This window comes from Cetorhinus maximus, chromosome 2 (genome assembly GCF_964194155.1).
Source record: "Cetorhinus maximus chromosome 2, sCetMax3.hap1.1, whole genome shotgun sequence".
Lineage (NCBI taxonomy): Eukaryota > Metazoa > Chordata > Chondrichthyes > Lamniformes > Cetorhinidae > Cetorhinus > Cetorhinus maximus.
The window spans coordinates 147,549,798-147,838,155 of NC_135880.1; the positions used below are offsets into that span (position 1 = coordinate 147,549,798).

The following is a 288,358-nucleotide window of genomic DNA, read 5'->3' on the forward strand; positions in this document are numbered from 1 at the left end:
ATGCGGAGCCAATCTCGGACGTCGAATGGCTCCACGCCTGACCGTGCCCGTTCCCTACTGACCCGCCCGACAAGGAGAAAATTCTCCCCATAGCCTCATCTGTGGTGTTAGTCGGACAGTATTCCCTGTTCCCTCCGCTAGGATTGCCAATCCCATGAGCATTGGTGTGGCAGCTAACATTCTTTGAATTAAACAAATAACGGTCCTGGTCATCACCAGTCAGTCAAGATTAGTTCTATAAAATAAGATCAGTTAGTAACATGCTTCAACTGTGACCAGTATTTCTAGTGCCACTTTCCTTTCAAGTGTCGCTAATCATTATTATCTCGTAAATTCCTATCCACCTGGGTGAAAGACCTGGTTTCTCAGGCGTTACCTTCACCATTACGTTATCCCTCAATTCTGGTATGTCCTGGGGGAGCCACCCCACTCACTTCTTTCCTGGTCTCACCTCCAACCTCAATTCCTTAAGCTGTCTACAGAATTCTACAATGCACCTTCTTATCCTATCTTTCAATGACTCGGGTATCTTCACTTCCAGTGGCAGTTGTCTCTCTGGGAGCCGCTTAACTCTGCCTGTCATCAAGGTGTTAATCCTGTGGCCTTATTTTTTGTAGCTCGCAGGCACATTAATATAGTCAGAGATACATCTATTTAGCCTTTTCCTAGCTTTCCCTTTACTTGTATCCATCTTGTGCTAACTTTTTTATTAAGTATTATTTCTCCTTACCCTTCAATTGCCTCAACTACAAATTCCATATACTTTTACCTTTAAGTTTTTTTTACATGATCATCCTAAGATTCTCTTGAGATCAGTTTCTCTATTGCCTTGATCGTTTAAAATGTTTCCTTATTCTTCAGGCCATATTAACCATTCCATGTCAACAGGGATCTCTGTCTCTAGATCTTTGCTTATCTCCCCCTTAGCGGTCCCAGTGTCTCAGGTGATGGCCAGATTATCAAATTCAATTCTCTTAAAACAATTTGTATATTATGTCTTCTTTCCCCACCTCTATCTCCTACCCTTAATCATTCCCTCTTACCATTTTATACACGTAAGCTACCATCTTATTTCATTCAGGTGGCCTGGAGAGACTTTACAATCCAATAAAGTATCTCATAACTTTTTTAAAACAGAAATTAAACATTTTGATTTGACTCCAGGCATTAACATGTTTTGCTTCCTTATCTTCTCCTCAAACATCATTTTATTTTCTCAGAAATAACCCACTAGATTGTGTCTGACCTTTTTCTCATTTTAGAATTATCTCAGGTTCATTAACTGCCAAAAATTGGATTTCTGCCAAACTTTGTCAAGGTCTTGAGCTCAAATTTATAGTCTGGGAGCAAACTTACACATACAAAAACCTTGCAGCATTTGAATTAGTGTCAATTGTTGTCAAACCCTTTAAAAATAAAAATTCCATTTTGAGGACTTTATCGGGAGCCAAACGTCAAATTTTTAAACTTTGTAAGAACTGTAATTTACACTATCAAAATTGAAACAACCTCTTTCACATGTGTATAAATTTGTATCCAGATTAAAAGCCCCACATGTTTACCAACACATAGCCTTTATCTTGGATAGCATCCTAGTTATTCAAAAGTAATCTGCTGAATTCCACTGCACTTTTCACATCTCAAGATTGTCCGAAATTCAAATAACAGTGCTGTTGGGATGCAGATTTTCTTCCCTATTAAATTCATCTCTTCAAATGAAACCCCTTTTCATCCATTGAAACCACTTATCCCATGTATATATGCCCTTTGGTTTTCCTAGAATCCTCTTGAATTTCAGGTAGTTTTTTAACAAAGGAAAACCCAGTTTTATCTTTACAATACATTGGAATTGCGATTTTGTCAGAAATCTCAGCTCAAACCTTATACTCAAAACATTGGAATGCTTGAGTATACACTTCCTTTAGTCTAATATGAGGCTTTTGACTCTAAAGTGCTGAACTCCACACACGAATGACAATTTAGGGAAGAAAACACATTAAAGCTCACATACAAATAAATGCTTCCTTGCACACAAACACTTCATTGCACACAAACACACACATTTATAAAGGCATGTATTTCCATTCTTCTAACATTGAACTTAAATGACTTCTCTAATTCATACTCTAAACAAAACTTCAAGTAGCAGCGAGGGGAATAAAGGGGGAATAAAGGTCACTGCTCATTAACCCCCCTAGGGGTACTCCTCTCTTTGTCTTTTTCTCTCCCCAGCACAAACAGCTCTTGTGACTTAGATCAATTCATTTTTAAGTAATTTACCAAAAATTCAGTGGGGGATCTTTTGGATCCCACCCATCCTTCCGCATTTTCTTGATAATTTTCAACTGTCGTTCCACTATAAATCTCGTGATAGTGCCCTTCAACCCCCAATCAATGTCTCTCTTTCTTCTTCCCTGACTGTATTTCACTTATTTACTCCACGTGGATGCCACTGGCGTGGGTCTTCTATTTCAGCCCCTGGGCGGATACCACCAGTGTGGGTTTGGCTAACATATGGCCCCTGTGCGGATACCACCAGCGCACATTTGGCCCTTTGCTAGCGGCCTATCTTTTCTCAGCACTTCCTGTACTGAATCCTCCTTTAGATTCTTTGATACTCGACTGTGCTCAGGTTAGCTTACTGTACTAACTATGGGTGGGAAATAAACTACACTCACCCATTTTGCAGCGTAGCTCCGATGGTTCGAGTCAAGTATTCTGCCGACTATGCCAGATGTTGTGGTGCCTTCTAAGAATCGACCAAAGGAGACTCAGATACAGGTTAGTGATCGTTTTATTCAACTGAATGCAGGGAAAGTCTGCCTTAGACTGGCCAAATCAGAACTGAATGGGACAGCCCACCACGAAAACCCGCCATTGTGGCCAGCGGGTAAAATATCCTTTTTCCCAGCTGTTACCGCACTTTGTGCTAACCTGGGACAACTCCTTCCCCACTCTTTAAAAATGGCTGCCCTGTCCAAAGGGTGCCAGCCAGAATAGGAATCTGGGCAGGTCAGAGGCAGCCCTGGATTCGGCGACTCATGGGCAGATAAAAAGTGGGGCTTCTGAAAGACCCATTGAGAGGTAAGTCATCAATGGTGAAGTCCCTGTGCCTTGGAGGAGAAGTCACTATCTTGTCAGGTGAACATCCAGGCTGCAAATGTTGTCCAACTGTTAGCTGACCCTGAAAAGGATGGCCCATCATAGGGGGCAATTGTCATTGTTGCTATCTAATCAATGTGTACTCTTCTGAACCACTTAAAGTATGGAGTGGATTCTCAAGACACAGCCACGGAGATGGCACCATCTTGCCACCACTACCTGGTTCAGATATTATGCAGGCATGTAATTAGTTGCCAAGACTCAGTGGGCGGATGAATGATGAACAGTGCTGTGCTCATTATTCCATTCACTTGCCCTCTAGCCAACCATCTATCAAGATGTGGCCACACTGTTGACCTTTGACCAGGTCGCTCACAGCTGCACACTGTCATGTCACAACAGTGTGACTTAGGGTGAGGAAACTAGTAGGGCTTTCAATGGTTATGGAGCGCAGCATGCTACCTTGGAGTCACAGCCAGAACATACATGGCACCAAGCATTTGTGCAGAGCCATTTTCTCCACCAAGCCTAACATTAATCATTGATATGGTGAAAATGGTTAGTAAGCACACAAAAGTGAATGAGAGCATTGTAATCCGAATGACTCACTAGCCTTTTCCCCTTACAGTTTTATTGATAGAATGTCACACAAAGGAGACGTGGGGGAAGGGATGGGCCCAGCTGCCCCATGCTTTTCTGTCCAGGACCTTTGAGTTTTGGTGCATTTGTGGCATGTCCATCCTCGATGTTCCTTCACACAAAGCACTATGCGCCTTTCTCCAGCAGAATATTCTTACTGGCACCTGGGTGCATGAGTCAGTAGAGGCAAAAATAATTACCCTACAAGACCAAGAGCCCTACCCTCCTACTCCCTTGGTAAAGGGAAAGCAAATGGAATTTTTTTTGTGCAACTTCTGGAGCTATGAATAAAATTTTAAAGCAAATTCTACAAAGGTCCCCTACCTCTCCAAAGATATTCCCTGACTATCCAAATACATACACCAAGTTCAGATCTGCTCTCACCAGGCCTACTTTGCACACTTCGGGGTCCACACTCTGAGCTCCCAAATCAGACTAGAGTGGAGGCAGCTGATGGTTTAAATGGCCAGCTGCCTCCGTTAAGCACGCATGTGGGAAACCCTCATTCCTGCCCATGCGCAAATGGGAAGTGCCATGTTCAGGGGCGGGACTTATGCTTTTTGGGGTTCTGCTATTTCCGCCATGCTGGAGAATTTCTCTGCCATGGCAAAAATCCGGGCCCCTATCTTGGTATGGTGGTTTGCATGTGTGCACCTAACAATCACTGGCAGAGTACGTAGATTATGACATCAATAATTGTGCAATGTTGGTTTGACACCAGCACTACCAAATTCAAAAGCCATGTTCCAGCTAATGCCCTCTCTTCATCTCCCAGAGCTTGAGCATGTGTTCAACAGCATAAAGGAGCCTCCCACCAGTGCTGATTAAAGGGATCATGAACTACATGCATGCTAGTTGCTGAATAGTTTCCATTGGCTGCTGGCACAATTCTACAGATTTTGGGAGGGTTTCCATACTTGCCTAAAGCTTCGATAGCCAACAGGAAGTTGCCTAGTTGCTGCTGTGTTTCTTAGTTTGAAGGCTTCTGCTGAAACAAATTGGCTTTGGATAGGTCTTCCTCTTGGAATTGAGTGTTACCGGGAGAATGAAGAGACATCATGCAGAATAGAACAAGCTACTAGAAGAGGGAGGCGAAGAAAGGGGAGAAGCAGGAGGCATATGAGTGTTTTATGGGAGAAATTGCCTTTCCTGAACTTCAGTAAGGAACAATGCTTGAGAAGCCTTTACTTTGCGGAAGAGATTATGTTTGAGCTCTGCCAACTGTTGCAGCTACAACTGCAACATCAAAGCAGGGCAAGGAGCCCATTGACTGTGGCTGTCAAGGTGTCTGTAGCTGAGACAGAGGATTAGTTTGTGAATACCATCATTAATTGCTTCAGCACCAGTGGCCATGTCCTCAGAATTGTCCCTTCCCATGACGATTAGCATTGTTTCCTTCATGGGTATTAAAACAGGCTGAGCAGAAGTGTTTTTACTCCATTTGTGTTTTGCTGCTGCCTGTTATTTTGCACTACCTTCTCTTGCAAGAATTAATGCAATATGTCAGTGAGTATCCTGCAATATGTTTTAGTCATGTGGCTGTCATGGTTGAATAGCTGCCAGATGAGCTGTGAGCAGTGATTGCAAGGCTTGCAACAGTACTAAATATGTGAGGGTGAGTAAAGCAAATGAATGGTAGAGTTGAGTTTTGATTGATAAAAATTGTTAGTAGATGAGTGATGGGGTGGAATGAATGAGCCTAGTGTTGTAGGATATGGCATTTGAAGATGAGATCATTCACCTTGCCAACTTTTGGGAGATACTAAACTTCCTCCTCCATTGCATCCATGTTCACCAAGCCACACTCCAGGCATTGACCTCCCTTTCTATTTCTTCTCACTGCCTCTGACCATGTGCCCTGTTGCAGCCACAATGTACCTTTCCTTTTAGAGATGTACCGCCAGACACTCATGACAGCAACCCTCCCCCCGCCACCCCCATACTAATGCATGCAGCCAATGATGAACAATGTGGGTAGTGCTGATTGCATGCCGAAATCATTTAAACAGCAGGCAGTACATTTGTGCTGCCTGCAACTCTATGAATGGCTGTGGGTAAATCGCGCACTATGATTCCTACCCCTTGTATCTCCTCCCTCATTGGTTAAGTATTTAAGTGTCTCTGTTTTTTTTATTTCATTATTCATAGGTGATAAGCCACCAAATTATTTAAGAGCTTCCTACATATTTAATTTTCTCTCAAATCTCATTCCGATTTAAAAAAATGATCCATTCTTATTACAACAAAATAAAGATTAAACAATACAACCATTGCAACACTCCTCACTCGGGTTCAGAATAAGAAGAAAGTGTTTGATATCAGTTGCTTTGAATGCTGCGAATTATGAGGTAAATAGATTATCATACAATACTAGGATATCAGTGGCGGAGAGATTACCTGTATAAATCAGCAGCTCCATTTACAGGGCAATGCTATAGAGATGCTTGTTCCTTGGTTCAATTTAAAGGGTTCTATACTAACATATATTCCGCCATCAGTCCTACTTGTGTTCTACACTCAGGTTTAACTTTTTTGTTATTTATTTATTCTAATTCAACCTGCCATTACAGCAATTCATAACAGCAAACTTCAAACTAAAGAATGTATTTGTGTTTTGAGGAGTGGTGGATGGGGTTGTAGTGGTAGTGAGGAGGGAGCTAGTGATTGGAAGCTGGAGGGGACTAGATTAGGGGAAGCTAACTTGGGAATTATGGAAGCTGAAACAGACCTGGAGAAATTGAGGTAACGAGGACAATACAACCTTGTTCAGAAGATAATGGTTAACCATGCCAAGATGTGTACACACGGGGCAGAATTTTCTGGATGGTGGGGGACGGAGCAGGAGCGGGAGAGGGCGTGGGCAGGCGCAGACCTGATTGCCACTCGTGAATGGGTTTGCGCTGCCATTTTACGCGGGCAGGCCAATTAAGGCACGCCCAGTGTACTTCATGACTCCCGTGCATAGTGGGAGTGAGCGGGCGACCGCGGGCGCGCTCAGCCCGCCGGGTCCAATGGTGACCTGGCAGCCTGTGTAAAGGAAGGCCTGGCAGCCTTGGCAAGGCTGCTCGCAATGGCTGGGCGAAGGGCTCTGTAGAGGGGTAATCGAGGTGACGCAAGTCCGGAGGGTAGGCCATCGGGACAAGCCAGGCCAGAGGGTAGGGCATGAGCCAGTGTGCCCCTTGTTTTTCCGATGACTGCCTTGCTGCCCTCCTCAAGGAGGTGGCAGCATGGCGGGAGATGCTGGTTCCCCAGGAGGGGAAGAAGAGGCCTCCTGGGAGGAGGTGGCGGAGATGGTGAGCTCCCACAACGTGGTGTGGCACACCTGGATCCAGTGTCGCAAGTGCTTCAGCGACTTGTTGGCTCTGGAAAGGTGAGGACAATGTTGGCATTGGTCACTTAACCCAGCAGGCTGGCTTTCCCACCTGCTGCACCCTCCCCCCAATTTTGAATGTGGTGACTGCATTGAATCATTGATGGCATGTGTCCTTTGTTGGGTGGGCCAGCAGATATTGCCCATGCCGAGGTCAGCCTGAGAGGGTGATGAAGGAAATGTATTGTCCCCACAGCATGTGTTACACTGAGACCCACATGACTGGTGTGGGGGCAACCTGGAGGAGCTTCACCTAGGCGCTGTGTTTGAACTGCAGGAAGTGTCCAAGTCAGGGTGGTGACATGCTGGGAGGGGAGCTTCAAGGTGGCATGGCAACAAACCATCTGCTGCCCTTTGCACTCCACGCGCTTGTGGCTCCTTGCTATGGAAGGATATACCGTGTGGTGCCTAATGTGATGTAGGCAACATGTGGCCAAGCGGGTGGTGAGGGAGGTGGGGAACAGGCCTGGCATCTTTGTGTGAGTGTTCAGCAGCAGCGGGGTGAGGAAACACTGGAGCCCTGAAATGTTCCACTCTGGTTGGGGTGGGCCGTCCGCGAAGAGAGTCCATGTACAATTTGCACAAATCAATACTCTTCTCTCATTTTCAGAAGAATGCTCATAATGTTGCAGAGCGTATGAGGGCTGGCATTGGCCAGGCGCAGTTAGCCATTCTCAGCCAGTTTGAGCAGGAGGCCCTGGATCTGGAGAGGCGCCATGCACCCAGGTCCACTGGTGTCGGTGAGACTGGGGTGCCACAACCAGGTATTTATGCCCAACAGTGAGGTCAGCATTGTTTTCCCAACAGCCTTAGCAGTGCAGAATGTTTATTGATTTAATTTTGCAACATGGCTTGACCATTGCTTATGGAAGGATGAGCACATAATGATCCGGGGGGAAGGGATGCACATTGTCATTGTCTCCACGTTAACTGATCCAATGTCCTTGTTCTTCCTTTCAGCATCAGCGGAGCAGGGCCAGGAGGAGGAGCAGTAGAGGCCCCCACTCACGCCTGAGGGCCCTGAAGTCTCATCAGCATCATACCATTTCTGCCAGGCAGGCACCAGTGCAGATACTAGCACTTCAGTGGGATGTAGAACATCAGCTAGTGTCCCGGGGCACAGCGGTAAGGGCACTTCACAGTCGCTGGAGGAGCTGGCAGAGACAGAGAGTGCCCATGGCACCAGCAATCGGAGGACTGCAGGGGACCAGGCACATGCTCAGTCAGTGGCTGATGATGTGCCTCTGGAGTCATCCACAACGGTGCAGGAAATGCGGCCGGGTGTGCGGGAGCATCTGGGCGAGATACATGAGGCTATGCTTGGCTTGGTCTCCGTGGTGGAGGAGTCCACGCATACGATCATGGAAGCAATGAGCCACATGCCCGAGCACCATGCTTCCTCCATGGAGAGAGTGGCAACTCTCATAGAGAGGCTCCTCCAGGAGACCCATCAGGACTTCCTGCGGATGCGCTCTGATCAGCAAACCCTCATATCGGCATTGACCTCAGCTGGTCAGTGCCAATGGGGGAGATGGTCTGGGCACCAAGTTTCTCAGCTCGGTGCCCATCCATCCATGGTGTGCTGGGAGGTCCGAAGTGACCTTACATCGGTACAGCAGCTGGCATCTCTGCGGGCAACTCTCAGGGCACTCTGGATGAGGGTGGCAGCTCCTCCACCCCTCTCCCAGTGACCGTAGAATCCAGTGAGGGTGCGATGACTGGGGAGATGCCAGCTGTGGAACTGGCAGCTCCCTCCCAGGCGGGGCCAACACAGGCTCCATGGGCCAGAGGACGACCACCAAGGTCATCGAGGCCAACAGGACAGCAGAGTAAGCAGGCTGCCTCAGATGCCACTCAGAGTGATGGGGTAGCACCAAGACATAGCACCCGGAAGTGTAAACATAAGGCACCTTCGGCACACCAAGGGTATATCACTGGTCCTTTTGTGTTGGCCCGAGATGGGGTCTTTATGATTGGCTTTGAATTGGAACAACATTGTCATTTTTTTGGCTTAGGTTTCTTTGCTTGTGATATTAAATTCAGACATGTGACCATAGCTAAGGATGCCCCTTTTCTTCCGCATGTGAATGGTTTCCAAAAATGTTAGGAGTGCTTTGGGGGACATTTAGCTTTATTAACAAGGCCCTTAGTCACTGTTCCTAACCTGGCAGATTTGGCACTTAGGTATCAAATATGGAGCCTACAGCACAGGCTTGTCATGGAGGTCCATCTGTGGTGTGCTAGCTGAAGGTTTGTTGGATTAAAGCCTCCCAAGTTTCCCTGCCTCCCTGGAGTATGCCCGGCTCAGCATCTAGCCCCTCAGCATTTCCTTGTGCGTGCTCATCCTCGGACTTACTGCTGGACTCATCATGTGCAGCCACAGCCACTGCGTAGACACCTTCATCATCCACTGTGTCCCCCCTTTCCAGAACTAGATTGTCGAGAGCACAGATGCAACCACTATCGCTGATACATGATCTGTGGGGTACTGGAGTGCGCCCCCTGAGCAGTCCAGGCATCGGAAGCACATCTTGAGAAGACTGATGGTTTTCTCCACCACAGCCCTTGTGGAGTCGTGGCTCCTATTGTACCACTGCTCAGCTTCTGTTCTTGGTTGGGGGAGAGGCGTCATGAGCCACCTTCTGAGGGGATAGCCCTTGTCACCCAGCAGCCATCCATCCAGCCGGGTTGGAGCACTAAAGAGTCCCGGCATCTGGGAGTGTCTGAGGATGTAGGCATCGTGGGAGCTGCCTTGGTACCTTGCACAGACCTGTAGAATCTGCATCCTGTGATCACACACTATCTGCACGTTCATGGAGTGGAAGCCCTTCCTGTTGACGAATGCACCGGGCTCACCTGCTGGCGCCTTGATGGCCACATGTGTACAGTCTATTGCACCCTGGACGTGGGGGAAGCCAGAAATGGCCAAGAAGCCTCTGGCTCGCTGTGTCTGGCTTGCCTGGTCCCAGTAGAAGTGGATGAAGGTCAATACCCGTCTGAACAGAGCGTCTGTAACCTGCTTGACACAAGTGTGGACAGCTGATTGGGAGACACCGCAAAGATCACCCACCGAGACCTGGAAGGAGCCAGAGACATAGAAGTTGAGGGCAGCTGTGACCTTTAGAACCACTGGCATGGGGTGTCCACCCGCACAGTTAGGTGAGATCTCAGGCCCAATCATCTGACAGATATAGTTGTCTCCCTTGAGAAACGGAGCCTCCTTCGGCACTGCATCTTAGACATATTGAGGTATCTGCTTCGCCGCCTGTATACCCTGGCAGCAGGATAGTGGCGTCTTCTGCGGCCCCTTCCACCTTGGTCTATCTCTTGGCCATGTGCCCCTTGTGCCTGCACCTGCGCCTGTCCTCCCAAAGGTGGCTCCCCTGGAGGCTGAATGTGCACTCCTGGCCTCCTCCCCCAGCTAGCCCTCCCTTCCTCCTCAGAGGAGCTGCCTGCAGTGGACAGTTCAGCTCCCATTCCCAGGCTAAGGGAAGGCTTCCTGAAACCTGCAAGCCCAAAAAAGATTCCCCACTGCAGAGTGCTGACCTGAAGATTAAGAGCCCAGACAAAGCAGCTGGTATGCACTTTGAAGTATTGCAGATCACAAAGGCAAGTTTCAAAAGCTTTGAAAGATCAATACTTCGGGCAGCAATTCCCGGTTGGCTGTGGGAGTGGAACTCGCACGCTGACGCGTAAAATGATGCAGGATGACGTCAGGAGGAACTCCCGCGTCATTTCAATTTTCAGGTCGGCGGGAGTGTAGCCGAATCAGCTATGCGCCGCCGACCTGTCAACGGCCAATTAAGGCCATTTAAAAAGTAATTGCACTAGTTAAAGGACCTGCCCGTCCAAACTTAAAGTGGGATGAGGTTTCATGTAGGTTTTTAAAAATTTAATAAAAGTTTAATTAAAAGTGATGGACATGTCCATGAGGGGATTTGCTATTCTCAGTATGAGACATTAAACTGTGTTCCAGGTGGATGTTAAAGATCCCATGGTAATATTTATAGGTTCTCCTGGAATCCTGATGAACATTCTTCCTGCAATGAACAAAACAGCATCAAATATTAATGAATTCATCATATATTTAATTACAGTTTATGCCGTCTTGTGCTGTGCAAACTGTTTACCTACAAATTCACAGTTCAAACTGACTCATTGTATGTAACTGCTTTGAGATATTTCTGCGATGTGAAAAAATGTTATATAATTATAAGTGGCTATTGAGTTTCTGCATCCACAAGATTGTTACAGGTGCAAATAGGAGTCAAGTTCACAAGCAGAAAAAAAAGTACCCGGAGTTTGGATAATGTTAGTCCGTCATGTCTTTTTAAAACGTGAAGGTACCATCGAGGTAAGTCTTTGGTTCCTCTGAGTTAAGCATCATCAATTCTCTTGGTTTTGCTTCAAGCATAATGTTGTCAAGAATTAGAACCCAGAGTATCCTTTTGAGACTGTAGAGGATGAAGTTCATTGGATTCATTGCATCACCCACCGGAGTACATGACTTTTGTTTTGCTGAGCCAAGAAGATGTAGGCTCCTTTATTCAGCAAATAAACCCTCAAAGAATTGTACCACTATTGAGAGCAGCAGGTTGAGACAGAGATTTCTTGAGGATTCCCATCAGCTTATGTAGCTCCATTTGTTTTATGTGCATCAGCCAAGGTTCAGTGGTAGCACTCTCTAGCAAATTTTCCACTGCCTAACGTGAACTTGAGCCATGCTCCATCTTACTTAACAGAATTTTGGATCTTTTCTGTTCATACATTGTCTTTTAAGTAAGCAGTTATTATCAATAGAGAAAATAATGGACACTACCACTATGTACAAATTTGGAGTGTCTACCTGCCCCATGTTGTAGAGTCTTCTAGCTATCCAGACAAGGTGGCCCTCCATTCATAGACTCCATTTGTCCTTCTTTTGGTGTGAGGGGTTTATTCACACAAAAGGTAATGAAAATCTGGAACTGTCTCCCCCAAAAAGCTGTTGAGACTAGCTCAATTAAAAATTTCAAAACTGAAGTTAATAGATTTTTGTTAGGCAGGGGCATTAAGGCTTAGTAACCAATGTGGGTAAATGGAATTAAGATACAAATCAGCCTTGATCTAATTGAATGGTGAAACCAATTCCAGAGATTGAAGGCCAGGGCCTAACCCTGTTCCTATGTTCGGATTCAGGCATGAATGTTAACATTGAGTCAGGCTCTCACCCTGACTTTCAGGATAGCCCCTCAACTACTTTAAGGGCTTAAATATCTCTCTTGTTCCTTAATATTTATATATAATTAGTGGGCATCTAGTTACTTTATTCAAGGAACTGTAAATCTACAAATAAAAATGTTGGTCGCGCAGCTTATGTGAAATTATGTTTAGAAATCACTTTAATCTTCAATGGATGTATATCAAATTTCCCTGACTATTCTTTAAATGGAGGTGTTAACCTATTTATTTAATTGTTTTGTAATGCTATTTTGCTTTTAGATTCCAGCAGTTGCCTTAACTGTGGGAGGCATGTTTTCAATTCCAGGGGTGGTGGAAGCTCATTGTCTATTACCTGAGGAAGTACTGATGCTGACATTTGAAATTAATGTTACTTACATAGCTAGATGTCAAAATCAACACTTCTGCTGGCAGATCTGCAGTGGGTCTTTGCTTTTTTTGAAACACATTATTTTCAGGGAGTAATTGCCAACTTAGTTTTACTTTGTTGCTGGTCTTTGGTTATTTTTTGCAGATTTTGCACTGACTCATTCCCTTTGCCTGGTTCTGCATTTCTTTGGGTTTTCCATGAATTTCTACTTGTACCTCTTTATCTTGAATGAAAGAAACAGCTTGCATTTATCTAACATTTTTCATGTTTTCGGAACACCATAAAGCACTTCACAGACAATTAAATAATCTTCAAATGTATTCACTGCTTTAATGTAATAAATGTGGCAGCCAATTTGCACTCAGCAAGGTTCCACAAACAGCATGGAAGAAATGACATAATAATCTGTTTTTAGCTGTTGATTGAGGGATAAGTATTGGGCAGGACAGCAGGAGATTTCCTTTCTCTTCGTTGAATACTGGGGTCCCTTACATGCACCTGAAAGGGTAGATGGTGCCTTTATTTAAATGTAATCTGAAAGACAACACATCTGACAATGTAGCACACCCTCAGTATTGTATTGCATTGGACTGTTAGCTTACAGGCTCAAATCACCGGATTATGGTCTAAACCCAAAACTTTCTGACTCAGACACAAGATTGTCAGCACTGATTCAAAGTTAACACCTAGGTGAAATAGAGTAACTGGAATTCTTCAAATGAATAGTAAAAGTCAGGTCAAGTATACAGCTTTAAATGAAACAGGAGTAAATTACAGTTTGTAAACTCAAAATGCATTTGCTATAAATGCAAAATTAAACCGTTGACAACAAAAGCTATTATATAATAATTACCAAACTCAAATAGTCAGCTAGAGATCTGTTTTTTAAAAAAAATTTCTTTGCCAACTTCCTCATTGTCTGAAGACACTGACTCCCTGCTAAGGTATAGTTTACCTCATGCTGTGTACCTTCCAGTTCTTCCCCAAATACCCATTGTTCATGATCCTTGTTAATGAGTGTTGGCAGACTATTCTAACATGGAACAGAGGGCAGATGGCAAAAGTTCATCCTGTTCATACCTGATGTCCAACCACACTCACTTGTAGCAAAGATCTCTGTACAGTAATCAGGAATGTGAACTCTGGCCAATTTTCTATAACCTAACATGGGCACTGAAGTCAACTGCAATGACCCTAAAATCGCCACAGCTGACATCATCTTACTTAGCACAAACTGGAACTGAATGTGAAACTTTTATTTTTCTGCATTGCTCAGCTATCTAATAGATAAATTACTGAGCCATTAGGGCTCCTGTTTATTTTTACAGCCAAGGATGATAAGCAGGTTATATCATCTCAATCTATTTATGTATAGATTTAATTATTATTTTACGGATCTAAATTATTCATCTTTAGAATGTTTCACTATATAAGGTTTTGTTCTTAACCCTTTAACTTCTAATGATACAAATGGAATTTGGTTAATCTCAGCTCTAAATTCTGTCTACCTCAAATATCTGAACAATGCAGCATTGAGCTGTCACTTTGAAGTCATGGTGATAGGGATGGGAAGTAGTCAGCTCCCTGGAAGCTATTCTGCCATTAAAAAGGAACATTCTTGACACATCACACAATGCCAAGTTAAATATAGAAGAGGATTAGAGGGCCACTGTTTTCAGTCATGTCGAATAAGATTATACACTTGAAATGGAATGTTGCATGACCTTTTGGTGCATTGTTCGCCTCTGTCTCTATTTAAATGTTAGACGGTTGTCTTCCTTTTGACAAGCTGTTCTGCTTTAGGCAAGTTAAACAGGAAGAGATGTATGCACTTCATAAAGGAGGAGCTGCTATAAAAGAGGACATGGTACCTGGTAAACAAAGTGAAACAAAATCATTCCTTTCTCTGTCTCAGTTTGTATTGACTTCGGGCCAACTTGGGCGGTATGCGATACAAAAGCATTCAAAAATTTCTTATGTTGAAGTGGAAATTCTTGATGCTCAGACAAAGAAGCAGATTTGTGTCCTGGAAAAAGTAAGTGATTTTCTTTTTTAATTGCCTAGGCTACAGTGAGCCTTACTGGTACCTTACTAGACCTGCCTGTCAGGGAATTAGTGTGCTGATATGACATTGGGTGATTTCAAAAATACATCTTGGGTGTTAATGAGCAATGTCAGCAATGAGGAGCATTAGGACTTAAAGAACAGCATTGGATATTAAATAATAGTTTGAATCAGGCAAGGATGCTTGTCGATTGTGAAGTAATGATAACAGTATTTATATTGGACTTTGCTCATGGTGGAGATAAAAATAGTAAGGTAAAAATTTGTATTGGTAAAAAGCCAATCAAACTGATCTAACATCATGAGAGTGGACATGTGGAAGACAGTGTGGAAGAGGCAGTATATGCACAACTGTTTGCATCTGCCTTGGTGGCCCCAGCAGGAACCTGATTCTAGCCCAGCTTCTAGCTTTGTTAAAGTGATGGGAGCCCCTCTTTTTCATGGCCCAGTGCTCCAATCAAACATAGGCCAGGGTTTTTCCTATGGTGTGCGGGCTGGGCGGTAGCGGGCAGGGGCGGGCGCGGAGCCGATTGCTGCCCGCGATCGGCTGTGCGCCACCATTTTACGTGGGCGGGCCAAATAAGGCCTGCCCAGCGTAATGTGCAGCCAGTAGCATTCAGTGCTACCTGTGTGGGCAGAGGGAGGAGGGAGAGTTGGGGCCTGCGCTCTTACGCGCATGCACGCGAAAGAGCGCAGCAATCTCCCTAAGGCATGGAGCTGCCTCAGGGAGATTGAATGTATAACAAAATAATGGCAGAATCGAATAAAAAATGTATTTAAACATGTCCCCTCATGTCACATGAGTTGATACATGTTTGTAAAGGTGGGAAAGTGTATTTATTTATTTTATAAAAGATTCAGGAAACCTCACCCCGCCCGTGGATGATGTTTCCTGAGAAATGCTAAGACCGCTTGGGCTTTTCACCTGCCCGCCAACCTTAAGGTTGGACGGGCAGCATTCTTAAGGACTTTAATTAATTTCTTAATGGTCTTAATAGGCCCTTAACATTTCGGCGGGTGCGCAGCCGACTCCAGCGTGTGCCCGCAAAATGAAATATTGCGATAGCACGGGACGCACGCCCGATGTCATCGTGCGTCATTTTACACGTTGGCATGTCGGGCCCGCCCTCGCGTGCCGACAGGAAGATTCTGCCCATAAACTTTAGATTTCCTTATTAAGCCCTTAATTGTTAATTGACATGAAACTAAGTTGACACTATATACTGTCTAAAAAACACCCTGGGACCCCAGCATATGAGCACTTAAATGAGTCTCTAGAATTTCACAGTCTGTTATTTGAGTGAAGACTCTAATTTATTTCTTCTATAAAATTAGCAGGAAAGAAATTTCAGCTGAACATTTGAGCACTGATAAGCTGATATATCACCGGGTAATATTCCAACCTTTAAATTACATTGTTACTGTATTTTTCATGTAATCAGTTTCACACCTATCTTGATAAAAGCAAAATACTGCGGATGCTGGAAATCTAAAATAAACACAGAAAATTCTAGAAAAACTCAGCAGGCCTGACAGTATCTGTGCAGAGAGAAACAGAGTTAATGTTTTGAGTCCATATGACTCTTCTTCAGAGCTAAAGAGACGTAGAAATGCAGAAAAAAGTAGAAAATGTAGATAAAAGTAGAAATTCTACTTTTCTTTAGCTATGAAGAGGAGTCATACAGATTCGAAACATTGGGCAGGGTTTTCCCCCCGTCGGGGGCAAAGTTGATGGGCAGGTGTGCACAGGCGCGTTTCCGATCAGCGCCCTCAATTGGCGGCGCAGCGCCATTTTAAGTGGGCAGGCCAATTAAGGCCCGCCCAACGCGACGACCGCACAGAAGCGCTGTGTGCTCCCTGTGTGGGCGAGGGGGAATCCCAAAATCGAGAGTGCGCTCTTTCACGCATTCCTGACATGTCCCCTCATGTGACACTGTCACATGAGTTGGGACTTGTCCATAATTTTAACAAAAACTTTATTAAAATTTTTAAACCCTACATGAAACCTCATCCCACCCGTGGATGAGGTTTCATTTTTTTTCTAATTCCCACCGGGGCTCCTGACCTGCTTGCCAACCTTAAGGTTGGACAGGCAGGTCCATTAATTAGTTTAATTACTCTGTCAATGGCCTCAATTGGCCATTGACAGGTCAGCGGGTGCACAGCTGATTTTGCTGAGCCCCTGCCTACCGGAAAATTTAAATGGGGCGCGGTGACTTTGGGAATTCTGCCTAACGTCACCGCGCGTTATTTTACGCATCAGCAAGCGGTCCCCGCCTCCCGCTCACTGACGGGAAAATCCTGTCCAGTAACGCTGTTTCTCTCTCCACAGATGCTGCCAGACCTGCTGAGTTTTCCAGCATTTTCTGTTTTTATTTCACATCTAACTATATTACACAAACTATACGTGTAGTGGACAGATGCATACTAAGTATTAAACCTTTAAAGCTTTAAATGCACATTTTAATTGCTTAGGTTAGAATATATAGGAATATAGATCAAATTTATTTAATTTCTTTAGGTTGTTTTGAACTTTTGCAAAAGGGAAGATGCTGGAAAAAGAATGGTGCAAAAGTTGCACAATGAAATGGTTTCAGAAGAATAACATTTCTCCTGGTTTGAAAAAATTGGTAATTGAAATCCTGAAGAAGTGTCATTGTAGAACTTACTATATGAGCAACAATTAAAGATTGTTTTCCCCAGATGGAGAGTCTAGAACTAGAGGGCTTTGTTTCAGGGTAATGTTTCGATCATTTAAGACTGAGATGAGGATTATTTTTTTTTTAACTCAGGGAGTTTTGAATCTTTTGAATTCTCTACCTCAGAGAGCTGTGGATGCTCAGCCCTTTAGTGTATTCAAGATTGAGATAGCTTTTTGGGTCTCTAGGGGAAATCAAGGGATATGGGGATTGGGCAGGAAGGTGGAGTTGGAGTTAAAGATTAGCCATGGACTTATTAAATAGTGGAGCAGGCTTGTATTTCTTATGTTGTTATGTTCATACATGAGTCCAATATCTTTTCACGCTCCAACCCTGGAGCTTGCCTGCTTATTGATGCAATCTTGGCTTTTTTTAACAACACATCCATTATCTTGTCCCTTTCTTTTGCTGGCCATTTATTCATTCTATTGATAGGGTTTTTTAAAAATACCTTTTCACTGCCTCACTGAAGAGAAGAATGAAAGAGGATAGTGCAGCTGAGGTTATGCACATTGACTTTCAAAAGGTGTTTGGTAAAGCTCTTCAACAGCACCTTCCAGACCCATGACAATGACTACCAAAGAACAAGCTCCACCACCTCCCCTCCAAGTCACACACAATCCTGACCTGGAAATATACCATTGTTTCTTCATCATCGCTGAATCAAAATCCTGGAACTCCTTACCTAAAAGCATTGTGGGTGTACCAACACCACACAGATGCAATGGTTCAAGAAACTGGCTCACCGCTACCTTCTAAGGAATGATTAATTTTGGGCAAGAAATTCTGACCTTCCTGGTAATGCCGACATCCCATGAATGATTGAAAACAATTTGTTGCATCATGCCTGTTTTCTGGCTACAACATCACAGCAAGCATTTTTATTGTGATTGCAAATGCCTACTTCTTTGCCCTATATTACAACAGAGATTAAACTTCAAAAGTGTTTCATTGGCTATAAAATCCTTCGGGCGCCCTGAAATTGTGTAAGCTGCTATAAAAAAAAATCAAGTTCCTTTTTTGCCCCTTAGCTTTGTACAATTTAAATCCTGACAGACGAGTAAATGAAATGCATGTGCCAAAAAGCTGGATCCTTTAACTCAGGTATTGGGGTCTATTGTCATCCCTAGAATGCTGGCCTTGCAAAGTCAACACAGAGCAATTGGTATGAAACCTCCTTGGTTAATATGTTAGATCCACTAAATGACTAAATTTGCTTAGCCATCAGGGGACATGAGTAATACATATGAAGAGGTGATTTTGGGTGATCAGGAGGAAGGCAGATGGTGTGAGCCCATTGACTGCCCATTGGATACAACTTTCCTGGTCAAGCCTCAAAGAGTAGGGGTTAAATGGAGTTACCCAAACTGGCAAAAGGTGGGAAGTGGTGTCCCATAAGGTTCAGTGCTTGCTCCACTGTGGTTCACCACGTGCATAAATAATTTGGACTTAGGAATCAGAAATACTCCTGAGGTCCCCATCACAGATGCCAGTCTCCAGTCAATTTGATACACTCTACATGATATCAAGAAATGGCTGAAGGCATTGGATGCGGAAAGGCTATGAGCCCTGACAAAATTCTGTCAATAGTACTGAAGACTCGTGCCCTAGAACTGACCATGCACCTAGCCAAGCTGTTCCAGTACAGCTACACCACTGCATCTACCTGGCAATGTGGAAAATTGCCCCAGATATGACCTGTTCAAAGAAAGCATGACCATTCCAACACAGCCAATTACCGTCCCATCAGTCTTCCCTTGACCATCAGCAAAGTGATAGACGGCATCAGCGACAGTGATATCAAATGGCATTTACTCAACAATAACTTGTTCACTAAGGCTCAGTTTGGGTTCCGCCAGGGCCACTCAGCTCCTGACCTCATTACAGCCTTAATCCAAACATGGACAAAAGCGCTGAACTCAAGAGGTGAGGTGAGAGTGACTGCCCTTGACTTCAAGGCAGCATTTGACTGAGTGTGGCATCAAGGAGCCCTAGCAGAACTGTAGTCAATGGGAATCAGGGAGAAAACTCCCCACTGTTTGGAGTCATACCAACACAAAGGAAAGTGGTTGTGGTTGTTGGAAATCAATCATCTCTGTCCCAGAACATCACTGCAGGAGTTCTTCAGGATAATTTCCTAGGCTCAACCGTCTCCAGATGCTTCATCTTTGACCTTCTCTCCATCATAAGGTCAGAAGGGAGGATGTTCTCTGAAGACTACACAATGTTCAGCATTATTTGCAACTCATCAGATACTGAAGCAGTTCATGTCCATATGTAGCATGACCTGAACAAATTAACAATCACACTGCACAAGTTCCAGGAAATGGCCATCTCCAACAAGAGAGAAACTAACCATCACCCTTGACCTTAAATTACCATCACTGAATCTCTCACTGTCAACATCCCAGGAATTATAGTTGACCAGAAACTGAACTGGACCAGCCATATAAATACTGTGGCTACAAAAGCAGGTCAGAAGCTGGGAATTCTGTGGAGAGAAATGCACCTCCTGATTCCCCAAAGCCTGTCCACCATCCGAAAGGCACAAGTCAAAAGTGTGATAGAATACTCTCCACTTTACTGGATGAGTACAACTCCAATAACACTCATGAAGCTTGACACCCTCCAGGACAAAGCAGCCCGCTTGATTGGCACCCTATCCACCCACTTAAACACTCACTCCCTCCATTACCGATGCACAGTGGCTGCAGTGTATACCAAATACAAGATGCACTGCAGCAACACGCAAAGTCTCATTCGACAGCACCTTCCCAATACACGACCGCTACCATCTAGGACAAGGGCAGCAGTCACATGGGAACACCACCGCATGTAAGTCCCCCTCCAAGCTCCTCACCATCCTGACTTGGAAATATATCGCCATTCCTTCACTGTCGCTGGGTCAAAATCCTGGAACTCGCTCCCTAACAGCACTGTGGGTGCACCTACACAGTCCCAGTGTAGCGGTTCAAGAAGCCAGTTCGCCACCAGCATTCCAAGGGCAATTAAGGATGGGCAATAAATACTGGCCTAAGGCTAGCGACGCCCACATCTCATTAAAAAAGTCACAATTTGCTGAAGACACCTACCTGGAGGATATTGTTAATACTGAGGAGGACTGTGACAAACTACAAGGAGACATTAATAAATTTGCAGAATGATCCTTTTATTGGCAAATTGATTTCATGATAGAAAAATACGGCTGATGCATTTTGGTAGGACACATAAGTATATATATTTCTTTTTCTCCTTGGAAAATAAGATGCTGATGAAAGGGTTAGAGGAGAAGAGAAGTCCTTATATACTAATCACACAAAATAGTGGCACAGGTTAATAAGCCCATATAAAAGGTAGACAAAGCGCTCATATCCATTTTTAGGAGCATAGAATTGAAAAGCAGATATTTAACTTGTACACTGGACCTTCTCCAGTCCAGAACTCTGAATTCTGGAAACACCAGTTATCTGGAATTCTTTTCAACAGGCCCTACAACTCATAGATTTTCCATTCACCATGGATCCTGGACCCAAGCAGCAAGACGTAGATGGGGGTGAGTTCAAAGCACTCCTTAACTTTAGAAAGCACTTTTCTGAGTGAGTGCCGAGTGAGCCCCGCATGTTTGTGCGCAGGCAGAGTCAGGCAAGGGTAACTCATTGACTGACTAATCTGGCTGGAGTGCAGGAAAAGCCGGGAGGATATCTCATTGAACCAGGAAGGTGGGAAGTGGCTTCAAACCTTGTTGTGCTTCTGCTCCTTCCTGCCTGTTGTACAGACTCCTTACCCCAGCTTGGGCAACTCTACTTCACAAGCACTGGCAACTAGACCAAGCAGCGGGGGAAAGGGGCTGATTACAGTGTATGTGTGTGTGTGTATGTGTGTGTGTGTGGAGGGGGCAGAGGGGTGGGATAGGAGGGGGATGTAGGAGAAGGGCATTATGGCATTATAGTGTGTGTGTGTGTGAGTGTGTGTGGGGATGTAGGAAGGGGATGTAGGAGAGGCATTACAGTGTGTGGGAGGTGGGGAGACAGGCTGATTACTCTGTATGTATGTGTGTGTGTTTGTGTGTGTGTTGGGGGTGGGGAAGGGCAGGGAGAGGAGCTATTTACAGCGTGTGTGCATGGCCAGGATTTTTTTGCTCGTCAGGTGAGCGCACGCCTGACCCGAACGAGCATAAAATGACGCGCGATGACGCCAGGTGAGCATCCCTACGTCATCGCGCACTCACGTGATATTTCGGTTGGCGGGCGCAAGCGGGAATCAGCAGCGCGCCTGCCGACAATTAATAGGCCTATTGGGGCCATTAAAGCACCCATTAAATTAAATTTTTCACTGCTCGTCCAACCTAATGGTTGGAGGGCAGGCGAAAAGGCTAAGCAGCCTTTCGACATTTTAGGAAACCTCATCTATGGGCGGGATGAGAGTTCCGACAGAAATTAAAAATTAAATAAAAATGTTAACATTTCATTAATAACATGTCCCTGCTCATGTGACAGAGTCGCATGAGGGGACATGTTTTTTAATGTTTTCAAATTCTTTATTTTTGTTTTTTTTAGATCTTCAGCTCCCTGAGGCAGCTCTCAATGCTTCAGGGAGCTTTTATTCCGGACTCGCCCTCCTTCCCCCCCAACCTGGAGGGAACGATCCCTGTGGAATGCCGACAGGGCAGGGTGAAGGGAAGGTGTGTTTGATGGTGGCATCATGCTGGAGTTGGCAGAAATGGCGGAGGATGATCCTTTGAATACGGAGGCTGGTGGGGTGGGTGTGAGGGCAGATGCGTGAGAAATGGGCTGGACACGGTTGAGAGCCCTGTCAGCCACTGTAGGTGGAAAACCTCAGTTAAGGAAGAAGGAAGACATTTCAGAAGAACTGTTTTGGAAAGTGGCATCATTAGAACAGATGCGACGGAGGCAAAGGAACTGAGAGAATGGGATGGAGCCCTTACAGGAAGCGGGGTGTGAGGAGCTGTAGTCGAGGTAGCTGTGGGAGTCGGTAGACACCCTGGTCCACTCCTCCATCACCCTCTACACCTCAACCCCTTCCCACAGCACCTTCCCAGGCAATCGCAGAAGGTGTAACACCTGCCCCTTTACTTCCCCCTCCTCACCGTCCAAGGGCCCAAACACTCGTTTCAAGTGAAGCAGCATTTCACTTGCACTTCCCTCAATTTAGTCTACTGCATTCGCTGCTCCCAATGAGGTCTCCTCTACATTGGAGAGACCAAACGCAGACTGGGTGACTGCTTTGCGGAACACCTTCGGTCTGTCCGCAAGCATGACCCAGACCTCCCTGTCGCTTGCCATTTCAACATCACCTTGCTCTTATGCCCACATGTCCATCCTTGGCCTGCTGCAATGTTCCAGTGAAGCTCAATGCAAACTGGAAGAACAGCACCTCATCTTCCGATTAAGCATTTTACAGCCTTCCGGACTTAACATTTGACTTCAACAACTTCAGATCATGAGCTCTCTCTTCCATCCCCACGCCCTTTCCGATCTCCCTTTTTTCTAATAATTTATATATGTTTTTAATATATTTTTCTTTTCCCACCTATTTCTATTATTATTTAAAAATTTATTTCCATTCATTGTCTTATCTCCACCTTTTAGCCTATTCCAATCCCTTCCCCCTACCCCACCCCCACTAAGCTCATCCTGCTTTCTACCCTTAATGTCACCATTAGCACATCCTTTAGCTAATATCACCACCGTCAACACCCCTTTGTCCTTTTGTCTTGACATCTTTGGCAATCTCTTCTTTGCCTCCACCTATCACTGGCCCTCTATCCAGCTCTACCTGTCCCACCCCCCCAAACAGCTTATACTTTGCCTCATTTCTATTTTTCTTTAGTTCGGATGAAGAGTCATACGGACTCGAAACGTTAACTGTCTTCCTCTCCTCAGATGCTGTCAGACCACATGATAATGACAGCCATCTTGCCTTACCTGCAAAAAAGCATTAAGAAAGGCAGGGGAAAGGCAGATCAACAGAGAATCATTTTGAAACGGCCTCAACTCAGGGAAAGACAAAAAAAGGCATCTAATAACAGCTACTGATCTGCTGTAAAGCAACTAGGCAGCTAAAAGTGCCTGTAAACCCTAATTCCAACTACTAAGCTCACCTGTTAAAGCAACGTCTGGAAATTCAACAGTGGAAGCCATTGTAGCTGCAGAAACAACCCTACAACCTCATGGCCTTCACTTCAGACAAAGCAACACCTCAACTTCAAAACATGTCTGCCTGCACTGAGTATACCCTAACCTTGATTCACGTTTATAAGTATTGTTTGACCTTCAGTTTTAACTAATATTTGTTGTGTATTTGTTAGTAACTTTATCTTTCCTGAGTTAACTTCCAGAGAAATAGAGTGAAAAAAAAACTTTTTTCTTTTTTTGGGAAACACCCTTAAAGTGCCTGAAACATTGGTCCAGGTGCAAAAAAAAGTATTAAAAAGGTTGGTACCAGGACTGAAAAATTATACCTATCAGGAAAAATTAAACAGGCTGTGTTTGGGGACTTACATTCTTTAGAAATGACTTGCTGGGGGCTTTAAGATTATCACCGGAATTTTACGGCCCTACTGCAGTTGGGATGGGGTCTAAAATATGGTGAGCCATTCTAAACTCTATTGGGCAGAACTTTGCCCTTGATGGGCGGGCGGGCCCCACTGGCTCAGCGGCGGGCAGGCAGCCAATCGCCGCTGCCGAAATGAGCCCCGCCGCCATTTTAAGCAGACGGGCCAATTAAGGCCCGCCCAGCGGGCCGCCCAACGGGAAGCACTATGCGCTTCCTGTGTGGGCAGGGGAGGATTCCCCAACTGCCAGAGCGTGCTCTTTCGCGCATGCGCATGAAAGAGCGCACAAATCCCTGAGACTAAGTGCTGGCTCAGGGAGAGCGCTGACAGTATTTGAAAGTTTAAAAATAGAAAAATAAAAAAATTATTAACATGTCCCCCTCATGTGACAATGTCACACGAGATGGGGCATGTTAATAAATATCACAGAAACTTTGTTAAAGTTTTTTAAAACCGACATGAAACCTCATCCCGCCGGTGGATGAGGTTTCATGTTTTTTCAGAAGCCCGCCGGGGCTCCTGGCCTGCCCACCAACCTTAAAGTTGGACGGGCAGGGCCTTTAATTGATTTAACTACCCTGTCAATGGCCTCAATTGGTTATTGACAGGTCGGCGGGCGGACAGCTGATCGCGCTGTCCCCCCGCCTTCCTGAATATTTAAATGGGGTGGGATGACATTAGGGGTTCCCCGAATGGGCCCCGCCCCCAACTCGCCGACAGAAAAATTCAGCCCATTCAGTTTAGCGGGAACGTAAAATCCCACTGCCATAAAATTCCAACCTATGAAACAATTTGATGGCACAGGCTGGAGAAAATGTTTCCACTGTGTGGGAGATTAAAATGAAAGGCCATAAGTATACGGTAGTAACAAATCTAGCAGTGAATTAAGGAGAAAGCTCTTTGTCCAGAGATTAGTTAGAATATGGAACTGGTCACCACAAGAAACAGTTAAGAAAAGCAGCAAGACTCCATTTAAAGGAAAGCTAAATAAACACATTGGGCTGAATTTTGACGTCGGCGAGCAGAGGGCTGGGCCCGCTCGCCGATGCATAAAATGACGCAGGATGACATTGGGCAGAACCCCCGATGTCATCCTGCCCCATTTAAATTTTCAGGAAGGCGGGGGTGCGGCAAAATCAGCTGCGGCCCCGCTGACCTGTCAATGGCAAATTGAGGCCATTGACACGATCATTGAAACAATTAAAGGACCTGCCCGTCCAACCTTAAGGTTGTCGGGTCGGCCAGGAGCCCCAGCGGGAACTAGAAAAAACATGAAACCTCATCCACCGGTGGGATGAGGTTTCATGTAGGGATTTAAAAAGTTGAATAAAATTTTAGTGTAATTTATAAACATGTCCCATCTCATGAGGGGGACATGTTAAGGGCTTTTTTTTTTCTATTTTTAATGTTTTTAAAACTGTCAGCGATCTCCCTGAGGCAGCACTTAGCCTCAGGGAGATGTGCGCTCTTAACTGACCCGCCCACGTAAAATGCCGGCAGGGCCCGCTTCTCCGGCGGGGATCGGCTCCCCGCCCACCGGAGATTGGGTCGGGCCCGCCCACCCGGCAGGCAGAAAATTCTGCCCAGTGAGGGAGAAAGGAATAGAAGATTATTCTGTTCAGGTTAGGTGAAGAGGGATGGGAGGAGGCTTGTATCGAGCATAATCACTGGCAGGATCAGTTGGGCTGAATTTTTATGCCATGCTAATTGTAAGGACCCTGCTCTTTAGTAGTACTTACATACTGACATACAAATTAGGAGCAGGAATAGGCTATTCAGCCCCTCAAGCCTGCTCGCCATTCAATAAGATCATGGCTGATCTGATTGCGGCCTCAATTCCACATTCTGCCTACCCTGCATAACCTATACATCCCTTATTACTAACTATGCAGTTCCTTTTCCAAAATACTCAAAAAAACCTAATAAGATGCAAATATGATTATAAAAATACAATTAATTCATTGAAAGCATACTTCAGTGCAGTACTGTGGGAGTGTTGCACTGTCAGAGGTGCCAAGTTCTGGATAAGACATTAAACAAAGTCCTCATCTGCACTTTTAGGTGGATCTTAAAATCTTATTACACTAAAGTGCAGGAGAGCTCTTCCCACTGTCCTGAACTATGTTTATCTCTCAACCAACATCACTAACAATGTGCTATTTATCTCATTGATGTTTGTGGGAGCTTGCTTTATGCAAATTGGTTGCTGCATTTGCTACATTACAGCAGTGACGATAGATATTGGCTGTAAAGTACTTTGAAACATCCTGAGGTAATGAAAGGTTCCAGTTTAATGCAAGGTCATTTATTCCTTCTTAATATGAAAAGGATTTGTGAAACAAGTTCACAATTCGGAATTTACTATAGATTATCCATTGGTTGTGTTGTTAGGGTGAAAGATAATCTGTTTTATGATTATGAAATGGCCAGTCAAGAACAAATGAAATAATTATTTGGAAAGACAAGAAATGTTTGGAATCTGAATTGAAAACAGAAAATGCCCAAAATGTACATCAGGTCTCTCAATTAATGACAGTAAAAAGACAGGTGGATGTTTTATTTGGAATTCCTTCATTAGTACTCGAATCAATTGTATTTTCAACATTTTCTGTTCCAAAATTAAATAATGACATACTTAGAGAGTAAAATTCTTAATGACTTTTACCTGGATGGACCCTGATATTTAATGAAGATAAACTGTGTGTTTTCCCAGTTAAGTGACAAATCCAGAATCAGAGAACCTTGAGCATTTGAAAAAAATTGAGGAGCAATCAGTGCTGAAGTACCTCAAGGAGCAATTGATGAACATAAGGTGAATGTAGATGTAGGTTATCAAAGACTCTGTATATTCTGTTTCTCCTGAAATGCATGGGTTGTGCCACATATGGATTATGGCATGTAAGCGTTGAACAAAGTGACTGTTAATATACAATATGCTAGCATAAGGAATAATTGAAATAAATAGCATTGATGCATTTAAGGGTAAGCCAGATCGCGTATGGGGCAAAAGGGAAAAAGAGGGAATGCTGGTAGGGATAACTGAGAAAGGAAGGAGTAGACTTCAGTGGAGCTTAAACACCAGTAGAGATCAGTTGGGCCAAATAGCCTGTTTCTGTGCTGTAGACTCAGTCTAACTTCTGGTCTCCACATGTTCGTACCCTGGAAGATGCATTTGGGGTCCCCTCAGAAGTCCCAGTGCAAGGACGCTATAGGAGTAGCCTGGGAAATTTCAAATTACAATAGTAAATTCCCCTGTGTTTGTAACCATCTGAAACTCTGAGTTAAAGTCGAAGACTTGTCCCAGATTTGCGGTAGCAGATGTGAAAGAAGTTGTTTTACCTGCCGGCCGCAATGATGGGTTTTTGTGCCATACCGTCCCGTTTCTGGCATGTCCTGCCTCATTAATAATGCATTCTCTGGAAACGCTACAGATCACTGGCAGGGTGGCCTCTGATTCGCCCACCCCTCCGTGGCCTTTAGTAATCTGGACACCATATTTAAAGGGCGCTCCTGCAGTTAGCTGGCTGTCTCTGAGGGATCGGAAGCTGCTGGAAAGTCATGGCTGCCAAAGGGAAGAAACACGCTGCCCCCAAATTTAGCGACGCCTACCCCGGTTGCCTGCTGGGTGCAGTGGAGGCCTGTCGTGAAATCCTCTACTCCCACTCTGGACGAAGACTAGCAAGCAAGGTCATCAATCCAGCATGGGAGGCGGTGGTAGCCGTGGTCAGTACCAATGCCCTACAAAAGAGGAAAGCTGCCCAGTGCCGAAAGAGGATGAATGATCTCCTCCGTTCTGCCAGGGTAAGTCACTCTTCTCATCACTCTCAACTCACACACTCAGAAACCCATCAAACATCCACAGGGCCCTCACTCACTGCCAGTTCAAGGGCATCACCATTCACTCTCTCACACCTTCATCTGCCCTGTGGATTGTGTCCTCATCCCATCCATGGCAGCACTCACCACTCACACATACCAGGCATCCTTACCATCTGGCCTGGCAGGCATCCTACTTACACTCTCTCCATCTGGCTTCATGAAGGACAAACTGGCACACAACTTAAAGGGAGAGGTTGCAGACTGGTGGAGGAATGCCTTACATCAAGGCCCTCACAGACTTTGAAAATAGACTCAGCTAGCTGGCCAGTGATGATCTAGAACATTCCTGTGCTGACGGTGAGGTCAGCAGCGCTCAACCAACTGAGCATCCAACAGTGCAGCATCCATCAGGCAACCATGCTGTGAGTAACGTGTCCTGTTTCACATGCCACTGCCATGCACTAATTATCTCTCTCTGCTTTCGCAGTCACATTTGGGAAGCAGCCGAAAAGGTCCACGACCCAGGTCCTTGACTCAAGGCTGGAAGACATGGAAGAAGAATCTGATGACACCCTAACTGAAGACCAATCACAGCACTCACCATACTCTCCACCAGTGCAGAGATACTTACTTCGGTGGGACTTAGTTCTAGAGCGGCCTCAGGGGCAAAATCTGGTGAGCACATTACACTGTCTGATCCACAGCAGGTGGTGGCAGGGACTTCCCAGGTTTCTGCACTCAGAAGACTTCTGGAGGCTAGAAATCTGCTGAGTTCGAGTCAGATGACTGAAGCCCCTGGATCTGGTCATAACTCAGTTGCTGGATCTGCAAAGACAAGCTCCGAAACATCAGGAAGGGATGTCTGCTGCACCCCTCAGATTGCAATGCACGATGGCGGAGTCCCATGAGGTGATAGCGCTAGCATGCCAATGCACCAAGGTCAACACTGATAGGATGGCAGCTGCCATGGTGACCTTGGTCCAGGGCATTGGCCTTGCATTGCTGCATGGGCTGAAGTCCATTGCTGACACCATAGTTAGCCTCCAACCGTGTCAACACGAGAGGAGTACAGGGCAGCTCGATCTCACTCCAGCTTCCCATTCTCCTCAAGGAGTCAGCCAGGAGCCATCGGGCAACCCTAGGGAGGAGATTCAGCAGGTGCACATCCCAGGGACATTCACCAGAGTGACTCCGGGTGCGCCTGGCTGATCCAAATCCTCTCTTTCTGTTACCCCCACTTTTCCAGCTCAACAGGCTGAGGTGGGTGGAACTGGCCCACTGCAGGATGCCCAAAGCAGGCTGGGGCCCTTGTAGGGGTTGGTGGTGTGTGTCAGCTTCACATCTGACTTCTGAGTGGTCCGAATTGCTCCCACTCCCTGGGCTCTAGACCTTGGAGTTATTTGGGGGTTGTGACAAAGTGCAGCAGACAACTGGTTTTGGTGCTAGGAAAAAAAAAACTGGGTTTATTGAAGTCACAAATGAACTTATAACATTAGGATTACACTGAGATTATACAGACCTACAAAGTACACTTATTTAAGAATTGGGAACACACGGCATAACGAGGGAAAATCATGCTACTAATCCCATTACCCTTATCCCACCCCCAAAACCTAACTAAATTGAACTAGGAGAGGTCAGGGATCCTGCTCACCAACCAGGGTTCCTTGACAGTTCGAAATCCAGCCAGGTAAGCCGGTTGTAGTTTTGGGGTACGCTATTTGTGTCCTCTGGGGCCTGCCATCCCCACGTGGTCCTGGTCTGTGGAATCTGTGAAGGTTCTTCAGTTGGGTGGAGGGCGCGGTTGTGGGTGGCCAAACTTCGTGGAGGGTTGCTGTTGCAGTCTTGTTGTCTTCAGTTGAGCCTGCCACCCCATGCCCCTCGCCGTGATGTTGCCTGCGGGCCTGTAAACCTCCAGATCTCCTTCCTCCGCTTGGCTCAGCTACCTCTCCCTGCTTAACCTGCGCTTCAACCACTCCAAAACTGCTTACCCTCCTCCCTTCATAACTGGTGGCCCAGTTATACTGTTTTTCAAATTTCTTATCCGAATCCAAATCAAGGTTAGTTCTTTGTCTGATTTTGGTGGGCTTCCCCAGGTGATTGTTGTCTCGTTGTTTTTAGTGGGCTCGCATGATGTTTATCGATGTCTTCCTGCCCCCATAACTAGTCTTGAACTGCAAGCCATTGTATATGTGGAGTATTGATAGGTTCACACAATTGCATTGATTGTCACCTTCCTGCCTTAGTAGTTAGTAGCGATTATTTATGCAAAATTTTGATGGGCTTTAGTTTTGTGTAAGATGAAGTCTTTCTCTGGGTTGATTGTTTTAAAGGGAAGAATGTGTATTCTGTCTCCTCTCGTCCTAGCCTCCTGTCTGCAGGGTTCAACACTGAACCCAGCAGTTGGGTCCTCTGCCATAAAAGTCTAAAAGTGATATCCTTGTTGATGATATGAAAAATGTGGGAATTTTGAGAACCCTTCAGCCCTCCAGGTCTTGGCCCTCCAGAGGACCCCCACCAAGGTCATCACAGACGGATCTTGGCAGTCAGCAGGCTGCCTCCACCTCCGCTGTGGATGTCGGGGGAGCAAAAGATGTAGTGGCAGGGTTAGGAATATTAAGGAGATGTGGCTGCACAGATTTGGCTAACATTTTGAAGGAACCTTTGGAAAGAATAAGCAAATGACATTCACAAAGATGTAGAGCAGACTTTACACAGTAGGTCACTCCCTAAATGAAGATTTTTGGAACTCTAGTTCTCTGAAAAATACATCAACTTTTTACATGAGATAAAAAGTCCAATTCTAACTGTTCAGGAAATTAAATAATGCAATAAAGAAATTGATGCCATCGTATCCTGAGCTCTGTAAAATACTAAATATAGCATGAGTAGCACATAGAACTGGGCTTTTGTCAGCCTCCTAAGTGAAGATACAAATCATATCACATCACTGGCTGCTTTATCTATAATATTTATATTCCCTGAACTGAAAAATGTGTTGCTTTAGATCAAGAAAGGTAACGGGAATTCTTTTGACCATTCCCTTTTCATTGTGCTTTATTTGATAAAAATCTGTGGCCTTTAATTCCATTTGTATTCCTGCAAACAAGTGTAGTAAAACAGTTCAACACAAGTGCTAAATTATTGCAGAATAAGATAACCTTGAATGTTTGATAGCTGAAGAAGACACGTTAAATTCAAGATAAGTTGATTCTGTCAGCTTTAGAAAATGGAAAACCATTTAGTTTCAGGCAATTAGTGCTTAATGATTGAACGTATGACATAACATCAAAGAGCTTTGAAAATATCATACATGCTCTTCCTTGTTTTAGCAAAGTCACAATGACAATCCCTGTAATTTTGGTTTCTGCTACTACAATGCTAGATATGAGTCATGAAGGTAGAATAACACACATCGCTGTGCTGACCATGTAAGAAATGGAGAGCTCTGGAATCATGGTTGTGTCATGAGAAAATTGAATCTATTTTCAGCCTTTTTATCATGATTACCAGCAATAATGATCCCTTTATTACTTTCCGACTTTCACAAGAACACAAGAATTAAGAATAGGCGTAGGTCATTTGGCTCCTCGAGCCTGCTGCTCGATTCGATAAGATCATTGCTTCAACTCCACTTTCCTGTCTGTCTTGTTGATCAAAAATTCATGTAACTCAGCTTTGAATATATTGAATGCCCCAGCCTCCACTGCTCTCTGTAAAGGGAATTCCACAGACTGACAACCCTTCAAGAGAAAAAATTGTCCTCATCTCAGTTTAAGTTTTTAAACTCTGTCCCCTATTTCTACACTCCCCCACATACTCTCAGCATCTATTCTGTCAAGTGCCTTCAGGATCTTATATGATTCAATAGGGTCACTTCTCATCCTTCGAAACTCTAATAGATATAGGCCGAACCTGCTCAACCTTTCCTTTAAGTTAACCCCTTCATCCCAGGAATCTGTCAAGTGAACCTTCTCTGAACTGCTTCTCATGCAATTATATCCTTTCTTGAGTAAGACTTGACTTTTCCAACTCTCAGGCTTTGGTTTAACAGTTGCACTCCTCTCAGTTTCACTCCAAACTTGAGCTCAAAATCTAGACTGACAGCCTGGTGCAATATTGAAGGAGTACTGCACTGATTAAGGCATCATTTTTCAAATGGGTCAAGTGGCCTCATTCTGTGCTGTAACCATCCATTGATTGCATGATTATAAATAAGACATTAAACCAATAACCTTCTCAGCACTCTCAGATGAACATAAAAGGTCCCATGGCAGTAATCAAAGAACGGCAAGGAAGGTCTTCCTAGTGTCTTGGCTAATATTTAACCCTCAAACCAACATCACTGAAACAGTTATTTTTTAGGTGTTTATGGGATCTTGCTGCACACAAATTGACTGCCGTGTTCACGACATTACCACAGTGACTACATTTCAAAATTTCCAACGGTATACATCGATGCAAGTTCCCTTTTTCTCTTTCACTCTCTTCACCAGGATTCTGACCTTCACCCTATATAATCCTTGCCTCCTCAAAGTACCTACTTTTTTTCAGCCCGATTCTTGCTGACAAACTAATTCTCATTTCAGTTTTAAAATTAATCCATGGATTCACCTCACCCCACCTCTGTCTTCTCCAATCCTAAATTCCAGCATGTGTTCTGGTATCTTTTGGAGCCACGCTTATTTTCACCTTTGATAGCAAAGCCCCCAATCATTGTTGCTCTATTATCTGTGATTATTGTCGCCGCTGCTTTGCCTTGTGACCTTGTTCCCTACTGAGGACTCCTCACCTCCATACCTTTGACCATAGCTTGGATTCCCAACCGTTTTTCTCTTTACCACTATAGGTAATTTGAGGCATTTTTAATGTTGAAAGCACAGCATGAATACAAGTCTCAAAAAATATATATTTACATAGCATATTTCATGGCGTAAAATGTTCCAAGCTGTTTCACAGTTGGGGTTCAGAACTAAGTAGAGCTATGTGCATAATGATTAAGAAACATGTTGAAAGCAAAATAAAACATTTTAAATCAATTGAATAATTTAATCCAAATTGTATAGGTTTGAATGTGAAAGATAAACCAATGTGACGGTTTCATTGATAGCAAGAGAAAATAAAAGCAGATCTATACATTATATACTTACAAGTAGGATACCTATCTGTGAACTATTAACCAGCCATAGAATATCAACAAATTACTGAAAGTGGTAGCATTTGTACACCCAGATGGACATTGTCAGATTACTTTCTCTGAATCTTTCAATTCTGAGATCATTGTGCAGTCATTCTCATATTTCACATGCTGCTACACCAGTAGATGGCAATGTTACTCCATATATACTTCATGCTCACTGGAAAATGGGTGGCATTTCATTTCTTATTAATATAAGAATTTTATGTGGTTATAAACATGAGATTCATACCAGACATGTCTCCAAACTAGCCATAATTCTTTATTCGAATTCTTTGATGCTTTTTAAACTGAAAACGCACCCAAAGCTTAGCTTTGATCTGCAGAATTCTGACAACCTAATCTAAACCATGGCCTAGATCTTCCGAGAAGCGGTAATCATTGTCGGATCACCGCTCTGCTTGAACATTCCTCCGATTCAACGCTGCTACACATTTCTTCTGAGACTTTCCGAGCCCGGCTTTCCCAGAAATGTGGAGTACAGCTTCCCTCAGAGAGTTCCATCACACAGGAGTAGAGTTGAGAGGAAGAAAGTTCACACCCACTTTTTATGGCACTTGCTGTCATATGTTAGGTTTAATGGTTCAGTTTGAAGGCTAATGAATGGATGGGTGGATGAATGAGTGAATAGGGAGGATGGTAGAGTGAGTAGTTCGGTGAGGTAGGTGGGTATGTGGACAGGGTGGGTGAGGTGGGTAAGTGGATAGGGGGTAAGCAGGTAAGGTGATAGATGGCTGAGGTGTTGGGTGAGGATGGTGGCAGGTGGGTGAGGTGGTAGGCATGGGAGTGGCAGATGGGTGAGGTAGAATTCGGGTGTGCGGGGTAGACAGGTTGGTCGGGGGGTAGTCAGGTGATGGAAGGGGTGTTGGGCCTGGTCGCGGGTGTCGTTAGTTGGTCGGAGGTGGTAGTTGGGTGGTTGGGGGCTATTCGGGGAGCTTAGTTGGGGTTTGTTGGGTTGGATTAGGAGGATAGTCAGGGATCAATATGAGTGATTGGGGGATCAGTTCTGCAGTTATCCAGGAGTTAGACTAGGCTTTAATCTGTATAACATTTTCTGGATAACTATTCAGATAAGAACATCGGAACTGTCCAAAGTCTCCGACTCTAACTCAGAGTCAGAGACATTCGCGGAGGGTCCCAAGGAGCAGCGGAATTGCCCATCAAAAGTTGAAACTTCCCAGGCAATTCCCCCATAGGTCTGCGTGTCAGGGTTTTCTCTGGGTCACAGAATCACAATGCAGAAGAGGCCCTTCGGCCCATCGAGTCTGCACCGACACGTGAGAAACACCTGACCTACCTACCTAATCTCATTTACCAGCACTTGGCCCATAGCCTTGAATGTTATGACATGCCAAATGCTCGTCCAGGTACTTTTTAAAAGATGTGAGGCAACCCGCCTCCACCACCCTCCCAGGCAGCGCATTCCAGACCGTCACCACCCTCTGGGTAAAAAAGTTTCTCCTCACACCCCTCTAAACCTCCTGCCCCTCACCTTGAACATGTGTCCCCTCGTGACTGACCCTTCAACTAAGGGGAACAGCTGCTCCCTATCCACCCTGTCCACGCCCCACATGATCTTGTATACCTCGATCAGGTCGCCCCTCAGTCTTCTCTGCTCCAATGAAAACAAACCAAGTCTATCCAACCGCTCTTCATAATTTAAATGTTTCATCCCAGGCAACATCCTGGTGAATCTCCTCTGCACCCCGCTCCAGTGCAATCACATCTTTCCTATAATGTGGCGACTAGAACTGCACACAGTACTCCAGCTGTGGCCTCACCAAGGTTCTATACAACTCCAACATGACCTCCCTACTTTTGTATTCTATGCCTCGATTGATAAAGGCAAGTGTCCCAAATACCTTTTTCACCACCCCACTAACATGCCCCTCCGCCTTCAGAGATCTATGGACACACACATCAAGGTCCCTTTGTTCCCCAGAACTTCCTAGTTCATTGAATACTTCCTTGTCAAATTACTCCTTCCAAAGTGTATAACCTCACAATTTGCAGGGTTAAATTCCATCTGCCTCTTATCTGCCCATTTGACCATACCGTCTATATCTTCCTGTAGCCCAACACACTCAGCCTCAATGTTAACCACCCAGCCAAACTTTGTGTCATCCGCTAATTTACTGATCCTACCCCCCACATAGTCATCTATGTTGTTTATATAAATGACGAATAATAGGGGACCCAGCACAGATCCCTGTGGTACGTCAATGGACACGGGCTTCCAGTCATTAAAGCATCCTTCTGTCATCACCCTCTGTCTCTGACAACTATGCCAATTTTGAATCCACCTTATCAAATTACCCTGTATCCCATATGCATTTGCCTTCTTTATAAGTCTCCCATATGGGACTTGACAAAGGCTTTGCTGAAATCCATACATCAACTGCACTACCCTCATATACACACCTGGTCATCTCCTCAAAAAATTCAATCAAATTTGTTAGGCATGACCTCCCTCTGACAAAGCCATGCTGACTATCCCTGATCAAACCTTGCCTCTTCAAGTGGAGATAAATTCTCTCCTTCAGAATTTTCTCCAATAGTTTCCCTACCACTGACATGAGACTCACTGGCCTGTAGTTCCCTGGCTTATCTCAACAACCCTTCTTAAATAGCAGAACCATATTAGCTGTTCTCCAGTCCTCTGGCACCTCCCCCGTGGCCAGAGAGGAATTAAAAATTTGAGTCAGAGCCCCTGCCTCCCTCAGCAGCCTGGGACACAAATCATTTGGACCTGGAGATTTGTCCACTTTTAAGCCTGCCAACACCTCCAATACCTTGTCACTCCCCATATCAATTTGCTCAAGAACCTCACAGTCCCTTTCCCCGAGTTCCATACCTCCATCCTCATTCTCTTGGGTGAAGACGGATGTGAATTATTCGTTCAACATTCTACCGATGTCCTCTGGCTCCACCCATAGATTGCCCCCTTGGTCCCTAATGGGCCCTACTCTTTTCCTGGTTATCCTCTTCCCATTGATATACTTATAGACTATCTTGGGATTTTTCCTACTTTTACCAGCCAGAGCTTTCTCATATCCCCTCTTTGGTCCCTGGATTGCTTCCTTAAACTCCACCCTGCACTTTGTGTACTCCACTAATGCCTCCGCTGATCTGCTCCCCTTGTACCTGTTAAAAGCCTCTGTTTTCTTTCTCATCATATCCTGAATATCTCTGGTCATCCATGGTTCTCCAGGCTTGTCACTCCTTCCTATCACCCTAGAGGGAACATGTTGAGCCTGTACCCTCCCCCTTTCCTTTCTGAATGCCCCCCACTGCTCCTCTGCAGATTTCCCCACAAGTAGCTGTTCCCAGTCTACCTTGGCCAGATCCTGCCTTATTTTACTAAAATCCACTCTCCCCCAATCCAAAATATTTTTTTGCAACTTGTCTATTTCTTTGTCCATAACAAACTTAAATTGTACCATGTTGTGGTCGTTATCACTATCTCCTCAGCCGGGTCGTCCCCCTGTTGCAGTGGCAGGTCGTACGGCACAACTCAAGCTACGATGATGCACGGCACCCTCGGTGGACTATATTGCAGTGCTTCACTGCACCCGTCGAGGCACTGGAACCTAATTTTTAAGATGCCTGTAGTTTGCTCCACTAAAGTACCAAAGTCCGGGTCGTGGCATTAGCCTTGTTTTACCATCGCTCTTCTGCAGTCTTTGGCCGCCGCTCGGGTGTCATCAGCCACGCCCTCTGAAGATCCACCCTTGCAGTCCCTCTGGACCATGAAAGATGTGAGGGATCTGAGACCTGTAAAGGATGCAGGAGTCGTGGGTGCTCCCTGGGAATTGCGTGCAGATCTGTAGGATGTGTTTGTGGGGTTCGCACACAGCCAAACATTCAGTGAGTGGAAGCCCATGCGGTTAACATGGTTGAGTGCTTGTTGCCATGGAGATCTAAGTGCCACGTGAGTGCAGTTTATGGCACCCTGCATCTGTGGAAAACCAGGGATCTGTGCAAATCCCAGCGCTCCTGCTTCCTGGCTTTCTTGATCCCAGGTGAAATGCACAAAGTTCTGTGCTTTCGTGAAGATGGCATCTGTGACCTCCTGTATACACTTGTGCCTGGAGGCTTGCGAGATCCCACACAGGTCACCTGTGGAGCCCTGGAAGGAGCAACTGGCATAGAAATTGAGCATCACGGCCACTTTCATGGCCTCTGGCAGTGGATGCCCTCCACGTCCCCTTGGAGCCAAATCCTGCAGCAGTGGCATATGTGTCCAACCAATTCCGTGCACAGTCTCCTGTGACACTAGTTCTCAGTCATCTGCAGGAATGACAAGCGCTGTCTATAGGCCCTGGGTCTAGCGAAGTGTCTACGAGTGATGGATCTTTGTGGATCTGCAACTGCATGAGTGGCAGGCCCTGCTGCCCCTTCACGGAGGTGCTCCTCCTTTTGCTGTGCCAGGTGCCTCTGTCGCTTTCTTCTTCTTCTTCTCTGCTCCTTGTAAGCCATGAGGCATACCATTAAATCAGGCTCCTTGATACTGATGTTCTCCTCCTGCAGGATCAAAGAGAGAGTTTAAGTCTGAAGACCCCTTCACACATGCAGGAGAGTGCTAGCCACCACTTGGATGGCCAGTGTGTAGTGCACCCATTGGCTGTCTGAAACCCCACCCACCTCCGCATCACTCCACTTGACCAATTGGCTACAGCTTCTGTCACTGGACTGCATGCTGTGCTCTCAGCTCAGGCGCAGACATTCTCCTAACCCACACTGCAAGGCTGTGCTGTTAGCTTGAACCATGGGGGATACTGGTCCAAACCTTAATAAAGACATTGGTAGAGGCTGTGAGCACCTCCCCCAGTGACTGCACCATGATCACCTTTTGCAAGTGGATTCTACAACTTGCCCAGTTGGCCAATTGTTCTGCTGCCCCCTAAAAAGCACGTTAATTTACATTCTGTAATGGTGCTGCCCTCAGGGTTCTCATTCGAGTTGCTCGCCATGCTGGGGTTGGTGTCAAGATTGCCTGAGGGCGACGTGTCAGGCTTACCTAGGACAGAAAGGGCAGACGGAGTGCAGCTGAGCTAACTGAGTGAAGACTTGGGCCAGGATTTTCTGTTTGGCGGGGGCGGTGAGCGAGCGGGAGCAGGTGCACGGGGGGGGGGGGGTGCGGACCCGATCGCTGCCCGCAATCGAGTCCGCTCCGCCATTTTGATCCGCCATGGGTGGATCAATTAAGGCCTGCCCAGCGTATTTGATGACTCCTGTGGCTAGAAGGAGTGTGTGGGTGGCGGCGGGCGTGCACAGACCGCAGGGTCTTATGACGACCCGGCAGCCTGTTTAAAAGAGGGTCTTGCAGCCTTGTAGGATGCTCACAATGGCCATTCTAGGCCGCACCAGAGGGGTTCGGGTGTGCAGGCCAGGCTGGTGGGAAAGCCAGAGGAGCAGGCCAGTCTGGAGGGAAGGCCAGAGGAGCAGGCCAGGCTGGAGGGAAGGCCAGAGGAGCAAGGCAGGCTGCAGGGTAGGCCAGTGGAGCAAGGCAGGCTGCAGGGTAGGCCAGTGGAGCAGGGCAGGCTGCAGGGTAGGCCAGTGGAGCAGGGCAGGCTGCAGGGTAGGCCAGTGGAGCAGGGCAGGCTGCAGGGTAGGCCAGTGGAGCAGGGCAGGCTGCAGGGTAGGCCAGTGGAGCAGGGCAGGCTGCAGGGTAGGCCAGTGGGGGGCCAATGCGCGCCTCATTTTTCTGATGATTTCCTTGCTGCCCTCCTCGAGGAGGTGGCAGCACGGCAGGAGGTGTTGGTTCCCCAGGATGGGAGGAGGAGGACCCCCCACATTACCAAACATGCCTGCGAGGAGGTGGCGGAGGTGGTGAGCTCCCGCGATGTGGTGCGGCGCACCTGGATCCAGTGCCGCAAGTGCTTCAATGATTTGTCGCTCTCTGGCAGGGTGAGTACCATATTGCCATTGGGCATTTAACCCAGCAGGTAGCCTTACCTTCTCAGGCCCCCTCAGCCCCAAGTCTTAGTGTCGTGACTGCATTGAATTATTGAGGGCATTTTTCCTTTGCTTGGTGGCCAAGCAGATAGTGCCCATGCTTATATCAGCCTGAGTGGGCCATGGGGAGATGAATTCTCCCCCGCAGCATGTGTTGTTCTTCATCGCACATGACTAGTTAGGGGGCAACCTGGAGGAACTGCACCTAGGCGCGCACTCAGAGCCCCGGGACATGTCCTATTCAGGTTGATGAGATGGTGGAAGGGGAGCCTCAAGGTGTCGTGGCAAAGAACCATCTGCTGCCCTCAATGCAGCACGTAGGTGCGCCTCCTTGTTATGGGAGCAAATACCGTGTGGTTAGATCTAGCATCTTGGCCAGAGTGATCAGCAGCAGCAGGGAGAGGAGGCACTGGAGGCCTGATATGCCCCACGCTGGTTGGGGTGTGGCATGCGCAAGCAGAGTCCATGTGCAATTTGCCCTAATGAATGGTCTTCTCTCTTTTTCAGGAGGAGAATGCTCATAATGTGTCTGAGCGTGTGAGAACTGGAGGTGGCCAGGCACAGCTCTCCATACTAAGCCGCTTCGAGCAGGAGGCCCTTGAACTAAAGAGGCACCATGCACCCAAGTCTACTGGTGTCGGTGAGGCCGGGGTGGCGCAGCCAGGTATTTATGCCCAACAGTGAGGTCAGCATTGTCCTCCCAATAGCCATAACACTGAAGATTGTTAACTTAGTTATTGTCGCAACATTGCTGGACCATTGGTTCTGGAAGGTTGAGCGCATAATGAGCCAGGGGGACAGGCATGAAGTTTGTCAGTGTGTGCATGCTAACTGATCCACTGTCCTTTGTTCTTCCTTTCAGCATCATCAGAGCAGGGCTGGGAGGAGGAGCAGCAGATGCCCCCTGCCCCCTCTCACACCAGAGGGGCCTGAAGTCTCACCAGCGTCATGCCATTTCTGCGAGCAGGCACCAGTGGAGATAATAGCATCTCAGTGGGAATTCGAACATCGGCTAGTGTCCCGGGGCACAGTGGTGAGGGCACTTCACACTCTCTGGAGGAACTGGCAGAGACACAGAGTGCCCATGGTGCCAGTAGTCAGAGGACTGCAAGGGACAAGGCACATGCTCAGTCGTTGCCTGATGATGTGCATCTGGAGTCGCAGCAGGGGCAGGAAATGCGGCCGGGTGTGCAGGAACATCTGGGGGAGATACATGAGGCTATGCTTGGCTTGGTCTCTGTGGTGGAGGATTCTACGCAGATGCTCGCCGAAGCAATGAGTCTCATGTCCAAGCACCATGCGTCCTCCATGGTGAGAGTGGTGACTCTTGTGGGGAGCCTATTCCAGGAAACCCGTCAGCCCTCACATCGGCATTGACCTCATCTGGTCACTGCCAGCGTGGGAGATGGTGTAGGCATCAAGCTTCCCAACTCATTGCACATCCATCCACGGTGAGCAGGAGGGTCCAAGGCAACCTCACATTAGTGCAGCAGCTGCCTGTCATCTCTGCGGTCTCCTCTCAGGGTGCTCCGGATGAGGGCGGAAGCTCTTCCGCCCCTCTCCCAGTGACTGTATCACCTGGTGAGGCTGCGACGACTGGGGGAATACCAACTGTGGAACAGGCAGGTCCCTCCCTGGCGGGCCCAGCACAGGCTCCACGGGCCAGAGGACGACCGCCAAAGTCATCAAGGTCAACAGGACAGCAGAGTCAGCAGGCTGTCTCAGATGCCAGTCCGAGCGATAGGGCAGCACCAAGACATAGCACCCGGAAACAAAAGCATAAGGCACATTAAGCACACCACGGGTTTCTCACTGGTGCTTTTCTGTTGCCCCGAGATTAGGTCCTTATGATCTATTTTGGATTGTTTACACTATTGTTTAATAATTGTGAGAACTTCTGATTCACACATTAAATGCCAGATGTGTGACCATGGCTGAGGTTGGCTCTTTTCTTCTGCATGTGTATGTTTAAGAAAAGTGGCATGAGTGTTTATTTTGAGATTCCTAAACCTAAAAACCTAACTAAATTGAACTAGGAGAGGTCAGGGATCATGCTCACCAACCAGGGTTCCTTGACAGTTCGAAATCCAGCCAGGTAAGCTGGTTGCAGTTTTGAGGTACGCTCTTTATGTCCTCTGGGGCCTGCCGTACCCACATGGCCCTGGTTGTGGAATCTGCAAAGGTTCTTCAGTTGGGTGGAGGGCGCGGTTGTGGATGGTTGATCTTCATGGAGGGCTATGGTTGCGGCCTTGTTGTCTTCGGTTGAGCCTGCCACCCCGTGCCCCTCGCCATGATGTTGCCGGCGGGCCTGCAAACCTCCAGATCTCCTTCCTCTGCTTGGCTCAGCTCTCTGCTTATACTCGGCTTTAACCGCCCCCAACTGCTCACTGCCAAAAACCTGCTCACTTTAGATCTCCTGGCCCAGTTATACTGTTTTTTTTTTCGAATTTCTTATCTTGATCCTAATCAAGGCAGTTCTTTGTTTGATTTTGGTGGGCTTCTCCAGGTGATTGTTGTCTCGTTGTTTTTAATGGGCTGGCATGATGTTAATCATTGTCTTCCTGCCCCCGTAACTAGTCTTGAACTGAAAGCCATTGTATGTGTGGAGTATTGATAGGTTCGCATAATTGCATTGATTGTGGTCTTCCTGCCCCTGTAGTTAGTAGTGATTATTTATGCAAGATTTTGATGGGCTTTAGTTTTGTGTTGATTGTTTTAAAGGGAAGAATGCGTATTCTGTCTACTCTCGTTGTCTGGTTTCAGGTAAAAGTCCAAAAGTCATATCCTTGTTGATGATGTGAAAAATGTGGGAATTTTGAGAACCCTTCAGGATTAAAGCATCCTGGGAGTCCCTGCCTCCTTGGAGTAGTCCCAGGTCAGCGTCTACCCCCCTCAGCATTTCCCTGTGCACGCTCATCCTCAGAATCACTGCTGGACTCATCGTGTGCAGCCACAGCCACTGCGTCGATGTCTTCATCATCCACTGCGTCCCCCCTTTCCAGCGCAAGATTGTGAGCCTCTGCAACTGTCCAATAGGTTTGAGGTTCCCTCAGCTTGTTTGGATGAGAGTGGGGAATGCAGGGTGGGTGAGCAAACTGACCATGGCACTGTGGTACAGGAAGCCATTCAAGTGGGGCGGCAAAAAGGAGCATTGTGGTAGTGGGGGACATTATAGTGAGGGGGATTGACACTGTTCTCTGTAGCAAAGAGCGAGAACCCAGATGGCTGTGTTACCAGCCCGGTGTCAGGGTTCAGGACATCTGCTCAGGGCTGGAGAGGAACTTGCAGTGGGAGGGGGAGGATCCATGTAGGTACCAATGACATATGCAGGATAAGGATGGATGCTCTGCATAGTCAGTATGAGGAGCTAGGCACCAAATTAAGAAGCAGAACCTCAAAGGCAATAATTTCTGGATTATTACCTGTGCCACGTGCAAATTGGCATAGGACAAATAAGATTAGAGAAATGAATGCATGGCTCAAAGTCTGATGTGGGAGAAGTGGGTTCCGGTTTGTGCGGCACTAGCACCAGCACTGGGGAAAGTGGGATCTGTGCCTTTGGGACGTTCTACACCTGAACCGTGCTGGGGCTGGTGTCCTTGTGAACCTCAAAACTAGCAAAGCAAAAAGGGTTTTAAACTGTATAGTGGGGCCAAGAGATCAAATTTGGGAAGGTGTGGTAAACCAAAGAGTAGAGACCAAGCAAGAGAGAAAGGTATTAATATGGGAAATGATGGACAGACTGTGACAGAGCATATGAACAAGGAGCAGGAGTAGGCCATTCAGTCCCTCGAGCCTGCTCCGCCATTTAATAAGATCATGGCTGATCTGATGGTAACCTCAAATCTGCATCTCGCCTACCCCCGATAACCTATCACTCCCTAGCTTATTAAGAATCTCTCCACCAATGTCTTAAAAATATTCAAAGGCCTGAATATTGCCATCGGCGTGCGGGGGCAGGCCTGACACGCTGACGCACAAAGTGATGCGAGGTGACATCAGGCGTGCATCCCGACATCATCGCAAGTCATTTTGACCTTTCGTTCGGCGGGCACGCACCGGAGGCAGCTGCGCGCCCGCTGAACTGTCAAAGGCCTGTTAAGGCCACTAAGAAAGTAATTTAGATAATTAATAGTGTTTCCCGTCTAACCTTAAGCTTGGCGGGCAGGTGAAGTGCTCAAGTGGCCTTCGCGTTTTTCAGGACGTCATCCATGGGCAGGATGAATTTTCCTGAAGGTTTCATAAAATTATTAATTAATTTTTGCACAATTCATAAACATGTCCCAGCTCATGTGACACTGTCACATGAGGGGACAAGTCTAAATAATTTTTAACTTTATTATTTACAAACTTTTATTACGTACTTTATCTCTTTGAGGCAGCTCAGTGTCTCAGGGAAATTTCTAAGATCTTTCGCGCACATATGCGAAAGAGCACAGGCCCCGACTCTCCTTCCTCCCCCCGCCCACACAGGTAGCGCTGAGCACTACCAGCCGTGCGTCGCGCTGGGTGGGCCTTAATTGGCCCGCCCACGTAAAATGGCGGCACGCAGCTTATCGCAGGCGGCGATCGGCTCCGTGCCCGCCTCTGCCCGCTCCCACCCAGCCCGCCCGACACAGGTAAGTTTCTGGCCAACAACTCTGCTTCCACTGCCTTTTCAGGAAGAGAGTTCCAAAGACTCACAACCGTTTGAGAGAAAAAAAATTCACCTCATCTCCACTTTAAATGAGTGACCCCTTATTTTTAAACATTGACCCCTAATTATAGATTCTCTCACAAGAGGAAACATCCTCACCACAGCCACCCTGTCAAGACCCCTCAGGATTTTATATGTTTCATTTAAATCAAAGGTACAAAGAGTGCAATTCTAGAGCAAATCAGTAGATAAGGCCAAATGCTACAAAATAATAAAAAGACAAAGCTAAAGGCTCTGTATCTAAACGCACCTAGCATTCAACACAAAACAGGTTAACTGATAAAGCAAATAGAAATAAATAATTACAATCTGATAGCCATTACAGAGACATGGCTACAGGATAACATAGATTGGGACCTGAATATTGAATGGTACATGACATTTAGGAAGGACAGGAAATATGGAAAAGGTGTAAGGGTGGCTCTGTGAATTAATGATAGTATTAGCACATTAGAGAGGGATGACCTAAGTTCAAGAAACCAGGATGTAGAAGCAGTTTGGGTTGAGATGAGAAATGATGGAGGCAAGAAGTCACTTGTGGGAGTGGTGTACAGGCCCTCTAATTGTAACTACACTGTAGGACAGTGTACAAACGAAGAGATTATGGGAGCTTGTCAGAAAGGTACGGCAATAATCATGGGGGATTTTAATCTACATATAGACTGGAAAATCAGAGTGGCAAAGGTAGCGTAGATGAAGAGTTCATAGGTTGTTTTTAAAATAGTTTCTTAGAACAGCATGTTCTGGAACCAACCAGAGAGCAGGCTATACTAGGTCAGGTATTGAGCAACGAGAAAGGATTAATTGATAACCTCATAGGGAAGGCACCCCTAGATAGCAGCGATCATAATATTATTGAATTTTACATTTGGTTAACTAAACAAGTTAAAGACAGTCTCAAACTTAAAGAAAAAGCATATAATTACACAAAGATAGGTGGCAGGTCCGAAGATTGGAAAGAATATAAAGAACAGCAAAGAATGACAAAAAGGTTAATTAGGAGAGAAAAATTAGTGCATGAGAGAAAATTAGCTAGTAATATAAAGATGGATAATAAGACTTTCTATAGATATTTAAATAAGAAAAGAGTTAACAAAGTGAGCGTTGGTCCTATAGAAAGTGCACCTGGGGAATTGATAATGGAAGGTAGGGAGATGGCAGATGAACTAAACAAGCATTTTGCTTTGGTCTTCACTATAGAGGACACAACATCTTGGAAATAGCTGTAAATCTGGAAATGGAAGGGAGGGAGGAACTCGGGAAAAATACAGTCACCAGGGAAGTGGTATTGAGCAAATTGTTGGGGCTGCGAGCTGACATATCCTTGGGTCTGGATGGACTTCACCCCAAGATCTTGAAAGAAGTGACTAACGGGGTAGTTGATGCACTGGTTTTAATTTTCCAAAATTCCCTAAATTTGGAAAGGTCCAATTAGATTGGAAAATAACAAAAGTAACTCTTTTATTCAAAAAGAGAGGGAGACAGAAAGCAGCAAACTACAGGCCAGTTAGCTTAACTGATAAAACAAATAGAAATAAATAAGTGCGATCTGATGGCCATTACAGAGACATGGCTACAGGATGACATTGATTGGGACCTGAATATTGAAGGATATATGTCATTTAGGAAGGACAGGAAGTTAGGAAAAGGTGTAAGGGTGGCTCTGTGAATTAATGATGGTATTAGCACAAAAGAGAGGGATGACCTAAGTTCAGGAAACCAGGATGTAGAAGCAGTTTGGGTTGAGATGAAAAATGATAAAGGCAAGAAGTCACTTGTAAGATTGGTGTACAGGCCCCCTAATTGTAACTACACCGTAGGACAGAGTATAAAAGAAAAGATAATGGGAGCTTGTCAGAAAGGTACGGCAAATCAGAAGGTAGCATAGATGTGGAGTTCATAGAATGTCATAGGGAAAATGTTAGATGTTATTATTAAAGATGTTATAGCAGAGCACTTAGAAAAATTCAAGGCAATCAGGAAGAGTTGGTAGTCAAACATGGTTTTGTGAAAGGGAAATCATGATTAACCAATTTGTTGGAGTTCTTTGAAGGAGTCACAAGTGCTGTGGATAAAGGGGAACTGGTGGACGTACTGTACTTAGATTTCCAGAAGGCATTTGATAAAGTGCCACATCAAAGGCCATTGCGGAAAATAAATGCTCATGGTATAGGGGTTAACTTATTGGTGTGGATAGAAGATTGGCTAGCAAACAGGAAACAGAGGGTAGGCATAAATGGGTCTTTTTCTGGTTGGCAGGAGCTGCCACAGGGATCAGTGCTGGGGCCTCAATTTTTTACAGTTTATATAAATGACCTGGATGAAGGGACCGAAGGAATGGTTGATAAATTTTCTGACAACACAAAGATAGGTAGGAAAGTAAATTATGAAAGGGGACTTGCAAAGTGACATAGCTAGATTAAGTGTTTGGGCAAAAACCTGGCACATGCAGTGTAATGTGGGCAAATGTGAAATTGTTCATTTTGGCAGGAAGAATAAAAAAGAAACTTATTATCTAAATGGTGAGAGACTGTAAAACTCTGAGATTCAGAGGGATCTGCGTGTCCTAGTGCATGAATCACAAAAAGCCAAAATGCAGGTATGGCAAGTAATTAGGAAATCTAATAGAATGTTATCATTTATTGTGAGGAGAATTGATTGCATAAGTAGGGAGGTTATACTTCAGTTGTACAGGGCATTAGTGAGACCGCATCTGGAGTATTGTGTACAGTATTGGTCTCCTTATTGAAGGAAAGATGTAAATGCATTGGAAGCAGTTCAGAGAAGGTTTACTAAACTAATACCAGGAATGGGCGGATTGTCTTATGGGGTAAGGTTAGACAGGCCAGGCTTGTATCCACTGGAATTTAGAAGAATAAGAGGAGACTTGATTGAAACCTTTAAGATCCTGAGGGACCTTGACAGGGTGGAAGTGGAGAGGATGTTTCCTCTCATGGGAGAATCTAGAACAAGGGGCCACTGTTTGAAAATAATGGGTCGCTCATTTAAGACAGAGATGAGGAGAATTTTTTTCTCTCAGAGGGTAGTGAGTTTTCGGAACTCTCTTTCTCAAAAAGCAGTGGAAGGGACAAAATGGCGCTTGGTGCAAATCTGGGATAATTCCACCCAGAATCTTTACAGTGCAGAATGGGGCCATTCAGCCCATCAAGTCTGCGCTGGTTCTCTGAAAGAGCATTCTACCTATTCCCACTCCGCTGCCTTATTCCTGTAACCTTGCACATTCTTTCTTTTCAGATAGCCATTCTTTTGAATACCTCAATCGACCACCTCCACCACCCTCTCAGGAAGTTCATTCCAGATTCCAGCCACCCTCTGGGTGAAAAAAATTTTCTTCACACCACTTTTACTCCTTTTGTCAATTATTTAGGATCTGTACCCTCTAGTTCTTGACGCCTCCTTGAGTGAGAGCAGTTTCTCACTATTTACCCTGTCCATACCCCTCAAGTACTTGAATACTTCTATCAAGTCTCCTCTCAGCCTTCTTTTCTCTAAGGAAAACAGTCCCAATTTATCCTCATCTCTATAGTTCTTTATCCCTGGAATCATTCTTGTGAATCTTCTCTGTACTCTCTCTAGTGCCTTCACATTCTTCCTCAAGTATGGTGGCCAGAACTGGACGTAGTACTGCAGATGAGGCCTAACTAATGTCTTATACAAGTTCAACATGGCCTCCTTACTTTTGAACTCAATGCCCCTATTAATAAAGCCTAAGACACTATATGCTTTATTAACTACTCCCTCAACATGCCCTGCTATCTTCAATTACTTATGTACATATACACTGAGATTCCTCTGTTTCTGAAACTCCTTTAGAGTTTCTCCCTTCACTTTATACTGGCTCTCCACATCCTTCCTGCCAAAATGAATTGCTTCACACTTCTCTGCATTGAACTTTATCTGCCAATTATCTACCCAATCCATCAACATGCCTGAATTTGTGAAGTTCAAAACTATCCTGATCACAGTTGACAATGTTTCCAATCTTCGTATCGTCTGCAAATTTTTAAATCCTGCCCTGAACATCACAGTCTAGATCATTAATATATATCAGGAAGAGCAAGGGTTCCTGGGGACCTCCATTACAAACTTTCCTCCAATCTGAAAAGCATCCATTAACCACTGCTCTTTGTCTCCTGTCACCTAGCCAATTTTTTATCCAAGTACATCCTTTCTCTTTTATTCCATGAGCTAGAATTTTTCTCACAAGTCTGTGGTGTGGCACTGTATCAAATGCCTTTTGAAAATCCATAAACGCCACATCAACAGAATTGCCCTTATCAACATTCCCTGTCAGCTCCTCAAAAAGTTAGTTTAACATGATTTTCCCATAATGAATCCATGCTGGCTTTCCTTAATTATCCTGGATTTGTCTAAGATTTTTTTATTCATTCATGGGATGTGGGCATTGCTGGCTAGGGCAGCATTTATTGCCTATCCCTAATTGCCCTTGAGAAGGTGGTGCTGAGCTGCCTTCTTGAACAGCTGCAGTCCACGTGCTGTAGGTACATACACGGTGCTGTTAGGGAGGGAGTCCCAGGACTTTGACCCAACAACAGGGAAGGAACGGGGATATATTTGCTACTCAGGATGTTAAGTGGCTTGGAGGGGAAATTCCAGGTGGTGGTGTTCCTTTGTGCCTGCTGCCCTTGTCCTTCTAGACAGTAGTGGTTAATGATTTGGAAGGTGTTGTTTAAAGAGGCTTGGTGAGTTTCTGCAGTGCACCTTGTAGATGGTACACTCTGCTGGCACTGTGCCTCAGTAGTGGAGGGAGTGAATGTTTGTGGATGGGGTGCCAATCATGCTTGCTGCTTTGTCCTGGATGGTGTCAAGCTTTTTGAGTGCTGTTGGAGCTGCACTCATCCAGGCAAGTGGAGTGTATCCCATCACACTATTGGCTTGTGCCTGGTGGATGGTGGACAGGCTTTGGGGAGTCAGGAGTTGAGCTACTCACCACAGGATTCCTAGCCTCTGATTGCTCTTGCAGCCACAGTATTTATATGGCTAGCCTAGTTCAGTTTCTGGTCAATAGTAACCCCAGGATGTTGATAGCCAATTAGTGATTATTGATTTTGTTCTGAACTATAGGGCCCTTCGATCCAGTCCCTCAGGGTCCTCATGCCCCCTATGTCAAGCTTTGCCCTTCCACCCACCCCACATCCACTCATGTTCCTTATGCCAAGCCCTGGCATTTCCATGCCCATTGACACTTTCTAAAACTAATGAACAACATAGTGTAAATTGTGTGTATTAAAAAAAAGCTTTAAAAAACTCTAATCTTTGATCACTTTCTCCTATGCTTGATAACAGTCTCAATCATCTAGACCATTTCAAGTTTCACAAACCACAAACACTTGAAGCCATTTACTTATGTCAACAAACATTGTGAAATTGACCACAGAGATCAGATAACCTGAACGGTCAATTAAAGAATGTTTCCTCCGTAGAGCAAGTGTTCTGATATTCTAATAGATGTCTGTGCGCTCAGCCAAGTGTACATAATGAGACTTGGCTCATTATGTACACTGGGGTGGGGGCATGAGGTGGCATGGATAGGGAATTGGGAGTATTTGGACGGTGAGGGGGTGTGAGGTGTGAAGGCTGGTGGGCCTTTGTGTTTCTTTTTCAATAACAAAATCTCACGGCAGCGAGGAGAGTCTTTTAAACAGCTCACCTCTGCATTCAGCAGGCCCTGTGATGCCTCTGCACTTCTTCCCAGGTCAGTTGGCCCAATTCTAGCCCACACCCGGACACCCAGCAATACCTTGGTAGGCACTTTCTCCCAAAGTGGGGGGTTGCCAAGCCAGGAATTTTCCCAACTCCACATACCCGCCTTGAGGATGAAAATCCAGGCCACTTTCTCTGTGTCCACTCTGTCAAAATCTTTCATTATTTTAAAAACCTCTATTAACTCACTCCCCAATTTTACCTTTTGAAGAGAAAAGGGTTCCAGCCTGCCAATCATTTCTTGATAGGTATAACCATGCATTTCTGGCATCATCCTGCCACATTTTGTTGACAAAATCAATTTGCACCAACACAAAAATGCCAGTACTTGTGTAAATATTGAGTATAAACAGTTTCTTATTTTAATCTGTAGATATCAGAACTTCATAAGAATTTCTCCTCCCCACATTCACATTCTTGATAATTGTCTAACTGAAATAAAAGGACTGCCATTAATTGAAGTGTATAGCTGTCAATGAATCAGTGGCAGTATGATCTTTTATGAAAAAGCATTACCTTTATTTGTGATAATCAAGAAGCTTGACATGTAAAGCTACAATGGTGCAACTGATATCATAGTAAAGCACATCCACATTTATAGACTACTGTATGTATATTGTTGATAATGGAAAGTGACAAATACTTTCTCATGCTCATGTAATTGTTCTTCCAGACTTTTAGAATGAATAAAATGATACATATGGCATCACTGTAAATCGACAAAGGAAAAATCATCTATTCGTACCTGGTCATAAGGATCATTAGTCAGAGCATTAGTAATTAATGGTGCAGGCAGAACAAGAATGACTCATAAACATGATTAATTTAGATGGCTTTGGGTGAACTGAGGTAGGATAACGCATGATTAATACTTCACAGAGTTCTGTGCTTTGATGCATTTATTCCCACAAGTGAAGCAACGCTATAATACACCTCACATACGTGGAAATAAAAATCATATCCCAAAGATGGCCCTCAGCTGTTTGTTTCTAACAGGTGAGTAAGGCATTTTTTGCAATTAAATGCTAAGGTCTCCCCTAACACTCAGTGTTTTAAACTGGGAAATGAATATTAAATAGCGCAGTATGAAGTTCAGTCATCAGAAATAATTCCCACTGCTCCTTGTTGTTTATTTATCAAAGTTCATCAACAGTCCATTTTAATTTGATTATGACATGTTTTTATTTTAAGAAGAAAAATCATCAAACATCTCTGATCAGCTTGTGAAATGTTCATTGGATGGACGTTGAAGGGAAATTAGGAATAGTTAAAGAAAGTATGTAAAGGAATTAAGATTATTCTTTGTTGCAGCTTCTAGCCTGAAATTTATCACTGACATTCAATAAAGAAACAGTAGGTTATTGTCACAGGAGAAATAACAATTCCATCAAAAGAAAGATCATAAAATCAGGATCACGATTGGGAGCCCTTTTAAAAATCAGAAAGCAATTTAGTCGATGTTTTATTTTTGTTTGTTTAAATGGTAAGCGGTATCAGGAAAAGGAAGACTGTTATTTGAAAGCATCACTGAGCCTGACAACATGAGAGAGTTGAGTTATTGCAAAACACCTGACATTCTCAATTAATTTCAGCCATCAGTGCCTTTCCTCGCTCTGTACCTGACTTCCTGCCCTGAAGTTAAAAGCACAAAATCTTATGCCTAAAAATAAATTTAGACAAAACAACAAGTTGCATTCATAGGTCAGAATTTTTCAGTTGGCGCGCAGGCTCGGCGGGAGTGGGTGGGGGCGGACGGGGGCAGGGGCGGAGACAACCGCCACCCGCAATCGGCTCCACACCGCCATTTTACAAGGGCAGACCAATTAAGGCCCGCCCAGCGTAAGACGCCAGCCGTAGGGCTCAGCGCTACTTGTGCGGGCAAGGGGAGGAGGGAGAGTCGGGGCCAGCGCTCTTTCACGCATGTGCGGGAAAGACCGCTTCAATCTTCCTGAGGCACGGTGCTGCCTCAGGGAGATTAAAGGGCTTTTGAAATTATTAAATAAATGGATTGAAAATTTAATCAAACATGTCCCCTCATGTGACTATGTCATATGAGATGGGGTATGTTGTGATATTTCAGAAAAATTATTTATTTAATTAATGAAAGCTTTAGGAAACCTCATCCCGCTCGTGGATGAGATTTCCTAAAAAACGTGAAGGCCGCCAACCTTAAGGTTGGACGGGCAGCGTTAACAATTACATTAATTACTTCCTTAATGGCTGTAATAGGCCGTTTAAATATTGGCGGGCGTGCAGCCGACTCTGGCGCGCACCCGCCGAGCGAAACATCACGAAACAGCGCAATGACGTTGGAACGCACACCTGACATCATCCTGCGTCATTTTACGCGCCGGTGTGTCAGGCCCGCCCTGGCATGCTGATTGAAAAACCCAGCCCATAGATAAACATCGCAAGGTGTTTTCATAGATGTCTAAATAGAAAATATCAGTTATTGAGCTGAAGAAGGAGATATTAGGATAGGTGGACAAAAGCTTGATTAAAGAGGTAGATTTTCAGGGGGTCTTAAGAGGCAAGGAGGTTGAGAAACAGAAGGGAATTCCTGAGTGTGGGACTAGGCGTCAATGGTTGGGTGATTGGGATGTGCAAAAAAGTCTGAGTCAGGAACAGAGGGCGGAAATTTCCTATCCTGCCCATGGCAGGCAAGAGCGAAGGATCCAGTGGAAGCCAAAAAATCGGAATCCAGCCAACATGAAAACAGTTTGCAATTCTCCATGGTGGGTCAAGTATCCCACTGACTAGTGGTGCGAATGCCATTTGCATTCTTTACCACCTCATGAATGCTTAACAAATGAGTTGCTTGCCAGAATCACTCGCTGCCTTCCGTTCTTGCGTTACACCAGCGGGAAATCACGTTGGTCTGAATCTCATTTGAAAAAGAGTGGCATGCACAGGTCGGACCTCACTTCGCTTGCGACTTCGAGATGAGTGTAACATATATAGCCTATCTGCCACAGTGCTGTGCCAGCCTCGTTGTGATGTCAGTAGAACGCCATACTCCTGTGATGTAGGGTTGGTCTGCTCCCAGTAGGTGCCTCCGTAGGCAGAAGAACACAATTGTGCAGCGGTACTCAGACAAGGCCGAACTTTCGGACAGAGAATAGTATTGAACTGGGGTGGGGGGTGTGTAAGGTTGGTCTGCCCCTGGTGGGTGCCACCGTTGTCCTGAAAGACACAACTATGCAGCAGTACTCAGACAGAGTTGGACATTCGTGGATGGGGGAGGGGAATGGGGAAGGATAACAAGAAAATGAGGGGCAAGAAGGCATTGCAAAGGGTTTGGGGGGCAGTGGGAACGATAGAAGGCAGAGGGGCAGAAAGGCTTCGCAAGGGGGTAGAGGAGAAGGGGTAATGATGGCAGGCAGAGGGGAGGCCGAGGGTTGGAAACGGAAATGCTGACAAACAAGGAGGTGGATGGGATACCACATGTATGAATGGAAAGGGGATGCACGCAGTCTCTGGGGTAAGAAAGGAGGACATATGTTAGTGTGGCACAAGAGGGATGGGTCGCTTGGAGACTTATTAAGTGTGTCGGGTGGTTGTTGGGAAGGGAGACAGTGTAGGTTCAGTCATGAGGGCAATGAGGAACTCATTAAAAGTCAAAGTTCTTGTTCTGGGGCTAGCAGGGTGGAGTCAGAGTAGAGATACTCCTTGGGCTTACAGTCAGGAGTCAGAGAGTAGGGACAGTCCTGAGGCTCTGGGACCTCACAGTCAAAAGCTAGAGAGTTCAGACAGTCATGGGGTGCAGTGGGCCGTGCCAAAGGGCTATTCATGGCAAGCATGGTGTACTCCCACTCCAGGGAGGGGCAAGGGCTGGGTGCCCTATTGGAATAATGCACAGCTTGGTGTGCAAGGTATTTTCACAGTCGTTGTCCATGGGCATATCTGTCTTTGTATTAGCCTGCAGATGGGATGGTGATGGTTATGGGAGGCATCTGCAGCCTATATTTGAGGAAACATAATAAAGGCGATGGTGGGGCTGGTATGTGAAACCTTTCTGGGGCAATTCTCCTCCGTCCGTGACCATACACATGCCTCTAGATGGGGAGGGGTGAGGTCCACATGGGGCATGGGCACATCAGGAGCGATGGCCTCAGGGGGGTGGGGGGGGTAAGACCATTGGCCACAACAACAATAGGATCCAGTATTATTCGGGGAAGTTGGAGAATAATAGGAAGAAGCTCTACCTTCACATCGTGAAGTTCCAGGTAGATTTCTGGTATGCAGACAGTGAGAGGGCAAGTGCGAAGCTGGCTTGAAGTAATAGCGCAGAATGACCACCTTGTACTATCAAAGTTATGACACAGTCATAAATCAAAATTAGAAGCGATTCTGAATGGGAGGGGTCTGAAGCAGTGTGGGAGGGGCATACTGCTTGATGAAGGGGCCCTTTTTGGGGGCGCACTCTAATTTCTTGGTGCCACAAGGTTAAACTGGAGTCAGAGCTGAGAGAAAGGAGGAAGACCTCCTTGAGAAGCTGACCATTGGAACCCATGCCAGTTGCTGCGCTGTAACAGGGAAATGTCAGAGTCACTGGCTTAACATCACAGTCGCTACATTTCAACATCAACACACAGGAATGTGAAATCTGGGAATGAAGGCAACTGTTAAGGAGGCACATGTGCTGCATATATGGCATTCCATCAGTGGAGGCCTATCATGTGCTTTCCAGAATTGGCATTCATAACGGGCCAAAGGGCATCCAGTCATTAATCATGAGCAACTTATTGTCAATTAGTGTGCCAGATCAGAGTTTGGAGCACTGAGCTAGGACAGGTCGCACATGTCATTCAAACCTTCTCCAAGCACTGTGGGATTGAGCTGTTAGGTCTCAGGGATGGTATCTTGGTCACCTCGATGTGTGTGTTAGTGCCTCAGATACAAGGCTACATCACCCAGAAGGCCAGTAGGGCCGAAGCCACTGTAGACCATTACAGTTGCTTTTGGTTGAAGAACTTCATTATTCTCACCCATTATCCATTAACCTATTCAGTCTATCATTTCAGACAGAAGGACAAAACAATTATGGATTCAGAACGTATTGTTGCTTTTTGAGGGTTCTAATCCAATGGAGGAGATGAAAAAGGGACAGGCAACGCCGAGCACAGCTCCAGGAGGAGGCCCCGCCTGAGATCCAGGATGCAGGGGAACCACAGCAAGAAAATGAGGATCAGACCCAGAACACGGAAGCAACTTGCCAGGCCTAGTGTATACTGAAGAAGACCCTCCTATTTACAAATGAGTGAGAGACAACGCCATACATGTCTGTGCTTATCTTGAACTCTGGTAGATCACATCTGCCACATTCTTAGTGTGGACCTAATGCCCCGTGGAGTGGGAGGCTATCCCCTGCAGTGAGTTTAAAGGCGATCACAGTGCTCAATTTCTTTGATCCACAGGGAACCTGTGCAGCATCTCGCAGTCAGCAACACATACATGCATAAAGGAGGTCACAGATGCTCTCTGTAGCAAGGCACATCAGTATGTAAGGTTTACTCTTGATGAAGGTAGCCAGGCTGTGAGATTCAATGGCTTCCCAAGAGTGCAGGGTGTACCCATGTGGCTTTAAGGGCTCCATGGCAGCAGTCCCTGATGTTTATCAACCGTAAAGGCTATTATTCCATCAATGTTCACATGGTGTGCGATCATCAGAATCACGTAATTCCCCTTTGTGCCAGGTACCCTGGGAGTTGCCATGATTCATACATCCTGAGTCACTCCCAGGTGCCCCAGATATTCGAGGGGCCTGAGTGTCTACATAGATGGTTGCTGGGGATTAGTACTACGCACTGAAATGCTGGCTCATGGCACCTATGCGCTGTCCTCAGGGTGCTTCAGAGAAGAGGTACAACGTAGCTCACAGCTCCCTAATCAAGCAGACCATTGGAATTCTGAAGATGCACTTCCGATGTTTGGACTGTTCAGCTGGTGCACTGTAGTACACTCCCGCTAGGGTGTCCTGCATCATCGTGGTGTGTTATGCCCTTTACAACCTGGTGCTGCAAAGAGGTGATCCCTTGCCAGGGAGTGAACTGGAGGAGGATCAGAGCTCCTCAGAGGTTGAAGACCAGGAGACCCAGGAACCTGAAAAGGATAATGAGGCATAGCTAGCACAGGACAAAGCCATCGAGGAAGCAAGATGTGGAAGATGTGCCCATGCCACTTTAATTGCTACCAGATTCCAGGAGGAGTAAAGTGAAGGCAACGAGAGATGGCCACATTTCTCCTGGCCCTGAATGCATTCCATTGCATTGAAAAGGATATCCAACCAGTCAGATCGAGGACAGGTTCAATATTCAGACTTACACATTCCAGCCTCATGATTGACCAGGCCATGGTCTCTAAGAAGGTTAGCGGTGCACCCTGTATGTGCTTGTTCTCGGAAGTGAGAGTCTACGCTACAGTAAGAACATTGCGGCAGCTCACTTGAAGCAGCCTTCACCACATTAATGAGAAACTACAGCGGCCAGTGAGATGAGCACATGTTTGGGGATTTCCTCCTCCCGTCCAGCTCTTGTCCTTTGGCTCTACCACTGAGGTGACACAACTGCTGCTAATCACTCAAGGTTGCTGAGCTACCTTTACACAGTGGTGTATCATCAGGAAGAAGGGTTGCAAGTGCTTTAACCGCACACTTTCAACAAGGATTTCAATACATCTTCCTGACATCACACAAGGTTGTCAAAACTATCTTGGGTGAGGTTGACATCACAGGAATGTGAATCTCATAGAGGGACACTATCACTGAGTGGGAGGATGGCTAAACCTCAAAATAACAGGATTCCAATGTACATAATCACAGCCTTCAGTTGACCAAGCCATTCACATAAACATCAAATGTATTTACAAATGTGCAATATTTTTACAGTGGTAGCACACCCATGACCCAAAAGTGATTTCAATATTTTGTAACTTAACTAACCCTACCACTACACCTGAGTGCAGCTCTGACATCTGCAGCAGAGGTGGAGGCAGCCTGCTAACTGTTACATCCTGATGTCTGTGATGGCCTTGGCGGATGTCCTCTGATAAGGCTCTCCTCCTGAGATTGAGCAGTTGGAGTGGATGGGGTCACAGACAGAGATGACTCTGAGCAGCTGGATACCCTTGGAGCATTCTGAGTGGAGGGCCCCAGGGTGCCCGGCTGATGCTTATCCTCCCTGTGGTGTCCAACGGCCCCTCTCTGACTCTTGGTGCAGCTCGAGGGAGGTCAAGGTACCTTGTCCCCCTCTCACGTAGGCATTGATGGTGCCCACAAGTGCATGTGGCTATGGAGTCCAGGGCTGAGTGCAAATCCAGCAAAACCTGCTGGACCAAGGTGTCTGTGGTGGTCACCAACCTTCCCATGGTGACCTCAAGGTGTTTGCATTTCAGAGCCATGACATCAGACAGAACATGGACAGTCTCCTCAACCCTTCGTTCTCATCGACTGAGTGACTACTGTATCTCTGCCTGATGCTCTGCTGTCTGTTGTTGCATCTCCAGCATTTTGTTGGCAGCAGCTCACAGAGGCTCATCATCAGACACCTATTCAGTGGCTGGCTGGGATCCATCAGCCCTCCGAGTGCCTGAGACCTGAGCTGTCACTGCCTCTGAATGCTGGGGGTACGTGTCAGTGAGGTGTTCTCCAGCAGGTAATCCTGAGCCTAATCTAGAGCTATGACCTGTCATTAAGCTATTAATGAATATAATGTTTTGGAAAATATTTTTCTTTTTAAAATAGAGGTTTAGTCTCCAGGTGTGCATTAATTGGATTAAAGTCAGCTAGCCTGGGTGCTTTGATGTGTACTAGTTTTGACATGCATTTGCATTTTTTGAATAGAGCATTCAAGAAGTGGGGTGAAAACTTGATGTTTTTCTAGCAGCTACCAAGCAATATGTTTATATTACTAATAAAATTGGTACTATGAAAGGTGAGACAATGAGAATTTGAATTCAATCAGTGGTGGTAGGTATAGCTTCAGCAATTTTTGGGTGTGCAGAGCAGAGGCAATGTGAGATCAAAAGGCAGCTGTAAGCCTCCAATTGGTCCAACTGGCTCCACAGTGAAAAGAACCTAATTTTGAATTCGTAAGGTGAAAATGATTTGCCTGATGTCTGGTTAAGTCACTGTTGCTGTTGCCTTAATGGAGATTAGTTTGGGAATTTGTTAAAAGTTATGATAGTAGTAATTAGAAGCCATGTGTACATATTTTAACCTGTGTAAATTAATAAAATGTTTCAATTAGTTTAAAGTAAAGCCTCGAGAACTGGTGGTCTGATTCCTGAATTTAGAGTCGCATCTCAAATATAACACTTAAAATTATAGGTTATGACAGTTGTTTAAAATTTCCCTCTGGAAATTTTTTAATAACTCTGCTTAACCAACTGCATCGGTTATAACAGACACACCAAGGTGTGTGTCTCTGTGCTGGTGGAGGATGCAGATGAGCGCAGTGACGGTCCTTCCTCGGTGGCTCCTTCAGCTTTCTCATCCGAGGTGGTCTGGGGACTGGGGCTTTTGTTGGTCATCCTTGTCGGCCTCAATCTGCTGGTGCCTAAAAGAGAGAGAAGAGAGTCTTGGTTCATGAGCAGGCAGATAACAAGACTGCATGTGTCTCACTGTGAATGTCAGGATGTGATGAACTCAGTGAGGTGTGATCCATTCCAGGCTGCTGAGACAATCTGATCTTCTCTTCCCCACCGGAGCGATCCCTATCCACCCAGCCAGCTCGGCAGCATCCTCCTTGATCTGCATGAGGGGAACGATGTTGGCTGTCCCTCCCCCGGTCTGGGATCTTTCTCGCCTGTTATGTGCCAGCTTGCCCTGGATGAAGACAAAAGGAAGGAACGTGAAGAGAAGGGATGGAGCAGAGGTTGGGAAAGATGCATGCCCCCAGTGTGTGTGGTGAGCTCTCTCCAAAAGAGGCTGAGGATGGAGTGTGAGCAGCATGATAGATGAGACGGTGGTGATGTGAAAGTTTCTATGAGACGATCAGTGGCGATATGTGTCCACCGTTAATGGTTGTGTTAGATCCCTGAAGAGTACATGAAGCCATGATGAGAGTTTAATATTGAAGGGAGCTGAAGGATGACTTACCCTGGTAGAATGGATTAGATCATTCATTCTCTTTCTGCACTGGGTGGCATTTTGGGTGCAGTGGCCAGCTGTGCTGACCTGCTCTGCTATGGCCTCCCAGGCCAGCGAGGTGAGGCTGGTGCGCTTCCTGGAGCTGTACCTGGGATAAAGCACATCCCTATGCTCCCGCACTCCTCTTATCAAGGCCTGGAGGGCATCAAGGTAGAAGTGGGGTGCAGCCTTCTTCATGCAGCTTGCTGCCTTCTCTCTTTGGTCGCCAGACATCTCAACACATCTCCTGAAAACGGGTGGGCTGGAGAGAGTAAGATGCGTGTGCTTCAGGTGGCATTTAAATATAGCACCTTGACCTTTGACCCTGTCAGGAAATGGTGGGCTGGACGAATAAGCTCCTGACCCGCCAAGTGATTCGGAGAGATACTCGCCTGTGCATACTTAATGAGCTTCTCAGCGCAGAATCGGACGCCATTTACCGCCATTCCAAGCAATGGGAAATGCGCTGCGAAACCCTCCCGCCACCGCATTTAGTTTCAGGAACATTGAGGGATCAAAGCTAACGTAGATCAGTGAGAACAGCAGTCATGAGTGAGTGGCACTTGGTTGCAAAATCGAATATCAGCAGCTTAGCTGAGGTTTATGGAGGGTGAAGGACAGAATTCATTAAAATGTTAAAAAGCCTTTACATATCTCATAATAAACATATGATTCTAATTCATGAGGTGTTGAATAGTTTTATCAGTTACTGGTTGTCTGTTTCACCACATGATTTGTTTTTTTGCAAACCTTCAATAAAGCCATCTCATTCACTATTAGCTTTACATGTCATCCAAATAACATTCTTTTTAAAATTACTATTTCTTGCAATATAATTAAAAGCTATAATGATAAATAATACACTTGTCTGTTGAAATTACAATTATTATCAATGAGTATCAGATTCAAAGGAAGCCACTTGACACAGAAAAGCTTGAGAGGCTCCGTGGAGTCCTTGAAGTCCCTATCACCCATCGTGCTGCAAACAGTAGGCATCGCCAGCTTCACCTGCAAGATTCAGTGTGTCGAGTTCTTGAGGGTCTCATCAAAGCAGGAGGGCCTGGAAGCACACTTAGGGTAAAAGATTTCCTGAATAAACAAACATGTTGAAAATTGCCTGCAAAGAAACAAGTGAGAGCCAGAGTGAAGATACTCCTTCACCCAAAAGCAGCTGATGGTCTCAGCTCCACAAAGAAACTTTTCACGACTTCAGTATGATCTTCATAGTCCCAGTTGTCCACCAAAGGCACCAAATAAGAGATTCTGAAAGAAGGTGAAGTTGTTCAATGAAGTTGAGAATGAAGAGGCTTTGGAGGAAACAGGGCCAAAAGCTAATCTCTTGCTTCATATTTTACAGATCCTCCCTTCGTTTACGATTGCAGATGTAAAGCACAAGTTTCACAAAGCTTGTAAGTAACACTTTGGCTCTCTGATAGTTAAAGGGTGATTATGCAGTTATAGTCCAATAGACTCATAAGTGCAAGTAGAGGCCATGCTTGAATAGATTACACAATAAAATGAAGGCCACAGAATGGTTTTAGAACAGAACTAAAAGCAGAAGTCCTCATAATCGTAAAGCTTTGATGGCTGACAATACACTTTAGGATGAACTAATAAGAGCGACAAAACAGAGGAAATTAGATAGTTGGTAAAAATTTGGAGTTTGCCCTCCAGATAAAGGGGCAACCAGACTTGTCATATAGGTGGATTTGTACTGAAGAGGTCCATGCAGATGGGACTTACAAGGCTAAAGTGAAGCTAGTTGCTCGGGATTTCAAAGACCGACTGGAAGATACAGATCTTAGAGCAGACTCTCCCACAGCTAGTAATACAAACTTGAAAATCTTTTTAGATTTTTCGCCACATATGCATGGGAGTATGTATCAATCGACATAAAACCCATCTTTTTGTAGGGAAATACTTTTCAGAGAGAAGTGTTTTTAAAACGACCCAAAGGGGTAGAAGGAAAACTATAGAAACTAAACAAATGCATCTGTGGCCTAAATGATGCTTCCAGGATGTGATAATTTTCGGTGAGATTGTTTTTGCTGAAAATAAGTTGTCTTTAACTAAAAGTCCATCTTGCAATGTTTTATTGCTATCAGAAAGGAAAACTTTCAGGCATCTACGTGATGAATGCTGATCACTTCTTATGGGGTGGTACCGCAGAATTTGAGAAATGTGCTATTAATAAGGTTATAATAAAATTGAAAGCTTGGCATGGTTTAGATATTAAGCAGAGTAGGTCTGGAATAACTTTAAATCAACAATCTTAGTTAAAGAGTGTTACTCACATCCCGATTAATCATGCTCGGTCATCCTAGAAAGATGATGTCATATCTAAAGAAGAGACAGAGCAATTGCAAAGCTGGATTGGTTAGCTGAACTGTTTGGGCACTCAGACTAATCCAGATGCTAGTTTTGATATATTGGAGTTAAGTACTATGATGAAACACTGTAAAGTAGACCATGGGCTGAATTTTACGCTCCCCTGGTGGTAGATCTCCAGGCGGGTGGGGGGGGCGGCGGTGAGCATAAAATTCCTCGGATGGACTTCCCACCATGTTCCTGCCCGCCCCAGCCTCTCTGCAATTTTATGCTGGGCCGAACAAGGCCTCAGACTTTACCTCCGCCATTGCCTTATTTGAGGCCCTTAAGTGGATAATTATTGACCACTTAAGGACCATTTCCTACCCAGCCTCAATTCTTAGGCTGGTGGTTGGAGTTCCCGTGCACGGGGGAAGCCCAAAAATAATCAGGTTCAGGCCACGGGTGGAAGGGGGAGGGGGCACCTCCATCAGAAGTCTCCTTCTAACTTCAGGTGTCCCCCCTACTTAACATCCGGTAGCCTCAGGACCTCCCACTTCCCCTGGCCTCTGCCCAACACCCCATCCCCACCGTCCACCCCTCCAGGCCTCCCCTACCTTCATCGCCCTGAGACTTCCAAAACTTACCTGTTCCTAACAACCCAGGACTTAGGCTAAGGGGGCTGCATGTACTGCAGCTTCTGGTGCTGCATGGACTAGAAAGCCGCTGATCAATCGTATTGGCCGACAGCTCTCTGAAGCGGGACTTCCTCTCGAGTGAGGGGCAGAAGTCCCGCCTGCAGCCGATGAACGCTATTTGGAGTGTAAACTTGCTGCAGGGCAGACAGTGTCGGTGGGTGTGTGTTCCCCGCCAACTCTTCAAATGGCGGGAAGGAAAACCCCACCATCATAAAAATCCTGTCTCATGTTTCAGGGGCCAGAATATAACGTTCATTGGGCAGGCGCGCGCCCGACCCAACTGAGAGTAAAATTACTTGTGATGACGGCGGGCGAGTGTCCCGACATCATTGTGCACTCGCGTGATATTTTAGTCAGCGGGGGTGCGCGGGAGTCTATTAAGGCCATTAAAGATTTAAATAAATGTGATTTTTCACTGCCCATCCAGCCTTATGGTTGGCAGGCAGCCAAAAAGGCCGAGCGGCCTTTGCACTTTTTAGGGAACCTCATCCGCGGGCGGGATGAGGTTGCCAACAGCAATTAAAAATGAAAGAAAAATGTTAACATTTCAATAAGAACATGTTCCTGCTCATGCGATAGAGTCACGTGACAGGACATGTTTTATAACATCTTAAAACTCTTTATTTTTAATGTTCTAAACTCTTCATCTCCCTGAGGCAGCACTGTGCCTCAGCGAGGTTTTCCAGCGCTCACCCACGTGCATGCGCGGAGTTCCACTCTTACCCTCCTCCCCCCCCCCCCCCCCCCCACACCCCCCGACATAGGCAGCGGTGCAGCACGTGTTTCACGCTGGGTGGGTCTTAATTGGTGGAGAGAATGGAAATTTTAAAAATTAAATGGACTGATGCCATTCACCGGCTGTCTGATCATTTTACATAAATAAACGCACATTTGAAGAAATAGTTAACACCCTAGAGAGGGTATATCACAATGAAACATGCTTTAACAGCATATAGAGAGTTTATTTTAATTTGTTTTGAAAACTTGCCTGTGCATCTAAACTCTAATTTCTATTTAAACAGAGAGAAGGGAATTGGTTAAATGTATATTAATTGTGCTTAATTGCAGGCAGGTGTTGGGCATTAACTGGGCATTCGCTTGTGCCCCGGTAAATACACTCAGCATCTGGTGCAGTGGGTTGTGGGGTGGGGTGGGTTGTGGGCAGGTCAGAGGACCTCCTCTTGGGCAGCTCCTGCGCCTGGTCAGTAACAGGTCCAGGCAGTGGGCAGTCAAGGAGTCATTTGGCCTGACTGCATGCCTCTCTTCCACTACCTCCACTACATACATACAGGCTACACCCATGCCTGGTGTCTCTGAAGAGGGAGGATGCGGTGTCCACTGATACGCTTGAAGCCTTCCACGATCGTTGGTTCCTGGAGTGGGGGGTGTGGAGGTGGTTGGGGGGTGGGTGGCGGGAGTGCAGCATCACCCCCAGGAAGTCACATTTGAATTTAAATTGATAAGTTGCCTTTAAGGTTTTTTTTCATTACAGTGGCTTAATAGTCAAATGTCCCTTTCTCCTTTCACTTGTGGCATGTAATTGGTTTCTGGATGCCAAAGAGAGGTATAAATACACTCAGGCTGCAATTTTGGTTGTTGGGTTAGGAGGTGTCATTTGTAACTCTATAAATGCTTTTGAAATGTACAAATGTTGACTCAAGTTCTACCTTTCACCACCTTATTTTCCGATCTATAACAATGACACTGTGATATTGCGATTTCAGAGTCAGAGTCATAGGGACACGGTTTTGAGCCCCCAGGGTAAGGAAAAGAGGTGGGTCAGGAGATAGAAACAGTCTCACCAGTTGGCGCGCCAGTTCCGCAGTTGCATCCTGCCTCCAGCCATTTCTGTGGAGGTGGGATGGGGGAGATGGCAGGACTACCCACTCACATGTGGATAGTTGCTGATCCAGCTCTTTAAGAGCCTATAGGGGTCAATTAAAATAGGCTGATTGGGATTTTCCAGGCAACCTCCAGGTTCCCGTAGGGAGTGGTGGCCAGCTTAGGCGCCTGGAAACCGCTTCCTGGTGGTTCCACCCATGCCACAGTGTTAGCCTTTAAGATCCATTGTTTAATTTAAAATATAAAAAAAATGGAGAGACGGCATCTTGAAGGGCCTCAACCTTTATTTCAGGCTACTCCTCCTTTCAAGCTGAAAGGCCTCTGATTGGCCCTCCAGCTTCGAGAGACCGTCTCCAAGTCAACTAAGGGGGTAACTCCATGAAAATCACAAGAAGTGACTCTTTCCCCCATCCCCTCTGAAGCAGATGTCAAGCCCAGGAAACAGTCCCGACCTCTGATTCCCATCCTCAGATAGAAAATCCTGATCATAAGAGTCAATATAACCCAGAAGTAGCCCATTTGGTCTACTGAGTCCATGCCTGTTCTCTACAGAGAACATTCAGGACAACATTCAGGCTTGGGCTGACAAGTGGCAAGTAACATTCATGCCACACAAGTGCCAGGCAATGACCATCTCCAACAAGAGAGACTCAAACCACCTGCCCTTGACATTCAATGACATTACCATCATGGAGTCCCCCACTATCAACATCCCAGGGGTGACCTTTGACCAGAAATTGAACCGGACTAGCCATATAAATACTCTGACTACGAGAGCAGGTCAGAGGCTAGGAATTCTGCAGTGACTAACTCACCCCTTGTTGCCCCAAAGCCTGTCCACAAGGTCTAGTCACCACACTTTAGGAAGGATGCCCTCTCTCCAATTTTTAGTACCTTAAATTAAATAATATTCTTTGTTGAACAATCCATTCAGTCCCAACCCCTCATTCTATCCACAAAAGCCCGCAAGTTTATTTCCCTCAAATGTCTAACCAATTTTGTTTTGAAATGATTTATCTTCTCTGCTTCAATCATCCTCCTAGGCAGTGAGTTCCAGGTCATTACCACTCGCTGCATAAAAAAACCTTCCTCACATTCCTCCTGTGTCTCTTGCCCAAAATCTTAAATCTGTGTTCCCCAGTTGTTGTACCATTAGCCAAATGGAAGAACTTTTTTGTCTCCCTTATCTAAGCCTGTCATAATCTTGTAAAGCTCGATCAAATCTCTCCTCAGCCTCCTTTGCTCCAAAAGCAATACCAGTTTCTCCCGACTTAACCTTGAAACTAAATTCCCTCTTCCTTCGAACCATTCTGGTAAATCTCCTCTGCATCCTCTGAAGCACCTTCATTCTTCACTCACACATTCAATCCCTTACACACACACTCCCCCACACATAACGCATGAACACACAGTCATACCTACACACACAGGCATTCGCACACAACACACTGCCACAATCAAATACTCATCCAATATCACACTGTCACAATGCAACACCCACTTTGACTCGCACAGACTCACATGCGCGCAGAAACACACCAACATGCAGACACACAGATTCTTTTACCCACTCATAATATCATACAGTCAATGTCACAGACATTGACACTACCACAATCTATCGCTCACAAACACGCACGCACACACAGGTTCACAGGTGACTAGAACTGGTGGACAGGTTTTGGGGAGACAAGAAGTGAGCTAGTCGCCACAGAATTCCCAGCCCTGATCTGCTCTTGTAGCCACAGTATTTATATAGCTGGTTCAGTTCAGTTACTGGTCAATGGTAACCCCCAGGATGTGGATAGTGGGGGATTCTATGATTATAATGCCATTGAACGTCAAGGAGAGATCATTAGACTCTCTCTTGTTGGAGATAGTCATTGACTGGCATTTGTGTAGCATGATTGTTCCTTGCCACTTATCAACCCAAGCCTGAATGTTGCCCAGGTCTTGCTGCATACGGACACAGACTGCTTCAGGATTTGAGGATTCGAGAATGGTGCTGAACATTGTACAATCATCAGTGAACATCCCCACATCTGACCTTATAAGAGAGGAAGTTCATTGGTGAAGCAGTTGGAGATGGTTGGGCCTAGGACACTAGGAACTCCTGCAGCCATGTCCTGGGGCTGAGATGATTGACCTCCTCAACTTTGAGCTAGGTATGACTCCAACCAGTAAAAAGTTTTCCCCCTAATCCCCATTAGCACCAATTTTGCTAGGGCTCCTTGATGCCACACTCGGTCAAATGCTGCCTTGGTGTCGAAGGCAGTCACTCTCATCTCACCTCTTGTCCATGTTTCTTCCAAAGCTGTAATGAGGTCAGGTGCTGAGTGGCCCTGGCCGAACCCTAACTGATCATCAGTGAGCAGGTTGTTGCTAAGCAAATGCCTTTTGATAGCACTGTTGATGATCCCTTCCATCACTTTACTGATGATCAAAAGTAGACTGATGGGATGATAATTGGCTGGGCTTGATATTTCATGCTTTTTGTATAGAGGGCAAATCCAGGCAATTTTCCACATTTCTGGGTAGATGCCAATGTTGTAGCTGTACCGGAACAGCTTGACTAAGGGCTCAGCTAGTTCTGGAGAACAAATCTTTAGTACTATTGCTGGAACGTTGTCAGGACCCATAGCCTTTGCAATATCCAGTGTTTTCAGCTGTTTCTTGATATCACGTGGAGTGAATCGAATTGTCTGAAGACTGGCATCTGTGATGCTGGGGACCTCTGGAGGAGGCTGAGATGGATTATCCACTCGGCACTTCTGGCTGAAGATCGTAGCAAATGCTTCAATCCGATGTGCGGGCTTCCCCCATCATTGAGGATGGTGATATTTGCGGAGCCTCCTCCTCTGGTGAGTTGTTTAACTGTCCACCACAATTCACGACTGGATGCAGCAGGACTGCAGAGCTTAGATCTGATCTGTTGGTTGTGGGATCTCTTAGCTCCATCACACGCTGCTTCCACTAACTGGTATGCAAGTAGTCCTGTGATGCAGCTTCACCAGGTTGACACCTCATTTTTAGGTGCTGCTCTTGGCATTCCCTCCTGCACTCATCATTCAACCAGGGTTGATCCCCCAGCTTGATGGTGATCAGAGAGTGGAGATATGCCAGGCCATGAGGTTACAGATTGTAGTTGAATACAATTCTGCTGCTGATGATGACCCACAGTGCCTTATGGATGCCCAACTCAGTTTTCATTTGCTACATCTATTCAAAAGCTATCCCATTTAGCACAGTGGTAGTGCACACAACACATTGGAGGGTATCCTCATTGTGAAGACAGGATTTTGTCTCCACAAGAACTGTGCAGTAGGCACTCTTACCAAAACTGCCAATGACAGGTGCATCTTTGACAGGTAGATTGGTGAGGATGAGGTCAAGTAGTTTTTTTCCCTCTTGTTGGTTCCCTCATCACCTGTCTTAGACCCAATCTAGCAACTATGTCCTTCAGGACTCTGGCAGCTCGGTCGTTGGTGGTGCTACCAAGCCACTCTTGTTGGTGGACATTGAAGCCCCCCACCCAGAGTACATTCTGTGCCCTTGTCACCCTCAGAGCTTCTTCCAATTGGTATTCAACATGGAGGAGTACTGATTCATGAGCTGAGGAGCAGGGCAGTAGGTGGTAGTCAGCAGATTTTCTTGCCCATGCTTGATTTGATGCCATGAAACTTCATGGGGTCCAGAGTCAATATTCAGGACTCCCAGACCAACTCTCTCCCGATGGTATACCACTGTGCCACCACCTCTGCTGGATCTATCGTGGGACAGGACATGGTGTTGGTAGTGATTAGGACATGTAAGGTATGATTTGGTGAGTATGACTATGTCAGGCTGGTGCATGACCAGCCTGTGGGGCAGCTCTCCCAATTTTAGTACAAAGCCCCAAGATGTTAGTCAGGAGGACTTTGCAAGGCCAACTGGGCCAGGTTTGCCTAGACCAATGCAGAGTGTTCTGTCTAGCTTCATTCCTTTTTTTAGCCTTTGTACTGGGTTGAGTGGCTTGCTAGGCCATTTCAGGGGGCATTTAAGAGTCAACAACATGGCTGTGGGTCTGGAGCCACATGTAGGTCGGGCCAGGTAAGAACAGTGGATTTCCTTCCCTAAAGGACATTAGTGAATCAGATGGGTTTTTACGACAATTGACAATGGTTCCATGGTCACCATTAGACTAGCTTTTAATTCCAGATCTATTAATTGATTTTAAATTCTACCAGCTGCTGTGGTGGGATTTGAACACTGTTACAGTCCTTGGCCAGACCCCGGGATGTGGGAGGGAGGTCTAGTTATAGACCAATAACATTTTGTTTCAAGTAGTAAATGGTTGAGATTTAAGATACCTGCTTTTGGAATAAAGCCACACGATTTCGTGGGTTTTGAGCAAACAAAAGCACAATTTATTAAACGAGCTTAAAAAGATAAAACAGTTTATAATACCTAACATTCAGAGCAAGCATGAGGTACATGTGAATTAATAGTCAAACTGTGGTTGAACACACCACACTACAGATGCAACAAAAGAGAGGTTCAGTGAATTTCTTGAGAAATCACCCAGACATTAGTCCCGCTGTGAGACAACCAATCTCAAAGAAATTTTGTCTTCTGCATGAGGATTTTCAATCTCCACCTTTGAAGATCCTTCCTTGGAATTCTCTCCAAACATCTCTCCCACTCAGAAGGCTTTAACAATGGCCCACCTCACAGGGTTTCAAGCTCACCTTCTGAGACTCACCCTGGATTCCCAAATGACTCAACACTGGTTCACAAGCACACTTTCAGACCTATGGCCATGCTCCAAAGGGGTGCCTTTGCCCCAACAACCCACTGTATGGAGTCAGTCTGCTAATTGCAGCTCTTTCTTTAATTCAGAGTCAATTTCTTTGCTCCCTTCTTTTACTTTACTTAACAGGGCCCAACCCTGCCCCTGTGTCTGTGACACTTCTTGGCTAGCAGACTGCCTCAAACTGACTCCCTGAGAAGGGTTGTTCACTGACCCTTGAACTGCTCTGGGGAACCTATCAAAATACTCCCAGAGAGCCCCACTCTTGTTACTGGGCAGGAACCAACGTAACCAGAATTGGAACATCCTGTACCTTTGAATGTTACAATTTCCAGATCAATGGATTTCATGACAACCTCCAGGGCATTAACCTGGACCTCTGGATCACTAGCCCAGTGACATTACCGCTACATCACCGCAATGTCAGTCCTCTGCCTGTGGTTGCCCTCGGGCTTGCCGTTTGCTTCATTAAATGATCAGATTTCATCATATTTTCATGCCACTTTGACCTCCATTGCACAGCCATCTCCTCTGAATAGCAGAGGTTCTGACAACACTGCAAAATTGTATTGCTCTTGGAAAATTGCTGATAATTGCCATTTAACAAATTTAATTCGCTCACTGCCACTGTCAAGTGGGTTGCCATCACTGCACAAAATCTGCCTCTGGGAAAAGGAGGAGGAGGCAGGAATATGTTGGGGACCTGGCATGACACATTTTTCCCTGATTTTCAAGGGCCTGGTAAAATTCCCCCAGTTTTTCTCTATTTGCCTTATCTGTTCCCTAATTACACTGAAAACTTCAATTTAATTATCCTTTACCCTTCTAAATTCCAGGGATTGCAACCTTGGTTTGTGTAATCTTTCCTTGTAATTTAACCCCTGAAGGCCTGGTAGCATTCTGGTAAACATACACTGCACTCCCTAAGGCCAATATGCCCTTCCTAAGGTGTGGTGCCCAGAACTACTCACAGTTCTTCACATGTGATCTAATCAGGACTTTGTTTGGTGAAGCATAACTTCTAACCCCTAGTATTCTATTCCTCTTGATATAAAGGCCAACATTGCATCAGCTTTTTTGATTATTTCTTGTACCTGATCATGGAATGTAATTGAAAATGCTCTGCAGCTGTGTTGTTTGTCTGTTTCATAAATTATTAATACCTCTTAATCGTGAGGTGGTTTATTTAATCCACAAAATAATAATGGGCCTGTTCAAATTCCCTCTTGGAATTTTTGATTTTTTTTCACTTTTATTCTATGTGCTATTTAAAGAACGGAACCAGTGGGCTGTGGCTCTGAACCAGTTGGTTTACGTCTTTTATGGTGCTTTATTAAAACAGTGTAATGCTCAGCAATGTAATTTGGTAGAGGCACTCACTGGTTTGTTGAGCATGAAGCAGCATGATCGTCTCATCTCACTGTCTCTGCACTTTACATGTCATAGTAAATGCACTGAATTATATTCAACCATCATTACTAAAGAGCACTATCACTAAGGGGATCTTCCATCCTTTTTTTTTAACTCTTCATCTCCCTGAGGCAGCTCTGTGCCTCAGGGAGATTCTGAAGCGTGCACTCGCACCCATGTGTGAAGTTCACGCTCGCCCCGCTCGCACTCCCTACCCCACCACCAACCCACACAGGCAGCCCTGAGTGCTGTTGCTCATGTTTCACGCTGGGTGAGCCTTAATTGGCCCGCCAGCGTGAAATCGCCTTGCGGCCTCAATCGCAGGCAGCGGTCAGGAAGCCAACCACCCCTGCCCACCCCCGCTGAGCCCACCCGACAAGGGTGAAATTCTACCCGTTGTACATTGTAAATGACTGTTTGAACAAGTAATAAAGTCTTGATCTAATCTTAAATGAAGATCTTCCTTCATTTGCTGGTTGAAAGTGTTGACAAATTAATTTATGGAAGTTATTGGGTGAATGCTTTGTGAAACACCTCGGTTCTGCCCACAAGCATGACCCTGAGCTTCAAGGGGCCAGTAATTTTAATTCTCTACCTTGCTGTTGTTACTACCGGGATGGGAGGAGTGTGTGAATTATCGAGCCCCACTACTCCACAGGCTGTACCATTAATTTACATGTTTAATTTTCTCACCAGAATGGCCAATTGTGTACCTATACCTTTAGTGCCCATAAGGAAAGAGACTCTGACCAGGCTTCTTTCAAAAACTCAGAGTGATTTATTGATTTTTTAAACAAGGCTTCTTTTAAAATGTTGCAAGTACTCATTAACACAGTTGTAATTGGGAAGTATAACTATTTATCTCTTCCTAAAGACTTTCCCCCAGCACACACACAGACAAACACACAGACAAACAGATAGAGTCTTTCTCCAGAGATGGGCTTTAGAGGTTAGGTGTTATAAAATAAAGGGTAAAGTCCGCAGGATCTTGATGCTGTCGACTTGGAGTTCTCTTGTGTGCAGACAAGCTACTGGTCCCAGTGGATGCCTGGAAGTTCTCACTACTGGTCTCAGCTTTGCAGGTCCAAATACAGACTATTTACACTCAGATGAGGGTTCTCTGGCTATAGGTTGATAGCCACACATAATATTAGGCAAGGTAGAGAGAGGGGGCCAGTCAAGGTAGCCTTCTTTCTCAGCCTGTTCTCCAACAAGACTCCCTTCAAAACAAGCAGGTTCACAACTTAAGATTTTTTTTCCTCTCTCCCATGTGATTGTCTTGTCTCCCAGCTTTTCATTAATTAAAGTGCTTTGCAGTTCAACACAAACAAACAACTCCTTCTCAAGTACCATATAGTTCAGGTGAATTTTTGGAAGAGGCCTGTTTGTTTATACTTCCAAGGTGAACTTATGACCTTCTTTTAAAAGAAGTCCCAGGTTAGCATCCACATGTCCAAATCATGCTAAATCCTTCCATTTTGTGAAAAAAAACTTCAGTCTTGAGATGTATGATTCAAACACTCTCACACTGACATTGCTGTCCTTGGCCTGCTGCACTGTTCCAATGAAGCTCAACATAAGCTTCAGGAACAGCACCTCATCTTTTGATTAAGCACTTTACAGCATTGTGGACTCAACATTGAGTTCAACAATTTCAGGCTATAATTTATGCTCCATTTTGTTTCCTTTTTTTGGTTGTTTTATTTCTTTTCTTTCGGTCAGCAGCACACCTGCCCTAGGCACACCTTTTGTTTCTTTGTTTCTTTTCTTGCCCCATCATCATTCCCTTGGGCCCTGGAAGATTTAACTCTTCTGTCAGTCAATCTCTCTGTCTTCCACTCTATCACAGACCTTCCTTTTGACCTCACCCCTTGCTCAAAGCAGGTTACAAATCTAACTTTTCTCAGTTCTGATGAAAGGTCACAGACCTGGAATGTTAACTCTGTTTCTCTCCACAGATGCTGCTGTAACCTGCTGAGTATTTCCAGAATTATCAGTTTTTATTTAAGTTATACACATATTGACTGGCCGAATACTGCTCTCAGGCAAGAGGAGGATAGCTCTGGTTTAGTGGGAGTGCTCTCGCTGCTGAGTCAGAAAGTTATGAGTTCATGTTTGACTTCAGAGACTTGCGTATGTAATCTAGGCTGTTACTTTAGCTGTCATCTTTTCAGTAAGATGTTAAATGATATCTTCCCTCTCAGGTGCATGTAAAATATCCTATGACACTATTGTAAATAAAACAGAGCAGGGGAGTTCTTCCTGCTGTCCTAACTGATACTTATCATTCAACCAAACTCACTAAAGCAGATTACCTGGTCTTTATCTCTTTGTTGTTTATAGGACTTTGCTGTGCACAAGTTGACAACCATGTTTTTTACATTACAACAGTGACTAAACTTCAAAAGTACTCTATTGGTTGTAAAATTGCTTTATAAAAGCAAGTCATTCTTTCTACATTTGTTATTTTCTTTCATGTTGAACCTCAATATAAAAGTAGAAAAAATACAAATAAAGTACCTTTACAGCACTCAGGCATTACTTTGGAAAAAATGTATTGATTAATGACAAAGAAAGAAGATTGTGGAATAAATGGTTCTTGCACTGGAAGACATTGGCCTTGAAATTGCTCTGGAGGACATTAACCCAGTCTTGATTCGAAATTCCTTTTCGATTACATTAACAATGGAATAAACAAATAGAATAACTAGGTCAGCATGTCTGCTAAAACAGCAGTGGAAAATTTTGGGGGAATGAATTAACATTCAGATGCTGGTATCACACAGCCACGATTACTTGCTAAGTAGAATATTTTTCTTATCCCACAATATTAATGGTTAGCTCTGTGAAAAAAGGTAATGGGTAAATGGTCTAAATCAATGCGTCGTGAATTTCATAAGGCCTGCCAGAAACATTGGGCACGATTTTTACCTCGTCAGGCAGGCGCGGCTGGCGGGTCTGGGAGCGGTTGCGAAGCCATGCGCCGCTTGCGATTGGGCCCCGACATCGATTTCATGCTGGCTGGCCAATTAACGGCCAGCCAGAGTGAAAGGCGTGCTGCAATGCTGAGCGCTGCTGGGGTGAGAGCGAGAGGAGGGCGATCGCAGATGTTTGCGCATGCGTGTGGGTGTGCGCACTGAAAGCTCCCTGAGGCACAGAGCTGTCTCAGGGAGCTGAAGATTTTTTAAAATGCAAATAAAGATTTTACAAATGTTAAAAACACGTCCCCTCATGTGACTCTGTCATCATCCCGCCCGTGGATGAGGTTTCATAAAAAATCCAAAGGCCGCCAGGCCCCTAGGAAGGGGCAAAAAATATAAGTAGAAGAGTGCAGCAGAAATCAGAACCAGAATGAGCAAAAATAGTAAAAAGTTAAAGTTTAAGGCTCTTTACCTGAATGCACACAGCATTTGCAACAAGATAGATGAGTTGATGGCACAAATGAAAAAAAATGGATATGACTTGATGGCTATTACAGAGACATGGTTGCAGGGTGACCAAGACAGAGAACTCAATATTCAAGGGCGTTCGACGTACTGGAACAATAGGCAATGAGGAAAAAGAGGTGGGCTAGCTTTGTTAATGAAGGAAGGTATCAGTGCGGTGGTCAGTAGTGATATTGGTGCAATAGATCGTGATGTGGAATCAGTTTGGGTGGAAATAAGGAATAGCAGGGGGAAGAAGTCATGTGAGAGAGTCATCTATAGGCCCTCAAAGGACAAAGTAAAAATCAGGAAATAATGGAGGCGTGTAAGAAGGGTGCTACAATTGTCATGGGTGATTTTAATCTTCACATTGACTGGACAAATCAGATTTCCAGGGGTGAAATAGAAGATGAATTTGTAGAGTGTATCAGGGATTGTTTCTTTGAGTAACACATTGCAGAACCTACCCGGGACATAAGGAATATGAAAGGGGATATAGACCAGTTGAGTGAGTGGGCAAAAAACTTGGCAGATGGTGTTTAATGTAGGAAAGTGTGAGTTCATGCACTTTTGTAGGAAGAATCAAAAGGCAGACTATTATTTAAATGGAGAGAGACTCTAAAAAAGTGCAGCACAGAGGGATCTGGGTGTTTTTGTGCATAAAACACAAAAAGTTAGCCTGCAGGTGCAGCAAGTAATTAAGAAGGCAAATGGAATTTTGGCCTGTATTGCTAGGGGGTTGGAGTTTAAAAATAAGGAAGCCTTGTTACAACTTCTCAGGGTGTTGGTGAGGCTGCGCCTGAAGCACTGTGAATTTAAGAAAGGATATACTGGCATTGGAGGCAGTTCAAAAGAGATTCACTAGACTGATTCCTGGGATGAAGGGGTTGACTTATCAAGAACAGCAAAACAGGCTAGGTCTTTATTCATTAGACTTTAGAAGAATGAGGGGTGATTTTATTGAAACGTCTAAGATTCTGAGGGGGCTTGACAGGGTAGATGTTGAGAAGAAATTTCCACTAGTGGGGAATCGTGAACCAGGGGACATAGGGCAGAAACTTCCTCCCGTTGGGGGGGTTGTGCATGGGCGGGCAGGAGCGGGCATGAACCCAATCGGTGCCCCCAATCGGGGCCAGGCCACCATTTTACGTGGGCGGGCCAATTAAGCCCCGTCCAGCATGACACGCGCCCGGAAGCGTTGAGTGCTCCCTGTACGGGCAGTTGGGGGGGGGATTCCCTGAGTTGGGGCCTGCGCTCTGTGCCTCAGGAAGATTAGTTTAAGTTATGTAACATTGAAGAAAGGTTAAAAAAAATTAAGGACATGTCCCTTCATGTGAAACTGTCACATTAAATTTTTCAAAATTTTTAATTTAATTAATAAGCCCTTCATGAAACCTCATCATGCCCGTGGATGAGGTTTCATGAAAAATGTGAAGGCCGCCTGGGCTGTTCACCTGCCCGCCAACCTTAAGGTTGGATGGGCAGCCTTCTTAACAGCTTTAATTACTTTCTTAATGGCCTTAATAAGCCTTTGACAGTTCAGCGGGCATGCAGCCGACTCGGCTGCGCGCCCGCTGAACTGACTATCTAAATGACGTAAGGTGACATCGGGACGCACGTCCGACATCACCGCGTGTCACTTTACATGTTGGTGAGTGGGCCCCACCCCGCTCACCGACCCGAAAATTCTTCCCATAGTTACAGAATAAGGGAACACTCATTTAAAACTGAGATGCGAAGGAATTTCTTTTCTCAGAGGGTAGCAAATGTTTGGAATTCTCTACCCCAGAGAGTTGTGGAGGCTCGATCACTGCAAGTATTTAAAAAGGAGGTAGATAGATTTTTGAAATATCGGGGAGTTAAGGGCTATGAGGGGCTGGCACAAAGAGGACCTGAGGCCTGGGGCAGATTAGCCATGATCTTATTGAATGGTGGGGCAGGCTTAAGGGGCCGAATGGCCTACTCCTGCTCCTCTTTCTTATGTTGTTATGATTCGCCTGCCCGCCAACTGTAAGGTTGGACGGGCAGTGAAAAATTGCATTCAATTGTGACGTTAATGGCCTGTTAATTGTCGGCGGGTGCGCTGCCAATTTCCATACGCGCCCGCCTGTGCGAGTGCGCGATGATGTTGGGACACTCCCCTATGTCATTGCACGTCATTTTACACTTGAGCAGATTGGGCACGCGTCCGCCCGCTCAGTGAAAAATCCTGCCCATTGAAACATAGCAAATAGGAGCGGGAGTAGGTCATTGGCCCTTTGAGTCTGCTCCGCCATTCAATAGGCAGAGTTTTCCGGTTGTCAGATAGGCGTGGATGGGTGGGCCGGGAGCAGCCAGGAAATGGTCTGCTGCCCATGATCGGCCCCCGGCTGCGATTTCACACTGGCTGGCTCGCCCAACGTTGTTGCGCGCTATCTTACGCCTGACTGGGTCAGGTGCACGCCCGTCTGCAGGATGTAAAATCCTGCCCAATATGATCATGACTGATCCTCTATCTCAACGCCATATTCCTGCCCGCTCCCCATACTCCTTGACATATTTAGAGATTAGAAGTCTGTCTATTTCCCTCTTAAATACATTCAGTGACTTGGCCTCCACAGCCTTCTGTGATAGAGAATTCCACAGGTTCACCACCCTCTGAGTGAAGAAATTTCTCCTCATCTCAGTCCCAAATAGCCTACCCCATATCCTGAGACAGTGAGCCCTTGTTCTATATGCCCCCAGCCAGAGGAAACATTATCACTACTTCCAGCCTGAACTGCCCTGTCAGTATTTTATACGTTTCAATGAAATCACCTCTCATTCTTATAAACTCCAGTGAATACAAACCTAGTCGACCCAATCTCTCCTCGTATGACAATCCTGCCATCCCAGGAATCAGCCTAGTGAACCTTCGCTGCACTCCCCCTATGGCAAGAACATGCTTTCTTAGGTAAGGAGACCAAAACCGCACACAATACCCAGATGTGGTCTCAGCAAGACCCTGTACAGCTGCAGTAAGACATCCTTATTCTTGCACTCAAGTCCTCTTGCAATGAAGGCTAACATACCATTTGCCTTCCTAACTGCTTGCTGCACCTGCATGCTTGCTTTCAGTGATTGGTGTACAAGGACACCCAGGTCCCTTTGTACATCAACATTTCCCAGTCTATCACCATTTAAATAATACTCTGTCATTCTGTTTTCCCTACCAAAGCGGATAAATTCACACTTATCCACATTATATTACATCTGCCGTGTATTTGCTGTTATGATCCCAGCTGATGTTACCAGTGGATAAGTCTGATCCAAGGGTGGAACCCGGTTCGATAGGTCTAAACGTTTAATTTTTGTTTAGATACATGGAAAGTGGCTACAGGAGTCAACTGATAAACTTTTAACAAAAGAATAAAACATTTATTAAACAAGAAAATATGAACCAAATTACAATACTCCTTCACCCTCAACTATATCTTTACAGATACGGACAGATTTGTAAGGATAACACAAGTTACAAAAACTATCTTATACTGTAAGGGTTCCCAGCGAGTACACAGTCCCATGTAAACCAACATGTGATCTGTGGTCAGACACGCCACACTCTGAAACCAAGTGACAGATGTCACCTCAACAGCTATGAATCTCTAAGATAAAAGCAAAAAACTGTGGATGCTGGAAATCCAAAACAAAAAAAAAATACCTGTAAAAACTCAGCAGGTCTGACAGCATCTGCGGAGAGGAACACAGTTAACGTTTCGAGTCCGTATGACTCTTCAACAGAACTGTTAAAGAATCATACGGACTTGAAACGTTAACTGTGTTCCTCTCCGCAGATGCTGTCAGACCTGCTGAGTTTTTACAGGTATTTTTTTTTTTGCTATGAGTCTCTCGTCAAATCCCCCCAGACAATTGCCACACAGCAAGTCTCACTGAACTCAGTCTTTCACACGAGGACTTCCAATCTCCACTTTCGAAGAACTCGCTCTGGAATTTTCTCCCAAACCAAACAATGCTTTCTCTCAGATGGCTTCCACAAGGATCCATCTCCAGGTTCCTGAACTCTCCTTCCGATGTTCCTCTCCCCTGAACCACAACATGCATTCAAACTTCTTTCCATGCACTCTCAAATGCTCAGCCATGCCAACAGAATACCACTGCTTCACATGTCCATGGTAATGAGATACAGGTTGTCAGCTGTCCTCTTGGATCTTCCGGCTTGTCCCGTGCCTGTATTGCTTTAAATCTGCATCCTGCAGCTTTTTTCTCTTTAAGCTTGAAGCTTTTCTCTGCTCCTCACTCTTAACTTCACTTAACAGGACCTTTTCCACGTTTCTGTCCTTGCACTTTGAGGTAACTGTCCTTGACTTTTCCTGTCCCAGTCCCTGGTTTTTGGGACTTTCTTCTTTAGTTTCTGGAACCTGCTCCTGCAGTTTCCTCTCCTGTCCAGACTCTCTGGAATCCTGGCTTCAACTTTAATTTGGGACTTGCAATCTGTCACTCTACTGTCCAGGCTCTCTGGAATCCTGGCATCAACTGAACTCAAACTACTTTTCTGTCTCTGTGGGGCCTCCTGTTGCTAGGCAGCAACATAGTTTTTTATCTAGCCTTGTTTGTTTTACTTTCCTTTCAAGAGTCGTCAAATCTAATTAAAATGCAGGCATCCTTTACAGTGAAACTAAAACTTGGGTTTCATCCTTTCAACCCACAAATACAGAAATACAATTTAAACTTAAACATTAAAGATACACCTTATTCCTAACACACCAAAATACACATATAACTTACTTAAAACTATTTCTAACATTGCCCACTCACTCAACTTGTCTATGTCGCCATGAAGGTTCTTAACATCCTCTTCACCACTCACATTCCCAACTAGTTTTGTGTCATCAGCAAACGTGGAAATGTTACATTGGGTTCCCTCATCCAAATCATTGATATATATTGTGAATAGCTGGGGCCCAATCACTGATCCTTGTGGTACCCCACTAGAGTGGCATGGGAAGATTTTTCCAATTGACTTCAGTAGCCCCAGACCTGGTGGAGAAAAAAATGACAGACATCCGCACTAAATGATCCTCATCAGAAAGTGAGAATATTTCAGTAACAGATGAGATCAACATCAGGCTCAGTTTGGAGATGTCTTTCCCTTTTCCCTTATGGAACAATGAACTGCTATCACTCACTGTCATTGATAACACATAAAGAATGGTCATTTGAGTAAGCTGCAGGATGCTGTGTACATGCATGGATCTGTAGTCACTGGGCAGGATTTTCTGGTTGTTGGGTGGGTGCGGCGGGTGGGCCTGGGAGCGGCTGTGAAATGGCCCGTTGCCCACGTTCAGTCCCCAAGCGTGATTTCACACTGACTGGCCAATTAACGGCCAGCCAACATGAAAGGCACGCTGAGAAGCTCAAGGCAGGGAGCTGCCTCAGGGAGCTGAAGATTTGTAGAAACAGAAATAAAGATCTTAAAAAGGAGCAAAACATGTCCCCATTCATGACTCAGTCAAATGAAATGGGACATAAAAAAATGATTTCTAAAAATTTTTATTTTTTATTTACTGTTGGTAACCTCATCCCGCCTATGGATGAGGCTTCATAAAAAATCCAAAGGCCACCTGGCTGATTCGCCCACCCACCAACTGTATGGTTGGGCGGGCCACGAAAATTTGATTTTAATTAATTAATTAAGGGCCTTAATAGACCTCTTAATTGTCGGTGGGCATGCTGCCGACTCTCGTGCGTGCCCGCTGACTGAAATATCGCGTGAGTGTGCAATGACCTTGGGACATTCGCCTGACATCATCGCGCGCTATTTTACGCTCGATCGGGTCGGGTAAGCGCCTGCCCGCAGGACGTAAAATCCTGCCCACTATCTTCAGAAGAGAAAGGGTGCAAATGGAAGGAAAAATGCCCAGTCCATTACTAGTTATGTTTTATGCCATTATTTGTCACCGTCGGATATTTAGTTATAAATAAACATTCCAGATGAGAAAAAACAGTTCAGATTTTTCTGATCAGGGGCTTTAAAACTACATTAAAATGTGTTTAATATTTTCTTGGGGACATTGTGTTTTGGTTTTTTTTAAGCAGGAATAGACTGAATACTCCTAATTATGAATGCTGTGACACTGAAATCAGTCAAATGATTTAATTAACATTAAGAAATATTAATTGTTGTTTTTGCCACCCTTGTGTTTCTTATAGGTCCCCAGTGGTATCCTTCACGTGTTGGCCTTCACCTGGAATGCAGTAAGTTTTACTATAACAGCTTGTTATAGAAATTGCTTCATTACAATTTAACATGGAAATGTGATGACAGACACTTATGTCATAAAATTAATGGCAACTTGATACTAAATTACTTGAACAGCTATTTAAGTTTGAACAGCTGGTGTGATTGGCAGATATTAGCCCTTGCTTTTGAATGGCCCATGTTGGAATCTAGATGTAGAAACAAGAGTTGGCCAGTCATCGCCGCGAGCCTTTTCTCCCATTCAATTAGACCATGGCTGTTCTGCATTTTAACTCCATTTATCCACATTTAATCTATACCCCTTGATATCCTTACCTAACATGAGTCCATTGATCTCAGTCTTGAAAATTTCAATTGATCCAGCATCCACAATTTGGAGGAGGTGAGGGGTGGGCAGATTTATTGATTTTCCCTACCCTTTGTGTCAAAATGTACTTCCTAACTTCATTCCTAAATGCCCTAGCTTTAATTTTAGTTTTGAGATTATGCCCACCAAAATATTTAATTTCTTTGCATCTACCCTGTCAAATCCCTTCAACATTTTAAATACCTCAATTAGATCACCCCTCAATGTTGTTACCTCAAGGAAATACAAATCAGGTTTATGCAAATTGCCCTTAAAATTGAACCCTTCATGCCTTTATATATTTCTGGTGAATCTGCCTGTATCTCTGCAAGGCTCTTGAGGTCCAAAACTGAATGCATGTTCACCAGCTGGAGCCTCGATTCTTTATTTTGTATTTCAATATATTTAGCATCACAGCTGAAATTCCATTAGCCTTTTTCATTACTTTTTCTACCTGTGCACTGTATTGTGGTGAATTGTGTACATGGGCACCAAAATCACACTGGCACTGTGGGTGACTTTTCAATGGCTGCAGGGCAAGGTCTTGCTTGGGGAAGGGGGAGAAGTGGCCTCAGGCAAGGGAAGAGGCTGCAGGACGAGAGCTGTGCCGGGGAAGGAGGGCATCCCAGGGTGTGTGGTGGGGCACATGTTGATCTGTGCAAGTGATCTCAAAATGGTGAGGGCTGAGGAGGCAGTCTCCAGAGGAGGTGAGGCCACATGGACATGTGAGAGTATGTGTGTGAGGATGGGTGGTGATGTCCCTTGAGCTGGCAGTGAGTGAGATGCCAGTGAATGTGTGATGGGTATGAGTGCATGAATTTAGAGTGATGAGATGGTTGCCATACCCTGGCTGCACGGATGAGATCATTCATCCTCTATCTGCATTGGATGGCCAGTCTCTTCTGTGCAGCATTGGCACTGACCATTGCTGCCACTGCCTACCAAGCCCCTTCTGCCCCTCCTGCGGCCAGAACAGGGGTAGAGGACATTACAGCGAGCCTCCACGGCATCCAAAAGGTGCTCAAAGGCTGCAGTCTTCTAGCCTTTCCGGTCCATGTCTTCTTTGCTGCAGTCCTGGGCTGGAAGCAATGAGCGCGGCTGGAGTGATGAAATGGCGAGGTGATGACATGACAGGTGGATAAGAGCTCTCCCACCACGGAAACAGCGTGTTTCCTAGGAATGTATAAATAATACGGTGGGTTTGGGACAATATGGCATGAAACACCGCCACCACGGCTGGCTGGTAAAACCTGCCTGCTACCGCACTTATTGCAAATCTGGGATGACTCCGCCCTAGATTTTATTGGCCATAATTTTACTCAACTCACATGGTTTATTTAAGTTCCTTTGTAACTTCCTGCTTCCATCTACACAACTTTTTTGTGCCTGGAATAGAAGACATTCTCATGCCTCTCGATCTATAAAAGAAGAACAGCTAATCCTGCTGCACTGGCACATGGAAATGTGTAGTCAGTTCTGTAATTTATAAATATAAATCAGATTGCACCATCTGGAAAAATATCATACAGTAAATATGTTTTTAGAAATTAGTGCTGTGAAAAATTATGACCAGAGTTTTTCCCTCCCTGGGCGGGCTTGGAGGTGGCGGGCAGGTGCAGTAAGGAAGACAACCATTGCCCGCGATCGGGACCGGACCACGGTTCCACGTTGATGGGCCAATTAAGGTCCGCCCAGCGTGAAACATGCACAGCGGCGCTGCCTGTGTGGTGGCGGGGGAGGGGTGGGGGAGGAGGGTGAGCACAAACTTTGCACATGTGAGCAGATGCATGCTGGAAAAGCTCCCTGAGGTACAGAGCTGCCACAGGGATATGAACAGTTTTGAAAATAAAAAATTAAGAATTTTGAGGTGTTAAAAAACATGTCCCCCTCATGTGAATCTGTCACATGAGCAGGGACATGTTCTTAATGAAATGTTAAAATTTTTATTTCATGTTTAATTGCTGTTGGAAACCTCAACCCGCCCGTGGATGAGTTTTCCTAACAAGTGCAAAGGCCGCTTGACCTTTCTGCCTGCCTGACAACCGTAATGTTGGATGGGTAGCGAAAAATAACATTTGATTAAATCTTTAATGGCCTTAGTAGGCCTTTTAATTGTCAGTGGGCACACTGCCAGGTTCCGCGTGCCCCCACCAACCGCAATATCACGCGAGTCCTTGATGACATCGGGAAGCTCGCCCAACATCATTGGGCATCATTTTACACTCAGTCGGGGCGGGTGCGCGCCCGCCCGACGAGTGTTATATTCTGGCCTATGTTACATAGGAACATAGGGCACAATTTAATGTATGACGTGCGAGTGGCGGACCCCGCACGTCAGCGCTTAAAATGTCGCGTGCTGACGTCGGGCGAGCGTGCCGATTTCACCGCGCACCATTGCGATATTTAGGTGGGCGGGCGTGCGATGAAGCATGACGGGCGCCCACCATTAATTAAAGGCCTTGTTAAGGCCCTTAACTCAGCAATTGACACTGATTTTGAGGTGCCCGTGCGATCTTCGGCTCGGCGCACGGGCGCAACGGGCAGGCGGGTAAGTGAATTTTAACAAACCTCATCCACGGGCGGGACATGTGGGCTCAGAGAGGTTGTTAATGTTTTATCTGAACTATTTATTGCAGAAAGTGTTTTAAACTTGCCTGTGTGATTGTTACCAGTTCAGATCGATTTTCAACAGCTTTCTCTGTACTGTGAAGCTTCAGCTCACCAGTCTGCAGTCAAGAATCTTTATTGGGCCTGCAGCTTTCCAGAGGCCTCCATTTAGCCTGGGTATGGCTTCTGACATTTCCACTGGAGGCAGCTCCTCTGAGGAGGAAGGGAGGGCTAGAATAAGGAGGAGGCCAGGAGTGCACAATCAGCCTCCAGGGGAGCCACCTTTGGGAGGTCAGGCGCAGGCACAAGGGGCACAGGGCCAAGTGGTAATCCAAGGTGGAAGGGGCCACAGAAGACACCTGTATCCTGCTGCCAGGGTATACAGGCGGCGAAGCAGCTACCTCAATATGTCTGAGGTGCAGTGCCGAAGGAGGCTCAGACTGTCAAGGGGGACAGTGAACTATATCTGTCAGATGATTGGCCCTGAGATCTCCCCTAACTGTGTGGGTGGACACCCCATGCCAGCAGCTCTGAAGCTCACAGTTGTCCTCCACTTCTATACATCTGGCTCCTTCCAGGGGTCGGTGGGTGATCTTTGAGGTGTCTCCCAATCAACTGTCCACACTTGTATCAAGCAGGTTACAGACACTGTTCAGATGGGCATTGACCTTCATCCACATCTGATGCGACCAGGCAAGTCAGGCACAGCGAGCCAGAGACTTCGCGGCCATTGCTGGCTTCCCCCGTGTCCAGGGTGCAATAGACTGTACACATTTGGCCATCAAGGCACCAGCAGGTGAGCCCGGTGCCTTCATCAACAGGAAGGGCTTCCACTCCATGAACGTGCAGATAGTGTGTGATCACAGGATGCTGATTCTGCAAGTCTGAGCAGGGTACCCGGGCAGCTCCCATGATGCCTACATCCTCAGACACACCCAGGTGCCGGGGCTCTTCAGTGCTCCAGCTCGGCTGGATGGGTGGCTGCTGGGTGACAAGGGCCATGCCCTCATAAGGTGGCTCATGACACCTCTCCGCCATCCAAGAACAGAAGCTGAGCAGCGGTACAGTAGGAGCCAGGGCACCACAAGGGCTGTGGTGGAGAGAGCCATCGGTCTCCTCAAGATATGCTTCTGATGCCTGGACCGCTCAGGGGGCGCATTCCATTACACCCCAGATCGCCTCTCTCTGATAGTGGTAGCACGCTGCGCTCTGCACAATCTTGCGCTGGAAAGGGGGGATGCAGTTGACGATGAAGACCTTGACGCAGTGGATGAGGCTGCACATGATGAATCCAGCAGTGGCTCAGAGGATGAGGAAGCACAGGGCAATGATGAGGGGCAGCACGCTGACCTGCTACTACACCAAGGAGGCAGGGACACCCGGAACAATTTAATCCAGTGAATCTTCAGCTAGCTCCACACACATGGATCTGCAGGACCAGCCTTGCCTGGCACTTCCACACGTGGCACTTAGGTGCTGCATCTTCCACCTCATCAGCTGCAACTAAGGGCTTAGTACAGAAACATCAATGTCCACTCACACTCATGATATGTCTGTGAAACAGACAAATGCAGCACAAAGAAAACACCCTCAGCCATGGTCAGAAATGTGGGCTTTATTGCCACCAAAATAAACAACAAACGTCGCTCTGACACAGATAATGAAACATTCCCTAATCTAGGGCCAACACAAAATCACCAGTGACAAACCCGTGGAGTGCCTAACGTGTCTTGTGCTTACATTTGTGGGTGCCACCCCATCGCTCAGAGTGGCTTGTGAGACAGCCTGCTGACTCTGCTGTCCTGTTGGCCTCGATGACCTTGGCGGGTCCTCTGGCCTATGGAGCCTGTGATGGCTCTGCCTGGGAGGGAGTGGCCAGTTCCAGAACTGGCACCTCCCCAGTTGTCGCAGCCTCAACGGATGCAACGGTCACTGGCAGAGGGGCGGAGGAGCTGCTGCCCTCATCTGGAGCGCCCTGAGAGGAGCTCGCAGCGATGACAGGCAGCTGCTGCGCCGACGTGAGGTCACATTGGACCTCTCTGCTCACCGCAGATGGATGAGCACTGAGCGGCAACACTTGGTGCCCAGAACATCTCCCACATTGCCAATGACCACCTGTGGCCATTAGCGCTGTGAGGGTTTGCAGGTCAGAGCGTAACCCCATCAGATGATTCTCAATCTGTTGGAAGCCCCTCTCCATGAGAGTCGCCAATCTCTCAATGGAGGAAGCCTGAAGCTCTGTCCTGAGGTTCATCCCATCACTGACACTCTGCCTGGACTCCTCCACCACAGAGACCAAGTGAAGCACACCCTCATGCAACCCTGCCAGATGCTCCTGCGCACTCTGCCGCTCGTCCTGCAGCTGCTGCATGGCTGACATCTCCAGATGTCATGGCACATCATCACTGCCCGACTCAGCATGTGCCTGGTCCCCTGCAGTCCTCCGGCTGCTGGCGCCATCGGTACTCTCTGTCCCTGCCATCTCCTCCAATGATTGTGAAGTGCCCTCTCCACTGTGCCCCGGGACACTAACCGACATTATAATCCCCACCGATGCGGTAGTCGCTGCCCTGGTGCCTGGCTCACTGACATGATGTGACGCAAGTTGCAAGTGTTGGCCCTCAGGTGTGGAGGGGCGACTCTGGACTTCGTGCTGGCAGCCATGCGGTGATGATGCTGAAATTAACAACAAGGACAGTGCATCAGTTGGCGTTCAGTCAGTAGCACCACTCATCCCTTTCCACACCAGCCTCATAATGCGCTCAACCTTCAAGAACCTAAGGAGACGAACATTGGTGGGGTGGAAAATAGTCAAGTGGAGGCCCAAACATTAGACACACATACAGACAGGCTGGTCAGATGGCCTAATGAATACCACATGGAATGTTATGTGGATAAGTGGCCGGTTAAGCACTTGGGCAAGACAAGCAACGTAAGGGAATACATGAGTAATGGTAGGACCGTGGGAAGTCACGATGATTACAGGGACCTTGCTGGGCAGACCCGTTAAGGTAGCAGAACAGGAATATAAGGCGTTTAACAAGGCCAAAGCCAGACTTGCCTTTATTAGCTGAGGAATAGAATGTAGGAAAAGGGAGGTCATGTTGCAAGTGCAGAAAACACTGTCGAGGCCACAGCTACACTTCTGCATCCGGTTGTGACCTACGCTTCATGGGAGGGATGGCATTGGAGTGGGGAGAGTGCAGAGGTTCTTGACCTGGATGCATGCTGGCCTGGAGAGTTGGAGTTATGAGGAAACATTGCATACACTTGCTGTGGAGCACAGGAGATTGACAGGTCACATTACTGACTTTCATACCATTATGAGGGGCATAGAACGGGTGGACAGAAGGCAACATTTCCCCTTGGTGCAGGGATGACTAACGTGGTGGCATTTATTTAAGTTGAGTTCCATGAGGTTGACAGGTGAGGTGCTGAGGACCTTTTGGACAGAGTAGTGTGGGACGCAGTAGCTGAAAGGGTGGTGGAGGTACCAACTCTCCTAAGATGCAATACGTATTTGGATGTGCAGCAGCGATGCCATGGCATGTTAGGCCATGGGGATAGTGGTCCCAAATGGGATAAGGCGACTTTGGAAGGTGCTAGAGATGCGCATCCTCAAGAGGCTGAGGGACCTTTGTGTATGACCCACACGTCAGAGTGTATCAGTCTGTGAATGAGCAGTGTTGCTGCATTAACGATTGCAGCAATCATTAGTGCTTTGGATGGTGGGGAGACAGAATGGATGGGACTGTGGGCCTCAAATACCTGGCCGCTGCACCCCAGCCTCGTGACATCTGCCGCCCTTGCCGCCTGCCTCCTCCCCAACTCCAAGGCCTGCTCCTCGAATGTGGTGAGGTGCACCACCAGTCTGCTGACGCTCCCGGATATTGCTCTCAGTTTTTGCCTGCAGAACAGAGAAGAGGATTTATTGGGGCTGATCGCTCATGTACTCTGCACGCGCATGCTGCACCCCAACCACAGTGGCCCATCTGAGGCCTCCAGCGGCTCCTGTCCACACTACTGGTGATCAGTCCCCAGAAGATAGTACGGCTGCTCCCAACCCCCTCGCCCAATGGCCACATTGGACACATTCGGCGTCCATCACTTTGAATAATACACGGATCTTAGCGCCCATGGCAAGGAGGCGCAACTAAGTGCGGCGCCGAGGCCAGCAGATGGCTCTTGGCCACAACACCTTGAGGCTCCCCTTCCAACATCTCATCACCATCAATAGACATGTGTTGGATTTCTGAGTATGTGTCTAGCTGCCTCCCCTGCAGGTTACCCCCAGACTACTCAAATGCGACAAACACCAACATATGCTGCGGGGAGAGCCCATCTTCTCCTCAACCACTAAGGCTGATGTAAGCATGGTCACTATCTGTTTGCCCACCCAGCGTGCGCCAAATACCCAATGCAGTAACGACACTAAGAGGTGGGGGAGGGAGAAGCATCAAAGGCTAAGGCTACCTGCTGGGTTAAATGGCCAAGGCCGACATGGTACTCACCCTTCCAGTGCGCAACAAATCATTGAAGTGCTTGTGGCACTGGGTCCCTGTGCGCTGCACAGCATCTTAAGAACTTACAGCCTCTGTCATCTCCTGCCACACCTGCCTGGTCACGTGGGGGGCCCACCTCCCGACGATGTGATGCCTCTTCGAGGAGGGCAGCAAGGCAGGCAACAGAGAACCGAGGGTCACATTGGCCCCCCGCTGGCCTACCCTGCAGCCTGCCCCCCTCCTCCTCTGCCCTGCCCACCTCTAGAGCCCGCTGTGCAGACTGGTCGCTGGCCAAGGTGAACAGCCTAAAGGAGGCTGCCGGGCCTTTCTTTATACAGACTGCTGGTTCCCCATTGGAACTGGCAGTCTGTAAACGCCCGCCACACACTTGAAATTCCTGCTGTACACGGGAGTCTGCAATGCGCTGGGCGGGTCTTAATTGGCCAGCCCGCACAAAATGGCGATGCGGCCTGTTTCTCCGGTGTAGATCAGCTACGCACCCACCGCCAGTTGCGTTGGGCCCGCCTGCCCGACAAACAGAAAATTCTGCCCATAGAAAATTTACATCACAGAATGAGACCATTTAGGCCATCCTGTCTGTGCCATTTGAACAAGATCATTTCATATCTTCATACAAATTTTGTCCCCCCTGGGGAATGGTGGGGAAACGTTGGAAGAATTAGCAAACTGATTATCAATGTGTTGAACAGCATTACAAATGCTCCTGCCAACAAGTCCTGGAGTGGGATTTGAACTTAGTGTTTTAGGCTCAGATGCAAGGACACTACCTACTGAGCCAGAAAGCAGCAACAGTCATAAGATTATTATCCAGCCTAATACCACTTTCCACTGTCATGGAAATCAAATTACATCCATAAATTACATAGGGGCATATTGAACTTTTTAAGGAAGAGCTGTGTGTTTTTAAAGAAATACAAGCAAAGACACTGAGCAAAAGGTGGCTGATAAGGTAAAGTGACCACTTTGTGGAAAATTCCTATGTGGATTATAATGACAGATCTGTACTGAGAGAAAATGAAATGCCACACCTGAAAAGGTGATATGACCATCTTCAAGCAGAGGCACTTGAAAGGGAGATAGGGAAGATTCAAAAGACAACTTTAATCTTTAATCTCCTGTGGCAACAGAGACAAAAGACTGATTTGCACTTCTCAGCAGTCACTCAAAAATCCATCTATTGTTGACTTATATCTCAGAATGTGTAAATAGTTCTGAGATGGGTGCAAGATAGCTATTTCCCTTCCTGAAATATACAGGAAAAATGGGTTAAAAGATAGCTGGAGAGCAGTGTGGTATGTTCTGGTGCAATGTGAGAATGACAGCACAAAAAGGCCAATTAGTCACCCCTGCAATTGCAGGTGAAGTCACTCTCTCTCTCTCTCTATCTCTGTTGCTGGAGGCAAAGCTCAGCAGGAGCCACAATCTAAAGGAAATAGGACAGCTTTTCAGCCACCCGACAGATCCAAGTATCTTCAAACCAACTGCGAAAGATTTCTGAACTGTGTGTATGTGTGTTGAATTTTTATGATTCTTTTCTTGGGTTTTAGTGGGCAACATTATCCCCCCGTCGGGGGGGATGTGCGTGAGTGGGCATGGGCGGGCGAGTTCCCGATCAGCACCCCCAGTTGGGGGCGCGCCGCCATTTTACGTGGGCAGGCCAATTAAGGCCCGCCCAGCATGACGTACACCAGGAAGCGGTATGCGTTCCCTGTGCAGGCGGGTGGGGATTCCCTGAGCCAGGAGTGCGCTCTTTCACGCATGCGTGCGAAAGTGCGCACAGATCTCCCTGAGGCAAGGTGCTGCCTCAGGGGAATCGGCTCAGACTTGAAACTTTAAATAAAGATGAGGAAAAAATTTTGCTGCCATGTCCCCTCATGTGACACTATCACATGAGCGGGGACATGTCCATAACTTTTATTTTAACAAATTTTAAAATCCCTCATGAAACCTCATCCTGCCCATGGATGAGGTTTCATGTTTTTTCAGAAGCCCGGCGCAGGGCTCCCGGCCTGCCTGTCAACCTTAATGTTCGATGGGCAGGTGCATTAATGGGCAGAATTTTGCCATCGGCGAGCAGGGGGTGGGGCCCGCTCGCCGATGCGTAAAATGACGCGGGATGACATCGGGCGGAACCTCCAACGTCACCCCGCCCCATTTAACTTTTCAGGAAGGCGGGTGGACAGCAAAATCAGCTGTGCGCCCGCCGACCTGTCAATGGCCAATTGAGGCCATTGACAGGATCATTAAAACAATTAAAGGACCTGCCGGTCCAACCTTAAGGTTGGTGGGCAGGCCAGGAGCCCCGGCGGCAAATAGAGAAAACATGAAACCTCATCCACCGGCGGGATGAGGTTTCATGCAAGGTTCTAAAAAGTTTAATAAAGTTTTACTGTAATTTTGAGAGCGCACTACCTCCGTCACCTCCTGCCATGCCTGCTTGGTAACATGGAGGGCCCTCCTCCTTCCATCCTCGGGAAACAACACCTCCCGACAGGAATGAAAGAAGAAAGATATTAGAGCACAACATTTATAACTGTGTTATTGAGCCTTTATGTTCCTGTTGAAAATATAAAATGGTGTACGTTGCTCTTGGGTTTTAATTTTTTGATCACTTTTCTATTTTTTTTTCTATTTTTAATCTTTTTATAAGTGTAAGCAATCTCCCTGAGGCTGCACTTAGCCTCAGGGAGATGTATGTTCTTTCATGCGCATGCGCGAAAGAGCGCACACTCACTTTTGGGGAACCCCCCCCGCACCCCCCAAGCCCGCACAGGAAGCACATAGTGCTTCCCGCCAGACGTCATGCTGGGCGGGCTTTAATTGGCCCTCCCACGTAAAATAGCGGCGAGGCCCGCTTCTCCAGCAGGGATCGGCTCCCCGCCCGCCGGAGATTTGGTCGGGCCCGCCCGCCCAACAGGCAGAAAATTCTGCCCAATTACTTCAATTACTTATTAAATTAATAGCTCCTTAATACGTTGTTGACAGGTCAGCGGGCGCGCATTTGACTCGGCTGCGTGCCAGCCAACCTGCAAAAGGAAATGATGTGGGGTGACGTCGGGAGCTCCACCTGACGTCACCCCGCATCATTTTACGTGTCGGCGAACGGGCCCCGCCTGCGCTCCCCGACCAGAAAATGCAGCTCAGTAACTAACAAACCTACTCTTTCTTTGACTCAAGAAAGCCTAGTTAAATTGGCTCCTTCTGAAAAATAAATACATTTGGACTGGGAAAAGGTATCCATGGGCGAAGTGATTGATCCCTTTTAAATTAACCTTGTTAAGACCAACTGAGGGGGTTGAATAAAGAAGCGGAGCCAGCTCATTCCTCCACACCTGGGAGCATAACAAAACTGGGATCCTGAAAATATTTGGGGAAAGGAAAGGTGTAAGCTTAAATCTTCCTTTTCTTCTGATGCTTACTAATCTTTGGGTGCTATAAGAATGGCGAATAGTTCTGTTTACCTTCAATAGACACAAGGTGCAGCAAAGTTCCTGATCAGCTGGGTTGGGGAAAAAAAAGACATTGGAGGAAAGAACAGTAGGCTAACAAAGGCCAATATAACAGGAATGAAAGAAGAAAGACTTTGGAGCAAGACATTTATAACTGTGTTGTTGAGCCTTTATGTCCCTGTTGAAAATATAAAATGGTGTATGTTCCTTTTGGGTTATAATTTTTTGGTCACTTTTCTATGTAAAGGATTTGGGAATGGGTTGCACTGAAGTGTTTGCATTTAAATTCAAGTGAGTCCACAAAGGGTTAGAATCCAGCTGACATTTGATGCTGAAGAAGACTTGTGAAGTCAAGCTAGATTTGCCAATAGGGACAAAAGAGATATTTTAATCTCATATCAGAGCTAGCCAGCAAGTGTCTACACCTAATATCATTGACATGATTCTGTTCATTGAGCTCAGGGGGGATTAGCTGCCAGGGTAGCCTGGTAAGAATCCATTCGCAAAGGAGAAATGGAGGGTTTAATTGACTCTCGCCTGACTTCTGATTGGGAGAGAATTCACAAGGCACACATCCCTCCCTGTTAATGCAAGGAGAATAAAACTCAAACAAACACAGATAGGAGGAGGGCAGGATGGTCTGTTAAGGGGATGCCATTAAAAAAAAGTTAAGAATCTTATTGTAAGACTAAAGTTGGTTAAGCATACGCTGGCATAATTCAAAGCAAGTGTTAATCAGTACAGTAACCCAGGACTAGTTTTTAAGGTTTTTCTTTTTTTATTTGTGAAGGATGACGAATTATTGAACTGTGAAGTAAGTGAACTTTAATAGTATTTTCACTTGCTGGCTGTAACATAGAACAGCAAGATGATTTGCATCTGGCTTCATCTCTAAAATATTTCCATGCAGCCTGCTAAAAGTTTGCAGAAGTATATGATAAGATCAGATCACAAGGCCCTATCGTTATAAACCAAGACATGCTATTTTATAATTAGATATTGACCAGTAGAGATTCATTCCTAAACCAGGCCACTTAAATGATCACTTGGTGTGATCGGAGCTGTTAAACCCAAGGGAATATTTAAGGCAAATCCCATATCTGTAGCAGTTTGTTAAACTTAAACTCAAAAGTGGTCTAGTTGAAAAACTACCTGCATGAAAACAAATATAATAAGCCCTTCAAATAAATAGATTCTTCCATTTGATGTTAGCATGAAGATGTCTATCCACATTGTCAATGAAAACATATCTTGAAAATCAATGCATCTTTTCTATCAAATATATGTTGCTATTTTCTTGCTTTTTATTGCATTGGCTGCAAATGTCTTCCAACAAAGCTCATGAAAAAGTATTGACATATGCTGACTTTACAAAATATTCTTTATGTTCATACTTCCTGAAGAACAGGATAGATGTAGGGTTGGTATCAGTGTAACAAAAGTGAAGCATTTAAGATGTAGCATGGCAGTGCTTCTTTCATTCTGCCTTGGTATATAAAGTGTTAAAAACTAGTTACAGTTGCAGAAAATCAGTTCCAGCTTAATTTGCTTCAACGCTGCAAACTGTAGTCAATTTGCTTGTGCCTAATATCCAAGGGAGAAATCAAACCAATTCAACATTTTGTGAGATTTATTTAAAAATGTGCTTGATTGACAACTTTTTGAACTTAGTAGACAATTATTTTGACCTTCTTGGTCCCAGTTACTTTTATGATGGCATTTTATGAGGTACAAAAGGTGGTACAAATAATAATTCTAAAATGAAAGGGTCTGAACAGAGCATAGAGCTGGAAATGTTGCTTTAAGCATGACAGATAAAGGGAAAACTAAAAGATGTGAAGTAATTAAATCAGGAGAAAGAAATAAGAAAAGTGTGAGAAAAATCTTGGCAGCAGAAGACTGGTTAGGGAGTATGGCCCACAGAAGTGTTCCTTATACAAACACCCAGAGAATAGGAACAAAGTGAATGAGTTGCAGGCGCAAATTCAATTTATAGGAATTTTCTGGCCCTGCAGCAGTGGGTTCCCCCGTGGCGAATGTGGCTAATCATTCAAACGCCCATTGACTTCAGCAGGACCAGAAGATCCCACCGGCAGGAGGGGCCACAAAATTCCGGCCAGAGGGTATGGCATGGTCACCATTATGGTAATGAATTGGAGCTAAACATACCAGGTTATAAAGACTACAGGAAGGAGAAGGAACATGATACAGGTGTAGGACTATCCTTCCCGATTGAGGATGACATTAGTCAAATGACAAGAGAGGATATATTTAGAGGTAAACAGGCAGTGGAGACTTTATGAGAAGGTTCAAAAAATAGAAAAGAGGCGAAGGCTGTAGTGGGACTTATGTGTTAGACCCCAGTAGCAGCTTTGAGATCCGCCTACCACACTTGATTGGACAGGAACCTGTCTCCATGTTAATTCAGGGCTCACGTATGTGGAAATCTTGACTTTAATCAGTTTTCCAACAGAGCTGGGTTTGGGAGTCAAAAACTGTCCCAATGCCTGTTCCCAGGGGGAAAATTCAGCCCTATGTAACTAACTGGGAATCTGTATTCAGTTTTTTCATATATTTCATGTAAAATAAACTCATATATTAGTTCACTCTTTATCTCCTTAGATTGTTTTTCAGTCTGCCTTCCAAAAACATATAAGAATGCTAGTGGAAGCAGCCATGAAGCTGCAGTATTTGGTACACTCAAGGGGCTTATTATTCAGATCTCCAAGTTATGCTATCTGTTAATTGGACATTGGGTAGTAAAGGTGCATGCCCAGATTATAGAACATCCAAAGTATCCTTTCAGAAGTATGTAGTGATGCAAAACATGAAAGAATATCTAGGCAGACTTGTGAAATTTGTGACAAGGAAGTTAGAGTTCAAAGAGTTGAATCGTTGTGATGCAAGAAAGCCAGAATAAATTCTGAAGTGAAAAAGGAAAGAAATCCAAAATGTATCATTGCCTTTTGCTCCATGATTTTTTCTTTACCATCAAAAGATTTTCAGTGTGCGTTGCATTCCAAGAAGAATTATGAACTGAGGGCCTTCCGAGCATGCCTGCCTTGTCTGGCCAGTGCGATGGCTTCATCGTCAGCATCCTCGCGCTCGAGGACCTCATCATCGTCATCCCCTTCGACACCCTCCTCACGGGAGGAGACGTGCAGCTCCTCCATCTCCTCCTCAGCCAGATCCACCCACTGTTGCAGCACCAGGTTGTGGAACCCCCAGCATGTGATGATGATGTGCGACACCCTCTGGGGACTGTGTTGCAGTGCTTCACTGGGCTGGCAAGGCAGCGGAAGCTCATTTTCAAAATGCCTATTATTTGCTCCACCAAAGTCCAAGTCGTGGCATGGGCCTTTTTTTAATTTGTTCATGGGATGTGGGTGTTGCTGGCTGGGCCAGCACTTATTGCCTATCCCTAATTGCCCTCATTCAGAAGGCATTTAAGAGTCAACAACATTGCTGTGGTCTGGAGTCACATGTAGGACAGACCAGGTAAAGACAGCAGATTTCCTTCCCTAAAGGACATTAGTGAACCAGATGGGGTTTTACGGCAATCGGCAATGGTTTCATGGTCATTATCAGACTTTTAATTCCAGATTTTTATTAAATTCAAATTCCACCATCTGCCATGGTGGGATTCAAACCTGGGTCCCCAGAGCAATACCCTGGGTCTCTGGATTACCAATGCAGTGACAATACCGCTATGCCACTATCTCCGCCTCATTGTACTAGCACTTTGCTGCAGTCTGAGGCCACCGCAGAGGCGTCATCAGGGTAGCCATTGTCCCCGAGGCACCAACCCTACAGCCTTTCTGTACCCTGGAAGATGTCAGGGATCTGAGTCCTGCTAAGGATGTAGGAATCATGGGACACTCCCTTGGAATCATGCGCAGACCTGTAGGATGTGTTTGTGGTGGTCGCACACCAGCTGAACATTCAGCGAGTGGAAGCCCTTGCAGTTGACGTAGTTGGCTTCTTGTTGACATGGAGAACTGAGCACCATGTGAGTGCAGTCGATGGCAACCTGCACCTGTGGGAAACCTGAGATCTGCGCAAATCCCAGTGCTCTTGATTCCTGGCTTTCCTGATCCTGCACGAAATGCATAAAGCTCTGTGCCTTCGCAAAGATGATGTCGGTGACCTTCTTTTTATCATTCATTCATAGCGTGTGGGCTTCCCTGACTGGGACACATTAATTGCCTTTGAGAAGGTGGTGGTGAGCTGTCTTCTTGAACCGCTACAGTCCATGTGGTGTAGGTACACCCACAGTTAAGAAGGGAGTTCCAGGATTTTGACCCAGTGACAGTGAAGGAACGGCGATACATTTCCAAGTCAGAATGGTGAGTGACTTGGAGGAGAACTTCCAGGCGGTGATGCTCCCATCTATCTGCTGCCCTTGTCCTTCTAGTTAGTAGTGGATGTGGGTTTGGAAGGTGCTGTCGAAAGAGCCTTTTCGAAGATTTCATGCAGTGCATCAAGCCTCCTGAATACATGTGCGTGGAGGCTTGCGAGATGCCATACAGGTCACCTCTGGAATGGGGTAAGGTGCTACTGATGAAAAAATTGAGCGCTGCGGTTGCTTTCATGGCCATTGGTAGTGGGTGCGCTCCATGTCCCCATGGCACCAAATCCTGCAGCAGGTGACCACATGTGACCGACCAGTTCCCTAGACATGCCCACTGGCGACACTGGTCCTTGGTCATCTGCTGGAATGACAAGCGCCCTCTATAGATCCTGGCTCTAGCGAGGCATCTCTGAGCATTGGCTCGCTGTGGATCTTCAGCTGCGTGCACAGCAGGCCCTGCTGCCCTTTCTTCTTGAGGGATGTGTTATTCTCTTTGCCAAGACAGACTCTGTTCTCTTATGCTTCTTCTCTGGCCTCTGTAAGCTATGAGGCATACAGCTAAATCACCAGGCTCCATGACCCCGACATTCTCCTCCTGCAGGATCAAAGAGAGAGAGACACATGGGTTAGCTTGGGTGTACTAAGAACCACTCTTGGTTAAGTCAGAAGGCCCCTTCACACATTCAGGAAAGTGCTTGCATCCACCAGGATGGCCAGTGTGTAGTGCACTCATTAGCTGTCCGAAACCCCACTCACCTCTACCCCACTCCACTTGACCAATCGGCAGCAGCTTCGGTCACTGGACTGCATACTGTGCTCTCAGCTCAGAAACAGGCATTCCTCTAATCCACACTGCAAGGTTGTGCTGCTAGCTTAAACCATGATGGATACTGGTCCAAACCTTAATAAAGACATTTCAAGGGGCTGTGAGCACCTTCACCAGTGACTGCACCATGGCCACCTTTCGCAAGGTGTTTGTACAACTTGCCCAGTCAGCCAATTACTTTGCTGCCCCCTAAAATGCACATTTACAGTCTGCGCCTGAGGAGTGGAAATTTCTGGAGCATTTCATGCTATTGCGTTGCTGGGGGGGGGGGCGGGCAGAAAAGCTTCAGAAGCCCGACTCCAAGAATGTCAGTGGAGCTGCTGCTAAACGGTCTCAGCTGCAGAAGAATGCTCACTTTTGACAAGCCTTTCCAAGTGTGTGGCCGCTTCCCTCACCCACCCCACCCCCAAGCTCCAGCAATTGCTTGAGTATTTCCTTCATTGTATCTGTGCTGCCTTGCCCCCCAAACACCCCACACCCTTCTCCCCACCTCACCCTGCTCTGAACCGCACTGGAGCCCTTGTCCCAACACCGCGCTGAAAGCCAGTTGGGAAAAAAGCGACTTGTGTGTGACCCCCGCAAATACACGGCGCCTCTTCCTTGGTGTTCAATGGGCAATGCTCGTGTGTGCTGTGTAAGTTTGTGTGCACTCACCTCTGAGTTCCCCTTGAAGTTCAGGTCACCAGGTGCACGACTTTTAAAGGCAGTCGTGAAGCATGCTGTTCTGAAGTCACGCTGATTGAGGTGGGTGGTAAATTTGACGTGGGGGATGATTCCGGTGAGCAGGGCTTATAATTAGATGGAAATGTTTTAAAATGACATTCCCGATGTGCTAGAGTGGGAAACACGACTTGCCATTGACGGATGGAGCAAATGATTGCAAACTGGTTTCAGAATGGCGTAAACTGATTTTTGGCCTTCTCACCATTTTGACCACCCCCCGCCCTCCATGACACGTGATGCCAACGGGGCCGGACAATTCTGGCCATGGACTCATTATTAGATTGCTACCAGATCCAGGGAAATTCCTTTCTCTCTCAGCTAACCAGTTCCATAAATTTTCATCTCATGGGAAAAAAAAATTATGATCATGTCATTATGAAGCTGTGCATACTTCAAAAAAAGCTGATTTTAGTGTAAAATGTATATTTTTAAACTATAATAACCAGTAAAACAGTATTTCTTGTTTTCCCTCCGGCAATCTAATTCCCTATTCTCTCAGTTTCCTTTTTTCTTTCATTTTACTTTTTCTAAACACTAAGTACTGTCGTATCTGTATCAACCATTATTTTCTACTTCAACTTTTTAGTCTCCTGCCTGCTTGTCTCACTGTGGGTGGGAACAGCATTGACAAAATTGGTCTCAATTGTGTTGAAAACTGGTTCTCATGACTCGCTTTTCAGCCAAAGAAATGACAAAGAACTCAAGATTGCAGGATAAACAGCACAAGATCAATTGCTTGTGTATTTTTGCAGCAAACAGAAAGAGGCTGTCAACTGTTAACAGCCCCTAAAGTACAGGTGAATGAGCATTTTTTGTCTTCTTTGTGCTGTGGATAAATATTACAAGTGCACAGTATCAAAGGGAGCACAAGATCAGCAAGTAGGGAGCTCATATCACATTTACTACTTGCTCTTTGCTCTTTAGGTAGGAAACATTACAACCCCTGAATTAAGGGTTACCCAAACATATTCTGAGAGAAACATTTGGTGCTGCAACAGAGCCTGGTGCAAAAGATCGAAGCCGTTAACAAGGGAACAATTCACCCGAATAACATTGAGGTTAGAGGGTTAAACAATGAAGACAAATTGCATACACCAAGCTGGTATTCCCTTGAACAAAGTGTCTCAGGGGTGATCTGATCGAGATTTTAAAATGTTAAAAGGACTTGATAGGGTGCTTTCTCTGTTGGGAAAGTCAAGAACAAGGGCATGTAATCTTAAAATTAGAGTCAAGCCATTCAGGAGTGAAATTGTGAAGCACTTTTACACAAAGGGTACTAGATATTGGAACTCCCTCCTCCTAAAGGCTGCTGATACTGGGATAATTTGTGCTTTCATGACTGAGATAGGTAGACTTTGTTGAAAAAGGGTATCAAGAGCTATGAAGTCAGGGTGGGAAAATGGAGTTGAGGTAGGATCAGCCATGACCTTGAATGGTAATTGAAGTGGCCTTGAGGGGCTGAATGGCTTACTCCCACTGCCAATGTTTATGTATTCCTGGTGCTTGGCGGCTTTAGCTGATCTAGGAGTGCTCATGCAACATCTAGGATTGAGAGACATATAACTGAGTTAGAGCTCAGCCAGGATCTGACTAGCCTCACAACTTCTCCTTCAATAATAAAAGAGTGAGAGACACTGATAATAGTTAAAACATCCAGAAAAGTAGTATGCGAAATGGTCAGCGGAAAAAGGAAAGAGAAGTATTCGGGAAATTGTTTAATAATGTGCTCATAAATGACCTCACTTTAAAGTATGATAAGTGTTTACCTGTAGTCCCAGAAGGGGAAAAAAAACAATAAAAATTGAGAAATAAGAATACTTGTCTGAACTGGTCTTGTGTGCCTTAAAATGGAACAGCAGTGAAAACTGGGAAATAAGAGTACTGGTCTGAACTGTTTTTTCCTTCTGGGGTAACTGAAGGTATAGCCTCTCCTGCTGTCTATCAGTCTATCAGGGGTCACGTGATGTTCTGGGAGACTCCGACCAATGAGCCCTAAGCATGGGTAATCCAGGAGTCGGACTTCCTGACAAGAATCCTGATCGAGCATGTAGTACTTGCTCTGTGATAAAGTTTATCTGTTTCTTGTTGAAACCTATCTGCTCCATCAAGTCATTACAATCCCATAAAAATGTTCCAAACAAAAATGATTTTGTCTTTAATCATTTTTATGTAAGATAGACATGACTGCACTTTTCAAAAGTGTTTGACCGTTGTTATCAAAGTTTAGAAATGAAAATGAAATGCTCTATAGAAAGAGATTAACCCAAAATAATTAACTTTTTAAAGGAGTTCTTAAACTGTTTGAATGTATACTGTTTTCCTTATTTTTGTGGAAGTCATTTAACTTCCACATGATCTATAAAATAAGCATGTAAATGTTCCTGTGTAATTGCTAATGCCAATGCAAATTATGGACAAAAAACTATGCAAAGAGTGACTTGAACTGAAAGATCTTTAAATAGTTTCACATGTTGAGCTGTAGTGTTGCCTACACTTGCTTGGTTCTGCGATAGGTGGATGTTACTTCGTGTAATGATTCATATGGGGGATTCAAATATGAATAGATCTACGTTTAAACTTTCCATTTGCATTGTATTTTAAAAAGCAGGATGAACAAGGATTGTCATCATTGCAGCAGCTGCTTAGCATCATCTGCTGCCCCCACTGGTGAGACCAGAATTTTGTCATAGGCAGGGTTACGGAAGTGGGGCTGGCAGGAAACATATCCCATTAACATCACATGACACATATGGAAGTGCCAGTGTTCTGTGCTAACACACAATCTAACAGAACATTCATAAGCCAGGATTCTACGGCCCCGCCACGGCATGTCTCCCTCCGGTGGTTGCGATGAGCCATTTAAATCTCCATTCAGTTCAGCAGGACAGTATTGTCCTGCCGGGCAGAAAGGGGCTGTAAAATAGTGGCCATATTGTGTGAAAAATGGAAGAGGAGATTCCATATTGTTGTATCAAAGGAAATAGACAACAGTTTATTTCAAGAACAAATTAAACCTTAGACTAATAAAGGCCAAAGGAACTAACCAAATCCATGAGCCAAATAGTTCTACAAGTTTGTACTTCAAACATTGAAAATATCGCTTTAAGAAACTTACTCCAATATTGTAAACATTCTGTCTATGATGCTCCATAAAGCACAACTGTGCATTTAAACGTAGGATGGAATTTTACAGCACGGTTGAGGCGGGGAAGGGTCGGAAAATCAGCCAACAGTTCAAAAGCCCATTGACTTTGGTGGGACTGGAAGATCCCACCGGTGGGAGCGGCCATAAATTTCCACCCGTAGAGTGGAAGTTAATGCCAGGATGGAGGCTGGAAGATGGTGGGGATGGGGGGAGCGGTGAGAAGGCGCAGATGGAGAGCCTGTTGCCTTTCCCCACACCCCACCCCACCCCACTGACTAAGTCAGGACTGGGAAAGATTGAGGTCGGCCTTGTCCTCTCTGAGGCCAGTTGAGGCCCTTAAGTGGCCAATTCAAGGCCCTTCTTGGTGGGGCATCGTGTGTCCCACAGATGTCCTGCTGACAGCAAGGATCACTCCTGCTGAAAACACCCCAGCCGTCCCAACCAGCCCTCCATATCAAGACCCAGTCACCTCTGGGGCCTGCTTGAGTGGCCCCCAGTGAGCCCGCCCCATTTACCTCTCCTCCCGATCTCTAGTGCTGGTCCTGATCCCAGGATTACTACATCCCAGGAGTGGCCAGCAGTCCTGGTTGTGCTGCTGGGTCTGAAAAACTGCTGGTCCTGTGATTGGCTGGCAGCTTTTGGAGGCATGATCCTCGCCTAAAAAGGCCAGGAATCCAACAGCAGGCAAGTAAGTGTCTGACTGGCTTTTAATCTCATTGGGGCTCTCGAAGATGGCCGCACAGGGTTGCCACTGATTTTCCAGCTAATGGACAAGCGATAGGGCCACCACTGCGGTCATTAAGTGCAGCACATACAGCAGACAGTGCTCCACCCTAGGAAGCAAAGTTGGTGTGGAGCTGACCCCATTCCACACCAGCCTGCCCCACAACCATAACATGCTGTGGGCAAGCTAGGGCTGAGTGGAACTTCCGCCCCTCACTGGGGAGGAAGCCCCGCCCTCGGCAGCTGCCAGCCAATTGGATTAGCCAGCAGCTCTATCAGTTCCAGCAGCACCAAGAGCACATTAATGGACACTGCTGGGAATGCAATAGGAGGAGGAAGGAGGCCCATGGGCTGCCTGAAACAGATACGCCCGGGATGGTGGGAAGGGAGGGTTTGGGCAGGTCAGGGAGGGGGTTGAGGGAGGTGGGTTTAAGGCTCCAGGTGGGTAAAAAGAAAGTGGAGGGTGGGTGCGGGGTTCTTGCTTTGGAGGGGCCTCCCCCGATCAGAAAAGGGCAGCCCCTGAAGATAGAACCCCCTTCCTTCCCTCCCTTTGAAGAGATTATTTAAGAAATTGGGCTGCCCACTCCCATCCAACTGCCCACATAAAACGTTTTATGACCTGGGCAGCATTTTATCAGGGTCAATTGGCTTGGTAACAGGCTTAATTGACCCTTGATTATCTATTTAAATATGGTGGGCAGGCTGCCAATTTTGGCGCTTACTTACACCGGATTATGGGGTGAGTTCGGGGGTGGGTGGGTGGGAAAGTGGTGGGGTGGGCACCTGCCCTATTTTACAACCCTCCCTGCTGCTCAAAACAGGTCTGGTGGGAGCACATAAAATGCATCCCATAGTTTCAGGTTTAAAAGCCAAACATAATTTTGCTTATCTTACTGTCCATATTTGCAACTCTCACATTCTCTTCTGTTCAGTGTACTGTCTGAAAATTTTCACTTTAGTTTTTCTGATTTTTACGTATCCCAGCCTATAATTCCTTAGCCTTGCATTTGATTGCCCTTAATTGGGGTGATGTGTGATTCATATGACCGGAGTATGATCTCTGTAAATATTGGGGATACGAAGAACTTTGCATGAGCTATTTAAGTGTCTGTGTCCTAATACCACACAGTACAATTCCATCCAGGCATGGAACATTGGCAGCAAGTTGGTTCAATTTTTAATGTACTTAGCTGTCAATCTGCAGAAGAGCTGCTGCCAACAAGTAGATCTTTGGGTGTCCCTAATGCTCAAAAGTGAGTGCAAAATTGAAACACATCTGTTTAAGATTTTGTTTGTATATCCAGGGAAAAGGTTAGGCTCTGTTACGTCTGCTTTTTAGCTGCTATGTGACCTTCTAACACTCATGTATTGGGCCTGAGGTGCACAACACACTTCTGACAGGAAGTGAATTGGGTACCATCTTGATAATGGGGTGTTGCAGACACACGCATAGTGATTTCTGGTAGCATAGTGGTAATATTACTGGATTAATAATTCACAACCTATTTCATGTATAAGGACAGCTGTACTTCTTCAGTGTTCACTTGGTGAGAGTCTTTATTAAACTGACCTAAGATGTCTGCCCCCAGAGGCAGCCTCATGGCAGAGTGACGTGACTATGGCAAGCCAGTTCGTCAGTACAGCATTGCATTCCCAAAACCCAAACATCCCCTTTCTCATATAAAAAAAAGATACCAACAACCTCCTTTTCCTCTCAAAAAAAGTCTCAATTTTCCCAGTGAATAAAAGACACATTTATATGCATAGCCCTGCGTGACTGTGAATTGCCCAAATTGCCCACTATATACCCACTGTTCTCATGTATTGACAGCTGTTTGGTCTACAGTCAGTCTCTGTGCATGCATTGCACACAGTCTTTAAACCATGTCGGTCTCTTAATAAAATGCGTGCGCATTGACATTGGCTGTTCATCTGGGTGATGTTCCTTGTCTGGAGTGTATCGTTGCTGTGGCACTTGTTGTCTTGGTGACTGTTGTTATTCCACTGCTGTTGTTGGGGACTCATTGCCCTCTGGGATTGATTGTAGTTCTATGCTCAGTAGAGCTGGTGAGATCCCTTCTTTCTGACTGCCTGATTACCATGAAGGAGCAGCTTCACTACTTGTTCAGATATGCCTGCGATTGCGCCAGCATATTTGGTTGTTCACTTCCACTGCGTACGATTGAGATGACAATTTCTCTATGCATGTGCCACGTTTCCACGCAGGCTGGCTTCTGTTGACAACAGTGAATCTTTGCACCATGACTGGCTCTCCAATGCTCAGCTCTGGTAATAGTTTGGAAGTCTCGTCAAACTGAAATTTTCTGTCGTTTCACTTTGATCTTTTCACTCATGCCTGTTGCTACTTCTGGTTTCAGGAGCTTTTTTTTGCTATTGGAAGAGTAGTTTGTGTACAGCATGACATCAGCCTCTGGACCGGGCCTTCGGTCAGAGTGTTTCTCCACTAAAGGATCACTTTAGAGAGGTCAGTGCTAGATTTGTTCAATTTGTTGATGACTCCTTTGGCGATTTTCATTGTCGCCTCAGCCTTACCATTCGACTGGGGAGAGTGCAGAGACAATGGGTAGAATTTTGCCGTGGGTGAGCAGGGGGTGGGGCCCGCTCGCTGATGCGTAAAATGACGGGGGATGATATCCGCCGGAACCCCCGACGTCATCCCCCACCATTTAAATTTTCAGGAAGGCGGGAGCGCAGCAAAATCAGCTGCAGGCCCGCCGACCTGTCAATGGCCAATTGAGGCCATTGACAGGATCATTTAAACAACTAAAGGACCTGCCCGTCCAACCTTAAGGTTGGTGGGCAGGCCAGGAGCCCCGGCGGCAAATAGAGAAAACATGAAACCTCATCCACCAGCGAGATGAGGTTTCATGCAGGGTTCTAAAAAGTTTAATAAAATTTTAGTGTAATTTATGAACATGTCCCAACTCATGTGACATTGTCACATGAGGGGGACATGTTAGGGAATTTTTTTTTTTTCTGTTTTTAATCTTTTTAAAAGTGTAAGCGATCTCCCTGAGGTAGCACTTAGCCTCAGGGAGATGTGTGCTCTTCCGTGCGAATGTGTGAAAGAGCGCACTCTCGCTTTTGGCGAATTCCTCCCTGCCTAAAAAGGGAGCGCATAGCGCTTCTTGCCGGACATCACGCTGGGCGGGCCTTAATTGGCTCACCCCCGTAAAATGGCGGCGGGACCCGCTTCTCCAGCGGGGATTGGCTCCCTGCCCGCCGGAGATTGAGTTGGGCCAGCCCGCCCGACAGGCAGAAAATTCTGCCCTATGTGTAGTGCTGACTTTCCCAATCCTTTGTGAATCGGCTGAATTCTTCACTTGTGAACTGAGGGCCATTGTCACTCATCACAATGTCTGGAATGCCGCACCGACTGAAGTGGGCTTTCACACATTCCACTATTTCTTTCATCATCGTTGAAGTTAGCTGGTCTAACTCAAGTAGTCAAAATAGTAGGCTTCAGTGACAAGATAATCAGTCCCTGCCAAAATGAAAAGGTCGACTTCCAGCTTCATCCCTAGTCTGCCTGGGATGTCATGCATTCTTAATGGCTCTCTTGCTTGTTTAGCTTGGTACTCATTACATGCACTGCACTAGTCAATGTGGTCCTTAATCTCACTGCTCATGTTTGGCCAGTAGAACACATCTCTTGACTTTCTCAGAGTTGATTCAGTTCCTTGATGACTTGTATGGATGAACTTCAGCATCTCTCCTCTCATCTCCTTAAGGAAGATGACTCTGGGCAGAATTTTGCCCTTGGTGGGCGTGTGGGCCCCACCGGCTGGCAAACTCTGCTGGCGAAACGGGGCCTGCCGCCATTTTGAGTGGGTGGGCCAATTAAGGCCCGCCCAGCGGCCTGCCTGACAGGAAGCGCTGTGCGCTTTCTGTGCAGGGGCGGGGGGGGGGAGGTTCCCCAGCTGTCAAAGTGCGCTCTTTGCGCATGCGCTTGAAGAAGTGCACTGCTCCCTGAGACTAAGTGCTGTCTCAGGGAGATTACTGACAGGTAAAAAAACTCCAAAAATAGAAAAATATTAAAATTATCAACATGTCCCCCTCATGTGACAATGTCACACGAGATGGGACATGTTAATAAGAAACACATAAACTTTATGAAACTTTTAAAAAATGGACATGAAACCTCATCCCGCCAGTGGATGAGGTTTCATGTATAATCAGGAGCCCGCTGGGGCTCCTGGCCTGCCCGCCAGCCTTAAGGTTGGACGGGCAGGTCTTTAACAATCTTAATTAGCCTGTCAATGGCCTTAATTGGCCATTGACATGTCGGCAGGCGGACAGCTGATTTCGCCATCCGCCCGCCTTCCTTAAAATTTAAAGGGACCAGGATGGCGTCGGGGGTTCCTCCCGACGTCATCTCGCGTCATTTTCCCGTCGGCGAGCGGGCCCGCCCCCAAATCACCAACGGGAAAATCCTAGCCTCTATTTTTTTTGTACTAGGTGCCATCTTGGGTTGTCAGTTCATCTTGGTATGCCCAATATGCTCTTGTGACCATGGGTGTGCCCTTTATTCTCTCAGGCCATCCTTTCAGCACCACTTCCTGTAGCACTTGTAAAGTTGCATCTTGTTGGGTAGTTCTTTGATTTAAGCAAGGCTCTTGTCTGGCAGTTTCAATGTCTCTACTGGGTTGATGGCTTCCAGATCATGTCTAGTTGCTGCTTCACACTGAATCTGGAAGATTTTGCATTCTGTTGTAGTCTCCCCAATTTTCTTCATGGGGAGTGCTGCTCTTGACAGCATGTCAACGATGTACATCTGTTTTCCTAGCTTGTGTGTCATGTCCAAATAATATCTTTGTAAATGAAGTAACATTCTTTGCAGTCGCTTTGGAGCAGATAGCAGTGGTTTGCAAAAATATGCTTTGAAGAGGCTTGTAGCCAGACTCCACTGTTATTTTGTCTCTCCCAAGCAGGTAGGATGAAAATGTTCACAGACAAATCAATAACCAGGCACTCTTTCTCAATCTGAGAGTAGTGTCATTCTGTTTGCGTTAGTGTCCTGGACGCAAATGCGACCAGTTATCCTGGCTGCAGAGTTGCTCCCAGACCTGTCACATTGGCGTCATACCGTAAGGTGACTTTGTCATTGACATCATAATACTTCAGCTCTGGCACTGTCGCCACCAGTTGCTTGATTTTAGCTGCCTCTTGTTCTGTTCACCAATACCACAGCACATCCTTGGCCATGAGCTTGTGTAATGGTTCACATTCTGCTGATAAATTAGGCAACAATTTTGTTAGATAGTTCATGAATCCAACAAATCGTTGCACTGCTTTCACATCTGTTGGTTGCTGCATTGTGGCTACAACTCTCACCTTGTCAGGATCTGGGCGAAGACACATGGGCTGTCAATACGTGACCTATGTACTTGACATCATGCATCTTCAGTTGCAATTTTTTGTTGTTCAACTTCAGATTCATCTGATGAGCTCTTTCCAGCAGTCATATTAAATTCTGATCATGGCTTCTTCCATTTGTCTCCACATCTATAGACTAGTAGATCATCCACTATGGCATCCACTCCGGGGAGATCACTGACTATCTCATGCTGTCTGCATTGATACTCTTCTGGAACTGTGGAAATGCCAAACGTCATGTACAACCATCTGTCTCTCCTGAACACCATCCAGAATGCTGTTGGAAAATTGCCGCTCTCATCCAGCTTCACTTCCAGTAACCATCCTTCGCATTCAGGGTAGTGAATATCTTTGCCTTGGCAAGTTGCGGCAAAATCCCTTTGATGGTTGGCATAGGGTAGTGAGATCTCTACAGCGCTTTATTTAGATCCTTTGGGTCTAAGCATGCTTTCAGCTTTCCAGCTTGTTTCATGCTATCACACCGCTAATCCAGTCTGTAGAAATTGTCACTTTTTTGATAACTCCCCTCTTTTCCAGCTGTTCTATCTTGTCCTTTAGGCTTGACTTGACGGCAGCTGGGACTCTTCTCAGCAGATGCTGAATTGGTCTTACACTCTCATCTACTTCTAGATGATATTCTCCTGGTGGACATCACAACCCTGCAAACACACCTTTGTACTCCTCTAGGGTATGTTCTACCGTCAATGGTTTTGTTTGCTGTGACACGTTGTGAATCTCTATTGGCACATTCAGAAGTTACCAGTCCAAGCTTTAGATTGGCTTCAGTTGAAATGAGTAGCTGTTGTGTCCCATTTATGACCTGGGAATCTAGATCTTCCTTCTTGCCATTGCATTGGGCTTTCAGACTAATTTTTCCTCACAGCATGAGTATAGTCCCTTCATATAGCCTCAAACTTACTTTTGAGGGTTTCATTTTTGGATCACCATGTTGAGCTACTTCACACAGGTCTGTGAAGGTCATTATGTGCTTGATGCACCAGTGTCTATTTGACATTTCTTCTCCACTTGATACTTTCCTTCTGCAGTCATCATTGTAAAAGTCACAAACCACTTGTCACCTATAGACTTCGCTGAACCAATCTGTTGTATTGTGTATAGTCCTTCATCAGATTCGTCTGCTGGTATCTCTCCAATGGCCATCTGTATAGGCTTGTTTTGCTTTTTTCTAGTCAAACACTCGTGTGCAAAATGATTTTGCTTCCTGAAGTTAAAACACTGCTTTTCCCATGCTGGGCAATTCTTCATCTCCTGTTTATGCTGTCTTCCGCAGTATTTGCATCCTGCCCTTTGTCTGCGAATGCTTCTGGATTGTTTCTCAGCATAATGTATCTCCTGGTTTGCTCTGCCATACTTACAATCTAGCTGATGTTTCACAACTTCCACAGTTCTGGACACATCTATCACTTTTTTTAGCATTAGTTTCTCATCTTTGAATAGATTTGTTGTCACTGAGGGGTCTCTCATGCCTAAGACCAATCTATCTTTAATCAGATCATGTTTTAGCTGTCCAAATACACATGATCCTGCAAGCTGTGTTACTGCCATGACGTAACATTCAATGGTCTCATTTTCACTCTGAATTCTAGATAACTTTCATATGTAACATTCACTCGGGGTTCAAAATTGTGCATTCAAGGCTTTCAACATCTTTGACGTCTTTTTTCTTGGCTCATCTATTAGATTTATGGCAGTATACACTGTGTAGCAGTCCCTCCCAAGCAGTGTTAGAAGTGTGGCTACTCTTATTGGTTCAGGCTTGTTAACTAAGCCTGTTGCAATCTCAAAATTTTGCCATTGTAAGTGGAAAAATGGCCAGTTTTGCCATGCATCATTTTTCAAACGGACTGGAGAGGGGATTGGAAAATTCACTGCAGCCATTGTTTACTCACTCAGTAATTTACTTGCAGCCTCAGTCTTTTTTCCTTTGTCTTTATTCTCTGCAACCAGTAATTTCGTTCGCAGTCTGTGTGTGCTTTTCTTTTGTCCTTTTTTTACAGCTTTTTTGCAGACTTGTACTTTTCTGTGTGCCTTTCTGAGCTATCTCTCTTGCAGCCCTTGTCTGCTTTCCTTTGTTCTTTTCAGCAGCTTTTTTGCAGAGTTGAACCTTCTGTGTTCCTGGGTTGTCAGTGTCTTCTCTGCTCCTTTTGCAGGGTTCACAAATCTATTTTTTTTCCTTTGCTTCTGTACACCATGTTTCATGCATAATGACAGCAGTACTTCTTCAGTGTGTGCTCAGTGGGAGCCTTTATTGAACTGACCTAAGATGTCTGCCCCAGAGGCAGCCTCATAGCCGAGTCACATGACAATGGCAAACCAGTTAGTCAATACATCATTGCATTTCTAAAATCCAAACAGAGACCGAGACTAATGATTTGGAGACAACGGTTCAAATCCCAGCATGGTGGCTGGAGATTTTATATTAAATAAATTTGGAATAAAAAGCTGGTATTAATAGTGGTAACCATGGAGCTACCAGACTGTTGTAAAAACCCATCTGGTTCCCTAATGGCCTTCAGGGAAGGAAGTGTCCTGTCTTTACTTGGTCTAATGTTTATGTGACTTCAGACCCACAACATTGTGGTTAACTCTAGCTGCATTCTGAAATGGCTAAGCAAACCATTCAGTTGTTCAAAAGGTGGCTCAGCACCGTCTTAATGGCAATTAGAAATGGGCAATAAATACTGGCCTTGCCAAAGATGCCATCCTATGAATGAATTAAAGTATATAAATATATACGTATGCAGAGGAGGCAAAGTGCATTGCCTGAAAACTTTGGCCTCACTCTCTCACATGTTCAAAGTATCACAACCCAGATTGACTTTTGAAACAACTCCCACCACTCCCTGCAGTCACAATTCACGACTTCTTTAAGAGATCAGGCTGCCTGCAAGTAATGCTAACCAATGCAATATTGAGCCCCCTGCTGATGTGTGCAGCCAATAAACAGCATGGGGAGAACTGGCTGTGTACAGGATTCATTTAATAAAACACGCAGTAACAATTTAATGAGCTGCCAATATTGAAATGAGCAGGTGCAGTTTAATTGCAATTCCTTGCCTGTTTGTGGAGGTTAGCTAATTTCTCCCCTTAGGTGTTTAAAGTGATGCTTACCTCAAAAGGAGAGGTTTGAAACTGTGGGCGGAGTTTTCCATTTTTGAAACTCAGAATGGTGGCGGACGGGTTCCACATGCTTATCCCTTTGCGCGGAATGGCAGGAAATCGCATCCAATTCTATGCTTGCAAACTCATTAATTTTACACAAGCGAATATCTCTCTGAATCACATGATGGGTCGCGAGCTGATTCGTCCACCCCGCCGTCACCTGGCGGGCATGAAGGGCCAGGTGCCATATTTAAACACCAGCCAAGCACAAACTTCTCACTCTCTCCAGCCCGCCTGTTTCCAGGAGACTGGTAGAGATGTCTTCCACCAAAAAGAAGAAGACTGCAAGCCAAAACAGGAAGGCACTTCAGCCATGACGCACTCCAGGCCTTGATAAAAGGAGCGCGTACACACAGTGATGTGCCTTATCCCAGGGACTGCTCCAAAAAGCATACCAGCCTCACCTCTCCAGCCTGGGAGGCCATCGCAGAGCAGGTCAGCATGGCTGGCCAGTGCACCCAAAATGCCCTCCAGTGTAGGGAGAGGATGAATGATCTCATCCGCACTGCCAGGATAAGTCATCCTTCAACTCCCTCCAATATCAAGCTCGCATCATGGCATCATGTCCTCAAAGGGCTACTCTCTTCAGGAATCTCACACAGCCATTAGCAGCGGACACATATCGCCACTGATTGTCTCATGGAAACCTTGACATCACCACTATCCTATCTATCATGCTGTGCACACTGTATCCTCAGCCCTGTCTGCGGATAGCTTAGCACACACAGGGGATATGCATCTTTCCCAACCAATGCTCCATGCCTTCTCAACACATGCCTTTCTTTTGTTTTCACTCAGGGCAGCCTTGCCCACAACAGGCATGATAACGACTTGGGGGAGGGATGGGCGACATAATTGCCCTCACGGAATTCGAGGAGGATGCTGCCGAGATTGCTGTGGAGAACAGGGATCGCTCCCGTAGGGGAGGGGAGATCGGATTGTCTCAGCAACCCAGTACGAATCATACCCTTCATCAGTTCATCACATCCTGACAATCACAGTGACATGCAATCTTGTAATCTGCATAAAATAAAAGTATAATACTGTGGATGCTGGAAATCAGAAATATAAACAGAAAATGCTGGATAAACTCAGCAGGTCTGACTGCATCTGTGGAGAGAGAAACAGATATAACGTTTTGAGTCCGTATGACTTTTCTTCAGGAAGAAGGGTCATTCAGACTCAAAATAATAACTCTGTTTCTTACTCCATAGGTGTTGTCAGACCTGCTGAGTTTTTCCAGCATATTCTGTTTTTATTAACTTGTAATCTGCATGCTCATCAACTAAAAATCTCTTGTCTCTCTTATAGTCACAAACAGATCAAGGCCCACAAGGCTGCCCACCATAAGTCCCGGCCCCCAGACCACGTCCAAAGAGGAAGCTGAGGAAGAACCGTCACAGTGCTCACCCATACCCTCCACAACTAGACTAGTAATCTAGAGGCCTTGGGACATGGGTTCAAATCCCACCACGGCAGCAGGGTTCTGTTTGGATTCTATTAATAAAATCCAGAATTAAAAGCTACTCTCAGTAATGATGACCATAAAACCATTGTTGATGGTTGTAAAAACCCACCTGCTTCACTAATGTCCTTTATGGGAGGAAATCTGCTGTCCTTACCTGGTCTGGCTTACATATGACTCCAGACCCACAGTAATGTGGTTGACTCTTAACTGCCTTCTGAAATAGCCTAAAAACCTACTCCGTCAAGGGCAATTAGGGATGGGCAATAAATGCTGGTCTTGCCATTGATGCCCACATCCCATGAAAGAATTTTTTAAAAAACAGCGCAGAGACGCACACCTCAGCGGGGCATAGCACTAGATTAGGCTCGGGCTCACCTACTGGAGAACACCTCACTGACACATCTCCACAACAGTCAGAGGCAGGGACAGACCAGGTCTCCAGCACCCGGAGGTCTGCTGGGGCTTGGGTCCATTCAGTCCAAGTCAGATGATGAGCCTCTGTGAGTGGCCACTAATTCACTGTTGGAGTCGCAATGACAGGCGGAACATTAGGCAGAGATTCTGCAATCACTCAGCAGACTAGAGCTAGAGATGGAGGTGTCTGCCTGTGTTCTGTCTGATGTCATGGCTTTGACATGCGAGCGCCTCAAGGTCACCATAGGAAGGTTGGCGACCACCACAGTCACCTTGGTCCAGCGGGTTTTGCTGGATTTGCACTCGGCCCTGGACTCCATGGCTACACACCCTGGTGGACACCATCAATGTGTAGGCGAGAGGAAGACGAAGCGCCTTGACCTCCCTCCAGGTGCAGCTTCTCCTCAGCGAGTCAGGGTGGGGCCCTTGGGCACCCACAGGGAGGATGAGCATCAGCCGGACACCCTGGGGACCTCCTCTCAGAATGCTCGAAGGGCATTCAGCCGTTCAGAGTCCTCTCTGTCTGTGACCCCATCCACTCCAACTACTCAGGCCAAGGAGGGTGCATCTGCCCCTGTGCAGGAGACCCTAATCATGACTAACCCCTGCACCCCCCAACCCCCCACCCAGGCCTCAGGCCCCCAGGGAACATCTGCCAAGGTCATCACAAACATCTGCTGCAGATGCCAGGACTGCACCCAGGCATAGTGGAAGGGTTAGGAAAATTAAGGAATACGGAAATCTTTTTGAGACATGGGTGTGCTATCACTGTAAAAATATTGCACTTTTGTAAATACGTTTGATGTTTATGCGAATGGCTTGGTCAACTGAAGGCATTGTAATTATGTACATTTGAAACCACTTATTTTGAAGTTTAGCCATCGTCTCCCTCAGTGATAGTATTCTTCTGTAAGATTCACGTTCATGGCCTGAATTCTTTCTACGTCGAGCAGGCTCGGTGGGAGCGGGTGGGGGAGGTCGGGATGCTGACCGCTGTCTGCGATCGGCTCCGCTCCATGATTTCACACGGGCGGGCCAATTAAGGCCCTCCCTGCGGGATCGCAAGTGGTAGCGCTGAGTGCTACCTGTGCGGGCGGGCAAGGAGGGAGAGCGGGCCTGGCGCGCAGTTCACGCATGCATACAAAAGAGCACTTCAATCTCCCTGAGGCTTGGCTGGGTGGTTAACAGTGAGGTTGAGTGTTTTGGGCTACAGGAAGATATAGACGGGATGGTCAAATGGGCAGATAAGTGGCAGATGGAATTTAACCCTGAAAAGTGTGAGGTGATACACTTTGGAAGGAGTAATTTGACAAGGAAGTATTCAATGAATGGCATTAGGAAGTTCTGAGGAACAAATGGACCTTGGCGCGTGTGTCCATAGATCTCTGAAGGCGGAGGGGCATGTTAGTGGGGTGGTGAAAAAGGCATTTGGGACACTTGCCTTTATCAATCGAGGCATAGATTACAAAAGTAGGGAGGTCATGTTGGAGTTGTATAGAACCTTGGTGAGGCCACAGCTGGAGTACTGTGTGCAGTTCTGGTCGCCACATTATAGGAAGGATGTGATTGCACTGGAGGGGGTGCAGAGGTGATTCACCAGGATGTTGCCTGGGATGAAACATTTAAGTTATGAAGAGAGGTTGGATAGACCTGGGTTGTTTTTGTTGGAGCAGAGAAGACTGAGGAGTGGCCTGATTGAAGTGTACTATATTATGAGGGGCATGGACAGGGTGGATAGGGAGCAGCTGTTCCCCTTAGTGGAAGGGTCAGTCACGAGGGGACACAAGCTCAAGGCGAGGGGCAGGAGGTTTAGGGGGGAGGTGAGGAAAAACTTTTTTACCCAGAGGGTGGTGACTGTCTGGAATGCGCTGCCTAGGAGGGTGGTGGAGGTGGGTTGCCTCACATCCTTTAAAAAGTACCTGGATGAGCACTTGGCACGTCATAACATTCAAGGCTATGGGTCAAGTGCTGGTAAATGGGATTAGATGGGTAGTTCAGATGTTTCTCACATGTTGGTGCAGACTCGATGGGCCTCTTCTGCACTGTGTGATTCTTTAAGGCACGGAAGCCACAAAGTGCTTTTTGAAAAAATTAATAATTAAAAATTCAATGAAACATGTACCCTCATGTGATTGTGTCACATGAGATGAAACATGTTTTTAACTTCATAAGAAAGTTTTTATTTAATTTGTAATAGCTTTAGGAAACCCCATCCCACTCGTAGATGAGGTTTCCTAAAAAATGTAAAGGCCGCTTGGCCTTTTCACCTGCCCGCCAACCGTTAGGTTGGGCGGGAGGTGTAAACTTCAACTTAATTACCTTGTTAATGGCTTTAATAGGACTTTCTATTATCGGCGGGCGTGCTGCCAACAAATGTGTTGAAATCTTTATTGGAAGTGTGCGGTTAAAGCGCTTGTAACTCTTCTTCCTGATGATACACCATTGTGTAAGGTGAGCTCAGCAGCTTTGAGTGATTAGAGGCAGTTGTGTCGCCTCAGTGGTAGAGCTGAAGGACAAGAGCTGGACGATAGGAGCAAATCCCCAAACATGTCCTCAACTCACTGGCTGCTGTAGTTTCTCATTAATGTGGCGACGGCTGCTTCAAGTGTGTTTTTGCAGTGTTCTCATTTTTGAGTGGACGCTTACTTCCTAGAACAAGCATGTACAGAGGGCACCACTGACCTTCTTAGAGATCATGGCCTGGTGCTTCATGAGGCTAGAAGGTGCAAGTGTGAATGCTGAACTAGCTCTCAATGTGACTGTTTGAACATCCGTTTCAATGAAATGGAATGGCCTTCGGGGCCAGGAGAAATGCAGCCATCTCCCCTTGCCTTCAATTACTCCACCTGAAATCTGGTAGCAATTAAAGTGTCACAGGTACATCTCCCACAGTGGCATAATAACATTGTCACTAAGTATTCCAAAGACCCAAGATAATGTTTCGAATCCCACCAAGGCAGATGGTGAAATTTGAATTCAATAAAAATCTGGAATTAAAAGTCTGATGATGGCAATGAAACCATTGTCGATTGTTGTAAAAACCCATCTGGTTCACTAATGCCCCTTTAGGGAAGGAAATCTGTTGTCCTTACCTGGTCTTGCCTTTGTGTGACTCCATGTGTTCTCTGGAGATGGATTAAAAGTTCTGGCCTAGCCAGCGATGTCCACATCCCATGAATGAATTAAAAAGAAAAAAAAAAATCTTCCTTCCTCTTTGGCGTCGTCACATTCAAACTGACCCTCATCACCCTCTTGAGGTTCTTGGGCCTCCTGATCATCCTTCTCATCCTCCTCCATTTCACCCGCTGACAAGGGATCACCTCTTTGCAGTGCCAGGTTGTGAAGAGCGCAACACACAGTGAGTGTCATAGAGATGAAACCCTATCGTGAGAATACTGTAGTGTGCCACCTGAGCAGTCCAAACATCTGAAGCGCATCTTCAGAATGCCAATAGTCTGCTCAATTAGGGACCATGTGGAGATGTGAGCTGCGTCGTACCTCTCCTCCAAAAGAGTCTGTGGCCGACACACTGGTGTCATCAGCCAGCATTTCAGTGGGTGTCCCTTATCCCCAAGCAGCCATCCCTGCAGACATTCGGGCCCTTTGAAAATCTGAGGCAGCTGGGAGTGACTCAGGATGTAGGAGTCATGGCAGCTCCCAGGGTACCTGGCACAAATGTGCATCATGTGCTTCCGATGATCACACAGAGGTTGAACATTGATGGAATGATAGACATTACGGTTGATGAACATTCGTGGCTGTTGCCATGGAGCCCTTAAAGCCACATGGGTACAGTCGATTGCACCCTGCACTCTTGGGAAGCCAGAGATTGTTGTGAAGGCATTGAATCTCACAGCCTGGCTATCTACATCAAGAGTAAGCCTCAGATGGTGATGTGCCTTGCTGTAGAGGGCATATGTGACCTCCTTTATGCATCTATGTATTGCCAACTGCAAGATGCCGCACAGGTCCCCTGTGGCTCCCTGAAGCTCTATTTCAAAGAAATTGAGCACTGCGACCACCTTTAAAGCCACTGCAGGAGATAGCCTCCCACTCTACAGGGTATTAGGTCCTCATTAAGAATGTGGTATATGTGATGTACCCGAGCTTAGGACAAGCGCAGACATGTGCGGCATTGTCTCTCACTCATCTGTAAATAGAAGAGTCTTCTTTGGTATACCCTAGGTCTGGCAATTCGCTTCTGTTGTCTGGTTCTCTCCTCCTGATCCTTTTGTTCTTGCTCTGGCTCCACTTGATCCTGGACCTCAGGTGAGGCCTCCAACTGGAGCTGCGCTTGGCGTCGTCTCCCCCTCCTTTTCCTCGCCCATTGCATTAGAATCCTCAAAAAAGCAGCATTGAGTTCTTGATCCATAATTGCTTTATTCTTCTCCCCAAAATGAAAAATTGAGCATATTAGTGATTAATGGGTCAACATAGTGAAGTTCACAATTTGTTACCAATAGCATCTGTAATGGTGTATGGTGGTTTCTGCCCTACTTACCTTGTCGCTGATGCAGCCTTGTATCTGAGGCACTAACAGACACATTGCGGTGACTAATATGCCATCCCTGAGATTTACCATCTGAATCCTTCAGTGGTTTGAGAAAGTTTCAATGACATGCGCTGATGTCATCAGCTAACATTTCAGTGGGTGACCCGTGACCTAGCTCAGTGCTCCAATCTCTGATTGCCGTACTAATTCACAATAACAAAAACGGAAAATCTGGAAAAATTCTTCTTCATATGGACTTGAAACGTTAACCCTGTTTTTCTCTCCACAGATGCTGTTAGACCCGTTGAGTTTTCCAGCATTTTCTGTTTTTGTTTCAGATTTCCAGCATCTGCAGTATTTTGCTTTTAATTAACAATAAGATGCTCATGATTAATGACTGGATGTCCTTTGGCCCGTTATGAATACCAATTCTGGAAAGCACATGACAGGTGTCCGTTGATGGAATGCCATATATGTTACGCCTGTGCCTCCTTAAATGTTGCCTGCATTCCCAAATATCACGTTCCTGTGTGTTAATGTTGAGATGCAACAGTGGCTTAATATCACACTGACTGTGATATTAAGCCATTGACTCCTGAATATCGCTGTATCAGCGCTGATAAAGGCATTAGCTTCCAATTGGCTATCTTTACAAGGAAATATTCCTCCTTTCTCTCTAATGAGACTGCATGTACTTTTGTGGCACCAACAAGTTAGAGTGCGCCCGCAGAAGGGGCCCCCTACTCCAACAGTGCTCTCCTCCCACATGAGACCCCTCCCATTCAGAATCGCTTCTACTTTCGATTTATAACTGTGCCTTAACTCTGATAAAGCAAGATGGTGGTTCTGCGCTATTATTTCGAGACCAGCTTTGAAGCTCCCACTCTGAATGTCCGCATCCCAGAGATTTACCTGGAACCTCACGATGTGAAGGTAGAGCTCCCTCCTGTTATTCTCCAGCCTCCCCCAATAATACTGAATCCCATTGTTGTTGTGCTCAACATTCCTACCCTCCCCCCGTCCCATCATTACTGACCTCACCCCTCCCCATCTAGAGGCTGTGTGGATGGTCACGTACTGAGGAGAACCTCCCTCAACAGTGTCCCAGGAAAACCTCACATACCACTCCCACCCCAACACCACCAATTGCGCCCTCCCCCACCCCCCCATTGCCCTTTATTATGTATTCCCCAAATACAGGCTGGAGATGTCTCCCATAACCATAACCATTCCATCTGCAGCCCAGTGCAGAAACAGACAAGCCAATGGATAGGGACTATGAAAAGCCCTGCACACCAAGTTGTGCATTATTTCTATTTAGCATCGAGCCCTTGCATCTACCCGGAGCTGGAGTACACCATAGTTCCAATGATTACTCCTGCAGCATAGCCCGCTGCATCCCATGACTGTCTCAACTCCCTGACTCTTGACTGTGAGATCCACGAAGCCCCAGGACAGCCTCTTCTCTCTGGCTCTTGACTGCAAGCCTCAGAACAAGCATGCTGACTTTCATAGAGTTCCCCATTACCCTCTTGACTGAAGACTACAACACTATCTCCCTTCCCAACCACATTTCCCCACCCCCCCAATGAGTCCCCGTGCAACCCACCTCTCTTGTGCCACACTAACACCCCTCACCTGTCCTATTGCAGACTCTGCGTGCATCCCCTCCCATCCATACATATGGTATCCCATTCAGCCCCTTGTTTGTCTGTGTTTTAGTTTCAAGCTCCAGCTTTCCACCCCTCGGTCTCTCCTCTGCCTTCCATTGCTCCCCTTCCTCCTTCACCCATTTGCAAAGCCTTCCTGCCCTCTGCCTTCTATCGTGCCCCCTTCCCCCAAACACCTTGCAAAGCCTTTTTTTTTCGTTCATGGGATGCGGAAGTTGCTGGCTAGGCAAATATTTATTGCCATTCCCTAATTGCCCTTGTTCAGAGGGCATTTGAGAGTCAACCACATTGCTGTGGGTCTGGAGTCACATGTAGGCTGGACCAGGTAAGGACAGCAGATTCCCTTCCCTAAAGGACATTAGTGAACCAGATGGGCTTTTAAAACAATCGAAAATGGTTTCATGGTCATCATTAGAGTTTTAATTCCAGATTTTTATTGAATTCAAATTCCACCATCTGCTGTGGTGCGATTGGAACCTGGGTCCCCAGAGCATTACCCTGAGTCTCTGGATCACTATTCCAGTGACCATACCACTACGCCATCACCTCCCCTTTGCTCACCGTGTGCTTGTGATCCCCACCCCCCCACCGCCGCCCCACACACACTCGGGTTGAAATGCTTGTCTCTCAATGCTCAGCCCTGTATGAGTACCATTGCACAATGGTGTCCTTCCGGACAACGGGGGCACCCACCTGGACCAGACCACCCCTGCACCCACCACACCACCCCCACCCCAGTGGTAGTACTGATCTGTGACTGAATGTTATGCCCTGCCTGAGTGCTGCTGCACAGTGGTGTCTTTTTCATTACCAAGGCCAGGAGCAGACCAAACCTACAGCCCAGCAGTGTAGCATTCCACTGGCATCACAATGAGACCAGTGCAGCGCCGTGGCAGGTAGGCTATGTATATTGCTCTTACCTTAAAATTGCGAGCGAAGTGAGGTCTGCCACTTATTTTTCAAATGAGATTCAGACTGACGTGATTTCCACTGGCAAGATTGGAAGTTGGCACGTGATTCTGGTGAGCGGCTGATTTAATACGTATTCAGGAGATGGGAATGATTACAAATAGAATTCACATCACTAGTCAGTGGAATACCTAACCCGCCATTAACCCACCATTGGGAGAATTGCAACTATTTTTACGCCGACAAGTTTCCGACTTTCTGGCTTCCGCTAGATTATCCAATCCCACCTGCCACAAAACCCGGCAGGGGCAGGATGGGAAAATTCTGCCCTACAGATTGGGAGATCCATCCACTCCATGCTACCTTCTCCCCACATCTTCCCATCCAACATCCACCTTCAGGTAATGTTGACAATGTTGAGGGACATTAAGGGACACCATCCTCAACAAACGTTAGCACAGGCCCTGGAGACTTTCAGTCCTGACCTTTCAAAAACTCATTGGCACTGGGCACTTTTGGAATAGAATAAAATCAAGTCCAGCAGTGAATTTCCATATATTTTTGTGCACTAAATATGTATGCTGTTCTGATTTAATTCCTCTTGCCTGTAAAAGTCATGAAGCTACCATATATATTCCCCTGCTGGGATTAACAATAACAATGTCATAACCACAGAGAAGCTTTAGAATTGTTTTAAATTGTATACACTATTTTATGAACTAGCTACATAGATTAATGAAAAATATTGCACAACTGGATAGTTTACACAAATCAATTTATTTGATAAATTACCCAGTACAAAGCAAATCACCTGCTACAATTAGGAGCTATCTGATAAAGATTCTTGCATTTGGCAAAATTATAAAAGCTCAGGGCATAGGGCCACATTATGGCTTTTAAAAGAAACAGCTTTTCAGGCACACATGTTACCTTCATTTAACAAATATTCAAGTAATAATGTAAACAAATTAATTATCTAAGAAAAATCTTACGCCTTGGCGCACTTCATATATTAAAAGATCTTAACTCTTGTCAGCCTTTTTCATTAAAATTCCTATGTTCGCGTTTATAATGGAAACAGTCTGGCTGTGAAAATGGACTGTGTTATGCCATTGATGCTGGCATAAAGGAAGATCCAAACTCAGAAAATGGTGTGCACCATGCTTGTGGACACTTCTGGCATGGCCTACTCTGCGCCCCATGCTGGAAAGTGTTCCGGCTGCTTTGATACACTTCTTTGAAGCTAAGAACACGCAAGTCTACTGAACACCAATACTAATCACTCACAGCTCAACATATGTTCAGCTACAATAGGAACCCTAACTAGCCATATTTAAAGGGACAAGCATCCAACTTGCAGGTGAGATGCTTTTGATTTACCTCCGCTATTGGGAAAAAAATGGGTAAGCACTGTGGATTATATTGGAGGTGTTGTAGTGAGTTACTGGGTTAGACAAATACTGGTCGCTAATCCAAACTCAGCAACAGGGGGAGGGGGCCTGCAGTGGGTGGGGGACAGAGGATTTGGTAGCCTGTCCACATAAACCGCACAAGGTGTAGAGACTGTATTTCCAGTGCCCTTGGATGGACAATATGTCAGACAAATAGAACAGAGGCTGGAGGGAAGAAGTGTAGGGCTCTCCACAGAAAGCTCTGCCCATCATGGATTTTCAGGGCACACTTTTTCTACCTTCACCTTGGAGAAATGCTTGAAGTCTCTTAGATTCACCAAGAAAGTGGTCACATGACTGTGCCATCTCCTTCAGCAGGACTTGCAACCTCATGGTAACCCCACAGCCACTCCCCAGAGGAATGAGCATCCTCACAATGGCATTATTTCCATTATAAGGTTAGAAGTGGCAGTGTTCACTGTCAATTCGACAGTTATTGCACTGTGTTCAGTCCTATTCACAATTCCTCGGATAACAGTCAGTCCTACACTGATAAGTAACTGACTAGTAACGGTCATATTTTCTGCTAATTCCCAATGACTTCAATTTTACTGGGGCTTCTTGGCAGCACACTTAGTCAAATGTTATCGTGATGTCAAGGGCAGTCGTTCTCACCTCACCTCTTGAATTCAGCTCTTCCTTCATGTTTGAATCAAGGCCATAAAGAGGTTTGGGGCTGAGTGGTCCTGGTAGAACCCAAACTGATACCAGTGTGCAGGTTATTGGTGAGTAAGCGCCATTTGATAATACTGTCAATGACAGCTTCCATTACATTTCTGATGATTGAGAGTAGGCTGTTGGGCTGGTATTTGGCCAGATTGGATTTGTCCTGCTTTTTGTGGAAGTGACATACTTGAGCTATTTTTCATTTTGGGGATAGATACCATTGTTATAACTGCACTGAAACAGCTAATTCTGGAGCATGGGTCTTCAGCACTACAATTGGGAGTTGCCAGGGCCCATAGATTTTGCTCTATCCAGTATACCCAGCCATTTCTTGAAATCGCATGGAATGAGTCAAATTGGCTGAAGACTGGTACTTGTGGTGGTGTGAACCTCAGGAGGAAGTTAAGATGGATCATCCACTTAGCATTTCTGGATGAGGATGTTTGAGTTTTATTTTGCTTATTGAGGAACATGGCTTGGACGGAGAGAGAGGGGGAAGGGGGAAATTTTACAGCATCCAGGGCAGGTGTGTAGCTGCACAAGTGTGTATTTTCATTAAGTGAACTCCCACTAACCCTATATATTCTAAGACAGTCAATGTCAGAGGTCACCTGAAGATGTGATCTCAACGTAATTGTATGAATCACCATCTTGATGAATTTCAAGGTTAATGCCCTGATGTGCAACTCAATTTCATTTTTTGGTTCCTTAAATCCTGGGACTGGTATTGTCTTAAGGTGTGGAATTGGAGCATTGAGGAAATAACCCTGAATGCACATGCTGAATATGTGCCTCAATTTACTTCCATTTATTAAATTGTTCAGTGGAGGATCCAACAACTACTCCAGTCCATCAGACATTCCCTTTAATTAGTAGTATTATGCCTCTCAGATTTTAATGAAATTGCATATTGTTACTGCTATTAAGCTGATTAATTCAAGTGACTACATCTCCTGCCCCACAGGATAGCTTCCTGTGTGAGATTTAAACCAAAATACAAAAAAGCATTAGATTATACTTTATAATTGGATGTGTTACCCTGCACTTAGCAATCAAATAACTGTGGCACCTGGATAGAGGACTAATCCATCAATATTCCTTTTAAAAGGAAACAGATATTGTTCAAAACAAATTGGACTGAAAGGAAAAGTTGTTGAACAAGTTGCTCTGCTTCCTTTCCCAATGGTTACTGAGCAGTGATTTGAGACCTGGCTTCAATAATTTCACACATCACTGGAAGTGCTGAAAGTAAGCCAAGCTCTTTTCACTCCTAAATGGGCCTTTTCCTTCCAGCTCTGCTGTTTCTGCTGTGCATTTAACTAGAAAAGCAGTACACTGAACTGATGCCTGAAGAAATAGAAAGATTTTGGTTAGTTTGAGCAAGTTTTGGATTTAGCTGAATCTGTTCCTTGGGACCCTATGTCCAATTGTGTACATCAACATTTTTCATTCATCTCTCACTATTCTGGTGGGCCACAATTTCCTAATAAATTATTTGTTTAAATTATTGAACTTATTGCAATTAAGTGTGGAGTCGTCTCAGCTCCTATCATTGAGATGATGAAGTATATAATTAACACTGTCGGTATAATAGAGTTTGATGCCTGGCACCAAATATTGAATTATGCGCAGGATGCCAGGCAGTATGGTATTGGAATTAGCAACAGTATAGGGTACATTTAATGAAGTACTGCTGTCAGCCCAGACTCTTGTTCAACATGGGTGCAGATTTGGACAATCCAGAGGTTTTATACATAAAAGGGAAAAGGTAGAAGGAGGGGGATACAGAAGGAAGCCATTTGGGTCATAGAGTCAATGCTGGTGCTCTGCAGAAGCAACCCACTTTGTCCAACTAACCCGCTTCCTCCCCTTAGCCCTGCAAATCTTTTCTCTTCAGGTGCTTATCCAATTCCCTTTTGAAAGCTATGACTGAAGCTGCCTCCACCCCCGTCTCAGGCAGTGCATTCCAGATCCTAACCATTCAATGCACAAAACACCTTTCCTTGTGCTGCTTCTGTTTCTTTTTCCAGGAACCTTAAGTCGATGTTGTCTGATTCTTGACCCTTCCACCAACCAGAACAGTTTGTCTCAATCTTCTCTGTCTAGTTACCTCATGATTTTGAACACCACTATCAGTTTCCTCTCAACCCTCTCTTCTCTAAGGATAACAATCTCAGTTTCTTAAATAATCCACATGACAGAAGTCGTTCATCCCTGAAACGATTCTTGTAAATCCTTTCTACATTCTCTCTAAAGCCTTCATGTCCTCCCTAAAGTATTGTCGCCAGAAGTGTACAACAGTACTTGAATTGAGGCCAAACCAGTGTTTTATAAAAATGTTCAACATAACTTCTTTGCTTTTGTACTCTATGCCTCTATTTTTACAGCCCAAGATCTCATATAACTTTTAACTACCTTTCTAACCTGCCCTGCCACCTTCAATGATTTGTCCACAGTTACCCACAGGTCTCTTTGATACTGCATCCCCTTTAGAATTGTATCCTTCATTATATATTGCATCTCCTCACTTTTCCTACAAAAATGCATCACTTCACACTTTCCGCATTAAAATTCATCCGCTATTTGTCTGCCCATTCCACCAGCCTGTCTAAAACCTCTTGAAGTTAATCACTATCCTCCTCACAGTTCACAATATTTCCATTTCTTTTACCACCTGCAAATTTTGAAGTTGTGCCCTGTACACCGGAGTTCAAGTTATTAATATGGATCAAGAAAAACAATGGTTCTAGTGCAGACTCCCTGGAAACCCCACTATATAGCTTCCTCCAGTCCAAAAAAAATGTTAGGCACTACTCTGTTTCCTGTCACTCAGCCAATTTAGTATTTATGCTGCCACTCTCCCTTTTGCTTCAACTTTGCTGACAAGCCGATCATGTGGCATTTTATCAGACATTTTGGAAGTCCAGTTAAACCACATTAACTGCACTTCCCTCAGCAATTGTCTTTGTTATCTCATCAAATTACTCAAACAAATTAGTTAAACACAATTTGCCCTTAACAAATCTTTGCTGTCTTTCTTTAATTACTCCACAGTTGTTCAAATGTAAGGTGTAAACTTCTGGCCTTCACCAGACTTCTGTGAAGAAGACTACTCTATGGTTCCGATATGACAATTATGAGAATTAAACATAAATGTCTTTACTAGATTTTGTAGGAATACCAGTCAGGAATACCAGTTGGTCACAAATATGTTACAAGAAGTTATACCCAGTGAGCAATCACCTCCTGTTGATTGTACTCTTCAGGAACTGACTTATTTGCACATATGCAGTGTCAATTCAAGCTTTACAATGACCTTTGTACTTTTCTTGCCGAGGTGGGCTTGGATGTTTCATCATACTGCCCTATCAAAATCCAAACTAAGTTACAATTGTCTAATAAAATGTTGAAAAATGTATCCATGGGGGTTAAATCCTACCTTAAAACTGTCCATCTGTCTTAAACCACTTTGTACAGTAAAACTTGCTTGTGGAATCAGCTACTCTATATTTCAAAAGAAGACAAACCCTGACATCATCAATCAATATCAACTTGTGTCACCATTTTGCTGCTTTCAAACAAGCTTCACACCATTTAAATTAGCTGAATCTCTATGGTTGGGTTCTATAACCCCCTTGAAACAGACATCAGAGCCTGGATTTTCACTGACTTGGGTTGACCCCTGAGTCCTTTAAAAATAGTGGGCGGGTCTGAATTACGGGAGTTCTGAATCCATTCTTGGGTTGTCTAATTTTCAGGGTTCCCTTTAAAGGGTGTGGACTGCTTCCTGTCAGAAGCCCACATCCGGCACTACCGAGCTGGCCAGTTTCATTGCAGAGATTGGTATCTCCTACTCCTCAGCAATTTTCATGGAGTCAGGTTTTTAAAGAGTTGTGGTTCACAGCTTCTTAGAGAATTCATGAACCCTAGTGTGCATGAAGGGACATTTTAAGAGGTAAGTTCAAAGGGTCCCCCTCATGCTCCCTATGCCATATTACATGCCCCCACCCACCCTCTCAGACCCCTCATGCTCCCTATACCAAGTCTGCCCTTCTACCCATCTCCTATGTCCCCTCATGCCCCCTATGCTAAACCCGCCCTCCACCCACCCCCTCAGGTCTCTTATGCCCCTTATGCAAAGCTCTGCCTTTGCACCCACCCTCTAGGTCCTCCCATGTGCCCTGTGTCTATCTTAAAAGCTAGGGGTTACTTTACTTCAAAAATTCGTTTAGTTTTGCAAAGCATGCTGGTAAGATTTGTCAGTTTCTTTACAACAAAAGACATTCCATATTTCATTCAATCCATAGAGAGCTCCTGGGTTGGATAGCCTCACAAGTCTCAACCATAAGTTTCAATTAAAATAATACTATCGCTTCTTACAGAAGTGACCATTAATCCTGCCCTTGGTCATTGTTTCTCAAAGCTTTACCACCATCTCCTCTCCGCTATCTCCTCTCCTCATTGCAGCATCAGGTTGTGAAGGGCACAGCAGGTGATGACAATACGTGACACCCTCTGTGGACTATATTACAGGGCTCTACTAGACCGGTCCAGGTACCGGAACCTCATTTTCAACATTCCAATGGTCTGCTCCACCACGTTGCGAGTTACAGCATGACCTCGTTATACCTTCGCTCTGCTACAGTCTGAGGCCACCACACGGGTGTCATCAGCCACGTCCTCTGCAGATAGCCCTTGTCCCTGAACATCCCTGCAGCGTCTGTAGACCCTGGAAGACATCAGTGATCTAAGACCTACTGAGAATGTAGGAGTCCTCTCTGGGAACTGTGCGCAGACCTATGGGATGTGTTTGTGGTGGTCGCACACCAGTTAAACATTCAGTGAGTGGAAGCCCTTGCAGTTGACATAATTGACCGTTTGTTGCTATGGAGACCTGAGCACCATGTCAGTGGCACTCTGCTCATGCTGCAATTCGCACTTTGGTGAAGCAAACCATCGGAATGTTGAAACTGAGGTTCCGGTGCCTGGGCCAGTCTGGACTGCAATACAGTCCACAGAGGGTATCACGCATCATCATTGCCTGCTGTGCCCTTCAAAACCTGGTGCTGCAACAGAGAGAGTAACTGGCTGAGGAGGAGATGGAGGAGCTGCACATCATTGACATAGATTCTCACATTGCATCTGTAAATGTATGACTCCTGTCTGGCTGATGGCAGCTCACTTGCGCTTTGTGAAAAAGGTCATATCATGGAGATGCAGCAGGGTAATTTTAACTTCTCCTGAACCTATGGTATCATTCCTGAGCTGAAACCTTCAGGACCACACTGTCATCGGACATAGATGCTGATGAGATGGTGGGGGCAGCTGCACCTCAAAGGTGCTGGGGGCACACACAGAAAATGACGGAACTTTGTGCCGCTGTCCCTGGATATTCTGGCAGCTATGAAACGCCCCATTGAAGTGCAGGCATCACTGATGTGACTAGTGACAGTGAAGGTGCACCTTCAGCGTGCTTGGAAAGTTGCATAAAGCACAGGGAGGAGGCACTGGACTGAGACACCTGCCTATATCTTGTGCAGGGGCCAAGGTTTCACATCTTGGTAACAAAAACACTGCTCATCAGAATAAGGAGCCATAGGCAAGGAGATATTCTTGAGAGTTTATTAACAAAGTGAACATTATATACAAGTGATTAACACCCATGCCCAGTTGGTGCAATTACATCTTCTTAACTGTCCCCATTTTTGTTAATTTAGTTTTATTGTCTTGACTCAAAAGAGTTACATCTTCTTAACCTTTCTAACCTTGTCGCTACATCTTGTTGCTCCCCCAACATCCACAGCGGAGGTGGAAGCAGCTGTTGCACCCTGTCTGTGATGACCTTGAAAGGCATCTTCTGGTGGGCTGAGACCTGCTTTTGATGTCCTGCTGTGTGGCAGTGGCACCCTCCTAGGCCTGTGGAGCTGGAGCTGCTGAGGTCACAGGAAGAGGGGACTCAGATGGGCTGGACACTCCCAGAGTCACCTGTGTAGATAGCCCCAGGGTGACAAGCTGCAGATCCTCCCCGCTAAGGGTGCCCAAGGGCCTCTGGGTGACTCCTTGAGGAGAAGGGGAAGCAGGAGTTAAATCAAGCTGCCCCACACCCCTCTCACATTGATACTGTTGGAGGCCAACTATGGTTTCAGCGATGGAGTTCAGTCTGTAAAGCAGTGCAGGACTGATATCCTGGACCAAGGTCGCCATGGCAGCCGCCATCCTGCCAGTGTTGACCTCGGTGTGTTGGCATGCTGGCACTATCACATCATACTGAAGGCAGACAGACTCCTCTGTCATGCCTTGCAATCTGAGGAGTGCAGTGGACATCCCTTCCTGATGTTCCTGAGCTTGCCTTTGCAGCTTCAGCAACTGTGACATGACTGAGTCCAGAGGCTCGTCATCTGACTTGTACTCAGCAGATTTCTGGTCTCCAGCAGTCCTCCGAGTTCCAGAAACCTGGGAAGACCCTGCTGCCTCCTTCTGTGGATCAGAAAGTGCAATCCACTCACCAGACTGTGACCCCAAAGCTACTGTAAAGCTAGGTCCCACAGAGGTGTATACTTCTGCGCTGGTGGAGGGTGTGGGTGAGCATTGTGACAGGTCTTCAATGAAGGTCCCATCAGGTTCTTCTTCAAAGGTTTCTTTGGGGCTTGATTGGAGACCCTGGGCCATGGACCCTCTCCGCTGTTTCCCAAATGTGCCTGTGAAAGCAAAGGGAGATAATTAGTGCATGGCAATCGCCTGTGAAACATGATACACCACTCACAGCATGGTTGCCTGATGGATGTTGCACTGCTGGATCCTCACTTGGCAGAGCACTGCCGACCTCACCATCAGCACAGGAATGGTCCAGATCCTCGCCAGCCAGCTAGATGAGTCTATTTCCTAAGTCCATGAGGACCTTGATTTCAGGCATTCCTCCACTGGTCTGCGACCTCTCCCTTTTGTTGTGTGTCAGCTTGTCCTGCATGAATACAGGTGGAGAAAGTATAAGCAGGACGCCTCTCAGGGCAGAATTATCCAAGATTTGCACTAAGTGCAGTAGTGGGCTGGAAAAAGAATATTTTACCCATCGGCTTTTCACGCTGTCTCATCCCATTCCCACCTCATTAATCATGCATTCCCAGGAAACACGCCATTTCGCCAGTGGGTAGCCGCCAGTTTACCAGCCACGCCATCACCTTGCTGCTTCTTCATGCTGGGCGCCAAATTTAAAGTGCAGTCATGCACACACCTCTCAGTACTTCCAGCCCTGGGCTGCTACACAGGAGACATAAACCTGAAAGGCAAGAAGACTGCAGCCCCCTGATTCAGTAACGCATTGCTGAAACGTCTTCTGGACACCATTGGAGCCCACTGCGATCTTCTTTATCCTCGGTCTAGCTGCAAGAGGCCCATCAGTGTCACCACTCAGGCTTGGGAGGCTGTGGCAGTGGTGGTCAGTGCAAACACTGCACAAAAGTTGTTGGCCACCCAGTGCAGAAAGAGGATGAATTATCTCATCCAGGATAAGGCAACCATCTCATCACCCTAAACTCACACACTCAAGCCCACCACGCATTCACTGGCATCTCACTCACTACCAGATCAAGGGACATCACCGTTCACTCCCTCACATACACCCTCACATCTCTATCTGGCTTCATCTCCTCTGGAGACTACCTCCTCAACCCTCAACCTCTTGAGGCCACATGCGCAGATCACCATGTCCTCTCACACACCCAGGGATACCCCTCCTTCCGCAGTACAGCACGCACTCTGCCACCTCTCCCCTTTTCTGAGGCCACTTCTCCCTATTCCCCAAACAAACCATAGCCCTTCAACCGTTGAAAAGCCACTCCCACCTTACGGCTGGCCTTATAAGTAGAGACCTGCCCATGAGCACCCCGAAAAATGAAGTGGTGCTGCCTGTGAAGCCTGGTACTGATGACCATAAGTGCTGCCCAATGCCAGGTAGGCAAACAAACCTCAAAGTCCTGAGCAAAGTGCAGCTCACCAGGTGCATATTGCTTATGTTCAGCTGTGAAACAGGTCGGCATGCAATCATGCTGACGTGCCTGAATGATCCAGCGTAGGGGGTGAATCCAGTGAGCTGAGCTTATAATACTGTGCAGATGTATTACAGTTAAGTTCCTGATGTGCAACAGTGGGAAACGTGGCCCATCATGGATGGGTGGAGCAGATGATTGCAAACTAGTTTCACAACGTCATGAAACCGATTTTTGGCCTTCCCACCATATTGTCCACTCAAGCCCGACATGACGCCTGATGCGAGTAGGCACGGAAAATTCCGCCCTCAGATTTGCATTCAGCCTCTTCTTAAATGGCTGAAGGCTTCAAACATTCCATGTAGCAATGAGTTCCACATTATCACCATTTATGCTTCTAAATTAGCAACATTTTCCTAAACAGAATTACCTGGAAAAACTCAGCAGGTCTGGCAGCATCGGCGGAGAAGAAAAGAGTTGACGTTTCGAGTCCTCATGACCCTCCAGCAGAACTTCAGCAGAGTTCTGCTGAAGGGTCATGAGGACTCGAAACGTCAACTCTTTTCTTCTCCGCCGATGCTGCCAGACCTGCTGAGTTTTTCCAGGTAATTCTGTTTTTGTTTTGGATTTCCAGCATCCGCAGTAGTTTTTTGTTCTTAACATTTTCCTAATCTTGGTTTAGTTTGACAGTTGCAGTAATGAAATGGTTGCAATGTTCACTCTGTCTTTACTGAAGTGATGACAAAAATATAACACTCTTCCTGGTCTTGCCTGTTCACAGCTGGTCCTGTACTGAACGAAACCAAAGTCATTAAGAATCTTGCAGCATCCTCCATCATTACATTATACTTCAGAGATCTGGGGACACAAATAAGCTGGATCACGGTAACGTATAACAGCACCTTAGCATTAAGAGCCACACTGTCCAATGTAGCCCAACCTATACAATGGTGTTTTGTCTTCTGCATCAGGTCAGGAGACCATCTACCACCAAGTTCCATGCAGTGTCCAGGGCAAGGTGAAAAACTAGATCAAAGTCCTCAGGCCTTTTAGAGGAAATAAAATCTTGTAAATTGCTTGCTAGACAATCTAAATTGGTTCAGGAGAAAACTTATATTAATTGGTGCTTAACCCTTGTACATTGCGATCGCTGTCCCAGCCAGAATTGAGATTAGTTTTCCTTTGAAGGTACATTGGGACATAGGAAGTGTTAGATGAACAAGAATCAATAAATAGAAATACTAAGCCTAGTGCCTAATGAAAAAAAAACACCAGTGGTTTTTACATATTTTGACACTCTGTCCTTGTTTGCAGAAAATGGAATGTGCAGGAATCAATGCAAAACTTTATTGATGTCCATCACATTTACCCCACATAGGGGGTATACTTATGTGTTGCACAGAGAGGTCCATATTCTCCATCATTTTCTTTGTGGAACCTTTGCCACTCCTCTTCTTCAACGAGTATTTGTGTCTCTTTTCATAGCAATAGCGCACAGCATGCGACAGACTGCAACTCATGTCAACTCATTATTCAAGGCACCACCAAACAATTCCAAACACTGGAAACATTGGCTGGGATTTTTCGGCCCCATCATGGTGGAACCCACCATGGGCAATTCAACCGCCCAGCCAATTGCCCATTGACTTGCCGTGGGACTGGATGATCCCGGCAATAGGCAGGGCCAGAAAATCCTACCCATTGGGTGAATTTCCAGGGTCATCCTTCTGTTCTCCACTGTAACATTGCTGGAACAGCTATGGAAACTCCAGAAAAATGATGTATTCCTTTTTTTAAATTTTGTAAATTTTCTACAGTTCTTCCATTGAACTTGCTGTGGATGAGAGGGGGAAGCCCCCCAGTGTCTCAGGAGCCCAGAGATTTGATCTATTATATTTTTGTTTCATGAATGTTTGTTGGCCTCTTCTTGTGGCCTCTGGGAGTTCTGCAGAGGTACCATCAAAAACTTCTGAGGCAGGTAATTCTTATCTCCCAGAAACTAAACTTGGATTCTGTCTTTAAGTTAACCTGTTATGAACAGCCCCTGCAAACTAAGCATTACTTTGGTCAGACCTGAAAAAAAACTATTGGTTCTCTAGGCTCAGATTGCTGACTCTCAGCAGCCTCCAGTCCTGGGTGGATAGTAAATTCTTTTAGCTATAGTGCATATGGATCATAACAACTACCTATTTTGTTGGATTAGGAAACCAAGCTCTCAAACAAATTAAAATATTCAATGGCTCTTACAACACTGACATCCATTAAAAATGTTTAAAAGTAAACAACAGTGTTGATGATGGGGATATGTAATTCTGAGGCTTCATATAATCTTTTGATGGTGATTGCACATCATTTGAATGGCAAAGGTGTAGTAATTTTATTTGTTAATAAAATGGAGAGGCTTTCTGCTGCAGCTCAAATCCCAGTTTGTTTGTAGTGAGTAGGGTCTTATGCTCGGGCAATGTTACGTGGCTGGTAAAATTAGCTTTGCCACTCCAGCTGGTGTTTGCTCCCACAAATGAACCTGATGTATATTGACAAGTAACAGAATAGGCCATCTGTCATCTCAATGATGCACCAATGAACAGTACACGGCCTGATCCAAGTGATGCCTGCCCTTGGCACCTGGAAGAAGCCGGTGGCATAGGAGGTTGAAAATGCATTCAGAATGTTGCTCTGTTGATGCAGGACTGCTGATAGGAATTAACAAGGCCCTTACACATTGTTCTTCACCCAAATCCAAGAAGTTGTCATATCATAGCGAGTCCTGAAGTTTACATCCTATGGTCTGGAATCTTCAGGGCTATTGTTTGCTGCTCTTGTTGTTTCTCCTCTGCCAAAATATTCAGCACTGATAGACTTAATATGACACGCCTGCTAAGTCATAAAGAGACTTCCGGCAACATGTCCTGCTCTTCTGACAACCAGAATTCTCCCAGACTGCTCCAGGCCTTTAACATCTGCTTTATTTCGTAGAATTAAGCAAAATGTGGGAATGAAGTAAATCTCAACAAATGCCACATTCAAACATTTAACAATCAAATTAAAAGGTTGATTCTTGATTAAAATCCATTACAACTTAATATTCCAGGTTCAGGAATAGGAGGAAAAGATCATCAGCTCAGAAATTCCTCAAGTCACAATCCCAGCAATGATACCTTAATCACACCTGATGGTGCCCTCCAGTGTTGACCCTCTTTAGAGTTCAGATGGTTAATAGGAGGGAACTTCAATAAATTGTGGTAAGAAGGTACCAACCTCATCCTGGTCATTTGTGTGGCATCCACCAGGTCCATGTTTAGCATCCATCTGGCCCAAACGGGGTGCAGCTGAAGAAACTGAGTGAAGATTGGAATTTGGTGAAGGGAGAGTTTTAAGTATTATTTTTGTTCTTAAAATCGAAACTAGTCTGTAATTAGCAGTAACTGGAAAGTACTGTGTAAGCAGGCTAAGTTCTTTCTTTCTTGCAGTTTAGACAGGGTAAACTCACTCTCAGCTGTAGGAGCTGAGTAGATAATTAGCTAACTGGTTGAATCTGGTTACTGTAGACCCAGATCAGTTTACTATAAATACAGGGTTCTTTAGTGCAGTCAAGGGCGCGTGCGGGCGCGCTTCTGATCGACGCCCCCGATCGGAGGTGCGGCGCCATTTTATGTGGACAGGCCAATTAAGGCCCGCCCAGCGTGACGTCTGCACGGAAGCGCTATGCGCTCCTGTGCAGGCGGAGGGTGATCCCTAAAATCGAGAATGCGCTCTTTCGCGCATGCGCACGAAAGGACGCACTCATCTTCCTGAGGCTAAGTGCTGCCTCAGGGAGATCGGCTCTATTTTCAAAAATATTAAAAATAGGGAAAAAAAATTCCCTTACATGTCCCCTCATGTGACAATGTCACTTGAGTTGGGACATGTTCATAATTTCCAAAAAAAACTTTATTAAAATTTTTAAAACCCTACCCGCCCATGGATGATGTTTTTTCTAGTTCCTGCTGACAACCTTAAGGTTGGACGGGCAGGTCCACTAATTACTTTAATTGACCCTGTCAATGGCCTCAATTGGCCATTGACAGGTCGGCGTGCGCGCAGCTGATTTCGCTGCGCCCCCGCCTTCCTGAAAATTTAAATGGGGCACGGTGACATTGGGAGTTCTGCCTGACGTCACCACACGTCATTTTATGCATTGGCGAACAGGCCCTGCCCCTGCTCACCAACGGTAAAATCCAGCCCTTGATGTTTGGTGAGAAGGGGGCTTGGGGAAGGAGGCATTCATTTCCTTTTTCCATCTTTCTCACCCGGTAGGAATTGGTTCTTACTCTACTATGGTGAGTATCTGGTAAATGGATAAGTTCTATTCTATCCCTAAGGTTTAAAATAGTACACAAATTGATGGTAAAGTTAATAAAATATATAAGAACGCAACATAAATAAGTGATTAATATAATTAAGTAATTATTTAAAACACATTAAGGATGGCAGGAGAAGTGTTGTGTCAAGGCTGCAGCATGTAGGACCTCCTGGATAATATTGTGATCCAGGGCAAACATGCCCAGGGCAAATATTTGTGGTTGAGGAACTCCAGCTCTGAGTCATTGAGCTGGAGGCTAAGCTGCAGACTCTGTGACACATCAGGGAGGGGGCAAGCTACTTGGGTGCTTTGTACCAGAAGGCAGTCACACCACTTAGGATAATGCCTTATGATTTGGTCAGTGGCCAGGGACTGGAAGGTGTGACTGCAAATGAGGCAGGTGAGGGGACCCAGAGGGCTGGTGTGCAGGTGTATGAGCCTCTGCAATTGTCCAATGGATTTGAGGTTCTTGTTTGGATGAGAGTGGGGGCTGCAGGGTGGATGAACAAACTGACCATGGCACCATGGTACAGGAAGCCATTCAAGTTGAGGGAGCAAAATAGAATGTAGTGGGGACGGCAGAGTGAGGGGAATCAACACTGTTCTCTGTAGCAAAGAGCAAGAATCCAAGTGGCTCTGTTGCCGCCCGGTGCCAGGGTTTGTGACGTCTGCTCAGGGTTGGAGAGGAACTTGCAGCGGGAGGGGAAGGATCCAGTTGTCGCGGTCCATGTAGGCACCAGTGACATAGGTAGAGCTAGGAAAGAGGTTCTGTGTAGAGAGTATGAGGAGCTGGACTCTAAATTGAAGGGCAGAACCACAAAGGTTATAATCTCTGGATTATTACCTGAGCCATGTGTAAATTGGCATAGGGTACATAAAATTAGAGAGGTGACTATGTGGCTCAATGACTGATCTGGGAGAAGTGGGTTCTGGCTGGTGGAGCACTGGCACCAGTATTGGGGAAAATGGAGGCTGTACCATTGGGATGGTCTACACCTGAACCAGGCTGGGACCAGTGTTCTTGCAAACTGCTTAACGAGGGAAGTAGAGAGGGTTTTATACTAAATAGTGGGGGCAAGGGATCAAAAGTGGAAAGATGTGCTAGAGAAAGCGTAGGGACAAGGTAAAAGAGGAAAATAGTAATGTGGGAAATGAGGGTCAGTGAATGGCAGGGAGGGACAGAGAGAAAAAAACCTAAGAATGTACCAAGAATCAAGCCTAGATGTCACAAAGATAACAAGAAGAGTAAACTAAAGGCTCTTCTCCGCCGATGCTGCCAGACCTGCTGAGTTTTTCCAGGTAATTCTGTTTTTGCTCTGTATCTGAATGTGCGTAGTATTCATAACAAAGTAAACAAATTGATAGTGCACACTGAACTAAATCAATATGATCTGATGGCCATTATGGAGACGTGGCTGCAAGATGCCAAGGATTAGTCCTGAATATTGAAGGATATAAGACCCTCAAGAAGAGTAGGAAGCTATGTAAAGGTGGAGAGGTAGCACTGTTAATCAAGGATGGGATTTGTGCAATTGTTAGAGATGACCTTGGTTCAGGGGATCAGGACACAGAATTGGTTTGGGTGGAGATGAGGAATAGTAGGGGAAACAAATCACTAGTGGGAGTGGTCTATGGGCCCCCTAACAGTAACCACAATGTAGAACAAAGTATACAAGAAGAAATATTAGGTGCTTGTGACAAAGGGATGGCAATAATCATAGGTGACTTCAACCTACATATAAACCGGAAAAATCGGATTGGCAGTAATAGCCTGGATGAGGAGTTCATAGAATGCTTTCAAGGTATTTTCTTAGAGCAGCAAGTTCTGGAACCAACCAGAGAGCAGGTTATATTAGACTTGGTATTTTGTAATATGATGGGATTAATTAATGATCTCAAAGTGAAGGCATCCCTAGATATTAGCGACCACAATATGATTGAATTTTACATCCAGTTTGAAAGGAAGAAGAGTGGGTCTAAGACTAGTATTTTAAGCCTAACTAAGGGCAACTATGTGGGCATGAAAGTTGAGCTAGCTGAAGTGAACTGTGATACTCGGTTAGGGGAGAGATCAATAGAGAGGCAGATATTTAAGGGGATATTTCAGAATACTCAGAATAAGTATATTCCTACTATAAAGGAAAATTCTAAAGGGAGGACCCATAATCCGTGGTTAACTAAAGAAGTTAGGGAAAGCACCAAACTTAAGGAAAAAGCATATAACTGTGCAAAGATGAGTGGCAGGTCAGATTATTAGTCAGAATATAAAGAACAACAGAGAATGACTAAGAAGTTAACCAGGAGAAAGAAATTAGAGTATGAGAGGAAGCTAGCTAGAAATGTAAAAACAAATAGCAAGAGTTTCTACAAGTATTTAAAAAGGAAAAGAATAGGTAAAGTGAGTGTTGGTCCCCTGGAGAGTGAGATTAGGGGGTTAATAGTGGTTAATAAGGAAATGGCAGACGAGGTGAACAAATATTTTGCCTGTGTCTTCACCATAAAGTTTACAAAACAAATTCCAATAATAGCTGTAAATTGGGAGGTGGAGGGGAGAGAGGAACTTAGTAAAATTACAATCACTAGGGAAGCATTACTGAGCAAACTGATGGAGCTGCGGGCTGGCAAATCTCCAGGTCCAGATGGATTTCATCCTAGGGTCTTAAAAGAGGTAGCTAATGAGATAGTAGATGCGTTGGTGTTAATTTTCCAAAATTCCCTAGATTCTGGAAAGGTTCTATCAGACTGGAAAGTAGCAAATATAACCCCTCTATTCAAGAAGGGAGGGAGAAAGAAAGCTGGAATCTATAGGCCAGTTAGTTTGACGTCTGTCGTGAGGGAGGTGTTAGAGTTGATCATTAAAGAGGTTATAGCTGGGAACTTAGAAAATTTCAAGTTAATCGGGAAGAGTCAGCGTGGTTTTATGAAAGGGAAATCATGTTTAACCAATTTATTAGAGTTATTTGAAAGAGTGACATGTGCGGTAGATAGAAGGGACCCTGTAGAAGTACTTTGCTTGGATTTCAAGAAAGCATTTGATAAGGTGCCACACCAAAGGTTATTGCGGAAAATAAAAGCTCATGGTGTAGGGAGTAACGTATTAGCCTGGATGGAAGATTGGCTGGCTGGCAGAAAACAGAGAGTGTGCATAAATAGTTCTTTTTCTGATTGGCAGGATGTGACGAGTGGAGTCCCGCAGGGGTTGGTGCTGGGGCCTCAACTTTTTACAATTTACATCAATGACTTTGATGAGGGTAGCGAAGGCATGGTAGCTAAATTTGCAGACGATACAAAGATAGGTAAGAAAGTATGTTGTGAAGAAGACATAAGGAATTTGCAGACAGATATAGATAATTGAGTGAGTGGGCAAAAAATCTGGCAGATGGAGTACAATATGGGAAAATGTGAAGTTGTTCAATTTGGCAGGAACAATAAAGCAGAGTATTACTTAAACAGAGAGTGGCTGCAGAATTCTGAGGTGCAGAGGGATCTCAGAGTCCTAGTGCATGAGTCACAAAAGGTTAGTATGCAGGTGCAGCAAATAATCAAGAAGGCTAATGGAATGTTATCCTGTATTACAAGAGGAATTTAACATAGAGTCAAGGATGTTATGCTTCGGTTATACAGGGCATTGGTGAGACTGCATCTCGAATAGTATATGCAGTTTTGGTCCCCCTATTTAAGGAAGGACGTAAATGCGATGGAGGTAGTTCAGAGGAGGTTTGCTAGATTGAAACCTGGAATGAGTGGATTGTCATATTAGGATAGGTTGGACAGGCTGGACTTGTTTCCACTGGAGTTTAGAAGAGTGAGGGGTGACTTGATTGAAGTATATGAGATAGAAACGTAGAAACTAGGAGCAGGAGTAGGCCATTCGGCCCTTTGAGCCTGCTCCGTCATTCATTATGATCATGGATGATCATCCAACTCAATAGCCTGCTCCTGCTTTCTCCCCATATCCTTTGATCCCTTTCGCACCAAGAGCTATATCTAACTCCTTCTTGAAAGCATACAATGTTTTGGTCTCAACTACTTTCTGTGGTAATGAATTCCACAGGCTCACCACTCTCTGGGTGAAGAAATTTCTCCTCATCTCAGTCCTAAATGGTCTACCACGTATCCTCAGACTATGACCCTGGTTCTGGACTCCCCCACCATCGGGAATATCCTCCTTGCATCAACCCTGTCTAGTCCTGTTAGAATTTTATAGGTTTCAATGAGATCCCCCCCTCATTCTTCTGAACTCCAGCGAATATAATCCTAATCGACTCAATCTTTCCTCATATGTCAGTCCCACCATTCCAGGAATCAGTCGGGTAAACCTTCGTTGCACTCCCTCTATAGCAAGTACATCCTTCCTCAGATAAGGAGCCCAAAACTGCACAAAATATTCCAGGTGTGATCTCACGAAGGCCCTGTACAATTGCAGCAAGGCATCTCTGTTCCTGTACTCGAATCCTCTGGCTATGAAGGCCAACATACCATTTGCCTTCTTTAACGCCTGCTGTACCTGCATGCTTATCTTCAGCGACTAGTGTACAAGGACACCCAGGTCTCGTTGCACATTCCCCTCTCTCAATTTATAGCCTTTCAGATAATAATCTGCCTTCCTGTTTTTGCTACCAAAATGGATAACCTCACATTTATCCACATTATACTGCATCTGCCATGCATTTGCCCACTCACTCAGCTTGTCCAAATCACCTGAACGGTCTTGGCAAGGTGGACATGGAAAGGATGTTTCCTCTTGTGGGTGAATCCAGAATTAGGGGGCACTGTTTTTAAATTAGGGGTTGTCCTTATAGGACAAGGATGAGGAGAGATTTTTTTTCTCAGGGGGTTGTGCGACTTTTGAACACTGCCTCAGTATGCGGTGGAGGCAGGGTCATTGAATATTTTTAAGGCAGAGGTAGGTAGATTCTTGTTAGGCAAGGGAATCAAAGGTTATTGGGCTGGATGGGAATGTGGAACTCGAAACACAAACAGATCAGCCATGATCTTATTGAATGGTGGAGCTGGCTCGAGGGGACGAATGGCTCACTCCTGCTCCTATTTCATATATTTGTATGTTCGTATGTTTGTATGTTTAGCACTCACCTGGCTATGCCCAGTACCCCTCTGACCCATTCTCAGCACTCACCTGTCTCATGTTCAGTGCCCCCTGACTCGTGCACAACACCTGCACCATGGCCATGGAAACTCCAGTCATGGTATTTCACAATGGGAAGTGGTTTCCTAGTCATCCACCTCGCTCCAACCGCATCCACATTTTCCTCAACTAAACTATGGGTGACAATCTGCCGCAATTTTTTTTTTAAACAAAATTTATGTCCTCATGGCTCTAGTCCACTTACCTGACTTGGATCTCGGGTGAAGCCGGTGCACCTCCATGCACATGACATTCCAGTTTTTGCACAAGTGTCAATTCCCATCAGAGGAGCAAGAGTAGAATCTCCAACATTAGGGAATCTTTAACAAAAACAGAAATACCTAGAAAAACTCAGCAGGTCTGGCAGCATCGGCGGAGAAGAGCAAAGTTGACGATTCGAGTCCTCATGACCCTTCAACAGAACTATTTGTTTTGGATTTCCAGCATCCGCAGTTTTTTGTTTTTATATTAGGGAATCTTTGTCTATCACCTGCCCCCAGACATCTGCTATTAAGATTTTTTATCTCTAAATATTTTATGCTAATCTATTAATAGTTACTGATAACAGTTATTGAGCATCTTGTGTAAATTATCATTTATCAAATGAACTGCGTGTAGAAAGATAGAACGAGGTTTCGTTGGCGGTTTCAATATTTCCTTAACATTTAATAACTGTAATCAACAGATTAATTATTAGGCGGCTAATTTTGTCCATGTATTTTCTGACATTTCTTGAACTTCTAAAGGAAAGCTTATAAGTTATTAATAACTAGCCATTTCTAGAAATAGAATAATTTCTTTTTTTATTATTCATTCTTGGAATGTGGGCTTCACTGGCTGGGCCAGCATTTATTGCCCATCCCTGCCCTTAAGAAGGTGGTGGTGAGCTGCCTTCTTGAACCACTGTAGCCCATGTGGTGTAGGTACACCCACAGTGCTGATAGGAATGGAGTTCCAGGGATTTATCCAGCAACAGTGAAGGAACAGCGATGTACTTCCAAGCCAGGATGGTGAGTGACTTGGTGGGGAGCTTCCAGGTGGTGGTGTTCCCATCTATCTGCTGCCCTTGTCTTTCCAGATGGTAGTGGTCATGGGTTTAGAAGGTGCTGTCTAAGGAGCCTTGGTAAATTCCTGCAGTGCATCTTGTAGATGGTACACACTGCTGCTACTGTGCGTCGGTGGTGGAGGAAGTGAATGTTTGTGGAAAGGGTGCCAATCAAGCAGGCTGCTTTCTCCTAGATGATGTCAAGCTTCCTGAGCGTTGTGGGAGCTGCACTCATCCAGGCAAGTGGAGAGTACTCCATCACGTTTGTAGCTGGTGGACAGCCTTTGGGGAGTCAAGAGGTGAGTTACTCACCCAAGGATTCCTAGCCTCTGACCTGGTCTTGCAGCCACAGAATTTATATGGCTAGTCCAGTTCAGTTTCTGGTCAATGGTGATCCCGAGGATGTTGATAGTGCGGGATTCAGTGATGGCAATGCCATTGAACATCAAGGATAGATGGTTAGATTCTCTCTTGTTGGAGATGATCATTGTCTGTCACTTGTGTGGCACAAATGTTACTTGCCACTTGTCAGCCCAAACCCGGATATTGTCCTGCTGCATTTGACATGGACTGATCGGTATCAAAGAGTCACAGAAGGCACTGCACATTGTGCAATCATCAGCGAACATCCCCACTTCTGACCTTATGATGGAAGGAAGGTCATTGATGAAGCAGCTGAAGATGGCTGGGCTGAGAACACTATGATGTAGCAACCCACCCTAATTGTTGTTAAATAGGGAAGAGAGCTTAACTATCACACCAGGGCTCTGAGGTTAGGAAGAGAGTAAGAAATATGCTATAAATGATGTGAGATAAATTAAAGATGATTTTAAAATTTTATGTGGGTTGCTGAGACCACAACAGGAGTATTCTGTCCAGTTTTGAGAAACTCGCTTTTAAGTGGGTATCTTAGAGGTTACATGTACGGTTTACATTGGGAGCACTGATATGGAAGGACAGTGTACTATAAATGATTCTGAGAAGTGTGGATGAGCAGCAATACCTTGGTGTCTGTATAGACCCTTAAAGGTTGCAGAGTAAGCTGGAGTAAATGACAATGTAAAGTGATTTAAAAAAAGCATGTGGCTACTTGGTTTATAAAATAGGAATAGAACATAAAAGCAAAGAGATCATGGGCGGAATTTTATGGCCCTGCTGCTGTGCAGGTGGGCCGCAACATGTGGCGAACCATTCAAAAGTCTATTGACTTTGGCGGGACTGTAAAATCCCGCTGACTTAAAATTCCGTGTAATTTTCTAAATCACTGGTTCGGCCTCAACTGGATAACTGTAGAAAATTCTGGCCACCACAGTTCAGTGAGGATTAAAAGGCCTTAGAAAAGTACAGATGAGGTTCACAAGAATGTTACCAGGATTTTACCAAGGATGAGAAACCCCACCTGCCCCGTAAACCAAAATATTCAAGTCTTTCATCTTCCATGAACGTAGAAACATGGAAGTTGGTTCTTTAAAGAGTCCAGGCCCACAGGACTAAATCTGATCCCTCATTGGTAATCCCCAGGTTAGTCCATACACGCCAGTCAGATAGCAACTATTTTCCAGTTTTCTAGACCTCGAGCGTTAAAGCAAATCAAATCATCTTTGAATAAAATAAATAGGCAAGGGTTTCACAGGCCAAAGAAAAGGAGCTCACAGGCTGGTTTAGTTCACAAGCTGCCTCTTGGACACTCCGGGTGAAAAGTAATTATAAATTGCATAGTTAAGGGAGTAGCACAAAGGAGTTGTACTGAATCACTCTTGCCAATAGTTCAGATTCACTGTTGCCTGCATAGAAATCTTGATACAATTATTTTTTTCAAATAAAACTTTTCTGAAACCTCAAAAATAGCCAATGAAGCTGAAGTACATTGCCTCTCTTTTTAGGTGTTTCTGACAGAATATACTGGGCGTCTCTTAATCTACCTGTTGTTTTATTTTCGCTTACTAAACCTGTATGGTATGGAGGATATAGACCATTGCAGCCGCCACCCCGTGGTGCAGTAAGTAATTTCTACCCTTTTCTTTTATCACTCTGAAGTTTCTGATGTACCTCTTGATGGTGTTATTATAATGATATAATACCTTGAGCTTATTTACTGTACAAGACACAAAACGCCAACTGCTCATAAGGGATTAGGTAAACACCTTGTGAGATTATTTATTAAAACTAGACAGATGAGAACAAGTATACATAGGTATAAAAATTGAAGACAGTAGAGTTGTGTGCGTGCTCTGCTCAAAGCAAAAGTGAAACTAAGGCTGGATCACCTGACAATTTTCCATTCTAGTTATGTCATGATGCTATCCCTTAAAAAGAAAGGGGGGTGGTGTAATATGCCTTTAAAGATACTTTCTCCCTTCCAGAGAACTATAAATATTTACAATGCATGTTCCTGTTTACTTACCATTACGTAAGTACACAGAACGGATGAATCTATGAGTCTCTAAAGCATAGAGGTCATCTGCTGGTATGCCTAGATCTTGTGATGGTAACTTTGTCTGGAGGTTTCTTTAATTGCTCACAGTGATCTGTAGGATTGTCATTTTTGGATGTTGTTCCTGGTTGCATTTTGACCTTGTCCTAGATGCAAAAGGACTGTATGGTGGTTGAGGAGCTGGAATGAATCTGATTTGTCCTCAGTTACGCCTCACCATTGCGTCTTCACGTGTAATCACTTCATAGGACCTTAGTTCCAAACAAATCCTTGTCACCTTAGCTGTGAGATCCTGGAAGTGAACTTGTTGTCCTAACTGTAAACTTGGCAATTCTGTGCCCACATTTTCATCGTGTATGTTGGTCATCTTCTCTAGGAGTTTTCAAAGTTGCTCTCTCGTTTCTGAGAGAGTAGAATGGGTAAGAGCAGGTAATTTTTTACGCACTAGTTTGCCAAACTCAGCCAGTGATGGAATAATTGCACTTAGAAGTGTCACTCTCAGATGTAACATTGCAATGTATAGGCATTGCTTAGCCTATGTACATTTGAGAATTAGGGATTTCATTGTGCAACTCATTTATTCAGCTAGGCTGTTAGATCTAGGGTAATGAGGAGAACAAGTAGTGTGATTGATATTTCACTTCTCACACATATCCTGAAATGGCTTACCAACAAATTGTGGACTGTTATCCATTATGATCTCTTTCGGCACACCAAATAACTGAAAATAACACTTAGGCCAGAATTTTCCATTCGGCGTGCAGGCACACGCCCGACACGCTGGAATGTAAAATGACGTGTGATGACATCGGGCATGCGCCCTGACGTCATTGCGAACTCGCGCAATATTTCATTTGGCAGGCGCAAGCTGGAGTCGGCTGCGTGCCCGTCGATAATTGAAAGGCCATTAACAAGGTAATGGGGTTGAATTTTACGCTGCCTGTCCAACCTTATGATTGGTGGGCAGATGAAAAGGGCAAGCGGCCTTTCCGTTTTTTAGGAAACCTCATCCACGAGCAGGATGAGGTTTTCTCAAGCTAATACTAATTAAATAAAAACTTTCTTTTGAAAATAAAAACATGTCCCATCTCATGTGATGCAGCCATATGAGGGGACAGGTTTCATTAAATTTTTAATTTCTTTAGCTATTTTTTTAAAAAGTGCTTCAATCCCCCTGAGGCAGCTCCGTGGCTCAGGGAGATTGAAGCGCTTTTTCACATGCATGTGTGAACTGCACGCTGGATCGAACTCTCCCTCCTCCCCCAACCCGCACAGGTAGTGCTCAGCACTACTGCTCGCAATCCATGTGCAGAGCTGATCGTGGGCGGCAGTCGGCTCCCCGAACGCTCCAGCCCACTCCCGCCGAGCCCTCCCGATAAATGTAAAATTCTGGCCTCAGGGTGTATGCAGCAGTGCTTGAGGAATTGTGCAATTGTCATATAATGGGGCACTTGCTAAAGTAATCGATGATCGCGATGAAGTCAGTGCCGTGGACATGAAAGAGGTTGGATACAATTTTAAACCAAGGATGGGTAGGAACTTCATGTGTAATCAATGGTGCTTTGTGCTGACCTGACATATGCTCTTGACATGCCTCACACTTCTTGATGATGACTTCAATGTCATTGTTCATACCCCACCAATAGACTGTCTCTCTTGCGAGTCCTCTTGTCCAATTATGCCCATGTGTGAGTGATGGAGCTGTTGAAGAATATCAGGTCACAAAGATTTCAGTATGATGACCTGTCTGCCTTTAAAAATGACCTACCTCATCCTGATAAGGCCAAAATGGTTTCACGTGTTCGTGGACATGCTGAATTGAATCAGGCCATCCTTTGATGATTTTCCACAGTTTCTGTAGTGTAGAATCTTTTGCTGCTTCTTCTCATAGATGCCAGCATTTGCAGTGTAGAAAATGTAATAGATCAATTGACGGTCTTGAATTCTCCTGCAAGTGTAACATTGAAGCGCCCTTGAAACTTCCAATTTTGTCAAAACGTTCTGGATATTTCAATATTAGGTCATGAACTGAGGTGATAGGGGTAGTCCCTGAAGTTGATCTACCAGGCGATGCCTAACTGATCCCATGGATTGTCACTAGTGTAAAATCACAACATGCCAGTAGACCAGCAACTCTGGTCCTTTAGTTTCCACAATGTAGAACATTTTTGACATCCAGGAGGATTGATTGTGCTTGCACTGCAGGAGTATGGATTCTGCACAAGGAATTAGTGAGCTGTTGTACGCTGAAAGTTGCACAGTGGATATGTAGTGGATACATGTCTTTTAGAATTCGCAGAGGTAGTATGCACCTGTGTCAATCTTGGCCAATAATGAATAGTTAAGAGCTTTCTTGGGACAGATAATTTTTCAAACATTTCGGATGGTGTAATGGCATTTACATTTTCCACGAGATTGATGGCGTGAAACATATGTTCACCGCTCTTTGTCTCGTTGTGTACACCATCATCATTTTCTGGTTTGTCAATCACCTCATGTATATGTTTCTGGTGTGATATCGGATGGTCATTCTTATTGCTTGAAGGTACCCGTTACGTACGGTCTGTTTGGATCAGTGCACGGCTCTTTGTAGCTGCACCAGCCTTTGTTCTAGTGCACTGCTACTGCTAATGGCCCTTTCTGCCACATGCCTTGCAGAATTGATGATTTCTTGGTGCATGCAGAAGCTACACCTTCCACATGTCTTGCTAAGTTTGAGGTCTGGTGAGTGCGTCAACAATCAGGGTTATACTAAAAACCTGTAAGCATTGTCGACCTGCAAGGATTGTTTCATATTTATGTCCATCCTTGAGTAACTCTTTGTTGCTATATGTTTTAGGCTTGTCTAGCAGATCTTTATGGAACACTTCCATGGGAGTGGATGCGATAACCAACTCAGCATTTCTGTCTGCTAGCTCTGCATATGAAAAATTACAACATGTACCCTTTTCTCTCCATCTGCTGATGAAATGTTTTATGGAGCTATAGGCACTTGTCAAAATGACACAACTCTGATGACATGCTGATGAAAATGGAAATTTAACCTGATTATGAGCTGGTCTTCCAATGTAGTCCATATATTTTGGGGACCCTTTGTCTCTTCATCTGTTTAACCTTGATGCGTTCAGCCTGTGTAGACCTTCATTCCCAGTAACTAGGTGAATTTTTATGGCTTGCTTGTCTGGTTCAGGTACACCTGAATAAAGAAACCATAGTTCTGTACCCTTTTCAAATATTTTGAATTTGGTCAGTAGATCAGCTGCATCCCAATTAAACTGGGGAATTTTGCGGACATTCTGACAATATCCCTTTGACCTCCTTCTTCTGTGGTACCTGGGATGAGTGTCACTATAGCCCCTTTCATGCACTTTTCCAAAGCTCTACCCACAAAGATGACTTGTGGTAGGAGTGCACCACAAGTCATGGCGTATTTACTTTTGATCCAATTTATTGATCAGCAGCACCTGAAGACACTTATCATAACCACAACCTTCTCTGGCCCAATTTTTATGACAGTTTTTCTTTATTTGTTTGCTTCTCCCTTGCTTGATATCGAGCTGGCACCCATGGAGCCCTGGAAACAACCGCAGGTGAAACAATTCAGTGGCAGAGTCACCTTGAGGGCCACTGACATGGGATTCCCGCCAAATCCATGTGGCTGCAGGTCTTGCTGCACAATCCCACACATCTCTGTGACCGCTTCCTGGGACAACATCTCTGTCAGTCATCTCTGGCATTACCTCTCCGCCATTTACAGATAGTTAGTTGGCTGCCAACAACTCTCCTTTGTCTCATCCTCTCCTCCATGCCCCTGAGGTTACAAGAATATTGGGTGTACCAGATCCACAGTGAATGCACCATGTTAATTGTGTGATGAAGGCAGGCAATGAATTAGCACCTCTGTGTATATGGCTCTCATCCATGCTGAGCAATGAGATTTTCATGTCCTCCCATGGGCCACACCCAAAACTCCTCCCAAACCCTCCACTTCCTCCTCATTGCCTCCTATTAGTTGGACCTAAACTCCTGCCAATATAATCATAAGTTCGGAAAACTGTTATCCTGTTACAATGACAGTAAGCGTGCCATCTCTTCCGCTTAACCCTACCCCCTTCACTGTAGACATTCCTCCTTGATCCTAGACCCTCCCCCCATCATCCTTGATGTGCCCTTACAATCTCTTGACTTGCCGTCTGAGATCTTCCATTATTCCTACCTCCAGCTGAACCGGCCCTCTTACTGCATCAACCTCCCCGCTCTGTAACTGTGGACTTTCCCCATGACAGATGTCTTTCTCTTCAACATTCAGGGGGTGACATTGGACATACAGAACCCATCCTTTACACCCCTCACTTTGCATTTCCTGATGGCCCCCCCTTCCGACCACACCCAAGACGGCAGGCACTAACATGTCCTGACCCAACCCCACTTCCTCGCAGCTCTTTTGCACCTATAGATGCCCTTGCTCCAATCCTCCTCATGCCAAATCACCCTTGGTGCTTCAAACCCTTTATCCAAGCTGCCTGTCTCCTGCCCTGAACCACAGGTTTCCACGAAAACAACCGTTCACCTCTGTTCACCTCAGATCCAAATGGACAAACTTGACTGGTGCATGCCACCGCTAAACAACCATGAAAGCAATACCATGAGTTTCTCATGTGCCACTGGCTTAATATTGAAGGCAGGACTTAATTTGAAAAAATTTTAAGACAACAGGTGGGATTTTCTGATCCTGCCCGCCACAGGGGTTGTCCGGTCCTGCTGAAAGTCAATCGACTTTTGGCTGGGCTACCGAACCTCCCACAGTAGGTCCCTCCATGATAGAGCCAGAAAATTCCAGCCAATGGGTATTCATGGGATGCGAATATATTGAAAATGGGGACCCACCACCAGATGGCGCGAGGCTCATCCCACCACTTCAATGTTACTGACTTAATTCTACATCTCAACCTGCAGTCAAGAAACCGAGATTTTGGCTCCCACCTAATTAAGTTTGCCTCAACCGCCACATTTCCTGTTCTTAGAGGCCCCATTAAATAACTCCCATGTTCTGGTGGATTATAACTGGTGGGTTGGTGTCTTCTGCTATATGTTGCCTCATTGTCTTGACTTCCAATTACTACTGATCCTCTTTGTCATTCATAACAATGGTATAGAGATGTATGCCCATGGGGAATGCCATTCTGTCTCCAGACTTCTTTTGATCATGTTGCAGAGAGGCGTGAGGCTATAGGATTGTGAGGAGGTCAAGTACGAATCTTAGTAATGATAAAGCAGGAAATTCCTGGGCATACCACCACCAGCTGGGTGGCAGCCCTTTGCAGGGCATGGGGACAAGGATCTTCAAAGCTACCAAAAGGGTTGATAAATTTGTATCAACTGCATTAATGGCACATCAATGAAGTATAAGCGGCATAATGCGCTAAGTGGGTTTCCTCAATCTTTCTTTCTTAACAGCATAAGTGCTGAAGATGATGAGCAAATTCAGGACCTATGAATTATTGTTGCTGCTTTTTGAAAGATTAAGTTTCCAAACACTTCTGACTTACTCAGGTAATGGGCAGTGCTTGCATTGTGGTTTATGGTCTATCCATTTTTGTATCAATCATATAATGTGGAGGTGTGACAAGTCCTTCACTGAAGGACATCAATGAAAATGAAGCCTTAATAATGTTTCTGATTGTTTTGATAAATCAACACCAATATTTTTAATTTGCTGCTGTTGATAGATCCACTGTGATGTTTTAGAATTATTTTTGACAGGATCCACTTGGCAATTTGGATCGTTGGCAAGAAGTTCCATTTATCAGATTGGCCACAGAACAAAACTTAGGTTGATCGACCATATTATGATTTTTCTAAGGTTTCCTCATGTATTTTGCATAAGGGCATACTTCTTTAATGACGGAGGATATTCAACAGAGACAAATGTTTCATGAGGATGAACAATAATTATGTTTGACTCTGCTTTCTACAGGCAAAAGTAAATGATCAGAAGCACACCATAAGTTTTTCTTTTAGAACCCATTCATTTTGCCTTGCATGTTCAAAATACTAAGACTAGTTTCTCTCAGCTTTTTCATCAATGATTGAAGTGAAGTGAAAATCCATTTAAACGTAAAGAGCTGCTTATCTCAAAAACCCAGATTGATTAAGAGCATCATACATAAAGAAAAAAAGAAAAACTTTAATTTCTAGACGGCCTTTTGTGACCTGATCACATCTCAGCCAGTGAAGTACTTTTTTTTACAGCTAGTGAATTATTTTTGAAGTTTAATCACTTGTGTAATTTAGGGCAACAAATTTGTGCCCAGAAAGATCCCACCAACAGCAATAACATCTATTTTAGTGATGTTGGTTGAAGGAACAAAGCTGGGCAGGACACTAGGGGAACTCCCCTGCTCTTTTCCAAATAGTGCTGTAGGATTTTTGATATCTACCTGATAGGGCAGATGGGGCCTTAGTTTAACAGTTGACCTGAAAGATATCACCTTTAACAATGTTACACATGCTTAGTACTGCACTGAAGAGCCAACCTAGATTAAAGCACAGTCCAATGAGACCAGAAGACACTAGAAACCCTGGAGGGCACCAGGTTCACCTGGTTTTACAGTTGTCCATCAACCACTGTGGTTAGAAAGCTTCTGGGAAAAATAAGGGCAAAATCCACGACCTGAAAGAAGAAAGAGATCAATGAGGAACATTTGGAAGGTTCCCAGAAAGGAAAAGATCACCAGAAGTCAGGAAAGATATTAAAGTGAAGCAGGGAGAAAGGGGAATTAACAAAATGGATCAGCCAGAAATTAAGATTAGATACACCTGAAAATTTGTTATGGTGCCGAGCCAAGAGGATTGGGAAGGGAAAATCACAGTGAGGGAGTGGGAAGGAACAAGAGTGGCGGCTACATACAAACTTTAATCCTCCTGAGTGGAGAAGTGCTGTTGAACCCTTATGCTGCAATCCCATGACCATAGCTGCAGGAAGAAAGGCAAGGTAGAGATGAGGGACAGAATTTAATGCCCTCCCGCCGCCACCCAGACGGAAAAAACAGTAAATACTGGAAAATAAGGATACTTGTCCGAACAGGTCTTGTGTACCTTAAAATGGAACACTAGTAAAAATGGGAAATAAGAATACTGGTCCAAACTGCTTTTTTCCTTCTGGGCTTGTGGCAAGTTTGGTGATGGGGGCATTTAATTGGGCAGGAGAGCGGTGGGTGGGGACATGGCTGCCTTCCTGCCTCCACCCTGATTAAGTTCATGGCGGGAAGGCCTATGGATGGCCATCCCGTCTCAAATTGAGGCCCTTAAGTGGACAACTAATGTCCACTTAACAGCCTCATCCCACCACAGCTGGAATTAACCCAGTGTTGAGGGGGGAGACTTGCCATGTGGGGGTCACAACAAGCCAATCCGTGTTAGGTTGCTTGCGGGTCCCTGGGGTGGGCAGCCTCATTCAAAGGCTGACCGACTTTCAAAGCGGCTGCCCCACAGTGATAATACCCTCCAGGAGGTCTTAACAAGCTCAGTGTGGGACTCCCGCCCCTCAGTGGAAAGAAGTTCCTTCCTTTAGAGCTGTCGGACAATCTGATTGGCCGGCAACTATTACAGTCCCAGAACTCAGTAGTGGGGGCTGCTGGGACTGCAAGGGGACAACATGGATACTGGAATCAGATATGTCTAGGATTTTTGGGCAGGCAGTGATCGAGTACACTAGAGTTGGATGGAAGGGTGTTGTGTTGGGGGGTCGGGATTTGGAGGCCTGGAGAGGGAGGCACAAATAGGAGTAACATCTTTGGGTGGTGCCTCAGTGCACACAGAGCACCGGCAAAGGAGGTATCCGCCCCCCCCACCCCCCCCTACTCCACCAACCCCCACCCACTTTCCCTCAAGCACTTTCACCCAAGTTGGTGAAAAAGCAGCCTGCCCAATCTTGTCAGCCTATCACTGCCAACCATATTATGGCAGCAGAGGTGGGACTAGATGCTTAACTGCCCCTTACTTGGGCAGTTAAGGGTCTCAATAACCTAAAGGTGGGTGAGATAGCCCTACCCACCCACTGTATTTTGGGGAATAGTTTGGGGGTGGGTGTGAAAGTGGTGGGCTCACCACCATCATATTTTACATGCTCCCCGCCAAAAACACACCCAGTGAAGGGTGCGTAAAATTCAGCCCCAGAAGTGGAGGATGGGTAGCCTGGCAAAAGGGAGGCCCAAGGCATCCTTGTGAGTCCAAATGCAGCACTCAAGCCTCTACTGGCCCTCAAAGAGACCTAAATTAAAACTTTGAAAACTTAACTCCTGGGTCTCTTCTCATGCAGGATTCAGCTCCAGAGAGACTTGCCTAAGGGATAGTATTGGTACATGCAGAATGGCAGCAGGATTAGAGTGGGTATGTGATTCACATCATTTTAACTTGCTCCCCCTCCACCTGGTATCTGCCAAGTGCAGGCAATTAAATTTGAAGCCATTGTTCCAAAGCATTTGGGGAAGATAAAAAAATTGGAGAATGCTGGGGATCAACTTGTTCACATTAGGGGTGGAATCGCCCCACATTTGCACTAAGTGTTGTAGCGGGCGGAGAAAATGACATTTTACCCGTCGGCTGCAATGGCGGCTTGTCACGCCATATTGTCTCAAACCCGCCACATTAATTATGTATTCCAGGGAAACATGCCGTTTCCATGGCAGGCTGGCTGTCACTCGCCAGCCACACCATCACCTCGCCGCTTCATCATGCCAGGCGCCACACTTAAAGTGCAGCCACACGCACACCTCTCAGTTCTTCCAGCCCAGGACTGCCGCACTGAAGACAGGATGGTCCTGAAACGCAAAAAGACTGCAGCCCCCCGCTTCAATGACATGTCCCTTTTGAACTCCATGGAGTCCCACCCTGATGTCCTCTACCCCATCTCTGGCCGCAGGATGGGCAGCTGCATCACCAATCCAGCACGGGAGGTGGCAGCAGCACTGGTCAGTGCCAACGCCCTGCAAAAGAGGACAGCCAACCTGTGCTGCTACAGGATGAATTGTCTCATCCGTTCCACCAGGGTAACTCACTCTTCTCCTCACACACTCACAAACCCATCACACATCCACAGGGATCTCACACCTCAAGGGACAACACCACTAACTCTCACACACACACTCACATCTCCATCAGGCCCATACCCTCTCGAACTCGCATCCTCATCTTGTCCATGGCTCCGTTCACCACACAAACATTCCACACAGGGCCATGTGCCCTGCTCACACTCTCTCCATCTGTTTCCACGCAGGAGAAACCTGCTCACATCAACAGTGAGAGGTCCCAGACCGGGGGTGGAGTGCCCCAAATTAGACCCCTCACTCACTTTGAGGAATTTGCCATCGCACTGACTGGTGAGGATGTAGACCTGCGGTGATGGTGAGGTCAGCGGCGAACATGCTCATGAGGATCCTGCACCGCACCATTCTTCTCTCAATGCAACTGTGAGTGCTCTCTCTCCTGCTTTTGACGCTGCTGATGTACACTAATTATCTCTACTTTGGTTCACAGGGAGCCCTGCCTAGTGGCCAGTGCCCTCAGCCAGCCAGTCCCTCAGCTCCATCCACATCCTCACCTCCAGCCAAGGGGACACCTCCTCCATTGAGGAGCTGGAAATAAGCAGCCTGGAAGACCCATCACAGCACTTATCCGCACCCTCCACCAACGCAGAGACACACACCTCAGTGGGACCTAGATCTAGAGCAGTCTCGGATTCACAATCTGGTGCTCACTGCATGGACACATGTCCGTGCAGGAGGAGGCAAGTTCAGCCGAGCTCCCCAGAGTTCGGAGGACTGCTGGGGGAGAGGTATCTGTGAGGTCTGAGTCAGAGGACAAGCCTCAGGATTTGGCCTTCCAACTCATCATGGAGAGTCAGCAGGAGTGGGAACATCACGCAAAGCTGTTGGGAGCCCTCAATGGAGTCGGAGGAGTGCGTCCACCTGCTCACTGATGAAGTGGTGCCCACATGTGCCCGGATGGAGGTCTCTATGGGAAGGATGGCGGACGCCATAGAGACTCTGGTCCAGCAGAATGCAGAGATGTGTGCAGACCTGTACTCCATCGCAGTAGCCATGGGTAAGTTACTGCAGTGGCAATGCAAGAGAGGATAGGGGTACCTTAACATCCCTCCAGGTGCTCCTCCCCCTCAAGGAGTCAGACCGGGCACCTGATGGGAAGAGAAACGGCAGGATCTGTGTCTGCCTCCGAGTCCCCACCAACCACCCTCACCATCCCTTCTACCACTACCGTCGAACTCTCACTCTACCACCTCACTCTGACCTCGGTCATTCTCATCATTCCACACCCACCCTCAGCTCACTTCCCAGGAGGCAGCCATGGGCTCATCAGAGCCCTCCCTTGCACATTCACCTGGATATTCACCCCCTCCCCCCCCCCCCGCCGCCTATGGACCCCTTCCCCCATTGGAATCCCTCCCCCATCTCCCAAATATTTCCCCTTGGTCTTCCCTCCTCCCAGACTCCACCCCCATTTATCCCTTCCCCTTTCCTGACCCCTTCAGACATCGTACTTCTTCCACCACCTTTAGTCCTTCCCCCATCCTGACTCTTTCCTCCAGGCTTTATTCTTCCTCCAGCACTACTCCTTCCCCGTTCTTGCCTCTTTCAGGCACCGTTACTTTTTCCACCACCTTTAGTATTTTCCCCTTCCCAACTCCTCCCTCCGCCCTTACTTCTTCCTCCAGCATTACTCCCTCCCCTCTCTACACTCCTTCCTCACCCCAGATTCACTCCCCTATCCACACCCCTTCATCCCCCCGGACTCCTTGCCCTCTCTGCACTCCTTCCCCCCTCTGAACTCCTTCCCTTACACTTTCCATCCCCTTACACCTACCTCCCCAGCTGCCATCGTCTCCCTTGTTTCCCGTTCTCCCTCCATACTCCCTCTCCCTCCCCCAAACCTCCATCCCCACACCTTCATTCCCCCCTCCCAACCTCACCCCATCCTGACAGCTGTTCCACTCCCAGTCGATCCTAGACCTTCCTCTCCTACCCCCCCCGGTATATTTTCCTCTCCCAAACACAACTGGACCTTCCTCTCCAAACCCTCGACCATCATCGTTGTAAGCAGACCCTCAACAGTGACTTTCCATCTTCTGTGAGCTGCTTCACAGCAGAGCCATGTCCATGAGAATCCACCCTCCCAGCCATGGACTTTCCTCCAGTGTGTCATTGCTATCGGGCTCCAGCATCTTCTGCTCCTTGGATGTCCGCGATGTCAGAAGGCCCTGGCTGTAAGCCCCGACTTCTGCACATCACACTTGTCAAGACATGTCCTGCATCAGTGTTCAATCACGCCAACGTTGGTGGATGATTCCAGTGGGCTGGCCTTATAATAATATGCAGATGTATTACAATGAGGTTCCTGATGTCCGATGGAGGGGAACGCGGCCCGCCATTGATGGGCTGAGAGGACGATTGAAAACTGGTTTCACGACTTCATGAAACCAACTTCTGGCCTTCTTGCCATGTTGTCCGCTCACACTGCTGAGCATGCCCAATGCCAGCGAGTACGGAAAATTCTGCCCTTGGTTGAGGGAACAGTACTCTAAAATGTAAGGTGAGAAAGTACATATTTAAGAATTTAGAAAAAAAAAGATACCTCTGGTAGCTCCTTGACATGATTAGTTTAGGAAAATGTGAATGAATGCTTCCTATGTCATTATCTTCAGTGCTATCCTTTTCCTACTTACCTTTCTGTATTAGTTCATTGCCCTGTCATCCTCCAAAACCAAGAAACACTATAATGTTTGCAGAATTCTCATCTTTTGACAGCTATGTTCTTCAGTGTCCAACAAGGCATTTTTGGCTAGGCATTGTCCAATGGTCAGGAGTGAACTAACTTCAATTTGTTTTACGTTTGTCTGCAGAAGTGCATGTTATTAATGAAACTTGATAGGCCCCAGTTGCATTGGTCTGTTGATTAAATATTGTCTGGAAAATAACCTAATCATGGAAAGACAAATATGAGTTGATAGTTATTGACAAGCTGGTCAGAATTTGAGATTTTGTGGGATTAGACATACTCAAGACCAGTAAACCTGTTTCTTTCAAAATGTACTTTTATGTCAAAAACCCCTGTGTTTGTTAGCTGAAAATTCCTGTTCATACTGAAGGGACAATTCCATCAGTTTAATTTGTCGGCAGTGAGCCGAGCACATTGGCCATGCATGTCCCATGAAACAACTAATTGTTAGAAAATCATCTGCATCAGCCAAGGCTCCTTAACAGCATGAACTTGGAAAATAACCCCAATGCATGGCTTTCGGAGCACACAGATGCTCAACATGGCTGCCAACTGTTCCACCCAGCCCTTCCTGCCATGATTGATTTAGATCCAAAAGCAAAGAGTTTCCATCCTCCATCTCCTTTTCTAACCTGGCTAAAAGCTACAATTGTTGTGTGCAGACCGGTTGAGGAAATTTTGACCTTGAAATTAGACTTTGTTGCATCCATTTTATGACCAAAAATGAGTGCAACACTGATCTGTTTCAGACATCATCCTGCAACCCAAGGACACCTCATTCAACTTTGGGCTGGGTGTTTTCAGACATCGAAAAATTATTTCAAATTTGAAATAAGCGTTTTTGCAAAATCTATTTGCATGTCTAACAAATAGCATTTATATAGCCTCTACAAGCAGAGTGTTTGTACATGTGTACTGATTTTTTTAAAGAAGCATTTGGGAATATTGTGTGCAATAAGTGAATTGGGCGCAGTCGAGTACAAACGTGTTCAGGACACTAACCATGTTTTCATTGCTGATTTGCGTCATGGGCTTGAATCCCATCGCTCAGTTTCTGCCCTGGGCACTCCTTGGTATTTGAATACAACATGAAATTTGATTGCCCAGGATCAGTTGATATGGCTAAATACCAGCCGGAATTTAGTGGTCCCGTCACGGCAGGGATGGAGCCGTAAAATGCACCGAGTCATTCCAAACTTCATTAACTTCAGCGGGACCGTAAACTTCTGCTGTCCTACAATTCCAACCATCATCACTTTCAGCATATTATCATGAAACTTGAGCAAGACAGGGGAGGCAGAATTTTACCCTAAGGATAGAGCAAATATATAAAGTTATGAGAGAGAATGAATTAATGACAAGATAACTTTGAACTGATCAGAAGTCACTGCTGGGACAAGATTCATCTACAGTAAGCTAACCTGAGAGAATTGTTTATTTCCATGTACTTGCACTCTTCCCATATAGAAGAGTGTCAAGCAGTGGAAAAATTTGCAAGTTTATTAGCAATCTGACAGGATATGATGTGAATGATCCTTCCATGGCCACAACTATCATTAAATCAACCAGTATGGTTAGACCTAAATGATTGGAGAATTTTCTGGGCTGACACAGCCCACATGATGAAGCGTATTCCCTAGATCCACCAGACATCTGAATCCCCACTTGATGCCAGCACAGAATCCAGTGTCAGAGCTCCAATTTCCACTGACCAGGGTGGTTGAGAACCAGATTTCAACACTGCAGTGCCTGACGGAGAGAAGACCACAACCATTAAGCCACAGGCTGACTTCCATTTGAGAGAATGACTGCTTGTTAGACAGATGTGTGTGTTATGAACTGTGTTAATGAGCAGGTTAGAAATTGGATGATTAGACTGTTTTCCAGAGTTTCAGTGGGATCCTTTTATGACAGATAAAGATCTCTCCTTTATCTTGGGAGATTATATTGCCATCTGTGACTAATGCCTTTGGCTCAAATGAAGTTTAGGTTTCTGTAGAATTTGTTCGCCTGCCAACTGGAGACAATTTCTGGAATCAAATATACCATTCAGATTCCAATATAGTGAGTGGGACAACAGAAACCTAGATATAAGTATTCGTATAATATCTCAAGTGACAAGAAATGGGCATTCGATCCTGAATCAATAGCAATGTACAAACATCTTTACAAATGTATGCTTCCTTTCCAAATTACTTTTGTATTTTCTCTTCCCCCACCTTGTCTTTAAGCTTGGCTTGCATCTGCCATTCTCTTCACTACATCAAGCAAATCCTCGAAACTCTCTTTGTGCACAGCCTATCCAATGGAAACACTGCTCTGAAGAAGATGCTGAAGGTAAGCATTAGCACAGCTCAGTACTCAGTCATTAGCAAATCTTATATGCTATATTACACTTTCATTTTCCCCACTACAGCAGTTTAATAGTGCAGTCGCACTGTTTTCTAACATTATTTCTTTCTTCCATGCTTTATCTCCAAGATTGGATTAAAATCCAATGATATCAGGAGGTAGTTTCAATAAATCTTTATCTGAATCATATGTGGTGAAGCTTTAACTTTTGTTTTTCAGAGAACCGTTACAATGTCATGAAGGACAGCGCTGATGCTGACTAAAGGATAATATAGAGCACAGACTGGCATGTAATCTGTCTTTTATTTCCCAGAGGATTTATCCCATTTATTCTCAAAAGAAATGAGAGGCATATTGCTTTGCACGGCCAGTTTTTGCTACATATATATGTTAAGCTTTTTTCAAAAAATAAAAGCAAGCTGTTTAGAGCCTTTTTAATAAATGTCTGGTACAGTTTGTAACCAAAAATGGGCATAATGATTTACATATATATGTCACAAAAAAGTATTTTTCTTTGCAGGTTTAACTGCATGTTTTGTTAATGCAATAAGCATAAAGCAATATGGGTGAGAGACAATGTGATCTGCAGTGACATCTCACTGTAGAAACCAGGGCTGGAGTCAATAAGAAGCCATCAAACATTAACATGTTATACAAACAGTTAAAATCCTTAATATGCCACCATCTTTTAGAATGATTGGAATACAGAATTTAGTTAAAATACGGAGAATATATGAAAGGCTTACTTTTAACGTAAAACATTACACTATATTCCCTTACTATATTTTATAATTTGCAATATTTTATATTTGAAAAATGTAGATACAGTTAAACAGTTAAGTAAGAGAGTTTATTACTCCTTAGTAGAAACATAAGAATTGATTTTAAGTTGGGAAGGTTTGATGTGTGGGAGCCAGGCAGCAGACCCAGGAACATGAAGGAACATAGGAACAGGACTACACCATTCTGCCTTTTGAACCTGTTTTGCCTTTCCATTTAATTAGATCATGTTTGGTGTGATTCTTAAATCCATTTACCCATCATTGGTCAATATCTCTTCATAACTTTGTCTAACAAAAATCTAAATATCTCAGTTAGGGATTTTTAAAAATAAACTTCCTCAAAAAGCTGCTGAGGTTAGAGAGATCCAGATTTTCACCACATTTTGTGTGAAAATGTGCTTTCTGACAGCTGGCTATAACTTTAAAGTTCTGTCCTCTTGCTCTGGACTCCCCCTTGAGGAAATAGTTTTGCCCTATCTACCCTAAAAATCCTTCAATCATCTTAAACCACTCAATTAACTAGCTCTTTCACCTTCCATACTGAAGTGCTGGCAGGATTACAAGCCTTGTCTGTGTAACTGAGACTCAGAAGTTAACCCCTTTAGCCCCAGCATCATTTTGGTGGATCTGCACTCCCCTGCCACCTGCAAGTCCAACATATCATTCATGAGGTGTGGTGCCCAGAACTTGTACAACCTTAGCTTAACCATAGATTTTTACAACTGCAGCATATGTTCTGTTATATTGTTATTATTCATAAAGAACCAGGAACTAATTGTAATATGAATATATATCCGAGGCTGCCACATTCACTGTTGTACTGCAGTCATTTGCCAAGTAACAATGTTCTTTAGATCTTTAGGTCAATAGTGTGTATCAGGAAAAGCAATGGTCCCAACATTAACCCCTGAGGACTTTCACTGCAAACCTTCCTCCAGCCCGAAAAGCATTAACCACTACTCGCTGTTTCCTGTCATTCAGCCAATTTAGTATCCATATTGCTATTTTCCCTTTTATTTCATCAGCTATAACTTTGCTCACAAATCCAGTGTGCAGTGCTGTATCAAATGCCTTTTGCAAGTCCTTGTATACCACATCAACAGCATTGCCCTCATTAACCCTCGCTGTCAGATCTTCAAAACACTTCAGCAAGTTAGTTAAACATGATTTTCCCTTAAGAAATCTATGCTGGCTTTCCTTAACTAACCTGCATTTATCCTTGTGACCATTAATTTTGCCCCTAAATATTGTTTCTCGAAGTTTGCCCACCATTGACATGAAACTGACTGGCCTGTAGTTGCTGGGCTTACCTTTATACCCTGTTCCGAGCAAGGAAGACAGAAAAATTATGGCCAGTGCTTTGAAATTTCGTCTCTCACTTCCCTCAGTATCCTTCAGTTTCATTTGGTCCTGGTACCTTATCAACTTTAAGGACAGATAGCCGAAACAATGCCTCCTCCTTTTCAATTTTAAATCCTTCTAGTGACTGAATTACCTCTTCCTTTCACCATGTCTTAGGCAGCATCTTTTTCCTTGGTAAAGAGAGATTCAAAGTATTAATTTAGTATGTCAGTAATGACCTCTGCCTCTATGCATAAATCCCTTTGTTGGTCTCTAATCAGCCCCACTCCTCTTTTTATCACCCTTTTCCTATTTATTGGCTTACAGAAGACTTTGCAATTCCCTTTTATGTTATCTGCCCAGCTCTTTTCATACTCCCCCTTTTCTGCTTTTCTTTCTTTTTTCACAACCCCTCTGAACCTGCTGAACCTATTATACTGTCTGGTAGGGCAAGGAAGCATGTCCCAAATCCACCCCTGCCAGAATGGGGATCAAACCCCATGCTGTTGGCACCAATCTGATCCGCACCAGCCATCCAGCCAACTGAGTCAACTGGCTCCCCCCCACCCCGAGGAGTCCAAGTTGCTGTGGCAACATACACTTTTATGTGCATGTTGTAAACAGCCTGGACTATGATAAGGATCGTGGAGGCCCCAATTTCTTTCCATCATGTGGCTAACCAAGAATCTCTCTGGCTCTTAATGCCTGTCCAACAACAATGGTGTATGTTGGAAGGAATTACAAGCTGATACTCAACATGTTTGGCTGTGTTATGAATGCACCTTCCTTGACCATCAAGTCCTGGAGTAGGACTTAAACCTGGAGCTTCTGGCACAGAGGCAGGGATGCTAGCACTTCACCACAAGACTTGGGATCAAGGTAAACACAGACAAAAACATTGTGAAGTTGAGAGAATGCCATGTATTCGGTCTGGTACACACACCTAACTGAGTCAAGCTAAGTCCTGAAAAAGTCACAGCTGGGACTGACCTGAGATGGAAATTCCAAGAAACAGGAAAGAGTTGAGAAGTTTCCTTGGTTTGATCCAGTACATGGGCTCTTTCATAACTCATGTCAGACCACACAGTAAACATATGAGAACTGATGAAAGAAGATGTTGATTATCAGTGTCAGAGTCACATAAGAGAAGTTTCAATAAACGTAAAGAAGTAGCCTTCAAAGAGACAAGCCTGTCACAGAAGGAAACTTGTCACTCTGCAATTAGATGCTTCTTCAATATGGACTGGGAGCAGCCCTGGTACAAGAGGGAAGACAGATATCACTCACACCCTAAGCTGTAACATCAGCTGAGACCAGATATGTCAACATAGAAAGAAAGATTTTGGCAGTCATGCATGGATGTAATGAATTCTATATATACATCTCTATGGGAGAAAGCTTATAGTGGAGTGTGATCATCATTCAATTGAGCAGATGTGCAAAACAAAATCTGTGTAAAGTACCAGTAAGATCCAGAGATTGCTCTTGAGGCTTCAGAATTACTATTTCACTGTGAATTAAGCGAGGGAGAGAAATGGTGCTAGCAGAGGCCCATCTCAGTTGCCATGGGAAAAACATGAGATATAAGATCTGGGTGTAAAGATTCATCACCTAGTGAATGGAACACCACTGAAACTGAATCAAATTAGAGATGAGACCAGCAAATATGAAGAGTTACAGGTGCTCTCTCAGCAAGTGATCCAGGGTTGGCCTGATAAGATATAGCAAGCACAGCCAGCAATACAGCAGTATTTGTCTATCAGAGATGGCATCTTGCTATCAGATGGCATTCTGCTAGCCATATCCAGAACAATCTTACTCAAAACGATGCAGGAAGAACTGCTCCAGAAGATAGATGAAGGCCACATGGGAGTGGAGAAGTGTAACCTCAAAGCCAAGTCAGCTGTGTGCGGGATAGGCATCTGCAAAGACATCGAAAGAATGGTGTATACATGCAGTGTATACCCGAAGTACAAAAATACACAGAAGAAAGAGATGATAGTAACTGAAGTACCACCCAGACCATGGCATAACGTGGGAGCTGATTTATTCACATTCAATGAAGAATGGTATTTGTTGTTGCAGAATACTACTCAATGTTTCCTTTTATCTGAAAGGTGAAAGATTTAAGAGCTACAAAAAGCATGTAGCAGAACTATGAGATCTGTTTGCTGAGCAAGATATTCCTGAAAGAATAATGTCTGACAATGGAGCCCAATTCACTTCCAGAGAATTTAAGGAATTTGCTGAACATTATAGGTTTAATGTCATCACCTCATCACTACATTGCCCAACTGGATGCAGGTTTATAGAAAAATAACTCCAGATGGTCAAGAGAACCTGCACAAAATTCTGAGAGACAAAGGAAGTTCCAATCCTCGCCTTATTGTTACTCCAATCTGCACCTCTCAAGCATGACATGAAATGGCCTGCAGAACTGTTGAATGTATAAATTATAAGACAATTCTGCCAAGCAAGATACTCCCTCCAAGTGACTAGGAGGAAGTAAGGCAACAAGTCACTAATGTACAGGTAGAAAGGAAGTTCCAGTACTACTGGTACCAGTTGGAACCAGTTCTGCACAGGGAAATAAGAACAGTTCAGAACTAGCATTCAGGTAGAAATTACCAGTTAATACTAGTGATGGTACCAGTAAGCTGGATGGTGGTGCCAGCAATTCTGGCAGGCCAGTAGGAAATGCCAGTAATGCTGGTGATATAGCTAGTACTGGTCCGAACTGGTTATTTTTCCAGTTTATCCGCTGGTCTTTCAACTGAAGTCAATAACTCCCCCTTCCAATGTATATTTTTTTTGGATGGTAATGCTCAATATTAATAAGTGTGATTCTGCAGATTGTCAGACAAAACACTCAGAATAAAAGTATGCATAAAAACTGTACAAATTTTATTGTGAAAAGTACCAAACACACAAAATTAAAATTCCTCATTGATCACAGGGGAAAAAAAACACTCAGAATGAAAGTTTCAGTAAAGAGTCAACAACTTTATTCCTGGAAAAGAAGTGAGAAAACATAAATATCTCTTGCACATTATCATAATGCTAATTGACTTCAGGTCGAATTTGCTCACAGTTCAGATCCATTATTTTGTCTGTTATATAACTGATCAGCTTGTTTTGCCCCCTTTGAGACCTCATCCTTGCTCAACCCCTTCCTCAAATGATGAGTGAAACATGCTGCAGATGGGGAAAGAAAAGGGAAAACATAAGCTTTGACTCATTGAAACTGTTAAACTTAAACGAATAGCAAGTTTAGTTGTCCTCTGGCCTGTCATGCACGCCCACTGCCGCTCACTGAGCTCCAGACCACCCTGCAATTGAACCTGCAGGGGATCAAAAAACATGTCAGTGGTCTGCGTGCAAGATCTGTAATGCAGACTAAATTACAGTGCATATCAGACTGCATGAATGCAGATAACGTATGTCACCCCCTGTGATATCCACCGCTTTTAAGGGTGCGTTGTGTGTGAATTGGCACGGGTTTTATCTGGAACATTCAGAAAATCATTCCTTCCCATCTATTGGAGTGTAAAGCACCTCTGCATGTGTGCTACCCCCAGTTGTGCGAATAAATGTGGGTATAGCTTCAATCTTGCAGGTCTGGGCAGGGTTGTTGCTCTGAGAGACATGGCCATGGGCTGCAGTGTCCTCACACGCGATTGCTGTGGACCTTGGGCTGCAACAGAAAGCAAGTGAAATAGCGTGTATGACTCTTCAGCACTAAGATAGCTGTTGCATAAGGATTGCAGTTATCTAAATGCATATACTCTGCGTGCAGTTACTGAAAAATTGCTCCTGGAGTCTACAGTTGAGCCTCAATAGCTCCTCCAAACTTTCCTGGAGGCCTCGATTGATCCCGGAAAACTCCTCCAGCTTCTGCTGGAGGGCTGCCTTCTCTGCCTCGAACCTCTGAATGATCAATAGTTCTTCCCAGTTCTGGGGGGTTCTGCACAATCTTCCGTTTGCATTGCTGCCTTGGAAGTACTAGCTTTATTACTTTTGGTCACTAGATGTTGGAACATCACACTGCTCAATTTCTTGCATTGGGCAATTTTATCCTTCTATCAGGAAAAAGTAATTTGGTATTAACAAGGTTGTTGGCATTTTTGATGTGAGCATGCTTACAAGCTTCATGCACTATTTGCTTTTAGGCACATATCCAGAAGGAAAAGCAATTCAGACTGGTACTCTTATTTCCCAGTTTTTACTGGTGTTCCATTTTAAGGTATACAAGATCAGTTCAGACCAGTATTCTTATTTCCCAGTTTTCACTGTTTTTCCATTCTGGGTAATTGTTCATGTAGGTCTATGAGAATACAATATTAGCTAACACGATGATAAACAGTAAGTAGAGAGCTGCACTTGTACCCTGGTCTCAGTAGCATCTTCCAAAGCCCTTTGCTTGAAGGGTTGTGAGGGGTACATCATTGGTACTGACCACTCTCTACAGTGATGTCCCAAACATTTGGGATTTGGATGCATGTTGATTCCTTCTGCTCCTTGAGACCTTCGCTGGACTCTGTAGACGAAGAGAAGCCTCAACATGTCTCAAAGACACACTTAATTTGCAAAGGCCTTGAGCACAAAATTTCAGCTTTTCCACTGAGATTTACCTCCAAGCAAAAGGATCTGTCCTAAAAGACATCTTTTTTTTTTTTTTGTAAAAATATACTTTATTCATAAAAATCTTCAATCACATTCAAAACCATTTCAAAAACAACATTACAAGGGTACAATCCAGGTTAAACTTTTACAAAATGTATCACCAGGTGCATCAGTACAAACAATATTACAGTCATTTACAGCCTTTCATTTTGATCTGTACAGCCCGAGGGGCTCTAAACAGTTCCCAGTCTCTCGGTGCGCTGTGGTAGAAAGGTCTTAGACAGCGACCCTTCCCCATTGCGCCTTTGCGGCAGCTGCCCCAAGCTTTAGTGCGTCCCTCAGCACGTAGTCCTGGACTTTGGATTGTGCCAGTCCGCAACAATCGGTCGGGGACAACTCTTTGTGCTGGAAGACCAACAAGTTTCGGGCAGACCAAAGCGCCTCTTTCACCGAGGTGATGATCCTCCAGCTGCAGTTGATGTTTGTCTCGGTGTGTGTCCCTGGGAACAGCCCGTAGAGCACAGAGTCCTGTGTCACAGAACTGCTCGGGATGAACCTCGACAGCAACCACTGCATCTCTCTCCAGACTTTCTTTGCAAAGGCACAATCCACAAGGAGGTGAACAACGGTCTCTTCCCCACCACAGCCACCTCGAGGGCATCGTGCAGAGGGGGTGAGACTCCTGGCGTGTAGGAAGGATCTGACGGGGAGGGCCTTTCTCACCACCAGCCAAGCTACGTCTTGGTGCTTGTTGGAAAGTTCTGGCGATGAGGCATTCTGCCAAATGACTTTGACAGTCTGCTCGGGGAACCATCCCACAGGGTCCACCCTCTCCTTATCCCTCAGGGCCTCTAGGACGTTACGTGCTGACCACTGCCTGATGGACTTGTGGTCAAAGGTGTTTTTCTGCATAAATTTTTCCACCAGGGACAGGTGGTACGGCACGGTCCAACTACTTGGAGCGTTCCGCGGCAGCGTGGCCAGACCCATCCTTCGCAACACCGGGGACAGGTAGAACCTCAGCACGTAGTGACACTTGGTGTTTGCGTACTGAGGGTCTACGCACCGCTTGATGCAGCCGCACACAAAGGTGGCCATCAGTATGAGGGCGATGTTGGGCACGTTTTTTCCCCCTTTATCTAGAGGCTTGTACATCGCGTCCCTGCAGACACGATCCATTTTCGACCTCCAGATAAAGCGGAAGATGGCTCGAGTGATCGCCATCGCGCAGGAGTGTGGAATGGGCCAGACCTGCGCCACGTACAGCAACAGCGAGAGTACCTCACACCTGATGACCAGGTTCTTACCCGCAATGGAGAGGGAGCGTCGCTCCCACATGCCCAGTGTCCTAAAAGACATCATCCGAAATCCGGTTCTCCTTGCCCGAATCGTAGCCAATCGAGGTGCCGCCCCTCCCCTGGAGTCATTTTATCTTGTACACCTTTAACTCATAGTGGGTCTTGTGCAGGACAAAATCCTGCAGACTTGCTTATCATCCAGGAATCGGATGTAAGCGAACTTTGCTGCACCAGCCATTCTTGGTTCCTAGAGATATAGATTGGATTGTTTGGAGAAATCAGTGCCAAAAACAAGCTCTTTTCTCCTGAGTTGCAAAATGCATGTCTCCATTATCCCCACTCTATGGGCAGAATTTTGCCCTCTGATGGCGTGCGGGCCCCACCAGCTCGGCAGGCAGACAGCCGACCCCTGCCACTGAAACAGGGCCCGCCGCCATTTTGAGTGGGTGGGCCAATTAAGGCTTATTATGCGCTTCCTCTGCAGGGGGTAAGGGAATCCCCAGCTGTCAAAGTGTGCTCTTTTGCGCATGCACGCGAAAGAGCGCACTGCTCCCTGAGGCAAAGTCCTGTCTCAGGGAGATTCGTGGCAGGTAAGTAAAGTCTAAAACTAGAAAAGTATTAAAATTATTAACACGTTCCCCTCATGTGACAATGTCACACGAGATGGGACATGTTAATAATAAATTTTTAAAATATATTATATTTTTAAAAAACGGACATGAAACTTCATCCCGCCAGTGGATGAAGTTTCATGAATAATCTAGAGCCCGCTGGGGCTCCTGGCCTGCCCGCCAGCCTTAAGCTTGGACGGGCAGGTCTTTAATTATCTTAACTAGCCTGTCAATGGCCTCAATTTAAAGGGACCGGGATGACTTCGGGGATTCCTCCCAATGTCATTTTCCCCTCGGTGAGTGGGCCCCGCCCCCAAATCACCGAGGGGAAATCCTGGCCTATATCTCTCCTCAGCTAACCATTCCCCCCTCCCCCCTGGAGGGCTTTCTGCCCCCTATCTCTCTTCAGCCTCCAAACTCTCCCCCTCTCTCCTTCTACATCCAAGCTGTCACCTCTCTCTCTCTCTCCAGTCTTAACTCTCTCCCCCCTCTCCCTCCAGCCTCCAAACTCTCCTCCTCTCTCCAGCCTCCAAAATCTCCCCCAAGACCCCTCCCTCCTCTAAACTGTCCCCCATCCCACTCCCTCCAGCCTCATGACCTTGGGCCCCGACGATGCCGCCGAATTCCAGGGCCTCTCCCTGATCCGGGCCACCCCTGGGGGAAAGGATAAGGGTGAAAGGGTAAGGGGTTGGAGGGTGGGGTGGGGGGGGGATGGGAAGTAGCAAGTTAAGAACTGAAAGACCTTCTTGCCAGACTTACAAAGTCAGTGATTGAGTAAAGAAGGGGGAGAGAAGCATTCACTGATGTTTGGTGAATTGACAGCGGGTGCAATATAGCTGAAGCTGGCTGAGAAGTACTGGTACCTATACTGGAGACCACTCGGAAACTGGAAGCCTCAACTGGAATTCGGAATGGTCCAAAAGAATTGACAGTTTATTAGCCGCTTCCATTAAAATCCAGTTGAGACCAGTTAAGCACCAGTTAGTTCAGCCCAGTTCAGGCTTCAACTACTCTGAACTGCTTTTTCCCTCTGGGAAGGTGGTCAACATTTCAACAAGCATGCTTGTTCAACAAGCATAATTTATTGAAAGGACAAACTGTATATGTACAGGAGCCAATTATGAAAACCTGGAACCCACAAAAGTTGTTGATGAAGCTAAGACTCAAACGCCATATAGCATTGAGACCGAAACTGGTAAACAGATGAGGAGGAGCACAGTCCATATTCAAACTACACCTGAGCCAGAAGAGTAGAAACGATTATCAACAATACCAGCAATATCGCAAACCAATGAGGCAACATCAACAACATCATTAACAAGTGGTGCAACATCAACAATGTCACTAACATGTGACAGAACATTAGCAACATGAAGCATGACACTTAGAACGTCAGGAGCAACATGCACAACAACACCTGTGCAGCATGCCAACTCGCTACTGAGAGTGATGAACGCCAAATATACAAGATAGAGACACAACATCCTACCACCCAAGTAAAAATATGAATGTTTTTGCTGAGAAAACAACCTATTACAGATTTTTAAAGTGTTCTGTTTATTTATAAAAGTCAATTGTTAATCTTCTTTAGTTCAGCAAAATAAGTTAATGATTGGGGCAGTTATATTGATATGTAGGCAATGTATATTTTTTAAAGAAATAGGGAAGCTACATTAGTAAATTATTCGTAAAGGGCCAGGAACTCATTTTAAAGTGAACATATATCTCAGGGTGCCACATTCGCTGCACTGAAGTCATGTGCTGAGTAATAACGTAACAATCTGTCATTCCACCAGCCACATGGAGAGCTGAAAGAAATACACTCAGTGAAGCTCCAGCATTTTAAGTCTAAAGTGTGATTATGTCTAATTTATGGCAACTAGAAGACATAATGCCTTCTACCCCTTTGTACTCCAGCCCGCTTGAAATAAAAGCCTGCATTCCATTAGCCTTCTTATTTTTTTTGTGCCTTCCCAATTGCTTTTCACAATGTCTGTACGTAGAACCCTATAAATCTCTCTGCTCATCCATAGTTCCTAGCTCCATTTAGAAAATACTCTGTTTTGTCTTTCTTAAATATAAATAGATGACTTCACACTTCTCAACACTGAATTCCATTTTGCATAGATTTGCCCGCTCACTTAATTTACCAAAGTCCTTTTGCAACGTTTTGCTACCATCCACACTATTTACTGTGCCACCTAATTGAAGGTTTTGAGATCAGGCCCATTTTAATTTCAGGATCTCATTTACATTTTTTAAATCAATCTCTTGCCCAAAGCTGGCTGGAAGGTGGTCAGGGCCGGGAGCAAACGTGGGAAGTAATGTGAAGCCTTATGTCTCTGAGGGTTGAGGAGATCAATTTCCAGTATAAGGTGAGTGCTGGGGAGGGACTTTCAGATGCCAGTCAAGGAAGAAGAGGCAAAGACAGAGATGGAAACACTCCGGCTTCCCCTGGCCCATAGGGTTCCACATAAATTCACATTTTTTAAACCTATCTTGTTCTCATCTGGCCACTGTACAGACTGCCACACCACAGTTGAGTTGTGCTGACTTTGTGCAGGCCTTCTGAATCTACGAATTAATATGAGATTGCAATGCCAATGGTGTCATCAGGTTGCAGCTTTTAGATTGAAATCAGTCCCCTGCCTGTCAAACGCGAAAGCATTGACTGTCTTCAAAGTTGATGAAGGTAACATATCACTGGGCAGAAATGGTGCAGAGAAATTTAAGTGTCTATGTATAAGAATCATTAATGCTAGTGGACGGTCATGAAGAATAAATAAAAGAACTCATGAAATGCTAGTCTTTATCTGAGGAGCTTTGGGATACAAAATAAGTTATGCCTTGCATAAAGCTTTGGTTGGGCTTGGATGATATTAACCCTACATACCTATTGTTACTATTTAAAATTGACTTCATAGGAACAGGGAATATCACTTGGCCCAACATGCTGGCTAAACCATTCTGGTAAACTTTCAATTCAAAGTTTGCTGTCTTTTCTATATCGCAAGCTTTTATAAATAGGTTTCCACCTCCCTTTTACTCACATCAGTGGATTTTACAGCTACGATGTGCTACAGTCATGCAAGCATTCACCTGGGGGAATTTTTGCTGTATTGAAAGTTAAGACAGATTACCTTGAATTCCAAGAAATTACTGCTCAGAAAGTGTTGGCTGAATTTCACAGGTCCCACTGGGCAGGGGATTCAGCATTCCGAAATTTGTGGTGCTTAGTATATCAGCCTGTCCTCACTCAAGATCCACAAACCCCTATTTTGCTGGAGGTCTGTAAATCATATATTAGACCCTGTAAAATTTCAGGTACCTATGCCCTCAAGGCTCTGGCTTTTGGTACAAGTCATTGAGTGGCTTAACCAGTGTTTCTTGAAAGGACTGCTACAGATCGTTCACAGGGACAGCAGAGGCAAGGGTTTTTTTTGTATGGAAAGGGACAGCATCAGTGGCCCAGCCACCGTTGATCTTTTTGTTCCCTCTATCCTGATTGTCGTTCATCCTTTCAGCTGCAAACTCCAGCTCAGCTCCATAAAGGAGCCGAAGAATTTCCCACACCTCCCCCCTCCCATTCATCAGTAAGCTGCTTGGGTGCACTACCTCAACACTTGCAGCTCATTGATATCACACAAATGAATCCCCAGCATTAATAATCTGGCCTTTCCATAAAGGCCTGCTTCAATACCCACTCTGTGCCCATGCAATGAAAGTTAAATTGTCCTCACCTGATTTCGAGCAATCCATGTTGATAACACGCCTTCAACAGAGATCAGAAGAAGAGATGCACAGGCACAAACCAGGGTCCTCAAATAGACAATATAAAACCAATATCTCAGCATAGGAAATCATGTTTGATACCAGCTTATCTTCAGTGCTTGATGAGATGTCCATTCATGAGTTCAGCATATAGTTTCCCCAAGTTAAGGTGTACCTGACAACATATAATATTTAAAGAGTTGGGAAGACCCTACCAGCTAGGTGAGTTATCTTTTCTCAAAGCATTTTCCATTTGTAACTGGTAAACTGAAATATTCATATAATCAATATCAATATACTGACAGTGTCAGGAGGATAAGGAAAGGAAAGGTTGAAAATCTAATTTGCTCCCCAGAGGGCAAAATAACAGTTTGGACCAGTACTCTTATTTCCCAGTTTTTACTGATGTTCCATGTTAACTTATACAAGACCAGTTCGGGCCAGAATCCTTATTTCCCAGTTTTTACTGTTTTTTCCTTCTGGGTCTGAGGCTAAGTTTTCACCCAAGGCTAATGAGCAGAGAAGGTGGATCATATAAAGGGAAGGTAATACTTGGGCAAATCAACTTTGATCCAGAATCTTCAAAACGGAGAGGAGGCAGTGATGAATAATTCCATGGACCAGCTTTCATTACCCACTCACATTCCTTGAAGGCATTGGAATATCATTCATTTCATGAGGTGCAAATATTAATTAGATACCATTATATAATTATTTTTATTTTATTTTTAAATAAACTAAATGGGTACTCAGCAAGGGAAAATAACTAGGCTTAAACTGTTTTGAATTACACACAGTAATATTGCAGATTGGAAGGTCAGACAATGAAGGACAGAAAATTTAATTTAATTTCCTCACAAAATATATTGATCAATATTTCTTCATATTGATAGATGCAGGCACTTGAAGGAATAATGACATAAATCACATCTGCTTTCAGAAACTGTATCAATCAATTTTGCTGATTTTAATTGTTAAAGCTGATAATATTTTCTTGAAGGTCAACTTGTTTCAAAGCAATTTTAAAGCCATAAATAGTGTTTAAGATTATTGCTATTTTTTATTTCCAGGGCTGTGCCTTTTATTGGGGATTCACCATTTGGATGGCTTATTATATCAATCACCCTCTATACACACCTCCCAGTAGGTACAGCATTTATTGCATGATTTAGGATTCAGCTGTCAAGAATTACTTTCCAATTTTATGTTTCATTTTAGATTTTGCAAATGCTTATTCAATAAGTAATTTAGCGAATAAAGTGATTTGTTTCATCCATGTGCCAAAGATGCTTATACCAGTACTATAATTGACAGTGATCAGTGAAGTATAAATGATAAGGATTGTGATCACAATGTCCAGTTGTGGAGAATTATACAGTGACTACCCTTCAAAAGTAATTAATCAATGGTGAGGTGCTTTGGGACATGCTGGCGACATCATATATGAAAGCGCTTTCCTTTTTGTCTCTTTTCTTTACATTTACTTTGTTTATTGCTAGCTTATTGAAGGTGTTAGATTTCTTTTGAATAGTGCTTGATGGTCCCATCAACTATATTGAAGTATGCAACTGTGGACAAGTACATCTTCCATCCAAAGTAACATATTTTGATCTGTTCTGGACAAGAAAGTTTTATTGTAAGGATAAATTTAGGGGAATATCATGCTCACCAGTCTACAGCTGTTCAGACAATCTAGGGAAGTGGGAGGTGTAATTGGACAGCACTCACCCAGCATTCTGGCTGGAGTATTTACTTGGACACAATCAGTGCCAGTCAAGTAGGAGACAGATAGTGCAGTCTTCAAAGGAAAACAGAAAATGCTTAAAATACTCATAAGTTAGGCATCATCTGCTGCGAGAGAATCAGAGTTATCATTTCAGGTCAATGACTTTTCATCAGAACATAAATAAATTATCGATATAACAGGTTTTAAGCAAGTACAGAGGCAGGAAAAGTGTACGTTGTGGCTAAAATAAAAGCATAAAATGCTGGAAAAACTCAGCAGGTCTGACAGCATCTGTGGAGAGTGAAACAGAGTTAACATTTCGGGCCATATGACTCTTCTTTAGAGCTAAAGCAAAGTAGAAATGTGATGGATGTTGTACTGTTTAAGAGGGGGTGGAGCAAGTGGAGCAAGATAGAAGGTCAGGGATAGATGGGAACTAAGGAGAGATCAACAAAGATGTAATGGACTCAAGACAAAGGGAATGTTAATGGTAGTGGTCAGGACTAAAGAAGGTGCTGATTGTGGCAGAATGTGTTAATAGCAGAACAAAGGTGAGCACTCTGTGAAAGCACAACACAGGGAGGAATTGTATGGCCCCTTCCCAGCGGGGGCGGGGCTGTAAAATGCAACAAGCCATTCAAAAGCTCATTGGCTTCCGTGGGACTGTAAAATCCCGCCATCTAAAATTACGACCATAGAAACGGCCATGGGGGGGCTGGGGTAAAATGATAAAAAATGAATGAATAAATAAAAATAAATAATAAAAGTGAAAAGACATTAAAATTAAAATTGACAAAAAAGAAATTGCTTCCAATTTCCATGCCTCTCTTGCCTTCACATTGGTCCATCTCCGACACTTCCCTTCCGTGACCTCTCTGTCTCCATTTTCAGTGATAAACTGCCCACCAATGTTCATTACAAGCCCATCGACTCCCACAGCTACCTCGATTACAGCTCCTCACACCCTGGTTCCTGTAAAGACTCCATCCCATTCTCCCAGTTCCTCTACCTCCGTCGCTTCTATCCCAATGATGCTACCTTCCAAAACTACGCTTCTGGCATGTCTTCCTTTCTCCTTAACCGAGGGTCCCCCCACCACCCCCCTGTGATTGACAGGGCCCTCAATCACATCTCCCGCACCTCTACCCACACCTCTTTGCTTTCTTCCCAGAGCCATGATAGGGTCCCTTTTGTCTTCAATGTTCACCCCATCAGCCTCTGCATTCAAAGGATTATCCTCTGCCATTTCCGCCAATTCCACCATGAAACCACCGCCAAACACATCTTCTCCCCACTCCCTTGTCAGCATTCCATAGGGACCGTTTCCTCTGGGACACCCTGGTCCACTCCTCCATCACCCCATCTCCTCATCCCCTTCTCATATCACCTTTCCATGCAACCGCAGAAGGCACAATATCTGCCCCTTTACCTCCTCCCTCCTCACTGTCCAGACACTGTCCAAACACTCCTTTCGGGTGAAGCAGCACTTCACTTGCACCTCCTTCTCAGAGCTATTATTATATGGGGAGTTTTGTTTGACAAGGGCAGAGGAGGCTGAGCTGTTGCATTGAACTCAGGGGCAGAATATTAAGCTCGGCGGGCGGACACATGCACAACCCAGCCGAGCGTAAAATGACGCGCGATGATGTCAGGCGAGAGCGCCAATGTCATCATGCAGACCTGCGATATTTCGTTCAGCGGGTGCGTGTCGGAGTCGGCAATTAAATTCAAACTTACACTGCCCAGCCAACCTAATGGTTGGCGGGCAGGCGAAAAGGCCAAGCGGCCTTTGCACTTATTAGGAAACCTGATCCAAGGGCAGGATGAGATTTCCTAAAGCAAATAAAAATTTCAAATAAAAATTTTACACTTGAATTAAAAATATGTCCCTGCTCATGTGACAGAGTCACACGAGTGGACATGTTTTATGACATTTTTATTTTCTTTATTTTTTTTTATAAACAGTGCTTCATCTCCCTGAGGCACAGAGCTGCTTCAGGGAGAATACTCAGCGCTCACTCGCACGCATGTACAAAGTTTGCACTCGGCCCGTTCGCCCTCCTCCCCCCGCCCACACAGGCAGCACTGAGCGCTGCCTCTCATGTCTCATACTGGGCAGGCCTTAATTGGCCCACCAGCGTGAAATCGCAGTGCAGTGCCGATCACGGGCGGCGGTCGGCTTCCCGACCGCCCCCACTGAGCCCGCACGCCAAGGGCAAAATTCTGCCCCAGGTGACGGCTGCCCAGGAAGTTTGGGACATGGCTATATGAGGAAGGGAGGTCAGGTTGTGGCGGCCCTAAGAAGGGTTGTAGGGGACAGAGGGAGGAAGCTAGATGACAGAGGGAAGGTCAATCTCTGCTGAAGGCAGCTCAAGCGTGATAGAGAGGCAGTTAAGGGTGGTCGAAGACAGGTCAACGGTGAGGCTGGGGGAGTTGTGGGTAACTAAGGGCAGGTCAAGTGTGATAGAGGGAGGATCAAGGATGATGGTTGGCAGGGGTGGCAGACAGTTGATCAAGGGTGATGGTAGGTGGCTCAAGGGTCAGAGATGACAGGGGTTAGAGTGATGAATGGAGGATCGAGGGTGATGGAGAGAAGGTCAAAGGTGACTGAGTGAGGTTGCAGGGTGATGGCTTGCAGCTCCAGGAATCCATGTGTGGCAGGTGGGATGTGGGTGGCAACAGTTCAATTTCAAAATATCCTCTCAGGCAGGATTGCAGGGAGTGGATGCCTGTCCAGATTCCATTTAAATATGGCGCCCAGATCATCAACCACATGAGGCAATGGCAGGGTTGGGAACTCACTACCCACCCCCATTGCACAATTGGCCATGCTCTTTGGGCTGCCACATGATTGCGCTGGGCCAGCCGCCTCTCGTCCGATAAGAAGTCCCACTCACTTCCGGTCCCATGGCCGGGAGATTCGCTGCTGCAACAAGATTCCATAAAGCGAATCTTTCAGGTTGGGTTCACTGTGCATGTCGCTGCCAAATAAATCTACCATCCTGGGAAATCAGGGAGAAAGCTCTTCAGTGGCAGGAGTCACAGATACACAAAGTAAGATGGTCGTGGTTGTTGGAGGCCAATCATCTTCAGGACGTCGCTGCAGCAGTTTTTTAGGGCAGTGTCCTGGATCCAACTGTGTCCAGCTGCTTCATCAGTGATCTTCCCTCCAACATGAGGCCTGAAGTGTGGATGTGTGCTGATGGGTGCACAGTGTTCAGTCTCACTCAGATAATGAAGCCATCTGTGCCTTCATTCAACAAGACCAGGATAATATTTTGGCTTGGGCTGATAAGTGGCAAATAACATTGACGACAGGCAATGACCAGCTCCAATGAGAATTAACCACCTTCTTCTGATATTCAAAGGCATTACCTTCACTGAATTATCCATCATTCACATCCTGCAAATCACCATTGATCAGAAAGTTCACAAGGTCAGTCACAAATACAGTGACTGCAAGAACAGATTAGAGGCTGGAAATTATGCAGCGAGTAATTTACCTCCTGACTTCCCAAAGCCTGTCCATCATTCACAAGGAACAAGTCAGGAGTCTGATTGAATACTCACCACTTGCTTGGATAAGTGCTGCTGCAGTGACACTAAAGAAGATTGACCACATTCAGGTCAAAGCAGCCCACTTGATTTGTGCCCCATCCATCACCTTAAACATTCCTTTCCTCCACCACTACTGCACTGTAGCAACAGTGTGCACCATGAAGCTTCATTGGACAGCACCTTTGGAACCCATGACCTCTACCATCTAGAAGGACAAGGATGGCAGGAAAACCACCAGCAGCCAAGTTCCTCTTCAAGTCATACAACTTCCCGACTTGAAAAGATGTTTATCATTTGTTTGCTTTGTCAAAATCCTGTAACTCTCTGGCTAACAGCACTGTGGATCTACCTACACCAACTGCAGGGGTTCAAGAGGCAGCTCACCATCCCCTTCTCAAGGGCCATAAAGGATCAGCAACAAATAATGGCCTAGCCAGTGACACCCACCTCCCATGAATGAATAAAACAATAATAGTAATTGCAAAATGAAACAGGAAATGTTTTACAAAAACATATAAGGAAAGGGTTACTCAAGATAGGATCATTGAGACTTTGCGCATGATTTTTACTTCGTCGCACAGGTGCGGTGGGCAGGCCCGGGACCGGGCGTGAAACCAACCGCCACCCGCGATCGGGCCCCGGCCACGATTTCACACTGGCTGGCCAATTAACGGCCGGTCAGCATGAAAGGTGAACTCAGAGCCTTAGCGCTGCTGGGGTGGGGGTGGGCAAGCGCTGAAGTGTGTGCATGCACGGGAATGCGCTCAGTGAAAGCTCCCAGAAGGCACAGAACTTCCTCAGGGAGCTGAAGATTTTTAACATTACAAATAAGGAATTGAAAAATAAGGAAAGCATGTTCTCTCATGTGACTATGTCATATGAGCAGGGGCATGTTAAAAATGAGTTTTAAAAGATTTTATTTATTTTTTAATCACTGTTCGAAACCTCATCCCACTTGTGGATGAGGTTTTGCAAAGGCTGCTTGGCCTATTCGTCCGCTTGCCAACCATAAGGTTAGGCGGGCAGGGAAAAATTCAATTTAATTAATTAATTAATGGGCTTTACAGCCCTCTTCTTTGTCGACGGGCACGCTGCCATGGCCCGTGTCTGCCAACTGAAATACCGCACAAGTACACGATGACAGTGGGGTGCTCGCCTGACATCTTCACGTGCTATTTCACGCTCATGTGTGTCAGGCGCACGCCCGCATGCCAAGCTGAAAATCCTGGCCTTTATTTTCAAAAATAAATGCCCTCAGTGTGTAATTTTAATAAAATTGAAAATGGACTTTGTACGATAATCTAAAATCAGCTTTAGTGAATCCGGACAGTAAAATTCAAATCAGATGTAAAACGGGCTGTAAATTTGCTATCATATGTTACTATGTCACACAAAGTCAAAGTCAAAATTTACCCCATTGTATTTTCAGGGGAGACTTTTATTTATTTGCTACAGTGGGAAACAGAGGGAATTTTCTACCAAAGTAACTCGTTAATGAGACCCTGTTTTGCAACTTGCTGCATTACTCATCCATTGAAAATGGATGTATGTTGAAGTAGCTGCTCTCCATGAAACCCTCTTACAAAAAAAATGCTCATAGCTATAATGGATGTCATAAACACAATTGGACCAGCCACAATAAATGCCATGGCTGCTGGAATAGGTCAGGGGTTTGGAATTCTGCAGTGAACAACTCACCTCCTGACTTCCCAAACCATTTCAGCCACCTACAAAACACAAGTCAGGGGTGTAATGGAATGCTCTTCACTTGCCTGGTTGGCTGCAGTTGTAACAACACTCAGAAACAACATCATCCAGGTCAAATGAGCCCAACTGATTGGTCCATCACCTTAAACTACTCCTCCCACCACTGTCACAATATGGCAGTAATGTGTACGATATAATCACCGAGCCTTTTTCTACACATCCTCCCAAACCCGTGAACCCTACCGGCTGGCACGAGAAGAACAGGTGATGCATGGGAACATTGTCACCTCCAAGTTCCGCTCAAAGACAAGCCATCCCGACTTGGAAATATTTTGCTGTTCCTTCATCATCACTGGATCAAAATCCTGAAACTCCTTCCCTGCCAACATTGTGGGAGGACTTTCATCGGATGGAGTATAGTGGTTCAAAAAGATGGCCTACCACCACTTTCTCAAGAAGAGACTAATGATGGGCAATAAATTCTGGGCTTTTTAGTGATTTCCACTTTCCCAGACTGGATTATAAATAATGCCAACAGGAAAAAAAATCTGCATTAAAAACATTTTGTATTACTTCCATGGTCATATTAGTTAGAGCTTGTTTGTTATTATTCGAGCAAGTTAGGACTTGCCTGACAATCTTTAGCTTTCTTTGATGGAAACACATACATATGGACAATGCAGGATCCACAAGATTAAACATGACCACAGTGTTAATCTAATTGGCATAGAGTATATTTTATACAGCACTGGAGACAGCTTAAAGCTATACAGACCTTTCTTATGGATATTAGAATTTATTTTGTGGTAATTGTTTCCCTTCTCTGCTCCCTGAAGACAGGAAATCAATAGCATAATAGTAAGTCAGGGTCCATAAGGAATTTGCTGTGATAGACAGTTATTGTGGAATGCGTAGGAGGTGAATAACGTTATCAGAGGCAATAATGAATAAATAAGAGGATATTATTTCGAAACTAAGTTGAGTGGCAGATTGTCAATGACCAATGTTTCCCATTATGGGTGCGGGAATGTGAATTTCCATGACCCATGGATCTCCATGTCTTAGGCTGTTTGTGGGATCAGCACAGGATGAGTTAAAACAGTTTTAAGTTCTGATGAGCAGGAATACTTTAGCAAGATTGAAGGAATGTATGAATGGAAAGGTCACTCTTCCATTTCTTAAGTGTCTGGGCAGATTGTTTGGTCACTATTTAGAATAATAAGCTGATTAAAGGGCTTAAATGGACCATATAACCATGATAAATGAATCATCGGGAGAGATTGAAATGAACAACTTGGCCCTATACTATTAAAAACCTGCTTTGTTTGCCTTTTAATCTATTGTAGTTTAGTTTTAGTATGCATGGAATGTAAAGATCAAAGGTAGAACTAATATAAGCATTACAACTGTTTGCTATAGTCAAGCTGGAATGAAAAGTCTTGGTACCTGAGCTCTTATAGTGAATTGTGAACTCAACAACAAAGGATCATAGGGGGCAGAATTTTCCCGTTGTCATGCCAGGGCGGACCCCGCATGTCCGCGACCTGACGTCACCGCGCGCTATCGCGATATTTCGCTGGGCGGGCACGCGATGATGTCCGATGCGCGCCCACCATTAATTAACGGGCCAATTAAGGCCCTTGAGGCACCAATCGACTCGATTTTCCGGCGCCCGTGCGATCTTCAGCTTGGTGCACGGGCGCAATGGGCAGGCGGGTAGGACACATTTGTATTAACCTCATCCACGGGCAGGATAAGAGGGCTCAGTGGGGTCGCGAATGTGCACAGTCAAGTATTTATTGATGAAAGTTTTTGAAACTTGCCTGTGTGATCTGCAGTACTTCAAAACGCAGACCAGCTACTGTGTCTGAACTCTTAACCTTCAGGTCAGCACTCTGCAGTCAGGAATCTTTTCTGGGCCTGCAGGTTTCAGGAAGCCTTCCCTTAGCCTGGGAATGGGAGATGAACTGTCCACTGGAGGCAGCTCCTCTGAGGGGGAAGGGAGGGCTAGAAGGGGGAGCAGGCCAGGAGTGCACATTCAGCCTCCAGCAGAGCCACCTTTGGGAGGACAGGTAGACACAAGGGACGCAAGGCCAAGAGGTAGTCCAAGGCGGAAGGGGCCACAGAAGACGCCACTATGCTGCTGCCAGGGTTATACAGGTAGCGAAGCAGCTACCTCAATATGTCTGAGGTGCAGTGCCAAAGGAGGCTCCATCTCTCAAGGGAGACAGTAAACTATATCTGTCAGATGATTGGGCCTGAGATCTTCGCTAACTGTGTGGGTGGACACCCCATGCCAGTGGCTCTGAAGGTCACAGTTGCCCTCAACTTCTACGCCTCTGGCTCCTTGCAGGGGTCAGTGGGTGATCTTTGCGGTGTCTCCCAATCAGCTGTCCACACTTGTGTCAAGCAGGTTACAGATGCTCTGTTCAGGCATGCATTGACCTTCATCCACTACTGTTGGGACGAGGCAAGCCAGACACAGCGAGCCAGAGGCTTCGCAGTAATTGCTGGCTTCCCCCGTGTGCAGGGTGCAATAGACTATACACATGTGGCCATCAAGGCGCCAGCAGGTGAGCCCGGTGCCTTCATCAACAGGAAGGGCTTCCACTCCATGAACATGCAGATAGTGTGTGATCACAGGATGCAGATTCTACAAGTCTGTGCAAGGTACTCAGGCAGCTCCCACGATGCCTACATCCTCAGACACTCCCAGGTGCCGGAGATCTTCAGTGCTCCAGCTCGGCTTGATGCATGGCTGCTGAGTAACAAGGGCTATCCCCTCAGAAGGCAGCTCATGATGCCTCTCCGCCATCCAAGAACAGAAGCTGAGCAGCGGTACAATAGGAGCCACGCCTCCACAAGGGCTGTGGTGGAGAGAACCATCGGTCTTCTCAAGATGTACTTCCGATGCCTTGAACACTCAGGGGGCACACTCCAGTAACCTCCAGATCGTGTCTCGGTGATAGTGGTTGCCTGCTGTACTCTCTACAATCTTGCGCTGGAAACGGGAGACGCAGTGGATGATGAAGGCATTGACTGCGGCTGCACACGATGAGTCCAGCAGTGAGTCTGAGGATCATCATGCACAGGGAAATGCTGAGGGGGTAGACCCTGACCTGGACATGCTCCAGGGAGGGAGGGACACCCAGGAAGCTTTAATCCAACGAACTTTCAGCTAGCACGCCACAGATGGATCACCAGGACAAGCCTGGGCTGTAGGCTCGATACGCGACACCTAAGTGCCAAATCTGCCAGGTTAGGAACAGTCACTAAGGGCTTTGTTAATTAAGTTGAATGTCCAACAAAGCATTCATTACAGTTATAGAAACCATATACATGCAGAAGAAAAGAGGCACCCTCAGCCATGGTGACATATCTGAATTTATTATGTCAAGCAAACCAAATTATTCCAAAAAAAATGAGAATAGTGTTATCAAAAAAAACAAATCATAAGGACCTCATCTCGGGCCAACACAAAAGCACCAGTGAAAAACCCGTGGTGTGCCTAAGGTGCCTTATATTTATGTTTCTGGGTGTTACGTCTTGGTGCTGCTCCATCGCTCGGAGTGGCATCTGAGACAGCCTGCTCATTCTGCTGTCCTGTTAGCCTCGATGACCTTGGCAGTCGTCCTCTGGCTCATAGAACCAGTGCTGGCCCCGTCTGGGAAGGAGCTGCCAATTCCACAGCTGGCATCTCCCCAGTTGTCGCAGCCTCACCAGATTTTACAGTCATTGGGAGAGGGGCAGAAGAGCTGCCGCCCTCATCCAGAGCGCCCTTACAGATGCCCGTAGAGACGACAGGCAGCTGCTGCACCGATATGAGGTCACTTCGGCCCACTCTGCTCACCGTGGATGGATGGACACCGAGCTGGGAAAGTTGATGCCCAAACCATCTCCCACACTGGCACTGACCAGCTGAGGTCAATGCCGATGTAAAGGCTTGCTGATCAGAGTGCACCCCCAGGAAGCTCTGACAGGTCTCCTGGAGGGGGCCCTCCACGAGAGTCACCACTCTTTCCATGGAGGAGGCATGGTGCTTGGACATATGGCTCATTGCTTCGGCGATTGTCCGCATAGAATCCTCCGCCACGGACACCCAGCCATGCATAGCCTCATGTATCTCCCCCAGATGCTCCCGCACACCCAGCCACATTTCCTGCGCCTGCTTCGTTGCGGACGACTCCAGAGGTTCATCATCAGGCACCAACTGAGCATGTGCCTGGCCCCCTGCAGTCCTCTGACTGCGGGCACCATGGGCACTCTCTGTCTCTGCCAGCTCCTCCAGCGACTGTGAAGTGCCCTCACCGCTGTGCCCGGGACACTAGCCGATGTTTGAATTCCCACCGAGGCGCTAGTATCCGCGCTGGTGCTTACCTCGTAGAGATGGTGTGACGCTGGTGAGACTTCAGGCCCTTCAGGCATGAGAGGGGGCCTCTGCTGCTCCTCCTCCCGGCCCTGCTCCGATGATGCTGAAAGGAAGAACAAGGATAGTGGATCAGTTAACTTGGAGACAATATCAATGTGCATCCCTGTCCCCTGGATCATTATGCGCTCATCCCTCCATAACCAATGGTCAAGCCATGTTGTAAAATTAAATCATTTAACATTCAGCAGTGCTATGGCTGTGGGGTGAACAATGCTGAGCTCACTGCTGGGCATACATACTTGGCCATGGCACCCCAGCCTCACCGACACTAGTGGACCTTGGTGCATGGTACTTCTCCAGATCTAGGGCATCTAGGCTCGAAGGGGCTTAGAATGGCGATCTGTGCCTGGCCACTGCCGGTCCTCACACGCTCTGCCACATTATGAGCATTCTTCTCCTGAAAATGAGAGACGAGCATTGATTAGTGAAAATTGCACATGGACTCTGTTTGCGCACGGCCCACCCCAACCAGAGTGGGACATATCAGGGCTCCAGAACCTTCTCACCCCGCTGCTGCCGAACACTCACAAAGATGCTAGGCCTGCTCCACACCCCCCACCCGCCACCTCCCCCCCCACCGCCTTGGACACATGCTGCCTATATCACATTAGGCACCACACGGTATATCCTTCCATAGCAAGCAGGCACAAGCACATGGATTGCAAAGGGCAGCAGGTGGTCCGTTGCCACGCCACCTTGAAGCTCCCCTCCCAGCATGTCATCACCCTGACTTGGACATGTCCTGCAGTTCAAACACAGCGCCTAGATGCAGCTTCCCCCAAACCAGTCATGTGGGATTCAATGTACCACATGCTGCGGGGGCAAAACACATCTCTTCACCCTCTCAGGCTGGTCTCAGCATGGGCAGTGTCTGCTTGACCACCCAGCAAAGGACAAATGCCATCAATGATTCAATGCAGTCCCTACGCTCAGACTTGGGGAGGTGGGGAGCAGGGGGGGTAAGCTGACCTGCTGGGTTAAATGCCCAACGCCAACATGGAACTCACCCTGCCAGAGCACAACAATCATTGAAGCGCTTACTGGATCCAGGTGCGCCGCAACACATCACGGGAGCTCACCACCTCCGCCACCTCCTCCCAGGCACGTTTCATCATGTGGGGGGGCCTCCTCCTCCCATCCTGGGGAACCAGCACCTCCCCCCATTCTGCGACCTCCTCGAGGAGGGCAGCAAGGCAGTCATCTGGGAAACGAGGGGCACACTGGCCCCCAGCCCTACCCTCCTGCCTGGCCTGCTCACCGGAAGCCCTCTGGTGAGGCCTTCCTCCTGACATTGTGAGCAGCCTTGCAAAGGCTGCCAGCGTTTCAGGCCCCTGGGTCGCCACTGGACCCAGCGGACAATGCACCCCTGCCACCGCCCACCCACTCCCGCTATCCTTGGGAGTCGGGCATTACGTTGGGCAGGCCTTAATTGGCAACGTGGACCATGCCCGCTCTGCCCGCCCGCGTCAGCTCCCGCTTCGCCCGCCCCCCCCCTGCCAAACAGAAAATTCAGCCCATGGTATCAAAGAATTAAATGATCTTATTGTTTGATTTGACTGAGCTTGTCTAACGTGAGCTTGGTATCTGATTCTGTGGTTGTTATAACTGATATCTGTGTTTAAAGTAACAACAGTAAATGGAACTGGAAAGCAGTCCACCATGTGGTTTTCCCTCACAGTGAATCTGTTTTTCAGGTTTTGCAGAGTCCCTTTTGTTAGTTTAAGATAAGTGATAATACTGGATCAATAAATTTATTATTTAAAGTCAAACTGCAGGTGGCAAACATCTTGTATTTTCATAAAAACAGAAAGAGCTGGAAATACTCAGCAGGTCTGGTACCACCTGTGGAGACAGAAGCAGAGTTAACATTTTGGGTCAAATATGACTTCTTCAGAACTGAAGGAAGATAGAAATGTGATGGTTTTGTACTGTTGAAAGAAGGGAGGGGAAGGAAGTACAAAAGGGAAGGTTTAGGATAGGGGCAGAAGTCATGTGTCAGTTTGAATCTTGTTTTTCATGTTCTTTCCTTTCGGACTGAGCTGTTCATTATTTTTTCATTCACACTCACTCTGGACAAATGTTTTGGTTCTTTACTACAACCATCTTCACTCACTTTGCCCTAGTCCCATGTCATCTTTGTCATTTAATCTCTCCTGCCCTTTACCTGCTCGCTACCCCTCTTGCTGCTCCAATCACCTCCCACTCGTGCCCACTTCCTAATCCTTCACTGCCCCTCTCACTGCCATGGGTCAGCAAGGTAAGAGCACAGTGGAGATTGACAGGGCTGTAAAAATGGCAGTCTGGAAAGCCTTCAAATACTGAACTATGGAACTACTTCCTTGTCTAAGCATTTGGTCACAGCACTTGTTCTGAGAATTTTCTCTCACTGGAGGTAAGTTCCAGCACTTCTGAGGTCTTTTCTGCTTGGACTTTACTCATCTTTTTCTGCACTTCTTAGCTGTCAGCTTTCAGAGCAGCATGGGAGAAGTTTATGCTGCTCCAGCTTGGACCCTTGGTGAGGTACAAGAGGAGAACGAGCAACACCAACAGTAATAGGAGCAGCACTGGCAGAAGCAGCAGCTACCTTGTCCTCAGCTATTTACCCCTCCACAGAACAATGGTGATGGACTCAGAGTTCGAGCTCAAAGGGGGCTATACCACCAGCACAGGGTATACAGACAAAGGATCCGCTTTCTGGACAAGACTGAGCAACAGCATCTTAGGAGGTTCAGACTCCTTGGCAGTCTCCTGGAATAAGACCTTCCAAGTGGGCCAGCTGGGGACGCATTGCCAGTGGCCCTCAAGCTCACCACAGCCCTGAATTTCTTTGCCTCCAGCTTGTTACAGGGATTTGCTTGTAACAATTGCAGAATTTCACAAACTGCTGCACACAACAGCATATCCCAAATGACCGATGCCACGTTTGCCAAGGCCACCACTTATGTCCACTTTACTACTGTTGAGACCAATCAGAATGAGTGGGTTTTTGGATTTGCTGCAATGACTGAATTCCCAAAGGTCCACAGAGTGATAGACTGCACTCACACGACAATTAAGGCACCTTCATGTTATCCAGGAATATTCACCAAATTGAAAGGCGTTTCACTCCATCAGTGCCTTGCACAACATCACACTGCAGAGAGAAGTGGAACTGCAGGAACAGGAAGGTGAGGGCGCCCTCCAGAGTTTCGGAGGAGGAAGGGCAGCAGGTGGAGCCTAATCTGACCAGGGTTTCTGCAGCGGTTACCGAGCTGCCAAGATGCCTGAGACAGACTCATACAAGCACGATTCAGCTTAATGCTGAGAAGCCATATGGCACACCAAGCTGAACCCACCTGCCCCTCCCCAACCCCCACCCCCACTCTTCCAAACACAAAGCATCCCCACAGTCAATTTTCCTTCTGTCTCACTGGGTGGAATCTTACCAGCCACAATAAGGCGGCATTGGTGGAAGGCATTTTGAAATTGGTGCATTGGAGCTGACACCCAACATGTTAACATTATTTGTGTCATTGCCTGCTATGCCATCAGAATGGAGAGGAACCTCCTCCACAGAATGGCCAGTGACCACTGCTGTGATCCTTTGGCAATAGTTACCTCATGGATGGGGCGATTTAATAAAGGAGGCTTCACTGGGCACACCCCATCCACTACCCCATGTGCCACCTCCAGGGATCTGCCAGACTTCCCCTGCAGCAAGGGACCCATTGGGAAGACACTGGTGGAATCCCCAGTTCGGCCCCAACTGGCCAGTTAATTCACACTAATTGGCTACCTGCCTCTCCCTGCTGGGGGCTCTGGTATTCGCCCGCATCTGGTAAGATTTTGACAGAGGCGGGAACAAATGTTCCAACAAATTCAGAGGGTGCCTCCGTGTTGAGGCACTCATGTGCTCTCCTGCCTGTTGTAGCAGCGTACAATGATGGGGCAGCCAGTAGGGCATCGCTGCAGGCCCTTCTATTGACCCAGTGGGTGCTGGCCTGCAGTGGAGTCTTCTCAATTGGTTGCCTTTAGAAAGATCATATAGGTGGGTGACCAGGCATCACCAGTGAGGTTGGGACCTACTTTTCACCCCAATTTCTGAAAATCTTCAGAGGTGTTAAGATTCTGCTCATTGATACCCGTTGTACATAATTGATCAAGCAATTTTCCTCCAGACTGGTGGCCACTTGGCAGGCAAAAGGCAACAATGGAGGCGACTGGACAATGAAGAACTGAAACAAAGAGTTGAATGGTACCAATTTTACCTTTGGAGATGGGCTAGGAAGCAGGGGCGAGGTAAAATCATAGCGGAAGGTGCCCGGAGGGTAGCCCGACATGCCCCCGCCACCATAGGATATTACCAAAGGTGGGAACAGGAGTGGCCTATTGACAGCCATTTTACCAGGATGCCAGAATTTTCTCAGTATCAGGATGTACCTCTGCCAAGTGGGAGCCCACCAGTTACATCAAGGAGCTCTCCCAGTAGCTTCCCAGTGGGATCTTCCATTCCAATGACTCCATGGCCCATAAAGAGCCCCATCAGTGACAATGTCCACCCATGTGGCCCTGAAGCTGTCACTGGAGGCTTCACCCCTGCTATAGCCAGGGCCTGACTGCCCAGCCTCAACACAGCAACATTTTTTTATGTCGACCCTTAGGAGGCCCCGCATTATTTTGGGACCTTCTCTTTTTCCTTGCAACACTAGCTGTGGCTACCTCTACTAATGGTATGGTCAAGTTTGCAAAGCTCCTGTCCCTCTGGTGGGGTTGGCAGATTGGGGAAGCAGGCAGCCATCCTTAATGGATGGTAGTCTAAGTGGTGGCCTCTTAATTGGCTGCCATCAGTAAAATTGCTGCTGCTGTGCTGCTGTTGGACTCTGTGATCTTGGGACCCATATTTGGTCCCAACGGCAGGCATGCTGGTTTCCAATAAAACTCTGGCCAAAGTGTAGGGGTAACAAGCATTGCCTATAAAACTGACACAGCGGCAGACTTGTAAGCACCCAAATGATTATCCTTAAGAAACTGCAAAGTCTTTCTCTTCCAGTTCCTATTACCTCGACATGGTGCTTCCCCTGTGGCTTCAGCAGAAATAGAGGCTGTTTATTCCCCTTATCTGACTGTTGAGATGGTTGCGACCAACATACTCTGGATTGAAACAGCCCCGCCTGCACTTGTATGGGGCAAGGCTCAATCATTGGGACAGGAGTCAGCATGAGTCGTGTGATAAAGCTTTCTCATAGTGCATGATCTCTTCTGAGGATTCCCCAGCCTCCTTCTGCAACATCTCCTGCATTACACTTGAAGGGCCTGTGGGAAATGATAGGCATGATATAGAACTGGCATAGGGAAAGGTTCAATGTCAACATTGTGCAGATATTCACTTTCAGTTAGTGGTGTCAACAATTCAACATGAGTGATTGTTGTGTGTCATGAGGCAGTGCGATTTCTCATTCTGTGACCAGGAGTTTGGGAGACCCACCTCTCCATCTCCAATGTCAGTACACTCTGTTACCATAGGATCATAGAAAAGTTACAGCACAGAAGGAGGTCATTCGGCCCATCTTGACCATGTCAGCCCGAGGTCACCCAGGTGCCCTTTCTAATCCCACCTTCCTGCCCCTAGCTCATGGCCCTGCAGTTTACAGCACTTAAGGTGCAGATCCAGGTACTTTTTAAAAGAGTTTAAAGTTTCTGCCTCTACCACTAACTTGGGCAGCGAATTCCAGACACCCACTACCCTCTGCGTAAAAAAGTTCTTCCTCATGTCCCCCAACACCTTCTGCCACTTATCTTGAATCTATGTCCCCTGGTTCTAGAATTCTCTATCAAGGGAAACAATTTTATCCTATCCACTCTATCTATTTCCCTATTTACTGATCTCCATCATTTTCTCCTCTGCAGTGGTCAGGTAATTAATGGGGGGACCAGCTGAGGAGTTGACCAAATTCAGCCTGCCTCTAAACCATTGAGGGAGTAAAGGTATAGGTGACATCTGACAAGGCATAAATAAACGCATAAACTATCAACATCAGTATCTGTCAATACATTCATTGGAACATCAGATATTTATATGTGCCAAGTTTATATATTTATGAACCCCTCATATATCTAGGTGATCTTCTTAGCACCTTTATGAGTGCTTCTACAAGGTACTCCCCTTGCTCTTGCAGCTGGAATGGAGGCAGCCTGGGCTACCTCATGGTCTGGCAGACCTCATCTAGCTGCCTGAGGCTTGGAGGCCCCTGGCATGCTGAAGGTGTCCTGCTCAGGGCAGGACAATCACCTCCACCAACACCACCACCTCCCCCCCCCACCCCCCACCACTCCCTCCTCCCCCCTAGCCATTGGAGGCACTGGGGTCACAGCAGAGGGGCTGAGGAGCCGTTGTCCACATCAGGAGCACCCTGAGAGGTGCTCCCAGATGTGGAAGGCAGCCGCCTCTTCTCCCTTGCAAGGCATACTTGCACCTCCCTACTGAGCTGAGAAGGCCAAGCAGCTGGTGGATACTCCGGATTCCTATTCCCCCTCTCGCTTTGCCACTGCTGCATTGAGCTCATGAGCAAGGCGATGGTCTGCAGGTCTCCATGTATCTCTGGCCTGCTGGATCTGCTTCTTCTTGTCGTCCCATGGGAAGAGAAGCTCTTGCCTTCACCTTGCAGCCTGGAAAAGAAACTGGGGGGAGGTGTTGTTAAACCGTGCGGTCACCAGGTATCTTCCCCCTGGCATGTCTCCTGCACCAGCCTGATTGTCTCCTTGACTCTCTGGTTGAGCCGCAATTCTTCTGTTGGATTCAACACTGGTCAGCATCTGGGATTCCTGCAATGAGCATTGGATCAGTCTCTGTGATTGCTGGATTGAGCACTGATCAGCCTTCAGTTTGCAGGAATCCACTCCGGAGGAAGTACCCCCTCTCGATTGCTGCTGCAATATTTAGAGCGTTCAAGACTGGCCTGAATGCAAAGCTGGCAGACCTTTACAAATGGAGCCAACACCTGCCTCCACCAGCTGATGTTGAGATAATCGCCTTGTTACCCAACTTGCTACACCACTGAACGGGCCTCATGCCACCTGGCCAATAATTGGCCGGCCGCCATGTTATCGCAGTCTGCTGGTCCCATTTCTCCTGTGCCACAACGGCACCCACTTCCTGGTCTGCCGCCGAGGTCTGCGCCATGTCTACTAAATTCAGCCATAGTGTGGTTGTTGGTACTTGAATAAAAAATGCCTTTCCTGCTTTGATGAGATAATTGAACCTCAATTAGCAATGTATCCATGGGTGATGTACCACATTCCTGCCGTTAGCCTCCCAGACCACTTCCAACCATACCTGCTTGGCTTCAGAAGCTGGTCCCTTCCTCCCATTCTCTGGGGAGAGCACTTCTCTGCTGGTCCTTATGACTGCAAGACCTTCAGAATGCCCAGAGAATCGGGGCAGCCTTCCCATGTTGAAACTTCATCATTGCACTTTCTCGCTGTCCTAATAGTTCTATAATAGATCTCTTCTGACCCCTGCCGGAGTCCCTATAAATAGAAAGCCTTTATCTATTAAGCGTATGTTGGCATCATGCTCGCCTACTCCAACTGGTACAAAAACCCGGAAGTGGGATGTTTGTACTGTGTTATAGAAGTGGATTTTACCCGTCCCTCTGACCCAAAACTCGGCCAGTGCCTTGCCAACATGAAATCTGGCTGCCCAGCAGCAATAATATGCTGGAGGGGGACTTAATTGGATCAGAGTGGGAAACCCCGGCCTAGGGAGCTGCAGGCCAATCTGACCAGCCGCAGCTCTGAAGTCCCAGCAGCACCAGAAGAGAATAGTGGCCATTGCTGGAAATACAAATAGTCCCCACAAAGAAGTGAAGATTTCTCCCAGCCTTCAGGTAGGAGCAGGGATTTTGGGCAGGCAAGACTGGGAGAACCCAGCAAGCAGAATGAAGGGTTTAGTGTTTGGGTGAGAGATGCTTGGCCTCTGGATTACTAGAGGTACATGTCACAGGGGTGACATATAACAAAACTCAAACGATTCGGGAAGCAAAGAAATCGATTTCGATGCAGCAAGGAAGTTGCAGTACAGAATGAAGAGCTAAGAGATGCAGAAATAAGGGTCTTGCTGTTCCATACCATGTGACCCAATTCTGGGCACCTTAGGAAAAATGCCCAGAGAGAGTGCAGAGAAGATTTACCGATGTGATACCAGGGATAATGGACTTCAATTAACTGGAGGAACTAAAGGAACTGGCATTATTCTCTTTACAGGAGAGAAGGTTAAGGAGAGACTAATTAGCAATGTTCAATACTAGGAAAGGGTTGTATAGAATACAAAAAGAGAAAACGTTTCCAACAGGGTGGAGAGTCAGTAACCAGGAGACACAGATTGAAGATAAGCTTATAAAAGAGGGGGAGATGATGAGAATTGTTTTTACACAGTGAGGTGTTATGATCTGGAAAGTACTGCCTGAGAAGGTGGTGGAAATAGGTTCAATCGTAACTTTCAAAAGGACATTGAATATAAACTTGAAGAAGAAAGCGTCTGCAAGGGAAATAGCAGGGAAGTGGGATTGATTCGTTCAAATAACCTGCACAGCAGAATGGGTTGAATGGACTAGTTCTGTACTGTGTGATTCTTGTGGGGAAAATTTTAACCTGAGTGAGTGCTTAACGGGTGCGGGTTGTGGGGGAGGAGCTCAAGCAGGAAAAATTCCGAGCACATCGGGAAGCCGGGTCCAGGCTGCTGTCTTCCAGGTTTTACCAAGGTGGGAAAAGGAGTGGACAGTCAACCTGCTCCTAAGAGGCAGGTTGGCATTTTAAATGCTTTAATGAGGCTGTCAACCTCTGGCAAACCAGGGGCTGAATTTTCCGTTCGTCAGGCGGGCGGAGCTGACCCAATCGCGGGCGGGTGTGGAGCCGATCGCCATCGGCGATCCGGACCACACCGCCATTTTGCGCGGGCGGCTAATTAAGGCCCACCTAGCACATTTCACAGTCCCGAGAGCAGGATTTTAAAAATTGCGGCAGGCGTGTAAAGGCCGCCGGTTTAAATGGGGAACCGGCAGTCTGTATAAAGAAAGGCCAAGGAGCCTCATTTAGGCTGGTCACCATGGTCAGCTCCAGGTGCAGGGGGTCTGCACAGCAGGTTCTGGAGGAGGGCAGGCCAGAGGAGGAGGGCAGGCTGCAGGGTAGGCCAGCGGGGGGCCAATGTGCCCCTCGCTTCTCTGATGCCTGCCTTGTTGCCCTACTCGAGGATGTGGCAGCGCGGCGAGAGGTCCTGTTTCCCCAGGATGGGAGGAGGAGGGCCCCCCACGTTACGAAGCGGACCTGGCAGGAGGTGGCGGAGGTGGTCAGCTCCATGGATGCTGTCCGCCGATCATGGACACAGTGCCGCAAGCGCTTCAATGATTTGTTGCGCTCTGGAAGGGTGAGTATCATGTCGGCCTTGGCCATTTAACCCAGCAGGTAGCCTTAGCCTTTGAGGCCCCCATCGTCTTAGTGTCGTTACTGCATCGGACAATGAGCACACGCTGGGTGGGCAAACAGATAGTGACCATGCTTACATCAGCCTTAGTGGTTGAGAAGATGGGTTCTCCCCGCAGCATATGTTGGTGTTTGTCGCATTTGAGTAGTCTGAGGGCAACCTGCAGGGGAGGCAGCTAGACACATACTCACAACTCCAACACATGTCTTATTGATGGTGATGAGATGGTGCAAGGGGAGCCTCAAGGTGTCGTGGCCAATAGCCATCTGCCGGCCTTGGCGCCGCACCTAGTTGTGCCTCCTTGCCATGGGCGCTAAGATCCGTGTGTTATTCAAAGTGATGGACGTCGAATGTGTCCAAAGTGTCCGTTGGGGGAGGGGGTTGGGAGCAGCCGTACTATCTTCTGGGGACTGATCACCAGTATTGTGGATAGGAGCTGCTGGAGGCCTCAGATGGGCCACTGTGGTTGGGGTGTGGCATGCGCGTGCAGAGTACATGAGCGATCAGCCCCAATAAATCCTCTTCTCTGTTCTGCAGGCGAAAACTGCACACAGCACCCATGGCCGTTTGCACACCGATGCTGGCCTGGCCATGCTCCACATACTGACCCAATTCGAAGAACAGGCCATGGAGCTGGAAAGGAGCCAAGTGGCCAGGGCAGCAGGTGTCGGTGAGGCTGGGGTATAGCGGCCAGGAATTTGAGGCCCACAGTCCCATCCACTCTGTCTTCCCACCATCCAAAGCACTGATGGTTGCTGCAATCGTTAATGCAGCAACACTGCTCATTCACAGACTGATACAGTCAGATGTGTGGGTCATACACAAAGGCCCCTCGGCCTCTTGAGGATGCGCGTCTCTAGCACCTTCCAAAGTCACCTTATCCCATTTGTGACCACTATCCCCATGGCCTAACATGCCATGGCATCGCTGCTGCACAGCCAAAGACTTATAGCATCTTAGGAGGGTTTGTACCTCCGCCACCCTTTCAGCTACTGCGTCCCACATTACTCTGTCCAAAAGGTCCTCAGCACCTCACCTGTCAACCTCATGGCACTCAACTTAAATAAATGCCACCATGTTAGTCATCCCTGCACCAAGGGGAAATGTTGCCTTCTGTCCACCCGTTCTATGCCCCTCATAACGGTATGACGGTCAATAATGTGACCTGTCAATCTCCTGTGCTCCACGGCAAATGTCGCAAGTGTTTGCAATGTTTCCTCATCACTGCAACTCTCCAGGCCAGCATGCATCCAGGTCAGGAACCTCTGCACTCTCCCCACTGCAATGCCACCCCTCCCATGAAGCGTAGGTCACAACTGAATGCAGAAGTGTAGATGTGACCTCGACAGCATTTTCTGCACTTGCAACATGACCTCCCTTTTCCTACATTCTATTCCTCGGCTAATAAAGGCAAGTCTGGCTTTTACCTTGCTAAACGCCTGTTCTGCAACTATAATGGGTCTGCCCAGCAAGGTCCCTGTAATCGTTCTTACTTTCCACGGTCCTACCATTTCTCCTGTATTCCCGTACCTTGTTTGGCTTGCCCAAGTGCATAGTCTCACACTTGTCCACATAAAATTCCATGTGGCATTCCTTAGGCCATCTGACCAGCCTGTTTGTATGCGCGTGTAATGTTTGGGCCTCCACTTGACTATTTACCACCCCACCAATGTTGGTCTCCTTAGGTTCTTGAAGGTTGAGCACATTATAAGCCTGGGGGGGAAGGGATGATTTGTGTTACTGACTGAATGCTAACTGATCTACTGTCCTTGTTGTTAATTTCAGCATCACCACCACATGGCCACCAGGAGGATGTCCAGAGTCCCCCTTCCACACCTGAGGGGCGTCAATTGGCATGAGCATTACAACATTTTAGTGAGCCAGGCACCAGCGCAGTGACTACCACATTGGTGGGGAATATAACATCTGCGAATGTCCTGGAGCACAGTGGAGAAGGCACTTCACAATCGCTGGAGGAGATGGCATGGACAGAGAGTGCCGATGGCACCAGCAGCCGGAGGACTGCAGGGGACCAGGCACATGCTGAGTCCGGCAGTGATGATGTGCCTCTGTTCTTGGATAGCGGAGAGGTGTCATGAGCCACCTTCGCAGGGGATAGCCCTTGTCACCCACCAGCCATCCATCAAGCCGGGCTGGAGTACTGAAGAGCCCCGGCACCTGGGAGTGTCTGAGGATGTGGGCATCAAGGGAGCTGCCTGGGTACGTTGCACAGACTTGTAGAATCTGCATCCTGTGATCACACACTATCTGCACGTTCATGGAGTGGAAGCCCTTCCTGTTGACGAAGGCACCGGGCTCACCTGCTGGCACCTTGATGGCCACATGTGTACAGTCTATTGCACCCTGGGCACGGGGGAAGCCAGCAATGGCCGCGAAGCCTCTGGCTCGCTGTGCCTAACTTGCCTGGTCGCAGCAGATGTGGATGAAGGTCAATGCCTGTCTGAACAGAGCGTCTGTAACCTGCTTGATACAAGTGTGGACAGCTGATTGGGAGACACCATAAAGATCACCCACCGAGCCCTGGAAGGAGCCAAATGCATTGAAATGGAGGGCAACTGTGACCTTCAGAGCCATTGACATGGGGTGTCCACCTACACAGTTAGGAGATATCTCAGGACCAATCATCTGACAGGTGTAGTTGACTGTCTCCCTTGATAGTTGGAGCCTCCTTTGGCACTGCACCTCAGACATATTGAGGTAGCTGCTTCGCCGCCTGTATACCCTGGCAGCAGGATACAGGTGTCTTCTGTGGCCCCTTCCACCTTGGATTACCACTTGGCCCTGTGCCCCTTGTGCCTGCGCCTGACCTCCCAAAGGTGGCTCCCCTGGAGGCTGATTGTCCACTCCTGGCCTCCTCCTTATTCTAGCCCTCCCTTCCTCCTCAGAGGAGCTGCCTCCAGTGGAGATGTCAGAAGCCATACCCAGGCTAAATGGAGGCCTCTGGAAAGCTGCAGGCCCAATAAAGATTCTTGACTGCAGACTGGTGAGCTGAAGCTTCACAGTACAGGGAAAGCTGCTGGAAATCGGTCTGAACCGCTACAGATCACACAGGCAAGTTTAAAACACTTGCTGCAATAAATGCTTCACATAAAATATTGACAACCTCACTGAGCCCACCTATCCCGCCCGTGGATGAGGTTTGTTAAAAAGTCACTTACCCGCCTGCCCGTTGCACCCGTGTGCCGAGCCAAATATCGCACGGGCGCCTCAAAATCGGTGTCGATTGCCAAGTTAAGGGCCTTAACAAGCCCTTTAATTAATGGCGGGCACGCGTTACGCTTCATCGCCCGCCCGCCCACCTAAATATCGCGATGGCGCGCTGTGAGGTCGGGATGCTCGCCCGACGTCAGCACGCGCCATTTTAAGTGCTGACGTGTGGGGCCCGCCCCCCCCCCCGTGCGTCACCCAGAAAATTCTGCCCCAGGTTTGCAAATTTTACACTGGGCAGCCAGGTTTCCCAGGCACCTGGAAATTCTAGAGCTGAAGCAAGGTGAAGACAGCAGCGGGAAGAAGGCAGGTACCTTTACAGCACTACTTGTGGGCCAGGAGGAGTAGAAGTGCTTCCCAACCCAGGCTCCCCAAGCCCCCCTCCATCAGAATCCCACCCTGCCAAGCTGAGATCAGACCTACCTGACCTTGCAGCATAGGCCGGAGTACTCGTCTAAGCCTGTCAATCAGGCTGGCATACAGGTGGAAAACCTTTCAGGGCTAATAGACACAAGCTGTGGAGGCAAAGCTCCATTGCATGTGTAGAAACCCAGACTTCTGTGTTCCCTGACTGAAACTCCACTGACTTGCTTCCATAATCCACCCCAGTGAATATCCAGAATTACGATTCTTTTAAAGGCAGGAAGGATGTATCTGGAGCTTGACAAATTTATATAGGTAGGCCCCATTATAAATGTAAATGTCAAAATCATATGGAAGAGAGGTTGCCAGAAAAGTGTGACAACAACAGAAAGCAAAATACTATAATTCGTTTTTGAATTAATGCCGGTTTCAAAATTCACAAACAGATTTAACAAAGACCTAATGCAGTTTTGGTTATGAGCTGCAATTTTAACTCAGCCAATTGTTCTGGGATGAACAATCAAATTTCAGTTTTTGAATTTTAAAATGGCTAACATCACGAAAGTCATAATTAGGCCAAGCTCTATTCTTGCCAATTATTATGATTCAAATTTCTTTTAAATTGGCATAAGCAATTTTGTATCAATTTTGTGTTGTTACATGAACCCACCAGGATTAAGATAATGGGCCATAATTTGCTACAGTTGGGTAACTATCGACATGTGCCATTAGTTAGACTTTCTCTTACACATTTAGGATTTTACAATAGTTACATGATAAATTTTCTGCAAGTTTGAGCCATTAGCGCTACTACAGTGAAAAAATAGGGTTCAATTTTGACCCTACTCACTGGTCGGGATTTCAATTCTGGGGTCAAGACCCTGAGATCACGTTTATTTCTGGGTCCTGATACCACACTACACTAACAATTTGCATGCGTCGCTAATTCAATTGAGAATTAACATAATTTGCCCAGAGTCGCTTTCGTTGTGCAATTAGCAGTGATGGGTGCAGGAAGGAGGCAGAACACAAGAAACAGCAGGCCCAATTTCTAAAGGGGCTTGTTCCCAACCTCACACGTAAATAAAAATCCAGGCCAACGAGTGGAAGACCCATTGGATCAGGCAGACACTGATTTTACATCGGGTCTAATGGGGGCAATTTTCACTTACCCTGCAGTTGGAAACCTGATGGGATTGGGTACAATGTTAGTTTTACACTCGATTTTACTTTTCATTTAAGTCAACAAGTAATATTGCGTGAGTATAATATTTTTAATTGACAAGTTGATTAAAATTGCCCCCAAAGCAACTGTAATTTTCGAGAACAGGACAGGCAACAAAATATTCCTTTAACCAATTAGATTGAATGATTGTACAATAAGCAGTGTGAAGACTGAGAAGTGAGTGTAAGTTAGAGTAGGTGAACGTAATGTCAAATTAGGTACAGAAAGATAAACAATAGAGGGAAAGAAAGTTTGGATTAAGAGAGAGAAAAAATGAGACAAGAAGGAAAAGTAAAAAAAAAATACATTTAAAGTCTGAAAGAATTCGACTTCACGCTTACAAAGTAAATTTTCAATGCCACAGAGATTGGCTGGCATTAATTAACACTTACCACATCGTTAAATGGTAGACTTGAAATGACAAGACTTAACTTTCTGTGTTGAGCTTAGTTCATATCTACCATGAAGTTGGTTGATATCATTCCATCTGAGAGAGATGATGGGAATGAAATTACGGAACTTTGGTGAGGTTAGATAAGATCATCCGCTGCTCTTCTTTTGATGGCTGAACAAGCTGATTCTGGAAAGACAAGCACAGCGATTTCACAGCAACCGATGCATTTTAATAGGGAGATAGACAGCGAGGTGCCGCTTCTGCAAGGCTAATGGTGGAGTGGTGCAACTTGACCAACAGCTTTTGGATATCTGCCTTTAACTGTGCGTCTGCACCTTGCCGGAACTTGCTGTTTCATTATCCAGGGTTGTAGAAATGTCTCTTTAGCCCTGTTCACCGCCGTATAAATGACTCCTGCATCATCACTTTTAAAATCACCACAATGGCCTGAATTTTACAGCCCTTTCTGTCCAGCGGGATATTATGGTCCCGCCAAGCTGGCTGGAGCTTTAAATGGCTCACCGCATCCGTTAGAGGGGGACACTCCTTGGTTGTGCCGTAAAATCCTGGCCAATGTCTCCATCTTACTTCTGTCAAATATTTTCTGTTTGAAAATATCAGGAATCATTTTTTATCAGATCCTATAGAACCCCCCACACAGCAATTTAAAAGTAATTAACTTGCTTAGAAGCAGTGTAGTTTACTGATGTAATTGGTTTTGTTGTGTGTCCCATAGTTGGATGATGGATGTGAAAGATTATGGTGTTTTATTATTTTATTTTTCAGGCTTCGGCAATAGACAAATTTTTCCAGCCGTGGTCTGTTTCCTGGTATGTACAAAGCCAATTTTTATTCAAGATGAGTGCCCTGTGCTTTAACCATTTCACTTTGCATTGCTTATGACTTTCCCTCATTCATTTTACTGTCGTTTAAACAGGGGTAATATATATTTGAGACAGCACAGCCTGAAGAGAAGGCTTGCATCCTATGAGTTCTGGCTAGATTCAAACTAAGGTCCTAGAACACAAAAATGTTTTAACCTGTGCTGTGGCTGAGTTTTCCTTGAGGTTATTTTAAAAATGGGCCTGTGGGGAGGGATGATGTTGGTGTGATCCTGTGAGCACTGAGCTATATGTTGAAGTTAATCCAGGCCTTTAGAATGTTTCAGGTGGATCTACTTATACTGCTATTACTTCAATCAAAAATACAAGCCTCCGTTTTAAAATTCTCATCAAATTCCTCATGGCCTTGCCCTCCTTAACTCAGGTACCTCATCAAGCCGTATAATGGTCTGAGGTATCAGCTTTCATCTAATTCTGGCCTCTTGTTTTATCCCCAATTTCCTTCAGTCATCCATTGGCAGCTGTGATTTCAGTTGCCTAGGCTTCATGCTTTGGAATTCTCTTCCTGTGGAGGTTGTGAATTGATGTTCCGCTCCAGGACTTGAGCACAAAAATCTAGGCTGATGCCCCAGTGCAGTACAGAGGGACTTCTGCATTGTCAGAAATGCAGGGCAGGATCTTCTGGTCGTCGAACGGGGGCGGGGCACGCTCACCAACGTGTAAAATGACGCTGGATGACATTGGGTGGAACTCTCGACGTCACCCCGCATCATTTCCATTTTCAGGTTGGCGGGGGCGTAGCCGAGTCAGCTGTGCGCTTGCCGACTTGTCAAGGGCCTATTGAGGCCATTGAAAAGGTAATTAAGGTCATTAATGGACCTGCCCATCCAACCTTAAGCTTGGCGGGCAGGCCGGGTGCCCAGGCATGCTTCAGAAGAAGCATGAAACCTCATCCGTGGGCGGGATGAGGTTTCATGAGGGTCTTTAAATTTTTATCACATCTTTCAATAAAGGTTATGGACATGTCCCAACTCATGTGCCAGTGTCACATGAGGGGACATGGCAGGGACATTTTTTAAACCTCTTTATTTAAAGTTTTAAATCGGAGCTGATCTCCCTGAGGCAGCACTTAGCCTCAGGGAGATCTGTGCGCTCTTTCATGCGCATGCACCAAAGAGCACACTCCCGGCTGAGGGAATCCACCCCCCACACCCCACCTCCCCCATCCCCACCTACACAGGGAGTGCATAGTTCTTCCGAGCAGACGTCACGCTGGACGGGCCTTAATTGGCCCACCCACGTAAAATGGCGGCGCACCCCCGTGCCCACTCCCGCACTTCCCCCCTGATGGGGGGAAATTTTCCCGTAGTCTTTTGGATGAGACATTAAACAGATCTCATCTGCCCTCTCAAGCATATGTAAACGGTCCCATATCACTATTTTGAAGAAGAGTAGTGGTGAGTTGGGGAGGGCGGTGGTTGCGGGGGGTGTTATTCCTGGTGTCCTGCCAATATTTATCCCTCGATCAACATCAATATTATCACATTGCTGTTTGTGGGAGCTTGCTTTGTGCAAATAGACTCCTGCATTTCCTACATTACACTTCAAATTGGCTGTAAAGTACTTTTGTACACCCTGGTCAGAATTTTCTGCCTGTCGGGCAGGCGGGCCTGACCCAATCTCCGTTGGGCGGGGAGATGATCCCCGCCATTAGCCCCGCCGCCATTTTACGTGGGCGGACCAATTAAGGCCCGCCCAGAGTGACACCCGGCTGGAAGCGCTATGCGCTTCCTGTGTGGGCGGGAGGGGATTCCCCAAAAGTGAGAGTGCGCTCTTTCGCGCATGTGCACAAAAGCACACACAACTCCCTGAGGCTAAGTGCTGCCTCAGAGAGATTGCTGACACTTTTAATATTATGAAAAATAGAAAAAAAAAATTCCCTAACATGTCCCCCTCATGTGACAATGTCACATGAGATGGGACATGTTCATAATTTACATAATAAGTTTATTAAACTTTTTGAAACCCTACATGAAACCTCATTCCACCGATGGGTAAGGTTTCATGTTTTTCCTATTGCCCGCCGGGGCTCCTGGCCTGCCCGCCAACCTTAAGGTTAGATAGGCAGTTCCCTTAATTGTATAATTGACCTTGTCAATGGCCTCAATTGGCCATTGACAGGTCGGCGGGCCCGCAGCTGATTTTGCTGCACTCCCGCCTTCCTGAAAATTTAAATGGGCTGGGATGATGTCGGGGGTTCCACCTGATGTCATCCCGCGTCATTTTACACGTCAGCGAGCGGGCCCCGCCCCCTGCTCGCCGATGGCTAAATTCTGCCCCCTGTCTTTCTTTTTCTTCCAGACCACATTATTATCTCCTCCTTTAAGATGCTCCTTAAAACCTGTCTTATTCACTTGACCTAATTCTTCATTGTAGTTTGGTGTGAAATTTTATCCGCTAATGCTCCTGTGAGCTGCTGTGGGACATTTTGGTATGTGAAAGGTGCTATAGGGACCAATTAACTCAGTTGACTACCTAGGTTGAATACGGGCCAGAATAAAGCAATAGCGTAGGTTTATTCCCTGAACCAACTGAGGCAGTGTCTAGGGCCTGCCTCTTCACCTTTCCCATTGTGGTATCATGGCCTACAGCATGGTTGTCAACCCTCAGACACTGAGGACACTACATAAAGAGAACGAGAGAAAGGTACTGTATAAATTGATGTTGTTGTTGATATTTCTCCCTAATGTGCATGGGCGACACTCAGTTTCCAGGTGCAAAGAAGAGAAAAAGGGACACAAATCTGTGAAATTAGGCCGACCCTCTTTATTCTAGCTTGGACTTCTCCCAAATATGTGAAGGGGGGCACAGCAATACCTGCAGTTGGTACAGACTCCATATAGGTATGGAATTAAGATGGCCAAGAATATGACCAGTCCTTTTTCTTGAAGTTTCCAAGAAAGTTGTCCAGACAAAGAAACTCAGAGGAAAAAACCATTGATCATTGCAGGCAGATAGCCCTCAGATCAAAGATTCAGGGGGGAGCAGGCATCAAGGGGAAGAAAGTCCAAACAGATAAGTAGTCTTTTTTTATCCGACCTTAAGGTCAGGTGGCTGACTTTCTGTCCCTAGGCTCTGGGTAAAGGCCCCAGTGACAGGGAGGCAGGGGCATGTTCAGATCATGCACATGGCTTGAACCCACAAATCTGGATGGGTTCAGATCATGTGCAGTGTATTTTGGATGTGCTGTACCTAGTGTCCGGTTGTGAAGGAAAGGGGTTGGGTTATAAGGGTCATAAGCTGCTTAATGGAGAGAAATGTATTTTTCTACTATATTGTTGAATCTTACTTGGAGTTGGTGAATTTGCCCATAGCCTTTGTCTCAAATCCAAACACAGCACAGCTGACTGGCAGTTAGGAGGTGCGAACTCTCTGGATCTGATGTTTGACCACTTGTTGTCAGAGATGATGTTCCAGTAGCCCACACTTTACTCATAAATGGCAGTCTCCAGATTTATACTCTGCACTTAAAGCTCTGGTCATTTACTTTGTCAGCATGAAACATGTCATACCTTCATGAAATTCATGACCTTGGAGAAAATGGCATTGTCCAGGTGAACCTGAGTGATGACTCTTTGTCGATGAAGTAACTAGCCTTCCTTGAACCTAGTGTTCTTGACACCTGTTATCATGAAACATATGCCAAGCAGCTTCATCATTACTTACAAAGTAATTATTCATGGTTTAAGGACAAATCTGAGGTAACCAACTTTACTCCATTTCAGATCCAAAACTATATTCAGCCTCTCCTTTGTCTTACTAATTTAGGAACTCTTTGCCACTTTGTAGATGTGCACTGAATTAGTTAAGCAACAGGCATTATCTGGAGGTGGGAGCCTCCTAATGCCCATTTTTAGAGCATATTTTTAATAAATTGCATTTAGCTTACACACTTTGTTGCATCATCATCCAGTGAAGATCACATAGTAGTTACATGTCTATTCCTTGAGGTTGGATGGTTGAGTAACTTAGCAAACTAACAAGGTTTAATGCTCCACTTGCCCTTAAGAAAAGTTATTTTATAGGGAATGGTAGATAATTGGCAGCGAGCACAAACAGTAAAGTAATTAAGGACTGAGATGTGTAAGAGTGAAAACTTGCCTGATTCATAACTATCACCAGACCCAACAACACTAGTTGGAACCTTAATATAATTCACTAGTATCATTTGTTTCAATTATATTTGAGTTGAATTTTATGAGAGATTTATTGTGCTTTATTTCATTTTTGTACCAGTATGGACTGGTATTTTCCATGTACTTGATAACAGTGATCACACAAAAGGATCAACACCGGCAGGCTTCAATTAGAATATAATGAGCACAATAATATGCTTTCGGTATGTCAACTGACAGGCACTCTGAATTTATCAGGAATTGCATGTGATCTCTGAGTGTATGGGCTCATGGCACAAATACATCTATAAGTAGTTTAAATGAAGAGATGGGGAAAGGGTAAGGTCCTTGTCAAATTTTGCTTATAATGCTCCTATGAAGTGCCTTGAGACATTTTGTTGCATTAAGGGCACTATAAGTACAGGTTGTTGTTGTTGTGACAGTGATATATCCCACTGATTGGTGCTAGGTAATATGACTTGGTATTGGCAATCTTTTCATTTAATTCATACGAAAGCCATAATGGTGATGGTCATTATCCATAATCCTTACTCTGGTTAAAAAAGATCTATAAACTTTTGGAGTGATTTCACTTGTACTAAGGGGACTTGACAACAATATCTACCAACTTGACATGCAAACAGATGTTAAAACTTTCACAAGGTCATCTGTTATTTTGTCACAAGACTACAGGAATCAGATACCCCATTACTGTGTCAGATATTGTTTTTCTTTTTATTTTACATATACAAGAATATAGCTTAAAGCAGAAGTCTATATTAACTTGAATTCCTGTTCATCATCTGTGTTTTACCACCATCACCCTTTTTTCTCAGTTTTCTCTCCTTCCTTTCTCTTCTCCTGGTACCACAAGGGCAGTTGGACTTTGTTGCTGAGTCCAAATGGTCATTCTTCACCTAGGGTCTTGCCAATGTGTTGCTGACAATTTATTTTACACTGTGAAGCATCACAACTAGGCCCAAACTTACCATCAACTGATGCTCACACACAGGCCCCTTCCAAAATGACCTGGGTAACAAACTAGCAGGCTTCCCCTCCCTAAACCAACGACACCAGGGTCAATTTTTGGAAACCTTGGCCAGGATTTTCAGCTTGGCAGGAGGACGTGTGAGGCAGCAGCACACCCGCTGACAATTAAAAAGCCTGTTAAGGCCCTTAAGCAGGTAACTAAGTAAAATTTTTCACTGCCCGTCCAACCTTATGGTTGGCGGGTGGGCGAACAGGCCAGGAGGCCTTTGCATTTTTTGCTAAATCTCATCCACAGGTGGGATGAAGTTTCCAACAGTAAATAAAGAAACAATAAATCTTTTTAAAATTCTTTTTAACATGTCTTCCTTCATGTGACTGAGTCACATGTGGGGACATGTTTATATTAATTGTAGATTCTTCATTTTTCATTTATAAAATCTTCAGCTCCCTGATGCAGCTCTGTGACTTCAGGGAACCTTCAGTGAGCTCACCCCCTGTGCATGCGCAAACTTCAGCATTTGCATTCCTCCTGCTCCCACCCCAGCAGCACTGAGGCTCTCAGCGCACGTTTCATGCTGGCTAACCGTTCATTGACCAGCCAGCGTGAAATCACGGTTGGGGCCCAATCATGGACGGCGGTCCATTTTGCGGCCACTCCCAGGCCCGCCCACCGCGCCCACCCAACAAAGGGAAAATCCTGCCCCTTCTGTCAACCCAATCTGTGTCAGTTATTTCAGCAAAGGCCTTTCTTAACTATAGGTCAGCTACTCACTACTGTGACATGATGCACATGTACCTTTAAGAGGCCGTATCTTAAACTGCTGTTAACCACTACCACCTTGACACAGGATGTGATGTATTAATCCCATCACTCAAATTCAGTTTAAAGCAGCAGCATTCGAGGTGGGATGTGTCATCCACGGTCTCCCAGTTAACATTGTATGTATATAATCTTATCTTCAAATAAAAAACTCACATGATTGTTTCACTAATCTATGTTGTATGATTGGCATGGTGGCAGTGTGGTTTTTGAAGAATTGACTGAGTATTCAAGCCTCAACCCTTTCGCATCCAGCAGAAGAACTGGTGTGGAAGTGAAACAGCTATAAATAACACATTATGTATAAGTGATATTGCAGTACTGAATGAATCCCGCACAATCTACCTTCATTCTGGGACATTGCACCAGCCAGCAAGCACCAGATCCAGGTAAGATTATTCAAATTTGGCAGAGCTTAACCGGGATAAGCCTACATGTTGAAAAGTTTGTGCAGGAACAGACATTAAATGGACTCCTCTGGATGGTCTAGATTTAAGGAGAACTCCAGAAACAGAAGAGAATCCATGACTGATGCAGACCATTTCCTCAGTAGGCTGGGGGGAGATTAAACACTGGATACTGGGCTAGGGGAGAAGAGTCCATCCAGTAGCAGCTCCCTAATCCAATAGATCCTAATAGCCAGAAGAAGCCTGTAAAAAGTATTTTTTTATTTGATTAATTTTCCCCTGTGAAGCCTGCAGTATATATTTACGCCAAAATCACTGTTTTATGGGCAGAGCTTAAGTAAGCCTAGGAAAACCAGAAGCAGCTTAAACGTGCCACCATTGAAGACAAACACCAATCTATGACCAGCTAAGGCAGTGGCTACCTAAGGTACTGCAACCCAAGGAGCTAAATGGCTTGAATAGCTGCTCCTGTTTCAAATCTTCTTCTTCAGTTCTCTGCCCAAAGGCAAGTCTGACACACGGTGCTTTGATCTCCAGCATGGGTGGGCCAAGGTGCCAGGTTTCCAATTCCCCCAGCTGGAATAGGGAGCAAACCCCATGTTGTTGGCACCAATCTGGTCCACACCGGCTGTCCAGCCAGCTGAGCCAACCACTCCCCCAAGAAGTCTAAATTGCTGTGGCAACATATATTTTTACATGCATGTTGTAGCCTGGACTATGGATAGTGATGGTAAAGGCTTTAATTTCTTTCCATCACATGGCTGACCAGAAATCTCTCCTGCACTGCCTGCCACTGGCATATGTTGGGAGGATTTACAAGATGTTACTCAACCTATTTGGCCACATTATGAATGCACCTTTCTTGGCCATAAAGCCCTGGATTGGGACCTGAACCCGAAGCTTCTGGCTCAGAACCCAGGATGCTACCATTGTGCCACAAAATCTCCTCTCTGTTTCAGATAGGGTCTTAGTAATCTTGCAAAAGGCCACACGATTGGCAGAATTTTCCATGCCTGCTGGCATCGGGCGTGTTCAGCAGCGTGAGCGGACAATACGGTGTGAAGGCCAAAAATCAGTTTCACGATATTGTGAAATCAGTTTGCAACCATCTACTGTCATTAGTGGGCTGCGTTTCCCACCATTGGACGTCCGGAACCTCATTTTAATACATCTGCATGTCATTATAAGCCCAGTTTGCTGAAATCATTCCCCACATTGGATCATCTTCCCACACCGGTGGGAAAACACATGTTTCACAACAGCATTTACACAGCGAACTGCACTTCACAGAATCACAGAATTTTAACGACACAGAAGGAGACCATTCGGCCTATGGTGTCTGTACCGGCTCTCCAAATGAGCATTATGACCTACTGCCCTGCCTTTTCCCCATGCCCTTGCACATTGTTTCTATTCAAATAATCATCTAATGCCCTCTTGAATGCCTCGATTGAACCTTCCTCCACCACACTTCCAGGCAATGCATTCTAGATCTGAACCACTCTTTGTGTGAAAAGGTTTTTCTCACGTTACATTTGCTTCTTTTGCAAATCACTTTAAATCTGTGGCTTCTCATTCTTGATCCTTTTACGAGCAGGAACAACTTCTCCCTATCTACCCTGTCCAGCCCCTTCAAGATTTTGAACATCTCTATCCAGGGGAACATCAAGGGGAACTCGGAGGTCAGTGCACAGTAACGTCGCACAACGCTCGCCTGTTGGACTTCAAGGTTCAGGCGCATTGCGGGGGATGGAGGGGTCAAGGCCTGCCCGACGGTTGAGGGTAGTGCACAAGCACATGCGGGTGGGGGGAAGGGAGTTGGGAACACATTAGGGAAACCTTGTGTAAAGTGACCATTCCTCCACAGCTGAGACAGTGCAGATGCAGCCACATTGACATATGCGGAGTCGGACCTCTAGCTTATCTGCCCACTCAAGCAAAGCAGAGACATGAAAGTGCCAATAAATACTAAAGAACTTTTCACTTCTTGGGCACAGCCTACAAACTAATGAGTGTTTTAGTGGACTGCAGAACAGTTGGACAACTGGGCAAGTTGCACAATCTCCTTGCGAAAGCTGTCCGTAGAGCAGTCACTGGTGGAGGTGCAAACAGCCCCTTGCAATGTCATTCCAATTTAGACAGTCTCCCCCATGGTTCAAACTAACAGTGTTGCTTTGCAGTATGGGTTAGAGGAGTGAAGAGCCACAGAGAGCCATCGCTGGTTTGCTCCTAGTTAGACCCAGGGCCTATAGATGCCGCCTTTCATTCCAGCAGATGACCGAGAATCAGTGTCGCCAAACACTGCACATGTCTAGGGAACTGATCGGACACATCTGCCAGCTGCTCAGGATTTGGTGCCGCGGTAACATGGAGGGCATCCACTGCCCATGGCCGTGTAAGTGACTACAGCACTCAATTTTTAAGCCAGTGGTTCCTTTCAGGGCTCCACAGGTATCTTTGTGGGATATCACAAGCCTCCACCCACAAAAGCATCCATGAGGTCATAGGCACCACTATTGCAAAGGCATACAACTTTGTACATTTCACCCGGGACCAGGAAAGCCAGGATGTAAGAGCGATTGGATTTGCCCAGATCTCAGGTTTCTCACGGGTGCAGGGTCGCATTGACTGCACTCATGTGGTGCTCAGGTCTCCAACACAACAAACGGTCAACTATGTTAACCACCAGGGCTTCCATTTGGTGAATTTGCAGCTTGTGTGCGACCACCACAAACACATCCTGTAGGTGTGCGCACAGTCCCCAGCAATTGTCCTTGACTCCTACATTCTCAGTTGGTCACAGATCCCTGGCGCCTTCCAGGGTCCACAGAGGCTGCAGGTGTGGCTTCTCAGGGTCAAGGGCTACCCACAAAGGATGTGGCTGATGACACCTGCGTGGCTGCCTCAGACTGCAGCTGAGCGAAGGTATAACAAGGCTCATGCTGCAGTTCGCACCTTGGTGAGCAAACAATGTTGAAAATGAAGTTCCAATGCCTGGACTGGTCTGGTGGAGCCCTGCAATACAGTCCACAGAGATTGTCACGCATCGTCGTCACCTGCCACGCCCTTCACAACCTGGCGCTGCAATGGGGAGACAAGCTGGCTGAGGAGGAGATGGAGGAGCTCGAGGTCTCCTCGGATGGGGAGGACATCGACCGGGATGAGGGTGAGGAAGTCCTCGAAGGCAACAATGACGGCAATGAGGCCATCGCATTGACCAGGTGAGGCAAGTGAGCTCCGGAGGCCCTCACAGCTGCTTGATTTATGGAGAATGATGACGACAGTGCGACACTCCATAGACCTTCACATAGCCTCTGTTTAATGTCTGACTCCTGTCTGGCTGAGGGCAGTTTGCTTGCGCTCTGTGATCAGGGTCATGTCATAGAGACGCAGACTTGAAACTTCAAATACACCTGATCCTTTGTCAGCCTTCAGCACCTGATCCCTTCAGGAGCACAGAGTCCCTAGACACAGATGCTGAAGAGATGGGGACCAGCCCCACCCTAAAGGTGCTGAGAGCACACAGAAAGAATGACGGAACTCTGTGACGCATGCCCATGACATTCTGGCAGCAATGACAAGCACCATTCAGGTGAAGGCCTCAGTAATGTGTCCAGCGAGTGAGGCCGGACTATCACTTTGGCCTGAAGGCTGCACAAAGCACAGGAAAGAGGCCCTGGACTGAGACAGCTGCTTTCATCTTGTGCAGAAAGAGCGAAACGATCACTGCTCATCAGAACAAGGAGCCATAGGCAGGATGACATTCTTGGGAGTTTATTTACAATGGTGCACATTATGTACAAGTGACTAACACCCGAGCCCGGGCTGTGCAACTACATCTTTTTAACTTTCCTAACCCTGCCGCTACGTCTATGTGCTCCTCTGACATCCACAGCGGAGGTGGAGGCAGCTTTGGCGGGTGTCCTCTGGAGGGCCAAGACCTGGAGGGCCCCGGCCTGCTGAGTGGCAGTGGCACCCTCTTTGTCCTGTGGAGCTGGAGCTGCTGGGATCACAGGAAGATGGGATTTAGATAGGCCGGACACTCCTGGAGTCACATGGGTGGATGGCCCCAGGGTGTGCATCTGATGATCCTCCTCCCTATGAGTGCCCGAGGGCCCCTGGCTGACTCCTCCAGAAGGGCAAGCTGGAGTGAGATCGAGCTGCCCTGCACCGTCTCACATACACACTGTTGGAAGCCATCTATGCCGTCAGCGATGGCGTTCAGCCCGCATAGCAGTGCAGGAGCGATGCCCACACCAAGGTCGCCATGTAGCTACCATCCTACCAGTTGACCTCAGTGCATTGGCATGCCAGCACCATCACCTCAGTCTGAAGGCGGACAGGGTCTTCCATTGTTCCTTGCAATCTGTGGAGTGCAGCGGACATCCCTTCCTGATGTTCCCTTGCGTGCCTTTACAACTCTAGCAACTGAGGTATGACCGAGTCCAGAGGCTCATCATCTGATTCGGACTCAGCAGCTTTCTGGCCTCCAACAGCCCTCTGAGTGCTGGAGACCTGGGAAGTCCCTGCTGTGGATCAGACTGTGCAATGTGCTCAGCAGCATATATCCAGAACCAAGATCGTATCAAGTACAGACACCAAATGGCATGACAGTGCAACGAAACTGATACCAATTCAGAACAATACCCCATCCAGAAACACTGAGCAGTCTTATTGCCAATAGAGCATGGTGTAAGACACAGCCCAAACAAAGCATCCCTAATCAGCATTCTGAAAATGCACAACAGTCTCCAAACAAGATCACCGTAAATAAATCTGGATGGATACTTTTCAAGGATTTGTAAAATTATTGTTTTATATAATGGTATATTCAGACACAATATTATTTTCTTTTGTTGTCACGTAAATGTCATATTTGATTATTTAAGGGTAAACTTCTAGTTTAGAAAAAATGGGGGCTGTTGCGATATGATGTACTGAAGAGAGTGTATTTAAACTGCTGCCAATCACTATCACTTTGACACAAAATGTGATGTATCAGTCCCATGATTTGAACTCAGTCGAGAAAGCAGCAGTCGAGGTCAGATGTATTATCCAGTCTTCCAGTTAACATTGTATCTGTATAGTCTTATCTTCAAATAAAGAACTCACATTTATGTTTCACCAATTCTTGTATGATTGGTATGTTTACGTTAAGTAGAAGAACGTAACACCTACTGCTTCAGTAAGCTGAGCACTGAACCTGACCATACTTTTGAAAAGTCCATCTCAGAATAAGATTTAACTCAAACTTGTATAAATGGATAAATTTAAGCCCCTTTACCCAATTCTCCAAATATAACAAGATTGTTATATTTGCACTGCTGTAACACACAGCACACTGGCAGCTTTAAGATGTTGTGGAAATGCAAAGGGAGATTTAATTGAATTTAGATGGACAGTTGATAACAGAGCTAGGTCTGAATTTATGATGGAAAGCACAAGGTTAATTTCTAACACTCTAGAAATATGATTTGCTACTTTTATGAACTAAGCATTTGGACAGGTCCCAGAGGCAATTATTAGTTGACAGATGCTGCTGCCTCTCAGTCTTGTGTTAAATTGGTTCATTGCCTCAGAGAAAAAACATTCATGCACCAATTTTAGGAAAAAAATATATTTATTTAAAAAATGATTATACAGGATAAACATAGATTAATCAAAATTATTGCTGTACAGTACACAGATGTGACATATATTAGTAAGAATTGTATTCATGAACATATAGATATAGTTTGATCACTGTCTGTATTAACTGAGTTTTTACATTAATTTTTTTAAAGAAAATCATAGGGTGATAGTGGTCAATGGCAAGAATACAATGAGGATAATAATGAATTAGCACCCTGCTTTACATTTCAGCGCATTTTACACTCTGCCTGGTTTAGAAAATGGGCTGTCAATTCACTTTCAGCCCACTTTATGTGACTGACATTGAACAATTTTACCCCTTGAATTTTAAAATGAATGCAAACAGATGGAAGTTTCAAAATGGAGTATTGTTTGAAGGATCAGGCACTGCAAACACAAACAGCAGGCATCCATTTGCTGCAGATATTGTTTGGTATTTTGGACATGAGTGGGAAGTGAGGGAGACTATCTGTTGCTTCCGCATTAAAAATAAATTTAAAAAAACATATTTTCATGATCTTACTGGTTAAAACATGAACATGGTATATCCAGTTATAAATGATGAATGAGACAAATAAAATTACTCCAAAATTTGTGTAACCATACAATGCCTCACCTAAATATGTTTGGCCCTGACATTGGAAAGTGTTCTATTCGCCAGCACGAACATTTCTGACCATTAAGAGCACAAAATTTAAATAACATTGAGTAAGGATGAAATAGATTAGAAAGTCACTTCACTGCAATTGGCATGTTATTGCAGTTAATGATAATGTGCTAGTGCCTACTTTAAGACCGAACTTTCTATGCACAGTTGCTGAGTCAAGGGAGCTATCAGAGATGAGAAGGAACCACATGAGTTTACAACCCAGCTTGTCGACTGTACACTAGGGCAATTCAGAACTAATCCCAATACCCTATATTTGCTCCATTGTCCTGTATCATCTTCTAATTCAAAATATTTATCCAGTTTCCCCTTTAAAGATGCAATGGTCTATGCGTCAACTATGACCCATGCCAAAGTATTCTGCACTCCAATCACCTTCTGTGTAAAGGCATTTCTCTATTGTCTCTCCTCCTGCTCACAATTTAAAACTTATGCCTACTTATAACTGACACCCTATCAAAACAAAGTCTTTCCCTATTTACTCTACTAAAACCCTTCTCTAATTTAAAACACCTTTATCATATCTTCTCTTCATCTTTTCTATTTCAGCAGAAAGAGTCCAGCACTTGAATTTCAATACAGGGTCAGGAACCTGACTTTTCAATAGCTTCCCAGTCCCAACCTCATGCCACTTCTGCACTGCTCACGCAATACTATCTTCAAATGTAGATGCGCTAATAAGGCCAGAGGCAACCTCCGCACCGCACCCAATTAGTAGCACTGAGTACTACCAGAGATGCCTGTTAAACATGATCATCAAAGGTAGACGGCAGCTGTGATAGGGCCTGCCATTGCCTTACAGAAGAGAAAAAGACATTGAAGGGTCAACAGCCTAAATGTGCAGAAAAGTAGCCAAACAGCCATATAAAAGACACTGCATCTAATCCAGAACAAAAGCACCTAGTGACAACATTTTTCATCATAAAAGAAAATTACATTATTGTTCCCCAAATTGAACACAACAGATGTGCACTAATGTGCAACAGACAGTTTGCGTTTGGTGATTTGCTAATTGAAATTCGCTCTCTGGCCCTCCCTGGCCTGTTAACAAACTCATCAAGGAGCTTGATGGGCAATTTATTGGAGGAGAGAAGGTTCCTGATTGCCCCCCTCCCCAACCCTTATCCTTGCTTTGAAAATTCCAGCGCAACCTGGAGACATCGCAATTCTGCCATGCCATTACTATTTTCAAAGCACACTCACTCCCATTCTCTCCCCCACGAGCGATTGAAGTCTTGCTCCAGTATCTCCTCATAACTGCAGTTTTCTATTTCTGCCATAATCTTGAAGAATTAATCTTGTATGCTGTCTATTGCTTTAATGTCCTTCCTGGAATGAGGTGTCCTGCACACGGTGTTCTAACTGTGGCCTAATCAATGTTTTCTACAAATTTAGCAACATTGTCCCCATTATTTTCACTTCCATGCTTAGCACGAGCAGCTGCCTATATCAGACAAGCGGCACTAATCATTAGCACTGGAGTCAATTACAGAGGCATTGCTTGTAAAAAGTTTTGGGCAGCTCAATAAATTATTCACACCTCAATAATCTTCATGTTTTTATCAATTTAAAAAGCTCTGCAGATTTCTACAGTTGGTCTTCAAGCAGCCGTTTGCATTTTGTTAAGTACGATTACATTAGTGATGAGATTTGTCATACTGTAGAGGCAGTTGCTAAGTAGAGACTTCAGGCATTCTACATCAAGCATGTATGTTTAAAATACGTTGTAATGTTTGATTTTTGGTTTTCCGGTTCACTGTGTACAATAGGCAAATCACAGTAATGTCAATGCACTCATTAAATGTGGTTGGGCAGTAGTTACTTTTTTTTACAAATCTATTTATAATAACCAAAATGCTGTTGGCTTTATCCACCTACACTCCCAATTTTCAGGAATTTATATATTTGAAGCTGCTAGTTTTCTCTATTTCTCCATTCCTTTCCATTGAGCGTATACTGCTATTCCTTGCTTTTCCCCCCAGTTATATTCCATCACATTTATTGGCATCAACTTGCAACTGGAACTTGTTTATTTACTCCTCTAAACTGCCTGTATCTTAATGAAATATTTTACAGTTATTGCTTAGTCTTTATCTAACCTATTCCTTTTCTGTCATCTGTTACATTTTGACATTGTGCTTCCTATGTTCGAAAATTCTATGAGCAACAAGGAAAGCACCTGGAATTGCAGGAAACCTATTGGCATGAGAAGGAAATTGTTTAGGAGGTAGGAGACAAGCCAGGATATGTACTCCAGTTGGCAGGATACAACAAGTGATGCCCCCAGGGATCAGTTTCTTTATCAATGGCTTAGATGAAAGAATTAGGAAGCTCTATATCCAAATTTGCTGATGATACTAAGTGGCACAGGGAGCAATGTAGATAGGAGCAAAAAATTGCAAAAGAACATCAGTAGATAAAATGACTAGATAAAACTGTGGCAGATGGAATATGCTATGGGAAAACATCAGATCACCCAACTTTGGACTTAAGAAAATTAGATAAACATATTTCCTAAATAGTGAGAAATTAGCACCAGTGGTGGAGCGGAAAAAATGACATGCTCATGCACAGAAATTACTAAAAACTAATGGACAGGTAAGAAAATAATTTAAAAGGCTATTAAAATGTTTGTTGTTTCAAGGGGCTGGAATACAGTGAGGTGCAAGTTATGCTGCAGTTGTGTAAAGTTCGGCTTGGACCACACCTGGAGCACTACATTTAGTTCTGGGCACTGCACCTCAGGAAGTATATACTGACCTTGCAGTGCAGATTCACCAGAATACCACCAGTGCTAAAAGTGTTAAATTATGAGGCCAGGTTGTGTAGACTCAGCCTGTATCCCCATGAATATACAGATTTCTAATTCTTCTCCATTCAAAGCAACACTAACACTCATGGCATATTTCCACCAAGAAAGAGAGAGGGTAAATTGGATGACAAGAGTTATGATCTCCCAATCACTCCTTGCTACATTTGTGCATTTCCTACTGATTGAAATAGTTTTTTGGCCTTCATCGCCAGGAATAAAGATGTCTTGCTGCAATTATATAGAGCATTGAGGGGACCACATTTGGAGTATTGTGTAGTTTTGGTCTCCTTACCTAAGAAAATAAATACTTGCCACGGAGGGAGCTCAATGGAGGTTCACCAGGCTAATCCCTGAGGTGGCAGGATAGTTTTATGAGGAGAGATGGAGGAAACTGAGCCTGTATTCTCTGGAGTTTCAAAGAATGAGAGGTGATCTCATTGAAATTTTCAAAATTCTTACAGAGCATGACAGGATAGATGTAGATGGAATGTTACCACTGGCTGGTGAGTCCAGAACCAGAAGCAACAGTCTCAGAATAAGGGGCAGGCCATTTAAGACTGAGACGAGGAGGAATTTCTTCACTCAAAAGGTGTTGAACCTTTGGAATTCTCTACCCCAGAGGGCTGTGAGAGCTCAATCATTGAGCATGTACAAGCCAGAGAAGAATAGGTTTCTGGATGCTAATGACATCAAAGGATAGTGCAGGAAAGTGGTGTTGAGGTAGATGATCACCCATGATCTAATTGAATGGTGGAGCAGGCACAATGGGCTGAATGGCCTAATTCCGCTCCTATATTCTTATGCTCCTATGACACTAGAATGATATTTTCATGTTGACCCTTCTAACTGGGGAATGAGGCATTGTACAAAGAGCAGTAAGGAGGAAAGTATAATTTAGGAACAGTTAGGGACATTGTGGATTTCAATTGATCTATGTTATAATTGCATTCATTTAGTAAACTAGAGTTCCCTTATTTGGTATTTTAAGTCAAACGTTAATGGTCAACATCTTCATCAAAATACTAAACAAAGGCATTGTGTACAAATGCATTCATGCATTTATTACCAAGATCCCACATCTTGGGCAGAATTTTCTGCCTGTCGGGTGGGCAGGGAGCCGATCCCCGCCAGAGAAGCGGGCCCCGCCGGCATTTTACGTGGGCAGGCCAATTAAGGCCCGCCCAGCGTGATGTCCGCCGGGAAGTGCTATGTGCTTCCTGTGCGGGCGGGGGGGATTCCCCAGATGCCAGAGTGCACTCTTTCGCCCATGCGCACGAAAGATCGCACATCTCCCTGAGGTTAAGTGCTGCCTCAGGGAGATCACTTACAGCTGTATAAACTTTAAAAATAGAAAAATAATAAAATCCTTAACATGTCCCCCTCATGTGACAATGTCACATGAGATGAGACATGTTCATAAATTTCACTGAAACTTTAATAAACTTTTTCAAACCCTACACGAAACCTCATCCCGCTGGTGGATGAGGTTTCATGTTTTTTCAGAAGCCCGCCAGGGCTCCTGGCCTGCCCACCAACCTTAAGGTTGGACGGGCAGCGCCTTTAATTGTTTTAATTATCCTGTCAACGGCCTCAATTGGCCATTGACAGGTTGGCGGGCGGACAGCTGATCTCACTGTGCCCTGCCTTCCTAAAAATTTAAATGGGGCGCGGTGACATCAGGAGTTCCACCCAACATCATTCCGCGTCATTTTGCCATCGGCGAGCGGGACCCCGTCCCCTGTTCGCCGATGGCAAAATCCAGCCCCTTGTTTTCAATTCATTACACGAAGAAAGTTCCCAAAATAATTAAGTTTTATTAAAACATTCTTGAAAAAGAAGCTTTTGACCTGAATTTTAATCAAAGACAAGCATTGAACTGATAAGGCAGAATCTTCTAGCTGACGTGCGTATGGCAGAGCCTGCACGTCAGCGCTGAAACTGTCGCGCGAGCGTCCCAACGTCAGTGCGCGGCATTACGATATTTTGGTCGGCGGGCGCGCTATGCAGCGGGCGCGCGCCCACCATTAATTAAAGGCCACATTAAGGCCCTTAACTTGCCAATCGTCGACGATTTTGAGAGGCCCGTGTGAACTTCAGCTCGGCACACAGGCCCAACGGGCAAGTGGGTAGGTGATTTTTTTACAAACCTCATCCAGCGGCAGGATGAGGTTTGATAGCGGTTTTTTAAAAGTTTAATAAAGTTTTTGTTTATTTCATTAACATGTCCCATCTCGTGTGACATTTTCACATGAGGGGGACATGATAATGAATTTTTTATTGTTCTATTTTTTATACTTGCCAGCCTTTCAGCGATCTCCCTGAGGCAGCACTTTGCCTCAGGGAGATGTGCACTCTTTCGTGCACATGCTCGAAAGAGCACACTCTGACAGTTGGGGAATCCCTCCCCCTCCCCCCCGCACAGGAAGCGCATAGCGCTTCCCGTCGGGCAGCCTGCTAGGTGGGCCTTAATTGGCCCGCCCACTCAAAATGTCGGCAGGGCCCGTTTCGGCAGCGGTGATCGGCTGCCCACCCGCTGCCGAGCCGGTGGGGGCGGGGGGGGGCCCACCCGCCCATCAAGGGCAAAATTCTGCCCTATGTGATTCATTTTGCTCTAAATTTGAAAAAAAAATCAACCAGAGATAAATCTAATTTAAAAAGCATTTTGAATGATGCTTGTTGCCATCTGCTGGTTTAAAAATATTCACCATTATAATGGATTCCTGGGATCAGGAGCCTATTGAAGTAAAGTTCCAATTCAGCCACTCTGGAGGAAAGCTGGCAGTCTTGCTATTTTGATGACTCACCCAGTTGCTGACTAGCTGCTTCTTGAGTAGAATCTCTAATATTGCAGAAGGAGAGAAAGAATAAAAAAGGAAGTGAACCCTTCCAAAGTGGCTGTTGCTGTGAAATGGTCTGTGTTGGGTAGGGTAGCAAGTCGTAGGTATATTTGTACTTCATGGAATATTAATGTATGATTCTTCCTACAGGGCAGGCCATAATAAAATTCTATTTTTGTAGCCCCAAAATGTGGTTCCTTTTATAGGTTCAATATGAAAGACTTTAAAATGACAAAAAAAAATCTGAAGAGTCTGAGGCTATTCATAAATCATTTAACTGGTGAGGTTAATAAAAATAGATTATGATGAACCCACCTGATCCAAAATAAAAATTAATGAGACATTTTTTTGGAGGAAGAGCTGATATCATAAGTGTAAAGTTTACTGCTTATTTGTTTCAATGCAAGGAAGAAAAACAAAATTTAATGACTGGAATTGAAATTTATTCCAATTCATGCAAACTACTGACTACCTCTAAAGATTGTTCTACTAGCACTGCAGTGTAAATATTGCCAATCGTGTGCAAATGGATATTCGTAAGATGACTTCAAAGGAGTGTAAAATTGGGCAGGGTGGGTGCGGTTCTGATCCGACATCCTATTTCCACTGGGGAGATTTGTATAGATTTGGAAATTCTGTATCTGCATAGAAATGAAAGTGATTTTTGTATTGCTGCAAAAAGGCAAGGGTTATTTCCTCTTGTATTAAAAATTTAATAATTATTTTTATACATTAAATTGAGATATGCGTCACCATATAGTACAGTTGGCTTTGATATGTGTACATATTAAAGAAATAAAATAAACCTTTATAGTTCCTTCCATTGCATACATTCCAAAAGAAATGTATCACCGCAAAGTGGGTGAGTCAAAAATACAGGATTAGATCATTAATTTGCTTCAAAACAAGCTCCTTTTGTCATGATGCAGAACGCATAAAATCTTGGTTTATGCATTTACTTAAACCTATTATTTGTTTTAAAGAAAAAGCTATGGTCAAAGCCAACAATAATGAACGATAAATATCTCTGCCTTTGAAATGGACCATAATTCATGGGGAAGGTATCCCAGAAGTGTCGAGAAGAGCTATTTATCAGATCTTAGTCCTGACCTGGAAAAATTCTCAATTCAACTCACAACATAATTACACCTTCTGCAAATGTGTAAGATGCTTAATTCCACTAGTGCATTATGCATGGTTTTATTCATTAACTGCTGAGTTATTCAAACCAAATAATAATTGTACCCTTCCCTTTAGGTCTGTGGAGCTGGAAATTATTTTACAAATGTTGCCTTAGTTCAGGTGCATAAAACAGGTAAGGACAGTTTTCATTCAATTGTCAGTTACAGCCAGTAATTAAACTATACTAGCTTGTAGTAACTTAATTAATACCAACACATTTTGTCTTTTCTCTTTCCTCACTGTAAAAACTTAGCAAGATGTGATATCCTGTCTGATTGGAATTGAATGATTTACAAATGGTCTTGAATTTTAAGGCAGGGAAGTGATGGCTCAGTGACAATTCTTATACCTCTGAATTGAGTCACAAGATTGTGGGTTCAAGACCCAGTCCATAGATTTGAGCATATAATCCAGGCTGGCACTTCAGTGCACTGTGAGAGTGCTGCACTGCTGAAGCTTCTGTGTTTCAGATACAACAGTAAATTGGGGGAGGCAGTGATGTAGTCGTAATGTCACCGGACTATTAATCCAGAGGCCCAAGCAAATGCTCTGGGAACATAGGTTCAAATCCCATCACCGCAGCTGGTAGAATTTAAATTCAGTTAATAAACCTGGAATTGAAAAGCTAGTCTCAGCAATAGTGACCGTGTCACTAATTGTCGTAAAACCCAGTTGGTTCACTAATGCCCTTTGGGGAAGGAAATATGCCATCCTTACCTGGTTTGGCCGACAAGTGACTCCAGACCTCCTAAATGGCCTAGCAAGCCACTCAGTTGTCAGAATGAAACCGGATGGACCACCTGGCATCCACCTAGGCACCAGAAACATGTGGTGGCTTGTGCTAAAAATAAGAGAGGTGACAGGCTAGACAAGCAACAGTCTGACATAGTCATACTCATGGGGCTGAATTTTTCCATTGGTGAGCAGGGGGTGTGGCCCGCTCACCGACGCGAAAATGACGTGGGATGACATCAGGGGGAACCCCCGACATCATCCCTCCCCATTTAAATCTTCAGGAAGGCGGGGGCACAGTGAGATCAGCTGTCCGCCCGCCGACCTGTCAATGACAAATTGAGGCCATTGACAGGATAATTAAAACAATTAAAGTCCCTCCCCGTCCAATCTTAAGGTTGGTGGGCAGGGCAGGAGCCCCGGCGGGCTTCTGAAAAAACATGAAACCTCATCCACCAGCGGGATGAGGTTTCATGTAGGGTTTAAAAAAGTTTATTAAAGTTTCAGTGAAATTTATGAACATGTCCCATCTCTTGTGACATTGTCACATGAGGGGGACATGTTATGGATTTTTTTATTTTTCTATTTTTAAAGTTTATAAAGCTGTCAGCGATCTCCCTGAGGCAGCACTTAGTCTCAGGGAGATGTGCGCTCTTTCGTGTGCATGTGCGAAAGAGCACATTCTCACGTTTGAGGAATTCCCCCCCCACCCCCGCCCGCACAGGAAGCGCATAGTGCTTCCCGGTGGACGTCATGCTGGGCGGGCCTTAATTGGCCTGCCCACTTCTCCAGCGGGGATCGGCTCCCCGCCGGAGATTGGGTCGGGCCTGCCCGCCCGACAGGCAGAAAATTCTGCCCATGGAATCATACCTTGCAGAGAATGTCCTAGACACCACCATCCCAATCCCTGGGAATGTCCTGTCCCACCGGCAGCACAGACCGAGCAGAGGTGGCAGCACAGTGATATACAGTCAGGATGGAGTTGCCCTGAGAGTTCTGAACATCATCTCTGGATGTCACCTCATGGCATCAGGTCAAACATGGGCAAGGAAACCTCCTGCTGGTTACCACCTATTGCCCCCCTCCCCCCATCCCCATCAGCTGACGAATCAGTGCTCCTCCATTTTGAACGCCACTTGGAGAAAACACTGAGGGTGGCAAGGGCACAGAATATACTCTGGGTGGCGGACTTCAATGTCCATCAACAAGAGTGGCTCGGTAGCACTGCTAATAACCAAGCTAGCCAAATCCCAAATGACATTGCTGCTAGACTGGGTCAGCAGCATGTGGTGAGGGAACCAACTAGAGGGAATAAACTACTTGAACCCATCCTCACCAACCTACCTGTCACAGATGCATTTGTTCATGACAGTGTTGCAGGTGTGACCACCATACAGTGCTTGTGGAAACAAATCCTCCATCATGTTGTGTGGCACTACCACCGTGCAAAATGGGAACGATTTCAAACAGATCTAGCAACTCAAAACTAGGCATCCATGAGGTGCTGTGGGCCATCTGCAGTAGCAGAATTGTATACAAACTCAATCTGTAACCTCATTGCCCAGCATATCCCTCATCCTACAATTATCATCAAACCGGGGGATCAGCCCTGGTTCAATGAAGAGTGCAGGAGGGCATGCTAGGAGCAGCACCAGGGATAGCCAAAAATTAGGTGTCAACTTGGTGAAGCTGTAGCACAGGACTACTTGCGTGCCAAACAGCGTAAGCAGCATGTGATTGAAAGAGCTAAGCTATCCCACAACCAATAGATCGGATATAAGCTCTGCAGTCCTGCCACATCCAGCCATGAATAGTGGTGGATAATTAAACAACCAACTGGATGCGGAGGTTCCACAAATATCCCCAAAGATGGAGGAGCCCAGAACATCAGTGCAAAAGACAAGGTTGAAGCATTTGCAAAAATCTTCATCCAGAAGCGCTAAGTGGGTGAACCATCTCGGCCTCCTCCGGAGAACCCCAGTAACATAGATGCCTGTCTTCAGCCAATTCAATTCATTCCACATGATATCAAGAAAAGGCTGAAGATTCTGGATACTGCAAATGCTTATGGGCCCTGACAACATTCTGGCAATTATACTGAAAACCTGTGCTCCAAAGCTAGCTGCATCCATATCCAGGCTGTTCCAGTACAGGTACAACACTGACATCCACTCGGCCCAGTCCTGTCCACAGAAAGTGGGATAAATCCAAACTGGCCAATTGACGGCCCATGAGTCTGCTCTCGATCATCAGCAAAGTGATGGAAGGGGTTGTCATTCAGTCAAATGGCACTTACTCAGCAATAACCTGCTCACTGACACTCTGTTTGGGTTCTGACAGGGCCACTCAGCTCCTGACCTCATTAAACCTTAGTCCAAACATGGACAAAAGAGTTGAACTCCGAGAGTGAGGTGAGAGTGACTGCCCTCAACATCAATGCAGCATTTGACCGAGTGTGACATCAAGGAGCCCTAGCAAAACTGGAGCCAATGAGAATCAGGGGGAAAACTCTTCACTGGTTGGAGTCATGCCTAGCACAAAGGAAGATGACTGTGGTTGTTGGAGGTCAATCATCTCAGTGCCAGGACATCACTGCAGGAATTCCTCAGGGTAGTGTCCTCGGTCCAACCATCTTCAGCTGCTTCATCAATGACCTGCCTTCCATCATAAGGTCAGAACTGAGGATCTTCGCTGTTGAGTTCACACTGCTCAGCACCATTTGTGACTCCTCAGGTACTGAAGCAGTCCATACCCATATGCAACAAGGCCTGGACAACATTCTGGCTTGGAATAATAAGTGACAAGTAACATTCATGCCACACAAGTGCCAGGCAATGACCATCTCCAACAAGAGAGAATCCAACCATCTCTGCTTCAATGACATTCACTGGCATTACTGTCGCTGAATCCCCCACTATCAACAGCTTGGGGATTACCATTGACCAGAAACTGAATTCGACCAGCCATATGGATACTGTAGCCATAAAAGTAGATCAGAGGCTAGGAATTATGCATTGAGTAACTCAGCTCCTGACTCCCCATACCCAGTCCACCATCTACAAGGCACAAGTCAGGAGAGTGATGGAATACTCTCCACTTGCCTGAATGACTGCAGCTCCAACAATACTTAAGAAACTCAACACCATTCAGGACAAAGCAGCCTGCTTGATTGGCATCCCATCCACCAACTTCAACATCCATTCCTTCCACCAATGATGCACAATGGCAGCAGTGTGTACCATCTACAAGATCACTGCAGCAACTCACCAAGCCTCCTTTGACATCACCTTCCAAACTTGTGACCTCTACCACCTAGAAGGACAAGGGCAGCAGATGCATGGGGATACCACCACCTAGAAGTTCCCCTCCAAGTCACACACCATCCTGACTTGGAACTCTATCGCCATTCTTTCACTGTCATTGGGTCAAAATCCTGGAACTCCCTTTCTAACAGCACTGTGAATGCACCTACACCACGTGGACTACAGTGGTTCAAGAGGACAGATCACCACCACCTTCTCAAGGACAATTTAGGGTGAGCACTAAATGCTGGCCATGCCAGTGACACCCACATCCCTTGAAAGAATAAAAAGAACTGCTTTCTTAGGTCGATCCCTGACATTGTTTTGAAGACGAGCAGACCTGTTGAATTCATGACCTATATTTATTCCTCAACCAATGTCAATAAAACAGTTTATTTGGTCTATATTTCATAGCTGTTTGTGGGATCTTACTGTAAACATGGCTGCCATGTTACACTGCAATGGTGACTTCAGGTCAAAATATGGATGCATTGGCTGTAATGTGCTTTCAGACTGGAAAGGTATTATTTAAGTGCAATGTTTTTGGTGTCAAGTGCCTTAACATCTGTATTTTGCTTTCCTTGAGGTATTAAGAATAATTTTGTAAGGCCCACATATAATCCCTTCACGTGGCTTTTCAAATTGGTCTCCTGCCCAAACTACACATATGAGGTAATGAATTATTTTGTCATTTCATTGTTTCAAATAATTTGGATGACTGCTATAGACTGATTTGTATAATATAGTCTGCCAAACCCATACTCTACCTTCACAATATGTGCATCAGAAAAGTATTCTAATTGCCATACAAAATTTACCTGTAGAAGCACAAATCACCAAAAGGTTGCAGAGGCAGAATCACTGGCATCTGAAAGCAAGGAAAAACTACCTGTTGCCAATTGCACAGCTTCTTTTTCCCTTGAAATCCCACTGTCCCTTACAGCTAGTTTTGAATACTGGATCCCAGGTCCTAACAAACCATCCCATACCCAACATTTGAATGGAGAAAACATGAGAAGGATGGTGTAAGCAGCTAATTACCTCACCTTGCATAGCCAAAATCTGAAGCAAAAACAGGAAATGCTGGAAAAACTCAGCAGGTCTAGCAGCATCTGTGGAGAGAGAAGCAGAGTTAACGTTTTGAATCCATATGGCTCTTCTTCAGACCAGCTCTGAAGAAGGGTCATACTGACTTGAAACGTTAACTCTGCTTCTCTCTCCACAGATGCTGCTAGACTTGCTGAGTTTTTCCAGCATTTCCTGTTTTTGTTTCAGATTTCTAGCATCCACAGTATTCTGCTTTTATATTGCCAAAATCTGAACTGGCATGCCTTAGAGGCAGGAGTGCTCAGTGTAATGCATCCCTGAATGGCTTTCCTTCCATGAACTTTCCTATCCACTTAATACCGCTCAGGGGGAGACAGGAAGTAGAAAAATTAGAACTCTGCCTTTATTAGTTACAGCAGCAGGAAAAGTTGTATGCTGTTATCCATGGAAAAGTTTGAAGAACATTGGTATCTATAGATCAGCTTTATGATTTAAGTTAACACGAGCTCTCTTACTTGCTGCAGATGGGGACCTGGATTAGCTTCACCATTATGACCCAAACACTTCCAGGTAAAACACAGAACTATTCACTTATAGTACCAATGGATTAAAAGACATTTTCATGTAAGAAAAAGATGCACATATGTCATTGATCTTACCTTGTTTTCTTTTCAGTTGCTGTCTTTTCCCTGTTGGTATCTCTCCAGCTGATTTTCTGGGCTCAAAGAAAGCATTGCAAATATCAGAAAGATTTTAAAAATTATCCCAGCTACAGAACAGCTATGATTCCATTCATGTTATAAGAGCCTGAAGTCAGTGATGTTGATTTTGGCTTTGTGCGATTGTTAAAATAGGTGACTGTAAATCAGTAGCCAATTTTACATTTCTTCTGATGGATTTCAATAAAAATAAAATGGGGAATAACTACAAGAGGGGCCAGAGATTGCTGGAAAAATAAACAGTTTAAATTGTGCAAATGGAACAACATCATGAAACACATGAGGAATTTGAGGAAGCGACCATTTTTGCCAAGATAATAGCAGAGCGGAGCAAATCATCGAGGAAATTTTGGAAATTCACAGTTCACACATATCTCTTCCTCACCATAAGTTGCTGAATTATTCACACACTGACCTGGACTTTGTATGTAGAATAATGTTGAGGTTAGCTATGGTTAACATTATTACAGAGAAAATTAGCAGTAACTTCCAGCATCCTCACACGTTGCTATGCTCCTCCATTGGGTGCTCTGTAACAATCCTCATCAATCGACACTACATTGAAATAATTGCACTGGTGTGTACTTGGGGTGCTCCCCACTAATTTAAAATAAACAAAGTAATATAAAAATCATTTCATAAAACCATTATCCTTTTAAATCGTCATGCAACTGTCAAAATAAATAAATTCACAGTCCTCTGACAACGTGTTACTCTTGGCTCATAAGAAAACCTGAAAAGTAGCTTTAAATCCTCACTTCTGGATGTCCTCTGGCTCGGGATCCATGTCCTGACCGGTTTTCCATAACAAGGAGCTGATGCTGTTCGCCCACTCAGGCCTCAGGTTGAAATTGCAGATTTGGCCTGGATGATATCATTGAACCTGATCTGCAAATTTAAAATGGGAAGCTGCTTCCCTCCTGCTAGTGTTCGGCTCACCTGCTCAAGGCAGTGAGTTATTATTCGGAGGTATCAGGAAGGAAGTGGGATTTGAAAACGTAAGTGACACCTGTTATCTTATGGACAAACTGCCTGGTTTTCATCAGATGGTGGGGGGGCAGTTAAAATTGGGTGCTTGGCCCTTCTCATGTTCCTTGCTTCTCAAAAGAAATTATTTCCCAGACATATGACTGTAATGGTTACAGTGACCATGACTGCCTCCATGTCGGGCACCATGTAAGCTGGAGCAGGCACCATCTCACAGTTTGCCATATACTGTTGTTTAAGGAAGGTGACTGATGTTTAGTAAGTCAGGAGAGAAGATATTGCATCCCATCTTTCCAGAGGGGAGCAGGCAGAGAGAGCACTTGGTTTTTCAGGATAGTGGTCTGGATGCAGGGTGCATTGACTGCACACACTTAGCTTTGAGTGCAACATGTAAATTCAGAGATCTAGCAACGTTTACCACTCCATGAATATGCAGTTGATACTCAGTGTATCATACTCATCAATGCCCAGTATCCTAGCAGCAGTTCTGATGTCTTTATTCTGCTCCAGTCTACTGTAATATCAGCATGTGAGTCGCTAAGAGAGGCCAGAGGGTGTTTCCTGGGTAACAAAGATTATTTGTTGACCACCTGATGGATGACCCTGGTGTACAACCCAAACATAGGTGGGCAGCATGCACATAACATGATTCAAAAGAAAAATGCTAGGGGTGCAACAATGAAGTTTATTTAGCAATTTCTTTTAGACTTTAATATTAGGGCGGAACAAGATATTATACTGACAGTGACCTATGGTCCCAATCGTATTTGTTTGAGACCAAAAATGTCCAATTAGCTGAGTCCTTTGTTTGAAAAAGCCTGGCCTGGCAGTGCTAATCTTCTTTAAACTTCTTTCAGTAATTTTTTATCAGTTGTTGGGAGGTGGGGGTGATGGTTGGGGGTGGTTATTTTTCCTCAAATGTTCAGCTGGATTCAGCAGTGTTAGTATTCTTCCAATATAAAACCAGAAAATGCTGGAAAAGCTCAGCAGGTCTGGCAGCATCTGTAGAGGGAGAAAGTCAATGGGCTGAATCTTCTGAGGAGTGGCATTGGATCGCCACTCCACTCCTATTTACTTAACCTGCGCTGGAACTCCACATTCATCGCCCAGACTTCCAAACCAGACCTCCTGAGAAATGTGGAGCGTACCTGCTCCTGGAGTCCTTCCCTTGTAGTGTTGAAAAGCTGGGAGAAGCAAAGCCACGCCCCCTTTTAGCTGGCTTATGCTGGTAAGTTTAAATGTCAAAAAAACACTTTGACAAGCTAGGAGAGAAGGTAAGTGTGTAAGCTATGTGGGTGAGGGCATAGGGTGGCAGGTGGATTGGTTAAAAGGTAGGTTGGGAGGTCAGTGGGTGAGCGGTTAGGGTGGCAGGTCAATGGGTGAGGGGGTAAGGTGGCAGGTGTGTGGGCGAGGGGGTAAGGTGGCAGATAGGTGGGTAAGGGTGTAGGGTGGTAGGTGGGTAAGTGAGGGGGTAGGGTGGGTCTGAGGTTAATTGGGGGGGCAGGGGGTAGTCAGTGTGGTGGGGGGGGTAGTTGGGTGGTCAGGGGTGTCAGGGGATAGTCGGGTCACGAGGGTAGTCAAGTGTTTGGGGTAGCTGGGTGGTTGGGGCGATAGTCGGTGGGGGGACCCCAGTAGGAAGTCGAGGGATCAGTAGTATAGTTACCCAGGAGTTAGAACTGGTTTCAATCCTTCTAATTCTTCCTTGGAAACTGTTCTGCTAAGTGAGTCGGAACCAGCTGAAGTCTATGACTTTAACTCAGTTTTGGAGGTTTCCTGATGCAAGGCAATGGCCCAACAGAAGTTGAAGCTTCCTGTACAATTCCTGCAGAGACTTTGTGTTGGGACCTCTGAGTGGTCCCCCAGCGCATCTTCCAGAGCATACCTCTGTGGTACGACCGTCCAGAGACCAGAAGATCTATGTCAGCGTTTCGAGACCAATATGACTCTTCTTTGGAACTGAAGAGACAGGGATGCTGACCTACCTAGGGATACATACTGCTTTTCAGTTCCAAAGAAGAGTCACATTGGACTCAAAACATTGAGTGGAATTCTCCCATGCCCCCTGCGGTGGGTTTAATGGCGGGCGGGGGGTAGCAAATGTGGCGGGGAGGTCCAAAAATTAGTTTCACACTGGCGTGGAATGACAGCGGGATCTTCCGCTCCTGGCCTCCGTGGCGGGATGAAATTCCCATCGAGGTTGGTGTGAAACCGATTTGCATCCCGTTAATGGGATGCAGATGCAGGCTGACTGGAATCGCCACCCATGCCCGACCATCCACACCGCCAGCGGGAAATCACGTCCATCCAGAACAGGACTGGTCTAACACGGCATGTACATATCAGGACTTACCTGACGAAGGCCTGAGGCTGCCTCCGGAGATCAGGATAGAGGCCTCCAGCAACAGTGGACCCTGGAACATGCAGCAGTGGGTGCGGGGGGAGCATCTATCAAGAGGATCTCCCAGCTTCAGTGTGTTTGGGGAAGCCCATCTTCTTTCTTCAAGGTGCCCAACTTCTTATTTCAACAGTGCATCATTGATGTCCGGACGCTTTTCAAAATGGTGACCGGATATGATAGTGGGGCATGAGGTATCGAGCCCACGCCACCATGCGAAATGTCAGAAAGCCCCCAACCGCATAATTAATGAGGTTGGGGTCATGTGATAGGGCATGAATTCCTGGCAGCCTCTGTGGCAGGGAACACTCCCCCTCCCCGCCACAGGACTTAGTCCCAGATGGGAGAATTCTGCCCATTTCTCTCCACAGATGCTGCCAGACCTACTTAGTTTTTCCAGCATTTTCTGTTTTTATTTCAGACCTCCAGCATCCTTGGTGTTTTGCTTTTACTTTAATATTCTTCCAAATGAGTTTGTGTCTTATCTGAAGTGGTCAAACCTGATTAATCCTCAAGGTCTGTTCACACATTTTAAAAAAAGGCTTTCATCGTCCCACACAATGATTTTGTTCAATTTGATTGCATTTTCTGGGAAAATACAATTAGCTTTAACAGAAATGAATGGTTTTCCAATTGAACTATCCTCAGTCTCTCAAAGCATGATTGCAATTTGATCAAGCATTAGCATTAGTTATTTTAGTAAAGCCATTACTGCCTTACAGTTGGCTGGAGCATTGAGTTCCAAAATGGCATGGCTTGCATCAAATCAGTGTTACATGCTGATTGATGGCATGATCTTCCCACTCTGCATACTTCCAGTGAATGCTCCCTTTGGACATCCTGATGCCCTCACCAAAATAGTGCCTGGTGCAGCTAGCACCATAAGTGTGCATGCTACTATGGTTGTCATTTTGAGGCAAAATGGCTTTCCTAGTGCCAAAAGTGGGTGCTAAGGAGCCAAATGTTAGAACCATTTACTATGGCCAAGCAAGTTTTTCAGTTTGGGTTCCAAACAGGCATGATATCAGCAACACATCTGATCAGCTTGCCAAATGTGGCAGTTGAAGTCTCGGTTCACTTACCGGTCTGGGCCGCATTAACATTTAGTCAGTGAGCCGCAAGCACCAAACTGCTGCCAGATTGCTGGTTTCCAGTAGCAGAAAACCATCTGGCCAAACCTGGTAAAGTCTCTCAGAGAGCAGGGGCAGAGGCCATTGGGGTAAGTCATCATAGGAATGGGCCAATGACAAGTCAAAGGATTTTTCTCGGGCACTTACCCTCTCATAGTCCACAAAATCTTTAAGGTATAAGAGCTTAAGATTTTGGAGAGTTTGTAATCATCCTCTCATCACAAGGAGAAAGTGTTCTGCCCATTTCCCTTTAATTGGGGTCCTACAGCAAGCGTAGAAATATTCTTTGAATGGCAGTGCTGGGTACCCAATTAAAGGGTGAAGGTTGCCAGATTAATGAATTAGGTGTCCAGATGGGTGCACAAGGACCCACCAGGCACTCAACTGATAGTGGCACAATTTTCAGGTGAGGCATAGATAGCTGACAGTTAAATATCTCCCCTATGGTGACATTTGATGTGTTAGTATGGGAGGAGTTGCGATGTGATCTTTTTCCATTATTTTTACAAGGTCCTAGAGAATTTAAAACCTTTGAACTTTATTGAGTTAGTGTGTGAGAATAATCAAGGATTATTATAATTTTACAGAATTGCAGCTGTACATCATTCACCATTGCTTCTTGTGTCAATTACTCTAAATCTATGCCCTCAGGCTCTCAATCATTCAATCAATGGAAACAATTTTTTTCTTTTCCCTGTCTAGGCCTCTCATGATTTTGAATAATTCTATCAAATCTCCTCTCAGCCTTCTCTTCTTCAAGAAAACAGTACCAAGTTCGCCAATCTCTTTTCATAACTGAAGTTCCTCATCCCTAGAATCATTCTTCTGAATCTTTCCTGCACTCTCTCCAATGCCTTCACATCTTTCCTAAATTGTGCTGCCCAGAACTGGACATAGTACTCCAATTGAGGCAGAACTAGTACTTTATACAGGTTTAACATAGCTTCTTTGTTTTTGTACTCTATGCCCCTATTAATAAAGCCTAGGATGCTGCATGCTTTATCATGCACTCTCTCAATCAGTCCTGCCACCTTCAATGATTTATGCACATTTACACCCAGGTCCCTCTACTCCTGTACCCTCTTTAGAATTGTACCCTTTATTTTATATTATTTCTCCACATTCTTCCTACCAAAATGAACCACTTCACACTTCTCTGCATTAAATTTCATCTGCCACATGTCTGTCCATTGCACCAATCTGCCTATGTCCTTTTGAATAAAAGCAAAATACTGTGGATACTGGAAATCTGAAATAAAAACAGAGGATGCTGGAAGACTTAGCAGGTCTGGCAGCATCTGTGGAGAGAAAGACAAAATTAACATTTCGAGTCCATAATACCCTTCTTCGGAGGTGAAGAGAGGTTGAAATGTGATGGATTTTATACTGTTTAAGAGGGGTTGGGGCAACTGGAGAAAAATAGGTCAGGGATAGGTGGGGACTCAGGAGAGAGTGACAAAGATATCATGGACACAAGACAAATGGAGGGTTAATGGTAGTGTTAAAAACTAAAGAAGGTGTTAGTAGTGGCTTAAAGGGAAGATAGCAGATTGTGTTAATAGCAGAACAAGGGTCAATGCTCTGCGAAAGCACAACATAAATACAAGTGACAGATGGCCCTGTGGGGTGGGGAGGTGGGGAAAAAATTGAATTAATTGCAATGTTCCAGTGAGGCCCACTGCAAACTGGAGGAACACCGCCTCATCTTCTGATTAAACATTTTACAGCTTCTGGACTTCACATTGAGTTCAACAACTTCAGACCATAAACGCTGTCCTCCAACTTGACCCCTTTTTTAATCCATTTTTCCTCACCCCCCCCCACCACAAGGCAATTTGTCACTTATTATGTTTTCCTTTCACAAAGCGCTGACTCTTGTCCTGCTGTTAACACATTCTGCTACATCACCTTTATGTTACTATCAGCACCTTCTTTAGTCTTTAACACTATCATTCATGCTACCTTTGTCTTATGTCCATGACATCTTTGCCAATTTCTCCTGAGTTCCCACCTATACCTGACCTCCCACCTGACCTTCAATTTTGCTCCACGTGCTCCATCCCCTCTTAAACAGTATAAAAATTCATCACATTCCTACCTCTCTTCAGCTCTGAAGAAGAGACATACAGGCTTGAAACGTTAACTCTGTTTCTCTGTCCAGAGATGCTGCCAGACCTGCTGAGTTTTTCCTGCATTTTCTGTTTTTATGTCCTTTTGAAGTTCTGCACAATCCTCCTAAGCTCCTGTGCCTACAGTACTGACCTCCTTCACTCAATGCTGCATATGGGCTCTGAACAAGCAGCCTGCTTTGTCCTAAAGGTGGACTGTCTTTTAAAAGGGAAGATGGAAAACAGATTGCAGCAATGGAAATTTTTACACCAGAGCACACAGAGGGATCCAGACTGATGGGTGTGGCAAGGCATCAGTGGTGCAGGTAGGCAGGAGGGGTGGGAGGGGTGGTGTCAGAAGACCCCACGTGGGTAGGCCAGGTCAGTCAATGCATCTTCAAAAGACACCTACATTACACCATTAACCTCTCATACTGCTCAATTCACCACACCCTCATCACTCACCCAGCATCACTTCCCGACACTCAGGGATCATGCCTAACATCTAGAAACTCCACCTTAGCCTCACATATCTACCAATGTGCCAGCCTCACACACACTTCTCACTGCCTCCAAATGCTTCTAGCCATTTAGTTTTGGCAGGCATATCTCCCAAACATAGTGCTACACAGCCATGTCTTTCAGGGCAAGGAGTTACATAATAGAAGGGAGCGGCTGAGTAGAGTCAGTGGGAGACAATTAACCCTTGTAAGAAGATATAATAATTCTCATAATGTTATTGGAATTTACTGTAAAATAGAGTAATAGTGGGGTGTCTGTATGTGTGTGTGTGTGTGTGAGAGATTTAATTAAACTAAAGGCAGCTAGTCTGGGTGCTTTGATCTAAGACGAGAGGTTAGGTTTGAAATGCTAATTAGATAAACATGGGGAAGTTTAGAAACATAGATGTCAAGGGAACATTTGCATTTTGAAATAGACCAGACCAGACCAGATTGTTTTCAAAGAAGGGGTGAAATGTGTCATCTAGCCAGGTGAAGTTTAGAAACAGCGTGTCTATTTTTTCTAAAGATTACTGGTAAAACTTAGTGCTATGAGAGGGTTTTATTATCAGTGAGATAAAGTCCAAAGACATAGTGAAACAGTGGGTATTTGCATTCAAAGAAAAAGATATGTCTAAAGAAGGAGCATGGGCTGTGTGCAGGGGAAGGCATTTTTAAGATCTAACAAGTGCGTGAAAAAGCCGTCAGCTTCTATGCCTCAAGCTGCTGTCTTCAAAGGGCTGAAGTGAAGAAAACTCATTTGGAAAGCCACTTGTTCAGGATATTATGTTTCTTTGCCTGGGTCTTTTAAAATCTAAGTGTCTTACTGCTACATGAATGAATGTGTAACTGGGAGTTAGATTGATTGGGGGATTTAGAAGTTATCAAAGTAGTTATTTGTAGATCTATGTGTGTATTTAAAGTAATTTCTTCTATTAATAAATGTTTAATTTAGTTTGTAAAAACCTATAAAACTTGGTGGTCTTATTACTACTGAATTCAGGGCACACATCTCAACATTTATGCAAATTGCAAAACAAGTTGTGGCAGCTGTTTCAAGTTTCCCATGGGATTTGAACAACTCAGCATTTACCATCGGCTGTGCCATAACCTAGTTGGGGGCTCTTTGCGGGATATATTTGAAGTCCCTTGATTTTTTTTGGAATTGGTGAATCTTAAGTTTATGGGTACGAGAAGCACTTTGTATTCAGGATTTGGGGTGAGGTTTTTTTGTAGTGGTGAGACTGCAAATATGGCTTTGGCAATTGCTCAGACTTGCTTGGGAGTTGAAGCATTAACTTTGGCTGGTTAACAAAAGATAACTAAAGTTAAGTTACTGGAATTGGCAGAGAAATTACAATTGAGGTTACCTGCAGGGGCTAGGAAAGCAGATATAATTGAAGATGTGGCAAAGCATTTAAAGTTGAAAATGATACTTGACACTACAGAGTTACAGCTGGAGATAGTGTGACTTCAGTTAGAAATGAAGAGGCTTGAATTTGAACAAGCAAAGGAACTGAGAAACTTGAATTGGAGGAAAATGAAAAGGAAAAAGAATTGGAAATGAAAAAAAAAGGAACACAAGGCAGCAGAAAAAGAATGGGGAAAAGAAAGATTATTTCAAAAAGAAATGGAAATGCAAAAAACCAAGGGAAAAGTTAGCAATGGGAGAGAGAATTAAGGAAAGAGACAGAGAATATCGGTTTAAAAGGCTGGGAGTTAAAAAAAAAAGAGACCTCAGATTCTGAGGAAAGTTCTATGATGAAAAAACATTTAATTTAAAACCCAGCGGGGAGATGTTTAAATTTGTACATGCTCTCCCAAAGTTTGAGGAAAAAGATGTAGAAGCATTCTTTATTTCATTTGAGAAGATAGCTAAACAGATGAAATGGCCACAGCAAAACTGGACATTGTTTATACAATCCAGGTTGGTGGGTAGAGCACATGAGGAATTTCTTAGCTGTCAGAAGAAATGTCGGTGAAATGTGGTAAAAAAAAATATTTTTGGAAATAAGCTGGGGAGGATAGATTTAGCTATACATGATGTGTCTATAGAAGTTGCATCTTTGGTAAGGCAACATCCTTGTGATAATTTTGCTGATTTAATCTGTAAGTACAGAAAGAAATTGACTTCATGCTTCAAAATTACATAATTGAGTCTAGTTACAGTAACTGGAGTTCACCTATTATGCTGGGTACCAAAACCGGATGGAAAAACAAAGACTGTATGTGGACTATCGAAAGGTGAATGCGGTGACAAAAGCAGTTTCATATCCTATACCATGGTTGGAGGATTATATTGTGAAAGTGGGACAATCAAAATTTATCACAAAGACTGACTTGCTAAAAGGATATTGGCAAGTACCATTATCGGAGAGAGCAAAGGAGATATTGGCTTTTGTGATGCCAAATGGATTTTATCAGTTTAAAGTCATGCCATTTGTTATGAAAAATTCACCTGCGACATTTCAAAGACTGATGAACAAAGTAATTGCAGGTTTAAGCAATTGTGATGTTTATATTAACGACTTGATAGTTTTCAATCCTACATAGGAGGAGCATTTACACCATCTGGAAGAATTAGTTACTCGATTACAAGAAGCTAATTTGGTGATGAACATGACTAAAAGTGAATTTGCAAAAGTGCAAGTTAGGTGTCTAGGCCATACCATTGGGCATGGTAAGGTGGCTCCAATAGATGTGAAACTCAAAGCTAGTGTGGATTTCCCAGTGCCTACAACAAAACGAGAAGTTTTGAGATTTCTGGGCATGGGTTTCATCAGAAATTTGTACCAAATTTTAGTAGTGTGGTTGCTCCACTGACTGAACTATTAAAAAAGAGCAAGAAGTTTCAATGGATGCATGAGTGTCAGAAGGCATTTGACAGTTTGAAAACTGTATAAACTATGACACCAGTTTTGAAAGTACCCAATTATGCCAAGAAATTTAAGTTAGCTGTTGACACGAACAATATAGGCATTGGGGCTATACGGTTACAAGAAGATGACACTGGAATTGAAAAACCAATAACGTATATTTCACAGAAGTTGAATGCACAACAGAAAAGATATTCAACGATCGAAAAGGAGATGTTGGGTTTGTTGTTAGCATTGCAGCATTTTGATATCTATGTGGTAAACGATTCGTCAGAAACAATTGTTTATGCAAACCACAATCCTTTAAACTTCCTGCACAAATTTCAAAACAGAAGTGCACGGCTATTTAGATGGAGTTTATTACTGCAAACATCTAATCTACAGATTATACATATCGCTGGATGAGAGAATCTGATTGCTGATGCTTTATCAAGAGTTTGAAGCTTAAAGGGAAAATTGAGTATTTAAAAGCCTGGACTCTGAACTGGAATGGTTTCTGTTGATGCAAAGGATTTGTATATATAATGTTATGTTAATGCATGCATCTGGTAATGTAATAGTGTAAGTATATAGATATGTATAGGAGATAGTATAAGATCGGTTAATAAAAATGAAGCCATCTTTTTAAATCGTCACGGTTCATTTTTCAATACGAGGGGAATGTCAAGCAAATATATTAATTCCCATAATGTTATTGGAATCTATTGTAAAATAAAGTAATAGCGGATGTGTTTATGTATCTTTGTGTGTCTATGTGTGTGTGTGAGATTTAATTGAATTAGAGGAAGCTAGTCTGGGTGCTTTGACCTAAGAGGAGAGGTTAGGTTTGAAAGGTTAATTAGAGAAACATGGGGAAGTTTATTAACATTGGTGTCAAGGGAACATTTGCATTTTGAAATAGATCAGACTAGATTGTTTTCAAAGAAGGTGTGAAATGTGTCACCTAGCCAGATGAAGTTTAGAAACAGTGTGTTTATTTTTTCAAAATATTACTGGTAAAACTTAGTGCTCTGAGAGGGTTTTATTATCAGTGAGATAAAGTCCAAAGACATAGTGAAACAATGGGTATTTGCACTCAAAGAGAAAGATATGCATAAAGAAGGAGCATGAGCTTTGTGTAAGGGAAGGCATTTTTAAGGTCTTACATGTGCTTGAAAAAGCCTTCAGCTTCTATGCCTCAAGTTGCTGTCTTCAAAGGACTAAAGTGAAGAAAACTCGCTTAGAAAGCCACTTGTTCAGGGTGTTATGTTTCTTTGCCTGGGTCTTTTAAAATCTATGGGCAGATCGGCATCATGGTGTCATCGTCTTTCAATGATCAATGAGGAATCCAGTCTGGAGGTCGCTGTCGACCCCCCTGCTCACCATTGATGGATGAGCACCTAGCTGGGATACTGGGTGCCTCATCCATCTCACACACGGACACTGACCACCTGAGGTCAGTGCCCGTGTGAGGGCTTGCAGGTCGGAGTGCATCCCCAGGAACCCCCGATTCTGTTCCTAAAGCAGCCTCTCCATGAGAGTTCCCACTCTCTCCATGGAGAAGGCATTGTGCTTGGCAATGAGGGTCAATGCAGTGCTGATGCTCCGGAGGGTCTCCTCCACAACAGAGATCATAGCATGCGTATCCTCATGGATCTCCACCAGATCCTCCCGCACACCCTGCTGGGCATCCAGAAGCTGCTGCCTAATGGATGACTCCAGAGGCTCATCATCAGCCTTCGACTGAGCATCGTCCTGGTCTCCAGCAGTCCTCCGACTGCCGGCACCCTGGGCACTCTCTGCCTCCGCCTGCACATCAAGCGAGCGTGAAGCGCCCTCACCAATGTGCACCAAGATACTAGCCACCAAACTAATGCCCACTGAGCTGCTGGTATCTGCGCTGGAGAGTAGGTGTGACGAGGTGCTTCTGGAGCATGGTGATCCTCCGGTGTCAGGGGTAGCTCCTGGAAGTCCTGCGCTTCGCTGCTTGGTGGCAGATCTAAGGGAGAAGAAGGACACGTCATTAATTAAAGTCATCACACTGCCACTGTGCATGCCAGGCACCCTGGTGAGACAACGGATATCTGCGTCATGGTGCCATTGTCTTTCAATGATCAATGAGGAATCCAGTCTGGAGGCTCCCATCAATGATGAGACTATACAAAATTGTTTGCACCATCCGTAACTCTCACCTCAGTGCACTCTTACCTTCGCCTGACACCCCAGCCTCACTGCGGCCGGTTCACTGAGGTGCATGGTGCCTTTCGAGCTCAAGGCTATCTGCTGGAGAGGCTGAGGAGGTGTGGGGATGCTCTGCCAGTCCGTAACCTCTCAATATTGTTGTAGGATGTCTTCTCCTGAAGAACAGAGGAGCATTGATTAGTCCACTCTCTACCTGCAGCGCCATTGCAGCCTGGCAAATCCCAGCTGAGGAGCACCTTGCAGGGCACATCCATGTGGTGGTCCTCGACTCGCGGGGCACTCAGTCAAAGCAGCCAGGGCTCACCCACTTGGCCAGCTCCAGCGTCATTGACAGTTGGCACTCAGAATTTAACACCCCTGAACTCCAGAGGAGATGGCCAGCCCAAAACACTTCAACACACTGACCCATGCCAACACGGTACTCACCCTTCCTGAGCACAGCAGGTCACTAAACCCCCCTCCGGCACTGCACCCAGGCGTGTCACACCATGTCATGGCTTCTCACTCAGGTTTCCACCTCCTCCCATGCCCTCTTTGTGAGGTGTGGTGGCTTCTCCTCCCATCTCTGGGACAAGGGTGTCCCTTCTGGCAGCCACCTCCTCCAGAAGGGCGGCGAGGCACGCATCGGAGAAACGGGGGGCCGAGTACCCAGCCGACCTCACTTCCTGCTTGGCGTCTACATTTTTGTTTGCAGCTATGTCACTGCTGCAACTCCGATGCGGGCAGCCTCCCTTGGGCTGCCTGTGTCGTTTTTGAACAGGCCCCTGCCCACCCCTCCTCAAACATTCTGCAGCCGACGTTCACGCTGGGTGGGCCTTAATTGGCCCGCCAGCATGAAATCGCGGTTGCAGCCAGATCACAGGTGGTGGTCGGTTTCCCGGCTGCTCCTGCCGAGCCTGCCATAAAAGACCAAATTTCTGCCCTATGCGTCTTAATGTTGCCTTAACGAAAGTGTAACTGGGAGTCAGATTGAGTAGGTGATTTAGAAGTTATCATCATGGTAATTTGTAGATCTATGTATGCATTTAAAGTAATTTCTTCTATTAATAAATGTCTAATTTAGTTTTCTAAAAACCTATAAGAGTTGGTGGTCTTATCACTACTGAGTCCAGGGCATGCATCTCAAAATTTATACAAATTGCAAAACAAGTTGTGGCAGTTGTTTCAAGTTTCCTCTGGGGTTTGAACAACTCAGCATTTACCATCAGCTATGCCATAACAGCTTATATCTTCTGATCCCTACAGAGGAGATAGTTATCTGCACCTCCGGCTGGTTGTGGACCCACAGTACCCAATGTCACTGAGAACATTGAGCATAATGGTATCTTTCCACGGTGGTTGACAGGGCCCTCAACCGTGTTTGACCCACCTCCCGCGCCTCTGCCCTCACACCTCTCTCTTCCTCCCAGAACCATGATAGGGTGCCCCTTGCCCTCACTTTTCACCTCACCAGCCTCCACATTCAAAGGATCATCCTCCACCATTTCCGCCAACTCCAGCATGATGCCACCACCAAACACATCTTCCCTTCACCCCCCTGTTGGCATTCGGGCGTTCCTTCCGGGACACCCTGGTCCACTCCTCCATCACCCCCAACACCTCAACCCCTTCCGACGGCACTTCCCATGAAATCGCAGAAGGTGCATCACCTGTCCCTTTACTTCCCCCCTCCTCACCGTCCAAGGGCCCACACACTCCTTTCAAGTGAAGCAGCGCTTCAGTTGCACTTCCCTCAATTTGGTCTACTGTATTCGCTGCTCCCAATGTGGCCTCCTCTACAAATGCAGACTGGGTGACCGCTTTGTGCAACACCTTTGGTCTGTAGGCAAGCATGACCCAGACCTTCCTGTCGCTTGCCATTTCATCACACCATCCTGCTCTCATGTCCACATGCCCGTCCTTGGCCTGCTGCAATGTTCCAGTGAAGCTCAACGCAAACTGGAGGAACAGCCACCTCATCTTCCGGTTAGGCACTTTATAGCCTTTCAGACTTAACATTGAGTTCAACAACTTCAGATCATGAACTCTCTCCACCATCCTCACCCCTTTTTGATCTTTTTTCAAATATTTATTTTTTAATTTTGAAAAATATTTTTTTTTTCCCACCTATTTCTATTCTTATTATTTTTAAAAATTTATTTCCATTCATTGTTTTATCCCCACCTTTTAGCCTATTTCGATCTTTTTTCCCACACTGTCCCCACCCCACCCCACCCCACCCCCACGAGGGCCATCTGTCACTTGCTCATCCTGCTTTCTACTCTTAATGTCACCATTAGCACCTCCTTTAGCCAGTATCACCACCATCAACACCCCTTCAACCTTTTGTTTATGACATCTTTTGCAATCTCTCCTTTGCTTCCACCTGGCCTTCTATCCAACTTCACCTGTCCCCCCCTCCCCGGCTTAAACAGTATACATTTTACCACATTTTTACTTCGCTTTAGTTCTGAAGAAGAGTCATACAGACTCGAAACGTTAAATCTGTTTTTCTCTCCACAGATGCTGTCAGACCTGCTGAGTTTTTCCAGCAATTTTTGTTTTTGGCCCAGGTCACTCTAATCTTTCTATCTGGCATGATGAGCCAGCTGCTGATGGTGTGGACGTGGAGCACTTGCTTCTCACCCCATCTCCACTTCCTTCACAAGAAGCTTCTCTTTCTGAGTTTCTACTTTCAGACACTCAGGAAATGCTGCCTGTACAGTCACAGCAGCCCAAGGGGGAAGAGAAAGAGCCACATCACAGCACTGATGAAGAAGCCCTGTTACTAAATCTGACACTTGCAGTCACCAGCTCAGACGCAGGCACAGTGCTTACTTTGGAGGCTAGCAGTGACTTGCAATCAGCACATAATGAGTCATTACATACAAGTAAACTGCAAGTAGACCATGGATTAAGGACGGTTTGTTTGCCAACTTGCCAGAGGGTGAGGTACCAGAAAAGTACTGCAGCACAGGACTCAAATGGAGACCTCGGTGGGGTAGCAAGCACAAGAGTGCTGAATAGGTATGCACAATATTGGATGCATTGGCTGGCATGCCAGGCAGTTTCATGTCACTGTCAAGGAGCATGGAGAAGTCTGGCTCCAATTTAGAAGAGGGCATTGTGCAGAGCTTGCTCTCTCTGCAGCTTCTGTTCCATCTCCCTGTTGTGTTACAGACCCAGATGTACTGGCACTGCTGCCCCCATGCCTGTTGCAGCCTCTATGCGAACAAGTCACCTACTCATCTGCCATCCCTGTGAGGATGCGAGAGCATTCTCTGGCAAATGAACTAAAACAGCTCCAAAAATATTCAAGTACTTTCAGACAGTTTCCAATAGAAAAAGTTCCATAAATTTAACTTACCTACAATCAGGATGTCGGGTCCTTTAAATAATGATAGTGCAGAGCACATCTTGCTCATTAATGTTTCTTTTTTCAAGAATGGACAACATAGACATTATCAAGTCCTGGGTTTGTTCAATTTTGGTATTCTGGCACTGTACCAACTTGTTAGGCAGTAGGAGGTTAGGATAGTGCCAATTCAATGTGTTTGGAGAAGTGCAGGGTATGCAGCTCAGTTTGCCCCTATCACTAAACAATGCCATGGAGGCCATCCAGGTAGCCGGCTGCTACATCAGGGAATGTAGGGCAAGCAAGGTAGGATTGTGTGGTGCTGCTAGAAGTGACGCTGTGCGAATGAATTTCATGGCTATGATGTTGTTCACATTTTACTATAACTATATTAATCAAAATTTAAAACTCTATCTAAAATCAAACTGTCAAGTTCTGCTTTCAAGAGCCAGCCAACAGCAGAAACCAAGCCCTCTCCTGTGATTTATTCTTAACAAGTAAGATACTGTGGTAATCTGAGGTGCAATACACCTTTAAGAGAATGTGAGCAGATTGACAACGTGACTGTATTACCCAATTGCTATGCAGCACATGCTGCAATGTTAATCAGTAGCTTAGAATAGGGTCTGGTTGGAGAAGCACACATGTGTTCGTGCTCTGTTACTTGTGTTAATAAACAGCATGTGCTTCATCTTAATTGTTCTCTGCATCTGCAATGTTGTTTACCAACTCACTCACCGGTAGATAGGCATGCAACCATTTTCACTGAGCAAAGCGACCTGACAGAGAAGGAACATAACAGATACCTAGAAATGTATCTTCATCTATACAATGCACTCACCTCAACATGGACAAAACTCACTGAAAGACTCAAAGGGACAGAAAGGAAACATAAGAAAAGTAATTTTAAAAACAAGCAGAACAAAAGGATATTGTATCCCAGTTGCGTTTGGGAATTATTGCATTAATCCTTGAGAAATTAATGAGTGAACAGCAGGGTCGGTGTGCCAAATGTACAAACATTTTTGACCCTTAAAGTAGAGAACTAGTGGTGTGGCTATCTTGATCAGGAACAGTGGAATATAGGTAATACAACACAAAAAAAATCAAGGTCCACCTGGTTCAACTCCCAGCACTCTGGTAATCACATTATACAAGGAGGATGGAATTGTTGATTGATCATAATTGTCATAGCTGCTAAAGTGAATTGGCCTGTCTGAAATTGACATTGAAATTGGTTGGTGAGAAGAAATCAGCTTCCAAGAAGGGAGCCAAGTAAGCCTTAAAAAAACTGGCAGCAAGGGGCGGCAAGAAGCGGCGAAGGTCGAGGAAGGAGACTTACTCCATCTACATCCACAAAGTGATGAAGCAGGTTCACCTGGACACCGGCATCTCCTCCAAGGCAATAAGCATCATGACCTCGTTCATGAACGATATTTTCGAGCGCATCGCGAGTGAGGCTTCCCGCCTGGCCCCTTACAACAAGCGCAGTGCCATCAACTCCCGGGAAATCCAGACCGCTGTGCGCCTGCTGCTGCCCGGGGAACTGACCAAGCACACCATGTCAGAAGGGACAAAGGCAGTGACCAAGTACACCAGCTCCAAGTAAAACTCCACAATGGACTGAAAAAACATTCAAATTAGGTTAAGAGATAGGTCAATAGGGATGCAGTGGCAAACATTTAAGGGGATATTTCAGAACACACAGAATAGATACATTCCTATGAATAAGAAAAAAGTCCAAGAGATGGACACACCATCCATGGTTAACTAGAAAGGTTAAAGATAATATCAAGCTTAAAGTAAAAGCAAATGATTGTGCAAAGACAGGTGGAAGGTCAGAAGATCGGACAAAATATAAAGAACAGCAAAGGATGACTAAAAGGGGGGAGGAATTAGAGTACGAGAGAAAGCTAGCCAGAAATATAAAAACACATAGGATGAGTTTCTTTAAATAGCTTAAAAAAAATGAGTTAACAAAGTAAGTGTTGGTCCTATAGAAAATGAGTCTGGTGAATTGATAATGGAAAACAAGGAAATGGCAGATGAATTGAACAGCTAATTTGCATAATTCCTCATTTTACAGGATACAAGTAACACCCCAGAAGCAGCTATAAATCAGGAAATGGAAGGAAGGGAGGAACTCAGGAAAATTACAATCTCCAGAGAAGCGGTACTGAATAAATTGTTGGAGCTGTGGGCTAACAAGTGTTCGGGTCCTGATGGACTTCATCCTAGGGTCTTAAAAGAAGTAGCTAGTGAGATAGTTGATACATTGGATTTAATTTTCCAAAACCCCCTAGATTCGGGAAACATCCCATTAGATTGGAAAATATCAACTATTCAAAACAGGAGGGAGATAGAAAGCAGGAAACTACAGGCCAGTTAGCTTAAAACCTGTCATAAGGAAATGTTAGAAGCTATTATTAAAGAAGCTATAGCAGAGGACTTGGATATGTTCAACATAATCAGACAGAGTCAGCATGGTTCTGTGCAAGAGAAATCTTGTTTAACCAGCTTATTGGAGTTCCTTGAGGAAGTGACATGTGCTGTGGATAAAGGGGAACCAATGGATGTACTGTACTTAGATTTCCAGAAGGCATTTGATAAAGTGCCACATCAAAGATTATTATGGAAAATAAAAGCTCATGGAATAGGGGGTAACATATTGGCATGGATAGAAGATTGGCAGGCTACCAGGAAGCAGAAAGTAGGCACAAATGGGTTGTTTTCTGGTTGGCAGGATGTGACAAATGATGTGCCACAGGGATCAGTGTCAATTGTTTACAATTTATATAAATGGCTTGAATAAAGGATGGATGGGATGTTTGCCAAATTTGCTGATGACACCAAGTTAGGTCGGAAAGTAAGTTGTGAAGAGGACATAAGGAGGCCACAAATAGATATAGATAGGGTAAGCGAGTGGACAAAGATCTGGCAAATGGAGTATAATGTGGGAAAATGTGAAATTGTCCATTTTGGCAGGAAGAACAAAAGAGAAGCATATTATCTATACAGTGAGAGTTTGCAGATCTCTGACATGCAGAGAGATCTGAGTGTCATAGTGCATGAATTGCAAAAAGCCAGCATGCAGGTACAGCAAGAAATTAGGAAAGCTAATAGAATGGTAGCCATGTTTAAAGGCCAGCCGCAAGCACAGCGCTCATTGTTTCCAGCTCACCACTGCTGCCCACAAGACATGACCCTCAAAAGTAAAAAGACTGCAACCCCCTGGTTTAATGACTAGTCCCTTGAGTGACTACTGGATGTCCTGGACCTCCGCTCTAGCTGCAGGATGGGCAGCATGGGACCAATCCGGCTTGGGAGGCAGTGGCAGTGGCAGAAGAGGACAGCCACTCAGTGCCGCAAGAGGATGAATGATCTCCTCTGTCCTGCCAGGTAAATCACTCTTCTCATCACACTCAACTCACACACTCACAAACCCATCACACATCCACAGGGCCCTCACTCACTGCCAGTTCAAGGGACATCACCATTCACTCTTTCACACACACAATCATTGTCCACATCCCATCCATGGAACCATTCACCACCCACACAGGCCAGGCACATTTATCATCTGGCCCGACAGGTGTCCTGCTTACACGTTCTCCATCTCTATCCATGTAGGACAAGCTGGCACACAACAAGAAAGAGAGAAGTCACAGACCGGTGGGGGAATGCCCAAAATCAAGGTCCTCACAGACTTTGAAAACAGAGCCATCCAGCTGACCGGCCAGGGTCTGCACCATTCCTGGGCTGACGGTGAGTTTGATGGTGCTCTACCTAGTGAGGATCCAGCAGCGCAAAATCCATCAGACAACCATTCTGTGAGTGATGTGTCCTCTTTCACAGGCAATTGCCATGCACTAATTACCTCTCTTTGCTTTCACAGGCATCCCTGCTAAACAGCCGACAGAGTCCATGACCCAGGGCCTCCAATCAAGCCCCGAAGAAACCTCTGAAGAGGAACCCTCCCTGACATCCCATCACAGCGCTCACTCACACTCTGCACCAGCTCAGAGACACACACCTTGGTGGGACCTAGCTGTAGAGTAGCCCCGGGGTCACAATCTGGTGAACACATTGCACTGTCTGATCCACTGCAGGTGGTGGCAGGGCCTGCCCTGGTGTCCGGCACTCATAGTGCTGTTGGAGGCCAGAAATTTGCTGAGTCTGAGTCAGATGATGAGCCTCTGGACTTGATCATGTCACAGTTGCTGGAGCTGCAAAGGCAAGCTGGGGAACATCAGAAAGGGATGTCCACGGCACTCCTCAGGTTGCAAAACATGATGTAGGAGTCGATCCGCCTTCAGTCTGAGGTGATAGCGCTGGCATGCCAATGCACTGAGATCAACACGGCTGCCGCCATGGAGCCCTTGGTACCGGACTTCACTCCCGCACTGCTCCATGAGCTCAACTCCATCGCTGATGCCATATTTGGCTTCCAACAGTGTGTATGCGAGAGGGGTGCCGAGCAGCTCGATCTCACTCCAGCTACTCCTGCTTTTCAAGGAGTCAGCCTGGGGCCCCCGGGGATCCATGGGGTGGAGGATCAGCAGGTGCACACATCCGGATGCATCCATCCAGGTGACTACGAGAGTGTCCGGCCCATCCGACTCCCCTCTTCCTGTGACCTCAGCAGCTCCAGCTCCACAGGCCGAGGAGGAAGCCACTGCCACACAGCAGGACCCTGAAAGCAAACCGGGGACCTCCAAGTCTCGGCCCTCCAGTGGACGCCCACCAAAGTCATCACAGACAGGGCGTCGCAGTCAGCAGGCCTCCTCCACCTCCGCTGTGGATGTCCGGGGCGCACCAGGACGTAGGGGCAAGGTTAGGGCAGTTAAGGTAAATTAGTTGCACAGCCTGGGCACGGATGTTTATCACTTGTTCACTATTGCCTATAGACTCCCAAGAATGCCTCCCTGCCTATGGCTCCTTGTTCTGATGAGCAGTGTTCTGGTTACTCAGATGTGAAACCTTTCTGCACAAGGTAAAGGCAGGTGTCTCAGTCCAGGGCCTCTTCCCTGTGCTCTGTGCAGCATTCAGACCAAAGTGATGGCCCGGCCTAACACTCTCTGGAAACATTACTGATGCCTCCACCCCGGCGGTGCTGGTCATTGCTGCCAGAATGTAGCGGGCAGACGCCACAGAGTTCTCTCATTCTCTCTGTGTGCTTTCAGCACCTTTGAGGAGGGGCTGTCCCCCATCTCTTCAGTATCTGTGACCAATGATGTTGCGCTCCAGCTCCTGAAGGGTTCACGGGCTGAAGGCAGACAATGGATCAGTTGCTTTTAAAATTTCATGGCTGCATCTCCATGATGTGACCCTGATCACAGACCACAAGCGAGCTGCCCTCGGCCACATACGAGTCAGACATTCTCAGAGGCTATCTGAGGATCTTTCGAGTGCTCTCACTGCCTGTCATCATCATCCTCCACAAATCTAGCAAGTATGATGGCCTCCGGAGCGCACCTGCCTCGTCCAGCCAGTGTAAGAGCCTCATCCCCGTCATTGTTGCCTCCGAGGACCTCCTCAGCCTCATGCCTGTTGGCGTCCTCCTCATCGGAGGAGATGTGCAGCTCCTCCATCTCCTCCTCAGCCAGTTCATCTCCTGTTGCAGCGTCAGGTTGTAAAGGCGCAGCAGACGATGATGATTCATGACACTCTCTGTGGACTGTATTCCACGCCTCCACCAGACCAATCCAGGCACCAGAATCTCATCTTCAGCAACCCAATGGTCTGCTCCGCCAAGCTGTGAGCTGCAGCATGAGCCTCATTATACTGTCGCTCTGCTGCAGTCTGAGGCTGCCGCATGGGTGTCACCAGCCACGGCCTCTGTGGGTAACCTTGTCCCCGAGGATCCATCCCAGCAGCTTCTGTGGGCCCTGGAAGACTCCAGCGATCTGTGATCGACTGTGGATGTAGGCGTCGTACACACTCCCTGGAAACTGTGCGCACACCTGCAGGATGTGTTTGTGGTAGTCGCACACCAGCTGCACATTCAGCGAATGGAAGCCCTTGAGGTTGATATAGTCCACTGTGTGTTGTGATGGGAATCGGAGCGCCACATGAGTGCAGTCAATCACACCCTGCACCTGTGGGAAACTTGAGACCTGGGTGAACCCAACCACTCCTACATCCTACTTGTCCTGGTCCTGGGCGAAATGCATAAAGTTGTGTACCCTTACAAAGATGGCATCTGTGACCTCATGAATGCATTTGTGGGTGGAGGCTTGTGAGATCCCCCAGAGGTCACATGTGAGCCCAGAAAGGAGTCACTGGTGTAGAAATTTAGCACCGTAGTCACTTTCATGGTCACTGGAGTAGATGCCCTCCATGTCCCCATGGCACCAAATCCTGCAGTAGCTGGCAAATGTGACTGGCCAGTTCCCTAGACATGCGCAGTCTTCGGTGACACTGGTTCTTAGTCACCTGTAGGAATGAAAGGCAGAGTCTAAAGCCCCTGTGTGTCACTAGGCGCCGGCCTGCGACTGCTCGATGTCACCCCTGGGCAGCATGTGTGGGAGCCCCTGCTGCCCCTTCTTCCAGAGGTAGCTGCTCCTGCCTCTGCACAGCCAGGAGCCTCAGTCACCCTCTCCTCTGTCTTCTTCGCTCTCTGTAGGCCATCAGGCATACAGCTAGTTCACCAGGCTCCATGATCCTGATGTACTCCTCCTGCAGGATAAAAGAGAGAGACACGTGGTTAGCATGGATGTACTAAGAACGTGTCCTGGTTAAGTGTGATGACCCCTTAACACTTCCCAAAGAGTGCTGACTGCTACTTGGATGGCCAGAGGTTAGTGCGCTGCATGGCTGCGCTGTTAGCTAGAACGATGGGGAAGATTGGTCCAAACCAGAATCCTGAAATTGCAAGAGGCTGTGAGTGCCTCCAGCAGCAACTGCTACATGGCCAGCTTTAGCGAGGAGATTGTACAACTTGTGCAGTCCAACTGCTCTGCTGTCCACTAAAGTGCTCATGAATTTATAGTTTTAGCCAAGGGGGGATGGACCTCTGAAGAACCTGGTGGTATTTTGATGACTCTGCATTGCTTGCATGGGCAGATAAGCTAGGAGCCCGACCCCAACCATATCAATGTGGCTTCACCTGAACTGTCTTAGTTGCAGAGGAATGGTCAGTTTCTACAGATTTCTCTAATGCGTGGCCACTTCCCTCGCCCTGAATGCTTGTGCGCTATATTCAACGGCAGGGCTGCACTTGCCCCCCCCCATTCCCCCTCACCCTAACAAGTTGCCTCAGAGGCAGGGTTGCATTTGCACCCCAGTGCCCCTCACCCTCAAAAGTCACCTCTGAGGCAGGGCGGCACTTAACCCCAACCCCCCAGAGCCCCTGAAGCCTGCAAACAACAGGTGACCCTAGTGAGCTCTGCAAAATGTTGCTGTGCACTCACCTCCAGTTCATCCAAAGTGCAGGCCGCCTCTGTGCTATTGTCAAACACGCCGGCGTGCTTTCCCGATCCAGCGGGGGTGCAAGAGCCTGGCGGGAGGGGTGATATGCTGATGTGTTACAATGAGGTTCCCGATGACCAATAGCAGGAATAGCCTTTGGCTGGCTGAGCAGACAATCACGACTTTCCTTCCCGCCGTTGTGAAACCATTCACGCCATATTGTCCACTCTCGCCATCTATCACGCCTGCCGCCAGCGGGCACGGAAAATTCCACCCACCAGAGGTGGATAGATTCTTGGTAAGCAAGGGGATCATAGGTTATAGAAACATAGAAAATAGGAGCCGAAGTAGGCCATTCGGCCCTTCGAGCCTGACCCGCCATTCATTATGATCATGGCTGATCATCCAACTCAATAACCTGCTCCTGCTTTCTCCCCATATCCTTTGATCCCTTTCGCCCCAAGAGCTATATCTAACTCCTTCTTGGCCTCAACTACTTTCTGTGGTAGCGAATTCCACAGGCTCACCACTCTCTGGGTGAATAACTTTCTCCTCATCTCAGTCCTAAATGGTCTATCCCGTATCCTCAGACTGTGACCCCTGATTCTGGACTCCCCCACCATCAGGAACATCCTTCCTGCATCTAACCTGTCTAGTCCTGTTAGAATTTTATAGGTTTCTATGAGATCCCCCTCATTCTTCTGAACTCCAGCGAATATAATCCTAACCAACTCAATCTCTCTTCATATTTCAGTCCCGCCATCCCAGGAATCAATCTGGTAAACCTTCGCTGCACTCCCTCTATAGTAAGAACATCCTTCCTCAGATAAGGAGGCCAAAACTGCACACAATATTCTAGGTGTGGTCTCACCAAGGCCCTGTATAATTGCAGCAAGACATCCCTGCTCCTGTACTCAAATCCTCTTGCTATGAAGGCCAACAGACCATTTGCCTTCTTTACCGCCTGCTGCACCTGCATGCTTACCTTCAGCGACTGATGTACGAATGCACATTCCCCTCTCTCAATTTATAGCCATTGAGATAATAATCTGCCTTCCTGTTTTTGCTACCAAAGTGGATAACCTCACATTTATCCTCATTATATTGCATCTGCCATGCATTTGCCCGCTCGCTCAGCTTGTCCAAATCACACTGAAACATCTCTGCATCCTCCTCACAGCTCACCCTCCCACCCAGCTTTGTGTCATTTGCAAATTTGGAGATATTACATTTAGTTCCCTCATCTAAATCATTAATATATATTGTGAATAGCTGGGGTCCCAGCACCGATCCCTGCGGTACCCCACTAGTCACTGCCTGCCATTCGGAAAAAGACCCGTTTATTCCTACTGTTTGTTTCCTGCCTGCCAACTAGTTTTCTATCCATCTCAATACACTACCCCCAATCCCATGCGCTTTACTTTTACACGCTAATCTCTTGTGTGGGACTTTGTCGCAAGCCTTCTGAAAGTCCAAATAAACCACATCCACTGCCCCTCATCAACTCTACGTGTTATATCCTCGAAAAATTCCAGTAGATTTATCAAGCATGATTTCCCTTTTGTAAATCCATGCTGACTCTGTCCAATTCTGCCACTGTTTTCCAAGTGCTCAGCTATTAAATCTTTTATAATAGACTCTAGAATTTTCCCCACTACCGACGTCAGCCTGCCTGGTCTATAATTCCTTGTTTTCTCTCTACCTGCCTTTTTAAATAGTGGGGTTACATTAGCTACTCTCCAATCTGCAGGAGCTGTCCAGAGACTATAGAATCTCGGAAGATGACCACCAATACACTCTAGGTCCATTTCCTTAAGTATTCTGGGATGGAGATTATCAGGCTCTGGGGATTTATCGGCCTTCAATCCCATCAATTTCTCCAACACTATTTCCCGACTAATACTGATTTCTTTCAGTTGCTCCCTTTCACTAAACCCTGTGTTCTCCAACATTTCTGGTATGTTATTTGTGTCCTCCTTTGTGAAGACAGAACCAAAGTATGTATTTAGTTGGTCAGCCATTTCTTTGTTCCCCATTATAAATTCCCCTGTTTCTGACTGTAAGGGACCTACATTTGTCTTCATCAATCTTTTTCTCTTCACATACCTATAGAAACATTTACAGTCAGTTTTTATATTCCCTGCAAGCTTACTCTCGTACTCTATTTTCCCCTTCTTAATCAATCCCTGGGTCCTCCTTTGCTGAATACTAAACTGCTCCCAATCCTCAGGTCTGTTGTTTTTTTCTGGCTAATTTGTATGCCTCTTCCTTGGATCTAATACTATCTTTAATTTCCCTTGTAAGCCATGGTTTGGCCACCTTTCCTGTTTTACTTTTGCGCCAGACAGGAATAAACAATTGTTGGAGTTCACCCACGCAGTCTTTGAATGTTTGCCATTGCCTATCCATCATCATCCCTTTAAGTAACATTTCCCAATCCATCATAGCCAACCCGCACCTCATACCATCGTAGTTTCCTTTATTAAGATTCAGGACCCTAGTCTCAGAATCAACTACGTCACTCTCCATCTTGATGAAGAATTCTATCGTATTGTGGTTGCTCATCGCCAAGGGGCCTCGCACAACCAGATTGCCAATTATTCCTTTCTCATTACACAATACCCTGTCTAGGATGGCTTGTTCTCTAGTTGTTTCCTCAACGTATTGGTTCAGAAAACCATCCCGTACACACTCCAAGAATTCCTCTTCTACGGTATTGTTACTAATTTGATTTGCCCAATCTATATGCAGATTAAAGTCACCCATAATTACAGATGTTCCTTTATTGCATGCATCTCTAATTTCCTGTGTAATGCCATTCCCAACATCACCACTACAGTTTGGGGGTCTGTATACAACCCCCACTAACGTTTTTTGCTCCTTCGTGTTTCTCAGCTCTACCCACACAGATTCCACACTATCGGAGCTAATATCTTTCCTCACTATTGCGTGAATTTCCTCTTTAACCAGCAATGCAACTCCACCACCTTTTCCTTTTTGTCTGTCCTTCCTAAATACTGAATACCCCTGGATGTTCAGTTCCCATCCCTGGTCACCCTGCAGCCATGTCTCCGTAATCCCGACTATATCATACCTGTTTACATCTATTTGTGCGGATAATTCATCCACTTTATGTGAATGTTCCTTGCGTTAAGGCATAAAGCCTTAAGGCTTGTCTTTTTAACATTACTTGCCCCGTTCCCACTATTTTCCACTGAGGCCCTGTTTGATTCTTGCCCTTGATTTCTCTGCCTATCACTTATCTTATTCCCCTTTCTGTCTTTTGTTCTTGTCTTTGATTCCTCCTCCTCTGACTCCTTGCATCGGTTCCCACCCCCCTGCCATTTTAGGTTAAACCCTCCCCAACCACTCTAGCAAATATTCCCCCTTGAACATCAGTCCCGGTCCTGCCCAGGTGTAACCTGTATAGTTTGTACTGATCCCACCTCCTCCAGAACCGCTCCCAATGTCCACGAATCTGAAACCCTGCCCCTCACACAATCTCTTCAGCCATGTACTCATCCGATATATCCTGCTATTTCTACTCTGACCAGCATGTGGCACTGGTAGTAATCCTGAGATCATTACCTTTGAGGTCCTACTCAACTTACTTCCTAACTCCCTAATTTCTGCTTTTAGGACCTGATCCCTTTTTTTACCTATGTTGTTTGTACCAATGTGTACCATGACCACTGGCTGTTCACCCTCCCCCTTCAGAATGTCCTGTATCTGCTCTGAGACATCCTTGACCCTAGCACCAGGGAGGCAACATACCATCCTGAAGTCTCGTTTGCAGGCACAGAAATGCCTATCTCTACCCATTACAATTGAATCCCCTAAAACTATTGCATTCCCACATTTTTTACTCGTCCCCTGTGCAGCAGAGTCAACAGTGGTGCAACAAATTTGGCCTTTGCTGTTTTCCCCTGAGAGGCCATTCCCCTCAACAGTATCCAAAGTGGTATATCTGTTTTGCAGGGGAATATCCACTGGAGAGTCCAGCAGTGCCTGCCTAGTCCTCTTGCTCTGCCTGGTGGTCACCCATTCCCTTCCTGCCTGTGGACACAGCCTGCAGTGTGCCCACCTCTCTATACGTGCTATCCACGATACTCTCCGCCTTGCGGAAGCTCCACAGTGTCCCCAGCCACCGCTCCAGCTCCGAAACCCGGGCTTCCAAGAGCTGCAGCTGGAGACATTTCCTGCACACATGCTGGCCCTGGGCACTGGAAATGTTCTCAGCTTCCCACATAGAGCAGGAGGAGCACACCATGGCTTTGAGCTCTCCTGCAAGACTTACCCCTTAAAATTAAATTAAACCTTTTGGAAGATATTTACTATCAAATAATATCAATTACTTTAAGGCCCTTCTTTCCTGCTCCTTGTTGTTACAGAATATAGCCCTTAAAAACAATAAACCACAAAATAAGACCTTAAAAACTATAAGGTTATTGGGGTTAGGCAGGATGCGGATTTCAGGTTACTATTAGATCATCCATGATCTTATTAAATGGCGGAGCAGGCTCAAGGGGCTGAATGGCCTACTCCTGCTCCTTGTTTGGATGTTCATATGTCAATCTCTACCAATAATTTTAAAGCAGACCCAGGAATAACATGAAGGAATTCCCAGTGCTGGTGTGTTTTGGGAGCCATGGGCAGAATCTAATGCTCTCAGTGAGGGAGAGCTTGGAGGCTGGAAGGGCATGTAATTAGGCAGGATGGTTGCCTATAGAAACCCCGCCACCTTCCTGCTTCCACCAGAATTAAGTTTTGGGCAGGAAGGACCCTAGTTGACCTTCCTGCCCCACCGCCTATTGAGTCTCATAAGTGGCCAATTAATTACCACTTAAGTGCCTCATCCTGCCGCCAGTGATATTAACCCAGTGGTGGGCAGACGTGTGCAGAGGAGGTAAAATTGTCCGTCCAGCTTGTCACCTCCATGGCCCCTTGATCAAAAGCAGCCAGTGCCTGATCGAATGTCACAAATTGGAAAGGGGGGATCTGTAAGAGCCGCCCCTCCGCTCTCCCAGTAACCCTCAGACCACAACCCGCCCCCTTGCACCCTCCTCCCACTACCCCTGCCCACCCTGCCATGGCTACATTAGTTACCTATGGCCTGCGTCACACCGCAATCCTGGGACTTCGGTACATGTTTTTCTTGCTGCAGTCACCACCTTCCCTGTGGTGCTGCTGAGCAAAAGACCTGCTGGCCTCTGATTGGCTGGCAAGGCTTCTGCCCTCAGGGTCTTGATTCCAGGGGAATGCCCACTGCTGGTCTCACCACTGCCTGACTGGCTTGTGGTTTGGCAGGCTTTCCCGAAAAGCAGTAGTGCGGATCTCTCCCTGGCTCTCCAGCCAGCAGGCAGGACCCTGATGCCTCATCAAGATTCCACCCAACAGCTTCAAAGTTACTTTTTTTCCTCCCAAGCATGCTACACTTATCATAACATGCCTCAAAATATTCTATATCCCAAAATTATTTTGTGCAAGATAGCTCTCCAGTTTGCAGCTCTGAATATCAAAATAGTTATGTCTCCTAAAAATGATGGCCTTCCAATACTAACAGGAGGTTTAGGCTGTAAAATAACAGAAGAGTGTAATAGGGTCTGAGAACCAACCCTCATCAGCTCTACACTCTATTGTAGCGGAATGCTCAACAGTTAACTCAAACTCCAACAGGTACCATGTTCTGTAAAAGCTTCAGATACTCTGCCTGCTTGTCTGTTGGAAGGGACATGGTCAGAAAAGTAAACTTACCATAATTATGCACAAAATACTGTATAACTTGAGGATTTCAAAAAATTGTGAGATGTAAGATATTTTCAGTTATTTTTCATTGAGAAAGCTTGGTGGAATGCACTAAATTTTTAGAGTAGAAGAGATGATCAAAATGGCGTAAGTATTTGAAACAATGCAGTTTCGCCCAATTGGATAGGCTTGAAGATATCAGGTTACTGGCATCAATTTTTCAACAAGTTCAAGGAGAGGGAAGAGGAAGGAATAACACAGTAATTCAAGGGAGGTGCTATTGACTTTCCAATAGCTGTTCAAAGGGACAATATTGGTTTGACCACCCATTTATCACATTACCGATTTTACTGCAATAGAAACAAAAATTGAGAGTGGTGTTTAACGAGTAGCTGAGTCAATAACCCATTTTTTTACACCAGGCACAAATTCAAAATCATCCCTGGTCTATTTCTCAAGATATTGGGCTTGATACCACATTACTTTAGAACTGAAGCCACACTCATAAAGCAGGGCAAGGCATTAGTGAATATTTATGATGGTATTATCAGCTTTCCTTCCGAATTTGAAAGGTTTCATTTAAATATATTACCATGTAAATTAATACTCCTTCAATTCACAATAGGCAAAAGCTTGCTTCTGTTGGTCCTGGATGCCCAACTCAAACAAAGCTGCATCCCAGCACTATATAACTTTCTAAATTGGTTTGGGAGTTCCAACGAATGCAGGTTAAGACAATTGACTTGGAATCAAAAAATATGATATGCTATTTGAAACTCAACCACCAGACCTCGAGAGAGAAGAAATAGACTGCAGGTTTTCTTTCAAACATATCATTTTAACAGTTTTGTAACCCATCTATCTCAGGAATTGATAGCTGAAGGAGAAGAGCTCAAACTATTAGAATGTCATACAAAGTTACTTGACTGTGAGAAAGTTTTGATACCAATGCTGTTTTAACTTAGAGCTATTCCACAAAAACAAATTTGAAATTAGTATTAAGATAAAAGCAAAATACTGCTGATGCTGGAAATCTGAAACACAAACAGAAAATGCTGGAAACGCTCAGCATTGGGACTTCTCTTCAGCTCTGAAGAAGGATCATATGGACTCGAAACATTAACTTTGTTTTTCTCTCTCCACAGATGCTATCAGACCTGCTGAGTTTTTCCAGCATTTTCTGTTTTTGTTTGAAATTAGTATTGTCCACTTTACTGTCAGAAGTAATTTTTAAAACATCTTTTTGTAAGCCACGCTATTGGTTGAAATCACTTAGATATCATGTACATTGTTCTTAGGGATTTTTTTATATTGCCCACTATCCATTGATTACTAATGCAGTGATTACTAATGCCAACAGGAAAAACAAACACTTTTGTAAGTTAGGGGTGTTATTACTGAGAGAGAGGAGAATATGAAATACCTTTAGACCATTCGCAACCTTGCCATATTTGGCACTGAGATAAGTTTCCTGCCACTTAACTGCTCATCATCAAGACCACTTACTTGACCTATGTAACTATGCTGACTCATGGGCCTGAATATTTCCGTCAGCGTGCGGAGGCAGGCCCGACACGACGATGCGCAAAATGACGCACGATGACGTCGGGCGTGTGTCCCGATGTCATCGCACGTCATTTAGATCTTTCATTCGGCGGGTACGCGCCGGAGTTGGCTGCGTCCCTAGCAAACTGTCAACGGCCTACTAAGGCCATTAAAATACCAATTAAAGTTGTTACCAATGCTGCCTGTCCAACCATAAGGTTGGTGGGCAGGCGAAGAGCCCAAGTGGGCTTCGCATTTTTCAGGAAACCTCATCCACAGGCAGAATGAGTTTTCCTGAAGGTTTAATAAAATAATTAAATAAATTTTGCTAACTGTACAAACATGTCCCAGCTCATGTGATACTGTCATATGAAGGGACATGTTTAAATAATTTTTCAGATCCTTTATTGAAGATTTCCATTACCAACTTAATCTCCCTGAGGCAGCTCTGTGCCTCAGGGTGATTTTTGCACTCTTTCATGCAAGCCCTGACTCTCCCTCCTCCCCCCACCCGCACAGGTAGCACCAACCGCTACCTGCCGTGCTGGATGAGCCTTAATTGGCTCGCTCACATAAAATGGCGTCACGCAGCCGATTAAATGAAGAGAAGTATGAAGTCATATATTTTGGTATGAAACACGAGAAGAGGCAGTATAAAATAAAGGATACTATGGTGAAAGTGTACAGGAGCAGAGGGACTTGGTATAGGCACACACACCTCATTGAATGTGGAAGGACAGGTTGAAAAAGTGGTTAATAAGGTATATAGGATCCTGGGCTTTTTAAATAAAGGTATAGAGTACAAGAGCATGGAGGTTATGGTGAACCTTTACAAAATACTGGTTTGGTCTCAATTGGGGTGTTGTGTCAAATTCTGGGCATCACACTTTAGGTTGGATGTGGAGGCATCCTGCCTGACACAGGTAAGTTTCTGGCCATAGAATCATAAATCATAACAGAAGGAAGCCATTCAGCCCATCATTTCCCTGCTGGCTCTCTGCAACAGCAACTCAGTCTCACTCATCTGCCCTTTCCCGTAGTCCTGCAAATGTTTTCTATTCAAATAATTATCTAACTTCCTCATGTCACATTGAGTTCTCTTGCCAATCACCTTAAGTTGGTACCCTCTGGTTCTTGACAACACTTTTTATCTACTCTGTTCAGATCCCTCATGATGACACCTCTATCAAATCTCCTCTCAACCTTCTCCTATCTAAGAACAGCCCCAGATTTTCCAATCTATTCACTTAGCTGAAATTCCTCATCCCCGGAACCATTCTTGTAAATCTTTTCTGTGCTTTGTCTAATGTCTCTACATCCATCCTAAAGTGTGATGCCCAGAATTTGACACAACACTCCCATTGAGACCAAACCAGTATTTTGTAAAGGTTCACCATAACCTCCAGCATCCTGTATGCCTTATTAACCACTTTTTCAACCTGTCCTTCCACATTCATGAGGCGTGCACCTATACTAAGTCCCTTTACTCCTGCACCCTTTAACCATAGTATCCTTTATTTTATACTGCCTCTCCTCGTGTTTCATACCAAAATATATGACTTCATACTTCTCTTCATTTAATTTTAGCTGTCATGTGTTTGACTAATTCAACAGGCTCTCTATGTTCTCTTGAAGTCTATCACTATCCTCCTCACAGTTCACAATACTTCCAAGTTTTGTAACACCTGCAAATTGTGTAATTGTGCCTTGTATATCCACATTTAAGTCATTAATATCAAGAAAAGTAGTGGCCCTAGTACTAACCCCTGGGGAACAGCACAGTATACATTCCTCCAGTCTGATAAACCAAGCATTCACCGCTACTCTGTTTCCTGTCACTCAGCCAACCTTGTACCCGTGCTGCTACCTTATTCTATTGGATTGATTTTGCTGACAAGCTGTTCTGCAACACTTTATCAAATACCCTTTGGAAGTTCATGTACAACATATCAATCGCATTACCCTCCCTAACCCTCTCTGTTGCCTCATTAAGAACTCCATCAAGTTAGTTAAACATGATTTGCCTTTAACAAATCCATGCTGTCTTTCCTTAATATATCCACACTTGTCAAATGACTGCTAATTTTGCCCTGGATCACCACTTCTGAAAGCATTCCCACCACTGAGGTTAAACTGACTGACCTGTAGTTATTGGGTTTATCCTTGTATCCTTTTTGAACAAGGGTGCTAGATTTCCAATTCTCCAGTCCTCTGGGGCCACCCTTCTATCTAAGGAGGATTGGTGGTGGATGGTGAGGACAAGGGGAACCCTATCATAGTTCTGGAAAGAAAGTGAAGGGTTGAGTCCAGCAGTGTGTGAAATTGGCTGGACATGGTGGAGAGCCCTGCCAATCACATTGGGTGGGAATCCTCAGTTGAGGTAAAAGGAAGGTAGAGACAGAGAAACTGGGAGAATGGAATAGAGTTCTTACAGGAAGCAGAATGTAAAGAAGTGTGGTCAAGTTAGATGTGGGAGTCTGTGGGTTGTAGTGGATATTAGTTGACATTCTGTCTATCTCCAGAAGTGGAAACAGAGAAGTCAAGGAAGGTAAGGGAAGAGTCAGAGAAGGATGAAATGAAACTGTGGACCAGGATCTTCCAATGGAAGGTCTTTGACCTGAAACGTTAACTCTGTTTCTCAATACAGGGATTTAAAAGACACCAAAAAGTATGTAGAAAATTAGGAAAATTAGAGGAAAAGGTCAATTGAAAGCAAAAGCCAAAAGAAGCTGAGAAAACGGGAACTGAAAAGATGGCAAGCAGTGAGAAGCAGCACTAAATTTTTGCATATTAATATTAATGAATAAAAATGCTACAGATTAATCCTTTTCAAAAGACTAGTGTAACAGTCTGCAGCTGACTGGGGGACATTTTCAGGATGCAGCCTGGAAGGAGGGGAGGGATGATGAGAGGTGACACAGATAGCTCCTGTGGGGCGCTAAATTCAAAGGGATGATGAACTCAATGTTCACTTTCTCCAACCATGTTTCTCTGCCCCACCTTCTTATTATTTTAGTTGTTGACCTATGAGAGATGTTAAAACATGAAGACATTTCAACATATTTTCCATGCCATAGACAAACCCAACAATGTAGGTTTTGAAAGTTCTTTCAGTGACACATTTCACACTTCTCGTACAGCTGGCAGACTTGAGAAATTCTTCTGCAAAATTATGTTTGTAGCATTAAAAAGTTATATTTGCCTACTTTTTGCACAATGTTTTCATTGCAAGATTTCAATAAGGAGCCAGAGTGAGATTGAGTGATTGCTCCATGCAACATAAGGTCAACAATGATATCTCAGGGATGATGTTGGCTATTTTCTTGAGGCAGGTTGTGACAGATGCCCATCTGGTAGATATGTCCTTCCAGGGCAGGTCCTAATTTGTGGCTCAGTCATAGGAATCTTGAGCTACTTATTGCAAAAGATAGCTTACGAGCCCACCAATTGCGTGCCTGATGAGCGCAAAATTCACGCCTTAGCAAATTAAAAAACACATTCAAAATCTTTCAAGACATGCCAATATTTGTCTTGGTGTATAAATATCCACCTTAATTTAAAGCTCGTCCACAAGCCTGCAAAACAGGCAGAATTAGTGGGAACCCACAGTAATGATTAATGTGATCTGCAGGGCATGGCCAGCTTTGTGGCCGGGGCTGGCTTCTAGTGTGATGACTTTTAGCTTAGCGCAAAGATTCCAGAAATTCAATTTTCCCTGAAAATAATTTGCACTTAAATTACTTTGATCTTTTGTGTTGATTTGGCTGATTCTGCAACTTAATAGAAACTTAATAGAAATAGAAAATAGAAAGTGCTCAATTGCATTGATAGTTTAACTTGCATTAAAATGTTATGGTTCATCCATGCTTCCTGGGATGGAAGGGTTGACTTACTAAGAATGGCTAAACAGGTTAGGCCTTTATTCATTAGAGTTCAAAAGAATGAGGCATGATCTTATTGACATGTACAAGATTCTGAGGGGTCTTGACTGGGTAGATGTTGAGCAGATGGTTCCACTATTGGGGGAATCTCGAACTAGGGGACATAGTTACAGAATAAGGGGACACTCATTTAAAACTGAGATGAGAAGGCATTCCTTCTCTAAGAGGGCAGTGAATGACTGTAGCTCTGTACCCCAGAGAGTTGTGGAGGCTAGATCACTGAAAGTATTTAAAGAGGAAGTAGGTCGATTTTTGAAATATCGGGGAATTGAGGGCTATGAGGAGCTGGCACGAAAGAGGAGTTGAGGCCTGGGGCAGATTAACTATGATCTTATTGAATGGCGGGGCAGACTTGAGGGGCCGAATAGCCTACTCCTGCTCCTATTTATTATGTTCTTATGCTCCTAAAACTCTCCAGTGAAGGTTGAGGCAGAGTCCTTGAATATCTTTAAGGCAGAGGTAGATAGACCCTTGATAAGCAAGGGGCTGAAAGGTTAGCAGTGCAATTGAGCACTTAATGGACAGGAGTTTCCATTAAGTTTTCCATGCTTCCTAAAACTCTCCAGTGAAACCAAGGCAAGCGCACTGTGACAATTCATGGGGCTCACTAAAAGGCAGGCAAATAGAGCAATAAATATTCAGTGCATGCTCACAGTTGCTTTTTTTACGTACCACAAGGAATAGGTTGATTCAGAGTACTTGTGCTGAAAGGTTTATTTCTGCACATTGGAAGTGCGAGACTCAGATCAGGATGAGTGCCACATTGGTTGCCTTAGATTGGACTTTGGATGAGGAGCAAGATGACCATCAGCAGCAGCAAAAGTCTGCTGTGGTGAAACCTCAGGTGGACATCAGAGACGGAAGCAGCAAGAGAGAGAGTGGGGCAGTTGAGAGGGAGCAACAGAGGAATTGAGCTCGCAGCAGGTACTGCCTGTTTTACAGGGTATACAGGGAGAGGCTAAACTTCTTTGACCTCTCAGAAGTTCAGTACTTCTGGAGGCTGAAGTTGCCATGTCAGATGCAGATGTTGGCAGAAATCTGCAGTCTGCTAAAAGAAGACCTGTTCCCTGTTAGTTCTGGGGGTCATACCTTACCGTTGGCTCTGAAAGTGACTAGCACACTCAACATTTTACCTCTGCATCCTTCCAGGGCTCTGCTGGAGACATAGACAAGAGTTCCCTGTCAGCTGCACATGAATACATAAGGTAGGCATTGAGCAGTTGCTTTCCAGGTCTGGCAATTATGTCAGTTGTGTCTGCAATGATCCCCATTAGAATAAGTGGCCGGTGGGGTCAGAATTTCTGGTTGGCTTCCCACAGATGCAGGGTGTCATCGACTGCACATATCTAGCAATCCATACACATCCAGATCAACCAGGAGTTTTCTTAAATCACAAGGTTCCACTCAATTATTGTGCAGCTGGGTTTCAAATAAATATTTATGTAGGTATACTCCATATTCCTAGGGAGCTGCCGTGATGCTTTCATATTTCAGCAATCCAATCCGTTTGATACATACGAACACACGAATTAGGAGCAGGAATAAGTCACTCGGTCCCTCGAGACTCATCCGCTATTCAATAAGATTGTGGCTGATCTGATTTTAACCTCATATTCCTACCTACTCCCAATAACCTTTCAGCCCCTTGTTCATCAAGAATCTATCTACCTCTGCCTTAAAGATATTCAAGGACTCTGTCTCAACCACCTTTTGAAGAAGAGAATTCCAAAGTCTCACAACCCTGTGAGAGAAAAGGTTTTTCCTCATCTCTGTCTTAAATGGCCTAATTCTGAAACAGTTACCCCTAGTTCTAGATTCTCCCACAGCAGGAAACATCCTCTCCACCTCCCCCTGTCAAGTCCCCTCAGGATCTTATAATTTCAATCAAGTCAACTTTACACTTCTAAACTCCAGCAGATACAAGCCTAGCCTATCCAACCTTTCCTCATAAGACAACCATCCTATTCCAGATATGGAATAGTAAACCTCTGAACTGCTTCTAATGCATTTACATATTTCTTTAAATAAGGAGACCAATACTGTACACAGTACCCCAGATGTGGTCTCACCAATGCTCTGTATAACTGAAGCAATACCTCCCTGCCCTTGCATTCAATTCCCCTTGCAATAAATGATAACATTCTATTAGCTTTGCTAATTACTTGCTGCAGCTGCATACTAAGCTTTTGTGTTTTATACACTAGGACACCCAGACCCCTCTGCATCTCAGAGCTCTGCAATCTCTCACTGTTTAGATAATATGACTCTTCTTTTATTTGTCCTGCCAGAATGGATAACTTTACATTTTCCTACATTATACTCCATTTTCCAGATCTTTGCCCACTTAACCTAACTGTATCTGTTTGTAGCCTCCTTATGTCCTCTTCATAACTTACTTCCCTACCTATGTGTCATCAGCAAATTTAGCAACCATACCATCCAAATCATTTATATAAACTGTAAAGAGATGAGGCCTAGCCTTTATCATTCCTCAACTCTACCAAAACCGCTACAATATTCTGATTCCCTGAACTTAGGCCATCCCTCTCTGTTGCGTTAATGTTCTCTTTAATTAACAGAGCCATGCCTCCACCTTTTCTTAACTTCCTATCCTTCCTAAAAGTCATATACTCTTCAATGTTCAAGTCCCAATCTATGCCATCCTTTAGTCATGTCTCTGTAATGGCTAACAGATAATACTTATTTATCTCTATTTGCACTATTAGTTCATCTGTTTTGTTTAGAATGCTTCATGCATTAAGATACAGGAACTTAAGTTTTGTCCATTTATTATTTTTGTAACTCTCCGTCCCTTCCTGTGGTGGTCTGTTCATCATTTCCCATATTTAAACCTTCCTCTCTGACCTTCTCTCTACTCTTTGATGTACCACATCTTCCTATATTTGATCCCTTGCCCCCATTATTTAGTGTAAAACCCTTTCTACTTCCCTAGTTATGTGATTCACAAGAACACTCCAGCATGATTCAGGCGTAGACTGCCCCAACATCACAGCCCCCATTTCCCCAGTATTGGTGCCAGTGCCCCATGAATTGGAACCATTTCTCCCACACCTGCCTTTGAGCCATGCATTCATCTCTCTAATCTTATTTGCCCTATGCCAATTTGGACATGGCTCAGGTAAAATCCAGAGATTATTACCTTCGAGCCTCTGCTTCTTAATATGACACCTAGCTCCTCATTCTGACTATACAGAACCTCCTTGTTTGTTCTGCCTATGTCACTGGTACCTACATGGCCACAACTCAATCCTTCCCCTCCCACTGCAAGTTCTCCTCCAGTCCTGAGCAGATATCCCTAAGCCTGGCACCGGGCAGGCAACACAGCCTTCTGGAATCTCGTTCTTAGTTGCAGAAAACAGCGTCAATCCAGGTCACTATACTGTCCTCTACTACGTTCCTGCTTGAATGGCCACCTGTACAATGGTGCCATGGCCAGCCTGCTCATCCACCGTGCAGATCTCGCTTTCGTCCACACAAGCTGTGAGCACTTCAGACCTGTTTGACAATTGCAAAGTCTGAGGCTCCTCCATGACTGTCTGATTGGTCACTTTGCCTGCCTCACTCACGGTCACATCTGCCTGTCCCTCACTGCTGACCAAAACAGATGATCCTATTCTAAGAGATGTGACCGTCTTCTGGAACAAAGTGTCCAGGTATTTCTCCTCCATCCTAATAAAGCGCAGTGTCTGCAGTTCAGCTTCCAGATCAATAATCCTGATCCAGAATTCCTCTAGGTACTTACACTTTCTGCAGCCATCTTTCTTCTGGAACACCTTGGCGTCCAAAAGCTCCCACGTTCCACCACTGCAACATAAGACCTGTGCTGCCATTGTTGCTTATGTTATTTAGTTCATTTTATGTAATTACTTTCTTAATTAACTTAGAGTAATTTCTACGTATGCTACAATTTACTGGGCTTTTAAATGTGAGTACCACTGGCAGCTAAAAATTATACGATTCTTAACTACACGGGTGTGTGTTTTAGGTGGTTATTTTAATTATTTTATTTTATTTTCATTTTAAAGTTTTAGTTGTTTTTTATTTATAGATCTACCTTAACTCCCATGTCCTAAGCTGGCTATTAACACAGTGCCCCTAACACTAAGCACTTAAGCACTTACCAGCCAATCAACTTACTATCAACTTGCAAAAGTACAGTTCCTATATAATGTTAAACCTCAGGAATAGAATAAACCTTAATGTAATGACTTGACAGAGTAGACAGGTTTCAACAAGAAACAGATAAACTTTATTACATAGAGCTTTTCAGATGCTACATGCTTGTCTGGGATTCTCGTCAGGAAACCCTGAGCCCTGGATTACCTGCGCTTAGGGCTCATTGGTCAGAGCCTTCAAGAACATCACGTGACCCCTGATAGACAGCAGGAGAGGCTATACCTTCAGTTCAAAAACAGAATTACCTGGAAAAACTCAGCAGGTCTGGCAGCATCGGTGGAGAAGAAAAGAGTCGACGTTTCGAGTCCACATGACCCTTCAACAGAACTGAGTATAGTTACATTTCCTCCCCCTTTAGTTTTTTACATTTTCTATTTACAGAGAATATTTGAGTATTCAACAACGTTTACATATATACAATTTCAGGTGATTAAATATTAAGTCTCTGAGGTGCTCTCCTTATTCGATTAGAGCGGCGTAGCTCTACCAGTTGAGGTTCCTCAACAGGATCAACTTGATCAGGAACTGCAGCACAAGATACATCATTAGAAAGTGGCAGCTCTGGGTTAGAAAACTCTACAGAGATATTGGGCATGCCTATTCTAGGTTGATCTGTTCACCTCAGGAATTGATGGTTCGATGTTAGTCATAGGCGGAATACTTGGTTGTTGGAATGTCTCTGTATCATGAATATGGTCCATATGTTTCAAATGATTCTGTCTTCCAATTCCGCCTGAAAGGATAAGGGACCAGCCTCTAATGCTGGAGCCCATCAAGGAACAAGTTCCAGGAACCGAACAAGGTCCACTTCTGAAATTTTGCACAAATACAGTGAATGTGTGAGCTTTGCTATGAATATCATGATGCAATTTTTTGATTACTCTGATTCCTCTCTACTTTCCCCTAAGTTTGGAAACACCAGACTCAATCTTGTACGTAAGCGGCATTTCATAAATAATTCAGACGGTGTTGAACCTGTAGTCGAATGTAACATTGTACAATAACCGAGAAGGTAGAAAAATTGAGTTTCTAGAGTACCTTCTGATAACTTTTTTGTTCCAGATTTGAAAGTTTGCACAGCTCTCTCAGCTAAACCATTTGATGAGGGATGGTAAGGGGCTGTTTTAATATGTCTGATTCCATTTAAATTCATGAACCTCTGAAACTCTGTACTGGTAAAGACTGTATTTTTATCAGAAACAGCGGTTTCTGGTAGGCCATGTGTGCTAAAACAATGACGCAGCTTCTTGATAGTTATGCTCGATGTTGGTGATCTGACTTCCTATACATCCATCCATTTAGAATGCGCATCTACAATCAACAAAACCATGGTACCTAAGAATGGTCCTACATAATCATTATGTAGTCTAAACCAGGGTTGACCAGGCCACTCCCACGGATGCAATGGAGCTGATACAGGCAACTTCTGTTGTTGCCGACAATGGGGACAGTGCTTGACTGTGCTTTCAATGTCACTGTCAATGCCTGGCAACCAGACATAGCTTCATGCAAGCATTTTCATCTTTGATATGTCTGAATGCACACCATGAAGCTCTGTCATGAATGGTTTTCTTCCTTGCGAAGGGACGACAACTCTTGATCCCCACAACAAAATCCCACCTTGACAACTTACCTTTGTTTTTCTGGCATGGAATGGTCTCCTATTCAGATACAGGCTGCAGTGCTTCTAGGTAAAATCTTTCCTACTATTTTAGGGGGTCGCGTGACTGTACGGACAAATTAGTCCTAAATGCAGGTAATCTTAGGGGTGGAGCTTTCTAGTCGTGGACCTGGTTCAAGCATGTAGCTTCTTCACGAACTCTGTAAATAAAGTTATCTGTTTCAAGGTAGGAACCTGTCTGGTACATCAAGTTTATTACAATTGGTGATGAGGATTGGATAGCACTGATGCTGCACCTTGCCTTGTGAATGTGAGTACATCAATTCTTAAGGGAAGAAAGAAAAGTATACTCACTAGTCATGCCACTCTTTGGCAGTATTGACCCTTATGATTCGTCCATTGGAGGACTGGAGCCAGCATGTAGAGCGCCTAGGTCTTTATATTGTGGCAAATGAAATAACAGAAGCAGAAATTATTCTTTTAAGTGTCTGCGGTAGCAAGGCATATAACCTCACCTGTAGTCTGACTGCCTCGGATGCGCCCAATTCTAAATCCTTTAACAAACTGGTGGACCTCATGAAGGCATATTTTCAGCTGAAGCCATCAGTAGTTATGCAGAGATTTAAATTCAACTCCAGGGTAAGGGCCCCGGTTAGTCAATCACAACTTATATCGCAAAGTTAAAACAGTTGACTGAGCACTGTAACTTCGGAGATACACTTAATGATATGTTGTGAGATTATTTGGTTTGTGGTGCACACGACAACGCCATTCAGTGCCGTTTACTTGTGGAAGTTAATATTGTTCTGAAGCGCACCATGGAAATAGCACTGGCAATGGAGAGTGCTGACAGGGACTCGCAGGCTTTACAGGCCGTGCAACATGGTGCTGTTCTTCAGTTAGGGCGGGAACCTACTGCCGGGCGTGGTGCAGAAACCAAAGGGACATCCACGAAGCGGGAGACAGGCTCTACTGCTGAATAAATGAAAAGGCATACTAGAAGCATCTCAACAGCGATTCAGAAATTAATCTGTTGCCGAAGTGGGAGTAACCATATACCGGAAAACTGCGGATTTAAGGAGACAGAATGCCACTACTGTCATAAAAAAGGGCATGTTATATAGCAATGCAGGGCTAAATCAAGACAGCTAATCAGACAGCGAGCCAAGATGATTGAAGTGCACAATGTAAATGAGCCAGGAGCTGCTGATACTGATATCTATTCCCTATACAATCTCAAGGCCAGGAAAACTGAAATAACCACCGTGACTCTTCAAGTGAATGGGAAGCTTCTAGTCATGAAGGTTGACACAGGAGCATCGAACACAGTGGTGGGAGAATACATCTTTTAGTACTCAAGTGAAGGTACCCTGCCACTGAATCTGGAGCAAACCACAGCTCAGCTGAAGATGTACACCGTAGAGACAAAACAGGTAAAAGGCATCACCACTGTACCTGTGCCCTACAGGTAACAGACAGCCCAACTTCCAGTGATCATTGTAACGGATGAAGGACCTAATCTTCTGGGCTGCGATTTATGGCAAAAAAATTAAGCTCAACTGGTCAGAAATTTTTCAATCAGAACAGAAGGAATTCCTGAGCTATTAAAAAAGTATAACAGCGTATTTCATGATGAATATGGAAAGATAAAAGGCCTACATGCAAAAATATATGTAGGCTCAGAGGCAACACCTCAGGTCCCTTAAGACCAGACCTGTGTTTACGCCCTAAATGAGAAAGTGGATGCAGAATTGTGCTGCTTAGGAAAGTTAGGAATAATCTAGCAAGTCCAATTTTCAGAATGAACATGCGCCCATAGTCCCTGTGATGAAACCAGATCAAACTATTTGCATTTGCAGAGACTGCAAATTAACCGTGAACAAGGCTGCTAAATTAGATAAGTATCCTGTCCCGAGGATTGAAGATTTGTACGCTAAGCTAGCTGGAGAAAAATCCTACACCAAACTGGACATGAGCCATGCATACCAACAGCTAGAGGGGACACCACATCCAGAGGGTATGTAATAATCAGCACACACGAGAGCCTGTACCAATATACATGCCTATCCTTTGGTGTATCATCTGCCTGTGCAATCTTCCAATGGACCATGGAAAGTCTATTGCAAGGACTTCCCTCAGTAGTAGTGTACCAGGATGACATCCCGATCACAGGGTCAACAGAAGCCAAACTGTTGGCCAACTTGGAAGAGGTTTTGAGGAGACTTTTGGAAGCTGGTGTATGATTCAAGAAAGAGAAGTGTACTTTCCAAGTGACTGAAGTCACTTACTTGGGTCACTGAGTGGGTGCCCAAGGGTTGCATCCAGTAGAAGAGAAAGTCAGGGCAATCAAGGAGGCACCCTCCCCTAATAGTGTCACTGAGTTCAAGTCTTTTTTGGGTATGATAAATTATTATTGTCGCTTCTTGCCAAACTTATCAACAGTGTTAGCCCCTTTACACTTATTATTGAAAATGGACTATTGATGGTCATGGAACCCGCAACAAGAAGAAGCCTTAGTAAAAGTCAAGAAGCTATTACACTCATCATGTCTACTAATGAATTTTGACCATCAAAAGAAGTAATATTAATTTGTGATGCATCTCCCTACTGGGTAGCAACTGTGTTGTCACACAGGATGGAAGATGGTTCTGAAAGGCCAATAGGCTATGTCTCCAGAATCCCCTCTAAGCCAAGAAGGGTTATTCACAACTTGAAAAAGAAGGGTTATCAGTAATATTTGGAGTAAAGAAATTCCATCAATATCTGCATGGTCGACATTTCACCATAGTGTCAGACCATAAGCCACTCATGCGTTTACTTAGTGAAGATAAAGCAATTCTGCCGATGGCCTCTGCCAGAATCCAATAATGGGCTTTGATTTTGCCAGCTTATGAGTACACCTTTATGCACTGTCTGGGTGTGCATATTGCAAATGCAAATGCCCTCAGTCTTCTTCTGTTACCAGATAGCATTGTACATGCTCCAGTGCCACAAGAAGCTGTACTTGTATTGAATTTCTTGGACCCTTCCCTTGTCTGTGTGAAGCAAATACAGAATTGGACACACCGGGATACAATTTTATCAAAAGGCCGAGACCAGGTATTGCAAGGATGGTTGAATGCACCAGCCTCTGAAGAGATAAGACAATTCCACGCCCGTAAAACTGAGTTAAGTTGTCAAGATGGATTTTTGTTATGGGGATCAAGAGTTGTCATCCCTTCGCAAGGAAGAGAATCACTCATGACAGAGTTTCATAGTGCGCATACAGGCATTTCGAAGACGAAGATGCTTGCATGAAGCTATGTCTGGTGGCCAGGCATAGACAGTGATATAGAAAAAATGGTTAAACACTGTCTCCTGTGTCAGCAACAACAGTAATCAGAAAGAGCAGTGCAAACCTTCAAAACAGGAATAAAGAAGTTATTTAAGGAACGTTAGAAACTAGTATTTCACATTTTCTTCTCAATAATCGAATGACTCCTCATGCAACTACAGGTTCAACACCGTCTGAATTACTGATGAAATTACTTCATACACGGTTAAGTCTGGTCTTTCCAAACTTAGAGAGGAATGTAGAGAAGAACCAGAATAGTCAGAAAGTGAGTCATAATATTCATAGCAAAGCTCGAAAATTTACTGTGGGAGAGAAAGTTTTCATGCAAAATGTTGGAAATAGTCCTAGTTGGGATCCTGGTATAATTGTCTCTGAAACTGGCCCTTTGTCATACCAAATGGAAGTGGAAGACTGGATTGGTCCAAAACATGTGGATCATCTAAGGAGTAGAGAGACATTCCAACAACTACTTATTCCACCAGCAATTGAACCTTTAATCCCTGAGGTGCCAGATTGGCCTAGAATAGGCATATCTGATGTCTCTGATAACTCAGAATTAAATAATTCTGAACTTCCAAGGTCTAAGGATGCCCCTGATGCTGCAGCTCCTGATCATTTCGATCCAGTGGGAGAATCTCAAGTCATAGAGCTACATCGCTCTAACTGAATTAGAAAACCACCTCAAAGACTTAATCTATAAATGCATGACCTGTATATATATGTATATATTGTGGATTAAGATATTCTTGTAAATAAGAAATGTAAAAAAAATTAAAGCGGGAGGAATGTAGCAGTTGTGGGTAAAACCTTTCCTACTGTTTTAGGGGTCACATGATTGCACTGACGAATCAGCCCTAAGTGCGGGTAGTCTTAGGGGCGGAACTTTCTAGTTGTGGACCTGGTTCAAGCATGTAGGTTCTTTAAGAGCTCTGTAAATAAAATTATCTGTTTCAAGTAAGAAACCTGTCTGACACACAAAGTTTATTACACAAGTGGATTTGCCCACCCTTATGAAACAAGGCCTCTAACTTTTGACAAAATTGGATCAAAATTCGTCCAATTTCCAATTTGCTTCACAGACACAGGTGAAGAATCCAAGAAATTCAGTACAATCACAACTTCTTGTGGCATTGGAGCATGTATAATACTGTCTGGTAACAGGAGACAACTGAGTGCATCCAGATTTGCAATATGTAAGCCAGGACGGTACATAAAGGTATACTCATACACAGATAATATCAAAGCCCAATGTTGTATTCTTGCTGATGCTATTGACGGAATGGCCTTATCCTCACTGAATAAATCCATTAATGGTTTATGGTCCGACACGATGGTGAAATGTCATCCATGCAGGGACTGGTGGAATTTCTTCACGCCAAATATCACTGATAAATCTTCCTTTCCTGGCTGGGAATAACCCTTCTCAGCTGTGGAGAGGGTTCTCGAGACATAGTCAATGGGCCTTTCTGATCCATTTTCCATTCCATGTGATAACACAGCTCCTACACCATAAGGAGAAGCATCACATGTTAACACCAATTCTTTTGATGGGTCGTAGTGTACCAATGAACATGACAAATGCAACAGTTTCTTTACTTTCACAAAGGCTTCTTCCTGTTGTGAATTCCACGACCAACGGTGATATTTTGTTAACAACAAGTGTAATGGTGCCTACACAGTTGATAAGTTTGGCAAGAGGCGGCTATAGTGATTGATCATACCCAGGAAAGATTTGAGTTTGGTTACATTGGACGGTGAGGGTGCATCTTTTATTGCCCGAACTTTCTCTTCTACCGGATGCAAACCTAAAGTGTCCATCCTGTGACCCAGGTAAGTAACTTCTAGCGCTTGAAATGTGTATTTTTCCTACTTTAATCGTATGCTGGCTTCCATGAACCTTCTTAGCACCACCTCTAGGTTGGTCAAGTGTTTGGTCTCGGTTGACCCCGTGATCAGAACATCATTTAGGTATACTACCACTCAGGAAATTCCTTGCAAAGGACTCTCCATTGTCTTTTGGAAGATTGCACATGCAGACGATACTCCAAAGGGTTGGCGAATGTACTGAAAAAGGCCCTTGTGTGTGTTAATAATCACATATTCTCTAGACATGCTATCCAGTTCTAATTGTTGGTAGGCATGGCTCATATCCAATTTTGTACATGATTTTCTTTCAGCTGGCTTTGCATGTAAATAATCTACCCTTGGAATGGGGTACTTATCTAGTTTTGCTGCCTTGTTTACGGTCAATTTATAGTCCTCACAAATGTATATGGTTTGGTCAGGCTTCACCACTGGAACTATGGGTGCTGCCCATTCCAAGAATTAGACAGGTTGGAAGATGCCCAGCTTTTCTAATCGGCACAGTTCTGCATCCACTCCGTCCTTCAACACATAAGGCACAAGTCTGGCCTTAAAGAAACGGGATGTCGCTTGAGGATTCGTATATATTTTTGCTTGCAAGCCTTTTAACTTCCCTAATTCATCCCAAAATATATTGTTGTATTTCCTTAATAGTTCAGGAACTCCTCCTATTTTCAGGTGAAATATCTCAGACCAGTCGAGCTTGATTTTCTGTAACCAGTCTCGGCCTAGAAGGCTAGGTCCTTTTCCTGTTACTATTATCATTGGAAGCTGGGCTGCCTGTTGCCTAACAGATACAGGTACTGTGGTGGTGCCATTTACCTGAATAGATTCTCCAGTGTATGTCTTCAATTCAGCTGTTGTCTGCTCCAGATTCAGTAGCTGGGCACCTTCATTTAGGTATTTAAATGTGTGCACTCCCACCACTGTGGTTGAGGCTCCCGTATCTACCTCCATTATTAGTGGCTTCCCATTAACTTGAATTGTGACAGTGATAGGTTCGGTTTTTACAGTGGTACGGGGAATATACGGGGAATAGATGTCGGCATCGGCAACTTCAGGTTCTGATATATTTTTCAATTCAGTCATGTTGGTTTGCTGCTTTACGGGCTGTTTTGACTTCGCCCTGCATTGCCGAACTATGTGATCTTTCATATGGCAGTAATGGCATGCTGCCTCCTTAAATCTACAGGTGTCCAGTCTGTGGTCACCCCCACATCTATAACAAATTAATACTGGAGTCGCTGCTGAAGTGTTTCCACTGGGCCTTTTCATTTTTCTAACATGCAGTAGGTTCCCACCCCACATGATGAACAGCGCTATGTTGTATGCGTTGCAAAACCTGTGAGTCTCTCGCAGCACCTTTGATGGTGAGGGAGATTTCCAGGTTACTCTTTAAGTTAATGTCAGCCTCTGCGAGTAAACGGTGCTGAATGGCTTCATCTTGAACTCTGCAAACTAATCGGCCCTGCAGCATATCATTGAGTGTGTCCCCTAAGTCCCAGTGTTCTGTCAACTGCTTCAACTTCACTACACAGGTTGCGATGGGCTCTCCCGGGGCCCTAACTCTGGAATTAAACTTAAAACTCTGCATTATTATTGATGGCTTTGGCTGGAAATGTGTTTTCATGAGGAACATTAACTCATTAAAAGACTTAAAATCGGGTGCATTCAGGACCGTCAGGCCGCGGATGAAATTGTATGTCTTGCTACCGCATGTACTCAAAAGGATTGCTTTCTGCTTTTCCTCCATGATAACTTCGTTCGCTATGAAATAATGCCCAAGGTGCTCTACATATTGCCTCCAGTCTTCCATAGTCGCATTGTAAGGGTCTATTCTGCTGAAGACTGGCATAACTGGTGAGAAGTCTTTTTTTAAAAGGTTTCATGTACTCACGTTAACAAGGTGAGGGGCAACGTTGGAGCTATTTTACCTTGTCACCAAATGTAGTGACTTGACAGAGCAGACAGGTTTCAACAAAAAACAGATAAACTTTATCACAGAGAGCTTTTCAGATGCTACACGCTTGATCAGGACTCTCTTCAGGAAGCCCCGCCCCCAGAATACCCGCGCTTAGGACTCATTGATTGGAGCCTCCAAGAACATCATGTGATCTATAGTAGGAGGGGATATACCTTCAATTACTACATTTAACCAATTACTAGATACTCACCAGACAGTCACCAAACAGCTAGCTTCTTCTCCAAGAAATCAAACTGCTTCTTTGCTTTGATATCACTCTTTGTTTTCTCAGTTTTCAATTTCCCGACTGCCCCTCTACTCGCGCTGTTTTCAGACTCCCAAATGCCTCTCCCATCGTGCTGCTTTCAATCGCCAGAGAGCCTCTCTTCTTGACTGTTTCCTATCTCCTGACTGCCTTTCCTCTCGCGCTGTTTACAATCTCTCGACCGCCTCTCCTCTCGCGCTGTTTTTAGTCTCCCGACTGCCTCACCGCTCACCCTGCTTTCAATCTCCTGATTGCCTCTCCACGCATACTGTTTTCAACCTCTTGACTGCCTCTCCTTGCTTTGTTTTGACCTGAAGGCATGGCTGCTAGGAGACGAAGGATATCTACTTCAAACCTGGCTGATGACTCCAGGCAGTAACCTAACCAATGGAATGTAAGAGCAATAAACCAAAAGCCATATGCCAACCAGATTTGTTACTGGGCAAATTATCACAATCTCTTGATGGCGCTTCTAGACTGACCTGAATATTCCGTTTAATACTCACAAGCCAGTGCCTCCAGAGTAATCGTGGTGTGCTACATTCTCCAAAACATTGTGCAGCAATGATGGTTGGAGCCACAGGAGGAAGAAGGCGCCTACTATAGATCACCTACAAAGAATCCAAGGAGTGATAAGAGGAAATGGAGGAAAATGGTGACTCTAGTGCAGCACCAGCTACTCAAATTGCTACCCGACATTACTTCCTGGATTTCCTTACACCTGTAAGTCAGTTAGTTACCACTATTGGACCCATGTAACAATGAGACCCAATGGCCACTCTCAGTCTCCCTGACTCCATCCTCCAAAACGTACCCCAGGCATAAAGCAATCCTTCAACCGACCAAGCACCCTTTGCACATTGCCTTATTGGTCCTTCTCAATTCATGCCTTCTCATACAACAAAAAACAAATAATAAGACGAGTTGTCACCAAGCAGCCAAAAATAGAAAACATGGAAAGTGATGCATACATTTTACAAGACTCTGCTAAAGAACGGGAACTTAACAACATAATATTTTTGGAGACACCCATATGCAAAGCCTGTGCAAAGCTTCACTCTACTGTTTTCTACTGCTCCTATATGGTGCACCCTGTGTGACTTCAGCAGAGATAGAGACAGGTTGTGAGATACTTTTGGCTGATGACCACTGGGTTTTGAAACTCATGAGGGCCCTACCAAAACTGTTCCAATGGCCCCTCTGTAGAGCCACATTCAGACATTCGGAGAAGAGGCAGCATGTGGGCTACTGATTAGGGATTGCAATGGATGGGAAATGGAATCATTTTAAGTGCAGCCCCTGCTTCCATGGCCCATTTACCATAATCCCTTTCATAGCCCAGCTGTTGCAGCTTGGTGCCAATTAGTGGCATGCTTTAAGGCTACGGCAGAGCTGTCTATCATCCTATTTAAGCTACTGGATACATTGACATCCAGAGTAAATTTAGCTATGGTCAAAGCCTGCATGGTCTCATTTAATTGTTATGATTGATGTACCACAGAGTTCGCCATTCCATCCATGGAAGAAGACATCCTTACAGTGCCCTGTCAGATCAACCCAATTATGATGGAGGCAGGCACTTCCTCGCAGACTGCAATCATGGTCAGTGAGCTTGGAGGGCCTGTTAGTGCATCATCCTCTGCAGCTGCTTAATGATTCTCTTTCTCATGGATGGCTCAATATCTGTGTCCAGCTGAGGAGAGTTTGGAGAGGGTTTACCCTTCAAGGCAGGTTCTCTGCAGTTGTCCCTCCCACCACAGTTTGGTCTTGCTCACTTGTGAAGTTTGAGTCACTAGGTGAAAACCCAACCATCTGTCTAACTTGAATAAAAACAAAAAAGGCTGGAAAAACTCAGCAGGTCTGGCAGCCTCTGTGAAGAGAGAAATAGAGTTAACATTTTGAGTCCAATATGATTCTTCTTTGGTAGGTCTGAAGAAGAGTCACATTGGACTTGAAGCATTATAACTCTATCTCTCTCCCCACAGAGGCTGCCAGGCCTGCTGAGTTTTTACAGCACTTTTTGTTTTTATTCAAGTTAGACAGATAGTTGAGTTTTATGGCATTTTCTGTTTTTTGTTTATTACATGGGCAGAATATTACATTCGGTGTGCAGGCACGCCCGATACGCCAGGAGGTAATATGTTGCATGATGATGTTGGGTGTGCGACCCAAGTTCATCGTGCTATTTTGCGATATTTCATTCGGTGGGCGCGCGCCGGAGTCGGCTGTCTGCCCGCTGATAATTGAAAGGCCTATTAAGGCCATTAACGAACTAATTAACTTCAAATTTACTCTGCCCATCCAACCTAACTGTTGGCGGGCAGGCAAAAAGGCCAAGCGGCCTTTACGTTTTTTAGGAAACCTCATCCACGAGCGGGATGAGGTTTTCTATACCTAACACAACTTAAATAAAGTCATTATATTCAAAATAAAAACATGTCCCATTTCATTGCTTTTTATTCATTCATGGGATGTGGGCTTCGCTGGCTGGACCAGCATTTATTGCCATCCCTAGATGCCCTTGAGAAGATGGTGGTGAGCTGCCTTCTTGAACCGCTGCAGTCCATGTGGTGCACCCACAGTGCTGTGAGGGAGAGAGTTCCAGGATTTTGACCCAACGGCAGTGAAGGAACAACAATATATTTCCAAGTCAGGATGGTGAATGAATTGGAGGAGAACTTCCAGGTGGTGGTGTTCCCATGTGTCTGCTGCCCTTGTCCTTCTAGGTGGTAGTGGTCGTGGGTTTGGAAAGTGCTGTCTAAGGAGCCTTGGTGTATTCCTGCAGTGCACTTTGTAGATGCTACACACTGCTGCTACTATGCGTCGGTGGTGGAGGGAGTGAATGTTTGTGGACGTGGTGCCAATCAAGCGGACTGCTTCGTCCTGGAAGGTGTCCAACTTCTTCAGTGTTGTAGGAGCTGCACTCATCCAGGCAAGTGGGGAGTAATCCATCACATTCCTGTCTTGTGCCTTGTAGGTGGACAGGCTTTGGGGAGTCAGGAGGTGAGTTACTCATCACACAATTCCTAGCCTCTGACCTGCTCTTGTAGCCACAGTATTTATATGGCTAGTCCAGTTCAGTTTCTGGCCAATGGTAACCCCCAAGATTTTGATGGTTGGTGGTTCAGTGATGGTAATGCCACTGAACATTAAGGGGTGATGGTTGGATTCTCTCTTGTTGGAGATGGTTATTTGTCTGACACTTGTGTGGCGTGAATGTTACTTGCCACTTGTCAGCCCAAGCCTGGATATTGTCCAGGTCTTGCTGCATTTGCACAAGGACTGCTTCAGCATCTGAGGAATCACGAATGGAGCTGATCATTGTGCAATTCTGACCTTATGATGGAAGAAAGGCCATTGATGAAGCAGCTGAAGATAGTTGGGCCTAGAACACTACCCTGAGGAACTCCCGCAGTGATGTCCTGGAGCTGAGATTTCTGAGCTCCAACAATCACAACCACCTTCCTTTGTGCTAGGTATGACTCTAACCAGTGGGGAGTTTTCCCCATGATTCCCATTGACTCCAGTTTTGCTAGGGCTCCTTGATGCCACACTCAGTCAAATGCTGCCTTGAGGTCAAGGACAGTCACTCTCACCTCACCTCAGGAGTTCAGCTGTTTTGTCCATGTTTGAACCAAGGCTGTAACAAGGTTAGGAGCTGAGTGGCCCTGGCGGAACCCAAACTGGGCATCAGTGCGCAGGTTATTGCTAAGTAAGTGACGCTTGATAGCACTGTTGATGACCCCTTCCATTATTTCACTGATGATGGAGAGTAGACCGATGGGGCAGTAATTGGTAGGGTTGGATTTGTCCTGCTTTTCGTGTACAGGACATCCCTGGGCAATTTTCCATATAGCTGGGTAGATGCCAGTGTTGTTGCTGTACTGGAACAGCTTGGCTACCTGCGTGGCAAGTTCTGGAGCACAAGTTTTCAATTATTGCCGGAATGTTGTCAGGGCCCATAGCCTTGGCAGTATCTAGTGCCTTCAGCCATTTCTTGATATCCCGCGGAGTGAATTGAATTAGCTGACACAGTCACATGAGGGGACATGTTTCATTAAATTTTTCATATCTTTATTTCTTTTTTAAAAAAGTGCTTCAATCTCCCTGAGGCAGCTCCGTGCACGCACGCGCAAACTGCACAATAGGCCCGGCTCTCCCTCCTTCCCCCCGCCTGCACAGGTAGCGCTGCTGCCGCTCATGATCCACGCTGGGCCCGCCCATGTGAAATCGCGGTGCGGAGCCGATTGCGGGTGGTGGTCAGTTCCGCGACCGCCCCCGCCTGTTCCCGCCGAGTCCACCCGGCCAATGTAAAATCCTGGCCCAGATTTCCAGCATCTGCAGCATTTTGCTTTCATTATATGAGTATATTGGCATGTCTTGACCTGATGGACACAATGGCAATGGTGAGCAGCACATCTTGAGAAGCTTGAAGAAAGAGGATTGCAGCTTTTCAGCATCCTGAGTCCATGATGAGGCTTCTCCCTTTTTAGTTAACCTCCCAACTTCTCCAAATTCCATCTTTGAATTGGCACTTTAAAATACCTGAGTTGAGATTATGTCCTGTGTGTCCTCATCACACCTGCTGCAGTGCATTCAATGGGAAACTCAGAAGGAATACTGTAATAAGGTGGCAGTGCAGAATGCCACAGATAGGGGGGGCTGAAATTGCTTCTGGCATCCCCATGCAATATCAGAACCCTCAGCAGCTTTCAACATGTCACATAGTTACTATCCAGTGTCCAATCACTAGGCCTGTCAGGAGTGGGTTCACCTGTCTGGAATGGGTTCAAATTCTTCATCTTCTGAATTAAAGATAGGAATGGGAGCACTATGGGAAAATCTCACTGCAGCAAGTGATGCATTAAACGAATTTAATCGCTGGAAAGTCATCACAGTTATCAGATCTCAGAATAGAAAGTAATCTGTTTTCAAGAAATGCTGCTTCTGCTATTCAAGGGTTGGCAGTGGCTCCTGAAGGGTTTTACCTGATGAAATTATTAATTTGTTTCCAGAGATGAATCTTTTCCAATTTATAGCATTCAAAGCACATTAATTAGGACAATAAGCCCAAACAATATAAGATGATTGGCATCTCAGTCTTATTCTATTTTCAGACAGTCATTAGGTAAATGTTGATGGGGACAGGGCTTAAAAATAATAAAATGGCACATCAAGGTGGGTTGTGGTAATGGGGGTCTAGCATGCTTTATGGAGGCAAGTCTCAAATTTAACTATTATAATGAGATGTTTCTCACATTTTATCTCCATTTTAAATTGTTTGCTGGCCAGGTGGATTCCTGGTTGCCTACCTGCTTAAGAGCCAGACAGCCTCTCGATTTAGCTGCCTGAGAGCAAAAAAATACAGAGGAAATAAATTAAATAAGGTCCTGCCATGAGATCCTGAAAGGCCTCTGGAAAACCATGGACCTGATTTTCATGCCAGAGGTATGGATTATAGACAGAACTATTCTCTGCCATCATGGTCCTGTCCCCATTTCAAGGCTGCCAGAAGGCAAGGTCTGCCAGAATTTCAGGCCCCAAGTGACCTGGAGACAGGCCTGCTGCTAGAGGCAGAAATGGAAGCGGGCCGTGTCCAGAGCTGGCAACTTAAAACGGACACCTCTGCTCCTAAAATCCACGGCCTGGTCCTCCTAATGCAATCAACAGCTCATCCGTATACATTTAAATCTTCTGACCACTTTAAACCCTTCATCCCACCTCCTCATCCCACTCACTCTCCACTCCCCTCACCCCTTCGCCTCCTGACCTTCTCACACCATCACCTGCTCACCCTTACCTCCTCACCCTCCGACATTATCTAATTTATGAACAGAACTCACAAGCTCTATTATAACAGTTGGAAGTCATTGAATAGCTCAAAACACACCCTGAGTAAACAAGCAGGCTTCAGAACTGCTAACACAACAGGTGTCTACACTGAATGTCCACTGGGACCCCCTTGTCAGTGCCAGGTTATGGAGAGCGTAGCATGCCACCACAATCAGTGACACCCGCTCTGGGGGGGTATTGCAGTGTGCCCCCCTAAACAGTCCAGGAATCAGACGTGCATCTTGAGAAGACCAGTGGTCCGCTCTACCACCACCCTTGTGGAGGCAGGGCTCCTGTTATACCACTGCTCGGCCTCTGTTCTTGGGTGACGGAGAGGCGTCATGAGCAACCTTTTCAGGGGATAGACCTTGTCACCCAGCAGCGGGCTGGAGCACTGAAGAGCCTCAGCACCTGAGAGTGTCTGAGGATGTAAGCATCATGGGAGCTGCCTGGGTACCTTGCACCTTGTAGAATCAGCATCCTGTGATCACACACTATCTGCACGTTCAATGAGTGGAATCCCTCCCTGTTGACGAAGGCACCCGGCTCACTCGCTGGCGCCTTGATGGTCAGCCTGGACTCGGGGGAACCCAGCAATCACTGCAAAGCCTCTGGCTCGCTCAGCCTGGCTGGCCTCGTCTGTGCGGAAATGAATGAGAGTCAATACCTGCCTGAATAGAGCTTCTGTCACCTGTTTAACGCAACTGTGGACAGCTGAATGGGAGACTCCACACAGGTCCTCCACTGAGCCCTGGAAAGAGCCAGAGGCATAGAAGTTGAGGGCCGTTGTGACCTTCAGAGTCACTGACATGGGGTGCCCACCCACACAGTTAGAGCTGATCTCAGGCCCGATCATCTGACAAATGGGGTTAACGGTCTCCCTGGAGAGACAGATCCTCCTTTGGCATTGCACTTCATATTGAGGTAGCTGCATTGCCACCTGTATACCCTGACAGTAGGGTAGTGGCATCTTCTGCGACCCCTTCTGCCTTGGACTACCTGCTGGCCCTGCCCACCCTGTGCCTGCACCTCTCCCCCCATAGGTTGACCCGCTGGAATCTACATTAGGACACCTGGCCTCCTTCCCCTTCTGCCCCTCTGTTCCTCCTAAGAGGAGGTGCCTCCAGCAGAGACCACAATCCCCATTGCCAGGGTTATGGAAGGCTGTCTGACACTTGGAAGGGCCCACATGGTCTGAATCATCTGGGGCATGGCAGACACCAATGACTCCTGAAATGAAGCCTAGAAATACTCAGAATGAAGCTCTGAAGCGAGATGAAGCTGTCCAGTTCATATAAGCAACCAGCAGCACACGATCTCCAAAATGCCTCATTACTCACATTGACAATGCTGCTGACCCTTCTTACCATGCCCGTGGATGAGCTTTTACAAATTGTGGCCTGCCCATTTTGCCCATGCGACAGCTGAGAAACCTCACTAGTTACATAAAATCGGCAACAATTGAGGTGTCAAGGCCTTAACTGCCTCTTAATTAATGGCAGGTGTGGCTCCGTCTCCCAAGCGCGCCCGCCGGTCAAAATACTGCGAGAGCGCACATTGACTTCGGGATGCTCAACTGACGTCAATGCACGTCATTTCACGCTCGAGTGAGTCGGGCGCGTGCTCTCCTGCCGAGCGAAAAATCCTGCCCATGGTAACAATGCATTGTGGCATTTTATTTGTCTGTACATGTGGGTTTAAAATATTCTATCATGACTCTCAGGATGACAGGACCTTTTCAATAACAAAGCTGAAGTTTACTTGACTGATTTTTATTTGAAGCCATATATTAAATAGAAGTCTTATTAATCCATATCAATGATGAGGCAGTAATGAATGATGAGGCAGATCTCTCTCAGGGATTTAACCATCAGCTGAAACAAATGAATTCTCAACAGCCATTAAGGGAGGAATCTCTGGTTACCACAGAGCACCAGGATGAGTAACATCCAATGTCAGAAGTTTCAGTGAGGGAATTATTTTCCAAGTTTACAATTATATGACACTGCAACCCTGTAGAAATTACATTATGGTATTACTATGAAAGAATTTCATACTCAAACAGTTCAATCAGCTGTCAAAACCCAAATATGTACAGGATATTGAACATCAAGGAGCTGAAACCCATTTCCAAAGGGTTCCGAACCAACAGAACACAGTTCCCAGTGCTTACAGTCCTCAGGAAACAAGGAAAACTGAACCATGAACTTGGGAAATATATAAATCTCAGCAAAAATAACTTTAAAGATAACATATTTATATCTCACCTTTAATATTATAAAAAATCAAAAGGTGCTTCACAGGAGCATTATAAGATAAAATATTATTTTATGTTTTCTTACCTTGACTGACTGTTCCTCACCCCTCCAACCACACCCAAAATGCCAGGTCCTTCCCTCGTTCACTTTCCCCCTAACCACATAAGAGAATATTAGATCAGATGGTCAATAGTTTGGTCAAAGAGGTAGGTTTTAATGAGCATTTTAAAGGAGTAAGGAGAGGTAGAGAGGGTAGAGAGGCAAAGAGGTTCAGGGACAAAATTGCAGAGGTTGGAGCCTAGGTAACTGAAAGTACAGCCATCAACAGTGGAGCATTTAAAATCAGAGATGCTCAAGAGGCCAGAATTAGAGAAGCACAAATATCTCGAATGGTTGTAGGAGATTACAGAGATAGGGAGGAGCGAGGCCATGGAGGGATTTGAAAACAAGGATGAGAACTTTAAAATCAAGACATTGCTTGACCAGGAGCCAAGGTAGGTCAGCAAGCAAAGGCGTGATAGGTGAATGGGACTTGCTATGAGTTAAGACATGGGATTTGGATGACCTCAAGTTAATGCAGGGTAGAATATTGGAAACCAGCTAGGAGTGCATTGAAATAGTCAAGTGTAATGGTAATGAAGGCATGAATGAGAGTTTCAGTGGCAAATGAGATGAGACAGGGGCAAAGTCAGGTGATGTTATGGAGGGCGAAATAAGTGGTCTTAATGATGGCACGAATATGTGGGTAGAAGTTCATCTCTGGTTCAAACATGACACTAAGGTTGCAAACAGACTGGTTTAGTTTCACTTGCCAGGGAGAGGGATAGAGTTGGTAGCTGGAGAAAGGAGTTTGGAGCAGGGGACGAAAACAATGGTTTCAGTCTACCCAATATTTAATTGGAGGAAATTTCTGCTCATCCAGTACTGGATGTCAGATAAGCAGTCTGATAATTTAGCACTAGTGGAGGAGTCTAGAGAGGTGGTGGTGAGGTAGAGCTGGGTGTCTCAGTGTAAATGTGAAAACCAACGCTGTGCCTTCAGATGATGTCGCCGTGGGGTTAAATGTAAATGGGAAGTAGGAGGGGTCCAAGGATAGATCCTTTGGGAAAACCAGAGGAAACACTGTATGAGCAGGAAAAGAAGCAATTGCAAGTGATACCTGGACACGATTAGATAGGTGAGAATGGAACCACAGCCAAAAGCAGCCTGAGCACTAGCTTCCTGTGCAGCCTCATAATTATTCATGCAATACGTTTTTGTTTTGTTAATTTAAAACAAAATCTGCCTCACTTTCCATGTTTTGATATTTGATATGGATACGGTATAGAAACAATGGTAATGTTACTGTATCAACAATCTGGAGGCCAGGACTTAAAATCCAGAGATTTATATTTTATTTGAAGATAAGACTGTATACATACAATGATAACAGGGAGGCCATGTAGACATGACTGACCTGTAGGGTTGCTGGTGTCTTCTGTCTACAGAGTCATGGGATTAGACATCACATTCTGTTTCATAATGGACATTGATGGTTAGCAGTTTAAGACTTACTTGCTGAAAGGTACATATGCATCAGATCATAACAAGGCAGTTTCAAAATTTGAGTTTCATTTAAAAATTCTAGAAATAAAAAGCTTTCATCTGCCTCCCAGTTATCATTTTATGTATACAGTCTTATCTTCAGCTTCTGTGCTGTAATCATTTCATGATTCTTGACTTTTCCTGAGAGTTGCTGTGGTTAAAGCTGGTGCTGGGGAGAGCTGAGTGTAGCTGAATCATCAAGGGACATAGGGGTCTTGTGAAGGACAGTGATTAGTTGCTCATCAGAATTCACTCCAACAGCAATCATTGGCTTTTAATTTTTCATTCATGAAATTTCCAAGATCCCTTCATCACACCTTTAAAAATATTAAACTTAGAAAGGAACCCTTCATATTTCAAAATTTTGTATTTTAACCCGGATTGCAATAGCAACAGAAAGTTAGAACTGGGAATCAACTCTCCATCGGATCAGAGCTACGGAAGGGAATATAGATAAAAAGGAACATTCAGTGCTGAGACAAGCCTTTCCATAGGGCAGGGGCAGACAGTAGAGAGCATGTTGAGGGTTGGGGTTGCAGAGAACACTAAGAGGAGGCTGCACAAGACATACCTGCCCCTCCAGAAGGCAAACCTGCCCCTCCACAAGACATACCTGTCCTTCCACAAGACATACCTGTCATTCCACAAGACATACCTGTCATTCCACAGGACACAACTTCCTCCTCACAGGACACACCTACCTCTCCACAATACATACCTGCCCCTCCACAGGACACACCTGCCCCTCCACAATCCATACCTGCCCCACCACGAGACACACCTGCCCTCCGCAGGGCACAACTGCCCCTTCACAAGGAGCACTTAACTCACCTCATGCAGTTCCATCAGCAAGCCAGATGCCGATGTCAACAAAGGTTGGGAAATTAATATTCCAAGTTCTACACAATTTGTAAAACACACACAGAATAGAACAAGAGGAGGAGGGGCCCTGATAATAAAAGATGGCATAAGGACATTCATGCGAGAAGAATCTTGGCTCAGAAAGTCAGGAAATAGAATCAGTATGGATGGAGATTAGGGATAGCAAGGGGCAGAAAGCACTGGTTGGAGTGGTTTAAAGGCCCTCTAACATCCCATTGGTCAGAGCATTAAAATGAAGTAATTGTAGCTTGCAACAAAGACAGTGAAATAATTGTAGGGGACTTTAATCTGCATACAGACTGGAGCAATCAAATTGGACAAATCAAATGCTTCATGGCAGTTTCCTGGAGCAACATGTTGTGCAACCAAATCGGGATTTTAGATGTAATATTGTGCAATGAGGCAGGGTTAATTAATAATGCCACAGTAAAAGATCCGCTGGAAAATAGTGATCATAATAAATTGAACTCCATAGTAAATTTGAAGATGACATATTCTAATCAGAAACAAGAATCTTAAACTTAAAGGCAATTGCTTAGGTATGAGGGGGAAGCTGGCTAAGGTTCATTGGGTAAATAGGCTAAAAGAAATAATTCAAAATGTTCAACAAAAATACATTCCATCGAAAAACAAAAACTCAGCATGAGAGATTTAGCTGTGGTTTACATATGAGATTAAGAATAGGGTTAGGTTAAAAGAGGAAGATTATAATGTTACAAAGAATAGTATCACAGTATCTTTATAGTGCAGAAGGAGGCCATTCGGCCCATTGAGTCTGCGCTGGCTCTCTGAAAGAGTATTCCACCTAGTCCCACTCCCCTGCATTATCCCTTTAACATTGAACATTCTCTCTTTTCAGATAGAAATCCAATTCCCTTTTGAATACCTCGATCGAACCTGCCTTCACCACCCTTTTGGGAAGCTTGTTCCAGACTCCAACCAACCTCTGGGTGAAAAATGTTTTCCTCACATCACATTTACTCCTTTGCCAATTATTTTGAATCTGTGCCCTCTAGTTCTTGATGTTCTCTTGAGTGGGAACAGTTTCTCACTATTTATCCCCTCAGGATCTTGAATACCTCTATCAAGTCTCCTCTCAACCTTCTTTTCTTCAAGGAAAAGAGTCCCAACCTCTCCAATCAATCCTCATAGCTACAGTTCCGTATCTCTGGAATCATTCTTGTGAATCTCCTCTATACTCTCTCCAATGCCTTAACATCCTTCTTCAAGTGCGGTGCCCAGAACTAAACGCAGTAATCCAGATGAGGCTTAACTAGTGCTTTATACAAGTTTAGCATGACCCCCCTTACTCTTGTACTCAATGCCCCATTAATAAAGCCTAAGATACTTTATTAACTTCTCTCTCAACATGCCCTGCCATCTTCAAAGACCTATGTAAGTATGTCCTGAGGTTCCTCTATTCTGCACCTTCTTTAAGGCTCTCCCTTTATTTTATGCTGTCTCACCATATTTTTCCTGCCAAAACGAATCACCTCACATTTCCTTGCATTGAACTTCATCTGCCACTTGTCTGCCCAATTCACCAACGTGTCTATGTCCTTTTGAAGTTCAAGATTTTCCTCATCACAGTTGACATTTCCAATCTTCAACTGCAAATTTTTAAGTCATGCCCTGCATACCACAATAAAACATATCAGGAAGAGTAAGCATCTTAATACTGATCCCTAGGGACCTCCACTACAGACCTTCTGCCATTCTGAAAAACAACCATTTATCACTACTTTCTGTTTCCTGTCACTCAGCCAATATCTTATCTAAATGCCTACTTTCCCTTTTATTCCATGAGCAAGAATTTTGCTCACACGTCTGTTGTGTGGCAGTGTATCAAATGCCTTTTGAAAATCCATGTACACCACATCAACAGTTTATCCCTTATCAACCTTCTCTGTTACCTCCTCAAAAAATTCCAGCAAGTTAGTTAAACAAGATTTTCCCTTAATGAATCCATGCTGACTTTCCTTAATTATCCTGCATTTGTGTAAGTGATTATTGATTTTATCCCTTACAATAGTTTCTAGAAGTTTCCCTACCGCTGAGGTCAAACTGACTAGCCTATAGTCGCCAGCTTTATCCCTGCACCCCTTTTTGAACAGAGTGTAACATTTGAAATTCTCCAGTCCTCTGGCACCTCTCCTGTGTCTAAGGATGACTGAAAGATTATCATTAGTGCATCTGCAATTTCCACTCCCACTTCCCTCAGTTCCCTTGGATGCATTTCATCCGGTCCTGGTACCTTATCTATTTTAAGTAAAGCAGCTAGAGAGTGAGATAGCCTTCGGGAATTCCTGCACTACCTACCTGTTTCTCTTAGATGCTCTGGTGGTCACCCATTCCCTCTCTATCTGTGTACTTCTTAGCTGTGGTGTGACCACCTCTCTAAACATGCTATCCATGTAATCCTCAGCCTTGCAGATACACCACAGTGACTTCAGCCACTGCTCAATTTCCGCAACTCAGAGCTCAAGTTTCTGCAGCTGACAACACTTCCTACACCTGTACTAACATCTAGCTGATTGGGCCAAAATTGGGAGAGTTGGCTTACCAGTCAAGCAACAGCCTGACAGAGTCATCCTCACGGAATCATACCTTACAGATCACCTCCCAGGCACCACTATCACCTGTATGTCCTGTCCCACTGGCAGGACAGACCCAGCAGAGGTGGCAATACAGTCAGGAGGGAGTTGTCCTGGGAGTTCTCAACATCAACTCCAGCCCCTGTGAAGTCTCATGGCATCAGGTGAAACATGGACAAGGAAACCTCCTGCTGATTATGCATAGCTGAGTTAAAGGAGGAGGAATGTAATCATTATGGTATTATTTAGTGTGTAATGTAGATTTAAGAATAATACTTGTAGGCAAGATCACATGATCTGTAGTAACCAATAGGAGAGTAGCACGGGCTACCTCAGCAGTCAGTGTAGAGATAGAGTTGGAGTTGAAAGCATATATGTAGTTGCTGCTGAGTATGTTGTAAACAAACTTAATGTTTCCATCCAAGAAGTGATTGCAGATCAACTCTACCATTTATAGTACAACTCGGCCACCCGACAACACTATTACAATAAAAGTTTGTTGATGACTTTCAATCTTGCTGTCCATTTTCGTGTTGTTCTTGTGGGGAGAGAAAGAGGCACACTATTGCTTTCATTGTTGTTCGAAGGCTCTCTCTGCACACTGCCTGCTGCTTCTGTGTTTCCCCCTTGAGTGAGTGCGGGGTTTTTCACATTCAATGACCACAGAGCTTGGCACCCTTCATGTCCAATGACACCTTGTCAATTCGGTTAACGGTCAGCCCAAAGGCATGCTATTGACAGCAGACCACCATAATTGTCATGAGCAGTTATCTAGGCAAATACTGCTTAGGACTCCTGACCTATCCAGGCACCGACAATGCGATGTAATCATCCTTATTTTCTTCTCTTCCACTTGGCATGTACACCCATGTGAACAACTGTGCCACTTCAGTATTGCGCTATTGATCCTGCGGTATCAAATCCTAAGCTACAGCTTTAGCAGGTGGTCCTATGTCACCTATCTGGCAAGCCAGCAGTATTGTAGAATGTGATAGACCCTCTCCCTTTGCTCCACTGAGGACCTGTCATAAGTGATGACATCAGATGCCCTGCTGAATACAGGCCCTCATCTGCTTTGTTTGGACACCATATTCTGTTCTTTCAAAGTGTGAACACAGGTTTTCTTTTTCTGTGGGGTCCGCTATGATCTTTCTGGAATTGAAGGTACATCTCCACTCCTTTTGAATGTACCTCGTCCATGATCTCAACCTGCAATTTGGCTTACATCGCCACACTGTGTTAAGACCATAAGACGTAGGGAGCACAAGTAGGCCATTTGGCTCATCAAGTCTGCACCGCCAATCAATGAGATCATGGCTGATCTGATAACCCTCAACTCCACTTTCCTGCCTTTTCCCTGTAATCTTCGATTCCCTTGCTGATTAAAAATCTGTCCATCTCAGCCTTGAATATACTTAACGACCCAGCCTCTGCAGTATAGAATTCCACAGATTCACTACCCTCTAAGAGAAGAAATTCCTCCTCATCTCCATCTTAAATTGACGGCCCCTTACTCTGAGATTATGCCCTCTGGTCCTAGACTCTCCCACAAGGGGAAACAACCTCTCAGCATCTACCCTGTCAAGCCCCCTAAGAATCTTATATGTTTCAAAAAGGTTGCCTCTCATTCTTCGAAACACTAATGAGTACAGGCCCAGCCCACCCAACCCCTCCTCATAAGAAAATCCCTCCATACCTGGGATCAACCTAGTGAATTTTCTTTGGATTGCCTCCAATGCCAGTGTTCCTGTATCCTTGTACCTCACTGTTTTGCGCTCTGCTGAGTTGATGGTTGCTGCTCTCCTGTTCCAGCATTGCCATGTTGCTGTGCGCCACATTTGGAAATAGCAGTTTCATTGCCACAGTGTTCCCAGCTTGTGTGACCACAACCTTTGGAGACTGAGGTTGGGCCATTGTTCTGCTGTTGGTCATTCTCATGTCTTCCACTCAAAGTATAATGGTACTTATCCGAAGGTTTGGCTGGTCTGACCAAAGAGGAGCTTCTGTTGCCTGCAAGTGAGTTGGACAAACTGGCTCTGCAAAGAGTGAAGGCAATTCAGAATTGAAGTCCCAGTTGAAAGTTTCTTCACTGGTGGACTTCTTGGGAACTTACAGTTCTATGTATTTGATTACAGAGGTTGTTTTGACATTTTCTACTGTGTTGAGGAGGTTAAGGGCAACACAGGCATCCCTGCTTAAGGGGGAAAAGGGTTGGTTTTGGATGACCTACAAAATTTCAAATATTTTCTTGTCACCATACCGGAGCAGTTCTAGGATCTATGCCTATGATTCGAAGTCAGATTCCTCCAGGGCTATAGAGTGGTCTGTCTGTCATTCATAGCTGGGGGTCTTTTAGCCACAGTTCTTTATGTAAGAGGACCATAACGTTGGCTCCCATGTCTAATTTGAAATTGGTGATGTGACCATTTACAGAGATGTCAACATTCCAAAAAGAGAATCCAGAACCTTTGATCTCATCCAAGAAGCATGGTTGAACTTCTTCCTGGTGTGGTGCCTCAATCTAGTGGACTGTTTTGGGATCCTCCGCACATCTTGATGTCTTAGACTTGCACAGCTTTCCAAAGTGTCCCAGCTGGTTGCAGTTGAAACACTGCATTGATATTGCTGGACATTGCTCTAGTCTGTGAAGACTTTTGTCTCCACAGTGCTGACATGGTCTCTCATCATCGTGTGACCTGTTTGGGTATTGCCTTCCTTGGCCTGGAATATCCCTGTCCTTTTGTTGCTTTAAGAGCTGGACAGTTGGTATTGCTCCATACCATTGCTTAACCTCGCCACCGAATATTGGTGTTGTTGGCGAATTTCAGACTGCCTGACTATTTCTAGAGTTGAATATTCCTTTGCCTGTAGAATGTCCGAAAGGGCATCATCAACCACGCCAACTGCTATATGGTTTTGCATGAGCTCTGATTTAAGGTTGCTGTAACCTTCAGCCAATCTGTATAATTTGTTTATGAGAGGGTCAACGAGTTCTCCAGGCTATAGGGCTCGCTTGTTGAACTTTGCTTGCTCTAAAATTTTATTATTTCTTAAATTAAAGTAGACATTGAAGGATTTCAGAACATAGTTGTTTGGTAATACAGAACTTGAGTATTGCTGAAAAAAGAGACGTTAAAACTTTTTGTCTTGCACTCATCAGGACTCTTCACAAGAATGCCAATATAGAGGGAAAACAACAAATTATACTGTATGAGAACAGGGTACTGATTGGTTGGCAAGTGGACTCTGATTGGTAGAGGCCATGGAGAGTACACCAGTGATGTGACTGGAAGTTAACTACCAAGCATTGTTTGAAACTTAAACCAAGCAGCTTGACCCTGATTGATCAAGGCATTGCCCTGAGGAATGAGTCAACGAATGTCTGTCACTTATGTTGTTTAGCTGAAACAGGTTCCATTTGTGTACATCTTCAATCATTGTTAGAGGTGTCAGCTGTGGCTCAGTTCATAGCACCCTCGCCTTTGAATCAGAGGGTTGTGGGTTCATGTCCCACTCCCGGAAACCAAGAACTGTAATTGTACTCGAAAGAGTTGCAATCTGTGACTGTTGATAACTCGAAAGAGTTTCAATCATTGTTGAAACAGCTGAAGATGGTTGGGCCTATGATACTACCTGAGGAATTCCTGCATTGATGCCCAGGGATTGAGATGATTGACCTCCAACAACTGCAACCACCTTCCTTTGTGTTAAGTACAACTCCAACCAATGGAGATCCCCACTGACCTCAGGTTTACTAGTGCTCCTTGATGCCACACTCAGTCAAATGCTGTCTTGCTGTCAAGTGCAGGCACTTTCACCTCCCCTGTTGAGTTCAGATCTTTTGTCCATGTTTGAACCAAGGTTGTAATGAGGTTAGGAGCTGTGTGATCCTAGCGGAACCAAAACTGAACATCGCTGAGCGGGTTAATGCTGAGTAAGTGCTGCTTTATAGCTCTGTTGATGACATTTTCCATTACTTTATTGATGATCGAGAGTAGATTGATAGGGTGGTAATTGGCTGCATTGTATTTGTCCTGCTTTTGTGTTCAGGACATTCCTGGGGAATTTTTCACATTGCCAGGCAGATGCCAGTGTTGTAGCCGTACTGGAACAGCTTGGCTAGCGATGTAGAAAGTTCTGGAGCACATGTCTTCATACTATTGCCAGAATATTGTCAGGGCCCACAGCCTTTGCCATATCCAATGCCTTCATCTGTTTCTTGACATCATGTTGATTGAATTGCATTGACTGAAAACTGGCATCTGTGATGCTGGGGACCTCAGGAGGAGGCTGAGATGGATCATCCACTTGGCACACCTGGCGGAAGATGGCTGCAAATGCTTCGTCCATGTCTTTTGCACCCTCATACCAGTCTCATATTTAATCGTCCACCACCATTCACAACTGGATGTGGCAGGATTGTGGTTCTGAGCTGATTTGTTAGTTGGAGTTTGCTTAGCTCTGTCCATGGTGAGTATCCTTTATCCATAAATCTGAAAACCGAACACATCCAAAAATCACGGTTTGTTTAAACCTCATTGGTCTTTAACATGGGATTTTTGCACTGTTTACTTTGCAATTTTTGTGGTGAACGTGTCAAAAAGAAAGTTATCACAGGTACCCTGTATTTATTATTCAGTGATCCATCTTACTTTTCTAGCCATTTTATTTACTTTAGACTATAGCTAGCCTAGGCTTAGGCTTTTGTAATGTAAATTTATATGTGGTACCTGAAAACCAAAATTATCTGAAATGTAATTGGCCCCGAGGGTTTTGGATAAAGAAAACTCAACCTGCTTCAGCTGTTTGACTTGCAAGTAGTCCCGTGTTGTAATTTCACCAGGTTGGTGCTATAATTTTCGGTGTGCCTGATGCTGTTCCTGGAATGCTCTCCTATTCTCCTCATTGAACCAGGATAGGTTTCTTGGCTTAATAGTAATGATAGTGTGAGGGATAAACTTTGCCATGAGGTAACAGTTTGTTGTTGAATACAATTCTGCTGCTGCTGATGTCCCACAGCGGCTCATGGATGCCCTGTTTTGAGCTGCTATATCTAATCTGAATCTATCCCATTTAAGCATGTTGGCTGTGCCTCACAACAGAATGGTGGGTGTCCTCAGTGTGAAGACAGAACTTTGTCTCCACAAGGACTGTGTTGTGGTCACTCCAGCCAATACTGTCATGAAGAGATACGTCTGTAACGGGTTAGGTTGGTGGGGGTGAGGTCAAATATGTTTGCCCTTGTGTTGGTCATCTCACCACCTGCTGTAAACTCAGTCTGGCAGATATATCCTTCAGGACTAGGCCAGCTTGATCATTAATGACACTATCAAGCCACTGTTGCTGATGGGCATTGAAGTCTCCTACCCAAAGTACATCCAGTGCCCTTGCTACCGTCAGTGCCTCTTCCAAGTGGTGTTCAATGTAGAGGAGTACTGATTCATCAGGTGAGAGAGGACTGTAGATGGTAATCAGTAGGAGGTTTCCTCACTCACGCTTGACATGATGCCATGAGTCCTCATGGGGTCTGGAGACAATGTTGAGGTGTAGGTGATTTTATCTCTTTCTTAAGTTCAAAGATCAAGAATTACGACTGACACAATCTCATACCAAATCCAACACCTTTATTGAGAATTTTAAACAAAACAGTTTCAATTATATCATACAGTTACCCTCAGCTGGTCAATCTGAGATGACTGTAAGTCATTGAGGACTGATCTTTGACTGAGAGCTTCCTGCTTGGTTCACCAGGACTCTTCCCATTGATATATATTGCTGTCTTCTTTCTTGAGTTTTCCTGTCTGGGACTTTGTCAGGGGTTTACATAGAGAATACAGTTCATGGAAGAGCTCATGTACAATTATCTTGTGGATATGGATTGGTTAGTTGAGTGCATGATCGCCTGTTGGTCGATTAGCGTATTCCCAAATGTGTTCCCATTGGCTTAGCCATATAAGGACTTCTTCCCATCCCGCTATGATTACCTGTCTGGTATCAATCAGCCTCCATGGATTTCACCCAGTTTTTCTGTGATTAACAGGCCTATTCAATTCAAATTGATCAATTCATCAGTATTTCTGCTGTTAACAAGTATAAATGTAATTACCAAATTTGCACCATCTGTTTTCCCATAACAACCACTGCTCTGACCTCATAGCCAGTCCCTTAACCCTTTCCTTACAATGATTCAAGGGGCATTTCTTCCAGAATGTGTACAACTGTGCAGCCATCTCTGGTCAGAATTTTCCAGTGATGCCCATTAGCATCAGGCAGAATGGTGGGTGGGGGACACACAATATGGCGAGAAGGCCAAAAATCGGTTTTATGCCATCATGAAACCAGTTTGCGATCATCCGCTCCACCAGTCAATGGCGGGCTGCATTTCCTGCCACCACAGGTCGGGAATGTTATTTTAATACATTTGTATTTAATTATAAGCCCTGTTCACCGGAATCATTCCCCCCCATGTCAAAATAACCATCTATGCCAGTGTGACTTCAGAACGGCATGCTTCATGGCTGCCTTTAAAGGCATGCATCTGGTGACCTGAACTTCGAGGGGAACTTGGAGCTAAGTCCACACAGCCTTGCACAGCACTCACAAGCGTTGCTTGTAGGACATCAAGGAAGAGGCGCATGTACTTGTGGGAGCACAGGCAAGTTGCTTTTCCCCGGCTGGCTTTCAGTGCAGTGCCAGGGCAAGGGCTCCAGTGTGGGTAAGACTAGGGAGTTGGAGGGGGTGCAGGGAGTGGGTTGCAAGGCAGCACAGACTGAAGGAAATACTCAAGCAGACAATGGGGGTGGTGGGGGAGGCTTGTCAAAAGTGAGCATTCTTCCACAGATGAGACCGTTCAGCTGCAGCTCCATTGACATGCTTGGAGTTGGGCCCCTGAAGCTTTTCTGCCCACACAAGCAACACAAAAGGAGGAAAGTACCACCAAAAGCTCCAGAACCTTTCACCCCTCAGGTACAGACTGCAAATTAATGCGCATTTTAGGGGGCAGCAGAACAATTGGCTGCCTGGGCAAGTTGTACAATCCCCTTGCCAAAGGTGGCCATGGCGCAGTCACTGGTGGAGACACTCACAGCCTCTTACAATGGCTTTATAAAGGTTTGGACCAGTATCCATTATGATTCAAGCTTACAGTGCAGCCTTGCAGTGTGGGTTAGGAGAATGTCTGCGCCTTAGCTGAGAGCACAGCCTGCAGTCCAGTGGCTGAAGCTGCTGCTGATTGGTCAAGTGGAGTGGGACAAAGGGGCTTCGGACAGCCAATGGGCGCAATACACATTGGCCATCCAAGTGGTGACCGGCACTCTCCTGAATGTATGAAGGGGCCTTCAGACTTAACCAAGGGAGGTTCTTAGTACACCTATGCAAACCCATGAGTCTCTCTCTTTGATCCTGCAGGAGGAGAACATCAGGATCATGGCACCTGGTGATTTAGTGGTATGCCTCATGGCTTACAGAGACAAGAGGAGAAGAAGAAGAAGAGAGCGGCGGAGGCACCTGGCTCGGCAAAGGCAGGAGCACCTCCCTCAAGATGAAGGGTGGCAGGGCCTGCTGCACACACAGCTGAAGATCCACAGCGAGCTGCTGGTCGTAGGCACCACGCTAGACCCAGGGTCTATAGATGGCTCTTTTCATTCCTGCAGATGACTGAGAATCAGTGTTGCCGAAGACTGTGCATGTCTAGTGAACTGGTCGGTCACATATGCCACCCGCTGCAAGATTTGGTGCCATGGGGCATGAAGGGCATCCACTGCAAGTGACCATGAAAGTGACCGAAGCGCTCAATTTTTATGCCAGTGGCTCCTTCAAGGGCTCCATAAGTGACCTGTCAGGATCTCACAAGCCTTCCAGCACAAGTGTGTCCAGGAGGTCACAGATGCCACCTTCACGAAGGCACAGAACTTTAATTATTTCGAGCAGGATCAGGAAAACCAGGAAGCAAGAGCGCTGGGATTTGCCCAGATCTCAGGTTTCCCACAGGTGCAGGGTGCCATCGACTGCACTTACCTGATCTCCATGGCAACAAGCAATCAACTATGTCAACCACAAGGGCTTCTACTCACTGAATGTCCAGCTGGTGTGTGACCACCATGAATGCATCCTGCAGGTCTGCGCACAATTCTCAGGAAGCGTCCACGACTTCTACATCCTTAGCAGGTCTCAGATCCCTGACATCTTCCAGGGCCCAGAGAGGCTGCAGGTTTCCTTCCTTGGGGACAAGGGCTACCCACAGAGGACATGGTTGATGACACCTGTGTGATGGCTTCAGACTGCAGCAGAGTGACAATAAAACGAGACTCATGCCTCGACCCGGACTTTGCTGGAGCAAATTATATTTCATTTTGAAAATGTGGTGCCAGTGCCTTGACAGGTCTGGATGAGCACTGCAATACAGTCCA

At 45.3% G+C, this 288,358-nt stretch overlaps 1 protein-coding gene across 2 annotated transcripts; it reads left to right on the forward strand.

Annotated features, from left to right (window-relative positions):
• Positions 1–14,467: 14,467 nt before the first annotated feature.
• Positions 14,468–220,111, forward strand: LOC144698676 (trans-2,3-enoyl-CoA reductase-like). Of its 2 annotated transcripts, XM_078570507.1 has the most exons (12): positions 14,468–14,736; positions 59,938–59,989; positions 79,241–79,285; positions 128,399–128,502; positions 140,034–140,149; positions 154,609–154,714; positions 168,226–168,298; positions 194,029–194,072; positions 213,681–213,738; positions 218,226–218,311; positions 219,211–219,256; positions 219,362–220,111. In XM_078570507.1, exons 1-12 carry the CDS (start codon positions 14,524–14,526, stop codon positions 219,487–219,489), a joined length of 1,071 nt encoding a protein of 356 aa, XP_078426633.1. In that variant the 5' UTR covers positions 14,468–14,523; the 3' UTR covers positions 219,490–220,111. The 2 variants fall into 2 exon arrangements, with proteins under 2 accessions (XP_078426633.1, XP_078426634.1); XM_078570508.1 differs by lacking the exons at positions 140,034–140,149; positions 168,226–168,298.
• The last annotated feature ends 68,247 nt before the right edge of the window (positions 220,112–288,358 follow it).

Coding starts and splice junctions, on each gene's coding strand:
- LOC144698676 (XM_078570507.1), top strand. CDS start 14,524: ATGTATGCACTTCATAAAGGAGGAGCTGCTATAAAAGAGGACATGGTA. Junction 128,503..140,033: donor CACAAATAAGCTGGATCACG/GTAACGTATAAC, acceptor CTCTCTTTTTAG/GTGTTTCTGACAGAATATAC. Junction 213,739..218,225: donor AGTTCAGGTGCATAAAACAG/GTAAGGACAGTT, acceptor GCTTTCCTTGAG/GTATTAAGAATAATTTTGTA.